The sequence below is a fragment of the Hippopotamus amphibius genome, chromosome 13, assembly GCF_030028045.1.
Source record: "Hippopotamus amphibius kiboko isolate mHipAmp2 chromosome 13, mHipAmp2.hap2, whole genome shotgun sequence".
NCBI lineage: Eukaryota > Metazoa > Chordata > Mammalia > Artiodactyla > Hippopotamidae > Hippopotamus > Hippopotamus amphibius.
Window position 1 is genome coordinate 35,960,659 of NC_080198.1, and position 263,199 is coordinate 36,223,857.

A 263,199-nucleotide genomic window follows, 5' to 3' on the forward strand; every position below is an offset into this window, starting at 1 on the left:
GCTTCTGCTGTTCCTGCCTCCCCTTGAATACTCTGCTTCACCCACTGCTCCCTTCTAATGGCTACCTCTGTCTGCTCTTTCCCTGAACTTGGCTCACATGCTCTTCCTCCAGGAAGCCTTCCAAACCTATTTCCTCAGCTGAGGTTCCGGTGCCTCCTCTGGCTCCCATGGCCCTCTGTGCGCCTCATCCCCCTGGAGGCCTTGCTGACCAGGGTGCAGGGTCCAGCCAGGCATCATCACCCCCTCTGGTCACTGTCTAGGGCACCTCTGGGAACTTGCCCAGCTCTGGATGTCAGGCCTGCGTGACCTGCACACACAGAGATGTTGCACGTGTCCCCAGAGTACATGCCTCATGGGGTGTCCTCATGTGTCCAGGTGTTGCGGATTCTGCGCCTGCCTCTGGAGATGCTGAGGAGGTGGGACCGACAGGATCTCTGGCTTCTGCGGCCCCTATTCTCCCTGCCTCTTCGCCCACCGTGGTCGCCTGCCCTCCCTTCTGGTTCCAGCCAGAGCTCCTGTTTATAAATATCTGCCACCGCGACAGCTAAGTGGAGGGGTCTGGAGGCCACGCTAATTGATTAATTAAACCCTCTCGGTTAATTAGCTCTGTCCCTCCAGGGAAAAAAGTCTAGAGCTGGAGCCAGAGCCTCCTCTGGGCTGGGGGAGGGTTTAATTAGCCTGGGTCAGGCTGAGCCTGATGCCAGCTGCTGGGGGCAGTGGAGAGCCTGGGAGGAGAGGAGTTCTGGGCACGGGAGCCAGCGGGGCCACCTGGGGTGGGGAGAAGGAGGCTCTAGCTTGGGCCTGAACCAGCCACTCCTGATCACCCTGCCCAGCCTCCTGGCTCTTCACCTGAGCCCCAGAGGCCAGGGGCAGTTGGACCTGGAGGAGGAGGGCGGAGGTGCACCGGAGGGGGCAGGACGTGTGGGAGCAAAGGTCCTGGGGAGATAAAGGGCCTTCACTTGGTTAGCATCCCCACACAGGCTGAGGGAGACTCCAGTCTCTAGAAAGGGCCTCTCACCCTTGGCTGCTATAGCACAGTGACAGCCTTGAATGCCAGCACAAGAGCTGGAACTTTCTCTGGACGTGGGAGGACATGGCAGGTTTGAAGCCGAGGAGGGACCTGATCAGGTTTGGGTGTTGGAAAGATCGGGTGGGGTGGGGGTGGGAGAGAATGGGTTGGACAAGCAGGAAAGGCGTGGGAGCTGGCAAAGAGGGGGCTTCAGGTGTCCAGAGAGAGCGGAGGACGGTCAGGTGTGGGGACTTGCGCAGAGGTAGGTCTAGCCTGGGTGTCAGTAGACCTGCTAATGCTGCGTGGCCTGAGGCCACCTAGTTCCCTTCTCTGGGCCTCTCTCTCCTGGTCTGCAAGGTTGGGGGAGGGCTTCCTTGAGGCCAAAGCCTTGGGATGTGAAGTCAGGCACGTTTCCTCACCCCAGGACAAAACACCTGCTTTACCCCTAAGCTGTCCTGGCACCTAGGCATCCTGCCCAGCAGGGTTCATATGTAAGAGCAGAGCCCAGCCCCCAACACTGTAACATCATGATTCCAGACCAGAGGAGCTCACGAGAAGGAGGGGGTACCTGTGCTCCGCTGGCCCCCAGGGAGGGAGCTGGCCGTGGGTACGAGGCCGAGAGCCTGGGACACTCCGACCGGACTGCCACAGCGGCAGGCAGGGCTGCAGCCTTGGCAGGAAGCCGACCCTGGGCTGGTCCTCCAGCTCCCTGAGTGGCTGCCCAAGTGGGAACAATGACCCTTTCACGTCACGCCGCCTCCAGTCACAGCAACTTTGGCGCCGCAGGACAAAGGGGCTGTTTCATCCTTGTTGGGCTGGATCAACAGCCCGCCTGCCTGAGCCAGCCCTGGGCAGGGAGGCTGACTGCACAGCCCAGCCAGAGCCCAGCACTTTCTCCCCATCTGGCCCAGCCACAACTGTCCGGAGACCCTCCTCGCCTTCCCTACCTTTCCCCTTTGGGCTCAGTCAGAGCTGGGCCAGAGTCACTCTCTAAGGACCTGTGAGGACACCAGGCTCTACCCCTGTCCTTCCCGTTCTGAGTCTTGGTCTCCCTGTCTATGGGAAGGGGGCTGGGTGAGATGGTCTCCCAGGCTCCATCTACTACCCTGACCCTGAGGGGCAAGACTTTCCACGTGTGCTTCTGTCCTCAGCCAGTGTTGGGCCCCAGGGAGAGTACCCACGTGGGGACGCACCCCTGGGGTGGGGCGAGCAGAGGCGGTCTCTGGTGTGCGTTCTCACCAGGCCCCTGCTGAGCCTCTCCTCCCGGGGGCCTTCTGTGTTGGGAGGCAGCCGCTCCTGCTCATCCTGCCCTCCTAGCACGAGGGCTGCCTCCCCTCCAGAAGCACTTGGCCAAGGGGCCAGGCGGGCCAGGGCTCTATGCAGGGCAGACTCTCCCTACCCACAGCCCTGGCTTCCGCCTCCTTTTGTTAGGGACTGGGGATGGTAGCCCTGAGCCCCCATGCTCCCTCCCTGCTCCACTTGACCAGGGTTTGCTGGGGCTTCCTAAGAGGGAAAGCAGTGGGGCCTTAGGGAAGAGGTCCCAGTCTGGGGATCAAGACAGAAACTGCACCTCCTACCCCCTGAGGTCAGAGCTGTGTCAGAGAGAAGCCGGAGAATCCAGACGTCAGGGGCCCCAGGCTGCCTCAGAAGCAGGGCTGTGGGACAGGGCGGTGGCCTCGTGGCGGGTGCCCACAGGCAGCCCTGGTGTTGGTAAGTCATCCCCCAGTGGAGTGCGGGGGGGCTCTGGTTGCTGGGGGGCCACCAGACGGTGGGGAGGCAGGTAGCTCAGCCGAGGCCCGGGGGGCTGGGGGGTCACGCCTGGGCACATCTACATGACATAAAGTGCTCAGGCAGCCAGTCAGGGCCAGGATCGCCCCTTCTAAGCTCAACCCAATGGGCTCTCTCCCCAGGACCCGAGAGTGGGCTGAACTGGGAGGGCGGGCTCCTGACGCTGGGGCGGGAGAAAGCCAGGGGCATGTGGGTGCCACAGGTTTCCCCACTTCACAGATGAGAACCCTGAGGCTCAGGGTGAAGCGGCCAGTGTAAGCCACACAGCAGGGGAGCGGCAGAGCAGAGCCACAGCACCTGGGGAGGGGGAGCCGGAGCCTGGGGCGGCACCACTGGGGCCTGGTCTCCGGCTGACCCTACCTGGGTGGAGGGCAGCGGGCTGGCTGTGGAGGGCGGATACGGCGGGGGACATGCAGGGCCAGGCCTGTTCCCTGGTTCCTACAGCTGCCCGTCCTCCCCACCCTGCCCCGCCAGGCCCGGAGGTACTGCACACACGCTGCCCGTTTGCCCTGCCTCACTTCCTCTGACTAAGACTAAAGAATCACCCCTTCAGGGGACTGGAGCCTGGCACCCATCAGCAGGAAATGCCTGGCCCAGCCCTCCCCAGAGCCTGCCTGCCCTGCACACCCCCCACCCCAATCTGGACTCCCAGGAACATGTACAGGTGGGGCCCCTGCCCTGGGTGCCAGGCTCAGCCTGGGAGTGGAGGTAGATGCTCTCCCACCCACACCTGGCCAAGGGTCCCTTCTGTCCCAGCTGTCCATCTTGCTGACCTCCAGCCTCAGAATCCCTGGTGCCTTAGGCTTCCCCCAGCCCACTCGAGCCCAGGACCCCGGGAGGCGGTTAAGGGCTGAGCCCCTGCTCTAACTCCAGCTGCAGAAGACCAAGACCTGGGCTCTGAGCACAGTTTCAACCACCTTTCATTCCACGGCAGCCTCTGAACTGTGTTCCTCGAGGGAATAGAGGTTGAGGCTGCCTCAAGATGCCTGAGGACAGAGGTGGGAGCCTGGCCTGATGACACTGGGGGCTTCTAGGTCCCTGAAAGATCTGCTGCAGCCACCATCAGGGTAAGGTGGGGGCCGGGGGGATGGGGCTTCAGGCAACTTCCGGCTCTAGGTGGGGTCACAGCTCCAACACAGCCCTCAGTCTCCAGGCTCTGCCCCGGGCTCGGGCCCCAGCAGTGGTCAGCACCTGCCCCAAGCAGGGCCTGTACGAAGCTTCTGAGGCCCGCGGGAGAGGCCCAGCTGTCTGAGTGTCCCTCAGCAGCGCTGGGAGGCGGAGGCTCTGGATTCTGGCTCCAGCTCTGGCCCCAAAGGGCAGTGGGCCTGCAGCTAGCTTCCCGCAGCCTCTGGACCTCAGTCTCCCCCGCTGCACACACTGGCTGGACTCACTGAGGGCTGCTCCCGACTCAGACACCCTGAGTTCATGCATAACACCTGCTAGGCCAGACATACCGTGGTCTATTAGTCAACACGCCCCCAAATAGTCACCTCATCTGACTCAAGGGTTCTGGGAGGGGACTACACTCTGTCCTCAGCCTCTGACCTCCCACGAAGGGTCACTCTGAGGAGGAGACACAATGCTCTGATGGCAGCATCCCTCAGCCCCAAGACTCCTGAGGGCCTCTGCGTAGGTGTGCATCCAGCCCACCGCCGCCTTGGGCTCAGTGCGCGGCTCCAAGCTGTATGATGCAGGGCCAGCTCTGCCCTCGCTGGGCCTCAGCTGCCACCTCTACACTGCGAGTCCGTTCCCTCCTTGGGGGCTGTGGCCAGGATCAGAGACCAGAGCTCTGGAAACAGCCGAGCGAGGGAGATATCACGTGTGGCCGTGTCCCGGGGGGGGAGTTCTAAGGCACAGCGGAGTCTGGCTTTGCAGACTGGTCTGCAGTCCCACCTTCCGAAGTGACCCTTCCCTTCTCGGAGCCTCCCTCAGTGAGGATAATAAAGATACCTGTCTCACCAGGTGTGGGAGTGACTTGTCTGAGCCATCAGGCCCCAGGGAGAATGTGAGCAGCTGTTATTGGGTGTGGCTTCTGGGGGCGGGAGCTCCCAGACATCCTCAGAGCCGTTGGCCCTGGGCTGGGAGTGGATTCCAAGAGCCTCACCCCACAGGGGGACGGCCCCTGGGACACACCTTCAGGTGCTGCCCAAGCAGCTACACTGTAGGGTGTGCCCCAGCCAGAGAAGGACCGAGGGGGTGGACGTGCTGCCTTGCAGTGGGGGACACACTCTGGTGACCCTGCAGGTGGGCGGGAGGAGCAGGGTGCTGGGCCACTCTGCCCTGGGGCCAGGTCTCAGGGGACAGAGGGCAGAGAGAGCGGAAGAAGGGGTCAAGCCCTCAGGAAGGTAGCGTCAGGCCTCTCTCCTCTGACAGCAGGACTCTGAGTGCTGCCATGCGAGCCTGAACTCTGGGTTGGAATCCGGGGGCCTCAGACAGTGGCCAGTGGGCTCAGCCACACCCTCCCTCCCAGGAGAATTCTGCCTCCTGGGTATCTGGGGCCAGCAGGGACCCCTGCTCGAAGCTGAAGATGTCACACAAGCTCTCCAAACTCCTCTACCAGGTTCCTATTCTACTGTGAGTGTGGCAACTGAGGCCCAGAGAGTTCAGTACCTTGGAGTTTAGGGGAGGGGCTGCCTACACCCAACACTTGCCTGGGAAGGAATGATGGAATTGGGGTGCTTCATTCCGGGGTCAGACTCAGCCCCAGGGAGGCTTCGGGACAAGGCTACCCCAAGGCCTGACTGCATGGACTCTCCCTTCTGTCCACAGCCAGCTGCCTCCTACCTGGCCTAGTATTGCCTCTTCCGGGAAGCCGCCCCTCCCCAGACTGACTTAAGTACCTTCGCTGTGCCCACTACCCCCTAACGCATGCTGTGAGGGCTTGTCTACCTGTGAGGCCCCCATGAGGCTACAGGAGGGCACGGCTGGCTTGCCTATCCCTGAGTCCTCGCAGAGGGAAGGGTGAGGCTTGATGTCTGTACAGGTGAGTCCTTTATCTCAGGGGGATCCCAGGGGGCTTTGTTCCAGGCCACAAGTATAACAGCTTCCAGAGTAGGGCTGGGTCACAGGTATAACTGCTTCACAACCCACCAAGGACGTGGACCTGTAGGTGCTTTCTGAAGGGCTTTCACCTGCTTGTGTTAAAAGGCCTAAAAATATGCATTACCCAGCTGTCCTGCTCCTGGGAATCTGCACTAAGGGAATCACCACTTGAAGGAAAGGTGAAGCAGTTAGCCTCTAATTTGCTCTGTGGTCTTCGGAGAGTTGATTTCTGAACCTCAGTTTCCCCAAATGTACAACGAAGGGCTGCAAACACATGGCTATTACACCTCATTTGTCCCATGTTCCACCCATGGCAGACATGGTCAGCTGATCACAGAATTCTTCAGTGGTCTAAATCTGTGTCTTCTAACATGCTCCAGATGACCCCTACCAATGGAGCAGAATCTCCCTCTTATTTACAGGATAGTCCCTCCAGTGCCCTGTAGCTGGGGTGCGCTGCAAGTTCTAGAAGCCTTTGGGGGACTCAGTAGACCAGGCCATCTCTGAGGCTAGCTCTGCAAGCTATGGGAAGAAAACTGTCCTTCCAGAAGCTGCCTCTCTCATGCTTGTCAGGGCCACCATGTCTAGAAGTAGGACCTTGTTCTGTGACCTTAAAGCCATCCACCCCTAGCTCACATCAGTCCCAGAAGCTGGTGTCCAGCCTCCCCCAGTGAGACTGTTCCCTCCTACAGGAAGCAGTGCTCTGGTCATGCCCACCATCCTCCCACAAAGGATGCTTCCCACTGTGCCTGGGTCACTGCTTGGGCCTCTGTCTCCCAACCATGGTCCTTCCCTGTCCTCCCTCTCTTCTCTCTGGGACTCAGGCCTTCTCTCTTCCTGACCATGGGGCTCTCAGAGCCCCCCTCCTCCAGGGAGTTGGCTCAGATTTCATCCTGGGAGTCCTACACCCTGTTACTCTTCCAAGTGGTGGTCATTATGAAACAGGAGGGAAAGGGGCAGGACACAAATGCTAGATAAATAAAGAAGGGACACAGCTGTTGGGATGCAATAAAGACCAAATGGAAGCAGCTGAAACCAAGGTGGCTTTGAGAATAGTCTGGTCATTGACTCAAAATCACTCCCCCTTACGCCATAATAGTTCCAAGATGGACCATAAAAGGCCAAAAAGTGGGCAGTGGCCCAATTCCTGGAAAATTTTCACTCTTCACTGAAATAGCAGGAATATTCCTACTATTTATTAGCATATGAAATTACTTAGCCCATAAAAACCTATGACCCCTTGCCCCAGAGCCGTTCTCACTTTCTGAGCCGGTTCACATTCTGCCTATGGAGTGTATATCCCTTTAAATAACCTCACTTCCGCTTTTCTCTGGCTCGCTCTTGAATTCTTTCTTGCATGAAGCTGGGGACCCTCATTTGGCAGTGGTCTGTCCTAAGGACTCCTGCAGGTCTCAGGATGTGATATTTCCTCCTCCTGCAACATCTTTTGTGGTGACCATGAAGGGACCTCAAAAGGCATAATCTTGATCCACTTACTGGCTTACAGCTCCCCTCCTCCACCAGTGGCTGGGACTAAGGCTCCTGAGCTGTGAAGACCAAGTAGCCCCTTAGGTAACAGTTGATGCTGTCCAGGGAATCTGGCAGCGCCCAGATCTCTGGCCATGAAGGAGCTCACTGAGCCTGAGGCATTTCTCTGCTGGCTCTCTCTCCTTTTCCTTTCCCACCTTCTGGTTATATTACTCTCTCTCTTTGGACTTGAGAAGATCCACGAGACAACAACATTGACTTCCAAATTAAGACTGCAGCAAATAATCGGTGACTTGATGGGGTTAGTTTCCCCTCAAGGGAGCCCAATTCCTCCTCCTTATTTTCTTTTGCAATACTGCTTGGCCCCAGTACAAACTAGGGGACCAAGAGATCCGGCCAGAAAATGGGTCATTGAATTACAATACCACCTTGCAGCTGGACCTATTTTATAAAAGGAATGGTAAACGGGAGAGAAGCTTCATATGTCGAAATTGTCATGACCCTATTCCAAGATCCAGATCAAAAAAACTCCTGCCACGTGTGCCTGGCTCACACCCCTTCAAAGTGACTTCCCCCCAACAGGAATTTGATGTTTTAAACAACCCCCTCATCAGTCCACCTCCTTGAGGTCCACAACAGGGAACTCCTACCACCTACCTCTCCAGTTCTGAGAGGGGACATTTTCCAGGCTATCTACCCTAATCACCTCTCCTGGGCTGCTGGAAATCCCACCACCTTACCCCTCTAGCTTGGTCCTGTGTCCTCCATTACTGGAGGTGAGTCCTGCCAGTACTACACGAAGCAGGGCTACCTACCAGCCTCCCAATACCAAACTCTGTCCCTTAAGGAAGTGCCAGCTGGTAATGGAGAAACAATCAGAATCCACATCCCTTTTCCTATGGCTGACTTAGCTACTTGCAAAGAGAAAGTTGGATGTTTTTCCAAGGACCCCAGTCAGTTTGTAGAGGAAATCACCAAGCTGATAACATTCTTTGAACTTGCTTGGGGGGTGGGGTGGGGGATCTACAGGTCCTCCTTTCTACTTGCTGCAATTTTGAAAAGCCAGATCCCTGGTGCAGCCTGGGCACATGCCAACAAACTGGCAGCCCGAAATCAAGGACACATAATCTAACTTACAGGAAGGGATGCAATCCCTGACCAAGATCCCCACTGGAACTACCAACAGAGAGGTAGAGGGCTTGAACACGGGAACCACATGATAACTTGCCTCACAGAAGGGATGAAAAGGTGTGCTGTTAAGCCTGTGAATTGTGACAAAGAACAACACCGGAAGTAACACAGGGAAAAGACAAGAGCCTGGCCCTCTTCCAGGGCTGTTCAGTGGAGGCCTTTAGAAAGTATACCTATATTAATCCCAACACCCCCAAAGGGCAAGTCCTAGTAAATACCCATTTTATCACTCAATCTGCCCCACACATTAGGAGAAAATTACAGAAGGCAGCTATGGGACCCCAAAAATTCTCAACAAAATATTAGCAAACCCTAAATCCAACAACACATAAAAAAGATCATATACCACAACCAAGTGGGATTCATCCAAAGTTCACAAGGATGGTTCAACATACGCAAATCAATCAATGTAACACACCACATAACAAGAAAAAGACAAAAAAAACACAATCATCTCAATAGATGCAGAAAGAGCATTTGACAAAATTCAACACCCGTTCATAATAAACTCTTACCAAAGTGGGTATAAAGGGAACATATCTCAATATAATAAAAGCTATTTATGACAAATGCACAGCCAATATAATACTAAATGGTGCAAAGCTGATAGTTTTCCCGCTAAAATCTGGAACAAGATAAAGATGCTCACTTCTATATGACATGGTATTGGAAGTCTGAGCCACGGCAATCAGGCAAGAAAAAGAAATAAAAGTGTCCAAATTGGAAAGGAAGAGATAAAACTGTCATTATATGCAGATGATATGATACTACATATAGAAAACTCTAGACTCCACAAAAAAACTACCAGAACATATAAATGAATTCAGCAAGGTAGCAGGATACAAGATTAACATTCAAAAATCAACTGCATTTCTTTATACCTACAATAAAATACTAGAAAGTGAATGTAAAAAAAAAAATAGCTTTTAAAATCGCACCCCCAAAATTAAAATACTTATGAATCAAGCTGACCAAGGAGGTGAAAGACTTATACACTGAGAACTATAAAACATTAATAAAGGAAACTGAAGATGACTCAAAGAAATGGAAAGATATCCTGTGCTCTTAGATTGGAAGATTTAATAGTGTTAAAATGGCCATACTACCCAAAGCATTCTACAGATTGAACGCAATCCCTATCAAATTACCCACAGCATTTTTCACAGAACCAGAACCAATAATCCAAAAATTTATATGGAACCATAAAAGACCCAGAATTGCCAAAGCAACCCTGAGGAAAAAATACAAAGCAGGAGACATAACTCTCCCAGACTTCAGACAATACTAAAAAGCTACAGTGAGTAAAACAGTGTGGTACTGGTACAAAAATAGACATACGGATCAATGGAACAGAATAGAGAACCCAGAAAAAAAACCCATACACCCACAGTCAATTAATCTTTCACAAAGGAGGAAAGAATATACAAAGGGAAAGAGATAGTCTCTTTAGCAAGTGGTGCTGGGAAAGTTGGACAGCCACATGCAAATCAATTAAGTTAGAATACACTCTCACACCATGCACAAAAATAAACTCAAAATGACTTAAAGACTTAGACATAAGGCATGACACCATACAACTCCTAGGAGACAGCATAGGCAAAACATTCTCTGACATAAATCGTACTAATGTTCTCTTAGGTCAGTCTCCCAAGGCAATAGAAATAAAATAAAAAATAAACAAATGGGACCTAATCAAACTTACAAGTTTTTGCACAGCAAAGGAAGCCATAAATAAAACAAAAAGACAATCTACAGAATGTGAAAAAATCTTTGCTAATGAAGTGACTGGCAAGGGCTTAATTTCCAAAATGTATAAGCAGCTCATACAACTCAACAACAACAACAAAAAACAACCCAATCAAAAAATGGGGCGAATACCTAAATAGACATTTCTCCAAAGACAAAATACAGGTGGCCAAGAGGCAGATGAAAAGATGCTCAACATCACTAATTATTAGAGAAATGCAAATCAAATCTACAATGAGATACCACTTTACACCGATTGGAATGGCCATCACTAAACAGTCTACAAATAACAAATGCTGGAGAGGGTATGGAGAAAAAGGCACCCTCCTATACTGTTGGTGGGAATGTAAGTTGGTGTAGCTCCTATGGAAAACAGTATGGAGGTTCCTCAGAAAACTAAAAATAGAATTACCATATGATCCAGCAATTCCACTCCTGGGTATATATCCAGATAAAACTAGAATTCAAAAGGATACATGCACCCCTATATTCACAGCAGCACTATTCACAATAGCCAAGACATGGAAACAATCTAAATGTCCATCAACAGATGAATGGATATGTTGGGAATGTAAACTAATACAGCCATTATGGAGAACAGTATGGAGGTGCCTTAAAAAACTAAAAATGGAATTACCATACAACCCAGCAATCCCACTACTGGTCATATACCCAGAGAAAACTATAATTCAAAAAGACACATGCACCCCAATGTTCACTGCAGCACTATTTACAATAGCCAGGACATGGAAGCAACCTAAATGTTCATCAACAGACGAATGGATAAAGAAGATGTGCTACATATATACAATGGAATATTACTCAGCCATAAAAAGAAATGAAATTGTCTCATTTGTAGAGACATGGATGGACCTAGAGACTGTCACACAGACTGACATGAGTCAGAAAGAAAAACAAATATCGTATATTAACATATATATGCAGAATATAGAAAAATGATACAAATCAACCAGTTTGCAAGGCAGAAATAGAGACACAGATGTGGAGAACAAACGTATGGACACCAAGTGGGGAAAGGGGAGCGGGGCAGGGATTGGGGTGGGATGAATTGGGATTGCCATACATACATTACTAATTAGAAAAAAAATATCAAATTGTACACTTTGGATATATGTAGTTTATTGTATGTCAATTGTATCTCAATAAAAGTTCTTAAAGGAAAAAAATAAAAAATAAAAAAATAAAGTTCTCTCCACCAGCAAAATAAAGTTCTAAAACAGAAAAAGAAAAAGAAAAAGAATATCAAATTTTACAGTGTAAATATATGCAGTTTATTGTATATCAATTATATCTCAATAAAATTCTTTAAAAAAAGAAAAAAGAAAAAACAGATGAATGGATAAAAAATGTGGTACTTATATACAATGGACTACTACTCAGCCATAAAAAAGAATGAAATAATGCCATTTGCAGCAACATGGATGCAGCTAGATATTATCATACTAAGTGAAGTAATCCAGAAAGAGAAAGACAAATACCATATGATGTCACTTATATGTGGAACCTAAAATATGACACAGAGATTGGATCAAGACGGCAGAGGAGTGGGATGTAGAGCTCAACTTCTCCCACAAATACATCAAAAATACACGTGGAACAACTCTCACAGAACATCTACTGAACACTGGCAGAAGATCTAAGACTTCCAGAAGGGCAAGAAAATCTCCACGTAACTGGGTAGGGCATAAAAGAAAAAAAGAGAGAAATTGGGACAGGTCCTGCACCCCAGGAGGGAGCTGTGAAAGAGAACACGTTTCCGTACACTGGGAAGTCCACTCCCTATCCTGAGATGCTTGCACTGGGGCAGTCAGGGGCTGTGTGTTGTGGCTCGGGCTTCGGAAGTCAGACCCTGGGGACAGGACTGGGGTTGGCTACGTGGAGACAGCCTGAGGGGCCTATGATGTGGTCATCGCAACGAGGGACTATGGGAAGAAGCCTGGGCCCTCCAGAGAGGGAAGGTGCTATTGTTGGGGGGCACATGAGAAGAGGGGTGGGACTGCCATAGGACCTTCTTTCTCTGTGCATGCTCTCAGGCAGCAGGGCACCACCTATACACTCTGGGGGTGGGTGTGAGCCTCCACTGCCATCTCAGACTCCAGAGGCAGGTACAGACCACTGCTGCTGCTGAGAGTCCCAGGGTCTGGCACCAACTACTGCCCCTGCCTTCCTGGAGCATGTGCAGGCCATGCAACTGCACACCCTCTGTCAAGGGGATAATGGCCAGCACATGCTGAGGAAACAGACGGCAAGCATCCAAACCAAAAACAGCCCTCATGCCAAAAAAACATTAAACCCACACAAGATACTCAGGGATGCTCCTGCACATAAACAGCCCTCCAAGACTACAGTAGATAATTGTTTCTCCTAAACTCACAGAGTAAGAGAAATATAAGCAAAATGAAGAAGCAAAGGAATCACCCCCAGTTAAAAGATCAAGAGAATTCCCCTGAAGGAACAAACAATGAAACAGACCTCTTCAGTCTAATAGACACTAAGTTCAAAAAGGAGGTAATGAAAATACTGTAGGAATTAAGAAAGGCTATTGACAGAAATGGAGATTACTGTAAAAAAGGAACTAGAAACTATAAGGAGGACCCAGGAAAAATTTAAAAATTCATTTGCTGAGGATAAAGCTGAGTTAAAGGCAATGAATAGCAGAATGAATAATGCAGAAGAAAGAATAAGTGACCTGGAAGATAGAATAATGGAAATTACCTAATCAAAACAGCAGACAGAAAGCCAAATGAAAAAAAGTGAAAGCAGGGGACTTCCCTGGTGGTCCAGTGGTTAAGAATCCACTTTCCAATGCAGGGGACACGGATTCGATCTCTGGTCAGTGAACTAAGATTCCACATGCCATGAGGCAACTAAGGCCATGTACTGCAACTACTGAGCACATGAGCCACAACTAGAGAGCCCACGTGCTGAAACTACAGAGCCCATGAGCTCCGGAGTCTGTGTGCCACAGCTAGAGCGCCCACACACCACAACTAGAGAGAAAAGAGTGCACGCCACAACAAAGAGCCCTTGTGCCACAAGGAAGATCCCATGTGTCAGCAAAGGAAACCATAAACAAGACAAAAAGACAGCCCTCAGAATGGGTGAAAATATTTGCAAACAATGAAACTGAAAAAGGGTTAATCTCCAAAGTATACAAACAGATCATGCAGCTCAATGTCAAAAAAAAAAAAACAATCAACCCAATCCAAAAATGGTCAGAAGGCCTAAATAGACATTTCTCCAAACAAGACATACAGATGCCCAACAAACACATAAAAAGATGCTCAACATCACTAATCATTAGAGAAATGCAACTCAAAACTACAATGTGGTATCACCTCACACCGGTCAGAATGGCCATCATCAAAAAAATCTAGAAACAATAAATGCTAGAGAGGGTGTGGAGAAAAGGGAACCCTCCTGCACTGTTGGTGGGAATGTAAATTGATACAGCCACTATGGAGAACAGTATGGAGATTCCTTAAAAAACTAAAAATAGAACTACCATATGACCCAGGAATCCCACTCCTGGGCATATACCCAGAGAACACCATCATTCAAAAAGTTACATGTACCACAATGTTCACTGCAGCACTGTTTACAACAGCCAGGGCATGGAAGCAACCTAAATGTCCATCGACAGATGAATGGATAAAGAAGATGTGGCACATATATACAATGGACTATTACTCAGCCATAAAAAGGAACGAAATTGAGTTATTTGTAGTGAGGTGGATGGACCTAGAGTCTGTCATACAGAGTGAAGTAAGTCAGAAAGAGAAAGACAAATACCGTGTGCTAATGCATATATATGGAATCTAGAAAAATGGTACTGATGAACCTAGTGGGAGGGCAGGAATAAAGATGCAGATGTAGAAAACGGACTTAAGGACATGGGGGAAGGAGAGGCTGGGATGTAGTGAGAGAGCAGCTTTGACATATATACACTACCACATGTTAAAATAGATAGCTAGTGGGAAGCTGCTGCATAGCACAGGGAGATCAGCTCAGTGCCTTGTGACAACCTGGAGGGGTAGGATAGGGATGGTGGGAGGGAGGCTCAAGAGGAGGGGATATGGGGATATATGTATACATATAGCTGATTCACTTTCTTATACAGCAGAAACTAACACAACATTGTAAAGCAATTATACCCCAATAAAGATGTACAAAAAAAAAAGATCCCACATGCCGCAACTAAGACCCGACACAGCCAAAAATAAAATAAAATATTTTTTAAAAAAGAAAAACATTAAAAATGTGAAAGCAATATAAGAGACTTACAAGATAATATAAATTGCGCTAATCTATGCATAATAGGGATTTCAAAAGGAGAAGAAAGAGAAAGGGGGTATTTTAAGAAATTATGGCTGAAAACTTCCCAAACCTAAAGAAGTATACAGATATCCAGATACAGGAAGCACAGAGGGTCCCAAACGGGATGAACCTAAACAGACCAATACCAAGATATATGATAATAAAAATGGCAAAAGTTAAAGATAAAGAGAGGATTCTAAAGGTAGCAAGAGAAAAACAGAGTTAATTACAAGGGACTCCCCCATAAAACCAACAGCTGATTTCTCTACAGAAACACTGCAGGCCAGAAGAGGGTGGCAAAATATATTCAAAGTCTTGAAAGGGAAAAATCTGCACCCTAGGATACTCTACCCAACAAGATTATCATTTAGAATAAGAGGAGAAATAAAGAATTTCTCAGAAAAGCAAAAAGTAAAAGAATACAGCAATACTAAACCTATTCTAAAAGAAATATTGAAAGGTCTTCTCTAAGTAGAAAAGGAGCAAGAAGATATAGGAAGAAGGAAATCACAATTGGAAAGTAAATCATTTAAATTAGCCAGTATACAGATCAAAAACAAACAAACAAAACACACCTATCTGTGAAAACTATGATAAACACAAGGAACAGCAAAAGGATGAAGATGAAGATGTAAAAAAGGACATCAAAAATCATAAAATGTGGGGAAGCAGAGTAAGAAAATGCAGATTCTTTTTTTTTTTTAATTTTTAAATTTTTTTTTTAGAATGTGTTTGAACCTATATGACTATCAGTCTAAAGCAAGCAGATATAGGAAGGGGTTAACATACTTGAAAAACAGGGCAACCACGAATCAAAAACATACAACAGATTCACAAAAACCTAAAAGAGGAGAACACAAGCATAAAATAAAAGGAAATCATCAAACCGCAAAAAGAAAAAAAAAAAAGGAACAACCGAGAAACAAAGAATCAACTGGAAAACAATGTTTAAAATGGCAATAAATACATGTGTATCAATAATTATCTTAAGGACTTCCCTGGTGGTGCAGTGATTAAGAATCCGCCTGCCAATGCAGGGGACACAGGTTTCATCCCTGGTCCAGGAAGATGCCACAAGCTGCAAAGCAACTAAGCCAATGTGCCACAACTATTGAGCTTGTGCTCTAGAGTCCACAAGCCACAACAACTGAAGCCCGCTCACCCAGAGCCCATGCATCACAACTACTGAGCCCACATGCTGCAATTACTGAAGTCCATGTGCTTTAGGGCCCGTGTTCTGCAACAAGAGAAGCCACCACAATGAGAAGCCTATGCACCACAACGAAGAGTAGCCCCTGCTCACTGCAACTAAAGAAAGTCTACACACAGCAACAAAGACCCGACACACCCTAAACAAACAAATAAATAAACAAATACCTTAAATGTCAATGGACTGAATGCTCTAATCAAAATACATAGAGTGGCAGACTGGATAAAAAAAAATAAGAGCCTAAGTACACTGCCTAGAAGAGACCCACCTTAGGGCAAAGGACACACACAAACTGAAAGTAGGGGGATGGAAAATGATATTTCATGCAAACGGAAATGACAAGAAAGCAGGAGCTGCAATACCCATATCAGACAAAATAGACTTTAAAGCAAAGGCTATAGAGAAAGATAAAGAAGGATACTATATAATGATAAAAGGATCAATACAAGAAGATGATTTTACACTTGTCAACATATATGCACCTAATATAGGAGTACCCAAATACATAAAACAAATACTAACAGACATAAAGGGAGAAATTGATGGGAATACCATAATAGTAGGAGACTTTAACACCCCACACACATCAATGGACAGACCTTCTAGACAGAAAATCAATAAGTCAACAGAGATCCTAAATGATGTAATAGAACAGTTAGACTTAATTTATATTTCAGGACATTACATCCAAAAGAACAGAATACACATTCTTTCCAAGTGCACATGGAACCTTCTCTAGGATTGACCACATACTAGGGCATAAAACTAACCTCAATAAATTTAAAAGTATAGAAATTATTTCAAGCATCATCTTTGACCACAAAGGCATGAAACTAGAAATCAACCACAGGAAAAGAAATGAGAAAAAAAAAATGATTACATGCAGACTAAACAACATGCTACTAAAAAACCAATGGGTCAAAGAGGAAATCAAAAAGCAAATTGAAAAATACCTTGAGACAGACAACAATGAAAACACAACCATACAGGGACTTTCCTGGTGGTCCAGTGGGTAAGACTTTGCCTTCCAATGCAAGGGGTGTGGGTTCGATCCCTGGTGGAGGAGCTAAGATCCCACATGCCTCATGGCAAAAACAAAACAAAACAAAACAAAAAAACAAACAAACCCAAAAGCAATATTGTAACAAATATAATAAAGAGTTTAAAAATGGTTCATATCAAAGAACAAAAACAAAAACACACAAAAAACCCACAACTATACAAAATCTATGGGATGCAGCAAAAGCAGTTATTAGAGGGAAGTTCATAGTGATACAGGCCTTTCTCAAAAACCCAAAAAACAAGAAAAATCTCAAATAAACAACCTAACCCACCACCTAAAAGAATAAGAAAAAGAAGAACAAACAAAACCTAAAGTCAGCAGAAGGAAGGAAATAATAAAGATCAGGGAGGAAATAGAGATTAAAAAACAATAGGAAAAAAAATCAATAAAACCAAGAGCTGGTTCTTTGAAAGGGTAAACAAAATTGACAAACTTCTGGCCAGGCTCACAAATAAGAAAAGAGAGAGAACGAAAATAAACAAAGTAAGAAATAAAAAAGGAGAAATCTCAACTGATACCACGGAAATATAAAAAAAGCATAAGAGAATACTATGAACAATTATATGCCAACAAATTTGACAACCTAGAAGAAATGAATAACTTTCTAGAAACATACAGCCCACCAAAAGTGAATCAAGAATAGGTAATTTGAGGGAGGGTGGGGGGGACTCGAGGGGGGGGCGTCAAGGAAGGGAGGGAATATGGGGATATGTGTATAAAAACAGTTGATTGAACCTGGTGTACCCCCAAAAAAAATAAAATATAATAATAAAAAAAAAAAAAGAATAGGTAATTTGAACAGACCAATGACTAGAAATGAAATAGAATCTGTAATTAAAAAAAAAACAACTCCCCCCTCCCCCCCAAAAAAACACCTTACAAACAAAAGTCCAGGACTTCACAGGTGAATTCTACCAAACATACAAAGAACTTATACTGATACTTCTCAAACTCTTCCAAAACATTGAAGGGGAAGAAACACTCCCAAAGACATTCTATAAGGCCACCATCACCCTGATACAAAAACCAGACAAAGATACCACAAAAAAGAAAATTACAGGCCAATATCTCTGATGACTATAGACGCAAAAGTTCTCAAAATATTAGCATACTAAATCCAACAACACATAAAAAAGATCATACACCACAACCAAGTGGGATTCATCTTAGGTTCACAAGGGTAGTCCAACATACACAAACCAATCAATGTAACACACCACATTAACAACAGAAAAGTCAAAAACCACATGATCATCTCAATAGATGCAGAAAAAGCATTTGACAAAATTCAACATCCATTCATGATAAAAACTCTTACCAGGGATTTCCCTGGTTGCGCAATGTTTAAGAATCTGCCTGCCATTGCAGGGGACATGGGTTTGATCCCTGGTCCAGGAAGATCCCACATTCTGCACAGCAACTAAGCCCGTGCACCACAACTACTGAGTCTGCTCACCACAACTACTGAAGCCCGTGTGCCAAGAGCTCATACTCCACAAGAGAAGACACTGCAGTGAGAAGACCACGCACCACAATGAAGAGTAGCCCCCGTTCGCCACAACTAGAGAGAGCCTGAGTACAGCAATGTTCACGCTGTGAATACGGCCAAAATAAATACATAAATAAATAAAAAAATAAAAATTAAAAACTAAAAAAAAAAAAAAAAACAACCCAAAAAACAAAATCTCTCACCAAAGTGGGAATAGAGAGAATACATCTCAACTTAATGAAAGCCATTTCTGACAAACACACAGCCAGAATACTAGTCATTGGTGAAAGCCTTCCCACTAAAATCTGGAACAAGACAAGGATGTCCAGGGACTTCCCTGGTGGCACAGTATTAAGACTCTGCACTCCCAATGCAGAGGGCCCAGTTTTGATCCCTGGTCAGGGAACTGATCCCACATGCATGTCACACTAAGGAGCCTGTGCGCTGCAATTAAGAAGCTGAGGAGCTGCAACTAAGACCCAATACAGCCATATATATATATATGAAGACAAGGATGTCCTCTCTCACCGCTTCTATTCCACATAGTATTGGATGTCCTAGCCACAGCCATCAGACAAGAAAAAGAGATGAAAGGTATCCAAATTGGAAAGGAAGATGTAAAATTGTCACTAGATGCAGATAACATGATACTACATAGAGAAAACCCTAAGGACTCCACTCTAAAACTACTAGATCTAATAAATGAATTCAGCAAAGTAGCAGGATACAAGATTAACATTCAAAAATTGGTTGCACTTCTTTACATTAACAATGAAATATCAAACAGGGAATGTAAACAAACAATATCTTATAAAATTGCACCATGGACAGCTACATGTAAAAGAATGAAATTAGAACACCCCCTAACACCATACACAAAAATAAACTCAAAATGGATTAGGGACTTCCCTGGTGGTGCAGTGGTTAAGAATCTGCATGCCAATGCAGGGGACATGGGTTTGATTCCTGCTCCAGGAAGATCCCACATGCCGCGAAGCAACTAAGCCCATGAGCCGCAACTATTGAGCTTGTGTGCCTCAACTATTTAAGCCCGTGTGCCTAGAGCCCATGCTCCACAACAAGAGAAGCCACTGCAATAAGAAGCCCATGCACCACAATGAAGAGTGGCCCCCACTTGCCACAACTACAGAAAGCCCGTGTGTAGCAATGAAGACCTAACACAGCCAATAAATAAATAAATAAATATATTTTTTCTTTAAGAACTTTTATTGACAATTGACATACAATAAATTGCATATATCCAACGTGTACACTTTGATACTTTTTTTCTTATTATTAATGTATATACGGCAATCCCAATCTCCCAATTCATCCCACCCCACCCCCCTGCCCTCCCTGCCCCACGTTCCCCACTTGGTGTCCATATGTTTGTTCTCCACATCTGTGTCTCTGTTTCTGCCTTGCAAACTGGTTGATTTGTATCATTTTTCTATATTCCGCATATATATGTTAATATATGATATTTGGTTTTTTTTCTTTTTTCTTTTTTACAATAAACTGCATATATTTAGAGTGTACAGTTTGGTATCCCAAACTCCCAATTCATTCCCCACCAACCCTCCCCGCTTTCCCCACTTGGTGTCCATATGTTTGTTCTCTACATCTGTGTCTCTACTTCTGCCTTGCAAACCGGTTGATCTGTACTATTTTTCTATAGTCCACATATATGTGTTAATATACAATATTTGTTTTTCTCTTTCTGACTCACTTCACTCTGTATGACAGTCTCTAGGTCCATCCATGTCTCTACAAATGTCCCAGTTTCATTGCTTTTTACAGCTGAGCAATATTCCATTGTATATATGTAGCACATCTTCTTTATCCATTCGTCTGTTGATGGACATTTAGGTTGTTTCCATGTCCTGGCTATTGTAAATAGTGCTGCAATGAACATTGGGGTGCATGTGTCTTTTTGAATGATGGTGTTCTCTGGGTATATGCCCAGGAGTGAGATTGCTGGGTCATATGGTAACTCTAGTTTTAGTTTTGCAAGGAACCTCCATACTGTCCTCCATAGTGGCTGTATCAATTTACATTCCCACCAGCAGTGCAAGGGCATTCCCTTTTCACCACGTCCTCTCCAGCATTTACTGTTTGTCGATTTTCTGATGATGCCCATTCTAACCGGTGTGAGGTGATACCTCATTGTAGTTTTGATTTGCATTTCTCTAATAATGAGTGATGTTGAGCAGCTTTTCATGTGCCTCTTGGCCATGCGTATGTCTTCTTTGGAGAAATGCCTGTTTAGGTCTTCTGCCCATTTTTTGATTGGGTTGTTTGGTTTTTGGGGGGGTATTGAGCTGGATGAACTGTTTATACATTTTGGAGATTAATCCTTTGTCGATTCATTTGCAAGTATTTTCTCCCATTCTGAGGGTGGTCTTTTCATCTTGCTTATAGTTTCCTTTGCTGTGCAGAAGCTTTGAAGTTTCATTAGGTCCCACTTGTTTATTTTTGTTTTTATTTCCATTACTCCAGGAGGTGGGTCAAAAAACATTTTGCTCTGATTTATGTCAAAGAGTGTTCTTCCCATGTTTTCCTCTAGGAGTTTTATGGTGCCTGGCCTTACATTTAGGTCTTTAATCCATTTTGAGTTTATTTTTCTGTATGGTGTTAGGGGGTGTTCTAATTTCAACTACAGAAAGCCCATGTGCAGCAATGAAGACCCAATGCAGCCAATGAATGAATGAATGAATGAATAAATAAATAAATTTTTTTTGATATCTATTTCTTCTTTATTTATTTTTTTATTTTTTTAAATTATTTTTTTGGGGGTACACCAGGTTCAATCATCTGTTTTTATACACATATCCCCATATTCCCTCCCTTCCTTGACTCCCCCTCCCTCGAGTCCCCCCCACCCTCCCCGCCCCAGTCCTCTAAGGCATCTTCCATCCTCGAGTTGGACTCCCTTTGTTATACAACAACTTCCCACTGACTATTTTACAGTTGGTAGTATATATATGTCTGTGCTACTCTCTTGCTTCGTCTCAGTTTCCCCTTCACCCCCCGCCCCCTCCCATACCTCAAGTTCTCCAGTCCATTCTCTAAATTTATTATTAAAAAAAAAAAGAATCTGCCTGCCAACGCAGGGGACGTGGGCTCAATCCCTGGTCTGGGAAGATCCCACATGCCACAGAGCAACTAAGCCCCTGCACCACAACTACTGAGGCTGCACTCTAGAGCCCATGTGCCACAACTACTAAGCCTGTGTGCTGCAACTACTGAAGCTCACGCGCCACAAGAGAAGCCACCACACTGAGAAGCCCATGCACTGCAATAAAGAGTAGCCCTGCTGGCCACAACTAGAGAAAAGCCCACATGCAACAAGGACCCAAACACAGCCAAAAATAAATAATCTTAAAATTTAAAAAAAATGGATTAAAGACCTAAATGTAAGGCCAGGCACTATAAAACTCTTAGAGGAAAACATAGGCAAAACACTCTTGACCGTAAATCACAGCAAGCTCTTTTTTGACCCACCTCCTAGAGTAATGAAAATAAAAACAAAACTAAACAAATGTGACCTAATGAAACTTAAAAGCTTTTGCACAGCAAAGGAAACCATAAATAAGACGAAAAGACAACCCTCAGAATGGGTGAAAATATTTGCAAACGAAGCAACTGACAAAGGATTAATCTCCAAAATATACAAATATCTCATGCAGCTCAATATCAAACAACCCAATAAAAAAATGGATGGAATACCTAAATAGACATTTCTCCAAACAAGACATACAGATAGCCAAAAAACACATGAAAAGATGCTCAACATCACTAATCATTAGAGAAATGCAAATCAGAACTACAATGAGGTATCACCTTACACCAGTCAGAATGGCCATCATCAAAAAATCTAGAAACAATAAATGTTAGAGAGGGTGTGAAGAAAAGGGTACCCTCCTGCACTGTTGGTGGGACTGTAAATTGATACAGCCACTATGGAGAACAGAATGGAGATTCCTTAAAAAACTAAAAATAGAACTACCATGTGACCCAGCAATCCCACTCCTGGGCATATACCCAGAGAAAACCATAATTCAAAAAGACAGGGACTTCCCTGGTGGCGCAGTGGTTAAGAGTTCACCTGCCAATGCAGGGGACATGGGTTCGATACCTGGGCCGGGAAGACCCCACATGCTGTGGAGCAACTAAGCCCCTGCACTACAACTTCTGAGCCTGTACTCTAGAGCCTGTGAACCACAACTAATGAGCCCACGCACCACAGCTACTGAAGCCCACATGCTTAGAGCCCTTGCTCTGCAAGAAGAGAAGCCACCACAATGAGAAGCCTGTGCACTGCAACAAAGAGTAGCTCCTGCTCGCCAAAACTAGAGAAAGCCTGTGCACAGCAACAAAGACCCTACACAGCCAAAAATTAATTAATTAATTAATAGTAAAATAAATCTTAAAAAAAAAAAAGACGTGCACCCCAATGTTCATTGCAGCATTATTTACAATAGCCATGACATGGAAACAACTTAAATGTCCCTCAGTGGAGGAATGGAAAAAGAAGATGTTGTACATATATATACAATGGAATATTATTCAGCCATAAAAACAAATGAAATTGGGTCATTTGTAGAGACATGGATGGACCTAGAGACTGTTATACAGAATGAAGTCAGAAAGAGAAAAACAAATATCATATATTAACTCATGTAGCTGGAATCTGAAAAAATTGGTATAGATATTATTTACAAAGCAGAAATAGAGACACAGACATAAAGAACAAACGTATGGATACCAAGGAGGGAAGAGAGGGGTGGGATGAATTGGGAGATTGGGATTGACATATATACACTACTATGTATAAAGTAGATAACCAATGAGAACCTACTGTATAGCACAGGGAACTCTACTTGGTGCTCTGTGGTGACCTAAATGCGAAGGAAATCCAAAAAAGAGAGGATATGTGTATGAGTATGGCTGATTTGTTTTGCTGTACAGCAGAAACTGACACAGCAGTGTAAAGCAATTATACTCCAATAAGAAAATAAATTTTAAAAATAAAAATAAAATTGCACCCCAAAAAACCTAGGAATAAATCTGACCAAGGAGGTGAAAGACTTATACACTGAGAACTATGAAACATTAATAAAGGAAATTAAAGAGGATTCAAAAAAATGGAAAGATATCCCATGCTCTTGAATTGGAAGAATTAATATTGTTAAATTCCAATACTACCCAAAGCATTCTACAGATTAAATGTGATCCCTATCAAATTACCCATGACATTTTTCACAGAATCAGAACAAATAATCTAAAAATTTACACGGAACAATAAAAGACACAGAATTGCCAAAGCAACCCTGAGGAAAAAAAAAAAAGCAGGAGGCATAATTCTCCCAGACTTCAGACAACACTACAAAGCTATAGCAATCAAAACAGTGTGGTACTGGTACAAAAATAGACATATCTATCAATGGAACAGAATAGCCCAGAAATAAACCCACATACCCATGGTCAATTAATCTTTGACAAAGGAGGCAAGAATATACAAAGGGAAAGAGACAGTCTCTTTAGCAAGTGGTGCTGGGAAAGTTGGACAGCCGCATGCATATCAATGAAGTTAGAATACACTCTCATATCATGCACAAAAATAAACTCAAAATGACTTAAAGACTTAGACATAAGACATGACACCATACAACTCCTAGGAGACAGCATAGGCAAAATATTCTCTGAAATAAATCGTACTAATGTTCTCTTAGGTCAGTCTCCCAAGGCAATAGAAATACAATAAAAAATAAACAAATGGGACCTAATCAAACCTACTAGCTTTTGCACAGCAAAGGAAGCCATAAATAAAATGAAAAGACAACGTATGGAATGGCAGAAAATATTTGCAAATGATATAACTGACAAGGACTTAATTTCCACAATATATAAGCAGCTCATACAACTCAACAAAACAAAACAAAAAAAGAATCAAAAAATGGGGAGAATACCTCAATAGACATTTCTCCAAAGACAAAACACAGGTAGCCAATAGGCACATGAGAAGATGCTCAACTTCGCTAATTATTAGAGAAATGCAAATTAAAATTACAATGAGGTACCACCTTATACTGGTCAGAATGGCCATCATTAAAAAGCCTACAAATAACAAATGCTGGAGAGGATGTGGAGAAAAGGGCACCCTCCTACACTGCTTGGGGGGAATGTAAGTTGGTGCAGCTCCTATGGAAAACAGTACGGAGGTTCCTCAGAAAACTAAAATAGAATTACCATATGATCCAGCAATTCCACTCCTGGGTGTATATCAGACAAAACTAGAATTCAAAAAGATACATGCACCCCTATGTTTATAGTAGCACTATTCACAATAGCCAAGACATGGAAACAACCTAAATGTCCAACAACAGATGAATGGATAAAGAAGATGTGATACGTAGACACAATGGACTACTACTCAGCCATAAAAAAGAATGAAATAATGCCATTTGCAGCAACATGGATGCAACTAGAGATTATCATACTAATTCAGTCAGAAAGAGAAAGACAAATATCGTATGATATTACTCATAGGGTCAAATCTAAAATATGGCACAAATGAACCTATCTATAAAAGAGAAACAACTCACAGACATAGAGATCAGCGTTGTGGTTGCCAAGGGGGAATGGATGGAAAGGGATGGACTGGGAGTTTGGGGTTAGTAGATGCAAACTATTACATTTATAATGGATAAACAACAAGGTCCTACTGTATAGCACAGGGAACTATATCAAATCTCCTGGGATAAACCATACTGGAAAAGAATATTAAAAAAGAATGTATATATATATATATATGTATAACAATCACTTTGCTGTACAGCAGAAATTAACACAACATTGTAAATCAACTATATGTCAATTAAAGCATAAATAAAAATAAAAATTAATTTACAAATTGATTTTCACAAGGCAACATTTAATTATGAAATAAAATAAACTTTATTAAAATATTAAAAATAAATAAAATATGACACACATGAATCTATCTATGAAACAGAAACAGAATCACGGACATAGAGAACAGACTGGTGGTTGCCAAGGGGGCGGGAGTTGGAGGAGGGATGGAGTGGGAGGTTGAGGTTAGCAGATGTAAGCTTTTATATATAGAATGGATAAACAGCAAGGTCCTACTGTACAGCACATAGAACGATATTCAATATCCTATGATAAACTATAATGGAAAAGAATGTATGTATAACTGAATCACTTTGCTGTGCAGCAGAAATTAACACAGTGTTGTAAATCAACTATAGTTCAATAAAATGATATTGAGAAAAAAATGAAAGTATACCAATAGTAATCCCGACACCCCTGAAGGGCCAGTCCTAGTAAATACCCATTTTATCACTCAGTCTGTCCCAGACATTAGGAGACAATTACAGAAGGCAGCCATGGAACCCCAAACCCCCACGAATCAGCTCATAGACTCGGCCTTTGGAGTATTTAACAACAGAGATAGGGTTGAGGAGGCCAAGAGGATTCAGGGACAATAACGAAAGGCACAGCTCTTGGCAGCAGCCCTAGCCCCCCATCATCTCATGGTTATCCTGCTCCCTACCCTGCAAAAGCCCACGGCAAGAGCAGCATTTAGAAAATCTGAATCAGAGCCACTGCCCCGCTGGGAATGGACCTGCTTTAAATGCAGCCAGGAGGGCCACTGGAAGGACAAACACTCCCTGTTTGGGAAAAATCCACAAGGACCCTGCCTGACATGCAAACCAGAGGGCCACTGGAAGCAGGGGGCCTCAGTCCCGAAGGGGACTCAGGGCTCCCAAACTGATGCTGGCCGAGAGGATGGAAGACTGACGAGGCCCAGGACCCTCTCTGGCTCCCAAAGGTCACCTGGTCATTACCCCGGAGGAGCCTCGGGAAATCCTTGACATGGCAGGTGGGAAAGTTATTTTTTTTATTAGATCCACCTACTCTGTGATGAGTGATTTCCCTGGACCAGTGTCTTCCCAATCCTGTATAGTAATGGGGGATCAATGGATGGCCCAAAGCCAAGTGCTTCACACTGCCCCCCCTCAGCTGCTTACTAGGAAGTTTTACCTTTGCACACCAGTTCCTGCTCATGCCCCGTCCCCTTTTTGGGAAGGGAGTTGCTTGCTAAATTCCAGACAATAGTTCAATTTGGAGACCCCCTCAGAGAAGGTACCCACCAAGAGAAATGACTGCTCTTCGCCAGGGAAGCCTGCCTCAGTCACCATCAGAGGAGGTCTCCCCTCCACCCCATGTTGTTTCTCAAGTAAACCCCTTTGTCTGGGACACTGAAGTTCCTGACAGAGCTAGTAATGTGCCCCCAGTTCAGGTTTCATTGAAACCCAATGCTGATGAGCTGTGGAAAAAACAGTATCCCTTGAGGCCTGAAGCCCAATGAGGTATCCAGCCTTTAATGACCAAGTTCTTAAAATACGAGCCCATCTCTGTGTAATCCTGCCCATCTCTGTGTAATCCTCCCATTCTGCCCATAAAACAGCAAAGTGGAGAATACAGGGCTTGTTCAAGACCTGAGGGCAGTTAATGAGGCAGTGGTCCCAGTTCACCCAATGGTCCCAGTTCACCCAATAGTCCCTAATCCATACAACTGTACTGCCCCAAGTTCCAGAAAATGCAAACTGGTTTTCAGTGCTAGATCTGAAGGATGCCTTCTTTTGCATTCCCCTGCACCCAAGCTCCTAATATTTCTTTGTTGTTGAGTGGCCAGATCCAGACACTCATAACACTTCCCAGCTAACTTGGACTGTGCTGCCGCAAGGCTCCAGGGATAGCCTCCACCTGTTCAGAAATGCATTAGCAAAGGAATTAAGAGAATTACAGTTGGTTAATGGGTCTCTCTTACAGTATGTGGACTACCTCCTAATTACCAGTCCCACTAGGGAAGATTCAGATAAAGACACCACTCAGGTCCTCAATTTCCTAGGGGAACAAGGATGTTGAGTCTCTCCTCACAAGGCCCAGATTTCCACCCAGCAGGTTAAGTACCTGGGAAATGTGCTTATCCATGAGACGAGGGCCTTTTACCAGGACAAAACAGAAGCCGCTGTAACCCTCCAATGCACCCCCGTTCCGACTAAAAGGCAACTGAGGGCCTTTCTGGGGACAGCAGGATTTTGCAGGATCTAGAGACCTAGATTCAGGCTCATAGCAAAGCCTCTTTGTGAGGCCCTAAAAGGAGGTGACCACAACCCCTCACCTGGGATGAAAATTGCCAACAGGCGTTCCTAGCTCTAAAACAAAAATTAGGGAGCACCACTGTGTGAGGTCTCCTGAACTTAGAAAAACCCTTTCTCCTCTAAATAACTGAGAAACAAATACCAAAGCAATCTTGCGAAAGAAACACAGAGATGGAGGAATCAGGCTCCCTGACTTCAGACTATACTACAAAGCTACAGTCACAGATGGAGAAATAAACCATGTTCTTGGATTGGAAGAATCAATACTGTGAAAATGATTATACTACCCAAAGCAATCTACAGATTCAATACAATCCCTATCAAATTACCAATGGCATTCTTCACAGGATTAGAACAAAAAATCTTACAATTTGTATGGAAACACAAAAGATCCCTAACAGTCAAAGCAATCTTAAGAAAAATGGAGCTCCCCGTTTTTCAATCTTGAGAAAGAAAAATGGACCTGATTGGAGGAATCAGGCTCCCCAACCTCAAACTATACTACAAAGCTACAGTAATCAAGAGAGTATGGTACTGGCACAAAAACAGAAATATAGATCAATGGAACAGGATAGAAAGCCCGGAGATAAACCCTCACACAAATGGTCACCTAATTTATGACAAAGGAGGCAAGAACATACAATGGAGAAAAGACAGCCTCTTCAATAAGTGGTGCTGGGAAAACTGGACAGCTACATGTAAAAGAATGAAATTAGAAAAAAAAAAGAATGAAATTAGAATACACCCTAACACTATACAGAAAAACAAACTCAAAATGGATTAAAGACCTAAATGTAAGGCCAGGCACCATAAAACTCCTAGAGGAAAACATGGGAAGAACACTCTTTGACATAAATCAGAGCAAAATGTTTTTTGACCCACCTCCTAGAGTAATGGAAATAAAAACAAAAATAAACAAGTGGGACCTAAAGAAACTTCAAAGCTTCTGCACAGCAAAGGAAACTATAAGCAAGATGAAAAGACCACCCTCAGAATGGGAGAAAATACTTGCAAATGAATCGACAAAGGATTAATCTCCAAAATGTATAAACAGTTCATCCAGCTCAATACCCCCCCAAAAACCAAACAACCCAATCAAAAAATGGGCAGAAGACCTAAACAGGCATTTCTCCAAAGAAGACATACGCATGGCCAAGAGGCACATGAAAAGCTGCTCAACATCACTCATTATTAGAGAAATGCAAATCAAAACTACAATGAGGTATCACCTCACACCGGTTAGAATGGGCATCATCAGAAAATCGACAAACAGTAAATGCTGGAGAGGACGTGGAGAAAAGGGAATGCCCTTGCACTGCTGGTGGGAATGTAAATTGATACAGCCACTATGGAGGACAGTATGGAGGATCCTTGCAAAACTAAAACTAGAGTTACCATATGACCCAGCAATCCCACTCCTGGGCATATACCCAGAGAACACCATCATTCAAAAAGACACATGCACCCCAATGTTCATTGCAGCACTATTTACAATAGCCAGGACATGGAAACAACCTAAATGTCCATCAACAGACGAATGGATAAAGAAGATGTGCTACATACATACAATGGAATATTGCTCAGCTGTAAAAAGCAATGAAACTGGGACATTTGTAGAGACATGGATGGACCTAGAGACTGTCATACATAGTGAAGTGAGTCAGAAAGAGAAAAACAAATATTGTATATTAACACATATATGTGGACTATAGAAAAATAGTACAGATCAACCGGTTTGCAAGGCAGAAGTAGAGACACAGATGTAGAGAGCAAACATATGGACACCAAGTGGGGAAAGCGGGGAGGGTTGGTGGGGAATGAATTGGGAGTTTGGGATACCAAACTGTACACTCTAAATATATGCAGTTTATTGTAAAAAAGAAAAAAGAAAAAATTTTAAAAATAAAAAAAGAGGGAGGGGTTATGGGGATACATGTATAAATACAACTGATTCACTTTGTTGTACAGCAGAAACTGGCACAACAGTGTAAAGCGGTTATACTCCAATAAAGATCTGAGAAACAAAAGTGTAAAAAAAAAAAAGAAAGAAAAATGGTACAGATCAACCAGTTTGCAAGGCAGAAATAGAGACACAGATGTAGAGAACAAACATATGGACACCAAGTGGGGAAAGCGGGGAGGGTTGGTGGGGAATGAATTGGGAGATTGGGATACCAAATTGTACACTCTAAATATATGCAGTTATGTTAACTGTATCTCAATAAAAGTTCTTAAATAAATAAATAAATAAATAAATATATGGGCATTGATTTATTTTTTACCATCTTGTAACCCTAGGCCCTACTAGAACACCCGAGACATTAATAATAAATGCTGACAAAATTTTTTCCAAACAAAAAACAAAACACAAACAAAAAAAAGACAGTATGGTACTGGCACAAAAACAGAAATATAGATCATGGCACAGGATAGAAAGCCTGGAGTTAAACCCTCACACAAATTGTCACCTAATTTATGACAAAGGAGGCAAGAACATACAATGGAGAAAAGACAGCCTCTTCAATAAGTGGTGCTGGAACTTGGTGTACCCCCCCCCCAAAAATAATAAATAAATGAAATTAATAAAAAAAAAAGTGGTGCTGGGAAAACTGGACAGCTACATGTAAAAGAATGAAATTAGAACACTCCCTAACATCATACACAAAAATAAACTCAAAATGGCTTACAGACCTAAATGTAAGACCAAACACTATAAAACAGAGGAAAGCATAGGCAGAAAACTCTATGACACAAACCATAGCAAGATCCTTTTTGGCCCTCCTCTCAGAGTAATGGAAATAAAAACAAAAATAAACAAATGGGATCTAATGAAACTTAAAAGCTTTTGCACAGCAAAGGAAATCATAAACATGACAAAAAGACAACCCTCAGAATGGGAGAAAATATTTGTAAAAGAAGCAACTGACAAAGGATTAATCTCCAAAATATACAAACAGCTCATGCAGCTCAATTCAAAAAAAAAACAAACAACCTAATTCAAAAATGGGTGGAAGACCTAAATATACATTTTTCCAAGAAAGACATACAGATTGCCAACAAACACATGAAAAGATGCTCAACATCACTAATCATTAGAGAAATGCAACTCCAAACCACAATGAGGTATCATCTCTCACCGGTCAGAATGGCCATCATCAAAAAATCTACAAAAAGTAAATGCTGGAGACGGTGTGGAGAAAAGGGAACCCTCCTGCACTGTTGCTGGGAATGTAAATTGATACAGCCACTATGAAGAACAGTATGGAGATTCCTTAAAAAACTAAAAATAGAACTACCATATGACCCAGGAATCCCACTCCTGGGCATATACCCTGAGAAAATCATAATCCGGAAAGATACATGTACCACAATGTTCACTGCAGCACTGTTTACAATAAATAGTCAGGACATGGAAGCAACCTAAATGTCCATGGACAGATGAATGGATAAAGAAGATGTGTCACATACATACAATGGACTATTACTCAGCCATAAAAAGGAACGAAATTGAGTTATTTGTAGAGGTGGATGGACCTAGAGTCTGTCATACAGAGTGAAGTAAGTCAGAAAGAGAAAGACAAATACTGTATACTAACGCATATATATGGAATCTAGACAAACGGTATTGATGAACATAATGGCAGGGCAGGAATAGAGATGCAGACATAGAGAACAGACTTGAGGACATGGTGGGGGAGGGGAAGCTGGGATATAGTGAGAGAGTAGCATTGACATATATACACAACCAAATGTAAAATAGATAGCTAGTGGGAAGCTGCTGCAGAGCACAGGGAGATAAGCTCAGTGTTTTGTGATGACCTAGAGGGGTGGGATAGGGGTGGTAGGAGGGAGGCTCAAGAGGGAGGGGATATGGGGATATATGTATACACATAGCTGATTCACTTTGTTGTACAACAGAAACTAACATAACATTACAAAGCAATCATACTCCAATAAAGATGAGGAAAAAAAAACAGTATGGTACAGGCACAAAAACAGAAATACAGATCAATGGAACAGGATAGAAATCCCAGAAATAAACCCATGCACCTATGGTCAATTAATCTATGACAAAGGAGGCAGGACTATACAATGGAGAAAAGACAGTCTCTCCAATAAATGGTGCTGGGAAAACTGGACAGCGACATGTAAAAGAATGAAATGAGAACATTCTTTAACACCATACACAAAAATAAACCTTCAATCCGTCTCCTATAGTAATGGAAATAAAAACAAAAATAAACAAATGGGACCCAATTAAACTCAAAAGCTTTTACACAGCAAAGGAAACCAGAAACAAAACAAAAAGACAACCCACAAAGGGGACTTCTCTGGTAGTCTAGTGGTGAAGAATCTGCCTTCCAATGAAGGGGACACAGGGTCGATCCCTGGTCAGGCAACTAAGATCCCACATGCCGAGGGGCAACTAAGCCTGCGAGTCTCAACTAGAGAGCCCACATGCCACGAAATACAGAGCCCATGCTCTCTGGAGCCCATGCATCACAACTAGCGAGAGAAAAATCTGCATGCCACAACTAGAGAGAAGCCCGCACACTGCAACAAAAGATCCTGCATGCCACAATTAAGACCCGATGCAGCCAAAATAAATAAGGGGGGTGGGGGTGGAGACAACCCACAGAATGGGAGAAAATATTTGCAAATGATACAACCCGTAAGAGATTAACCTCCAAAATGTACAAATAGCTCATATAACTCAATATCAAAAAACCAAATGGGCTTCCCTGGTGGACCAGTAGTTAAGACTCTCTGCTTCTACCGCAGAGTGCACGGGTTCAATCCTTGGTCCGGGAAGTTCTGCGTGCTGCAAGGTACGGCCAAAAACAAAAATAAACAACCCAATCAAAAAATGGGCAGAAGATCTATATAGACATTCCTCCAAAGAAGACATACAGATAGCTAAGAGACACATGAAAATATGCTCAACATCACTACTTATTAGAGAAATGCAAAACTACAATGAGATATCACCTCACACCAGTCAGGATGGCCATCATCAAAAAGTCTACAAACAATAAATGCTGGAGAGGGTATGGAGAAAGGCGAACCCTCCTACACTGCTGGTGGGAATGTAAATTGGTACAGCCACTACAAAGAACAGTATGGAGGCTCCTTAAAAAACTAAAAATAGAGCTACCATACGAGGGTGAATCAAAAGTTATCCGCACTCTGGATATATTAAAACGTCTGTAAGTTCTACAGCCAGAGTGTGGATAATTTTTGACTCACCCTTGTATGATCTGGCAATCCTGCTCCTGGGCATATACCCAGAGAAAACCAAGGTCTGAAAGGAAACGTGCATTCCAATGTTCATTGCAGCACTGTTTACAATAGCCAGGACATGGAAACTACTGAAATATCCATCAACAGATGAAAGGATAAAGGAGATGTGATACATATATACAATGCAATATTACTCAGCCATTAAAAAGAATTAAATCATGCCATTTGCAGCAACATGGATGGACCTGGAGATTATCATACTAAGTAAAGTAAGTCAGAGACAGGCAAATATCCTATAATATCGCTTATATGTAGATTCTTTAAAAAAAAAAAAAAAGATACTAATGAACTTATTTACAAAACAGAAACAGACTTACGATTACCAAAGGGAAAAGGGAAGGGTGGAGGGATAAACTGGGAATTTAGGATTGACATATACACACTACTATATTTAAAATTAAAAAAAAAAGATAACCAACAAGGATGCACTGTATAGCACTGAAAACTCTACTCAGTATTCTGTAATAACATAAGTGGGAAAAGAATTTGAAAAAGAATAGATATATGTATAACTGAATCACTATGCTGTATACCTGAAATTAACACAACATTGTAAATCAACTATATTCCAGTAAAATAAAAATTAAATAATTAAATAATAATCACTTTATGAATCAGTTAATTAAAAAATACAATGATTTACCAATGGAAGCAGCTTTATACATGAAAGGGTAAGGCCGGCCAGCTACACCACAGCCAGCCTGCAGACAAGTGCTGAGTCTGGAGCTCTACCCTCTCACACTTCCACCTGAAAGACTGAGTTAGTCACCTTGACCAGAGCACTCCAGCTAGGAAAGGGATTAAGAATCAATATATTGGGCCTTCCCTAGTGGTGTAGTGGTTAAGAATCTGTCTGCCAATGCAGGGGACACAGGTTCCAGCCCTGGTCTGGGAAGATTTCACATGCCGAGGAGCAACTAAGCCCATGTGCCACAACTCCTGAGCCCACATGCCGCAACTACTGAAGCCAGCATGCCTAGAGCCCGTGCTCTGAAACAAGAGAAGCCACTGCAATGAGAAGCCCAGACACCACAACAAAGAATAGCCCCTGCTCGCCACAACTAGAGAAAGCCCATGTGCAGCAATGAAGACCCAATGAAGCCAAAAATAAATAAATAAATCTTAAAAACAAAACAAACAAAGAAAAAAAGAATATATATACTGATTCCAAGTCTGGATTGTAGTGCTACTTGCCCATGCTGCCATATGGAAAGAAAGGGGATTACTAACAGTCAAAGGATCCCATATAAAACAACAGGCAGAAATTCTAGAACTCCTAGAAGCATTCCAGCTTCCACAGGGAGGTTGCAGGGGTCACTAAAGGGACAACACCTCCTTTACAAGGGGCAACACCCTGGCCAACAGGGCTGCTAAGACTGCAGCCCAAGAACAGCTGGTCCCACAAGCTGCAGCTCTCAGGCCTGACAGCCCCCCTTCCCAACAGCGCCATCGTATACACCTGAAGAACTTGCGTGGGCTACACAGAGGGGACTGGAAAGAGACCTCTCAGGGTGGCTGACAAAAGATAACAAGCTTCTCATTCCCAGGGCTGAGCAATGGAAAATAACGAAGCACATCCACAAGTCTTCCTGCTTAGGGCGGACTCCCTACCCAAACTGGTTACTCAGGTGTTCCTGGGCAAGGGACTGTCCTAAACTGATACCTGTCACCAGGGCTTGCGAGCTTTGTGCCCGCCATGCCCCAGGAAGCCACCCCATACCGCCACCCCTAACTTGGCCCATACAACATGGAGGGGCCTATCCAGGGGAGGATTGGCAAATGGACGTGACTCCAAATGCTCCCCTGTAGGGGATGGAAACACCTATTGGCATTCATAGACACCTTTACAGGGTGGATAGAAGCTTTCCCTACTAGGACGGAAAAGGCAATGGAAGTATCCAAATTTCTGCTTAAAGAGAGAATTCTGAGATTTGGGTTACCTCAAAGCTTACAGAGTGAAAACAGACCTTCTTTCACTGCCAAGGTGACCCAACAAGGCTTCCTTGGCTCTAGGTATTCACTACCACTTCCACTCTTCCTGGAGGCCCCAATCCTTAGGCAAAGCAGAGAAAGCAAATCATGTTCTAAAAAGGACACTTGCAAAACAAAACCAAAAACCCAACACTTGCTGAGCTATGTCAAGGGACTTCAGAAACCTGGATCTCTGTCCTGTAGCCCTTCTAATGGACCAGGATGACTCCAAAGGGAATTTTAAAACTTAGCCCAGGGGCTTCCCTGGTGGTGCAGTGGTTAAGAATCTTCCTGCCAATGCAGGGGACATGGGTTTGAGCCCTAGTCTGGGAAAATCCCACATGCAGTGGAGCAACTAAGCCCATGTGCCACAACTACTGAAGCCTGTGTGCCTAGAGCCCATGCTCTGCAACAGGAGAAGCCACCACAATGAGAAGCCCACCTACCTCAATGAAGAGTAGCCCCGCCGGCCACAACTAGAGAAAGCCCGAGCACAGCAATGAAGACTCAACACAGCCATAAATAAATAAATTTATTTAAAAACCCCACAAAACAGCCCATTTGAAATGACCTACGGGATGCCCCTCCCTTTTTTCGGTCATGTCGCGCTACTTGCGGGATCTTAGTTCCCCAACCAGGGATTGAACCTAGGCCCTCAGCAGTGACAACCCAGTCCTAACCACTGGACCACCAGGGAATCCCCTGGGGGGCTCTTTTTGACTTCAGATCTCTTATTTGATGAGAAACCCGCAAATTGGTCTCCCACATAGTTAGCTTGAGCCAAGTTCAAAGGGCCCTCCAAGTATACAGAAACAAAGTGCTGCCCACCCTCACAAAGGAAAGGTGGTGGTCTCCATCCAGTCAGGGCACTGTCTCCTACTAAAAACTTAGAAGGAAGGGTCCCCTGAGGACCAAATACAACCAAAATGGAAGGGACCCTATCAGGCGTTACTAAGTACCACAACTGCTGTCAAGCTACGGGGAGTTACTAAGTGGGTTCATCTGTCTAGAACAAAATCTATATCTTGTAAGTCCCAACAGGAACCAGAAGAGACCTACTCCTGTGAGCCTGTGATACCTGTTCAAGAACAGATAAGTGACTTCACATGGCTGAGGTGAGTTGGCCTGGTCATCCTTGTGTTTCTGATTATCATGCTCTTATTCTGATGCTTTTTAGAATCCTCTCCCCCTGGTAAACATCTTCTTTGCCCCTGCTAGGTCTGAAAGGAAAAAATACGGTAATATGATGTCAAAAGCCATAATACTCCTAGCAGGCCTTCTGACGAAGGTCATGGCTCAGGGGGAATGGGAAAATCATGCTTTAGTAAACATATCTAAAATAGTCATCCCAAGAGAAAAACTGACTAATTGTTGGGCCTACCATAAACACCCTGGCTTACAATTGTTACAGGTACATATAGGTACATACAACAAGAGCTTTACCAATTTAAACACATGGAAAGCACCCCCCACCCCAAAAGATACAAGCACGATGGGCGATACCCCTGTCAGGCCTGATACCTTCCCTACATTTAACTCTTTTTAAAAAGGTGACTTTTACAACGTTTCTGTTAATCATGGCTACTTTTGTTATCCAGAAAACCAGTCATGCTTCCAATGCCATTACATCTCTAGTGGCTCTCTTGGCTATGGTGAGCCTCTTTGGAACAATCCCTGGGCACCGGATGGTAACATCACCACAGTGTTTTGGAACCCAGATGCAAACTACATTCCCACGAATGCCTTAGAATGAAGCCCAGACCCCAGGTGCCTATGGGATAGGGATGGAATGGACTAAACACTGGGCTAGAAGTTGTCAGGCTCTATGGAAGCCATGGGCTGAAACCGTCTTACTACACCATTTTCTCTAAGCTGAGGGCATGGAATACTCCTGGATTTAAAAATTTTGAATATACTAATGGGCCCTTGTCCCCGCACCATGTTCATTAACTTGTCCCTTCCCCAGATGTGGATGACTGCTTCCTTGCTAAATTCTTCTGTTCCCAGATCTCTTATCGTACCTTCAAGATACATCTGGGTACATGGCTCTCCCCAGAATGAGGGCCCAAAGACAAGGGCACCACAGGGTAACTCCACCCCATGTAAATACTTATCCTTACATAACGTGTGGCATGAGAGCCTGTACATTAGGACATTTGGCCCCATTCACGTCACAATACATGAAAATACTCAAAATCGTCCCAGGAGGGCCATTGGATTAATATTGGCAGGAACAGGATTGGCAGGGGGATTGGCAGCTCTATGGGAGGCTTTGCCTACCATGAGGTAACCCAAGAAAACCTAACCACACTTTAGAGAGCCAGCACTGACCACTGGAAATGCCCTAAGTAGACTTTCAACTTTAAACGAACCGACCAATGTGGTTTTGGACAACAGATTGGCCCTGGATTACTTGCTGGCCAAGCAGGGTGGCATTTGTGCGATCACAAACAAAACCTGCTGCACCTATGTCAATAATTCAGGCCAGATTGAGATGGACATCAAAAAGATTTACGAACAAGCAATATGGTTACACCGCTACACCAGGGGTCAGACCCTAACGCCATCTGGTCCATCATTAAGAGCACCCTCCTGGGGCTTCCCCTGGTGGCGCAGTGGTTAAGAATCCACCTGCCAATGCAGGGGACATGGGTTCGAGCCCTGTTCTGGGAAGATCACACATGCTTCGGAGCAACTAAACCCGTGTGCCCCAACTACTGAGCATGTGCTCTAGGGCCCATGAGCCACAACTACTAAGCCCATGTGCCTCAACTACTGAAGCCCTCGCACCTAAAGCCTGTGCTCAGTAACAAGAGAAGCCACCTCAATAAGAAGGCTGCAAACTGGCATGAAGAGTAGCCCCTGCTGTCTGCAACTACAGAAAGCTGGCACACAGCAATGAAGACCCAACACAGCCAATAAATAAAATTAAAAATTAAAAAAAAAAAAGCACCCTCCCTAACCTTATTTGGTTCCTCACTTGGACCTTAAGTAATGGTCATACTCCTACTCCTCTTTGGACCCTGCCTCTTTAATCTCTTGGTAAACTTCATGTTTTCCAGGTTATAACAGTTCCACATCAAAATGATGGTTAGGGGAATTCCCTGGAGGTCCAGTGGTTAGAACTCTGTGCTCTCACTGCTGAGGGCCTGGGTTCAATCTCTGGTCAGGTAAATAAAATCCCACAAGCTGTGCATGGTGCAGCCAAAAAAAAAAAAAAAAAAAAAATTATGGTTAAGGGAGGATTCCAGCCCATACTGCTCTATGACTTAAAATAAGAAGCTGTCAAAAAAAAAAAAAAAAAAAAGAAGCTGTCCAGCCCCTGGGACTCCTACACTAGGCTTCCAGGAATTTCTACTCCCTGACAGGCAGGGTCAATGCCTACACTGTCCTGAAGCAGCTACAGAAGACAGACCATCGCCCTTCTGCTTCCCATAAGATTATGGCAGTAGGGGACTGCCCTGGTGGCCCAGTGGCTAAGACTCTGCACTCCCAATGGAGGGGACCCAGGTTCGATCCCTGGCCAGGGAACTAGATCCCACATGCTGCAACTAAGAGTTTGCATGCTGCAACGAAGATCCCGTGTGCTGCAGCTAAGACCCGGCACAGCCAAATAAATAAATAAACATTAAAAAAAAAAAAGAATATGGGACTAAAATCTCCAATGGGGGAATAAGACAGGAGGGGAAGGGGCAGGACACAAACGCTAGATAAATGAAGAGGGGGCACAGCTGTTGGATGCAATTAAGACTGAATGGAACCAGCTGAAACCAAGGTGGCTTTGAGAATAGTTTGGTCTTTGACCTTTAGCTCATTATACCATTACAGTGATACTCAAAATCACTCCCCCTGGAGCCGCGATAGTTCTGAGATGACTATAAAAGGTCAAAAAGTGAACAGTGACCCAATTCCTGGAAAATTTCCCTCTTCTCCAAAATAGCAAGGATATTCCTCCCCACTCATTAGCGTTTGAAATTACTAGCCCATAAAAACCCACCACCCCACGCCCCGGGGCTGCTCTCACTTTCCGAGAGGGTCTGTGTTCTGCCTATGGAGTGTGTATCCCTCTAAATAAACTCGCCTTCGCTTTTCTCTGGCTCACTCTTGAATTCTTTCCTGAGAGAAGCCAAGGACCCTCACTTGCCGGTGGTCTGTCCTAAGGACTCCTGTGGGACCCAAGACATGACATTTCCCTCTCCTGCAGCAATTAGAGGCCTCTACCCTCCCCGTGGATCTTGATTAGGGCTGAGGTAGGGATGGGCTCTCTCCACAGCATTGGTTTACCACTCCCCGCTAAATTCCAAGAGTCTCTGGGAAGGCACGAGGCTGAGGTCCTTCTCCAGGGCAGGCTAGCAGGCACCATGACAGCACAGCCCACAGGGACCCATTTAATGGAGTCCCCTCATATTTCCCAGCTTCAACACCGCATTAGCCTGGGATACGTGGACACACCTGTCTAGGCCCTGGGACGGTCAGGGCTGCACAGGCTCTCAGGGGGCCATCTGTCCCTCCACCGCCTCCGGGCCCCACTGCCTGCAAACCTTTGTTTTTCCAACAGGAGGCAAGTGGAACTTCTGGCCTGTGTGTTCTGTGTGAATCCAAGAGACAGAAACACAAGCTGCTGGGCAATGAGAATGACGCAGTGATTCGGGAATTAATCCACGGGCACGTCGGGGTGTTTACCCACCTCCCAGGAGCTCACAGGCCAACTGAGTGAGGGAAGAGGAAACTACAGAGATGTCCCTCCTGCGTGCAGGCTCTGTTCTAGGCACACGTCACCTTATTTCCGCCTCATGGGAAGGGATTTTTCTCCCCATCATTTGGGACATGAAACAGAGACTTACCAGGAGGATAAGGCGCTGAGCCAGGAAGCTGGGCTGTGATCCTGCAGGAGGTGGGGGGGGAGCCCTCGGAGGCCCAGGAGCAGCTGGGGGTCCCTGAGGCACTCACAGCACCAGCCCTCCTGTTGCTGCTGTAACCGGTGCTGGGGGTGGGGGGTGGGGGGGACGGTATCTGCTCTGGCCTCTCCCTGCCATGCAGCCTTGGCACTGGCTTTGCCCCCGCAGCCTCTGCTGCAGCCTCTGCTGAAGCCTCTGGATATACCCGGAACTCCAAAGCGGAGCAGCAGAATCCACTTACCCAGCACCTACCCCGCTCCACACCAGGCTGGGCACGCCCCTCGGAGCATCATGTGCCGCTGAGGCGTCTCCTCCACCTCAGAGACCACCTCCTCCGCCTGCCCAGAGAGAAGGGGAGTGAATTCAGCTGTGGCCACCTACTCTTGTTGCACTTGGGAGAGTGGTGCTGGGGGCAGGGGGCCTCCTACAGAGCCCAGCTCACCCAGCTGGGCTCAGAGCCCACTCTAGAGGGCTACACAGATCCGTGCAAATGTGCTTGGTGCCCCGTGGGCTTAGACATCCTGAGATGCAGCACAGATAAGCCCGTGCAATATACACAATGGAATACTACTCAGCCATAAAAAAAAGAATGAAATCATGCTATTTGCAGCAACATGGATGGACCTAGAGAGGATCGTACTAAGTGAACAAATCAGAGAAAGACAACATATGATATCACTTATATGTGGAATCTAAAATATGGCACAAATGAACTTCTTTACAGAACAGAAACAGACTCACAGACAAAGAAAACAAATTTATGGTTACCTAAAGGGAAAGGGGGTGGGAGAAAGATAAATTAGGAGTTCAGGATTAGCAGATACAAACTACTATATATAAAATAAACAACAGGGTCTTACTGTATTAGCACAGGGAACTATATTCAATATCCTATAATAAACCATAATGGAAAAGAATACGAAAAAGAATATATGGCTGAATCACTTTGCTGTACACCTGAAACACAACATTGTAATCAACTATACTTCAATAAAAAAAATTTTTTTAATAAAAAGATTTAAGAAGAAAACCCTGCTTAAAACAGGCTGCCTTTGGCTGAGGGCCACAGATGTCCTCCGTGTGTGGGCTGAGCAGGTCATCAGAGTAGAGTTATGCCTGCAGGTGCAGGACAGCCTGGGGTTGAGCCCCAGCTCTGCCACCTACAGCTGTGTGACCGTGGACACATTGCTAACCCTGCAAAGCCCCAGATTCCTCATTGGGAAAATGGGGAATGTCAGACCAGTACCTCAGAGGTTTAGATGGGCAGTTCAGGGCAAAGAGAAGGTGAGGCTAGCCCTTGGCTTGGGGTCTCCAGGCTGGAGTTGATGCTTGTTCTGTAGGTGGAAGCTGCTGGGTTAAGCATGGAGGCCGCCTAGGAGGAGGTCCCCGGTGTGGGCTGTTTCTCTGCTTGTTAGGGGTGGGGCAAGGAGTCCATTCATGCTCCCTGGGAGCCTGGCCAGCCCTGATGTGCAGGCTGGAGAGAAGTTGTTTGTCCTCCTAGGCGTTCTCTTCCCCAAACCCTGCCAGGCAAGTGTCCTGCATTAAGACTCAGAGAAGGCCCACAGTGGTCTCCTGCCTCCAGCCCTTCTGCTCCTCTCACTGAGGGGTGTCCTCTTTGGTCCCTTGGCTGGTCACCATCTGGAGCCCCATCAGGCCTGGCACCAGGCACCTGAGAGGCCCCTGTATGACTGGAGGTGGAATTCTGGGCATGGGAACGGAGTCTAGACATGCTGAAGGATGGGGAGTCAGGGAGAGCTTCTAGGAGGAGGGCCTGGAGTGAGGTGACCAGCATCAATTAGAGAAGAGGGGCAGAGGGCAACACAGCCTGGGAAAAATGAGGGGTGGGACATGCCTGGGGGGTTACTGCTGGGACAGGGAGGTGGCTGGACTCATAGCCAGTTCTCAGAGGGCTCCTTGCAAGGTTGATGAGTTCCCTGCACCTTATCAAGCTAAGATGCACAGAACAGCTCTGAGCAGGGTGGGCTGGGTGGACGTGCAGGTGGGATTTGTGGTGCTTCCTCTGGCCAGTGCAGGGATCAGGCAGCCCCGATCCTGGGCCAGTGTCTGGCAGCCTCTTGCTCCATTCAGACAGGAGGTTGCCTAAGAGAGGCAACCAGCTCACATCCTGACACCAGCATTCTCCATCTGTGTGGCCTCGGGCGGGTGTCCACACGGAAGCTGGGGAGAACAACAGTACTTAAGCGAAAGGGTGACTATGTGTGCTGGAGACACAGACAAGAAGGGCCTGTGTGGATACCCTACAGTCATTGGTTGTTGTCTTCCTGGTACCTGGTGGGCATGCCCAGGCCTGCACATTCCCCTCACCTTGCCATCACCTTGCCCCATATAACAGATGAGGAAACTGAGCCTGGCTTTGTACCCTGACTGGCCCAAGACCATGGAATGTCTGCACGAGAAGCTGCCTAGCTTCTTGCCCCTCAGGGTCCTAGGGCCACAGGGAACAGCCAGGCAGGCAATGGGCTAGGGCCAGAGATGAGGAAGAACAGACCTGCCCCAGGGAGGCCAGCCTATAAGGGTGCAACCCTGCCCCTGCTTCATCCCATCCTCCATTTTGGCCCTCCATCCTCACACCCTCTCTGTCCTCTGGCACCACACCCACCCTGGGCACTGCCACTGTCCCAGAAGCCTACATCTTCCCACGAGTCTACTGGGCCCAGGGCTGCTGCAGGGGAGGGGTGGGCTGGGACATCGTGGGCAGCAGCTTCTTTATTCTGTCCAGTTCAAGTGCAGCCCAAGCCAGGCTGGGAGCACAGCTCAAGTGAGGCTGTAGCCGCCACAGGTCAGCCCAACCCCAGACCAGTGCCCAGAGGCAGTGTGAGTCTCTGGGGTAGGAGGAAGGGCACTGTGTGTGACTGAAGCAGCAGGATGTGTCACCCGTATATCTGCTGCCACTGAGGAGGACTCTTCAGAACCACAAAGAGGTGAGAGGGAGGTAGGAGCAAGTAAGAAAGAAACAGAGAGGAAGAGAGGGAGGAGTAGGGATGCTGAGGACGGGCAAGGCCAAGACTCTCAGCCTCCACTGTCTGGACCAGGCCTGAAGCCCCAGCCAGGACTCTGTGCCCAGGGCCCAGGCCCAGCCCACCTTCAGTCCTTTATCCCCAGCCAGGTGGGCAGAGAGGACCAGGTGGAAAGAGAAAGGAGAACGAGAACGCCCTGGCAGGTCCCCCGTGATCAGGTCTGTGCGGGTGCTGGATGCTAAGGTAGGGGAGGTACGGTCCTTGCGCTCTGTGTGGGTGCCCTCAGGTGTGTACTAGGGTGCCTCATCTGCCCCAGTGCCACCCCAGGTTCTACACCCCAGGTTTTAACATGTGTGTTACACAAATGGGATCAATCTGTACCAGTAGCAGTGACCTTCCTCCAACCATAGGCTTGGTCCACCTTTCGCACCAGCTTCCACGTCCACCTTGCTGGGGTCCTGTGCGTGGACTTGATTGGTGGGCATTTCAGGTCACCCAGTGACACCCCCCCCCCCCCACTAAGGATTCTGCTGTCACAAATGCTCTCGCTAGGAGGATGCTCGCGAGCGGCAGGACATACCCTGGGAGTGTGTTGAGGCCCCTCTGTGAGCGCTGTGCGCGTGTGTCATCAGGATTATGGATGCTCTGTGACTCTGGGCCTTGGCTCCTCACCTGTAAAACAGGGAATAACACTTGTGCACACCTCATAGGGTTATTAGAATTAAATGCAATGAGAGAGTGGCCAGGAAGCCAAGCTCAGCCTTGTCTGGGGCACAGCAAGAGCTGTGCTCCATGGGTTTCTTTTATGCTTGCTATCATTGTCATGTGCCTGTTCTGTCCCCTGAGGGGCTGGACCAGCTCAGTGTGGGGTCCTGCTGCTGGAAATGCTCCCCCACAACCACCAGAGTGGGGACTTTCTAGGGTGGGGACTTTTCTGGGGGAGGCTGCCTAGGGCTGGTCTGCGCTGGTTCCGAGGCAGCCGGGTGCTTACCTCCTGAGGACTGGAGATCTGTCTATATCTTCCCCTGGGTTGACATGAGGATTAAAAACCCAGCGTCCGAGGGTTAAAAACCCTTCCGCACCTGAGGCTCCAAAGCCCCCAACCAAATCCAAGGAAGGGCCCCTCCCAGGGGGCTGCGGTAGTGGGGCTGACATGGCTGTGCCCGTCTGTCCTCCTGCCCCCCAATCTCCAACACAGCCCCTGGGGGCTCCTTTCTGCACAACTGTTCATGCTCACTGGCTCCTCCCCCAGGCCCGCCCTTCCCTGCACAATCCAGATCCCTCTCCCTGCCCAGCATGTCTCAGGCTAAAGAGTACCCAGAAACCCTCGAAGCTGCTCACGGGCAGAAAGGATCTCAAAAGCCACCCAGGCCTCCAGGATTGCCAGATGAATTCCAAGACTCCCAGGCTGCCCCCTACTACCCTTCATGTAGCAAATACTTTCCAGAAAAGCCTCTGGCTGGTTCTGCGTCAAATCTACTGCCCTGGACATTGGGGCAGTGAGAGGAAATCCAGGGTTCATGCCCCAGACCAGCCCTGGTCCCCACAACACCCTGAACACACTAACCCTTAGTGACCCGATGCTGAGGGCCGCAGGGCTGAAAAATGCCCACCATGGGGCAATAAGTCCGGTTCGCAGCCCAGGAGAGGGGTCTCCTTGCTCCTTCCTCGCTTTCCCTTCCTTTACAGGCCAAGGCCTGGGTTCTTCTCTCCACTCCCAAAGGTGGCACCGTCTTTCCTGATGGAACCACCGTGAGGAGCCAGTAGGTGGTGGGCAGATGTTTCCCTGGCGGGGAGATACCGAGACGAGTGTGCACAGCCCCAAGAGAGGGCCTGGCCAGCTCCAGGGACTCCTGGAGAGGAAATGCCATTATTTATGCCCATGTGTTTGCTCATTTTTGACTCTTAATTAGTTCAGAAGTATTTATTGAGCCCCACTGAGTGCCCAGGTAAGGAGGTGGGGAGAACAGGTAGCAGAGCAGCCTGGAGGTTTCTGACAGTGTGGGGTTACCAGCTTTTAGCTGGGCAGGGGGATTCCAGAGCTGTCCTCCATCCAGTCAGGCACCCAAAGCCCCTCTGGGCAGATAGCGCTCTGGATGAAGCTCTGACAACCCTGCATTCAAACCCTACTTGGGCCACTTCCCAGCGGTTCGGCCTTGGGCTGGTACCCTCCTCTCTCCGGGCATTGCCTCCCTCTGGAAGAGGAGGACAAGGCAATGCCTGGTCCCCAGGGTAGAGGATACAGGACAGAGGCCATGCAGGTAGCACCTGGGACATAGCAAGTGCTATGGTGATACAGCACCATGTGGCTTTCCCCTCCTACCCTGTGCAGGAGGCCGAGGGCAAGGTCAGGACCCTGTGTCTGCTCCCTCTGACAAGAGCAGCCCAAAGCCCACTCCCCCAGGCCTCAGTTTCCCCATCTGTGAAGAGGTGAGGCAGAATCACAGGGGCCCTGCCATGGCACAGAATACGAAGAGGAAATGCACTTCATGCCCTACTGAAGCCTAGTTCCTTGTCCCCAGAGGGCATCAGGTTTTTCCATGAGGTAAGACAGCCACATGTCCTGGCCAGCAGGCATAGGGGTGGGGTCTGGGTGGCAGGGGGTGGGGTGGGGACATGGTCCTTCTGTGCCCTCCGAGTGACCCTAGATTATCTCCTGCAGACAGCTCCTCTGGCTACTGCTTATCTCCCTGATAAATGGCCCCACTGTCCCAACAGAGGAAGAGCTGTCTGTGTCTTTCAGAGCCCTCCCTGCTCGTCAGGGCACAGCCGGGTGAGGACTTGGGCCTCGGCACGTCGGCCCAGTGGCCGAAGATCCCAGGCCGCTGACCCAAGAGTCTTGCCAGCTGGAATGGGGGCTCCGGCCCAAGGGAGGCCGGCTGTCTCCCTGCCGGTTGTCTGTCTGGATAAGGCCCTTGGGGACTCTGGTCTGAAGTGCGAGAAAGGCCAGGTCTTAGGGAGTTTGAGGGGAAGTCAAGGCCTTGTTCTCACAAGGCATTCACTGTTTTCTCCCAGAGCCCCCCAGCTCCTGCATACCCCCCTACCTGACACAAACACACACAGCGGGACACCCCAACCATGACCTGGCAGCAGAGAGGGGCTGCTTTGAGCTATGACCTGTACGTGACCCTAACGTGACCGCTGGCAGATGCTGGCTGGGGGCTCGATCCCACGTACAGGCCATGGAGGGGGTAGATATGAGCAGGGTAGTGGCGAGCCTGTCTCTGCAGGGTCCTTTGGCACATCCCAGCTCTAACAGCTGCTTGAACACTGGTCCCAGGGAGCGGAGGTGACTGGCCCAGGCCCACAGCAGAATGACTGGAGTCTCCAGGGTCCCGCAGGACAGGGTCAGGCTGTGCCTCTTTGCTGCAGAGATGGGCTCAGAGATCGCACATCCCACAGGAGGAAATGTCTTCCCTTCCCTTTGGTCCAGGGCCGAAGGTCGGGTCCACTGATCCCGCTTTTCCTCCTGGCTTCAGCCTGATGCCGATACAGGCAAAGGCAGGCCGTCTGTCCACAGCCAGATCCTCCGTGCTCAGCCAACCCTTGGCACGTAGTTGGCTCTGAAGAAATGTCTGTTGATGAATGAATCTTGGCTCCACATGAATCTCTGATACTCTCGGTTCTTGCATCCAAATATAATGTTTCATTGAAAAAAAATTCTGCACTTATTTGGTGCTGAGGTGACTCCCAACACACGGCCAGTGTCACTGCTGTTGCTGTCAACTTCAGGGCTGCCCTGAACCAGCTGTTGCCAATGACTCTGGGGGCAGGCTCAGGGGTGACTACATTTTAGGGGCCAGTGTAACCACCTTTGCAACATCCTCAGCACGTGGGTATGAGCATGCATTTAAATCTCACTAGACGTTTGTGATGTCTGTGCCTGAACTTAAATGTCTATTAATAGAAGCACTGTGGTTTTTACATTCACTCATCATTCAATACGTACCCACTAAGCATGTATTCCGGGCTCCTCTAGGGTGAGACGATGGGCTCCAGCCGTGGCCAAGAGAAACCCAGCCTGCTCTGAGTCCTGGGGGCAAATGTCAGAGGAATAAGCACACAGTTAAAGACCTGCATACAGGTTCCATGAGTGCTCTGAGGAGCAGTGTGGGGCTACAGGGACAGGTACCAGCGGGCTGTCATGATCTAGAGGCTGGGAAAGCGGCCCAGGGAGAGGGCCGGGAGCTGACTCTGAGGAGTGAGTAGGCGTTAGCGAGTGAAAAGGAAGGGGACATTTTCCAGACAGAGAGGGCAACCTGGGCAAAGGCCAGATGGCCAGAGAGACCATTAAGCCCCGAGTGCTCACTGCGGCTGAGTGGAGAAGGGAGTTCAGTTCCAAGGAGAGGCTGGACCAGAGTACACAGGCCCTCTGAGGAGAGCCAAGGGGAGCCACGGCAGCTCAAGCAGAAGGAGCAGCAGGCCAGAGGTGACTTCAAGAGGTCCCTTTCTAGCTGCTGGATGGAACTGGGTTATGTAGGATTTCACTCCCCAAAGCCTGGAGCTGGTCTTGCTGGTGTGGCCGGGGACGCAGCTTTTTGACCGTGGGCTCTCGGGGGCAGGGGTGGGTCTGTGTCTATTCATTTCTGAGGGCCCAGCGGCCATCACAGGGCCAGACATACAGCAGGGGCTAAACAGAAGCCTGCTGAGTGAGGACGTGCACTGACCTGGTGCCCCACCCGTCTGCCCCGCACTGCCATGGAACTGTCCGTCAGGCCCTGACTCTACCCACTGGCTCGTGTCCTCAGTTGAACAGGGCCAGGCCCTGCAGGACGTGCTGGACAACAGGCCGCGCATCCAGGAAGCAGGCTCCGTGCCTTTCCTCACGCTCCCACGCTGGCTGCCAGCCGGGGAAGCTCCGGCCCGGAAGCCCTCCCAGGCATCAGGCTCAGAATTGCAGGCACCGTCAACCGGGGCCAGATCAGATCCAGTGCCATGCAGGCTGCAGAAGCCCAGGGTCCCACCCGTGGAGACCACCCTGGCCCCAGCCTCACCTCAGGCAGCCGAGGCGAAGACAAGAGGCCCTGGATGCGGTAGAAAGCAGGACGCAGAGAACCCTCGGTGGGACTGGAGGGGAGCAGCACCGCCTACTGAGAGAGAACTGCCCACCAGCTACCGCTGGGCCAGTTCACCACAGGCAGATGGGAAGCAGTGAGCTCTCTGTCCCAGGAGGTGTGCAGGCAAGACCAGCAGCTGGAGGAACTCCCAGGTCCTCTCTCCACCTTCTGTAAGAACCCCCCCACCAAGCATCCTCTCTCCACCGAGCCCCCAAAGCCACCCTCTCCTGCTCCTGGGGGGCTATCACTGCGGCTGTGTGGCCTCGTCGTCCCTCCCCCCCCACCTCACTTGCCTCTTCTGTGACACAAGAGTGGGCGCGCTCAGGAGGTGTTTTCCTTTCTCTGCTCGCAGCGCCACACAATGATTGCATTTATTCTCAACATCCATAATAATTTTCTTCTAAAACAAAAACATGAAACGTTCCCAACCAATTAGCAAAAACACAGGAAGGCACCTTAATTTCAGGACACAAAGAAATACCATCATGCTCCCGTGTTTTCCTGTGGTAAAATGGATTGTTTCTTCAAAGCCCTGGGGCTGTCTGGAAGAGGCTGAGGGGCAGGCCGATGCGGGAGGTCCCAGGACCCCCTCCTCTGCCCCTGCATCCTCATACCTACCAGGAGCCCTCGGGGTGGGCCATGGGTCCAGCTCTGCTTCTGTGCACACACGAACACACACACACACACCCATCCTCCTCCACTCCAGGGATCACAGGCCTCCTTCTCCCTTGTACTTAAGAAGTCCAACCCCTCGGCATGGCTGACAAGGCCCCTGGGTCTGAACAAACCAGTGCCTCTGCCCACTTCCTGGTGCCCCTCCCTCACTCTCTGATCCTGGCCTTTGCACTTGATGTTCTCTCCTCCCTGAATCTCTACCCCGACTAAGGACACATGCATCCTTTGGGACTCAGCTTACATACCCCTTCCTCCAGGAAGCTCTCCCTCACCTCATCAAGGGTTCCCAGGGCCACCTGTACACCCCACAGCCTGGCTCATTCTGACATGTACCTTCCTGGTCACATGTCTGTCACCTTCATTGCCACTTAGTGTCTCCAGGCCCAGCCCAATGCCTGGCACAGAGAATGTGCCCAGAAAGTGTTTGATGAATGAATAAGTAATCCCCAAAATACCCTCAGAACCCTAACCTGGCCTTGACTAGATGCTCTGCTTCCAAGCTCACTATGAAACCCCTGGAGGGCGCAGCCTGGATGTAGGTCTGGGACCTGGGGATCCCTGCATCCTGGGGTGGGAGGGTGTGTGTGTGCCCAGAATTCCCTCCTAGCATGGTCCCATTATTTAGGGATGGACCAAGAGCCCTCCGTGAGCCAGAAGCAGGAAGGAGAGCTAGGCCTCTGTTCTCCCACCCAATCCCCAATTTGGAGGACATGCAGCCTGTAATTTGGAAGGCTAACTTGGTCTGGGGTTAGGAGGGAGCACTCTGTGTGCTGAATGATGCCATGCTCTCCCAGGGGAGGAAGTGTCCTCTCCTCTGCTCTCAGGCATAGGAGACACTGCTGCAGCATACCTCACTGAGGCCCGGGCAGAGACCCCTAGGGCATTGGGTAGCCAGCCCTCAGCCAGAGGAGAGGGAGAGAGGAAGAAACCTGGGGTCCGGTCCCCTTGGACACTGACTGCCCAGACAGGGGTTACCTTGGGTCAGTGGGCCCCAGATGTGAAAAAGAACCAGCAGAGGGTCCCCAAGGACCAGGGCCCCAGAGTGCCCCAGACAACTGCTCAGGAGAAACACAGGGGAAATGGGCACTGTGGTGACCTGGCCCAGAAGCCACACTGCCCTGCAACCCCCGACTCCTGCTGATGCCTAAGCCCTGCCACAGAGTCACTTACCGTCCCTCCAGCATGTGGGGCCATCATGCCTCTTCCAGCCTCTGAACACCATGCACCTCCTCCCCTGTGAAGCCCTCTCTGACCACCAGCCTGGATCAAGACCTACTTCTGGGCTCCCACAGCGCCGTGCCTCCCACTTCATGGCACTGGGTGCTCTGCCCTATAGGTGCCTGGTTGCCTCCCCCATCAGAACATGGGCTCAGTTAGAGTGGGGCCTGGTCGTGGTCACCTTGGTGGCCTAGAGCCCTGCCCAGGGTCTGGCTCGGCAGAGTTGGTACGACAGGACAGGCAGAGAGGCTGCTCCATTTACAGCTGTGTGGCCTTGGGCCTGGAGTCGCACTTCTCTGGGCCTCAGTTTGCCTATCTGCGGACCAGGCACACAGCAGCATCTCAGTATTCAATGAACATGTGAGTGAATGACTGAGAAGCTAGTCTAGATGGTCTGCAACCCCTGCGACTCGAATCCTCTACGGTTTCTTTCCTCATTCAAGCTGCAAGGCTCTCTGCCCAGGTACATGCCATCAGGGACTGGCATTGACCTTGGAATAAGGCGGACAGAAGCCCCAGGGACGGTCAGGGCAGGCAGGACCTGCAGGGGAGCTGAGAAGCTGGGACCTTGATAGGGTAATGGGTGACAGAGCCTTGGGGTGAAGGCTTCAGGGTGACAGGTAAAGTCCCCGTCCCTGAACATGCCTGGCGTTTGAGGACCCCAGCCTGCCTGGGGGCAGCACCCCATCCGCAACTCACCCACACCCCAGCAACTTCTCCCGAAACTTCTGCTCGGCTCTAACCGTCTGTCACTGGGGCTGATGATTCACACGCTCGGCTCCTCTTTCCTCTTCCCGACTAATTATAGCTCCTGCGTGTTTTTCCCCCGGAAAAATGTCTTCTTAAAAAAAATACATCCCCAAGCCAGCAGTAATTAATTTGGTGAGCACCAGTGTGCAATTCAGATTCTGAGGACAGGAAGGTCCCAGGAGCGGGGAGAGGTCTTCCGTCCAACAGAGGAAGGGACGGGCATGGGACGCAAGTGCACATGGGACACTTCGAGCAGCGAAAGCTTAGCCCATCCCCCATTCCACCTATCATGACTCTGGGGACCCTGGGGAATTACAGTCACAGTAACAGTCACGGGGACTCTCTGGAGCACTACTACATGCTGGGCACAGTGCCAGGTGCCCGCCAAGTGCACTGACATTCCATCCTCTGACCCCTGCTGAGGTCGGCCCTATTGGCCCCACTCTGGAGGAGAGGACGTGAGCTCAGAACCTGCCTGGAGTCCCAGAGCCATCAGTGGTGCAGTGAAATGTGAAGCCTGTGGTGCTGGTCGTTGTGGCCTGGTAGGGACCAAGCCCAGCGCCATTAGTCCCTCAAGGGACAGGCAAGCACATGGCCCTCTGGCCTGTCTCTCCCTCACCCACCTTCTGGGAATCACAGCAGTTCCCCTGGAACTGGGCCAGAGTTGAGACCACAAGTGTTGTCTGAGCTCTGCATGAGGCCCAGCGAGCAGACAGCAGAGCAGATGTCTGAGCAGGCACCCCGGCCAGGTGGGGAGAGGAGACATTGCCAGGACCGGGTCCTAGAGCAACAGTGACAGAAAGGCTGAGACATCTGAGACTGGGTCAGGGAGCCAGACAGAGATAAAGAGGGGGCCGAGATGGAGATTAAAACAGAGAGACAGTCAGGTCTGAGTCAGAGCCCAGAGAACAAAGATAAACCCAGAGAGAAAAGACAGAGACACAGGACAGGGGACGGAGCCCCGGACTGAGCAGCAGGGACGGCTGAGATGGGAGAGGATCCTAGACCGGGGGTGGCCAAGGTGCTGGCTCAGCCAGAGGCCCACGGGTCTAGGAGAGAGCCAGGAGGGAGGGAGCGTTGAAAGGATAGTGAGAGAAAAGAGATGGAGGCCCAGAGCCTCGTGAGGTCCAGCTCTGCTGGTGGGGGCCCCAAGGAGATGGGGTGTGGCCATGGCCACTGCAGGCCTGGCATGGGAGCGGGGAGCGTGGTGCCTCCTCATCTCGATCAACCCAGGAAGACCGCCTGAGGAGGGGGCTCCAGAGGGGCTGAGCACGTGAGCATCAGGAGAGCTGAGGCACATGCATCAAATGAACAGGGGGGCCCACCCTGGGAGGGGTCCCCGGAACGGGCTCTCTGAGGCCAGCCTGTGCCCCCGTCCCCACCAGCGCAGAGGCAAAGACCCACGCCGGGGGCTGAGGAAAATCCAGGCAAGGCGAGGCCTCTCCTTTTCTCCCAGGGAAGCGAAATCCTGGGGCTGTCTGTGTGGTCAGACGGAGGCCAGAGGCCTCCTGCCTTGCCCTGAAGAGCCATGTGCCTCCCAGCCGGCATGGGAGGCAGGCAGATTCAGAGCTTCCCCCTGAGCCCAGGATATGGGCAGCCTTCCCCGGTGTCATGCTGGGACAACGCCCCACAACTTATTCCCCACCGGCCATTTGGAAATACACCCCCTCTACCAGCCCCCACGTCGAGGGGTCTGTCTCCGTCCTTAGATTTCTCAGGCAGGGCCAGGTCTCTCTCAGCTTAGGGCAGGACTGTGCGTCCTTCCCCAGGCCCTCAAGACAGAGCCTGTCCTCCCCTCAGACCCTCCAGGCTAACGGAGGACCCCTCCCCCAGCCCCCTGGCCTCGCTCTGCCTTGGCAGCCCAGGAGGTGTAGACAGCCTCGCTAACCACAGGCAGACTGCCCTGGCTCCAGCCACCACCTCCCCCAACTCCTCAGGACACCTGACACGGCCGCTGCCTGCCCTGGGTCAGGGCCCAGTGCCCAGGACCCGTGAGCCAGGCAGCTGTCGGGATTTCCGGCTCAGGGGGCCTCCGGGGCTGACACCTCTCAGCCACTTTCTTGTCTGGACTCTCCCGGCCAAGTCTGTGCTCTTCTGGGGTCGGTGTCTGGATCCTGGAGCATCTGTCGTGAGAAGGGAGGGGGACACAGCAGGAAGCAGGTGGCCTTGGATGGCTCGAGCCCAGAATACTAGCACAGGCTCCCGGGATGTATCCTTGAGTCCCAGGAATGAGGGAAGAAGTCGGTGACAATCCCTGGGAGGGGGTGCACCAGTGCAGGAGAAAGGTGCCTGAGCAGGCCCCTCATTCTCAGTTTGGCCCCCTTGGTGGGGCTGGGACATGACGGTGATCAGGGCAATTTGATGGAAATACCTGTTTCACGGATCCCCAGGACAAACCAAGAAATCTCCTTTCTCAATGACATAACAGGAGGCAACACAAGGTAGGGTTTGGAGTCTGACAAACCGAGTCTACCTGGCTCAGGCTCTGAGATGACCGAGCCTCAGTTTCTTCATCTATATAATGGTGCCGCCAGTGACTCCCTCCTGAGAGCATGCTGTAAATAATCAAGATTTCACACATAAAGCTGAAACACGAATGGCTCTGCTTTAGGCGGCCCAGATCTCACTAGAGGCTTCAAACCTGCCCCCTTCCTGGAGCCCCCTTTCCCTTCTAGGCCCCTCTAGGCAGGAGGAGACAGGCAGCCAGCCCTCAGCCTCCAGCCCCACTGCAGCCTGGGGCAGACCAAGCTGAGGTCTGGGGGGGAAGAGAAGGCCTAGGTGGGGGCAAGGAACCTGGAGAGCCAGGTGGTGGTCCCCTCCTGGGTGAGACCACTGGCAAGCCCCCCGCCCCCACCCTCGGGGCTCTGAGCAACAGGGACTGGACTGACTGAGTGCCTTCCTGCTCCCTCCTGGAATCCTCAGGCCACCCCAGGGCTCAATCACCCTCCGCACCCCCACCCTGGCTCCAGCTTCCTTCCAGGCCAGCCTGGCCTTTGGCCCCAGCTCCTCTGACAAGCTGAGAGGGAGGACACCAGGCCCACCCCCATTGCAAACCGTTTTTAGCCCCCAAGGAACTCGGCGTCCTCCCAGCAAGGGTGCGTGGGTCGTAGCTGGGTATTAATAGCTCAGCTGGAGGAGGTGACCGGGACTTTCACAGCCAAACCCTGGAGGCCTCGCATCCTGGGCGGGCAGGGCAGCCCTCTTGTTGTCCACGTGTCCTCCACTGGCTCTCCACCATTCCTGTCCCCCACGGGTTCTCTCACCTCCCTCCAGCCCCACTCCCTCACACATGCCTGGTTCCCCCCTTGTTGAATCTCCCTGTGCTCCTCTGTGGGGAGGGGGAGACCTCTGGGGTCAGGACCCCAGTGGTGGGTGAACAGCCGAGGCTGGTTCGTGACCGGGCCTCGTGGGAGATGAGAACAGAGAGGCCTGTGATAAGGCTTCCTCCTTGGCACCCTTCTCCTCTGCCCGCTGGCCTCTTGTTCCTGCTCACCTCCTCCACCCCAGCTCCCCCACTGGCTGCTGTGTGGGCTTGTCCCCAAATCTCTGGCCATGCTGGGCCCAGAACTGACAAGAGGCAGGAAAACCCAGCTGGCAGAACGGAGGCCTGGAAAAAACGCCCAGGACGGTGCTGCCTGCACACAGCTCAGGTGGGGCAGCTGAGGCCTGAAATGGCTGCAAGGCCACCTCTTAGGGGCAGCCTGGGAGTGACAGGGCCCTGGGTGGTGAGTGGCAACCTAGGGTCTTGGCACAGCTCCTCCCGAGACGCCCTCCCCTCCCTGCATGCCATGGAAGCATCTCACGTACCTGCCTCAACCACTCACCCTCACTGTTAACTCATCTACCCCACTCCAGGGCCCACAGTCTCGAGGGTAGAAATCAGCAACACCGGTGGAGCATGACCAACACGGGGGCGGGTGCCCGTGATCCTCCACCTTCCAGCAATAAGCAAACACCGCTCCCTCCTGAGGGCAGGAGCTGGGAACCGAGGCCAGGCCCCCAGACTTGCCTTAGTGCCTTTGGACATAAGATCTGTGCCCAGTCCTTTTCATAGTCATGGTCAATCCCCGGAAGCCCTGTCTTATTTATCACAGGCATCCCTCTGTCACTGGTCCTGCCATAGGTCATTTCCAGAATAGAGTAGGAAGGCTTCTGAGTCTTTGCGGACCTCCTTCTCAGTGAGCTGTGGCCTTCAGCCCTGGACTGATTCTGACCTCTAACCTCTGACCCTACCTCAGCCTGAGGCCTGACCTTGACCCCAAACTGAGTTTAGCTCTCCATCCTCATCAAGTTCTAAGCAATAGCCTTTGCCCTCTGACCCTGGACTCCAAGTCAAGTCTGGACCTCTGACCATTGGACAAGACTGAAGCCTAACCCTTTGATCTCTGACCTCAGCTCCCATTTAAATCTCAGCTCTTAGGCTCAGGTTGAATCCTGGCCACCACCCGCTGGTTCCCACCCCAGGCTGAGCCCCCAAGCCAGCCCCATGCCTACCGAGGAGTGGTCCCTGTTTCCCTTCCTGAGCCTCAGTCCTGGACTCACCCCGGCTCCCAGCTTGCAGCTTCTCAGCCTGGAGGAGGCCCTGCACGCTCCTCACACTCATTCAGCCGCCCCCACCCTGAGTTTTGAAGCAAGCTGACACAAGGAGCACATCGCACCAGGCGATTTATGACTTGGACTAGCAGAGGCTGGAAACATATGCTATTTCTGGGCTGGATATTGTTGTTTGGACCACGGGGAAGCAGAGCCCACAGCAGAGGGAAAGGAAACACAGACAGGCAGACAGGCCCTCGTGCACACAGACACCATGTGGTGGGGTGCAGAGGCCCTGGGTGACCTGGGGCTGGGGCAGAGAGGCAGGTGCGTCCACACACTCCGCTCAGGAGGAAACAAATTATAATACATGGGACACTCCCCTCAACTCCTGCACCTAGTTTTCTCTCTAGCTGCAGAATCCATATTCCCCGCAGCTGAGAGTGGAAACTGGGTCCAAGTCCCAGGTCTCCTTCCACAGGCTGTGAGCCCTAGGGCACGCCACGCAGCCTCAGCCTCCAACAGTGTCTGCAGCCTGATCCGTAAAATGGGGACGTGATGCTACCTTCCTCGTGGGGTTTGATGAGGACAAATGCAATTGTGGAGGCAGAGGCCTGGTGCATGCCTGGCATACGGCAAAAGCTCACGAGGGAGCAGCTACTAACATTTTATCAAAGGTCAAAGTCCAGCTGTTCCAGTTGGAGGGTCAGTAGCCTCCCCCTTCCGCTCCCACCCGAGGGCTCCTGGGGGACACAGTTTGGAAACCCTTGACCTAGTTTCTGGGCTGGCAGTAGGACCAAAAGTAGCATTAGCTGACGATTACAGGAGCCAGAACAGCATGGAATTTGTCAGCATGGAATTAGGTCACAGAATTCTTAAAACAGAGGAGCCACAGAAGCCAAAAACACTCAACATCGGAAGGCAAAGCGATCTCCTGGGCCAAGACTGGTGTGGACCAACCAGGAAAGAATGGATCCCCGCCTTGGACGGCAGGCTATGGCACCGTCACGTGCCTGTGGGCTTTTCCTGCGTGTCCTGGAGCGTCCAGCCAGTGGAGGGCCTCCAGCTCCATCGTGATCTCCAAAGCCCCGCTGGAGATTTCCTGCTTCCCCATCGCGACTCTGCTCAGGTATCTGGAAAGTCCAGCTACTCCTGGGCCCCCCTCTCCTCAGCCAGATCGCCTCTATGATTCCTCCCCGGACTCCCTGCCCAGCTGCTGAGGTCCCTGGGGTGAATCCCAGAGGGCCATCCCTGCTGCCCTCAGCCACCAGAGGTCCTGCAGAGTGGGCTTCGGACACCCCAGTGACCTCAGGCCCTACCCACTCTAGGCCGACATTTCCTCAAGAGTGAAGGAAAGGAGTTGGCCCCCGTGGGAAGAAGGTGAGCACCTGTGTACTGGGAATCCGCTGTGCCCCAGGCGTTTTGCATCCATCATCTCTGATTCAGGAAACAGAGGGTCGGATGGGGGAAGTGACACGCCCAAGGCACACAGCTGGGAAGTGGCAGGGGGAGGATCTGACCGAAAGCTGCGGTCCTGAGAGCAGAGGCAAGGAGTGGGGTCCCAAGTGTGGGCAGGCTAACCCTCAGTGCACAGCGGCGGAGACCTACAGCTAGCACATCCTGCACCCGGATCTCTGGGGGCTCCCAGTCTCCACCATGGCTGGCTGCGCCCTGCCCCTGGTGCCACTCCCACATGACCTTTCCAGGTGGCTAATGAGGGACCGGCACCACTCGATAATTGGCCTCATTAGGTGGCTGGGGCTGCCCAGGGGATGGGGTGGCGGATGCTGGGCCCTGCGGGGACAGGCCAGACAGCCTCCTGTTAATTACCTGAAAAATCAGACAATTAGGCCTCCTGCCACCCGCCTGCCCACGTCCTGCTGGCCCCTAATTACCGACGGCTGTTGAGCAGGCCGGGAGTGACCTGGATTTGGACTGAGGACCAGCCACTGCCATCTCTCCCATCCCCCACCCTGCATCCATCACAGGCTGTGGACATAGAGAGCTGGCGGGGAGGGTTCTCTCAGGGATCTTCCTGTAGCCCCATTTCCCCAGCTCTGGACACTTCCCACCCACTATATCTCCTGCCGAGGGCGGCTCTGGAGGGGAAGAGACGGATGTGTGGAGCCCCGGTAGCCCCCAGGGAAGATGGATGGACTGCTGGGGGAGCAGCAACGACCCAGAAAATGGAGTCCAAGAGGTGTGGGGGCTGATGAAGTGGCTGACCTCCCCCTTGGGCCTGGCTCCTCCAGGGAAAAAATGCCAGACTGTATTAAGGAGTAGGAACGGCAGAGAAGATGAAGCTGAGAGCCCTCCTGTGGGCCCTGGCCTAGCCTGAGGGATGCTGAGGGACTTGGGCCTGACCTTGGGGAGTCCCGACTCAGAAGGAGAGATGGACCTAGACAAAGCATGACCAGGGTACAGCTTGTGGTGTTGGGGGAGGTATGAAGAAAAGGGCTTTAGCCTGGCTGGGGTGGTCCTGGAAGGCCTCCCAGAGGCGATGACCTTTAGGCTGAGCTGGGTAGGGAGGTGCACTGTTCCAGGTAGAGCGAAAAGCACACGGGAGGGCTTGGAAGTGTATCCTTTTCTGCTGAAAGCAGTGACAGAGAGGAAGGGTAGCCCCAGCAAGTATCTACCATACCAGGCCATCGGATGAGGACAGCTAGACCGGCCCTGGCCCAGGAGGGCTGTGCAGAAGAGCTGGGATGGGGGGCAGGGATGCAGGCACAAGTCAGACAGACGTGAACCCCAGGCCTCATGCAGCTTACAGTCTCGCAAGGCACATTTCATTCCTATTCTTGTGTCGTGTGGTAGGTCACCAATGTCCATTACACGGTATATGGTTGGATGGATGGACAGACGGATAGCAGACTGAGCCCCACAAGTGAAGACGAAGAGCCTGAGACAGAGCAGACCTGTTACTTCCTACCTTCTGCACCCTCTACCTCTGTTAATGTTGTGCAAGGGCCCTGGGCCAGAAAGAGGGGCGATCTTTCCCAGGGTCTGCACCTCTCTCCATTGCATTTTATCTCCCCAACTGGCTCTGGCTCCCCCTGCCCCATCTACCAACCTTGCACTCCAAGCCAATTTGACCTTTGCCCGCTGCTGAGTGAGGGAATCACTTTGTGGGACATTCAGCTGGGACTGGAGATTGGAGCGGGGATGGGGCCCAGGAGCTGGGACTCCTGGATGGATGTGATGGAGCATCAGCGAGAGGAGGCAGGGAGAGCAGCTCAGCCTTCAGGGCTCCCTGCCACTGAGCCTCTCGCGTTCCTTCTCGCGCTCTGTCTCGGCCCCCGGGTGTGAAGCTGGGGATGGCAGAGAGGGCAGCACCAGGAGGCCACCAGGGCCAGCAACCCACTGTGCAGCCTGTCCCCAGCCTCCTGCCTGGGCCCCACGGTTACCTCCCCCGTCCCATGGGCACCTGGAGCCCCCACCCTCCTTGACCAGACCCCCTCGTGCGGAGGACCCCAGATCCTGCCTGTCTTAGGGCCTCCTAGACCCTGACACAGCACCCACCCTGCTCTGAGGGGTGGTCACATGATGGGCTCTCTCAGCCCTGCACCGAGGGGGGAGACAGGGAGCCGGATGCTGCCCCTCCAGACAGATGGAGCAATGGGGCTGCGAGAGGAGGCCTGAGAGTGCCCAGGAGTCAAGTGCTTAACTTCGCCATTGCACCCAGTTTTCGGAGGAGGATTTGGGGCTGTCAGGCCACAGGGAAGGAGAGTTGGGGACCAGGAGCCCAGATCTGCGCCCCCTGCTGCCACTGCTGGCATTCAACAGGGCTGAGCTGAAGTGGAGGCAGGGGTCTCCTTCAAACACAGACTTCCTGCGGGAAGGAGCCCACTGCTACCACCCAGCCAGGCTGGCCCCCTTCACAGTGCGGGTCCGGGATCAGGGCCAGCCTTCACCCCCAGCTCTGCTCCACAAGCACTGGCCTCCGGGAGCATGCCTGGAAAGAAGCTGGTGAGAAAAAGCCATTCCCTTCAACGTCCTGCACCCCTTCCCACCTGACAGCACCCGCTGTCCCCCATCTCCTCTCAGGGAACCCCCTCCCGGCTGCTGCAGCAACATTCCCTCCAGGCTCCCGCCCCCGCAGCCCCCAGGCCCCTCCTCCGCGCCGGGGCGGCAGCACAGTAATTCGGGTTATTTTTAGCCAAGCCGCATCCTCCTAGAGACTCAAGTCAAGGGGAAGCCGCCCCCGCGCCTCCAGAAGCTGCTTGCAGAAAAAAAATCGATTAAAACCAGCGTTTGGAGGGCTCGTGCCAGGCAGGCGGGCCAGCGCTGAGAGAGGCGAGCCAGGACCCTGGGCCTCTCACCCGCGGGCTCCCTGTGCTGGGGCCCGATTGTTAGGGGTGGCTGGGGTCCCCCGTGTACCCCCCACTGTCACCACTCAGCAGCTGTCCTCAGCCTGCCCTCTCCTGGCCCCCTCCCTGTCATCCCTGCTGGGGGCCTCTGGGGAGCCATCCCCACTCTCCCATCCCCCTCTAGGCAGGGTGCCTCGGGGGTGGGCAACCTGTGTGTTTCCAGGGGAGATCTGGGGGTCAGGGAGGGACCCCTATATCACCTGCCTGGCCTTCTGCCTGATTCAGGCCTTGTCCCAGAGGGGCTATCAAATGGGACAGAGAGGGACTTCCGTGGTAGTCCAGTGGTTAAGGGTTAAGACTCCATGCTCCCACTGCAGGGGGTGTGCGTTCAAACCCTGGTCAGGGAGCTAAGATTCCACATGCCACACCGTATGGCCAAAAAAAAAAAAAAAAAAGGAACCAGAGACCGTGGGACAGGCCCCCTAAGCACTTGGCATGGAAAGGTCCCTGGAGCCTCACCACAACCCATAGTGTAGTAGGTGGTGCCCTCATCCCCATCGCACAAGGGAGGTCACGAAGCCACAGGAAGACGGAGTGTTCGCTCAAGGTCACCCAGCTGCTGCGTGTCAAGGCAGCATCTGGGTCATGCCCTCCAACCTTCACCAGTGGACAGACCGTGAGTGCCTGAGAATGTGACGACCAACTACTGAACAGGTGTGGGGGACACAGAAAGGAAGGGCTGACGATACTTTATGAGGGGATGCTGTATTGGGACCCACCTGCTGTGGATGCCACAGCACACTCTCCCAGAGGCTTGCTTTTCCCAAGCTGTCATCGATGTGAGTCTCAGGCAGCATCCAAGCCCAGAAGAGCTTCCAGGAGTGGTCCTGACAGAGAAGGAGCTGGGTGACCCTTGGCAAGTCACTTTATCTCTCTGGGCCTCTGTTTTCCGCTCTGCAACATAGGATTAACAAGAGAAGCCACTCTGTGGTTGTGGCGAGGACCAGTGACAGCTGATGCACAGCTGCTGTTCCTGGCCCTAGCAGGATGCTCCTTTCCTGCCCAGGTCCTGGATTTAGGACACCCACTATGAGCCAGGCCTCTGGGGCTTTGGGGGTGCAGTGACAGCTCAGGGAGGCCCTGATCAGCTGGGGTCCGGTGCCAGAGAGTCATATGGAGCAAATGCCAGCTTGTGCCAGCTCAGCCCACGGCACCCTCCCTGCCCCCCCCCCACCTCTCCCTGACCTTACACAGCCCGCCTTCGAGCCCCAGCAGCATCCCTCCTCTCCCAGGAAGGCTTCAGGGTCCCTCTTCCAAACCCTGGCAGCTCCTGCCTCGATGGACTCCCTCTCTGTCCTGCATCTTGGGGTGCTGCGCCCACAGCTGCCTCCTGTCCCAGCCCCTCAGGCTCTGCACAAAATAGATGCTCCAGGTGATCACGGCAGTAGCCTGGCCCAGCAGACAAAAGGGTTTCAAGCTCGGGGCCTCACAGGGCACATCCACTGATCTCCCAAGTGGAGCCAGGGGTCACCCTTCCTGTTTGCTCCATAACGGAGACGCTCCCTCCAGACTGTGTGGCGGACCCGTGTTACATGGGGTGGAGGTGGCAGGAGTGTTAGGGGCAGACCCCGCGAATTTGGGGGATTTGTCCAGGCACCCACCGCTTGGAAAGGGCAGCACTTGGGTCAAAGCCTGCTGTCTAGGGCCACAAGCCCTTCTTACTCAGGAGCACTCAGTGGGACCTTTGGGGTCCTAGCTCTCTTGACTGTGCCCCTCTTCAGATCCTCAGCTCCTTCCTGCTCTTTCTGGTGTCCCTTGTTCCTTCCTAAACAGGACCAGGCCTTCTCCCTCGCTCAGTCCATCGTGCGCTGAGTCTGGGGAGGGATTTACTGAAGCACTAAATGGGGAGCAGGCAAGGCAGGCCCAGAACTTTCCCCAGAGTCGCCCCCCCACCCCAGCTGTAGTGCACAGCCCTCCTGGCCCTCACTGCCTGTCCTTCAGGCCAACGTTAAGGATGCTCCCAACCCCCTGCTCTGACCACCCTGGTTCCCTGCCTGACTTTGCCACATACTCTCTGTGTGCCCTGGGCAAGTTCCTGCTCCTCCCCAGACCTCAGCTTCCCCACCTAAAGTCTTGGAGAGGGGAACCAGGTGATCTTCAAGGCTCCTGTCCCAGTGCTGGTTTTCTCAACTCTGCAAGGGGCTCCTGGGTCACAGCCTCTGTGTCCTGGGAGAGAGTAGGGACTTTGAGAGTTGGGGGTTTAAAATCCTAGGGAGGGGGACTTCCTAGGTGGCACAGTGGTAAAGAATCCGCCTGCCAATGCAGGGGACACGGGTTCGAGCCCTGCCCTGGGAAGATTCCACATGCCGCGGAGCAACTAAGCCTGTGCGCCACAACTATTGAGCCCATGTGCCACAACTATTGAAGCCCACGCAACTAGGGCCTGTGCTCCACAACAAGAGAAGCCACTACAATGAGGAGCCTATGCACCACAATGAAGAGTAGCCCCCGCTCACAGCAACTAGAGAAAGCCCATGTGCAGCAACGAAGACCCAACGCAGCCAATAAATAAATTAAATAAATAATTTTTTTAAAAAAGTCTCTTGTTTAAAATAAATAAATAAATAAAATCCTACGGAGGTGATAGCCGCCTTGTTCATTCAGAAGAATTCTTGCAAAGGCTACTTCACCCTTTCTTCTCCCCCCTTAAAGAATCTTCTGTCTGATCCTGAGGCAGGGGTGATCCTGGGATCCAGCTGCTGGGCCACAATGGGGGCTGAGAAAGGAGCCCTCCCCTCCCCCCAGTCTCTCCAGCCTGGGCTAGGATGGCATGTGCAGGCCAGAGGGGCATCCAGGCAGGATGGGGCTAAAGGAGACAGGGGAGGTGGAGGGGCTGTGGTTGCCATGGCAGTAACATTGCTGGCTCCACTGGAGGCTGCTGGGGGGCGGCGGGGAGGAAAGGAGTCCCTTCCAAGCCTTAGCTTCATTCTTCCTTTTCACATGCTCTTTTTTCACCTCAGAGGCAGAGAGCTGCGGGAGCCCCTTAAGGGTGCAGTCCTGGCCTGTCCAGCCCCCTCTTGTACCCACCTACTTCATCCCTCCCTTCCGGGCAGTTCAGTCCTCTGTGCTGCTGAGTGTCTCCTCCTTCAAGCCTGGCCAGCCCCTGCCTGCCTGAGACCCACAGACCCCAACCCTGTCCCAAGCTGGCAGGAGCTTGCCCTCCTCCCAGGGACACTGCCACCACCACCAACACCCCCTCCTTTCTAGGCCTGTTCTGGGAGAGGCCAGTGAGTCTAAGTGGAGGCAGGGCCAGCAGAGTGGACACCCCCACTCCGGGCCTCTGTTGGGCACATAGGCCAGGGCTTCTCCCAGGTCACCTGTCAGTGTCACCGGGCTTCCTCTATAACCTTACTGGGCACACACCATCCCATGCTCCTCTGGTCCTAAGGGGCATCTGGACCACGGTAGCTCTCCATTTGGCTGTGGGACCTCCAGCAAGTCATGCCCAAGGACTCCATCTCCCCATCTGTGAAACAGGGTGATGAGAGGTCTGCCACCTCCCAAGGCTGCTGTGAGGTCTCGAGAATGCTCAGGAATGCTTAGCACCCTTCCACTGTCTCTCCCTCCACTGTCACAACTGAAGAGACTGAGGCTCAGAGAGGTGAAGTCACTCCACTGGTGCGCAACGGCCAGAATTTGAACCCAAGTCAGTCTGAGGTCAAAACCCGTTCCTTTAACCCTCCAACAGACATAGCCTCCAGTAACTCTGACGTGGACCAGCAGGGGCTGTGCCCAGGGATATCCACAGGCTCCACTTTCTTTGCCCTGATCCCTCTCTGGGGGAAGACACCCTACACCACCACTCCAGGAGCCTGCAGCCAGGGGAGACTCAACCTACCCAGAGAACCTGCTGAGAATGGGCAGACGGGCTTGTGGGGGTGGGGCAGGACGGCTGTCAGAAGCTGGGGTGTGAGAGGTCCCAGAGGCTCAAAGGGCTTCTTCCCGAAGGAGGGGCACTCCAGGCAGCGTGCAGTGGCCCCACTCCATCTGCGGTCCTGTGCTGCCCCCATGTGGATGACAGGCTCACATTCCTGGTTGGAGATGTTGCATCACTTCTGGGCTAGGAGCCCCCCAGAGGGAAGATCACTGGCCAGGGGCTGTGAAGGTGTCCCCAATGACTGGAGGAATGCACTGCACCCCCAAGCCTCTGCAGGACCTGTTTTCTCTCTTCCAGAGAAATCCTGGGCCCCAGCCTGGCATTACAAGCTGCCCACCACCTTTCCTTCTCCCAGAGCTTCGAATCCCAGACTTTTGGAGGAAAATGAACCTGAGAGTTGTATTTTCCAACCCTCCATCCCATATTTCAACCTCCATCCCCAGGAATTCCTCGTATCTGAGAGCTCATTACTCCTGGGAACAGCCCATGGTCTCGAAGAAATTCTGATTGCAAAAATGACCCTCATCTGTGGCAGCTGGTATCTGGCTTCCTCAGTCATAGCTCTGCCCTCTGGGGCCACAAGAACCAGACAGCCTCTCACAGGAATTTCTAAGCAGATCCAAAACTTAATCCAGTGCTTAGAGGCCTCCTCTATGACCCCCCAATCTTCTCTCCTACAGGTAAAACATCCTGGTTCTGATAAGCCACTCTGGTCCCTCTTATCTGGGCACACTGGTAGTCCCTATCCTGGAACTTCAGGACCAAGAGGACCCAGCACCCCTGAGGTCATGTCCCTCTATCCTGGTCCTTCCTTGGATCCTGTATTTATTTTTAGCACTCACTTAACACTGACATTTTCCTCTAAGCCATGTCTGCCTCCCCAGAGGCCTTGTGGGGAACAGAGTGGCTGGGACAAACAATGATTGAACACGCAGCACAGTGTTCAGTGCTTTACTCAAATTATCTGGTTAAACTGATAAAGGAAATTGAAGATGATTCAAAGAATTGGAAAGACATCCCATGCTCTTGGACTGGAAGAATTAATATTATTAAAGCGGCCATACTACCCAAAGCAATCTACAGATTTAATACGATCCCATATTACATATGACATTTTCCACATGAAAAGAACAAATAATCCTAAAATGTACATGGAACCATAAAAGACCCAGAATTGCCAAAGCAATCCTAAGGAAAAAGAACAAAGCTGGAGGTATAACCCTTCCAGACTTCAGACAATATTACAAAGCTACAGTAATCAAAACAGCATGGTATTGGCACAAAAACAGATATATGGATCAATGGAACAGAACAGAGAGCCCAGAAATCAACCCATACAGCTATGGTCAATTTATCTTCAACAAAGGAGGCAAGAATATGCAGTGGAGAAAAGACAGTCTCTTCAGCAAATGATGGTGGGAAAACTGGACAGCCCCATGTAAATCAGTGAAGTTAGAACACACCCTTATGCTATACACAAAAATAAACTCCAAATGGCTTACAGGCAAATATAAGACATGACACCATAGAACTTCTAGAAGGAAACATAGGCAAAACATTCTCTTACATAAACCGTAGCAATATTTTATTAGGTCAGTCTCCCAAGGTAATAGAAATGAAAGCAAAAATAAACAAATGGGACCTAATCAAACTTACAAGCTTTTGCACAGCAAAGGAAACCACAAACAAAATATAAAGACAACCTACAGACTGGGAGAAAATATTTGCAAACAATGTAACTGACAAGGGATTGATTTCCAAAATACACACACAGTTCATATAAGTCAATATCAAAAAAAAAAAAAAATCAAACAACCCAATCAAAAAATGGGCAGAAGACCTAAACAGACATTTCTCCAAAGAAGACATACAGATGGCCAACAGGCACATGAAAAGATGCTCAACATCACTCATTATTAGAGAAATGCAAATCAAAACTACAACGAGGTACCACCTCACACCGGTCAGAATGGCCATCATCAAAAAGTCTACAGATGTGCTCGCTTCGGCAGCACATATACTAAAATTGGAACGATACAGAGAAGATTAGCATGGACCCTGCGCAAGGATGACACGCAAATTCGTGAAGCGTTCCATATTTTTTAAAAAGGGATGAGATAGGGCTTCCTAGGTGGCACAGTGGTTGAGAATCTGCCTGCCAATGCAGAGGACACAGGTTCAATCCCTGCTCCAGGAAGATCCCACATGCCACGGAGAGGCTAAGCCCGTGCGCCAAAAAATAAAAAAAAAATAAAAAGAATTATCTAAAAAAAAAAAAAAAAAAAAAGGGATGAGATGGAGCTATGTGTAATGAGGTGGATAGACCTAGAGTCTGTCATACAGAGTGAAGAAAGTCAGAAAGAGAAAGACAAATATTGTATGCTAACTCACATATACGGAATCTAAAAATGGTACTGACAAACTCAGTGACAAGACAAGAACAAGGACGCAGATGCAGAGAATGGACTGGAGAACTCGAGGTTTGGGGGGGCAGGGGGTGAAGGGGAAGCTGAGACGAAGCGAGAGAGTAGCACAGTCATATATATAGTACCAACTGTTAAATAGATAGCCAGTGGGAAGTTGTTGTATAACAAAGGGAGTCCAACTCGAGGATGGAAGATGCCTTAGAGGACTGGGACGGGGAGGGTGGGGGGGACTCGGGGGGGGGGAGTTGAGGGAGGGAGGGAATATGGGGATATGTGTGTAGGAACAGATGATTGAACTTGGTGTACCCCCCAAAAAATAATAAATAAATTAAAAAAAAAAGTCTACAGATAATAAATGTGGGAAAGGATGTGGAGGAAAAGGAACCCTTCTACACTGTTGGTGGGAATGAAAATTGGTGTAGCCACTATGGAGAACAGTATGGAGGTTCCTTAAAACACCAAAAATGGAACTACCATGTGACCCAGCAATCCCACTTCTTGGCATATATCCAGAGAAAACTCTAATTCAAAAAGATACATGCACCCCAATGTTCACAGCAGCACTACTTACAATAGCCAGGGCATGGAAGCCACCTAAATGTCCATCGACAGACGAATGAATAAAGATGTGGGGGGGGTGGTGTGTGTGGATACACACAATGGAATACTACTCAGCCATGAAAAGAATGAAATAATGCAACTTGCAGCAACATAGATGGACCTAGAGATAATGATCCTAAGTGCATAAGCCATAAAGAGAAAGACAACACCCTATGGTATCACTTATATGGGAAATCTAAAATATGACAAATGAGCTTATTTATGAAACAGAAACAGACTCACAGACAGAGAAGACAAACTTACGGTTACCTAAGGGGAAAGGGTTGGGGAGGGATAAACTTTAGGAGTTTGGGATTAGCAGATACAAACTACTATATATAAAATAGATAAACAACAAGGTTCTACTATATAGCACAGGGAACTATATTCAATTTCCTATAACTAGCCATAATGAAGAATATGAAAAAGAATATATATATATGAATCACTTTGCTGTACATGAGAAATTAACACAACATTGTAAATCAATTATACTTTAATAAAAAAAAATTATCCAGCTTAACCCCGCGAGACAATTACTATTTTTATCTTCAGGTTACACTCAGAGTTGGGGCTTAGAGAGCAGAGATCTGGACCAAGCTGAAAAACTGACTTTTGTCTCTGTGAAATCCCTCCAGGCCGACTGACCTCTTGCCTCCTGATTCTACCATCTGCCTGAATTTGTGAAGTATATACATTTAATTCCTCAGACATTTGTCAGGTCCCCATACGTACCTGGCACTATGCCAGGCAGAGCAAAAATCACCCCAGTTGTCTCTGACCCTATAATTTCAATGAGTAGGCCCCAGTGGATCCCACTCGGGCTGTGGGTTGGGCTGTAGATCTGGACAACGCCTGGACAAGACAACGCCACTGCAAGCCACATGGCTCAGGTGGATCACATCGAGTCCCACCCAGTCCAAGGTCTGTCTGATCACCGAGGTCTCACAGCTCTCTCTGTTTTGTGCCCAAGGCATTTACGAGGGGCCTGATTGACAGATGTTCTGCTGAGTCCAGCTAGTAGCTCTGTCCAAGGCTACACCACAGAGGTCCGCAAGTGGTCCCAGGCCTCTGCACAGACAGAGATGGGGCAAGAGCTGCTCACACACAGAGCGTGAGGATGTGTCCCTGGAGGAAGGGCTAAGTTCTTCACCTTTTTTGTGTTAGAAACTCCTTTGACATCTAGTGATGTTTACTGACCTCTTCTTAGAGTGAGATTTTTAAATGTGTAAAATAAAATAGGATTACAAAGGATTTTCATGAGAAGGGAAAGATGTCCATGCATTACTACTGAATGAATAAAATCAGGTTACAGAAGAGCTTACAGAAGCTCTTAATACATTTATGAAGAAAAAGAGAGAGGGATTGGGAGGTAAGACAGAGAGGAAAGGAGGAGCAGGGGGAAGAAGAGGCAAGAGAAGGGGGAGGGAGGGAGGGAGGGAGAGAGGAAAGGAAGGAAAGATAAAAAGAAAGGAAGGTAGGAAAACTATCTCTTTATACATACGGCTGGCCCTACCATCTTTCCCACTTTGAAGAGCATGGCAGGCCAATGGCTCCAGATCACGGTCCCCTCAGATCACAGCCAAAGCTCCTCATTCTTGTAACTGCCTCTTCCCTGCCTGATAGCTGGGATTTCACCCTGGGCCCATCCCTATAGCAGCGCCAATGGTACTGCATGGCCATCATCCATCTCTGATCTCTTTACTGGAATATAATTGCTTTACACTGTTGTGCCAGTTTTTGCTATACACCAAAGTGAATCAGATGTATTTATACATATATCCCCACAACCCCTCCCTCCCGAGACTCCCTCCCACCCTCCCTATCCCAGCCCTCTAAGTCATCACCCATCTCCCTATGTTATGCAGCAACTTCCCACTAGCTATCTATTTTACATTTGGTAGTGTATATATGTCAATGCTACTCTCTCACTTCGTTCCAGCCATCTCTGAATCTGCTTCCCTCAGACTATGGCTCTCTCATTGTTTACCCTGCCACTGTCAAAACAGCCTGGCAACGCCAAGTCCTCAGCACACATCACTGCTCACTTTTTAGGAGCTGTGAGAGCTACTACCTAGTTGGAAGGCCATACGATGGGGCAGCCTGGTTCCTTTAAAGCTGTGACAGCCTTTTTTGCTGACCCCTACCCTATTCGCTTTCCTCTCTCAAGGTGCGGCAGTCAAACGTTCTCCTCTGGGAGTTCCCTGGTGGTCCAGTGGTTAGGACCCTGCAATTTCACTGCCGAGGGCGTGGGTTCAATCCCTAGTCAGGGAACTAAGATCTCACAAGTCATGCAGCACGGCCAAAAAAACCCAAAAAACAAAAAACCTTCTCCTCTCCCAACTTCCAGCCCCACCTCTCCCACCGGGGCCTTGTGCCACCCCCCCACCTCCTGTAGGCCCCATCTCTGCCTACCAGCTTCTCCACCTGTTCTCAGCACCCTTCAAGGATGCTGCAGCACACCTCCTGCAGCGATACCTTTCTTTCTGGCCTCAATTGTTTATTTGCTGGCACTAGGTCACCCCTTGAGCATCTGAGCCTGCTCGTCATTCTCCTAACTCACACCTGCCAGATTGCTCTCCCTATTCTCAGTAATGCTTCAGTAAGGAGTCACCTGTGTGTCCCGCCTCCACATCCTCCTTTCCCTTTCACTCCCCAACTCGCTGCAAAATGCTTCTGTCAGTCCATGAATCTGCCTGCCAAGGAATGTCCATTCAGTAGGTGTTTCTTAAGCTCCTGTGCAACATCAAGTGCTGTGTCAGGCAATGGGAAAAGGAAGGTGACCGAACCAGTCATGAACTCATGGTGCTTGGGCCAATGAACACATACACAAGTAAATAAAAAACGTAATTAGGGTCTGGGAAAGTTCTATGAAGGAAGCAAACAGAATGAGAGGACACAGAGTAACTGGGGAGATGGGGCAGAGGGTCTCTGTTTTAGATAAGGCAGTCTAGGGAGCCTCTCCAAGCAAGCACACCATCCAAAAAGCAGGGAGAAGGTGGTCCAGGTGGAGGGGATAGCCAAGTGCAAAGGCCCTGTAGCAGGAACAAGTATTTGTGCTTGGCAGGAGAGAAAGAAGCCCATGAATGTGGAGAAAAGTGAACGATAAGGAGAGTGTTGCCAGGACTAGGGGAGGAAGAGAATTTATCTCTAATGCAAAGGGAAGTCCTTGCAGACTGTAAATGACAAGATCTGATTTGCATCTTAAAAAGTGCCCTCAGGCCCCACTGCTGTGTGGAAAGTGAACTGCAGAGGTAAGAGGTGGAGAGGGCAATAGAGTTAATAGGAGGCAACGTTTACCCATTTTGGATGGCAACAGGCATATCATATACAATGCATCTAAAAAGAAACATCTGGATCATTGGCCCCCTCAGAATAAAACAGCAAGACCCCTGTCCCTCCCCCAATCTTCCCCATTTCCGTAAACAGCACCACCTTCACCAACTTGTTCAAACCCAAAACTTAGGTGCTGCACTGGCCTTCTTTCTCTCCCAAATCTTTGCATCCCAAGCCCAGTCTACTCTCTTTCCTATCCACTGCTATCCAGCCCCGTGCCCCCTCTCAGCTCCAGGCACCATCTTGACCCATTATGTACCGCACCAGACTCCTCACGGCTCTCCCTCCTCTCCTCTGCCCCCTACAGTCCATTCTCCACGCAGTAGCCAGGGGTACTTTTTTAGGAACACAAATCTCCTGTCACTCCCTGCCTAACATGTATTCCTCAAGGACTCCCTTCGCCTTCAAGACCTTTAATGAGACCTGGGAACCAAGTCCAGGAAGAATATAAGGAAAAGGGAGAAGGGTCGGTAAAACCTGAAGGAGCGCGGAGAGGCTCGAAGCATCGCCTTTCCGTCTTGTGTCCTCCAGGCTTAGGAACCTTTTTTCACGGCGCTGGGGGAAGCTTTTCCAGTAGTACCTTCCTGCCGCGACGAGCCTATTTCCCGTACTGCACCACGGCCTTCCTTTTTCTTTTCCGGTCCCAGGCGCTTCGGGTTCTGTAGGCCCAGGTGAGTGCTAGCCGTGCGGTATCCGGAGCCATCTGGGACTCCCGAACAGCGGCGGGGCGCGAGGCTTGGGGAGACCGGCTGCCTGGCTGTGGGTAGCGGAGGCCGCGAGGCGGGGGCCGGTGCTCGTGGGTTATCAAGGGGTGGATGGGAAAGAGAGAATTCAGATTTGGGGGGAGAGCGCAACCTTAGGGCTGGGGGGTTGGTTTCCAGGCACCCTTACCTAAGTTTGGGAGGGAGAGACTGGCGTAGGGTCGTGCCGAGTGAATCGAGGCGGGTGGAGGCCGCAGATGCAAGGCATCTGTGCTGCAGCTTCATTCTGGCTTCTGGCCGCACGTCCCTCTACATCGGGGCGAAAAGGTAGGCCCAGCCCGGGGAGCCCCCAGCTTTGATCTCCACTCTCGTCCTCCAGGTGCAGACATGGCCAAGTCCAAGAACCACACCACGCACAACCAGTGTAAGTTCCCCTGGCCCAGCGTTCATCTAGTGTCCCGGACCCTGGAACCCTAACCCTGGCAAGGATTAGGGATACTGGGCAGGGAAAGGAGGCACATTTCTACCGTGGGCCTGGGGCTGATTTTACTTTCAGCCAGTATCACCTTTGGGGGGTTGTAGACTTAGAAGCCAAGGATCTGTTTGAGATACCCACAGTGCTTTGCATTAAGTGATAAGGGGTTTCTTAAACGGATCCCAAGTTATGGTTCTCGCCCGCTTGCCAACTGTATTGGTGGTCTTATTAGAGGAAGTCTTTCTTGATCTAATTCCTTTTTTTCCCTACAGCCCGAAAATGGCACAGAAACGGCATCAAGAAACCCCGATCACAACGATATGAATCTCTTAAGGGGGTGAGTGTGTGCGCCGAATCATATAGAAGTGTGTCTGTTTGGCTCCAGTTGCATGGTCTGGGTCTTTCATGTAGCTTAATTGTCCTTTGTTTTGCCTGGACTTCAAGCTCTGCCAGGCCCATAATAAAGCTTTACTTGGCCTTTACTGGCCCAGGGTATAACCCCCTGGTCAGGTGTAACCTGTCTCCTGAGGGCAGTTTGATCATCTCCCTTGCTTACCCAGAGCTTTTCAGGGAAAGTGGTGGCCTTACCCGGTACCTTGTGAGCCTTCCATTCCACTTTGACCACCCATATGACCTTGATCTGACCCAGTGCTAGGCATGGGCTGGGGGGCCGCTTCCCTTCCTGTGCTAGGGAGTTCTAAGGATTAGCCGAGAAGGCTGAGGCTGTAGGGTCTAAACAGGAGAACTGAGCCCTGTCTCCACTTTGCTACTCCCCTGTACTATTGGTCTCTCCCCACCCCCTCCTTTCCTCCGTTGGTCTGTTATTCTACATTGTTTGCTATGAATCTGTTGTACCAACCTTGGTATTTGATGCCTTTTGAGGGGGTGGGGTGTCCCTGAGGAGGTTTCAGAAAAAACTCAACCAAAATCCTGCTGTGGGAATTTGGTCTTTATTTTTGCACTTGCATTTGAGCTCTGTTGGGTTCTAAGGTCAGATATTGCTGCATTTAAGGTTGACTTCATGCTGTCTCAGCTCCCAGTAGGCCTCAGCTGGAAACTGATAGTCTCCTGGGTGCTGCTATGGAGAGGGGGGCACCGGGGTGACTTGGGAGCCTTTACATGCTGTACTTACATCCACCTGTACATTTCTTGTCTTCCAGGTAGACCCCAAGTTCCTGAGGAACATGCGCTTTGCCAAGAAGCACAACAAGAAGGGCCTGAAGAAGATGCAGGCCAACAATGCAAAGGCCATAAGTGCACGTGCTGAGGCTGTCAAGGCACTCGTAAAGCCCAAGGAGGTCAAGCCCAAGATCCCAGCGAAAGGCAGCCACAAGCTCAGTCGACTGGCCTACATTGCTCACCCCAAGCTCGGGAAACGTGCTCGTGCCCGCATTGCCAAGGGTCTCAGGCTCTGCCGGCCAAAGTCCCAGGCCAAGGCTCAAACCAAGGCCAAGGCTGCAGGTGCCGCTGCAGCTCCAGCTGCAGCTCAGGCTCCCAAGGGTGCCCAGGCCCCCACAAAGGCTCCGGAGTAGAGACCTTTATCTGCCAATGTGAGGACGGAAGGACTGGTGTAACCCCTGGGCTGCTGTCTACATGGGGCTGGTGTCCTCCTGTGCTATTTGTACAAATAAACCTGACGCAGGATCTGTCAGTCAGTCTGTGTCTGTGATACCAGGGCTGGAACTAGGGTTCAGGTGGGGTCAGTTACCTGCATTTTGTGTGGAAGTAGAGTTTAGCCTTCCCTGGATGATAGGGTGTGTGTGGGAGTCAGGGGAAATAGGACCTTAAAATGCAAGAAGGGAAGCTAAATGAGGAGTGGTTGGGTGCCTTAGGGACACGGGGGCACACAGCTTGCTGGACTGGGCAGACTGGTGAGGACCTTATCAGGTCCTAAAGCTTACCGAAAAGAAAGGGGAGGACCCAGAAGAACTCTGAACTCTGGGCTGAGGAGTTCCTAGATAGGTTCCTAGCGTGCCTGGCCAGTGTTCACTGCCCTGAGTTGTATGGTCCCCCAATTCTAGTGCCCCTGGGAGGCCAAGCAGTGGTGGCACTGCTTTACTTGTGTGACTGTGCTGTATTCTTCTCTGCCCCCTGGATTAGCTGCTTCACCTGCAGAGTCTTAGCCCTCAGAGCAGCCAGTGCAGCACTGTTCCTGGTCACACTAGGTCCTCAAAACCGGCCTTTGAGTATGGTGGTCATTTGTAGTCCAACTTTGGGCTCGAAAAGAGTTGCTATTATCCTGGGGAACAGGTGCAACCTATCGTGTATTGTCCCTCACCTCTGAAATAGGTGTTATATTATCTTTGAAACCCTGCTCCAAGAACATCGTACTTGGCTATTAGGACTTCAGAAGTGACCCCTGTCCACACAGACTTTATTGTTGGGCAGGAGGGAAGAGGGGTCCTTGGCACTGGTCAGGGGTGGAGGTTGGAGAGCGTGGGGCTCAACTTTCGCTGGGCAGGGCAGGCACACTGGCCAGGGCAGGCAGCAGCCGAGTGTATATGTCGACCCCTTGGAGGAACGTGGCCTCATGCAGCCGTTCATCATGGTCGTGGAGCAGCACGGGTGTGCGGTTCATGGGTGAGAAGCCCAGAGCCGGGACCCCCGCCTACAGGGGGCGAGGGGAGCCGTTAGGGGGAAGGCCAGCGCCCAGGACCACTCCACTGCCCACCCTACTGCAAGCGGCTCACCGCACGAAGATAGCGGCTGTCCGTGGCAGCGGGGAAGATCTCTGGCTCTAGAGTGACGTTCCTGCAGGGGGAAGACCCTGGTGAATGTGGAGGCAGAGAACGGAGAGGGCAAGGGAAGGGCTGAAGAAGCAAAGGAAGGTGGGAGGGAGGGAAGGGGAGAGGAGGGCTGGCGAGTGTGCTCACATGTCCTTGCAGACCCCGCTAAATGCTGCCCACCAGGGATTTGAGTCATCAGTAGATGTCATTTGGGACTCTGTCCACTTCTGTGGGAAGAAGGATGGCAGGATCAGGACAGGGCCTACTCATCTTGCCCTTTCTTCACAGGGTAGGCTGTGCCTGGCACGGGGCACACACCCACCCACCTACCCAGACATCAAGCTGGCCAGTCCAGCAACAGGCCCTCTTTCAGACCCTCAAAGTCCACAGGCCTGGAGCCTTCCTCTGCCCTCCATTTTCCATCCATCCTCTGATCCTAGCCCAAGTGCCCCTTAAGACGTGCTCCCAGACCTCTCAGACTGGTCAAATACTCCAGTTACAGGTTCACACTGTATGAGGTCCCACCCACTCCTGGATCACATGTGTTCATACTTATGTAAAAGTAATATATAATTTTTGATTCATGTCTATTCCTCCCTTCATGCTGTAAGGACTATGAGGGCAAAAACTCTTGTCTAATTTCACTCTAGTATTCCGCAGCATCAAACAGTGGCCTCCAGAACTAATGCTTGCTGGTGAATAAAACATCTCTCACAGCTAAAGAAATGGCAGCATGTATGCAGGCACACTAAGTGTACACTCCTACAGTGACACACGCAGCAAGCCCAGTCTCCCCAGCTCCTGCAACTCCCGTCATAGGTTCCCCAGTCCGTACCTGAGCAAACTCGAAGGTGACCCCCTCGCCAGCTGCCTGGCACCAGCCCTGCAGCTGCTCCTCGAAAGCCTATGAGAAGGGAGATAAGCTGACCCCTCAAGCTCTCCCTGAGCCTCTAAGACAGGGCTGAGGACCCAGGCTCCCTCCTCCAAACCCAGGTGGAGGTGGCACCTTCAGGTCCACATCTGGTGCCACACGGAAGTCAAAGCTGGCACTCATAGTAGCAGGTACGACATTATAGGCCACGCCGCCCTCTAGCATAGTCAGGTTCACGGAGGTCACGGCCCCCTGCTTCAGTTGAGGGTCTGACTGCAGCCTGTGGTGGGAGGCAGGTGCAGCAGCAGCACGGTGGAAGAACAGATAAAAACGCTCAGCCCCACTCCTCTCTCACAGTTTCCCAGAGCCCGGTGCCCCTTCCCAGGCTGCCTCACCTCTGCTTCTCCTTCTCCCGAAAAGCCAGGATGGAGCTCACAACCTTGTGCTAGGAGAGTGTGAAGTTAGATGTGGGAGTGGCCCCAGGACAGAGCCTCGGGAACTCCCAAACTCCCTCCCTGTGTGCCACACACCAGCTTCTCTGCTGCTGTGTCCTCGATGAATTGCGAGCCGTGGCCTGGCTTCCCGGTGCTCGTGACGCGTACCCCTGGGAGATGCAGGGGGAAGGGGGTGTCTTCAGTGTGGCAGAGGCTGGAAAAGCAACCAGCCCTGGGATGGACCTGAGGTCTTCCCCTCATTCCAAGCCCCTCTGGTGGGGCTCTGTCCCCCTCAGAATGCAGAGTGTAGAGCTGGTTTCTGTCCACGGTTAGGGCCTCCCCTCAGAAGCTCAGGAAAGAGATGCCCAGGTAGGAAGGGGCTGGGAGGCAGAGGCCCTGGGTTCAAGGCCTACTCAGGCGCCAACTTGCTGTGGAACCCTCGGTGGACCCCTGCCCTTTCTGGCCCAGTCTCCCATCTGCACAGTGACCTTCACCCTCCAAGTGCATACTCACACCAGGGGTTCCGCTCACTGTAAAAGACAGTGAAGGCGTCAGTGGGATTGGCCAGGCCTGAGGACGGAAAGGGGGTTCAGAGAGTGGAGGGGCCCCACCCCCACTAGCAGCCTCCCTATCTCCTGCTGGCTGCTCAGTGGCCTGCCACCCTGCTCACCCTCATCAAGGGCGAAGCCAGCCCTCAGGGCCTGGAACTCAGGCCGCTTCACAAATAGCTCCATGCCTTGGTGACCCCCAATCTCCTCATCTGTAAAAACAGCAGCAATGTGAGATGAGGAAAGGGGCGCCCCCAACACACTCTCCTCGCCCCTGAAGATACCCCTCCCTGAGCCACTCCTACCTGGCACAAAGGTCATGTGGATGGTTCTGGGGAAATGGTGGCCCTCAGCCTTCAGCCTCCTCACAGCCTCCAGATACCTGAGGGGCAGTGAGAGGGTGTAAACCAGGTGCTGGGGGGGAGCCATCAGATGCTTGAGCAGGCAGGCTGGAGCCTTGGGCCCTGCTCTGCCACAGCCTAGCAGGTGACTCCAGAAAGTCTCTGTCCCTGTCTCCCTACCCATGCAACGGTCATAGCATGAATTTCCGCCTAAGGTAAGGGGTCAAGATGTTCCTTGGACTTGAGGTTCTCCAATCACACCTGGGTCCTGGGTCAATCCAATGGGCAAGTAGGGAAACCGGGAATGAAAGACACTCACTGGATGCTGACACACTTCATGTCCTGGGCACCCCTGCCATAGATGTAGCCGTCAGCATCCTTGAAGGCCTCAAAGGGGTCATGACTCCAATATTCCTGGGGGCAGGGGCACGAAGAAGAACCCAAGCCCCAAATGTAGTCATTAATCCACTCTGCTCAACTGTGGCCCTGCCCAGGGAGCAGGTGCCCTAGGAGCCCACCGTAGGGCTGAAGAGGGCAGCTGACAGCCATCCCTCATCTCTGCCTCCCACCTCCAACACCCCCTCTCCCCCACCCCTCCCCTGGCATGGAATGGCTACTTGGCAGAGGTTGCTTGAGGGGAGTAATGCTCTATGAGGTTGAGTCAGTGCCAGGACCAGTGTCGTGGGCTCCCTGCAGTTGAATGGGAGGGTCTGCACCATCTTTGTCCCCAGGGGCTGTTCCACTCCCCACACCCCCACACCTTGAAGACCGGCACCACATCTGTGTGGGAGTTGAGCAAGAGGGAGGAGAGTCTGGGGTTGGTGCCCGGCCAGGTCAGCACAGTCACCACACGGCCAGGTGCCACCTGGAGAGGGCCGGGAGGAGGGGTAGTCAGTGCAGGGTGAAAAGCTGCCCCGGGCCCACCTCCCCTCCCCATGCAGGGCCGCAGGCTCACCTCCACTTTCTGACAGCCGAGGCCCAGCTGGCGGGCTCTCTCCTCAAGGAAGGCCACGGCAGCCCCTGGGGACACAGAGAGGCTTGCTGCTGCTTCTGCCTCCCCACAGGCCCAGGCAGAGCTGGGGGCACATCCAGAGAGGGGAGCAGTCCCCTGCCTCAACACAATTCCACATCCGTCAGAGACATCTGCATCTCTGTCCCCAAAGAAGAAAACATTTTTGGCCAGTGACCCTTTGTAGAAGGCCAGGTGGGAAGTCCACGGTGAGAAGCAGGTGTCGTTGTTACCTTCCTTAAAGATGGGGAAACTGGCACAGAGACATGAGGCTCACCCACCATCTCCCGGCTGGTAAATCAGGGTAGGGATCTGGATTGGACCCAGGTACACAGTTCCCAGCCACCAAGCTCAATTCCCCTAAGGGCTGTGCCCTTTATTCAGCCCCAGGAGGCTTCCGGGGCGGCTGCTTCCCCTCTGCAACCCCAGGTCCTGGAGAGTGAGGTGAAGTCGTTCCTTATTTAACCGCCAGTGGTAACTTTTGGAACAGCACAGCCTGGAGGCGCTGCAGAGCAGTCTGCTGACCTAACGAATAGCTTAGAGGAGCGGAGGCGCCGTTTGAGGCGGCAGATTGGGTTCAGCTGGGTGACGGGTTGGCCTCTGGCTTAGAGCACAGTCCCCGCCCCTGAGGCCCCACCACAGGGCCTGGAACCGCCGCGTTCTCACCATAGTCGGGCTCGGGCTGGACGGTGCGGATGCGCAGGTACTGACGGAAGAGCGTCACGGATGGGTGCTCGCCCTCACGACCCTTGCTTGCCATGGCGCTGCCCTGCCGCGGTGAGCTGGGGGCAAAGCGAGTGGCTACCTATCCTTCCCCGCCGCTGGGGCCGGTGGATTCCATCTACACGCAGTCCCTCCCCAGGGCGGTTCCCCCGACGTCCCGCAGGGAAAGGACACACTGTTTCGGAGTCCCCCGTTACAGAGCCCCCATTCTGTTTCAGGCGCTGTGCTGGCCACTTTCAACACATTTCCTTATTTAATCCCCCAAGGAGCCCCATGAAGTTCGTGCCTCTGAATGCCCACATTACAGAAGAAGAAGCTAAGAGAGGTCCAGAGACACCTAGCAAGTAGCTGAGCCACGTTTGAACCCGGACAGTGACTCCCCCCGCCCTCCTGAAAAAAATTCTCCCAATTGCCCGGATTTCATGTCAGGGAGCTCCAGATCCCTCTACCCTTCTCCAGGGTCCCCCCCCAGCCACCTCGCTCTCTGCTGGTCTTGAACCCGTTCTCGCCTCTCGGCGTCCGCCCTGGAGTCTGGGCTGGACTCCGAGTCCTGTGAGGTCTCAGCCTCAGAACTGCCCCGGTCCGCCCACCACGTGGCCGGACCTCGCAGGGCGGGACCGAAGACTGCGAATCAGGCCGGTCGCAATCTCTACGGCCCAGCTGGCGCGGGAGTCTCCGCCCGCCGGTGGTTCCAGCCTCCGCCAAGTTACCCGAGGCTGGCATTCAGCAGCCCGCCCGGAGACAGCTTCCTGCGCCGCCGGCTCCGCCCCGCGGCAGACTGCGAGCTCCACGCTGGCCCCGCCCCCGCAGGCACCGTTCCGCGCAACGGGACACGCCCCCTCCGGGCCCCGCCCTCGGTCCTGGGCAGCTGGCCCCACCTCCTGCAACCTCCCGATTGGGCCAGAAGGGAGGATTGGGCGGGCACTGACCGGAAACGTCGCAGCTGCCCCCTTGGTCGCCCATTCGCTCTCTGGGTACAGTCCTGAAAAGTCCTCCTGGAGCCGGTTCCGGCCTCCTTCACAACCCCTTCCCGCGATTCTCGACTTCTCCCCTCTTCACGCCTCAGCTCCTCACGGGCGGCCTCCCTGACTGCCTGAACGCTCCCTGTGTGGGGAGGTTATTGGTTAATATCTATGAGCTCCAGGAGGCTGGTCCATGTACCCGCAGGATTCTGTCCGTGGCAGGGCACATTGCAGACAGCGTGCCAGGAATGAAGGATAAATGAACGGATGGGCGCATGTGTGATCGCACCGCTGTGTGGGCAAATCTGTGTATCAGTGGGTGACTGTGTGTATGACAATGTGAGTGTGAGATGGTGGCTGGGTGTGACAGAGGATGGCACGGTGAGAGGATGTAATCGTGACGCTGTATGACTGAATGAGAGGTGGGGAGCTGCACAGAAGTATACGTGTGGCACATTCTTGGCTGACCCTGTGCCAGGCTCCCTGGCTCTTCTACAGACACCGGAGAGGGAAGATGAAGAGGCACAGGTGCCCCACTGGCCGCCCACAGTGGTAGCTGCCCATTTGTGTGTCCGGCTGTCCTTTGTACTCTCAGCCAGTTCTGCCCTCTGCTCCAGGTGCTGAATCAGCGTGGGGAGGGGCAGGGTTGAAGGCTTCAACCTCTGGGCACAGAGGAGGCAGTCTGGGAGGTAGGGTAGGGCCCACCCAGCCTTCCTGAGGTTTGAGTTGGGCTGCTGACCCACCCATTCCCAGGGGCAAGCAGCCTTGGTTCACCAACAAAGCGATTACTGGGGCCCAGGGCAGGCCATCCCAAAATATGCCTCAGTGGCATGTTGATTATTTTGAATTAAAGTCACTTAAGAAATGTCCAATTCAAGAGGGATATTCTGGCCCTCCCTTCTGTCTCCCTGAAAACAGGAAATAAATCTCTCATGTGACAGGTCCACTCCCTGCATCTGGAGGTAGGACACCCTTATTTTCAGAGATAGGGAATTCAGGCTGAGAAGCCTGTATAAACAAAGCTTGTTACTTCTTTAATTTACTATCTCCAGGCCCAAACTCTGTTTAGATTCTTTACTAATTGAGCACCCAAAATAGGTTTCTTTGTCAAGTCCTCATAAATGTATTCTTTCTTTGTCTAAAAAGTATAAAAGCTGCCTACTCTGGCCACTTCTTAGGTCCCATTTCTATGAGACCTCCTTGCCCACGATTAAAATTTGTTTCTTTTTCTCCTATTAATCTGTTTTGTGTCAATCTTATTGTTAAGTCCAGCCAAGAATTCAAGAAGGGTAGAAGGGGAAATTTCCCCCTCCCCAATACTATGTTACTTGTTAAACCACATTCCTCACCTCTACACATCCTGCTCCCTTTGGCCATAGGTCCTGCATTCTTGGCTCACTCAGCTCAGCCCCAGACCTTGGATTTCCCACCAATCCCAGGGGTCATTTAGCAGTACTAATACCCTCTCTCCATGACACTCCCACCCCGCCAGCCCTGTGTGGAAGTGCTCTGCTTACCCAAACTCATTCAATCCTAAAACTTCCTGCGCTAGGTGTTACCATCATACCCATTTTACAGATGAGGAAATTGAGTCACAGAGTAGCCACTCAGCAGCCATCTAGTAAGTAGCCAGTGTCATTAACCTTCCCAGGCTGCTGGAGCACTCCCTCCAGCTGAGTCCTGAAGCAGTCCCAGATTTGCCTCCAATTCTCACCCCACCTGCAGCAACGCCAGGAAACAGGACCTGTCACTCCCCAGGCATGACAAAAATGCTTTTTTTTATTGTACCTCTGAGATGAAATGAGAGGTCCTGACTAGGCCTGGTCCTCTGGCCTCTGCCCTCCAATCCCAGGGCTGCTTCCCTGTGGGGACTAGTCCAGATCCTCCAAGCTCAGGCCAGGCTTGGGGCCTGAACACTAGGTGTGCTTAACGCAGACGGTCAAGGAAGGCAAGGAGGACAAGGTGGAAGTCTTGTGGTTTGTGGAGGTAGCAGGCGTGGCCTGCGTCACGCAGTTTCACCACGGAGTGGTTAGGTAGGTGGCGGAGCTGCCGCAGTGACTCCCGAGCCAGGATGCGGTCCAGCTCCCCATACAGGATGAGAGTCGGGGTCTGCAGGGCAAGGCAAGGGGCTGTGATCCTGGAGCCTGATGGGGCCTGACCCTCAAATCACCTCCCTAGAAAATCTTCCCTGTACACCCCATCTCTTCCATCCAGATCAAAGATGGGGCCATGTGTCCTCCAAATAAGACCTGAGTCCTCTCCCCCCATGACTCGAGTCAGGGACAGGAAGCCAGGACTTTTGGAAACCCTCCTCCCAGTACCTTCACGGCCTGGAATTGTTCCTGGGTGTAGTTCTGTGTGGAGGCAGGTGCAATGGGCACAAATCCATGCAGCTGGCGGTGGCCTCGCATCAGGAAGGGCAGGGCATAGCGGCCACTCAGTGAAGGGCTCACCAACACGGCATTCTGCACCTCTAGGTCCTGCAGCACTTGCTCCAACAGCTCTGCCCGCCCTGCCTCTGTGCTTGCCTCCTTCGAAGGTGCCGAGTTCCCAAAACCTGGGAACAGTAGAAGGCACCAGTTGAGGGAGGCTGGGAAGGAGGTCAGCACTTCCTGCCCACCACAGTGGGAGAAAGAGATGGGGAGCAGTGGCACATAGCATCTGCTACCCCAAACTTCCCAGAAGTTATTTTTTTGTACTGTGATAGGGCTGCTAGAAAACTATCTTTTCATTCATCATGTTGGCAAAACTAAAAAGACTGATGATACACAGTGTTAGGGAAGATATGGGAAAATGGACACTTTCACACATGACTGATTGGAGGGTAAATCCTTACAGCATTTTCAGAGGGTAAGATAATATTTGTTTAAAAATTTTAAATGTGTGTCCTTTGATCCATCAAATTGTCCTTGACGGCTGCCCTGCAGAAATTTTTGCCCACATGCTCAAAGAAGCATGTCCAGGGACTTCCTTTGCGGTCCAGTGGTTAAGACTCCATGCTTCCAATGCAGGGGGCATGGGTTCAATCCCTGGTTGGGGAACTAAGATCCCACATGCCGTGCAGCATGGCCAAAATAAAAATAAAATAAAATAAGCAATGGGGAAAAAAAAAAGCATGTCCAAAGATACTTCAGCTTCCTTACTTGAGCATTTCAACCGACACCGAAAACTCTAAATCATTCTACACAGCCACCAGTCGAGAAGTGGCCAGAGAAAACCTGTTCCTCCCTCCGATGGCACACACTACAGCGAGGGAGGGTCATAGTGCCTGGCGTGACCCATGAGACATGGGGAAGAAGAAAATCAGGTTGCAGATAGATTCGCTAAGCAGGCAGGACACCAGTCAAGTTTACCACCCCCACCGCACAACTCTATCTCTAGTTATGGAAATGCCCAAAGTGGGCCTGGCACCCTGAAACTGCTTAGGGAAGTGAGAGGGGGAGAAACGTGGCATGGGTCTCTGGAGGTATATCACTCTTGGTTGATTTTTAAATGACAGTAGGCAAAAACTGTTTGTGCACCTGAAAAAGCAAAAAGCTACCTAGTTTGTCATAAAACGTACTGTGCGATGTCCCTATGCAATTGCTTGTGAGGCAGGTCTCGTTTCTAACTGCTCTGTGACATGCAACAATCCACACGGTAGAAAATAAAAACACAGAGCTTTTTGTGTTGCCACTTTGTGTTGCGATTTGCCACCACTTGTCCAGACACTGGGGTCTAGATGCTCCCCAGCCACACCGTAGGGCTTTCCTACCCCTCCAGTTCTCCCCTCTGGCATGCTGTCCCCTTGTCCCTGCTTCATGTTACCTCCCTAGACCCAGGGGTGGGGGCTCTCACCTGGGAGGTCAAGGGCCACGGCCCGGTAGCCCCTCTGCGCCAGCAGCTGCAGTGTGCCCAGCTGCTCCCACGTCCAGGAGTTAAAGGCCTTTCCATGGAGCAGCACCACATCCACCCTATGGGCACACAGGGGAGTGTGTGTTCTGGGGGTTATTTCTCCCTAGGCTTCTCCCACTCCCCTCCCAGGCCCTGAACACTTTGAGTGAGCTGGGGATCCCACATAGAGACTCCCCTTGGGCCTAGTCCTTCCACTACACCCTGAGGTCAGCACCCACCTGCGGGCCCGGTGGAGTGGGAGCACCTCGCGGTAAAAAACGGGGGAGCTGCCAGGGGTGAGACCAGCCAGGATCGTGACATTGGGGTCTCCCCACAGCCAGGAGGTCTGCTCAGGGGGTCCTGGCAGCCCCACGTACAGTAGCAGCATGAACAGCAGGCCCAGGCCCAGCAGGGCTACCTGGGACCGGCTCATGGAGGTCTGTACCACAGTCTGGAGGAGGAGAAGAGAGGGAGAAAGAGGGTAGGGCTGAGCCCCCACAAGGCCCCTTGGACCACATCCTCAAATCCCACCCAGGAGCTCTCAGCAGAGGAAAAGTTCAGTCCTTGCCCTTTCCTCTGCTCTGGGCAAGGGTCTGAGGGTTCACACCCAACTACTCCACATGCCAGGGCAAGGGCTCAGATACCTCATAGCATGAGGAGCATCTGAGATGTCCCCCTGGCATCAGTGGCCACATCACCCTTGTGCCAGCTAAAACCACTTCCATTCATCAAGTGCTTATGACAGCCAGGCCCTCTGCTTGGCCCTTCACATGTAATGACTCATGAATCCACACAAGAACACTAGGAAGCTGATATGATTATAGGTCTCTTGTAAATGAGGAAACTGAAGCTCAGAGAGGTAAATTCTCTTGCCCAAAGTGCAGAGTAGCAAGTAGGGGAGCCGGCACTTGAGCCCAGGGCTGGGGTCCTAATTACCAGGCCATACTCACTTTACCAAGAAGGAAACTGGGGCTGGGAGGTGACAGATGAACTGGTGGATGGAATGGTGAGGGTCAGCAAAGGTGAAAGACCTTAAAGAGTAAAGTGACGTCCCACTGACGGCATGTTTAGAAATGGTTCTTTTTTTATCACACTGCATATAATAATGCTAAAATCAGAATGTGTTTTATCACTGATGGGAATATTTAATGCTCTATCCCAGCTGATATTAAGTGGGAAGAGAGCTCATGGAGAATATCCTTGATGGAGGAAATGCCTAGGCATGAGGGGGTATGGGGCTAGAGAGGAGCATGGCACACCTAACAACGAAAGGGCGGCATGGAGGCTGTAGAGACAAATGCCTTCCACCCCCTAGCTGCACGCCAAGTGACCTGCTTCATGGACTCCTCCAGCCAGCCCAGAAGCCAGACCTTGGGACCCAGGACCCAGACAGAGCAGTTAGCCCTGCCTTTGCGACTTTGTTCCACCAATTCCTGGCTGTGTGCCTTGTTTGTCAGTAAAATAGGAAGGATAACCTCATGGCTGCCCTTCCAAGCCTCCTGTGAGATTTCAATAATACAGTGGACCTGACGCTGTCTTATCATTTCTTGGATCTAGGGTGAGTAGGCCTGCCTCGTTCCCAGATTCCAGTAATCACGTCTTCTTTATTGAGTGCCAGCTGGCCGCTGGCCCGAGCTCTGAGCTGGGGAATCGCCTTGGACGCCACCTACCACTCCCAGAAGCTTTGGGGATATTTCCCAAGCCCCCACCCCCAGGCTCCAGGGTCACATGGTGACTGAGCAGTGGGAGCCCCTCTGGGCCTAATGGAGCAGCAGGAGCTGAATGGAGGAAGAGCAGGCTCCTCTCTTCTTTCTGACCACGACCAGCCTCGGACGCAAGCCTCCAACACGGCAGCCTAGGCCCCCACTAGGCAGAGCATCCACGTTGAACCTTTCCTGTGGTGGGCCTTGGGTGCCCGGGCACCTCTCCGGGTAGGGATGTAAGGGACTTCAGCCGTTGCTATGACAACCCAGGCAGCTGGAGCTCTAAACAACAGCACTCTATAGACATGGGGGGAGGGGAGGGAGGCGCTGTACTCCCATTAGGTCCTTGGCATACGTGTCAACAATGACACACAAGTGTACACATGTGCACACAAACTCTTGTCTCCAAACGCTTTTCCTTTGTACAAGCTATTCCCTGCACTTACAAGCAGCCTCCCTGCACAACTGATACCTTGAAATACACACCTTCAAAATCATGCACACAGTCAGCTATCAGGAATGCAGATGGACAGGTAGACACATGCACACTTTCAAAACCATATGCAGATCCTCATATTTCAAGCACACAGTCATATACACAACCCTAAAACTACATACTCACACAAGAAACACACAGGCACAAGCAGACAGACGGACACCCAAACACAGACCCTCAGAAATACACCCTTAAAATCACATGCACACAGAAATTCACAGTAGACATACACAGACAAGCAGGCAGACAGACCGAAATACTCCCCAACACAGGCACACAGAAAGACTGACACACACCACACACACACACACACACACGTACACCCAGACCCCCAAGAACACACACCAGACAATCGCGCGGGCGCGCACACGTGACACACGACCACACACTCTTTGACCCAGCGCGGGCCCCTCCTGCAGGACTCTGCCCCAGGGCTCCGGGGGCAAGGGGCGGGCTGCCCCGCCCTCGGGGCACCCTGCTGGCCTCACTCCCCTAGGACACTCACCAGGCCGACCGGGATGACCGGGCCGGCCACCGCGGGCCCAGCTCCGCTCAGGTACAACCAGCAGGCAACCAGCGCCGCGACGTCGGCGCTGCCTCCAGCGCTCTGCGGGCGCCTGCGGGCCCTAGGCGGCGGCGAGCCTCCGCGCGCTTGCGCAGTCCGCAGTCTCCGTCCCGCGCCTAGCAGCACAGTTGGATGGGGCACTGGGGGAAGTGCCCCGAAGCACGGAGGCCCGCCCCCTTCCCTCTGTCCAGATTTTCCGGATTGTTTTCGGCCTGAGAGCCGGGGGAGAGCCACCTGACTTCTTCCCAGCACGTCTCCACCCTTGTTCAGTCTCCAGTCTGTACAGCAGGGTTAAGGATACGGGTTGTTTTAAGGACCACATAGGGTTGTCACCACCTCAGAGGGCTGTCTTAAGGATTGAAGGATCGGCCAAGCCTTAGACAGTGTCTGGCGCGGAAGCCTCGCTGTGTAACTGCCAGGTATTAGTACTGTTATGCAGCAGACCCAGGTCTGGCCAACAACTTCCCAGACCCTTACAAATATACACGCGGGCGCGCACTCGGTCAGAGCCCCGGGTGGCCTCTAGGCTCCTTTACATCTTTATATGTCACCTATCCTGGTTGGTGACGTGTGACCAACATCTGATCTGTCCCTAGTCTGTGCGGCCAGGCCTGGAACAGGGAGTCTGCACGGAACACGCAGCACTCACTCCTTATTAGCGCTCTGTGAGCTAGGCAACATCACACCCATTCTACAGGCAAGGAAACAGGCTCGGAGACGTTGGGAAAACGATCAAGGCTGGACACTGGCAAAGCTTCTCATTCAAACCTGTCCGGCCTCAACTGCGTGCCAGACTGACAACTCTGGGTTTGGGCAGCCCAGGCTGGGAATGAGGGGGTAGGGAGGAAGGGGGAGGGAACAGGAAGGATGAGACCCCAAGGGAACCCTCCTTCTCAAGCCACACCACCTGCATGTGGGGCAGGTCGCTGAGGGTCTCGGGGCCGGACCCAGTCCGGTGCCTGGGGCACGTGGGGCTGAGAAGCCTGGGAAAACAGACCGCTAAGAGAAGAAAGATGGGTCTAGCAGCACCCACGGGCCCTGGGACGGCTTGTGGCCACAAGCGGGCGCCCCGGAGCACGGCCCGGCCCTCCGCCCTCTGGCGGGCCACATCCCTCCTTCCCGGCCCCAGCCCTTCCCAGCTTCCCCGCCCCGGGCCCCAGTCGCCGCCTGCACTCGCCTGCCTCATATCTGCGCGAGCCCACGCAGCTCCCCAGGTACCTGTCCTGCGGCCCCCGACCCTCTCTTCCTCTCTCCAGTTAGAACCCACCCCCACCTACCGCAAGTTGCTCCCCTTCCCATCCCTGTTCCCCAGGCTCCCTTCTTCGGGTCTGTCCCCACCCCTTCTGCATGCACCCTACCAGACCCTGCGATCTATAACGGATGTCCTCAGAGGGGACAGAGCGAGCGGTGGCGGCGCCGGTGACCGCGCCACTGGCAGCGGCGTCAGTGCGTTGGGCCCCAGCGGGCAGCGTCCCTCGCGGGCCGGAACTCTAAAGCCTTTCCCAGTTCAGCGCTCCGGTTTCCGGCTCCGGAAAAATAGATTTTTTTACTCTAACCCGACCCCCTTCGGCCTGCGGTGCCAACGCACAACCTATAACAGTGCCAGGAAAAGGAAAAGGTTGATAAGCAAAATAGCCAGCTACTTACTGTTGATTGCTGTTGATACACTTACTTATGCTTACTCTGTGCTAGGCCCTGGCTAGTGTTTTACATGCCTGGCCTTTAATCCTATCAATCACCTAGGACTAGTACTATTGTATTACCCCGTTGGTAGAAAAGGATAATAACAATGGAAACAATAATTGTCATGGGAACCTCATGTATTGAGTTCTTTCCAAAGGCAGCAGGCACCCTCAATTATCGATTCTTTTTTTCTTTTTTTTAACTCATAATTCTTGTGGTAGGCTTTAATGTCCCATATTTCAGATGTGGAAACCAAGGCAATGAGGTAGTGACAGGCAGAAATAACACCCATGTCTTCCTCACCCCAAAGTATGTTCCTAGAGTTCTGGGAGACCGCTAGAGGCCTCCTTGCTGCTCCAGGAGGGACCCCTGCCCTCTCTGTGGCAGCCACCCTGCTCCACCTGGGCAGGGTGCTCTGTGCCTTCTCATCAGCCTGGCCTTGAAACACAGGTGCTTCACCAGCACAGCAGCAGGTATGGCGGGCGTGGAGCAGCATGAGGGCACCATCCAGGTGCAGGGCCAGAGCCTCTTCTTCCGAGAGGCTCGGCCGGGCAGTGGACAGGCCGCCCGCTTCTCTGTGCTGTTGTTGCATGGCATACGCTTCTCCTCCGAGACCTGGCAGAACCTGGGCACACTGCACAGGCTGGCCCAGGCTGGCTACCGAGCTGTGGCGGTGGACCTGCCAGGTAACTCCGCATCAGGCTTCTGGACAGGGGTTGTGGGGGGCCTCGCTGGGGACCCAGGGCTGGGGGCTGGGGGACTGGGAGGACCTAGCCTGGCTGACCCCTGAGCTAGACAGGCCGCACTGCAAACTACAAGGGACTTCGAGCTTCTGTAGTCCATCCGGATGTGGTCTGGACACTGCCCGGCTGCTTCTAACTGTGTTGCCTGGGGCAGTGTCTCAGTGTCTCTGAGCCTCTGTTTCCTCTGTAATGGGAGATAACCACACTCATTCTGGGGGTTGGCTCTAATGAGAATGGAATGAGATTATCCATGTTGAGTATGTGGCCGGTACCTAACACATAATCGGTGCTCAGCTGACTGGAAGTAAAATATTTTGAAAGAGCGGTAACCACAGGCTCTGTTGGAAGCCCTGAGGAGTGACACTGAGTCCCCTGGCACCTTGGGGGTGGCTAAGCACCCAGTCATGATCCCATTTACAAAGCCCTAAGTTAGGTCCTGAGGGAGGGAGGGGCAGGCCCAGACTGCTAGTCATGACCTCGACTGGCAGGCCCCAGCCCATGGTGCCAAGTGTGAAAGGGGAAGCATGGCCGACCTGCTCCCCTCAAGGCCATGGCTGATACGGCTCCAGTGCCCAAGGGCAGGCCTCCATGCCGCGACAGGGTTGGTTCTGACAGTGGGTTGGGCTGGGCTTCAAGGCCAAGGCCTTGAACGAATCCTTCTGCAGAAGGTAGGGACTGACTAATCAGAGGGGAGGTATGTGTGCAGAGCCAGCCCCGCATCCCCTGTCCTGGAGGCATCTACCCTGCCGCCCTGGGATAGGTGCCTCTGAAGCACTTAACTCAATTTTCACAACAATCTCAAATGGCAGATACTTTTGTTATCTCTTTTTAACAGATGAGGAAATTTAACAGCGGAGACAGGGCTGAGGGGACCTTCCCAAGGTCACATAGCTAGTAAGTGGATGATTGGGACTTGGATCAGGCCAAGTTGGGCTTCAGAGCCTGATTCTTTGAGGACACTGTACTGGGGGAGATGGGCACAAACATGGAGGGAAATGCCACAGATATGACAGACCTAGGCTGCTGTAGGAATAGCTACAGCTTGCAACACTGCCTGCTGCAGGAACATGACACAGAGATTGACCTAGGAGGGCTTCCTGGAGGAAGGGACACTCTCTCCCCTGTTTTCCTACTCACCACCTTTGTCTCTCCCCACCTGAATCCCTGCAGGTCTGGGGTGCTCCAAGGAAGCAACAGCCCCTGCCCCTATTGGGGAGCTGGTCCCCAGCAGCTTCCTGGCAGCTGTGGTGGATGCCCTGGATCTAGGCTCCCCAGTCGTGATCAGCCCGTCGCTGAGTGGCATGTACTCCCTGCCCTTCCTCACGGCCCCAGGCACCCAGCTCCGGGGCTATGTGCCAGTGGCCCCCATCTGCACTGACAAAATCAATGCTGCCGACTATGCCAGAGTGAAGGTACCCCTGTGTGGGAGGCTGAGATGCTTCTGCCAGGATCCCGGGGCCCTGGAACCGGGTAACCAAAACTCCGCCCTTTTGGTGTACTTGGCAGAAGACTACTGTGTCAAGCCCTGTGCTAAACTGTGTGCTGGGGCAGACACAAATTCATGCCTCTCCAAACCACCCCCCCCCCCCCACTGGGCCAACCTGTCTTTCCCATGTCATTTGTGGTGACCCCAGGAAGAGACCAAAGTGATGGGGAGGGCTGGAGCTGATTTCTAGGAGGCAGGTCCCTGTTGACTCTGCCTCCTTTTCCTTTTTCTAGACCTCGGTTCTTATCGTATATGGAGACCAGGACCCCATGGGTCAGACCAGCTTTGAGCACCTGAAGCAGCTGCCCAACCACCGGGTGTTGGTCATGGAGGGGGCAGGACACCCCTGTTACCTTGACAAACCAGAGGAGTGGCATACAGGGCTGCTGGGTTTCCTGCAGGGGCTGGCATGAGGTGCAGCCCTGCTGATGGGGGTGGGCCACTTGCCTGCCTTGGGCTCCTTCGCTCATTCTCTTTCCTTCCCTCCGTGGGCTCCTGCTCATCCTGCACATGCAACAGGTGTGTCTGCCTGTCTGTCTGGGTTCTTTTCTTTAAGGGTCTGTCTTTTCCTCTTCTTTCTCTTGCAGTGACAGACTGAAGAGGTGAAATCAAGAGACAACAATTCAGGAATCAAGGGACATAATCTGGTGGAGAGTTATCCATTAGATGAGCATCTCCTATAGGCTTTCCTGCTCAGGTTGCATTCCTTCCTCTGCTCTGCCCAGCCTCCCCCGACCTCCCACATCCTCCTTTGGCTGCCCTGCTGGGCACACACCTCCCCTATCTCTGCCTCTTAGGACACAAATACATACATGCTCTCATGGGTGCTTACACATTAGATCATCTCTGTTCCCAAATATGACCTTTCACTTGGGGGCAACCACACAGGTGCACACAACTCTGGGCTGACCCGCACACTCATAGCAGCTTTGCATTGCATGCACAGACACACAAGCGTGCTGTGCCCCCATGCAAGCACTTGCACAGGCACATGCTGCCCTCCCTAACTACACAGCACCCCATGTCTGGGAAGGTGGGGACCCCATGAGGCCAGCCCTTGCAGGAGACCCTCTCCCAGGCTTAGGGTGTGGCCAGCTCAGAACTTCCCTCACCCACAGGTTGCAGCTGGCCCCAGATAAGAAATACCCCCAAAAGGGAAATGCCACCACTTTGACTCTCAGATCTCCCAGCTTTTCCACTTTCTTCTGGGTGCTCCACAGCTCCCCAGGTTATTAGGCCTGGGTCTTCTCAGCCAAGCTAGTTTCCTGCTCTGAGCTTTGCGGGGGGGCGGCGGGGGGCGGTGTGAGACAGAGAGTGGAGGTCTGTGAAATAAAGTGATGCAATTAGACCCCGCAGGCTCTTGCTGTCTCCAGAGCGCCGCCCCTCCCCCGCCCCTTGGGCCCGCCACGGCGGGCCCCTCCCCCACCCTGGCGGGACCAGATGGTCCCCCTGCCCTTTGTCCACCGGGCCAGATGGAGGGGAAGGGAGATTGGATTCCCCTCCCCACCCCCACACACCCAGGTGCCAAGAGACTCAGCTGTAGGGGGAGGTGGAGGTCAGTGGGACCAGGCTGAGCCGATTACGGAGGAGAGGGGGAGGTAGATTTGCGCCCCAGGGGGCGCGGCGGCCCGGGGTGCGGTGCGGGAAAGCTAAGAGTTTGGGAATTGCCCAGCTCCTCCCGCTACTCTCTACCCCTTCCCTAGTCGAGCACTCAACTGCGCCGCGTCCCTCGCGACCCTAGCCCAAAAAGGAGTTCTGGGGGTAGCTTTAGGGGAATCACGGGGCGGGTGCACAGGGTCACACAGCTCTCAGGCCCCTCCTCCAGCTGGTCCGGTAACCTGTCCTGGACAGATGAGGGCCGGGCCTCGCGGAAGCTGGGGGTGGCTGAGGGGTGCGGGCCTTGGTGGGCGAGAGAGCCCGGCGCGGGGATGGATGGCGCAGAAGCGAGGAGCGCCGGGAACCCGGCCCGGCGGAGGGTGGAAACCTGAGCTCCGAGGGACCCGAGCCGGAGCGGGGCCGCGCGGGGGCTGGCGGCGGGGCCGAGGCCGAGATGGGGGTGCAGGGGGCTCGGCAGAGGCGCCGGGCGGGCGGCCCAGAACGGAAGGGCCGGCTGGCCGAGAGCAAAGGGACTGGGAGCGGGGCGCAGCGCGGGCGGCGCGGGCAGGACCGTGGCTGGAACCGCGCTTCAGGCCGGATCTCCCCCCTGCCCCCCACTCCCGGAGGCTGGAGGAGGCGCCGGGGGAGGGTCGCCCCAGCCCTCCCGGAAGCGGCCGCCGCTCGGGGCGCACCGCGGCGCGCGGGGCGGGGCGGGGCGGGCGGCTGCGGCACTGGGGCCGCTGGGGCGGGCCCGCCGCGCTGTAATCGGATCCGGGGAGGGGGCGGGGAGGGGCCGGGCCGGGCGGGCCGGGGGTGGGGGGGGGCGCGGAGCCGGGCTCCGGGCCGGCCGGGCTCCGCGCCTGTCAAACCCCTCATTGTTCGCAGCTGATGTCACTCGCAGTTGTGAGCGGCCGCCTCTCCCGGGGACAATGTGGGACTGAGCGGCCCAGCCGCCGCGCCGCCGCCGCCGCAGGACAGCCCCAGCGAGGTAGGGCGCGGGCCGGGCGGGGCACCGCGGGCCGCGAAGTTTGGGGGGTTCGGCCGGGGGCGGGGAGCCCGCGCCCGAGTCCACAGGCCGGGGTCCCCGGTTTGGGAGACTGGGAGACTGCGAGGAACACGTTCCCAGTCCCACACGGGCCCAGGCCTGCACAGGTGGGGGGCGCTGGTTTGCCAGAGGAGCCCCCAGTACCAGGGAGGGGCTTCCTGGACCTGAGACCCCAGGTTTGAGGCCCTCATCCCACCTGCTGTTTCTGTCCTTTGGACCTGCTCTTCTCTCGACCTCCTGCCCTGGGTTCTGGTTTTGCTCCATCTCTGTCCCCATCTGCCATTCCCCTGCAGTTCCTGGCTCAGCACACACCCCTTCCCATTCTCTGCAGTCCTTGGGGGCGCCAGACACAGACTTCCAGGCCAGGGGTGTGTGGAAATGACAGCGGGGGGCTCAGAGTGGTCCCTCATGCCCTGTGGCTCTTTAGCCCCTCAGCTCTGACCTAGCTTCTTCGCTGGAGTCGTGGGAGGTGAGGGGGCTCTGGCTACTCACTTCAGCCTGGCCCTGGAGCCTGCTTGGCCAGGAGAGGGAGGTGCCCGCCTCCTCAGTCCCCTATCCCAGGCCCGCCATCTTGGGACCTGTGGCACCCAGTGCCCCGCCCGGCTCTGGCACCCTGGGGAGTGGTCTTCAAGGGGGTGCACCCAGGGCCAGGTGTATTCCCTCCTCCCAGAAGGAGGGCTCTTAGTCCCCACCAAGCCCAGGACTATCACCTTCATGCTGGACCAATAGAGCATGTGTCCCTAGAGGCTCCTCTTCTCCCACAAAGAGTTTTTAGACCCTAGGGACTCCTCAGGACCTTAAATCTCAACTCCGGCCTTCACTCCTTCCTGGGGTTACCCTCACTGCTTCAGAGCCAGCACTTGGGACCCTATCCTTTTCCCATCTGAAGGTCCCCTAGCCCCTCCAGGCCCTGGAGCCCCCTCAACCTCCAAGGCGCCCCCATCCCTGCCCCCACCCCCCAGGCTTCATCAGCATGCAGGCTCAGGCTGCCCAAACACAAGGGGATTGTTCTTCTTGCATGCTCAGGGTGGGGGGCTGGGAGCAGGCGGCCCACACACCCTGGCAGGCCCAGGCCACAGGGAGGCTGGCTTTGCCCCGCCCTGTGTCCCCAGACAGGCTCTGTCCACCCTCCCTACTCCCATCACTGCTCCCCTCCAGCCTCCATCACCATTGCCTAGTGGCGCTGACCTCTTGAGGAAAGAGCTCTGAGCTGCACAGGTGGACCCCGGGGTTCTGCCAGCTCTGCCAGTTGCCTCTCATTCTCATGTACCCTTACAAACAAGCCCCTTCCTCTCAGGGCCTCGGGTTCCTCTCTGATGAGCCCGTTCCAGCTATGACAGGCTGAGCCGACTTTGTGAAACCTGTGCTGCACCACAGCTCTTCCTTCTCCATGGGGAAACCCACTCAGGGCCCCCAGAAGTCTCAAAGCAAAGTGCAAATCCCCCACCCCAGTGATGTGACCGGGGAGCCCCTAGACACAGAAACACAGCAGGAGCAGCAGCTGGGGGTGCTGAGGAATGGGAACTGGGAATCCTATCCAGGAGGATCCTGACTCTCCCATGTGGCTGGTCCCCCATGCCCTGGGTCTTCTCACCACACCCTCATTGCTTCTCTGGAATCCTTAGCCCCATCGCTGGTCTCTAGTGCCTCTGGGCCCTGTGAGCCCTTTCTTCTCCCTGCACACTGAGCCTGGTCCTGGCTCCTGCCCTCCTGGAACTCTGTGTAGTGGAAAGGCAGGCTCAGAAATGCCCAAGTGGGGCTTCTTTGAGTTGCAGGCATCTTTGAGGGGCAGAGGGGCCTGAGTGATGACATCTCACTTGGAAGGTTGGGGAAGGCTTCACAGAGGAGGTGGCATTTGAGAAGGATTTGGACAGAGTGGGGAGGATGGGCATTTCAAGCTAGGATCAGCCTGGGCAAAGGCCCAGAGGCCTGGAGGTGCTAGGCGTGTTTTGCAGTCTGGTGTGTTGGGGGATGGGGTGGAGATGAGACAAGAGAAGTGGGCAGAGACCAGGTCGTGAAGGGCCTTGAGTGCCTGTCTTGGCACTGGGGCGCCAAGGATGGCTGTTGAGCAGCAGAGTGACCCAATCTCCAGCATGGAGAATGGAAGCTACAGACCTTTTTCAATTTGGGTGAGACAGTGAGGGGATGGGTACCAGTGGATGAGGCTGTGCTATAAAGTTGTACCCGTTCTCCTAGAGTCCTGTCTGGGCCTTGGCCTGCCTTGGTTTCCCTCGGATGTGAGGACTCTTGGGGGGTTGCCTAATGATGCTCTAAGGAGGCTGTAGCATTTCTGGCACCAGCCAGCTTGTCAGGGCTTCCCTTCTCTACCTGGTACTGAGTCTACAGGACAGTTCCAGGTCAAGAAACCAGAGGGTGGAGCTCACAGACCTCAGGCTGCTCCCCTGCAGGCCCCTCCTCCCCTCACTCTCCCATAAAGTAGGTATAAATGGCCTTCCTGGGAGGCTGTAAGGCTGAGAGGCTGGGTGTATAGATCGAGGATGCTGGGCCAGTTCTTATGGAGGCCTAGCTAATCAGAAAGGGTGAACATGCCCAGAGAAAAGGATGGACAGGGCAATCAGGATCCCTCAGTGCTGATCCCCTCCAGGCCCAGTGTCTAGCCCTCACCCCCACTGCGCCCTGGTTCTCCTGATGCTCTGAGCCATTCCCCAGCATCACTGGGTGTGGCTAGCATGGCTGCTTTTGGAGTAGGAATAGAAGGAGGCTGTTAGGTTGGGGACAGGAGGGGGATGTTGGGGGATGTGAGGTGGGGGATGAACTTGCAGACTGGACCAAAGGGTCCAGTCGCTCTCTTCTCAGCTCAGGTGGGTCTACAAACCCTAGTTGGTCCAGACACCCTGGCTAGCACAGCCAAGGGAATCCCCCACGGGGCGGGACAGTCCACTTGAGTTGCTTGGCCCCAGGAGCCTTCCCCTCCCCCGGATTGTTCCTACTCCAGAACAAAGCCAGGGTGGACACTTGATCCCTGCATGTGGGGGGAGCTGGCTAAGCCCCCGGCCCTTTGATTGGGCAGCTGTCATGAGAGAGAGACAGCTGGGGGGGAGGGGCAGGAAGGGGCAGCCGCCATCGCTTACACAGCTGTCACCCCCCCCCCGCCCCCTCCAGCCTGAGTGGCAGGAAGCCAGGGACAGAAGGAGTGGGCACTGGATCTGGGGAAGGGGTCTGGAGAGCAGGAGGGAATGCCCGAGGTCAGAGGCCTGGTCTGAGCTTGGTGTCTTCTGCCAGGGAGCCCTGCTGACCAGAGGGGGCTGGGAACCCCCAGAGGTGAGCTGGAGGTCAGTGTGGCATGACACATGGCTGCCATGTGGGTGGCCTAGCAGGGACCTAGGGCCCACCAGGCTGGAGCAGCAAACAACTCTCTAGAGCCCCTGTGAGGGTACAAGGGAAGCCAATATGCCTAGTAGGACTGCTTGTTCTTAGGGCTCCTAGGAGAATAATTAGAGAGACCTGTATCAAGACCCCTTGTTCTCCTCTAAAGACAGGAAAGATCTTGAGTCTCAGAACAAGAGGGACACAGAGAGACCAGCCACTCCCCTCCTCCACCCCCTTCCAGCAAACACACACACATAGCACAGGTAGGTAAACTGAGATCTAGGTCAGGTGCAGGCCTGGCCAAGGTCACCCATTGAATTTGGGGCAGTGGGGCTCTGCTGTAGACCCAGGCATCTTTTTCAGGGCAGCAGCCCTAGTTCTGGCCACCTCCCAACCCTTCTGCCCTGTTTTCCCAGGACCTTTGCCCACAGAGTTGATGTGCAAGTGGTATGGGGACAATGTCAGGTCTTCCACTGGTTACCATCCCAAAGGGGTCCCTGAGCCCCAGAAAGTTCTGGAGCCTAAGATGTGACTCTGGATAAGTACAGTCCTTTCCAAACACAACCCATGTCTACTAACCAGGCAGGGGTCTCAGGGACTACTAAAGCCTACTCCCCACCTTTGAAGAGCCGCCCCCACTCCCCACCCCTGGAAGAGGACAGACAGACCCAGATAGGACAGCCAGACAGGGGAAGCAGACAGGCCCTCACATGAGCAGGCAGGGCCCTGCTAGTCCCACCAGGCCCCCCCTCTCTGTGACCTTGGGCAGGTTACAGACCCTCTCTAGGCACCAGGCTCCCCTTCTGTTTGGTGAATGCATCTGTGCAGATAACCAGTGTGTTCGGAGTAACTTCTCTGGTCTGGCTCTGGCCTGAGCTCTGTGAATACAAGGAGAAGGTAGCAACCTTGGCTCCTGCTCTAAGGGGCTCCCAGGCTGGCCAAGGCAACAGAAACTAAGCACGTCATCACGAGTGCTTTGCTGGGGGAAGTGCTGGCAGCTGGGGAAATGTTAGCAAGGGCAGCCAGCATGAGGCTGGCCAGGATGCTCACAGAGTACCGGCCCAGCATCTACCGTTGACCTCTGACCTCTGGAGAGCCTATGTACAGAACTGAAGCAGGGGGAGGAGCAGGTGCTGGGGAGGCGACAGTTACTGGATGTTTGGGGAGTCAGGGTTGTCATCCCCAGGGTACAGATGAAGAAATAGAGGTCTCAGGCCACACGGTGGCTTCCTGAGACAGCTAGGTTGGGAGCCCCACTCCTCTTCCATGCCCAAGCTCAGGCTGGCAAGGGGGGTTCTGAAGAGGGCATTGGACAGAGCTCCATATCCTTGACCCTCGAGTCAGGATAGGGCAGGGGGCTGAGGAGGAAGGTGCCTGGGGTGCTTGAGCCCAGCACACTCATCCCCCTGCCCCTCCCAGGCGGTAGGAATTTGCAGGGTTAGGGCTTGCTCTTGGCTCAGACTTGGCACCAGTTGGTCTCCTCCCTGTTTTCCTGCTCGGGTTCTGGTCCCCCAGTGAGGTCCCCATCAAGGCTGAGCCTTGGCGGGCGGGCAGGAGACAGCCGTTGTAGGAGAGGGATTTCCAAGCAGGATTAAGGTTCCGGATTAAGTCGGGCATGAAAAGGGGTCGGGTGGGGAGGGCTGGCGGCTGGGCTAATCCCAGCAGCTAATCTCCAGCTCCTCCTTCCTCCATCAGTTAACGGCCTTGACATTCCCCAGCCCCCCAATCCCTTTATTACCCATCACCCAGTCCCAAGTGGGAAGCTATCCCTCCATTTTACGGGTGAGAACATTGAGTCTAAGTGATTTGTTTCCGGTACAGTAGAAGGTGCTCCAGGCTGGGAACATGGCCAGCCTGGACACTTCTAACCTCCTCAGCATATAGGAGAGGGCTCAGAAAACCACCATGCACACGGCTGGTCCCCAGACACCACCCCCACCTCCAATGCTGAATGAACCCCACTCGCAGCTGTCCGCAGGAGCCCCTGCTTTAGTGACCTCTCGTGGACAGGCGCAGCCCACCCTCCTGGATCCTTACTACCTTCACTTCTACCCACCTTTCAAGACCTCCCGTGACTGCTCCGGCTCCCTCTCCAGCTGCTCCTCCAGGCTCTAGCCAGCAGGGCTCTGCTCCCTGGACGCAATGCCTCTTGTTTGAAGTAACCTTTCAACTTTAACCCAATCTTCAAGGCCAAATCCACAGGGGTCCCCTCTTCCAAGAGGTCAAGGAGGAGGCTCCCTCTCTGGACTCCCATAGGCCTCCTAGTTGTCTTTCTTCTAATCTGCGAGGGGAAGGGAAGGATACTTGTGGAGAATGGGTGCCTATCACATGTGCACCTATCTCACTGTAATGCTCGTAACTCTGGGGACTGGACTTGGTGCCCCCTCCTTACCGATGGGGGAGCTGAGGCTCAGAAGGGTTAAATGTACTGGCCAGGCTTACACGGCTAGTGAGTTGCCTACAGCAAACTGGGCAGTGTGACACTTGAAACTTCCTGTCTCCTTGCTCTGCAAGTTTGTCTAGCTTGGCTCTGGGGTTCCCATGTAAGGGCAGGGGACCTGAAAGACAGTTGAGCTCTTCTCTAACCCCTCTCCCCACTGCCCCCGCAGAGCCGGCCGGGCCCCAGCGTGGACGCATTCCCAGGCGGCCTCGGCCCCAGCCCCGCCTGACAGGATGAGCGGCTCAGATGCGGGGCTGGAGGAGGAGCCAGAGCTCAGCATCACCCTCACGCTGCGGATGCTGATGCATGGGAAGGTGAGGGGGGAGCGCCTCGCTGTGGCTCCGGAGGGGGCAAAGGGCACGGCAAGACCTGGTGGGCTGGGAGGGAGTTTGATCTTCGGTATCCTGTCTCCTGCGGAGCCCCTGCCCTGACTGGTGGAAAGGGCAGGGCCTGGGGTATGGGTACCCTGTTGACTCCACTCTTGTCTTGTTCGCAGGAGGTGGGCAGCATAATTGGGAAGGTAGGTGCCTTGTTCTGTTCTGTGTGTCCCTTTCAACCTGAGACCTGAGTCCAGGAAAAGAAGCAACGACTGCTTGGCTTAAGATCCATTCTCTGTTTCGTGTCCCGCAGAAAGGAGAGACAGTGAAGCGAATCCGGGAACAGGTGAGGATGGAGTGTGGGACAGGAGCCCAGGGCACCTGGTTGGGAGGGGAGGGGAGGGGAGATGCCTGTCTGACCTCGTCCCTGAATCCACCATCCTGGATGACCCGTGAGTGCCCCTAGAAGGTGGCCATTTCCAGCCTTGGCTGGGGCCTGGTGAGTGGGGGGGCGGGCAGGTTCCTGGCCAGGAAGCAGAGGAGCCCCGCTGCCCGGCGCTTGTCCTGTACACACAGAGCAGTGCCCGGATCACCATCTCTGAGGGCTCCTGCCCTGAGCGCATCACCACCATCACTGGGTCTACAGCAGCTGTCTTCCATGCAGTCTCCATGATTGCCTTCAAGCTGGATGAGGTCTGTGGCGGGCGGGCTTCCCTCCTTCATCCCCCCAGCAGGAAGGTGCTCCAGGGGTAAAGGAGCAGCAGGGGCCTGCATGGCCAACCCAGTCTTCCTGCCCAGGACCTCTGTGCTGCTCCTGCAAACGGGGGGAGTGTCTCCAGGCCTCCAGTGACCCTGCGCCTTGTCATTCCTGCAAGCCAGTGTGGCTCGCTGATTGGGAAGGCTGGCACCAAGATTAAGGAGATCCGAGAGGTGAGGGGAAGTGGATACCACCCTGAGGGAGTCTTACCCTTCAGTTTCGAGGGGACACCTGAGCTTACGGCTTCCTACGCCCTGGGGAGCTCCGAGCCTGGGCACTCTGCTTTGGGTTATGGGAGTAGCCAGAAGTGGCTCCCCCATTCTCTGCTTGCAGACTACAGGTGCCCAGGTGCAAGTGGCAGGGGACCTGCTCCCCAACTCCACAGAGCGTGCTGTCACTGTGTCTGGGGTGCCTGATGCCATCATCCTGTGTGTGCGCCAGATCTGTGCTGTCATCCTGGAGGTGCTGCCCTGGGGCAGGGAGAGAGGGCAGGGGATGGGCCCTGGGCCTGCCTTGTCAGGCCCTCAAATCCTACGCATGTGACACCAGGTGGGGGTAGGGCGGGGCTGCAGGGACCGATGTGAGATGTTCCAGGACATCGGGCTGCGTTTACCTGGGGGTTATGGGGAGGGCCTTGAGAACACAGGGCCTTTGGGGAGGTCAGGGGGGCCTGAGAAGGTCCTGATAGAGCCTCCCCATTTGTGCCTTCCAGTCCCCACCCAAAGGAGCCACTATCCCATATCATCCAAGCCTCTCCTTAGGTACTGTCCTTCTCTCCACCAACCAGGTGAGAGGGAACAGCAGGAGGGGTGGGATATGTTATTGGAGAAGGGGGAGGGGATGGAAGAAGGCATGGAGAGTCCGGGGAGAGGTGGGGAGGGGTGACTCTGGCCAAACGGCCCTGCTTTATCACAGCAACTCCCTTTTACTCACTTTGTCCTCACAGGGCTTCTCCGTCCAGGGCCAGTATGGGGCTGTGACCCCAGCTGAGGTGAGTGACCACAGCCCATGCATCCCTTCCCAAACTGAGCTGCCTCTGACTCCTGACCCCTCTTCTTGGCACAGGTCACCAAGCTCCAGCAGCTCTCGGGCCACGCAGTCCCCTTCGCCTCACCCAGCATGGTGCCAGGTGAGCAGTCCCTGCAGAAGGAAGCAGGCGCAGATCCCAGGGGGCCAGACAGCCCCTCTGGAAAGGACATGGGGAGGCAGGAAAGGCCCAGACTCACACCCAATCCCTCTTCTTCCCCCAGCAGGACTGGATCCTGGCTCACAGACCAGCTCGCAGGAGTTCTTGGTTCCCAATGACGTGAGCACAGGATGGGGTGGTTTGAGGGTGGGTAGAGGGGCCCAGAAGGTTTGGGCCTCATCTAGGGTTGAAATCTACCCTCTCCCCAGCTGATTGGCTGCGTGATCGGGCGCCAGGGCAGCAAGATCAGTGAGATCCGGCAGATGTCAGGGGCACATATCAAGATTGGGAATCAAGCAGAGGGTGCTGGTGAGCGGCACGTGACCATCACTGGTTCCCCGGTCTCCATCGCCCTGGCCCAGTACCTCATCACTGCCTGGTGAGTGTGTGGTGGAGTATCACAGGTCATGGGGCTTATGTGCCTGAGAAAGGCACAGGTCGGGTGGGGAGAGCTGACCCCCCTTCTCCTGGGCCTGTCCTCTGCCTCCCCTAACCCTGCCACACTCGTTCCACATTGCCCCATCTTCCCCCTACATCTGTCCCTCACGTCCTCCTCCTCCATCCCTGTCTCTTTTCCTTGGGTCTTCGGCCTCCCTGTTTCTCCCCTACCCGATACTATATCTGCTTGTCCTGTCTTCCTGCCTCTATCCTTCCAGCCTCTCCCATCTTCTCCTCAAACACATGCATCCCAGGTCATTGTTCTCAATTCCTCTCTTATTTTCCATCTAATCTCACCGCTTATATTTGCCCTCATTGCCCCCTTTCTCACCCCCACCTTCCCCTTCACTTCCCCCTCTATCCCTCTTTCCAGTCTAGAAACGGCCAAGTCTACCTCTGGGGGGACACCCGGCTCAGCCCCCACAGACCTGCCTGCCCCCTTCTCGCCACCCCTGACGGCCCTGCCCACCGCTCCCCCAGGCCTGCTGGGCACGCCCTACGCCATCTCCCTCTCCAACTTCATCGGCCTCAAGCCTGTACCCTTCTTGGCTCTACCACCTGCCTCCCCAGGGCCGCCGCCGGGCTTGGCGGCCTACACTGCCAAGATGGCAGCGGCCAATGGGAGCAAGAAAGCTGAGCGGCAGAAATTCTCCCCCTACTGAGGCCGGCTGAGGCAAAGGCACGGGGGCGGGCCGGACCGCCGGCAGGGGGCTGCCTCTGCTACCTGCCCAAGGAGACTCCACTCCGGGGGGGTCCCAAAAGCCGCTAATGCCCAGTCGCATGGATGCACCCCCCCGCCCTGCCCCGGTCTGTGGGAGTTCCTGCTCTCGGAGTGGGGGCGGTTTCTGGCCCAGGGTTCTGGGAGCTGCGGCAGCCCCAGGGTAGGGGGCTTGACCCCCTCTAGCTCTGTGCTTGGATGCAGGGAGCATCCTAAGTGTCCCCACTTTGGGGGGGGGGTCACTCATGCACTCCCCATCCCTCAGGGCTTCCCTGCCTACTGTCCCCCTGTGGGGATCAGGGAGGAGGCCTAGGGGTGGCTGGGGGCCATGCTTCTCTCCCCACCTCCCTGCAGATTCCTGCTGCTTCCACTGATACCCTTTTGACTGGAATGGACTAGCTGGGCTTGGCAGAGGGCAACCCGAAGAGGGGGCACTGCCGGGCAGCTGGGGGAGTGGCATGGGGGCAGGGGCCGAGTTCTCAGCAGCAGACACTCTGTACAGTTTTTTCAATTCCTGTTTTTGAATAAATATTCTCAGAGACCAGGAAGCTGTGAAACACTGTGGATGTTGGCAAAACCTCCAGAAAATAGGTGTAGCCGAGGCCCCAGAGGACCCCCCGTTTGTGACTCCATCAGCCCCAGCTAGGCCTCGGCTCCTTCCACATGCCAGTTCTGGGGTTTTCGGGCCCTTCGGGGGTCATGCTGTCCAGCCTCCTGCCTCTGGCACCAAAGTGATCCAGTTGTTTTCTGGGCATTTTTAGAAGCTGATGGAGGAGTTCCAATAGTTTTGTCCAGCCTCTCCTTGGTGCAGATGTCAGGGAGGACTTTCTGAACGTCTCTCTGAACGTCTCTCCACTGGTTCTTCCTGCTGTGGCTGCAACCCAGGCCCTGCCCTGCTTGGCCCATTCCCTTTGGCTGTGAGCCCTCAGGGGCTCTTCTCTGTGACCCTGCCCACCTCTGCTGCTTCCTTGGCCTGGGGACCATCCATGAGTGTCCAGATCACCCAAGCTGGAGGAGCCCTTGTAGATGGTCCACGGTACAGATGGGAGAACTGAGGCCTAGGGAAGTGTAGGTCTGCGTACAAGGCCATGCAGAGTTGGGCCCAGAATTCAGGATTCCTAGCTCCCAGAAACCTCTGGGCCTCACTAGGCTGCAAGACCCCTTTCTCCTATTCCAGAGCCAGAAGTGCAGGCAGGGAAGCTGCCACAAGCTGTGCTGGAGACTGGATGGGCCCTTCCGATACCACCCTGCTTTCTCCAGTCCCCGCTCAGCTTGGGAGACATCTCTCACGTGGCCTCTGGCGTGCTCAGGCTCTCCCTTCCTGCCAAATCCCGGGCTTGTTCTGGCGCCTCAGAAGGGCCTAGGGCAGGGCCCTCCGGAGGCCTCCGGAGGTGCTGCAGGAGGGCCCGCGGGTGCCAGGTCCGCGAAGTGCAGGCCCGCGGGGGCCGGAGCAGCGCTCGGCGGGCGAGGCGGCCCAGCGTCCGGCGCACAGGGCGCTGCAGCAGGCCGTACAGGAAGGGGTGAGCCGCGAAGGCCGAGTATGCTACCCAGGTGACGGCCGCCTCCGCCGCTGCGGCCTGGGAAGCGGGCGCCAGGCACGCACAGCCGTAAGGCAGCCAGCAGGCTGCGAACTGGCCCACTGCCAGAGCCGGGGCCAGGGCTGCTTTGCCCCAGGGCGGGCGAGGCCGGAGGGGCGGCAAGATGGAGAGGCGGCTGTCCAGAGAGTCGGAGCGCGGCCGGGACCCGCGCGCGGGCCGCGGGGGCCGCAGGGGCCGCAGGGCAGCGCGGCGCGCCACGAGGAAGATGCCGCCATAGGCGCCGAGCAGCAGCAGCGCGGGCAGCGCGAAGGCCAGCAGCGCCCAGAGCGGTCGGAAGGGCTCGAGGCCCCCGGCCAGGACCGAGCAGCGAGCCGGGGCAGGGGGCGGTGCAGGCGGCGGCCCGAGCAAGGAGAGCGCGCCCAGCAGCCCCGCCGCCGCCCACACGGCGGTGAGCACGAGGGTGGGCGGAGGCCGCGCGCCGGGCCGCAGCGGGTGCGCGATGAGGCGGTAGCGCGCCAGGCCGAGCGCCGCCACGCCGAGCGTGCAGGCGGGCAGCAGCGCCGCCGAGAGGAAGCGCGCCGCGCGGCAGGTGGCGGGGCCCAGGCGCACGCGGCCCAGCCCTGGCGGCGGAGCGGCCAGCAGGCCCAGCGGCATGATGGAGGCGGCCGCCAGCAGGTCCACGACGCACAGGTGCACGAGGTAGAGCGCGTCGCGCAGTCCCGGCGTGCGCAGCACCACCACCAGCAGCGCGCCGTTGCCCAGCAGTGCTGCCGCCTCCACGACAGCCGCCAGGATCAACCCCATCGAGGCTGTGACTTCTGGGGCGTTCAGCCCTGTGGCGTTGGCCATTCGAGCGCTCAGGCTTCACCCTGTGCTGGGATGCAAAGAGCAAAATGGAGCTTTTCCACCCCACCCCACCCTGCCCCACTCCCCCATTCCCATCACCCATCCCTTGCTCCTCTGGCCTCTCACCTCACAGGCTGCCCAGGCGCTGGCTCAGACGCCCAGGCTGCCATCCTCTTGAGGGCTTGGTCAGCCCCATGGAAGGGTGCAAGGCTGGGACTGTGGCTCTCTCCTCCACCCCAGCAACTCAGCCCCTGCTGGAGATGGTACTGGCTGTCACTCTGATGCTGCCCTTTGGAGACACACAGAGCTGGCAAGGGAGGGGCAGGGCCTGGCACCGGCCCCCTGGGTCCTAGCAGCTGCCAGCTGGAGGCTGGAGGCTGTGATGTGGAAGTGCTGGGGGTGTCTTGGGAGGGGGGCCCAGAGCAGGCACAGGCTGGAGTGTAGACTCAGGACGTTAGAGTGTGGGCTTTGGAGTCAGCCAGATCCTATTCTGCCTTTACCAGGGGTGGGAAGTGGCACCCCTCATCTGCTCTCTTCTGCGATCCCCACCAGTGAGGGGGTAATCAGATCATTCAGCTTTTGTACTGAGGGGAAACTAAAGTATCAGTGAGACAAGAGCTGGAGCAGGGAGACCCCTAGGTACCCTCTGGTCCTAAGGAGGGCTAGTTCTCTAGGTAAAGTGAGGGGAAAAATACAGGACTTGGCGCATAGTAGGTTGCTCAACTGGTATTAGCTTGGCACAGAATAGGTGCTTTAAGACACCGTGAAACTAATGAGAGGAAGCCTTAGGGGGCAACTGCTGTTTGTTTTGTTTTGTTTTTGCTGTTAGCAAACAAGTCCCCTTCTGCTAAGAACACCCAGAGTTTTCTTCAGGAAGCCACTCCTCCCCAACTCTCAGGACATGTGGTTTGGGTGAGCGAGATCCTCACCTTTCATATCATATTCCTGACTAGGCACAAAACCCAGTCCTGGCCAGTCAGTGTATGGCCCCCCCCCACCCCAGGCATTGGCTCACGGAAAGCCATGTGACTCCAGTGGGGCGTATGTCCCCCAGGTGATGTTGCCTGATCCCATGGCAAAACCCCATTTATACCCTGATGGCTTGCATTTGTGTCTGAAGCTCCTTCCTCTCCCCTGAACTGGGTTTCCAGCTGCCTCCTCAACATTGCTCCCAGTACGGGGACTACTGGGCTACTCAAAAGTCCTGTGCCCCAAAACAGGACCTGACTCATGGCCCTGTGCCCCAACCGGCTCCACAGAGTCTTCCGCCTCTTAGTAAATGCCATCTCAGAAGTTTCCATCGACACCTCCCTTTCCCTTACACCCCACATCTAATCCATCAGCGTGTCTGAATCTGGACATTTCTAACCACCACTACCATGCTCCAGCCACTACCGCCCCTCACCTAGAGCATTTCGGCGTCCTCCTAATCCATCGCCTGGCCTCCGCTCCTGCACCTCGCTCTGGTCATTTTACCCTTAGACTGTGTCTCTTTGCCCTTAGATCCATTCCACTCTTCCCCAGCACTGCTCTGCCTTCCAAGAAACTGATTTTCCAGGTTCCTTTGTCAGTTGGTTTTTGGGTACATTCAGCCAATGGAAGTTATAGCAGAAGGCTGGAGGGTGGCATGAGGGAAGAAGCCAGCATATTTTCCCTCTCTGGATCTACCTCTGGATCTGCCGCTGTGGAAGACATCCTCTCTCTCCATAGCCCTAGCTCCCTTCAGGCAGTCCTCTCTGGGGTTCTGGTGCCTGCTGGGTGACCCCTGCCTCTGGGCATTGGGATACCATTATCCTTCCAGCCTAAGAGTGGTAGCAACTTCCTGCTGTTGCTAATCCTGGGATTGACTCACCAGTCCTTTTGGGCTTCCCTGTATCAAATTTTTCTTGTCTGGAATACATAGAGTGATTTCTGTTTTGTTGGCTGGATCTTGATTGACACTATAGATCCACTCTCTACTGAAGTGGATCCCTCTAAAGACAAATCAGATCAGGTCATGGTCCTGCACGCATCCCTCCAAGAGTTTCCCATCTTCAGAATAGAATCTCACGTCCTGTGCTGAGGTGGCCTTCTCCCCACCTCTCTGACCTCACCCGCCTCCTCCTCCTCGCCTCCCATGCTTCCAGCCATACAGTCTTCATGCTGGTCTTCCCACACGTCAAACTGGTTTCCACCTCAGGATATTTGCATGTACTGTTTCCTCTATCAGAACACCCTTCCTCCAGATCTCTCCATGGCTTGCTCCCTCACCTAATTCAGGTCTCCACCTTCAGTGACCATCTTTTCTAAAACTGTTTCACTCTCCCATCACAACTCCTTTAACCCTGCTTTATTTTTCTTCCTGGCACTTTTCCTACCTGATATTGTACTTCATATCTACGCACATACTTATTTAGAGCCTGTTTTACTTGAGTGCAGTCCCCTTGAGAGCAGGGACCTTGTCTGTGTCTTGCTTGTGCCTGTGCCCCTAGAACCCCTCACAGCCACACAGTCCACATCAGCACAGATCTGGGTGGTAGATAATAGGACATGGGCCTCTGGGTTTGACTCACCTGCTGCTGGAATTCGAAGGGCCCTGGTCCAATTCTCTATTATTCAGATGAGAAAACTGGTGCTCAGAGAGGGAAGGAATGTGTTCTAGATTACACAGCTGAGTTGTACCTGGAACCCCGGGTCACCTGCTTCCTAAGCTCTGTCCACACAGGCACCACTTCCTGTACTTGACCACAACTTGAAAGTGGGCATGTGCCTCCCGGAGGTGAAGCTGGATTCTTGAGGTCTTTGTTCAGAGGAAGGAGAGAGCATTGGCTTTCTCACTGCCCAGTTAGGCCTGCAAGCCTGGGGCAGCCCCCAAGCCACCAGGGTCTGGGGAAGGCTCAGCAGGGCCCGACGGGAAAGCAAATGAGAACAGAGGACTGGGGAAGGCAGTAGAGAGGGAGGGGGACTATGGTGGGTTGGAGAGTGCACTCTCCCTCCAAAATCATTCAACTAAATTAGCAGTTAAAACACTTTGGGACTTCCCTTGCTGTCCAGTGGTTACGACTCTGTGCTTCCCCTGCAGGGGATGCAGGTTCAGTCCCTGGCTGGGGAAGCTCCCTCATGCCTTGCGCATATTACAGCCAAAAAACTAAAACAAAAATACTTTGTGGTTTATCTGTTTTTGTTTTCAAAAAGAAATCCAGGAAGGATAAACCAGAAACTACAGCAGGTGGGTGGGCATGGAGTGAGAGGGCTAGGAGGACACTCTTCTAAGCATAGATTTGGATAGATTGGACTTTTGGGAACCATATTAATGTTCTATGTGTTGAAAAAAATAAATCGACAAAGATGAGAAAACCCCCTAGAAGTGACTATAAATAGAAACAAATGAACCTACCTGCGTTTCAAATGAATAACAACTACACTGAAGGGAAATAATTAATCCAAGTAACATTTGAACCTGTGTTCAAATTGTTTCTTTGACCATTGATCCACAGTCTAAAGACAAAAAGATAATCTTGAATAAGATTCCGTAAATCTTGGGCTCTACTTAGAAAGTTTGTTTTTCACAATAGTATGGGTGTAGCAATTCTGAAACTGCTTTCTGTGTGAGACTGAGCAAATAAGTAAATATATTGATATTGATGAGAACCAAGGTTCTGACTGTTGGTGAAGGGAGTATAGTTATGGATTTGAGGAAGAATGGAAGGACCCTGTGGTGTTGGATTGGAATTGGAGAAGCAGACACAGATAGATGTATTTATTTACATATACATATTTCCTAGTCCTCTTTGCTACTGAGACTTAAAAGCAATGACACCCAGTACCAAAGAGCATACCTACTGCCCAGATCTTGGGTTCTAAATACCATTCCCTGCTCTAGGGAACCAGGGCTCCTTGGAGAAATGGCTGATTCTAGGTTTGTGCAAGATGAGCCTGGAACATTGTGTGATACCAGAACATAAGGAAGTACTCATAAAATGATGTAGACACAGGCATCAGCTTGAAGGACCTTCTGCTGGCCAAAGCTGAGACAATCTGAGGATCGAAATAATAACAGTAATGGATTATAACCCACTGCATAAAATAGGAACCCACAAATCCATACTGATAATAAAGAAAGGGGACTATGAGTAATAAATATAGAAGAAATGATGGAATTAGATAACTATCATTTGCAACTATCTTAGCAAAAGTTGATTCAAGTCATCAATTTCAGGTAAAAATCATCATTGGATGTTAAAGCTGGTAGATGAAAGTTGATGAGGTATGGGACATTTATACCTCAAAATATTTCCCCATAGATTACTGATTAATAACAAATGGGGGAAACATTAACTTCCCAGTGGAGAAACCCGGTGGACACGACCTTGAGCAACCAAAGTTACATCACCAAGAATGGGACATGTCCCTCCTGACCTAGTGCACTGAGGACACAGCATTCACGTAAAGTTCCTGCCCAGATTGCAGTGTCTGAATCTAGTCACTGCAAAACATCAGACAAATCTGAACTGAGAGATAGTCCATAAAACAACTGGCCTGTACTCTTCAGGAATGTCGAGAGTGTCAAAGTTATAAAGGAAAAAACAACAGGCTGAAGCATGGTTTCAGATGAAAGGAGACCAGAGAGACATGACAATTAAACGCAGTGTGTAACACTGCACTGGGCCTGCTCCTGTCTCTCATTTGTGGACAGGGTAACCTGGGGTGATAACTAGCATCCCTTTCGTTCATCAGGGCTGTACCCCTCACAGATATCCTCAACTCACTTATAATACTCAGAGGGCAGACACACATGTGTGTTTGATGCCAAGACATGAGGAGCGCTTGATTCGCCTGGCCATGTCTGGGCTGAAGGACAGAATCACCAGGTGCGTCCCCACATGACAGTTCTGAGTTGAGGAGGAGGGTCCCTTTGGAGGCTCAATGATCAGAGGAGGCCAGTTGTTGCCGTGACCAACACAGACTGACCAGGGTGACTGAGAGGGTGTGTGTGACCCACGTCCAGGCGTGTGAGTGGTCGCTCCCTGGCGTGGAGCTGGAGCTGCTGTATGGTGTGGAGGGCCACCGTGGAGAACAAGAAGGCCCAGGCCTGGTGCAGCTGTGGCACAGACAAGCAGAGGCCAGGAGGTGAGCCAATACAGTGTTTAATGCACTTGCCGGTGCAGGCCTGAAGTTCCGCCCACCTCGGTGCTCACGCCTCTCTCGGATGGACAGTCTGGGCCAGGGTGGGCAGCCCAGCTAGACGTGGGGCCTACTCACTCTCAGCCTGTGCCCTCTAACGACACAGCCTTAAGTAGGGTGTTGTGTCCGTGTCCCAGTAATAATGCCAGTCCATTACGCCCATCACCTTAAGAGGCGAGACTGAGGCCACAGCCATGCCAGGACCAACAAGGATTAGAGGGAGGGGGATCTGAGAGTGAGGAGGGGTGATATCGGGGCACCAGGGAGGGAGGAAGATTGAGGATGGCGGTCTAGCTCCTGGCGGTGGATGGCGGGGGCAGAGCAGGCGGACAGCTCAGAGGCGAACCTCCAGCAGGTAGCGTAGGCGGCACTGGCTCTCCTGGTAGATGAGATACTCGCTCTGGAAGAAGCTGGAGCTGCTGAACTCTGGGCAGGGCATGGGCCGGCCCTGGGGCACCACCACACGCTGGCCATCCAGCTCCAGCTCGGTGTTATGGGCTGGATCTGCAGGGCACAGCAAGGGCCACTGGTGACCGAAGGGTCACTGGTCCTTGGCTTTACCAGCAAGTCCTACCCGCTACGCTCTCCACTTCTGCCACAGGGAGTGCCCACTTATCCCCCACCTTGCCAACCTCCAAACCGATGCATAGTCTGGGCCTTCTGCCTGGAATGCCCTCTCCCATTTCTCTGCCTGGGAAATGCCTGCTCATCTTTCAATGCTCAGTCAACGACACCTCTTCTTTGAAGCCCTCCTGGATGCCCAGGAATGATTTGTTGAATCAGTGAATGTTTATTGAATGACAAAATGAATGACTGCAGTGAGGAAGCCAGCTTCTTTTTGTTCTTCTTCACAGCCCCTTCCCTGCTTACCTCCTCCCTGAAAGCGTCCTGCTCCATCTCAGCCTCACCTCTATCCTTAGGCCTGTCCAGCATCGTGGGACTCACCAGGCTCTGTGTGACCGCGGGCAATGACACTGTCGAAGCCAGTTGGTGGTTGTTTCAAGCTGGGCTCATCAACGGTGATGTGGTACTCTCTGCCCAATGCCACCTCACCCAGGAACATGTAGCCAATGTCATAGGGCCCACAGGACATTCCAGTAACTGGGGGACACAGGGAGGCTCAGGGTAAGGCTCAGGGTAGGCAGACCAGCCCTCTGCCTGACTCCTTGGACCCCTCTCTGCTGCACTGTGATCTACTCTGGCTTTGCTGTCCTGGCCCAGAAGAGTGCCCATCCTTCTTCCATCCTTCCTCCACCTGTTTCTCCAGGCCCCCTGTCCTGGCCGTACTCCCTCCCCCCTCTTTGCTCCACCCCTCAGCTCCCTGAGGCCCGGCCTCTGCCACCCTCACCAAGGTCAGTAATGGCTTTCCAGTGACCATATCTGGGGCGGGGGCTTTTCTGGCCTGCTCTGCTGATTTTGCCACTGGCCTCCTTCACCCTGTACCCTGGGACCCCCTCACAATGCTCTCCTAAGGCCACCCTCTGCTCCTTCTTAGGCTCCGCTGCCCTCCTTGGTCTTGAGCAACCTTCAGCTCCATCTGCTCTTGGATGACTCCTCCGACCTTGCTCTCTTGAGCGGGGGCAGGTAGTGGTCTCCAATAATGGGGTCAACCTGGGCTGAGGAGCCAGTGGGGGGGTTACCTCAGTGAGGACACCTCTGGACAGAAACTTGGGGGTCATTAGAAACACCCTCAACCCTTTCTCACAATGCTGCCCATCCCACCTCCCACATATCCTCTCATGGATTCTCTCCTCCCCAACCTCCACTGCCTTGGGCTGGGCGCCCATATTTGGCCTGGATGGGAACACAGCCTCCCTGCAGCCTCTGGCCTTTGCCACCCTCCCCACAGCTGCAGCTACATTCAACTGTACTCCCCATTGCTCTCTGAATGAGGCTCCCTTGATCCTCCTGGGCCCCCAGGCCCTCCACCCACACCAGGCATTTGCCCTAAGTTTTGTTATCAGGTCGTGCTCGGAGGTGCTGACATGCCGCAGTGTCCCAGGCTTCGTGCCACCCCTTGGCTGCTTGACCTCGAGGGCTCCTCTTTCACCCCCTCCCAGGTCAGGCTGGCACATCATCCTATCTGCACTGCCTTCTCCAGGAAGCTGTCGCTGACCACTGGCTGCCTCCTCTGAGTCCCCCAATCCCCAGGATGCCCCACTGAGGTCTCTAGTCAGTAACCATCCAGGAGATCCTCTCCTGGATTCACTGAAAGTTGGACAAGCACTGGGTCCCATGCTCCTTAGTGTCCCCATACCCGCTCAGGGCTTGGCCCCGAGGGACACCTCACCGTAGCCAGCTGACTTGCTGTTTTCTGAGGCGAAGTAGATGCCCTTGCCAACTCGGCCACCAGAATGTGGCATGATGCGGAGCCCACTGGTGAGGATGGCGGCCACCACAGCCACATTGGTGCCATGCCACAGTAGCTTCCGATTACCCAGCTTGGCGTGGGCCTGGAACCGATCTCCCTGGGTTGGGGAGGAAGTGGGAACTGGGACAGTCATGTCATCCAAGCTCTGGTGTTTCTGTCTGCCATCAGAGGGCATGACCAAGGCCAAGGGGCCCATGACCACTCACACACTCATGCACACATGCACAAGACCTAGGCCTGCTGGAAACTGGTCAGAGTTGTTCAGCCAACTTGCTAAGGGGTAGATAAGCTGAGGTCAACTATGTAATGAAGAAGGTAGTGATGGGGGAGAGGGGATGCTCCCTCACCTCCCCTTCTCGATTCACTTTCCAAATATGTTGAAGAGCAGGGCATCTGTAGTTCCTGCCAGTCTGTTGCAAGTAGGAATGTATCACCTGCAGGGAGAGCAGAAGCTGGATGCCAAGAGCAAAGATGTATGGATGACCCTCCACTCATCTCCCCAGTCCCAGGGCTCTCCTCAGGCCCTGGAGACACAGCAAGAGAAGGCCCGGGGCAAGGGACTCCTCTGGGCACCTGGAGGGCAGACAGGCAGAGGGACAGTGCTCCAGTCCTAACTCGGCTCCTCTGTGGGGCCCAGCCCACCTTGTACTCAGGTGCCTCTGGGTCCAGCAGCTGGAGTTGGCACTTGAGGAGCTGGTAATCTCGGTCCAGTGGGTGTGGCACCTCCTCCACTTTCTTCATCTCCTCGGGGGCTGCCTGCAGGGTCTGGGCCAGCTCGATGTCCGCCAGCACCTAAGGTGATGGGCACTGGCAGCTTGTCTGTCCCCTTGTCCCCGGGACTCCCCTACCTCCCCCATGACTAGGACCATGTCCACCCCATCTTATTCAGCCCACCGCCCACATCTAACTATCTGACCTTCCCCTCCCTTATCCTTCAGCCTGCCCATCACAGTCCATCTATCTGTCCCCCATCTCCCTTGCCCTGTCTGTCTGTTTGGTAACCCCACTGCCTGTGACCTGCCAACCCTCACCAGCAGCATGTCCTTCTTGGCCTGCAGAAGCTCGGGGGAGTTGATGGGCGGGGGCCGGCTGCGGCCAAAGTTGTGGGGAATGACGGTGTAGAAGTGGGAGGACAGCTCCTCCAGGCTGAGGCCACCATCTGCAGGAGCTTTCAGAGCCTCCTCCACTGCCTCCAAGGCCTCGAAACCCCGGGCAATCTGCTGCTTGCTCAACTTCCCCAGTGGCATCTTCTTCACATCTTGGGGCATGCGGAGAGTGGGGCATCAGCCCCACAACCTTGCCACCCCCAGGCCCCTGCTACCTTGCCCAGCTCCTAACCCCTCACCCAGGTTCATGAGGGCCATGGCATTCTTGAACATGTCCTTGCTGAAGATGTTGGTGATGAGCTGCTGTGTGGCTGCATCCAGGGAGCAGGGCTGCACCTGCTGAACCACGGTCCTCACTGGGCCTCCATCTACCTAGGGGTAGAGGGCACACATGGGCAGGAGCACCTGGGCAGGACACCTGCACCTGGAACAGGGCCTGGCCAGACTGAGGCCAGAGAGGGAGGCCTGTGCCTGAGGGTGCACACAATGGGTAGTGGCAGTCCCTTCCCTCGGCCCATGCCCACTCTCCCTCCCTGGCCACTTCACCTTCACCACGGCTTCCTTGGCCTCGTCCTCTCTCTGTACTTCGATAAGTGTATACTTGCCGGGGTGGGCCACAAAGTGGTCCCGCTCTGCCCAGCTGTTCTTGGTCTTGTCCCGAAATTTCTTCTCAAAGTCCTTCTTTGCATCCTCCAGTGACACGAAGCGGCTGAGCTTTGACTGGCCCACCTCTCCCTGCAAGCAAGAGCTTTCAGGGGTGTGCCTACCACAGTGCGCGCCATAAACGTTTGCTGGTCTCTGTTGTGCAGGCCCTGTGCCAAGCACCCCTGGACGTCAGAGGTGGGGCAGGGCACCGTCAGCATCTGTGGCCTTTTGGCCTGAGTAAGCTGTGAGGACCCTGGGAAGCAGGGGCCATGCACTGCACAGGGAGAGGTGGGGAGGAGGCGGGCACAGGGTGGGTGCGTAGCACTCACCACGCGTCCCCAGCGGTTCCAGCAGATGAAGCAGTCACCTTCTTCCAGCAGCTGGATGATGTAGAACTTGTTGTTGTTGCTCCCAATGTTGGTCTGGTTCAGGGTACAGTCATAGTCTTCATGCACCTGTGGCCAGAGGGGGCACGGGGAGGGGAGGTTGGCTCAGGCCACCCCTGGGTGGGATGGGGTACCTGGCTGCATGCTGACAGGAATCAGACTGCACTGGGGCATCAGAGGAGGCCCTGTCTGGGAACTCTGCCTTAAGTGGGGTAGGGGGAAGACTGAGATGCTCAGGGGCCTGTCCTGGGGTCTGAGGAGCAGACATGATGTGCCTGGATCTGATGGGATATAGCCCTGCCTGACCTCTGGGGTCTTGGGAGAACTCTGTTCACTTGGGAGCCTTGAGCTACTTGGCCAGAGCCAAGCGGGAGGGAAGCAGTTCTGAGTGTATTTGTACCTAGGAAGGAGCGGGTGCCGAGAGTGGCTGGGGACTACAGCTTACCTGGGTCCCAGGGTTGCAGCTGAGGGGGTACAGGGGGTCCACTCGGGCTATATGCTTCTCTGTGGGTGCGGCCCTGAGGGCCTCAGCAGTGGAATGGAAACTGTCCTCCTCTTCTGCCCCCTGCCGCCCCTTCTTCTTCTCAGGACCCTCAAGCTGCACCTGGGGCTTGCGCTTTGGAGCCATGGCTGTTCTGGGGCACAGAGGGGGCCCTCAGGCATCCATGGCCTTTGCACCCCACCTGGTTGGCACAGCACCAACTTGCCCCACCCTGAGTTTGCCCTTTGGTGACCTCCCTCTCCCTCCATTTCCCCACTCCCAGTCTCTGATCAAAACCAGCTCTCTGCACCCCAGATACACACCTTTCTCTAATCACTGGGGCCAGGCTAGGCCCCTGTCCAGTGTGCCCAGTCTCGTCAAGGAAGAAGGGCTCTCCACCCTCTATAGCTCTCTTTTGTGTTCTGAGGTTGAAGGGAAAGTGAAAGGAGAATCTCCCCCCTCCCACTTCTGGGCTCCTCCCCACAGAGCACTCTCTGTTCCTACTCCCTCTCTGCTAACTTGGCCTTGGCATGGTTGCTGGGCTGAGTCACCCTAGCTATGGTGGAGAGTGGGCAGTGTCTCCCCGGGGCAGCACTCCTAAGGCCAGATCTGTCCCTCCAGAGCTTGGGACCCAATAGCGCAGAAACCCTTCCCATCAGGCTCAAGAGTTCTGGGGTGCCAGCCCGGGTCCCAGACCAGTGGCACTGAACTGCCAGAGAACAAGGGCCAATCACACCCGCCCTGCCCTGCCCTGCCCTGCCCTGCCCTGTGGAGGGCTGTGGGCAGGGCCATAGGGCACTCACCTAAGAGAAGCTGGGACCTGGGAGAGGTCGTGGCCACCAGGTCAGTACCTCCCAGGCAGTCCTAGTTCTAACAACCTTCTGTAAGCCTTAGGGGAGCAGGAAAGAAGTGGGTGTGGGTAGGATTCCAGCTATTTGGCCACCAGTCTGGTGAGTCAGAGGCTGGGCAGGAAGAGGCGGGCAGGCAGTCTGTCCCATGGATGGGTGGACACTTGATCCGGACACAGCCAAGGCCCAGGGGACTGACGCGCCCTTAGCGCTGCTCATCTGGCCTGAGGCATGCAATACGTGTCCACTGGTTGTCCAGTGACCTTGGCCCCAGGTGAGGGCATTGCCTGCCTCTCCCGGGGGCTGCCTGGATCCCTCTCCACCAGTTATTTAGAGTCAGACTCTTTCACCCTGGCCCCCGCCCCTGACGGGGAGGAGTCACGTTCCAGGAAAAGGAATCCCGCATCTCTGGCGCCCCCGAGCGTCCAATGAGCGTAAACGCAGAGAAGGCGTCCAGCTCCGACCTCTCTTCAGACTTTAGTCAGCTGCAGGAGCACGCGCCACAGCCGTGGGCCGGAAGCGCCAGGGAGAGGCTTGCTTCCTCCCGGAGCCTGGCGCGGCAGCCTATAGGAGCTCTAGGAGGCGTGGTCACAGGCATTTATCCTATGGACGTTTGGGGGCGTGACAGGACCTATCCAAGGACCCAATGGAGCTGTGGGAGGCGGGGCCCACCGGGCGGTGGGAGCCTATCCGAGCTTGGTGTCTTGTGGGACCGCCCGGGTTTAGCCGCCGCATGAGTTCTCCAGGGGCCGCTGCAACACACACGGTGGGCAGCATGTCGGCGACAGGGGCGGCTCGAAAGAGGGGAAAGCCAGCTTCGGGGGCCGGCGCTGGTGCGGGGGCCGGCAAGCGGCGGCGAAAGGTGAGCATGGCGCTTTGGCGGGCGGGGTCCATCCCACAACGCTACTGAGACCACCATCATCCCCATCTGTGGGCCCCGGCACCGGTCCCCTCGCCCCCGGGACCCCAGCTGGAGTCAGCTTCGTTCCTTTCTACGCGCAACAAATACTGAAAAGGCTTTCACTTGAGCCGGGGACCACCGCCTTTCCCAGTGGCTCTCGAGGGACCCTAAGGGGCCCTTGGTCCGGACCCCTGACCAAAAAAAGTATTGTATAATTCCTAGGGCGACCCTTCTGGGGACAAGGGCAAGTCCAAGGGTGGCGGCAAGATGAATGAGGAGATCTCCAGTGACTCGGAGAGTGAGAGGTGAGCTTTTTTCCCACCTAGTAGAAAGGAACACTGGGGCCTATGATGTATGGAAGGAGTACTCAGTGAGGGGGGTGGCTAGAGCTGGGCCTAGAACCCAGGACTCTGGCCCTTGATTCTCAAATCCTGATTCTTTCTTCCACTTTCTGACCCTGAGAACAGTCATTTCCTTTCCTGAAGGGTCTCCGTGTGGGGAGGACCCCCAGTCCCAATGGGAGACCAGTGAGACCTTCCTGGCTTAGAACAGGGAGCTGAACTCCAGGCAAAGGGAGAGGGATGCAAGAAATGCTTGCTAGTTCTTCATTCTGTTCTCCCACAGTTTCACAGTTACTGAGAGTGCCAGGCACTAGTTTCACTATTGAGAGAACAGAGATGAGCAGGCAGGTGAAGACAGAATGTGTTGTGATGGGATGTGTGTCTTAGAGCTGTGTGTTGTTGGAACAGAGAAGGGGAGTTTAAATAGGGCCTGGAGAGGTGAGGAGGGGTCCCTCATGGAGAGGAAGGGAAGGCATTCAAGGATCAGAGAGAAGCCTGGGGGTTAAGTCGGCTAGATGGGAGATGGAGAGGATGGGAGGGTAGGCTGTGGGTGCATCCGGACTGTGGAGGGCTTTGCTTACCTCCTTCATTCTGCAGGTGATGGGGATGGAGCATGTTGCAGAGTTCAAAACGGGCTAGCAAGGTGTCAGGCCTGACCCTGTGGCATGTAAAGTATCATACCAGGGAATCCTGGTGCCTTCCTTAAGAGTCGGCTTTAGAAATTCTGCCTGTAAAAACTGAGTACATGTTGGCCTTAACCTGCTCACAGGAGGACTTGTTGTATACTTTTGGTGATCTTAAGGTTACTGTGGGTGAGTGTGTGCCAGGCCCTGTGCTAAGCACTTTTAAATATTTTTAAAATGTGTTCTGAAATGTATTAGCTATAGAAGAATTAATGAAATGTAATTTACCATAGAGAGTAATGATGAAATGATGAACCTCTGTGCACCCACCAGAACTAGATCATTTGTAGAAACTTAGGAGCCCCAACTGCCATTCCTGACTTGAGTTAATCGCTTCTTTGGTTTCCTTCCTTCCTTTTTCTTCTTCTTCTTTTTTTTTTTTTTTCCTTTTCTGATTTAGGTATAATTTACATACAGTAATATTCACCTTTCTTAGTGTACTGTTCTGTGAGTCATGACAGACGCATAGTCGTGTAACTACCACCACTGTAAAGGTATAGAAGGGTTTTACCTCCCACCAAAATAGCCACTGGCTCCTCTGTAGTCAGTACCCCCCTCCCCCACAACTGCTATCCCTAGAATTTTGCCTTTTCCAGAATGTTATATGAGTGGAATTATAATGGTGTATACGTCCCTTGATTTTCTTTAGAGTTCTGTTTCCTGTGTGTGAACCCTAAACAAAGATTGATTCCTTTGGGTAAACTGAGTAGAAGTTAAGACCTTGGTTGTATGAAGGAAGGGCAGCACCAGCCCTGTTGGCTGATGACTTGCTGGGCCCTGGGTACTGACTGGTCTCAGGAGCATGGTCAGGCCTTGGCTTCCTTGAGAGTTTCCAAGGTCCCTTCTGGAGCAGTTGTGGGCAAGGTCATGGATGAGTCTGGGAAACAGTTGGGGTACCTGATAGGGACTAGATATCTGCAGGTACGTGATCAGAGGGAACGGGCTGCCCTGGGCTTTCTGCTTCTGAGTTCCCGTGACCTACCTCCAGCTTCCAGGAGCAAGTCAAAGTAGGCTCATCTTGAGTGAGGGGTGTGGAAAGGAAGGCAAGGACTTCACTAGCACAAGGTCAAGCCAGGCCCAGTTAAGCTTCACCTGGAACCCCATCCTCAGAGTAGAAGATGGTGCCATGGCAGTGCGGATGGGGGTTGATAGTCCCAACACGTCTGCCTCTTGGTTCCTTGCATTGAATCTGGGCTGGCTGCTCCCCCGTGTCTGGGGGTGGTTGTTATTCTGAGATCTACCTTTTCTGCTTTTCCTGTCTCCCGTGCCTTCCCCATTCTTAGCTCACTCTCTTGTTCGGTAAACACATCATCCTTAAAAGGAGAAAGGACCAATTCTGTGGCACCTTGTACATCTGACAATATCTTCATTCAGCATTGCTGGTTAACTGGCACACCATTCCAGGGGTTAGCATTTTATTCCGAATTTTGTGCGTGCGGCTCCTTTGTTTCCTGCTCTCAGTGTTGCTGTTGAGACGTTTGGAGTCATTTTGATTCCTGACCCTTTGTGTACGATTTGATTTTTCTTGGAAACCTGTAGAACCTTCTCTTTGCCTCCAGAGTTGAGAGATTTCACACTGATCTCTTTGGGTTTGGGGTCTGTTTTCACCCTTATGTTGGGCCCTGGGTGGGCCCTTTCAGTTTGGTAAGTCACACCTTTCAGTTTCCTGTGTGTGAGGTCATTGGCCATGAGGGCTGGCAGGGATGGGGGCAGTCAAGTGGCAGGGGAAGCAGTGAGGGGCACAGTCCTAGTGGCCAGAGGAGCAGGCTGAGCCCTCTCAAACCCAGCCCCACTCCTGCTCACAGCCTAGCTCCCAGGAGGACTGAGGAGGAAGAGGAGGAGGAGCTGGAGGAGACCGCACAGGAGAAGAAGCTGCGCTTGGCCAAGCTCTACCTTGACCAACTCAGGCAGCAAGGTGAGCCTGTGGGCTGGGCAGGTGAGGGCTTGGGCCTGTGCCTGAGTCTGCCTGCTGTGGCCCCAGCCACCTGGTGGGTGGACTAATGCAAGTAGCTGGTGGGCTGCCGGGGCTGCAGGTGCTGACTGCCCTGTGGGAGGGTGGCCAGGATCTCTAACGGATCTCCTGGGGAGGGCCAGGCCTTTAGGGGGTTTTAGACTGATCTGTAAGTAAAGGCAGGGGGTGGGCAGGAGGAGGCCATCCAGCCCTCCCTCCCCTTTGCCTGAGGTGGCCTGAACTTCCATGGGACACAGTCCAAGTGTTCAGGGCCCAGGACTGAAGTGGTGGTTGGGGATGGGAAGGGAAATGTGGGGTCTTGGCCTGGGTTTACTTGGCTTGGTTTGTCCTACACAGAGGAGGAGAAGGCTGAGGCCCGCGAATTTGAGGAGGACCAGGTGGCGGGGAGGCTGAAGGAGGACGTGGTGAGTGTGGAGGGAGGGTGGTGGGAGGGAAGGGATGGGGCTGGTCCTGCTCCTGGGATCTCACCCCTCTCCTCTCCATGCAGCTCGAGCAGAGGGGCAGGCTGCAGAAGTCGGTGGCAAAGGAGGTGAGCAGGCAGGGCACTTTGGTGTCAGATTGGAGGGAATCACCTGGGTTGGTGGGCAGATGGCTCAACTGGGGACTCGGGCTGTGGGGTCTTTGCTCTGGAACATAGTGGGCTCTTGGGCAGACAGGGTCTGGTAATGGTCTGGTGTTTGCAGCCCTGGGTCCAGTTTTCCTTCTGGGCAGTGTGGTGGGAAAGGATGGCATGTGTGTGTGTGTGCGTGTGTGGAGGGGGGCCTTCCTGCCCCCAGTCGCAGTGACCCAGCCCCTGTCTGCCTAGATCCAGGCCCCAGACCCTGCTGACATTCGAATCTTACGGGGCCACCAGCTGTCCATCACGTGTTTGGTTATCACCCCCGACGACCTGGCTATCTTTTCTGCCGCCAAAGACTGCACCATTATTAAGTGTGAGTGAGTGCCTGGGTGGGGGTGTAGCCCCAAGGGATCATCTGGGAGGGCTGGTCTGGAGAGGAGGGAGTAATCAGGGAAAACTGAGGCCTGATGGGGGAAGCTTCTAGGGGCAGGTTTGCTCCCTAAGAGGTGTTTTCTGGGTGACAGTGGAAGCTTCTGCCCAGGAGTGGGGCTTGTGAGCTCCCTGTCACTGTCATTGGAAATGATGGGGTGGAGGCAGGATGATGATTTAATGGGGATTGATGCTGCAGGTGGGCAGTTGGACTACAGGACACGTGAGTCTCTGCACAGTCCTGGGATTGAGTTCCTGGTCCTCCTGGGTGCCTGGCCTTTGACCGCTAAGGGCTGGCCTCATCCACCCACAGTAGTAACAAGAAGAGCGCGTACCATCAGTCCCAAGCACTCTCCTGTCCCTTCTCTTCCGGGCTTCATGGCTGCCCTTTGGGGCTGTTGTCACCACTTAACAGATGAGGATACTGAGGTGACTTGTCCAGGGGCTCACAGTGGCTGAGCCAGATCTTCTGACCTGACGCCAGGACTTTTTCCATGGTCCCATGCTGCCCTTGAGGGGGGTTGCCAGACAGTCCCACCCCATGTCCCTCTTTGTGTCAGGGAGCATGGAAAGTGGACGGAAGCTTCATGTAATCCCACGAGCCAAGAAGGGTGCCGAGGGGCAGCCCTCCGGCCACAGCAGCCATATCCTCTGCATGGCCATCTCCTCTGACGGCAAGTACCTGGTAAGGCAGGGTTGGCCCTGGGGGTGGGTGAGGGGTGTGGGCACACAGTGGGTGCCCGTGGCCATTGTCCTTGTCCCCACAGGCCTCGGGCGACCGCAGCAAGCTCATTTTCATTTGGGAGGCCCAGAGCTGCCAACGCCTGTATACCTTCACGGGACACCGGGACGCTGTGTCGGTGAGGAGCTGGGCCTCCTTTAGTGGCTGTTTCTCGAGCACCCCAGTGGGCCAGGCTTGGTGCTGGGCTCTGGGGGATGGCGTGAATGAGGCAGAGGGTCCCCATCCTCAGGGAACCTGCACTTTGGTGTACAGGAGAGAAACAGGGTGAAGCAATAGGGAAGAACTGGGGGAGACCGAGTTGAGCTTGCCTAGGGAGAGAGAGGCCTCTGAGAAGCCTGTACTTGTTTGAGGGCAGGCGAGTGTGCCCCTGGCTCCACGTAGAGCCCCATAGAGTGCTCTCGAGGGGGGCTGGGTCCCTGTGCCACGTGACTTGCTTTTCAGGACGTCCTCCCTAGGTCTGACCTCCTTCTCGCCTGCTGTAGTCCAGATCCCCTTTTGTCCTCTTTCCATGCACCCTTAGGGGCTGGCGTTCCGCAGAGGCACCCACCAGCTCTACAGCACGTCCCACGACCGCTCTGTGAAGGTGTGGAATGTGGCAGAGAACTCCTACGTGGAGACGCTGTGAGTATGCTTGGGGCAAGGGAACGTGGATATGCACGTGCAGCTTCACGGTGACCCCGTCCTTCCTCTGTCCTCTGCTCCAGCTTCGGGCACCAGGACGCCGTGGCGGCACTGGATGCTCTGAGCAGGGAGTGCTGTGTGACCGCTGGGGGCCGGGATGGGACCGTGCGTGTGTGGAAGATCCCCGAGGAGTCCCAGCTTGTCTTCTACGGCCACCAGTAAGGCGGCCTGCTGTGCCAGGCATGGGGCAGGGCGGGGGGGGGGGGGGGGTCCTGCGTGGGCTGGGGGTGAGGTTGGGCCATGCCTCTCACAGTTCCTTTCCCCAGGGGCTCCATCGACAGCATCCAGCTCATCAATGAGGAGCACATGGTGTCAGGCGCAGATGATGGGTAAGAGCTGCCTGCCACCACTGCCACTGCCCCTGGACTTGCCACGTAGAACCTTCCTGCGTAGGGGCTGTAGTAACCCCTTTCCATAGATGAAGACATTGAGGCAGAGGGTGCAGGTGACCTTGTCTGCTTCCCGTGGGTGGTGTGCACTTGGTCCCTTCTTGCCATGTGGCCTCTGCCCTGCCCCAGCCCCCTCACTGACCCTGCTCCCTGTCCACAGTTCTGTGGCCTTGTGGGGCCTGTCCAAGAAGCGGCCACTTGCCCTGCAGCGTGAGGCCCACGGGCTGCAGGGGGAGCCAGGCTTGGAGCAGCCCTTCTGGGTGTCGTCGGTGGCAGCCCTGCTCAACACAGACCTCATAGCCACAGGTGGGAGCCCTGTGTGGCAGAGAGGAAGGGGTCACAGGGTGGGCTGGTGAGGGGAGCTCACTGTCTCCCCATCCCCTAGGTTCCCACAGCCACTTTGTGCGGCTCTGGCAATGTGCGGAGGGCTTCCGGCAGCTTGACCTTCTCTGCGACATCCCCCTGGTGAGTGGGGCTTGAATGCCCAGCCTGTCTTTTCCACACTCCCAAGGCTCCTTACCGTCTTTTCCTGCCAGAAGGGTGGTTCCTCAGAGCAGGGCCAGCTATGACTTGTCTTTCTAGTCCCCGCTTCTAACACAGGGCCTGCAGGAACCCTCCCTTCTTCCCCTCCCTTCCCCACCTCCACTCCCCTCCCTGTCCTAGGTACTGGAAGTGTGGGCAAAGGCATGGAGGGCCTGGCCCTGTGATGGGTTCTGCATGACTGGTGCCAGACCGAATGCCAAGCTAAGGAGTGTGGACTTGGGGCAACCTAGGGCAGCATGGCAGGATCTGTCAGTGACTTCTAGCGACAGTTCAGGGTTGGGTCCGTGGTGGTGGTCGTGGAGTCTCCACAGCCAGGAGCCAGGCCATAGTTGGCCTACACTGTCTCCTTAATCCCCACAAACTCTCTGCAAGGCCTGTACTCTACTTGCCCCATCTCACAGATGTGGAGGCTGAGGCCCTGAGGGGTAGAGGGCTGGCCCAGGTGGCAGGAGGCAGAGCAGGGATTTAACCCAGGCTGGGCCTTTGAGTGTGATGCTGGGGCTGTGGTGGGGATCTGTTCTCACACCTTACTGCCTTGTTCCTCCTCCTTCTCAGGTGGGCTTTATCAATAGCCTCAAGTTCTCCAGCACTGGGGACTTCCTGGTGGCCGGGGTAGGGCAGGAGCACAGGTATGAGGCACCCCTCGAGCGGTGAAGGTGGGGCAGGTGGCTAGGTGGCTGGCTGGGCATGGGGGTGGCCGCCGGGTGGGCTGCGCCCGGCCTCAGCTGCTCCTCCCGCCCCTGCAGGCTTGGCCGGTGGTGGCGGATCAGAGAGGCCCGGAACTCTGTCTGCATCATCCCTCTCCGCAGGGCCCCCAGGCCCCCCGCTGCTGGCTCCTGACACTCTCATCCCCTTTCTTTAAGATCTTCCCAGGCCATCCCCTGCCTTCTTTGTATTAAAAGCCTTCTCTCTGGGGCCTTGTCTCCTCTAGTTTCTCGGGTGAGGAGGGTTAGGGGATGGCAGGGATGGCTGAGTGAAAGCCTGGGGGCTTCCTCCTTTCCAGGGAATTTGGGGATGGCGCCCTCAGCTGCTTCTGGCTCCTGGCCCCTGAGTATCCTCTACGACTTCGCTAGGCCAGCTTCCCACCCAGTGCTCTGGGCTGGCTGGTGTCCGGAGCCGCTGACCCCTCAGCTAAGAAGCTGTGGCTGTCCAGTGTGTGTGAGGGCTGGCTGTGGGGTCTGAGGACGGAAAGGAAGACAGCAAGACCTACCAGTCAGGCTGACCTGCCCCATCCAGGCCAGGTCAGGAAGCTGTAGGAGCCAGACTGCCCCTGGGGTGGGGGTCAGGGTGGAGGTGGCACCCTGCATTGCTCACTGCTTGGGGACAAGGGTCAGAGTCGGGAATAGCTCTGCCCTTGGTCCAAATGACAGCCAGGCTGCACGACTCCTCACAGCAGTGACCCTGCCAGGTAAATGTGTCAAAGGAATGTTCGTTCTCCTGATTTCACCAACTGGATCATTCAGCTCCTGCCATGGGGTGAGGTAAAGAGGAGGTGAAGAGGCTGACCGGAGAGGCAGCAGTGCAGTGAAGTCTCCTTAGTGGAAAATGAGCAGGGACTGTTAAGCATTCTGCTCTGACCTTTCCTTGAATGCCTTGGGCCCAACAGCTGAGCCTGTGGTTCTCAAGTGGCAGTGTGGTCCCCTCAGGGGGAGGAAGCCACAGGGCTTCCCGCCTGTTCCCCTCCTCATGAGGCTTCCCCCTTGGACAGACATGCTCCTACCTTCATTCTCCTGGGGCCAGAAGGGTCAGGTTCAGACTGAACCCCTGAAAATCCTTGCGGAACAGAGGATGTTGCTAGAATTTACTCCTTATGTCCCGCCTTAAATTGAGCTCAACGATGGCACACACATACCTCCTGAATAACATTGCAAGTAACACAGAAATGCCCCTTAATACACGAACCCCTTTTCCATTAGTACATTCCCAGGGAGAAATGAAAGTTAGAAAATAAATGCCCTTGGAATTGAAACTGAAAATAATCCCTCCTATGGCTTCTCTTCTCAGCCTCGGTCAGCTGAGTCTTCTACCAGTGTTGGGATCTTCCTCCCTCCCTCCCTCCCTCTCTCCCCCCCTCCCTTCCAAGCAATGGGAAGCCACGAGAGGGTTGAAAGCAGACACATAAGATGATCTGGTTCACAGTAAAAAGAAAAAACTTACTGTTCTGTGGAGAATTAATTAGTAGAGGGTTGGGGGAAGAAGGGCGGCCACTTAAGAAGCTGTAGCGATAGGTAAGAGGTGATGGTGGTGGGAGAGGGCCAGCAGCAGAACTGGGGAGCAGAGCTGCGGCTGGGATGCGTTGGGAGGTGACACCAGCAGATCCTGCTGTTGGGTTGATTGTGGGATGAGGTGAAGGTGGCAACATAGTAGACAGTGGTGACCTTTACCAAGATGAGGAAGACCATGTGGGGAAAGCAGGATGAGGAGGATTAAGAGTTTAATTTGCAGTGTCTAGTAGGTGTAGGGAAGTTGAGCAGGCAATGAGCTCACTGCTGTGTGTTATATGAAGCCATATGATTCTGGGGTGCAGAATTACGCCTCCCACCTCCCACTCCAATGGGCTCAAGTGCTCTCCTGTCTTCTGCCCCTGATGGACTCAAGGCCAAATTAGACGGGTGAGGGGCAACCACTGTAGAAGCTCTTAGCTCTGTCCGGAGCTCTGAACCGTGCAAAAGACACTAGGTGGGGCCCTTCCCACCTCTGCCTGTTCCTGTCCTCTGAAGACCTTCTGGTCATCATGAGGACATGGTGCCCCCTCAGAGTCACAGCCCCGGGGTCACTGAGGTGTGCATTCCTCACTTCTTCCGAAACACTGAGATGAGTAGCATGACTGAGGGGTGGGGAGGGGCTCAGAGAACAGCGGGTGGGGTTCAAAACATATCAAAGGGATGCAGACCCTACTAACCACTTTGAGGACTCCATCAGGAAGCCCACCACAAGCCAATGAGGATGCCTCACCTCCGGATCCCCCAGGTGGCATGCAGGCACCCCCAATCTACCGAAAAACTTGGAATAAGAAAATTTAGCAAGCAGGCAAGGTACCCATGGTACCCAAGGTACCCCAGCCAAGGTACCCAAGGTATTGTGTGCCTATATCTGTGAATATACTAAAAACCATTGAATCGTGCACTTTAAGGGGGTGAATTGTATGGCATGTGAATTATATTCCAACAAAGCTGTTTATAAATAAAAGTTAAAAGCACCCTGGAAGTTGAAAGATTCAAGGGCAATATACAAAAATCAGCTGTATGAGCAGTTGGGGAATTCTTGATATAGAAGTGCAAAGTTGAAGGATTGACATTATCTGATTTCAAGACACTGTCTTGAAAAACTATAAAGTTACAGTAATCAAGACAGGTGGTGCTAGTGTAAGAAGAGACAAACAGATCAATGATACAGAACAGAGAAGCCAGAAATAGACTCACATTTACACAGTCTATTGATTTTTTTAATGTACCAAGATAATTCAATGCAGAAAGGAAATACATTTTTCAATGGAAAAAAAATCTTGACCCCTATCTAACATCATAGCCAAAAAAAAAAAAAAAAAGATGGATCACAGACCTAAACAAAAGCAAAGCTAAACCTACATAAAGCTTCTAGAAGAAAACCCATGAGAATTATTTAGCACTAAAGTATAAAATATTGATAGACTGGACTTCATCCAAATTAAAACCATCTGTTCATCAAAAGACAGCATTTTACAGATGCAGAGAATGGACTTGAGGACATGGGGTTGGGCGTGGGGGAGCGAAGGGGAAGCTGGGACGAAGTGAGAGAGTAGTATAGACATATACACACTACCAACTGTAAAATAGATAGCTAGTGGGAAGTTGCTGTATAACAAAGGGAGATCAATTCGATGATGGGTGATGCCTTAGAGGGCCAGGACGGAGGGTGGGGATATGGGGATATATGTATAAATACAGCCGATTCACTTTGGTGTACCTCAAAAACTGGTACAAGACTGTAGAGCAATTATATTCCAATAAAGAGCTTAAAAAAAAAGACAGCATTTTAAAAATCACAGGCTAGGGAAAAGAACATTTATAATATATGTATCTGACAAAGGACTCATACCCACAGCACAAGAGCTTCTACAACTCTGTAATTTAGACAAACAAACTGGGGCTTTCCTGGTGGTCCAGTGGTAAAGAATCTGCCTTCCAACGCAGGGGATGTGGGTTCGATCCCTGGTCAGGCCCCACATGCCGTGGGGCAGCTAAGCCTGCGCGCCACAACTACTGAGCTTGTACGCCTCAACTAGAGAGCCTACGTGCCACAAACTACAGAGCCTATGTACTCTGGAGCCTGCGCACCACAACTAGAGAGAAGCCTGCGTGCTGCAATGAAATATCCCACATGCCTCAAAGAAGAGCCTGCATACTGCAACTAGGACCCGATGCAGCCAAAAAGAATTAAAAACAAATAAATAATAATTAAAAAAGACAACCTAATAAAAGTGAACGGAAGGCTTAAACCAATACTTCATAAAAGAAGATATACGAATGGCCACTTAACACATGCCCCTTATAATTGGATCCATGAGGAGTGAAGGGAGAAATGAAAGTCCCTGCACTCTAAGGGCACAGGAAAGATCCCACATGTGGAGCCTGGGTAAACGAGGGGGCTGGGTCCTAGGGTGGCGGGAGACTCAAGCAGGAAAGAGGCCAGGGACTGGGGTGTTGGTAAATGTGTTAACCCTACGGACAGGGAGGGTGCTGGGGCTTCGCATGCCACCATGACCTGCTCAGACTCAATCCAGTGGGCAGGGAAGAGCTGCCCCAGGGTCTGAGGAGCAGAGAGGTGGTACTGTCCAAGTGCAGGTTTTGAGGATGTGATGGGCAAGGGGCCTGGGGTGAGCATGACAGGGGTGAGCCTCCTTCTCCAACCTCGTTCTTCTCCACCATTCTTCTCCACCTCTACCAGAGTTTCACCCCAGAGGCCCTCAGTAGACCCCTTCAGGACGTCTGAATATCCTCCCAGCCCCAGAGCCTGCAGGGGAAGGAAAGCAGGACTGCTGGTCCTGGGGGCCTCACAGAGTTCCCCGATATTGTACGAATGGGTCAGAAATTCAACTCTTCTCTCCTAAGGTAATCATTGGTAGCAGTTTGGTGTATATACCTTTCTCCCTCTTTATCTGTGTTTATAGCGTATATGTATAATTGTATATCTTAATGGTTTTTTACCATCCCATCCAATGATGGTTTTATAACCTATCCAATGGGATTGTAATGATGTTCAGCTTCTTCATTTACAAATACATCTGGGCTATCCTTTCTCATCAGTACACATAGATCAAATTCATTATTTTTAAACAGTTATGTTGTGTTCTATAGGATGAATGGACTATAAACCGTTAAACCAACGCCCAGTTTTACCAATTGGGGATATCACCAATGACTGACTATCTTTATTCACCTTATCATCAATGGGCCACTATTTCTGGTGTCTTGCTTTTGTAGCCAGGGCTTTGGCCATTTCCAGCAGAAAAGAATGGGCAGCACTTTTGTCTTTTCTTTGGAGGGGGCTTAACTATTGGGAGCCATCCTGGTGCTTGAGTCATAACTGCCCTTATGACATCATAGGTCTCCCTCCCCCACTCTTTCTCTCCACGCCATGACGAGAGGAACACAGACCTGAGGGGATCTGATCCATCTACACCCAATCCATGTGGAACCAATGGTGAGTAAGAGAGAGACCAACACACTAGGCTTTTAGGGATGTCCCCACAGACCGCTCAGGATGAGGGAATCCCCCTGACATCTGAATACTCCGGGAAGCCCTGTACCCTGGGGATGTGTGAGTTACTTAATGAAGAGGGAGGGAGAGCAGCCTCACTCTTGCCTTTCTCCTAACTGCTGATTACAGGAGAAGGACCAGCCTGAAACAATTAATGAACACACTAAAGATGAGCCTCAGCAGAATGAGGAGCTGACCTTGAAATCTTCACCGCCATCACCACCACCAACCTTAGAGAAAGCAGAGGTAGGAGGAGCCCTGACTTGGATGTCTCTGGTCTTTGTGTCCTAATGCTTGTGCCTAGTGTCTTTTGTATGTTCCAGAGGTAAGAACAGGAATAAACTCATTCTTCTCTGTCTTCTTTTCCTTTTTTTTTTTTTTTTTTAGGCTAAACAAGAGAATATAGCTGCGGCAAAGGAAGTGGATGATGCTAACAAGAGACCCAGAGCAGTATGATCCCCCCATGCAGATGACATAGGGCTGGGGGTGGGAACCTTGGAGTTGTGTTTGTGGAATGGAATGGACAACATGTGGGAAGCTGGGCTTAATCAATGGGGTGTGTGTGTGTGTGTGTTTGAGCATGTGCATGTATGTTTGCTTGCTAATTAAAACAAAGTTTGAAAGTCAAGAGAACTGAAGATGGGGAAGAGATAAGAGAGGTAGAATTTTATGGGTAGAATTTTATTTTAATACTATGATATCACAGAGGAAGAGAGCAGGTTGTGGACTGGAGCTGGAGTCAAGGATGAAAGAGCAGGATTAGCAGAGGAAGCCACTTCTCCAGTATGTGGGTGGGGTCTGAAGGGAAGGGTCATCGATCCTGGTCAGGTGGGCAGGCTCAGGTGGACTATGATAACCCTTTGATCATGGTATTCTTGCCCTAGGCTGGTCAACTCGACCCATGTAAAACTGGGTAGCCAGGACAGATATACTCCCATTTTACAGATGGGAGCTCTGAGATTCAGAGGTTAACATGGTGTATCCATGTCCATTAACCAGAGGGGGGCAGAGAAAGGACACCTACCTGGTCTTCTGGTTCCAGCCAGTGCCTTGCCCAGTGCTCCTGAGGTTCAGAAGAAGGGGTGATTGTGGATAGGGCATCAGGGTCCCTTCCTGGCACGCCCTGGGGCTGAAGTGGCTGGGGAATATCCTCTAAATATCTCCTCTTTTATTCTTTTTAGAGCCCAAGAGTCCAAAATAGGCCTCCCGTCAGTAATCCAGAGGTAGTAAAGATCCAGGCCTGGTGGCGGGGCACCCTGGTACGCAGGAAACTGCTGCACACAGCACTCAGTGTGTGGATCATTCAGGGCTGGTGGAGACATAAGCTGGTGAAGCTGCACAAGAACAGGCGGCGGACCGCTCTGGAGAACTTTACACGGAAAGAGTGGGCGGCAGTAAGGCTCCAGTCTTGGGTCCGCATGTGGCGCATCCGTCGGCGCTACTGCCGTTTGCTCAACGCTGCCCGCATCATCCAGGCCTACTGGAGGTGCCACTCCTGCGCTTCCCAGGGTTTCATCAAGGGCCACTACAGAGTCACGGCCAACCAGCTGCATCTTGAACTTGAGATCTTGCTGGGCTCAGGGCCTTGCATTGTGACGGAGTGTATTCCCCTTCCAATAAAGCAGTGAAGTGGTCTTTCCCCAGCCTCTCTCTGCTTGATAAGCTCCAGGAGGTCAGGGCCAATGACAAATAGCATCTCATATGCTAGCTCTGAGGAACTGGCAGTGGTTGTCTGAGGTGCTGAAGTTGTCTCAGAAGGAGGATTCTAAGCCCTTGTCCAGACTGAGGAGAGATCGTGATTAATTAGCAACGTCTGACATAGGAAAGTTGGGGGTACAGATCTGCCATATTGCCAACTCAGGGAGCATCACTCATGTTTGGTCCATGGAAATAGTGCCTCTCCCCAAGGCTGTGTATAATGGAAGCCTGGGGAGGGGGTAGGGTTGTTGAGCACAGCAGCACATTTGCCAGGAATTCACTCACCTGTGCCTAGTTGCTCTGGGCATGATTTCCCACCCCTGTCACTGAGAGGAGCCCACCCACCCCAAGCTCTTGATCCTGGCTCCTGTTGGTTTGTAAACTGGCCCCTGTTCATGGAGGGCAAGAAAAGAATGAAGAAAGAGGCAGACTACACCAGATTAGTAGGTGGCAGGTTTAGTAAGCGAGGGAACTTGCAAGCAAGACTTGTCTTGGGCAGCCACAGACAAGTAGATCTCCATTTATTTGCTTGCCAGAATCTTGAAAGTTTATATAGTGGCCTTAATGGGGTTAGGCCACACATACCATCCAGATGTTCTCATGAACACATTACTCTCTCAAGGCAGCATCCTTGAAAATGCCTCCCACTGTGGGAATGGCGGGCAGAAGGTACATTCCAAGGACAGGAGAGAGGGTGAGGGGCATCCAATTGCCTGGGTCTAGCTTGTGGGTCAGCTGGCGGTCACATCCTTTCAATGACCTCCTCCCACAGCTCCCTGCTGTATTTTTATACTTGACCTCCAAGTCAGAATCTGAGCCCCAAACGGAAAATGATTAGAGGGCATAGCCCCTGTCCTCACTCCTCCCTTAAACTCTGTCCCTGACTCTCTGACCCCGAATGGTGGCTAGGACTTATTCTCCTCCAGACCTGGTTGGTGTGGGAGGTTCCACAGGTGTGGGGGTGGGGAAAGAAGGCATTCCACTTCTAGCTGAATCTTCTGGTGAGTGTCAGCCCCTAAGCTATCACAGACCCAGAGCTGAGAAGGCATCAGCTATGTCTCCCTCACCCTCTCCCCAGTCTCTGCAAGAACTTGTTCAGGTAGAGCTGAGACCTCTGATAGTCCCTTCTTGTGAAAGGCTGCCTCCTGGTTTGAGATTGGGGCCTAAGTGATGATAAAGGGCCAATTAAGAGGTCAAGGTTAGGCTGTCCTTCTGCCCATCTGAGCACTGCTGTTCTGTGGTTTCCTGCAAAGAGAGAGGTCTGAGGTCTGGGGTTATTCCCCATCAAAGCTGCAAGCTCAGAAGCCCTAATTCCAGCCTGGCTCCATCTCCTCAGCCCTGGCAAGTTGGTCCCTCAGCTTGCATTGCCCAGAGGTCTCATGCTCCAACTCTCTGTCTTGCACTATGGCTTGAGCTCTGTCTTTCCTGCTTTGTCCCTCTGTGTCCCGCCCCTTGTGTCTCACTCAGATCCTAGTCTCTCACTCTTGCTCTGAAGGACTTCTGTCTCCTCTCTCCTTGCTTCCATTTCTCTTGTGTTCAGTGTCTCAGAGTAAAGAGCAAGGACTTTGGAGCCAGACCAAGCTAGGTCACAGCAACCCTAGCTTCCCCACTCATGCTGTGTGGCCACAACATGTCATTTTCCCTCTCTGGGCCCCTGTTTCCTGAGCTGTGAAGTGGGGCTAATGATCCTCATCTTTCACTGAGAATGTCAAGTAGCATAAAAATTTAGCTTCAGCAACAAAACAAGGAAAGAGGGAGTCACACCCACAAAACAAAAACTGGCAGTCAGGGTGGGAGGGGAATAATGTTTAGCCCAATTAAGAAGACTGAAAGTTAGTGTTCTCTACCATCAAAATCAACTGCAAATGTTTATCTGTTAATGCTTGTGTGTAATGAAAATTTACGTCTCTGAAAATGTCTTTTCATTGACATAGGTATGATGTAAAATATCTGGCACCGCCAAATAATATAAATTCCTGAACATGGGATTGTAATTGAGACTAGTCATCACTGGAAGATATTTGTAGACTTCTAAGATTCTTTTCTTGATATTTGCCTTTAAGCATGTCATTACATTGAAGATCAATTACTTCTAGTTGAAGTTCAGGTGGTTTCTCCTCAATTGCTTAGATCAAAAAATTTACAAATATGAAATCTCCTCTTGTACTTACATGGAAGTCTGAAAAGTGCTTGCTGCTGGAACTCTAAACTCAGAGAATATATCCACTGCAAATTTGTGAGAGAATGGTTATCTTGCTTCTTGTTTTAACTTTTGACAGCTCAGGAAGTGCATAAAGCAGCTTGACATTATTTGTGATTTAAATTACTTGTTAAAATGACTTCAATATAAGTTTCACATAAAGCGTTGCTTTGCTCATTAATTTCAGGTTAATTCATTAAAAACATGAAGACTGCAGCAAAAGCTTATTTCCAATGCCATTCATAGTTTGATAATAGTAGTTTAAGGCAGTTTTTCTCAGAAAACTTTCAATCTTGACCTTGAGCTTAAAAGTCCTCAATAACACTTTATCACTGCTAAGCTATGGAACTGCTGTGCAGTTGATAAGTCTGAATATTCAGCTTCTATTTCTGACCAAAATTCATGGAACTGATGATGGTTAAGTCAATAGTGGCAAGTGAAACTTAATCATTGACATTACTGGTTCAGTAACACCATAGATTCAAATATTTCCCACAAAGTACCTACTGATGAGTAATACCGTGAATAACCACAGGCTTTACACACTTTATATTTTCATATACTTTGTAAATTTGTTTAACTAAGCCTTTTCCCCTCCTGTTCCACACATATTTTTACCACTATCATTTTGATGACATCTTAGCAGATTCCACTTCAGGTTGAAGTGAATTAATGTTTTCTCAACTTCTTCAACAAATACTCTCAACTGTGTTTCATGTAGACTATTCATAGAACTCAATTCTTCAGTCTCTTCGAACTTGGCATTTACCCCTCAATGAATAACAGCTGAACTGTATTGGTAACATCTGTCAACTCATTAAGAGACAAGGAAATCCACTTGAAGTCATTTGCCCTGTCTTTGACTTCTGATTTTGTTCCCAATGTCTTCAACTCTTGGAGCAGCTATTCTCATCGAAAGGCTAATAGTTATATTTATTTTCTCTGGACACATTTTTTTTTCCAGCAGCTGCAATTAAACATGATTTAATTAACTCACTAGTAAACATCTTTTCTTGCTTGGCTAACAAATGAGCAAGTTGAAAACTGCTTGCAGGCTCATTTTCATTTTTTTATTTTTGTGAAGAAATTCTGCTGTGATGAGATTTTCCATTTAAAATTTTATGATAATTACTTTCTTGTGAGTTATGAATATTGTGCATTGCTTAGTCTGGTAATATAGATAGATAATATCGTATTCTTTTGGCACAGCTATATTGTCATTACATAATGAATACAATGCTTTGCCACGTTCTTAAAAGTGCGATACTTAAAGTCCACTTTTCTCCTTTTTTTCATTGTTCTGACACGATAGGTATGCACTAGTAATAAAAAAGTCACAGCGCAGCAATATGTCTGGCACCCAAAACACTGTTCAGTTATAACCGTAGCATTTTGATTTGTTGTGTGCTGAGAGCAGTGGGAAGTGGTGAGTGCCACATATAGTCTGTCACAACTACTCAAATCTGTCATTGTAGTACACATGTGGCTATAGCCAACATACCAACAAATAAACATGGCTGTGTTCCAATGAAATTTTATTTATGAACACTGAAATTTGAATTTCATATAATTTTCATGTGTCATGAAATATTATTGAGTTTTTTAAACAATAAAAAATGTAAAAACCATTCTTTGCAGGATATACAAAAACAGACAGTGGGCTGGAGTTAGCCCACAGGCTGTAGTTTGCCAACCCAAGCCCTAAATCAATGCCCATTACACGGTGCTGAATCCCCAGTAGGTAGAATGTATGTGTCTCTTAACCAATGTGTGGAAATGGTACTGCACCTGTGACCACCCCCTTTAGTTATATGCTTGGGTGTTTGTGCTTTCTGTCCCTGCACCTTCAGTCTCCATCTCACTGGAGGTTCCAGTTTCTAGAGAGGGAAGGCAGCCATCAGGGGTCACTGCAAGAGTCCTGTTAAAGCTATGGCTGTGACCTGGTCACTTCAGACTCCTTTTGACAAGAGTCAAGCAGGCGATGAAAGGGGTCACCACCCTGTCAGGGATAATTAACCCTGATATCACAAGGAGAAGGTGAGGGGAATGCTGCTACACTATGGGGGCAGGGAAGAGTATGAGTGCTGCTTGGATGACTCACTGGAAGATGTCTTGGTGCTCTGCTGCCCAGGTATAATTGTAGATGAATGCAGTCATGGCCTGAGAAGTACATGGTAACCAGAGAACCAGATCCCTCAGATGAGGGTCTGAACCACTGCTTCCCCTTTAGGCAAACTGCCTAGACCAGCAGAAATGCTAGTCAAAGGTGAGAGGAATCTAGAAAGGTGGTAGAGGAAGGGGGAGAGGAGTTTGAGTAATGGCCTCAAAATAAACTGTAGCAGTAGGGACTGAAGTTTGTTTCTCTGACCATTCTCTTTTAAGTTTTCCCAGGAGACAAGAACAACCTGAATTCTGAAGAAGCTATTTTTAAATGGTAAAAACTTGCTATGGGAAGCAAGTATATGTGAGTGACATGAAGGGGTGGGCTGTAGTGAATATGTGGATGCAGTGGATCCACTCTTCTTAGCTGATGACTCATTCCATTGGGAATACTAGCTGCTGCTGGGTCACTGCTATGTCCTGTACTAGGAATTGCCTTTGGCCATAGGGAAGGGATTTGACCGAGGCATGTCCTTCCTAAGGGGAAGCCTGTAGCTAGCGACTTAAGATTGGTGTTAACAGTTGAATTACACCAGCCATCCAGGACTATGCAGTCTTGAACTTCCCTGACCCCACAATACCCTAAACAAGCAATATGCAGACCCTACAAAACTCCCAGATCTGAGGCCCAGGGTGAAAGCAAATGTATCTCTTGGGCCAGGGCCTCTCTCTCAGTGAGATACACTTAGGAGTTCTGTTGTGGCTCCAGGTCTTAAATGCCCACAGTGAGGTCAGAGTTGGGCTGGGGACCATTAGGAAGGAGAGAAGAGTCTTTCGTGAGCAACCATCCCACCCACAGCCCTGGAGCAAGAATCCAAGCTGGGCCACTAAGGGGTCTTGGATTCATTCTCAAAGTCCACCTGTCAGGACCTCCTCACTGGGACAGTGGACATTCATGGACAGAAGAAAGCAGCAACAAGACTGCTTAGTGGGGAGAGCCTGAGGATTCAGGGTTGCCACTGGGTGTCACCTGAAAAAAGTCACATTCTGTCTCACTTTCGTCTGTCATTCTCCCTACCTTTCTCTCTCAGACTCCAAGTCCCCATGTGCCCCCTGCCCTGCCTCCAGTTTTCTCCCTTTCTCCCTTCCAGGTTTTCCCCATGTCACCCTTCTCTCCTAGCCCCAAAATGCTCTAGTCTCCTCATCTCAGACCTGGGGATTTTTCAGCCCACCCCAAGCAGAGGGAACAGGACAGTGCATGCCAGGATCTATCCCTAGTCATGGAGAGAAGCGTTGCAGGCACTGATGTCTTTGGATCTCCAGAGAAGTGGGCTAGGGGTAGAGTCCATTCATTCATCCATTCATTACTCATTCAATGAACAATTATTATTTTTAACCTACTATGTCCTGATACTGTGCAGCCTCTGGAGTCACAAATATGAAAGCGGCTCAGGCTCCATTCTCCAGGAACCAGTGAGGGAGGAAGCTGGTCAGCAAACAGGTGACTACAGTAGGATTTGATGAGGACCATAGTGGAAATCTACAAGGAGGTTTGGGATTTCTCAGGGTGCAGACCTACCAAGTCACTCTTAATTTAGGGGCTGCCAGGAAGACAGCTGCCTGGGGTCTGCATTTAAGGGTAACGGAGCTGCAGTGTGGGGGTGGAGGCAAAGGAAATGACCCAGGCAAGGGCTGAGAGGGAAGGGCTGTCTTAGCACAGGCCACTCCTAGCAGACCTGCTTTCCTTCCCCTGCAGGCTCTGAGGCTGGGGACATATTCGGAGGGCTGATCCCATTGAGACCCTCACTGACCCCTCCTTTCTTCTTTCTACCTCTCTCTGAAGGGATCTACTGAGAACCTCTAGGAGCTCTGGTAGAGGTGGCAGAGAAAGGTGAGGGTGGGTGGGAGAATGAGGAGACACCCCAGAATGCTGGTACTTCTGTGGGTCACCCAGAGTAGGCCTGAGGGGTGCCTGTATTTTGTTCCCTGTGCTGTGTCCCCTACTCCAGCTCCAGGAGATGCACCTCCATCATGCTTGCCCCAGGCCCCTTGCCCAAGCACACTCACAAACACTTCCCTTGAATGGTGTCAGCCCTTTGTTCCTTAGTCCCTGCGGAGGCTCCTTCCTGCCCACTGGCTTGAGTTCAAGCAGGTCCTGGTGGCACTCAAAGCCCCAACAACCTCCCTGCCCCTAGGGTCACCACATCCATCAACACCTGAGTCCCTGGCCTCTTTCCAAATCAGTTGTGAGACCACACTAAGCCATGTAAAGTTTCTGCACCTCAGTTTCCTCATCTGTGAAGTGGGATGAATGTCATCATTCCATGATTATTACCAGGGACAGCAGGGACAGTGGTGACTGGACAGTGGTGACTAAGGGCTAGACTCTGGAGCCAGACTAATGGGGGTAGTAAACTGATGTGGATCTCCCAGGGGCCTGGCTAATACCTTTATCTTCAAACAGATGCTTCTTGTACCTTCACTGTCCCATGCATTGTACTCTACTATTTCCCCATTCTCCAATTTACTCTTTTCCTTTTCACTCTCCCATCCCATTAACTTCACATTGACACCCCTCTCCAGCCTTAAATGGCCTCCTCCTCCTCTCTACATCTGCTCTCCCCTTAGCCCCACACTGACTTCCTCCATGTCACTGTACACATTGCAAATGCACTTCTCAGTGACCCCTGGGGCTGTGACACTGAGAGGGGACCAGGGCCTCATGACAGCCAGGTGGGTTTTCAGAGGCCAGGAGCAGACAGAGGTGGGTCCCTGCTTGTGCAGTGGCTGACCTTCACCCATCCCCTTACTGTGACCTTGAGGCCCTCAGGGGCAGAAATAGACAGGAGAGTGCTTGAGGCCACTTGAGCCTGAGATGGGGGTTCTGGGCTGGTCCTGGGGGCTTATGGGCTCTCTGGCCTGTGTGGATCTTGCTCTCCCAGGGGCCTGATAACTGGGTGACTTACAGATAGGCAAGACATAGAAGGTTTAGCCACAGCAAGGGAGTTTACTCTGTTCCCCCAACTCTGATGTCCTCATCAGAGATGATCATTGTTTATTTTTGTGGATATCTTCCTAATTTCCACCGCCTTTTAAAATAATGGCTTTATAAGACATGCTTATAAATCTATGCTTATATTTAGTTCATCTTGACTTGATGAACTTGCTAATCTTGCTAAATCTTGTACATTCTTTTATAGCAGTACATAGAGAGCACACTCATTCCTTCTAATTGTTATTTGGTGTACCATTGTTTAAATGAATTGAAATCCATTGTACTAAGTGCAGTAAGTCAGAAAGAGAAAGACAAATACCATATAACTTATATGTGGAATCTAAAATATGACACAAATCAACATATCTATGAAACAGAAACAGACTCACACAGGTAATAGACTTGTAGTTGCCAAAGGAGGGTGAGGGAGAGATGGATTGGGAGTTTGGGATTAGTAGATGCAAACTATATATGTATAGAATGGATAATCAACAAGGTTCTACAGTGTAGCACAGGGAACTACATTCAATATCCTGTGATAAACCATAATGGAAAAGAATATGAAATATATATCTATATCTATCTATCTATCTATATCTATCTATCTACCTATCTATCTATCTATCTGAATCACTTTGCTATACAGCAGAAATTAACACATTGTAAATCAATTATACTTAAATAAAATTAACTAAAAAATAAGTGAATTGAAATCCCTTTAATGAATACCAGCTAGGCTTTAATGAGTATCACTATACACCTTTGTGTCAATGGGTCAGTATTTGGGGTATTCTTCTTTGTAGCCAGAACTCTGTCCATTTAGGTAGGAAAGAAAGGACAGATCCTTTCCTTAGAAGGTGCTCAGTTATTGGAAGCCATTCTGGTGCCTGAGTCATAGGTGGTTTTATGACATCATGGCTCTCTCCCCTCCTCTTCTCTTCCTGCCTGAGCAGTGGCTGCAGGAGAACAGACCTGAGGCGATGGGAACATCTAGACCCTAACCATGGGTAATTTAGTAGAGTGCAGACCTGAGGGGATTTGACCATCCACCCCAAGCCATGCGCATTTAATGTTTTATAAGAGACAGATTTATCCAAGCTTTCTGGAGGGTAGTACATTTCCCATAGTTACCTCAGGATGGGATCCCTTCTCATGTTTGAGATCCCTTCTCATGTTTGGGATCCCTTCTCATGTTTGAGATCCCAGGAAAGTCCCGGAAGCCTAGTGTGTGGTTGACTTGGCACCTAGTGGTGGGGAGAGCACCCTTACTTTCATGTTTTTCTCTTTAAACTTTGATAAGGACAGCAAACCTTCCAAATTATAATCTAAGTTAATGATGAAGTCACATTGATAGAAGAGAGCTTGAAGGAGCAAAGAAGAGGAGAGCAAGGGACCCCCAACACCCTACTCACACCACTGCCTCTGCCCTCCTGCCCCTCCCTGGGTAGATGGATCCAGGCCATACTGTGTTGGGGAAAGCCTTGACTTGTGATATCTCTGTGGTCCAGTGGAGTGACCCAAGAGTTAGTGACCATGTAACTTATTGTCCAAAGAGAGATGCTTCAGGGAGTGAAAGGGGCACTTATCAACATTATACCAGGACAATAGGCATAAACCCAGGGTGTGCCAGGCAAACTGGGATGAATGACCACCATACACAGAGTAGGAAATGAAGAGGGATTGACCCCGCTTTGGCTGTCCTTTCCCCCTATTTCCTCCTTAGGCTGAGAGCTGTGAGTCTAGCCAAGGTGTGTGCCAAGGAGGAGTGCAAAGACCACACAGGGTTGAGAGCTCCGAGTGGGGAATGTGTTTGGGGAATGCAAAGGCCAAGGTACAGGAAGACTGGGTCATGTGTGCTTGTGTGCGTGTATCTTTGTACTGATGTATGTGTTAACTGTTGTTAAGCTCTTAAAGTGTGCGAGTTGGAGGAATCTTTTAATGTTTTGGTGAGGCAGAGGGGAGATAGCAGGCAGGTTTAACGAAGTCAGAGGGGAGAGGGCAGGGGGAGCAAAGGATGCCACTTTCCCAGCAGATGAAAGGGGTCTGAAGGGAAGAGACATGGATCTCAGGTAGGTGGTTAGGTCCAGGTGAAACGTGTATCTCTTTCACTTCTAGATCTCTAAATGGTCAACCAGGTCCAGGTAAAGCTGGGTGAGGTGTACCTCCATTTTACAGATGGAGACCCTGAGACCCAGAGAGCAAGATGATCTGTCCATACCCATTAAGCAGAGAGTGGCAGAAGCAGGACACTTACTTGATCTCCGAGGTCCAGCTGCTGCCCACAACAGCTCTCCTGATCAGAGAAAGGGACCCCTTCCTGCCATACCTTAGGGCCGAAATGTATGACTTTCTTAAGTGTCCCCTGTTTTCTCCTGCAAGGCCCCAAAGTAAGAATCATGATAAAGGAAGACCAGAAAGCGGCTGTTTTCATCCAAGCCTGGTGGCGGGGTACCCTGGTGCGTAGGACGCTGCTGCACGCGGCTCTCAGAGCGTGGATCATTCAGTACTGGTGGAAACAGAAACTGGTGAAGCTGCAGGAGAAGAGGCGGCGAACATCCCTAGAATTCTTCGCGCGGCAAGAATGGGCAGCAGTCAAGCTGCAATCCTGGTTCCGCATGTGGTGCATCCGCCTTCGTTACTGCCGTTTGCTCCACGCTGTCCGCATCATCCAGGTCTATTGGCGCTGGCATAATTGCCATACCCGTGGATTTATTCAGGGCCATTACGACCTCAAAGAAAACCAACTGAATCTTCAACTTGAAATCTCTTTGGGCTCGCAAGCTTGTAGAATACAACAGTGCATACCCCTTCCAATAAAGGAATGACCAGGTCTGCTACATTTGTGTCCTCAGCTCTGTCAGATATACTTCAAGGTCATTGAGCTAATGATGTCAAATACTTGGCATCTCATAAATCAGCTCTGAGGAAGTGGCAGGGGTTGCCTGGGGTCCAGTGTGGAGAATTCTGAGAGTCTGGTGCTGGATGAGCAGGGCCTGTGATTGATTAGCAATGTCTGTCATAGGAGAGTTGGAGTTGCAGGATTGCTAAGTCTTTCAACTCCAGGGAGACTCCTTCAAAGTGTGGTCTATGTAAATGGTGCCCCAAAGTATTTGTGCAACATGGAGGCCTGTGTCATCTTTTGCTCTTTTCCCCAAAGTCTTTAAGAAATATTATTTAAAATTTGTGGCAAATATGCATAACATAAAATTTACTATTTTAACCATTTTTGAGTAAACAGCTCAGTAATATTAAGCATATTCAAATTGTTGTGCAACTATCACCACCATCCATCTCCAGAACTTCACTTATCTTTCAGAATTTAAACTCTGTACCCACTGAACAGTAATTCTTCATTCTCCCCTTCCCCAGCCTCTGGCAACCACTATTCTATTTTCTGTCTTTATGAATTCGATTCCTTTAAATGCTTTATGAGTGGAATCATACAGTATTTGTCCTTTTGTGTCTGACATTTCACTTAGCATAAGGTCTTCAAGGTTTAGTTGTTTTAGAGTATTTTTACATTAAGTTCACCATCTTGTCTTTCTCAGGGACAGTTTCTGTTGATTTACTTTTTTCCTTTGAATGGGCCATAATTATCCTCTTTCTTTGTATGCTTTGCAATTTTTCTGTTGTTGAAGATTGGACATGTGAATCTCATAATGTAGTTATTCTAGAGGTCAAATTTTCACTCTTTCCTTGATTTTGCTGTTTTTGTTGTTGGTGGTGGTTCGTTGTAGGGTGTCTCTGTGCTGGGGATCAGTATAAGGTGTAAACTTAAGGTCTTCTCTGGTCTTTTCTGGGCCTGTACCTTTCCCAGGGCATACATCGTGAATTTTTAAATTCCCCTGTATATGTGGTTGCTTTTAAGTGTCCTAGTTCTTAGCTGTCTGGCTCCCAAAAAGGGGAAAAGAGAAAAGGGGAGGAGGAAGAAAAGGTTCCATGTCTTTAAATCCCCTGGAAGTCACTTCAGCTGGAAAGGGAGGGTGTCGCAACAATAGTGATGGGGATTGCAACAATGGCCCCTGCCTCTGTTTCTGCACCTCTGTGATTATAAGCAGCCGTAAGCAATCTGAGCACAGATCCCTAATATTTGAAGGACAGATTCTTTATTGCTCACCTTGGATTCTGCAAGCTTTGTACAAATTTCTCCAGAACTCATTCACAGCTGCCTGCCATAGTGCTGGGGATTAGGGTGTCAGGGATGGATAGCCAGTACCATGATAAGAGCTGAAATTGACCAAAATTAACCACAGTTTACTGTCCAATTTTCTGGAATTATGCCTTCAACTAAACCCTAAAAACTCTACTAATAAACTGTTTGAACTAATAAATTCAGTAAAGTTGCAGGATAGAAAATCAATGTACAAAAATCAGTGGCATCTCTATATACTAAAAATAACCTATCTGAAAAAAAATTTTTTTGAAGTCTCATTTACAACAGCATCAAAAACAATAATATACCTAGGAATAAATTTAACCAAGGAGGTGAAAGATCTATACATTGAAAACTAAAGAAATGGAAGAAGATACAAATAAATGGAATGATATTCCATTTTCAGGGTTGAGAAGAGTTAATATTTGTAAAATATCCTTACCACCCAAAGCAATCTATAGATTCAGTGCAATCCCTATCATAATTCCAATAGCATTTTTCACAGAAATAGAAAAATCAATCCTAAAATTTGTACATAACCATAAAAGACCCTGAATAGACAAAGTATTCTTGAGAAAAAAAGAACAAAGCTGGAGGCATCACACTTCCTGATTACAAATGATATTACAAAGCTATAATAATCAGAACAGTATGGTACTGACATAAAAACAGACACACAGATCAATGGGACAGAACTGAGAGCCCAGTAACAAACACATACATATATGTATGGTGAAGTAACATTTGACAAGGCAGACAAGAATATAGAGCTGGTAAAGAATGGTGGGAAAACTGTAAATCCACATGCAAAAGATTGAAATTGGATCCTTCTCTCATACTATGTGCAAAAATCAACTCAAAGTGGATCAAAGACTTAAGTGTAAGACCTAAAACCAAAAAACTCCTAGAAGAAAACAGGGGAAAAACTGTTTGACATTGGTCTTGGCAATGATTTTTTTTGGATATGACATCAAACGCATAGGCAATAAAAGCAAAAATAAACAACTGAGACTACAGCAAATTAAAAAGCTTCTGCACAGCAAAGGAAACAATCAGCAATATAAAAAAGCTCCCTATAGCACAAGAGAAAATATTTGTAAAACGTGTGTCTGATAAGGGGTTAATAGCCAAAATATACAAGGAACTCATATAACCCAATAGCAAAGAAAAACAAAAACACTAACAACAACAACAAAACCAAACCTGATTAAAAAATGGCCAGTGGCTTGAATACACATTCTTTCCATATACAAATGGCCAAGTGATAGATGAAAAAGTACTCAACACCACTAATAATGGAAATGGAAATCAAAACCACATGTGTATAACCTCGCATTTGTTAGAATGCCTATTATCAAAAAGACAAATGATAATGATCAGTTGACACCATCTTGTACCAAAATTGGAAGCTCTCACTCCTAGGTTTTTAACCAAATAAAGTTCAAAACTTAAGTTCATACACACAAAAAATCCACACAAATATACATAGCAGATTAATTAGTGACCACTGGAAACAACTACAAGATCCTTTAACCGGTAAAAATTTCTGATAACATCCATACAATGGAATACCACCCAGCAATGAAAACAAATGAGTACCCACAACACCACAAAGAAGTCTCAGACACATTATGCTAAATGAAAGAAGTCAGACTCAAAAGGCTACAAACTATTATTCCTTTTATATGATGTTCTGGAAAAGGGAAAACAATAGGTACAGAGTACAGATCAATGGTTGCTAGGCTCTGGTGGAGAGTAGTGTGTGACTATAAAGGGGAATGGGGAAAATAACCTTATGTATCTTGAAGCTCAGTTATTAGGTACATATATATTCTATGATATTAAGGAACTATTGTGACTGTTGAAAGATGATATATTGAGGTTATATTTTTACAAAGGTCCCATCTATTAAAGATATATATTAAAGTATTTATGGATTAAGTGATAGGATTTTTGTTGTTTACCTTTAAAAAATTATGTATTTTAATAAGAAGGGAGTAATTAACTTTGTAGCCTGATGTAGAGAGAAAGCATAAGAACAGAGAAATAACCATTGGATTTGGTCAGTTGGAATGTTGGTGATGTTTATGAGTGCAGTCTCAGTGAAGTGAGGGGTAGAAGCCTGACTGGAAAGGGCTGAAGAGAAAATAGTAGGAACAGAAGTGGAAACAGTGACGGCATGTTTTGCTATGAGGAGAAATGGAGAACTGGAAAAGAAATTGATTAAGATCATATTTTTTAAAGATGGAAGCGGTAGACGTTGATAATTTGGATAGTGGGGTTATGAATGCAGGATCAAACACCTTGAGATAGCAGCAGGATAATGGAGGGGTTAGCCTTTGATGGGATTAAAGACCCTTCATTTATTTCAACTGGAGGGAAGGCAGCAAGTGTGGTCCACATGGAGCTGGGATGGAGAATGAGATGGTAGGAAGATGGGGGTCCAGTCTGCTCCCATTTCTTCAGTTAAATGTGTGGTGACATATATCATCATTATGGAGTTCAAGGGGAGAAGTGGAATTGGGCATTTGGAAAGGACGTGGTATGAACTATTCAATTCAGAAAAAAAGAGATGCAAACACACCAGAGAAATTTATTGGGAAATTTGTCCAGTGGAGATTTGCAGTCATGAATATGAACTGAGATGGTTGTTTTGCTCTAGCCATGCCATTCTTCTGCAGGCACAGAGCAGGTAGATGATTAAGTACTTCCCACACATGTTTGCAGAGAGAGGACCAAGGGAAGTCAAGTTGTTCAGGGGAGAGATCACAATAATTAAGTATAGAGCCTGAACGGAATAAAGAAAGATACAAGGGTTTGTCAGGGGTGATGTCTGTAAAAAAATTGGTAGGGTCAATAGATTGGAAAACCTTAACACATCTGAAGAAACATTCTATTAGCGGTATCTGAAAGGTGAACTGGAAGGAGAGAATAAAGTAAAAGGACAATGGAACTCTAGAAAAAGCAATTTGGGCAACAGTACAATTATTGGGAATGGTAAGGTCCAGAGTCACACTATCCAATGGAATAGCCACTAGCCATATGTGGTTATTTAAACTTAAATTAATTTAAATAAAATTTAAAATTCAATTCTTTACTTGCACCAGGCACATTTCAGGTGCTCCACAGCCATGTGTGGCTGGTGGGTACCACGCTGGACAGTACTGATACAGAACGTTTCCATCATCACAGAAATTTCTATTGCGTAGCACTGCTTTAGTATGACCATGGGAGGGAGAATGGAGACAAGCGTAGGGATGGGGGTAATATCAGGGGGAGCCCTGTTTGTTGCACAGCCCTCAGAGAGAGGAGTTCTGGCAAGGGAATTGTGAAAATGGAGTTGAAGTGCCATGAACTCCTGTTTTATACCAGTCCCCAGGGTCATCATCTGCTTATCAGCATACCCAGTCACATCTATCACCAAGGCCAGCCTCTTGTCCCTCACCTGGGGCTGCACTGCACTACTCCCAGAAAAGTCAGCCACATGTTGGCTTTTTCACTAGGTGATTACCAAAGATACCTTGTCTGAGGCATCTGAGATCCCAGTCAATCCCCAACTCCGGCGGACAGAGAAGAGCCTCAGTGTCTATTCTCATGTGCAGAGGTACCCAAAGTCTTTGGGAAGATGAAGCTCACCTGTTTCTCAGATTCCCGGTGAGAAGAAAGGGATTCAGCTGGGGATGGGAACTGGGACTTCCGGCTCTGTCACGTATCAGGGTAGACTAGGACTTCAGTTTCTGTTTTGACAACTAAGTAGCATATGGAAGTCAGACAAACCCAGAACAGGGTTTGTGGGCACAAGGGGAAAACCTCACTGAAGTTCCTTCCCAGGGAGAAGAAGAGGCAGCATGGCTTAAGTCCTAAAATTTCCATTAGCTAGGGGAAGACCACGAGACATACCAGATCAGGTTAGACCTTTACTGGGGACAGGAGACACAGTGCCCCTTCTTGCCATCCCTTAGGGGTTGATGATTTCAATGTGAAACTGCAGGTGAGAGGCTGTGACTACACAGTGGCCTCGGAGGAGAGCACAGGTCTGGCAGTTGTGGCACTGCCAGTGGTACTGGATGACATAAATGGCATTGAGCACTTGGCAGTATCGCCAGTGGATGCGCCACATACGGACCAAAGACTGGAGCTTGACCACTGCCCTCTCCATGTGTGCGTAGGAAATCAGGGCTGCCCTCCGCTTCTCCTGCAGCAGCTTGTCCATTGTCAGTCTCCACCAGCTCTGAATGATCCAGGCCCTGAGGGCTGCATGCAACAATGTCCGGCGCACCAGGGTGCCACGCCACCAGGCCTGGATCTTCTTGGCTGCTTTTATTAATTCTTTTAAATTTTTCTAGGCAGAGATAAGAGAGACCACTCAGTGAACATCCTGCCACCAACTTCTAGGATATTCCTGGAAAGGGCTTGGATTCTCTTAACAGTCAGCCCTTCTTTGGGGAGTTCAGGGGAGTTAGCAGGACACTGACTAAGAGGCAGAAGTCCTGGGTGGTGAGTCCTCCTCTGCCAATATAGACACATCACTTTGTCCTCAGAGTCACAGCATCCTTCTCTTGACTACCTCACAGGTGCATAGATCGAGGGAAAACCCATTAGTAACTAGAAGGGTGCATTAGGGATGTGAGGGACTTAGTTACACTCTACCTCTTCAATGCTTATTGGGTTTGGGAGGTTTGTCCTCATAATGCTTTTGTCTGGTACTCTCTGTTAATTCTAGTCCCATTGACTGATTGCTTTCTGCCACACCAGTGTATTTCAAAATGGTAGTGCGTTTTTAACTCCCTCATTACATATTCTACTCCTAGCCTCCCCATGTTGTGAACATTCTACTTTCTAATTCAGAGTCCTTACATTCTCATCTCTCAGCTCATGCATTTCTTGATGGCTTTCCTTCTCTCCATTCACTCTTCATGTCACAGTCAAACCCGACCCAAAGAGTTCATGCTGAGAAGGGAGTGGAGGCAAATGAGCCAATATTAAGTTGACTCCTGATTATTTTAAACTCTGGATCCCTAAGAAGCACAATTCCATAACCTCATGACACCGACATAAATGTTCTAGATATCTGTTAATTATATGGAGATTTTACCTACCTCTTTTTCCTGCTTCTGCCGCTGCTTCTGCCTCTGCCTCAACCTAATTTCTTCTTCGATATCCTCAATTACAATTAAAATTAAATTGCCGTCTGTCTGTCATCAAAATTAAATGGAAAATGAATGGATGAGCTAAGACTCTGTTTCTCTCTAAGGCTCTGACAAAGATACCCACTGCCTCAGCATCCCCTTCTTTCCCAAAACCTGTAAAGTCCAGAGTGATTCCCACCCACCCTCCAGCCCGCCTAGTGGATCTGGCCATGTGTCTTACACAAAATCGAACCCCCATGGCTTGTCTCTAGATGGTTCCTTTATTTCTCTACTTCCCAAGGTCTGGCATGAGTAATATGAGGGGGAGAGCTATGAGTTAACAATTGCTTTATGACATGAGGATTAGGACATCTGCCACATAAGTTGAGTCTTCCTCAGAAACAAGCTCCATGGGAACTTGTATTACCTGTCTACTTCCCTTCTGCCAGAGACGTATCAGAGCTCAGGGCACTTGGGTGCTGTTCCTCCAGTGAGGCTCATCCACGTTCTTTCTCATTATCAGTCTCACAAGAGGACAGGAGGGACCATGGCAGGATAGCTCCATACAGTGCTCTAGTGTGTCCTCAGACTTAGCACTTCCTGTCTTCCCTGGATTCAGACTTCAGTACTTCAGTGCACCAAAGGAAACTAGAAGAGAGACTAGATGAATCTAGAAAGCAGTAAAATAAAAACAAAAACTTAAAACTAATTAAATTGAAAACAAAAATGAGTGGTGAAAGATCAATTTAAAAGGTAATATTTCTCAAATTACTTTCAAATTACTGCCTCTGTGCTGGGCCTCAAAGCATGTGAGATTTTTCATGAGCCCTTTAAGAACAGTCTCTGTTTCCTACAGCCCTCCAGCTTTCTGCTACACAAGTCCTGCTGGCCTTCAAAGTCAGAAATTCTGGGGGCTCATCATCCAGGTGCAGGATCCCTAGGCTAATGAGCCCAATGTGGGGCTCAGACCTCTCATTCTTTGGGGAGATCCTCTGCAATCATTATTAACCTTTCGCTTGTGGGTCATCACCCTGGGGTGTGGGTCTTGACTATACTGTGACTCCACTCCTTCCACTCATCTTGTTGTGGTTCCTTCTTCATATCTTTCGTTGTGGAAAGTCACTGCTGCTAGTCTTTAGGTCATTCTCATAGATAGTTGCTTTGTCAATAGTTGTAATTTTGGTATTCTTGTGGGAGGAGGTGAGCTCAGGGTCTTCCTACTTCACCATATTGGTCACACCTTCAGATTAGCATTCCTTAATGTTTCTTGCCTGAGTAGTTTATTACTATTATTGTTTCTAAGCAGTGAATTTCTTTTTCTTTAAATTTCATTGGAGTCTAGTTGATTTACAATGTTGTGTTAGTTTCAGGTGAACAGCAAAGTGAATCAGTTATACATATACATATATCCACTCTTTTTTCTTTTTAATATTCTTTTCCCATATAGGCCATTACAGAGTACTGAGTTCCCTGTGCTATACAGTAGGTCCTTATTAGTTATCTATTTTACATATAGAGAGTGAGTCAAAAGTTATCTGCACTCTGGTTATATTAAAACTTCTGTAAATTCTACAGCCAGAAAAAGAGAAAGAAAAGACCCACAAAAACAAACCCAAAACAATTAAGAAAATGGTAATAGGAACATACATGTCAATACTCACCTTAAATGTAAATGGATTAAATGCTCCAACCAAAAGACACAGACTGGCTGAATGGATACAAAAACAAGACCCTTACATATGCTGTATACAAGAAACCCACTTCAGACCAAGGGACACATGTAGACTGAAAGTAAAGGGATGGAAAAAGATATTCCATGCAAATGGAAGTCAAAAGAAAGCTGGAGTAGCAATACTCATGTCAGACAAATTAGACTTTAAAGACTATTACAAGTGACAAGGAAGGACACTACATAATGATCAAGGGATCAATCCAAGAAGAAGATATAGCAATTGTCAATATCTATGCACCCAACATAGGAGCACCTCAATACATAAGGCAAATGCTAACAGCCATAAAAGGGGAAATTGACAGTAACACAATAATAGTAGGAGACTTTAGCACCCCACTTACATCAATGGACAGATCATCCAAACAGAAAATAAATAAGGACACACAAGCTTTAAATGACACATTAGACCATCTCGATTTAATTGATATTTATAGGACATTCCATCCAAAAACTACAGAATACATTTTCTTCTTAAGTGCACACAGAACATTCTCCAGGATAGATCACATCTTGGGTCACAAATCAAGCCTCGGCAAATTCAAAAAAATTGAAATCGTATCAAGCATTTTCTCTGACCACAATGCCATGAGACTAGATATCAATTACAGGAAAAAAACTGTAAAAAATACAACCACATGGAGACTAAACAATACGCCATTAAACAACCAAGAAATCACTAAAGAAATCAAAGAGGAAATCAAACAATACCTAGAAACAAATGACAATGAAAACACAATGACCCAAAACCTATGGGAAGCAGCAAAAGCAGTTCTAAGAGGGAAGTTTATAGCAATACAGTCCTACTTCAAGAAATAAGAAAAATATCCAATAAACAACATAAACTTACACCTAAAACAATTAGAGAAAGAAGGACAAAAAAACCCCAAAGTGAGCAGAGAGAAAGAAATCATAAAGATCAGAGCAGAAATAAATGAAAAACAAAGGAAGGAAGCAATAGCAAAAATTAATAAAACTAAAAGCTGGTTCTTTGAGAAGATTAACAAAATTGATAAACCATTAGCCAGACTCATCAAGAAAAAAAGGGAGAAGATGCAAATCAATAGAATTAGAAATGAAAAAGGAGAAGTAACAATGGACACCTCAGAAATACAAAACATCATGAGAGACTACTACAAGCAACTATATGCCAATAAATTGCATAACCTGGAAGAAATGGATAAATTCTTTAAAAAGTACAATCTTCCAAGGCTGAACCAGGAAGAAATAGAAACTATGAACAGACCAATCACAAGTACGGAAATTGAGGCAGTGATTAAAAATCTCCCAACACACAAAAGCCCAGGACCAGATGGGTTCACAGGCAAATTCTATCAAACATTTAGAGAAGAGATAACACCTATCCTTCTCAAACTCTTCCAAAATATTGCAGAAGGCAGAACACTCCCAAACTCATTCTACGAGGCCACCATCACCCTGATACCAAAACCAGGCAAAGATGTCACAAAAAAAGAAAATTACAGGCCAATATCACTGATGAATATAGATGCAAAAATCGTCAACAAAATACTAGCTAACAGAATCCAACAGCACATTAAAAAAATCATACACCATGATCAAGTGGGGTTTATCCCTGGGATGCAAGGATTCTTCAATATATGCAAATCAATCAACGTGATACATCATATCAACAAATTGAAGGATAAAAACCATATGATCATCTCAATAGATGCAGAAAAAGCTTTTGACACAATTCATCCATTTATGATAGAAGCTCTCCAGAAAATGGGCATAGAAGGAAATTACCTCAAAATAATAAAAGTCATATATGAGAAACCAAAAGCCAACATCGTTCTAAATGGGGGAAAAGTGAAAGAATTCCCTCTAAGAACAGGAACAAGACAAGGGTGTCCACTCTCACCATTATTATTCAACATAGTTTTGGAAGTGTTAGCCACAGCAATCAGAGAAGAAAATGAAATAAAAGGAATCCAAATTGGAAAAGAAGAAGAAAATTGTCACTCTTTGCAGATGACATGATATTCTACATAGAAAACCCTAAAGACTCTACCAGAAAATTGCTAGCACTAATCGATGAGTTTGGTAAAGTAGCAGGATACAAAATTAACGCACAGAAATCTCTTGCATTCCTACACACTAACAATGGAAGAGCAGAAAGAGAAATTAAGGAAACTCTCCCATTCACCATTGCAACAAAAAGAAAAAAATACCTAGGAATAAACCTGCCTAAGGAGGCAAAAGACCTGTATGCAGAAAACGTCAAGACACTGATGAAAGAAATCAAAGATGATACAAACAGATGGAGGGACATACCATGTTCCTGGATTGGAAGAATCAACATAGTGAAAATGATTGTACTACCCAAAGCAATTTACAGATTCAACGCAATCCCTATCAAATTACCAATGGCATTTTTCACAGAACTAGAGCAAGAAATCTTACGATTTGTATGGAAATGGAAAAGACCCCGAATAGCCAAAGCAATCTTGAGAAGGAAAAGTGGAGTTGGTGGAATCAGGCTTCCTGACTTCAAACTATATTACAAGGCCACAGTGATCAAGACAGTATGGTACTGGCACAAAAATAGAAAGGAAGATCAATGGAACAGAATAGAGAACTCAGAAGTAAGCCCAAACACATATGGGCACCTTATCTTTGACAAAGGAGGCAAGAATATACAATGGAAAAAAGACAGCCTCTTCAATAAGCGGTGCTGGGAAAATTGGACAGCAACATGTAAAAGAATGAAATTAGAACACTTCCTAATACCATACACAAAAATAAACTCCAAATGGATCAAAGACCTAAATGTAAGGCCAGACACTATAAAACTCCTGGAGGAAAACATAGGCAGAACACTCTATGACATCCATCAAAGCAAGATCCTTTTAGACCCACCTCCTAGAATCATGGAAATAAAATCAAGAATCAACAAATGGGACCTAATGAAACTTAAAAGCTTTTGCACAGCGAAAGAAACCATAAACAAGACTAGAAGGCAACCCTCAGAATGGGAAAAAATAGTTGCCTATGAAACAACGGACAAAAGATTAATCTCCAAAATATACAAGCAGCTCATGCAGCTTCATACCAAAAAAGCAAATAACCCAATCCACAAATGGGCAGAAGACCTAAATAGACATTTCTCCAAAGAAGACATACAGAAGGCCAACAAAGACATGAAAAGATGCTCAACATCACTCATCATCAGAGAAATGCAAGTCAAAGCCACAATGAGGTATCACCTCACACCGGTCAGAATAGCCATCATCAAAGGATCTGGAGACAATGAATGTTGGAGAGGGTGTGGAGAAAAGGGAACTCTCCTGCACTGTTTGTGGGAATGTAAGTTGGTACAGCCCCTATGGAAAACAGTTTGGAGGTTCCTTACAAAACTAAAGATGGAACTACCATATGACCCGGTAATCCCACTACTGGGCATGTACCCAGAGAAAACCACAATCCAAAAAGAAACATGTACCATAATGTTCATTGCAGCACTATTTACAATAGTCAGGACATGGAAGCAACCTAAATGCCCATCAATAGATGAATGGATAAAGAAGATGTGGCACATATATGCAATGGACTATTACTCAGCCACAAAAAGGAATGAAATGGAGCTATATGTAATGAGGTGGATAGACCTAGAGTCTGTCATACAGAGTGAAGTAAGTCAGAAAGAGAAAAACAAATACCGTATGCTATGGAATCTGAAGAAATTGTACTGATGAACCCAGTGACAGGGCAAGAGTGGAGATACAGAAGTAGAGAATGGACTTGAGGACATGGGGCTGGGGTGGGGGGTGAAGGGGAAATAGGCAGTGTCCTGTTGCCTGGGAGCACTCGCAGGGATAGAAGTTCTTATGGTGGTGCCTACCCTCTCCTCGAGCACCTCCCACTAATGGTGCCTTGCCTCTCTGGTGGGTCCAGGCTTCTTCCTAGTACACCCTCAGTTGCCATGGCCCGACCTCTTCAGGCTGTTTCTGCAGCCTGATCCTCGCTCCGGGACTGAGCTTAGAAGTCTGAGCTTCAGCACCTGACCCCCAACCTCAGTGACAGAGGAGTATCTCAGGTTGGAGAGTGCAGGGTGGTGGTGCCAACCCTCTGTGTACGTTACTCTCTGTTCTGCCTTTCACAAACTGGTTGCTGCTCTCCCCTTTTAGGCTCTGAAACTCCCTCTCCAACCAGTTTAATTTCTCCGTTGGTGAGAAACCTTCTCAAGGTGCGGGAACCTTTCCTGTTTCACAGCTCACTCCCTGGGGTGCAGCCCTGTCCTGATTCCTTCTTTTTCTTTTTCCTTTTGTCCTACCCAGTTACGTGAAGATTTTCTTATCTTTTCAGACATCTGAGGTCTTCTGTCAGCATTCAGTAGCTGTTCTGTGTAGATGTATTTTCAACATTTCTGTGGAGGAATGTGAACTCTACTTCCTACTCCTTTGCCATTGTGATTGAGCAGTGAAATTTTTTTTTCTTTTTCTTTCTTTTGGCTGCGTTGGGTCTTCATTGCTGTACGCAAGTTTTCTCTAGTTGTGGCCAAGTGGGGGCCACTCTTCGTTGTGGCGTGTGGGCTTCTCAGTGCAGTGGCTTCTCTTGTTGTGGAGCATTGGGCTCTAGGCATGCGGGCTTCAATAGTTGCAGCACATAGGCTCAGTAGTTGTGGCTCACAGGCTCTAGAGCACAGGCTCAGTAGTTGTAGTACATGGGCTTTGTTGCTTCATGGCATGTGGGATCTTCCTGGCCCAGTGATTGAACCCATGTCCCCTGTGTTGGCAGGCAGATTCTTAACCACTGTGCCACCAGGGAAGTCCTGAGCAGTGAATTTCTAATACTATAACTTTTCCTACATACATTAGCTGCTTTCCATTGTAAAGAAGATATTTCTCTTCTCATCAGTTTTTCATTTATTAATTTATAGCAGTGCGAACTGATGGGTTCCTATTTAATCCAATAGGTTATAATCTGCTATCATCATAATAATTTTGGTGCTCAAATTGACCCTGATTTGGCCACTGGGAGCCATTCAGGCTGGTTTCTGCATTCTTTTGACATGTCCCTTTAACCTTTGATTATTTCTTACACCAAGATATTACAGACTTGGAGGTAATAAAAAATATATATTGGTCTTTGCTCCCAGACCCTGGCACAGAGCTGCTGAAAAACTTGTAGTTTTTAAAAAATTGTGAATAATATTTTATTTAGTCATTTTAGTTTACAAACAAACCTATGGGAATTCAAAGTTAATATCCTTACCCACGAGCTTCTTATAGACACCAGAAAATGTTTCAATTTTGTGTTATACATTGTTCTGCTGTGCTTTATCCAAATGAACCTTTATGAGCCAGCTGACATCCAGTCTCTTGCGGATTCTCTTGCCCACAATCTCACTTGGGAAAACCAAGTCCTCCAGGATCACATCATGCACGGCTGTCAGAGTGCAGCTCCTGGGATGGTTGCTTATTTTTTGTATTGCTTTTTTGAGTTGGCTTAGGCAGAATTCTCCTCTGAGTGATAAAGACAATGTGCTTCCCACTGAACTTTTCCTCCAACTCACATAATAGCTGGACCTGGAGTTTCTGGAAAGATTTCAATTGAGGAATGTGAATAATGATTATAATAGCTTTCCGACCACCCTTAACTTCAATGTCCTTGGCAGTTGTGATGTTCAGCTCCTGTAGCTGGGCCCTGAGGTCCGAGTTCATCTCCAGCTCCAGGAGGACCTGGAAGACTCCAGACTCGAACTTGTCCAGTTTCTCAGCATTGGGCTTCATGATCTTCTCACTGGAACTGAACATGGCCTTGACTTTGCCAATGCAGCTAACATTTGTCCCCATCCCCCCACCACACATACTTGGAGGCCTAGGGAGAGGCCTAGGTCTCAGGAGAGCTCGTTAAATCCCAGGGGGCAGAAAGGAAGAGGCAGGAATAACGTGAGTAGAGAAACCAGAAAAACCACACGGAAACAGTGGAAGCCTAGAGAACCCAGGAAACACTCTTGTATTTTCTTAAGTAATAAGAGCACTAGGAGCATCTTTTGCTCTAACATTGGGTCTTTGAACTGGATCGTGACACAGACCTTCTAAAATTTTTGTAATTTTGTGGGTGATCGGTGTGTTTTTAATTTTTTTAAAATTTATTTATGTATTTATTTATTTATTGGCTGTGTTGGGTCTTCGTTGCTGTGCGCGGGCTTTCTCTAGCTGCGGAGAGCAGGGGCTACTCTCTTGCTGTGGTGCGCGGGCTCCTCATTACTGTGCCTTCTCTTTCCGCGGAGCATGGGCTCTAGGCGCATGGGCTTCAGTAGTTGCGGCACATGGGCTCAATTAGTTGTGGCTCATGGGCTCTAAAGCACAGGCTCAATAGTTGTCGCACACGGGCTTAGTTGCTCCGCGGCATGTGGGATCTTCCTGGAGCAGGGATCGAACCCATGTCCCCTGCACTGGCAGGTGGATTCTTAACCACTGTGCCACCTAGGAAGCCCAATAGGTGTGTTCTTTGTTCTAATGAGGTGACTCTGCTCTTGGATGGACTAATGATGAAGGCTGGTCATCAAAAAGATCAATATATGATTAGAGCATGGTATTTGCACCTTTACACCCACTTTTTCTTGAAAAGGGAAAGGACTGAAATAGGGTTTTCCAAAAGGGCCAAAAATTAAGTGTTTTGTATGAGTAGTAAAGGAGACACACAGGAGAAAGACTCATAGGAGGCAGAAACTGACCTTTTCCCACTCAGAAGGGGAAGAATTGTAGATTTCTCTAATGCAGTCGTGTTCCATAGAAGAGCTGTCTCAATATCACCTGGAAACTTGTTAGAAATACTCATTCTTGGGAACATGATACACTGAATCAGAAATGATGGGTGGGGCCCAGCAATCTGCTTTAATGAGACCCTCCACATCATTAGGACTGTTGATAAAGTTTGAAAAACATTGCCCTGACTCTTCCCTGCTTAGGTCCAACACCCACAATAGGATCTCTTCATGGGAAGATTGACCACTTTCTTCAGGGGGCAGAGCTCAGAGGTTATCCTGGAGTGAAGGCTGCCACACATATGCTTTGCATGAGTGGAGTAGAGGGCAAGAGAAGGACCTGACCAGGTCATCCACTCCTCAACGCACTTCTTTCATGAATGGCTGATGATTGCCCATGGCTTCCTCCTGCTGACCTGCTGAACTAGGCAAATGATAAAACACCACATTTGGCTCACAGGTGACCAATCCATGATTAGATTCACCCTCAGACCATTCTAATTCTAGATGATTAGCTGATTTATTCATTACTCCACAGCGCTTCCTTTTTCACCACACTACACAGCATTACACGAATGTTCTGGTCTTCTGGGTGCATTAAGTGAGAGGTAATCCCATGTTTATTGTAAGAATTTCCTAGGCATACCTTCTGCCAAGTTTCTAACTCAAAAACCAATTTTTGAAAACCTCCTTCTGAAAACCTCTTTCTGAAAAGCAACTTACATAAAATTCAGTCTCCTTTAAGTGTTTAATAATTTGCTGAGGTCTCCTACTCTTTTGCTATCTGTCTTAGCAAGCTGACTTCAGTGAAAATGGAGGTTTATTGGCTCGTGAAAGTAAGAATTGCCACATTATAGTGGGTGGTAGCTTCAGGCACAGCTGGATCCAGAGGCCCAAGGGAATCTTTAGGACTTAGTCCCTCTCTTTCCATCTTCTGGCTCTACTTTCCTCTGTGTTGGTTCCATTCTCAGCTAGCTATTTCCAAGTGGTGTCCCCCAGCAGCTCTGGTTTCATAATTCTTATAGTCATCAACCCTAGAAGTCCCGCCACGGCACCAGAACTGAGTCTCAGTGGTCTGGCTTGCATCGTGTGCACATCTCTGACCCAATCACTATGGCCACATACATAAATTATTCCAACATTCCTCTAAGTACTTGTACATCCTAGGCTGGTGCCTCCATCGCCCGGGAGCAATCATGTGGGTGCCTTGCATGGGGATTCTCCACCCATCTTTGTGGAGTTACTAGGGATGAGGGGTAAGCAGGATTCAGAAGAGCAGACCTGTGTCTGAGGAGCAACAGGTTAAAGACAATGATCTCTGCCAGCAATTTACAGATCAGAAAATCCAGTGAGTCACAGAAACAGCTACAAGGAGACATGACATTATAAGACATGTAGCTAAAGGAAGGCAAAGACTGAGGGAGAAAGATTCTGGGGAACATAAAGAGATAATTATAGATACAGTGAAAGACAAGATTATGAAGCATAGACAGGGAGACAGAGAGACAGCGATGAAGACCAATAGAGCTAGAGAACAGTATGCCCAGATGAATGGAGACACAATAACAGCTCCTCCTTCCACTACCCAGCGCGCACATACACACGCACGCACACCAAACACACAGAAACACTGCCAGAGAGAAATAAAAATTCAAAGAGGCTGAGAAAGACATGTCTTTTGATATGTGGGATCTGGGGTGGTTGTTGACAGAACCATTCATTCAGGGATGGTGGGACAGTTGTTTCTAGGGAGAAGGGTTTGAGCCATGGTAAAGCCACAAATCCAGGGCCCAGATAGAACTGTGTATTCATTCATTACCTAAATATTTAGTAAAACAACAAAAAGACAGCCCCAACCCAATTAAAAATTTTTTTCAAAACTTGAACAGATTTTTCTCCTGAGAAGACATACAAATGACCAACAAGCACATTAAGATGGCCAACATCATTCATCATAAGAGAAATGCAAAAGAAAACACAATGAGACACCACTTCACACTCACTAGGATGGCTAGAATTTTTTAAAAGTAAAATAACAAGAGTTGGCAAGGATATAGAAATATTGGAGGGGATTTCCCTGGTGGTGCAGTGGTTAAGAATCCGTCTGCCAATGCAGGGGAGATGGGTTTGAGCCCTGGTACAGGAAGATGCCACACACCATGGAGCAACTAAGCCCGTGCGCCACAATACTGAGCCTGCACTCTAGAGCCTGAGAGCCACAACTACTGAGTCCCCATGCCACAACCACTGAAGCCCGTGCACTCAGAGCCCATGCTCCACAACAAGAGAAGCCACCACAATAAGAAGCCTGTGCACTGCAATGAAGAGTAGTCCCCACCCTCCGCAACTACAGAAAGCCAACACACAGCGATGAAGACCCAATGCAGGCAATACATAAAAATAAATAAATAAATTTTAAAAATTTAATAAAGAAAAAAAGAACTATTGACCATGTTAAAAAAAAAAAAAAGAATCCACCTGCCAATACAGGGGACGTGGTTCGATCCCTGAACCGGGAGGATCCCACATGCTGTGAAGCAACTAAGCCCTTGCACCACAATTACTGACCCTGTGCTCTAGCGCCCATGAACCAAAACTACTGAAGCCCATGCGTCTAGAGCCCATGTGCCACAACTACTGAGCCCACACACTGCAACTACTGAAGCCCAGGTTTCCGGAGCCCGTGTTCTGCAACAAGAGAAGCCACCGCTGAAAAACCCATGCACAACAAGGAAGAATAGCCCCCACTCCCCACAACTAGAGAAAGCCCGCATGTAGCCATGAGACCCAACATAGCCAAAAATTTTTAAAAAATAAAAAAAGAAAGAAAAAATATTGGAGTACTTGTATATCACTGAAGGGATGTAAAGTAGGGTAGCTACTAAGTATTTATAGTGGCATTATTCACAATAGGCAAAAGCTGCAGATAGTCCAAATATCTTCCAAAAGTGGGTAAACAAAAGGTGGCATATCCATACAATGGATATATACTCTACTATGAAAAGTAATGAAGTACTGAGGCATGCTACAATGTGGATAAACCGTGAAAACATCATGTTAAGTGAAAGAAACCAGACACAAAATATTTCACAATTCCACACTAGGTAAATCTGTGGAGAAAGAATGCAGATTGGGGGCTGCCAGTGGCTGGAGGAGCAGGAACTGGGGAGTGATTGCTTTGTGCATATGTGGTTTTCTTTTAGGACAATAAAAACATTTTAGAAACTGATATACATAATAGTGGTTGCTTAACACTGTGAATGTACTAAATGCCACTGAATATCACGTGGTTAATATAAAAATGGTTATGTGAATTTCACTTATTTGTGCGATGTGATGGTCAGTCAGGTGAGGCCACATGAGAATAGGAGAGGCGCAGGAAACAAGGTTTACTGTACTTATAGAACCTAGAGAAGAGGTCACCTCATGTCACACAGGGTCACAGGACAAGCAGCAGGTATTGGGCAAGTGGCAGAAGACAGGGTGAGGAAAGAACTTTTGCCATGGTCTTTCTTGACGTGGGAAAGGCAAAGTCAGGCAGGGTAAACAGTTCAGGATTGGCTAGTTTGAGTAATTCCAGTGGGCTCTACATTATAGGGGTGGTCCCCAGATGCCTGGTACCTGGACCTTGCATCTGGGATCTGGACTGGGGATGATTAAGGCACAGAAATACTGTCCTCTAGGGTGTACGGGCCTGAGAGAGGAGGTAAGGCTCTGGATTGGTTAGTTTGCAAATCAAAGGCATGCTCAGGCTGAGTTCTTTGCCATCTCAAAGAAGTGGCCAGCCCTGGGAGGGGTAGTCTACCCAAGCCAGAAAGGGATTTTTAAAAATGATGTCAGGGACTTCCCTCATGGCATAGTGGTTAAGAATCCGCCTGCCAATGTAAGTGACACAGATTCAATCCCTGGTCTGGGAAGATCCCACATGCTACAGAGCAATGAAGGCCATGCGCCACAACTACTGAGCCTGAGTTCTAGAGCCCAAAAGCCACAACTACTGAGCCCACATGCCATAACTACTGAAGCATGGAGCCTGTGCTCCACCACCACAGTGAGAAGTCTGCACACCGCAACAAAGAGTAGCCCCCACAACTAGGGAAAGCACGCACACAGCAACGAAGACCTAATGCAGCCAATAAATAAGTTAATTAATTAATTAAAATAATAAAATAAAAATGATGCGAAAATGTCATAATATACAAAAGTTAAAATATATAGACAATAACATATTAAAAGAGAGAGAGGGAGAGAGAACCCAGTGTTCTAGATCCTGGCAACACAGCACTGAAACCAGAGTCCCTGCTCTTTTGGAGCTCACCTCTCATGGGGGGGAGCAGAAAACAGAGAAGTAAGATAACCTTGGTAGGGATGAGGACTGAAACAGGAAAAGCAGAGTCAGCAGCTAGAGCATGCCGTAGTGGGTGGGAAAGCGGTTTCAATAAGGTGGGCATATCAAAGAAGGCCTCCCTGGAAGGAACATGGAGCAGAGACAAACCTGAATGGAGTGAGAGCTCCACCTGCAAGAAGACAATCCAAGGAGAGGAGGCAGCAGGAGCAAAGTGCTGAGATGGGAGGATGCCGGGTTTATATGATAATAGCAGAGCCGCCAGGGAAGGCACTGAGAGAGTGAGATGGCCAAGGTCAGACTGTGTGGGCTTATGTAGTCCCCAGGCAAGGTGGCGGGGGAGGCTTTTGGAATTGGTCTAAATTAAATAGGAATGCTCTTGGATTGGAAGAATTAACATTGTTAAAATGGCCATGCTATACAAAGCAATCTACAGATTTAACACAATCCCTATTAAATTACCCATGACATTTTTCACAGAACTAGAGCAAATAATCCTAAAATTTATATGGAACCATAAAAGAGCCAGAATTGCCAAAGCAATCCTGAGGAAAAAGAACAAAGCAGGAGGCATAACCCTGCCAGACTTCTGACGATACTATAAAGCTACAGTAATCAAAACAACATGGTATTGGCACAAAAACAGACCTATGGACCAAGCAAACAGAATAGAGAGCCCAGAAATAAACCCATACACCTATGGACAATTAATCTTTGACAGAGTAGGCAAGAATATATAATGGGGAAAAGACAAGTCTCTTCAGCAAGTGGTGTTGGCAAAGTTGGGGAGCCCCATGTAAATCAATGAAGTAGAACACACCCTCACACCATAAACAAAAATAAACTGCAAATTGCTTAAAGACTTAAATATAAGACATGACACCATAAAACTCTTAGATTGGAACATAGGTAAGACATTCTCTGACATAAACTGTACCAATGTTTTCTTAGGTCAATCTCCTAAGGCAACAGAAATCTATAGCAAAAATAAACAAATGGGACCTAATCAAACTTACAGGCTTTTGCACAACAAAGGAAACCATAAATAGAATGAATACACAACCATAAACCACACTATGAAGGAGTTTCCCTGGAGCTGGCTGACTTGGCAGCTCTGCAACCCCAGGTCTCTTACCCATGGCAGACATTACTAATCAACCCCAGACTCCACTCATCCAGCACCTGGCTCCTAGAATCCTCCTTTATATGCAACCCCAGACAACCCCTGCTGCTTCCTCAGACCTGACCTGTGAGATGCCCAATATCTGCAGTCATTTACCTGGACCCTTCATTGAGACAAGGACCTCCTGAAACTCGTCTGACAGAGATCTTGTGACACAGTGTTGGAGCCGACCTGATCAATTCTTTATTGGGAAGGGGATGCAGTCTGTAATCCGACAGACCTGTGACCCCAGAAATATTTCAAGCTCAAGTCCTAGCTAGCTTGCTGTGAGGTCATAGCTGCCCCTGAAAAAGCCATGGTTTTGACATGTATGCCAGCGTCAGTAGACCTGGATGATGCAGGCAGCATGGAGTAAATGGCAGTAACAAAGGCGGATGTGCCACATGCGGACCCAGGACTGTAGCTTGACCACTGCCCATTTTTGCTGAACATAATACTCCAGCACAGCCCGCCACTTCTTCTCCAGCAGCTCTGCCAGCTTCTGTTTCCACCAGTACTGAATGATACATGCTCTGAGTGCTGCATGCAGCAGCGCCTGGTGCACCAGGGTGCCCCGCCACCAGGCCTGGATCTTTATGGTTTTCTGCTCTTTCCCTCCTTTTTGAGGGAGGGCCTGCAAGGAAAAACAAGGGACACTCAAGGAATGTTCTGACCCACCTCAGCCCGGGTGTGAGCCAGAAAGGGGTCCTGATCCTTTACCAACGATGGCACCTTCCTCAGAAGTTCGTGAGCACTGGACAGGCCACTGGCTAGAGCCAGAAGACCAGATAGGTATCCTGTCTTTGCCACTCTTGGTTAACAGACACATCATAGTTGAACCCTGAGTCTCAGGGTCCTCAACAGTAACATGGGGCACACCTGCCCTAGCTGTCACCTGGTTACTTGGGCCTGGTTGGCCAGTCCAGAACAAAAACACCATGATCTATGGGCCAAAGCGTTATTCTGTTGCACCTGGGCCTGACCACCTAGCTGAGAAGCAGATCACTTCCCTTCAGATCTCACCCACAGGCTGAAGGGGCACCCTCTGCTCTCCTTTCATGCCTGACTCCAGCTCCAATGCACAACCCGCTGTCTCCCTCTGTCGAGTCTTAGGATTAGAAGTTTGTCTGCCTCACACACTTTGGAGCCTTTCTCATTTATTCCCCGCTTTCACTTCTTTTGGTTCTCATGTCTCGAACTTCAGTTAACACATATACATGCACTCATGTGAACACACACACCCTCCCACACAATTCTAGACTTGGGGTTCCCTGTAGCTGACTATGCAGCCCCCAAACACAGCCCTCCCAGCCCGCTCCCCAACTTGGCGTATTCTGGTTCCCACTTGTCAGGGTTTCTTCTCCCTCCAACCAAGTCTCCATGTTTCAGTCACATCTACCTTTCTCAGACTGAGAAGGAGCTAGGACAAAAGGACAATCGAGGATGAGTCAATTCCCATTCATTCCAGCTCTGGATAGGACAACCCCTCATCCTGGTTGGCCTGGGATATTCAGTTTATGATTGTTACTCCTGAGTAATAATTCATAGCACTATCTTTCACTCACAAATGTATTTTGCTTTGGATGACAAATTCCCTGATCATCCCATGCTATGGATCATAGAGAAGACAACCGTCACTCCTGGGTGACTTTGTCTAGACGCAGGTTGGGGTCCCCCTCTACTTTGAGGACCTCTATTGGCCTACCTTTGATGGAGGGGATGGAAGGGGTGAAAGTGGAGGCTCCTCTCTCTTTGTGTTTTTTTCTTTTTTGTTCATCAGTGGGGTTTCATCAACATTCTTCTGTAATCAGAGTTTAGAGAGGAAAGATTTGGGTAGGTTGTTCTCTGTAAATTCTGTGCCGAGTCCACCAAATGCTTAACCTCCTGCCTTGCCCAGAGATCTTAGTTGTAGGACTTGTATCCTTAATCAACTATGGACCAAATTCCCCTTCCTGCAACTTTGGGTAGACTGATTCTCTCTTACACAGTACCAAATGCCCATGACTTGGAAATAGATGGTTCAAATCCCTCAGGTCTGTGATCCCCTAAATTTCCTATAGTTAGGAGGTAGATGGTTCTATCGCTCTGAGGTCTGTACTCCCCCTGACATCCATACATGCTGTGGTATGTATCAGTAGTTCTTTTTTTTTTTTTTATTGCTGAGCAGTATACCATGGCATGAATGTACAATTTATTTACCCATTCACCCATTTGGCTTGTTTCCATGTTTTTGGCTATTATCCAACTTTGAAATTTTGTACAAGTTTTTGTTTGAACATATGTTTTCAATTCTCTTGGGTATATATCTAGGTGTAGAAGTGCTGGGTTATTGGTTAATTCTATAATTAACTTTTTGAGAGACCACAAATTGTTTTCCACAGTAGTTACCCCATTTTACATTCCCATGAACAATATGTGAGAGATCTAGTTTTTCCAATCTTCACCATCTTCTGTATTGTAGATATTGCTGTATTGCAGAGATGGAGCCAACAGCATTTCATGATGGATTGATGTGGGAGGGAAATGAGGGAATTTGAATCAAACTGATTGGGTGAACAGTCAAGGGAAGTAATTTTGGTCTTTTTCTTTTTCTTTTTTTTGCCACATCACGCAGCATGCAGACTCTTAATTCCCTGTCCAGGGATCGAACCTGTGCCCCCTTCAGTGGAAGCGCAGGTTCTTAGCCACTGGATCACCAGGGAAGTCCCTAATTTTGGTCATTTTTGCCAACAGTCTCTCTCATTAAGTACCCTTGAAGAGTATCGTTTCTGTGGAGTTTGGGTAAGGGAAGTCCCGTTGGAGTGAGTTTAGGAAATCATGGGAGGAGTGGAAGGGAAGACAGTGACAGCATATTTTGCTATGAGGAGATGTAAAAACTGAAATAGCAGATAGTCAAGGATGGACTTTTTAATTATGGGGGACAGTTTGTATGCTGATGGGAATCATCTGGTGAAAAGGTACAAACTGATGTAGAGAAAGAAATGAAATTACAGGATGACATTATTGCAAAGGGAAGAGGTGAAAGTAAGCAAAAGAAAAAGAAGATGCAAGAAGAGCAAAGTGGAGGAGGTGGCCTTAGATGCAGCAAAAACAATTCATTTCAACTCAAGGAAGGCAAAAACTGTGGTGCAAATGATGCTGAAGTGGAGGATGAGAAGATGGGAAGATAGGGTTCCAGTCTGCTGCCATTTCCTTGGTTAAGTGTGCGGTAATATCATCATTTGAGGTCAAGAGGAAAAAGAGGGAGAATTGACCATATGAAGAGATTTGTATATAAGAATGTAAAATCTTCAGGTCAAGAAGCAAGCTTATAACCTATTTACAAAACAGAAACAGAGTCACAGATATAGAAAACAAACATGGTTACCAAGGGGTAAGGGGAGGAAGGGATAAATTGGGAGATTGGGATTGACATATATACACTACTATATACAAAATGGAAAACTAATAAGAACCTACTGTATAGCACAGAGAACTCTGCTCAATACTCTGTCATGACCTATATGGGAATAGAATCTAAAAAAGAGTGGATATATGTATACATATGGCTGATTCACTTTGCTGTACAGCAGAAACTAACACACCATTGTAAATCAATTATACTCCAATAAAAATTAATTTTTAAAAAAGAAGCAAGCTTATAGAGAAGTATCTTGAGAAGCTTGTCCATCTGTTGTCTAGAATATAAACCCAAACCATGCAATATGGTGATTTGCTTTTCTTCAGGGAAGTTCAGCTCTTCTGGTGCAAGATGAAGTAGGTGAAGGGCTGCATTCATCCAAAGGTAGAAAGAGGGCAAATGGCGGTAAAATTGTAAAATTATGTTTAACAGACAATGAATCTAAGCTGGGAACAAGGGGTGAGAGTGAGCATGATGGGCAGTAAAATATTGGTAAGGTCAATCTCTGGGAAGTTCTTAGGACTGAAGAAACATTTAGATCGATGCATAAGAATCAATGGCTCTAACATAGGGGTTGACTTATTCTGTAAGGGGCCAAATAGTATCTTAGGCTTGTTGTCTGCACAGTCTCTGTCAAAACCACTCAACTTCAGGTCATAGTTTTCTGACTTCTCCTCTAAAGGATAGAAGGCAAAACTCAAGAGTCCAGGGTGACTGAAACTATTATTATTGCTGTGATCAGTTTTGAGCGATGACAAGTGTCACCGAACAGGACCCTATGGGGCCTTCCTGGGACAGACCCCCTGCATCCTCTGCCTGCCTCTTGTCCATAAAAAAAACTTTAGCCAACAAATAAATATAATCAGAAAATAGAAAAAAAAATGCAAAAACAAAGGCAAGCAGTCAAACAAGACAAAATAATAGTCTAGCCATTAAACAAAGTCAAGGACTTTTAGTTCCTCCTCAAAGGCTATAAATAACATTCTCAGCCATATCCTCTGATCTGTTTTACAGATACTGAAACTCCCACCAGGTGGAAGAAGTTAACTGTATGCTGCCCATAAGCATGTAGACCCCAGATCGGTTGAAAGCAAAAGGTTCATGATGTTGACTCCCGGTTTCTCACCACCAAGCAGTAAATAGAATGTCCATGATTTGATCATGTACCCTGCAACCCTCTCCTCAGCATGTAGCCCCTTCCTCTTTTCCCTACATTGTCTTCGAATAAAATCTAAAGAGTGGGAAATTGGTTCTTTAGGATATGAGCCCACCTTCTCCCCAGGATTGCCAACTTCCTCAATAAAGCTATCTTCCTTTTTACCCAATACTTGTCTCTCAGTATTGGATTCTTAAACAACGAGCAGCTGAACCTAAGTTTGGTAACACAGCATTAGGGAAATGCCACCCAAGTGTGGTGAGCATTTGTTACCACTGAGATAAGTACAGAGATTGAGAGTAAGCATTTAGATACTTTTGAAGCAATTTGAAATAGTAATTTTATGTAGGTTCTAATAATTAAAAACAAGCCTTGTATTCTGTATGCTTTTTCCATTTATTTTTTATCACAATTTATTTCTTTGTTTGAATTGGCTTGTAATGGATTGGACATTAAAAAAAAAATGGTCCTTCCCCACAGACAGCTTCAGAGGCAATGATCTTTAGTGTGATCACAGGAGTGAATAGACTAAGCTAGGGTGGAAGTCAAAATCGCTGGAGGTGAGAGGCAAGGGGCTTGGGGGCACCATCCAGTCAATACTGAAGTCACTAAGAACAGTGTCATTCAAAAGGTGGAGGTGGTTGATATCAGTGAGAGCCCTATTTGTGTCCAGTACCCTGGAGAAGCTAGCACTGAGGAGGGAAGATGGAGACAGAACTGAGGTTCCTTAAGATCATGATATCTGCTATTTCCCAAAGAAAACAGCATCCAAATTAGCATGAGGCTTGCAAAACCTTGTGTCCAGTCATCCCTCAGGCCTGCCTCCTGTGCTTTCTCTGGGCTGCTCTGTTTCCAGGAGAGCCAGACAAGTGCTTGACTTCTGTCTGGGGCTTGCCAAACAGAAAGCCAATGGGTACAACCCCAGCTGGGCCCCAACAGCATGACCTCACTCTCATAAGAGGAGGTACCCAGAGTCTTCAGGGATATAAAGCCCAATGCCTCCCAACTGCAAGCTTAGGAGATAAGACTGATGCTGGGGCTGTGTAATGGGACACCTGGTTCTGCATATATAAGGTCAGACTCAGGCTGCAGTTTCTGACTAGGATAGAGTAAGTGGCATATGGTCACTGTGAGTCCAGAACAGGGGCCATAGGCACTGAGGGGTAGGGGTGGGGGTGGGAGGGAGAGATTCGTATATTGAAGTATTTCCCCAAGTAGAAGAGGAGGGGCAGGGCCTGAATCTTTGGGGTCCCCATCCTGTGGGAGTCACTGAAACACACAAAACCTGGTCAGACATTTATTGGGGTGGTGGAGCCAGTTCTCCACCCTATATACTCTTAGATGGATAGGATTTCAATATGGAACTCCGGCTGGTTGAAAGTGCCTTCATATTGTGCCTGTGAAACATCACTGGTCTGAAAGGTGAAGCAGCTCTTTGGGGCTTGGAGTATGCAAACAGCGTTGCACACTTGGCAGTAACGTTGATGGCACTGCCACATGCGAACCCAGGACTGGAGCTTGACCACCGCCTGCTCCTGGATTACATAGATCTTCAGTGAGATCTGCCGCCGCTTATACACCTGCCTCCACAGGACTGTTCTCCACCAGTCCTGAATCATCCAGGCCCTGAGGGCAGCTGCCAGCAGAGTCCTACGCACCAGGGTGCCACGCCACCAGGCCTGGATCTCCCCAGCTGCCTTCTCTCTTGCTCTCTGGCGTTGTTTTGCAAGAAGCAACTAACCAAGCAAAGCACAGGACTCCCAGTGAATTTTCACCACCAACCACAGCTCTGGTATCTGCCACAAAGGACCTCTGCTCTTCTCTCTTAACAATAAGCCTTTCTCCTGGTGCTTCGGAGGACCCAGGAGACCTGGGTGGGGTTTTGGCTCTACTTCTGTCTTGTGTGTGGCCATGAACACATCTGCCCACCCTCTGAGTCACAGTGTCTCTGTCTATCAAATGGGGATATACTTGCCCTGTGGTCTTCACAGGTTTATGGAATCAGTGGAAACACTTTCTGATCCAGGAGACCCGCCATGGATGTGAGGAACCAAAGGGTCCTTGTAAGGATGAACCTGTGCATTTGCCTCACACCATGTCACAGCCCCTTGTGATCTTCCCCCACCTCAATTCTTATGACTTACACTACTATCTCTCAGTCACTCTCATATCCTTCTAGGCTCAGGCTGCCTTTTCACCAGCTCTCCAGTTTTCACTGTGCTGTGTCCCACTTTCCAGGTGGCCTGTCAGCATCCTGATTCCTTGCTTCTCTACTGTCTCTCCTCATCCTTAACACAGCTCACCCAGAATAGGGAGGGAATTTACAAGGACAGGAGGGCAACACTGAGCTGACTCCTGTGAGACTAGAAATGGAGCCTCTACTTCCAGGGACTCTGGGGTCAGAGGGCCAATGATCTGTGGTTCTCTCATGCTCCTGGGATCCACCTACCTTTTTTTGCCTCTCTTTCTCTAAAGCGTCATTATCTGGTTCAGACTTCTGCAATCAGAATGTAGGGAGAAAGCATGAGTAAGGACTAGCCTCTGTGCAAAGCCCCCATAGCCCCAGCTCTCTGTTCTTTGCCTGGGTCCTTTCAAGTCATCTAGTGCTTCCCTCTGCCATGGGGCAACTCCCCACCCCTGGGGAAGGGAGTGTCTAAGTCTTACACAGCATTTACTGCCCATGGTTTGGGGGCAGTGGTTCAGGTGTTCACATCCCCCTCTGGTCGCTGCTCCACTGGCCCTGGTAGCAGCAGACAGGATGGTAGATGAGTGAGACAGCCATGATGTCACAAGGGCAACTATGACCCAGGGACCATGTTGCCTTCTCCAGGCTCAAACCTGTTGGATAAAGTAGAAACACCTGCCCATTTCCCTCCTGCCAGGGATGGACCAGGGTCTTTGGTAGAACCACAGCCCCCTGAGAGTCTGTCTTGTCCCAAGAATGATCTCTGGTCTGGTTCACCCACAAGATTGTCCTGTCCTCAGCCACTGAGTAGGGCAGTTCACACAGTGCAGAGGAAGGTCATGGGCTCAGGCTGCTCCCCATGCCCTCCTACTTTTTCTGCCACAGTGTCCTTCTTCAGTGGTTGAGAAAGTCCCTATTTAATGGGGAGCAGTGTGAGTATGGATGGTAAGCAGAAGGGGCCAATGAAGGTTTGAGATGGGTATACCTCAGCCAATTTCTACTCCCTCTCTCCAGCTGCTATAATCCCATCCTTCTGTAGCTGTTGGGTTGCACTTAGCAAGTCAATATATGTTCCTTATAACAAAATAAGACCTTTCATCCTGTCTGAAACAGTGGGCTGGAGGATTTCACAAGTGGTTATTACCAAGGAGACAGGTAATATCCCAGCCTCCTCTGATAGTGGCCGTGGTCATATTTTAAAGTCCATTAGGGGGACTTCCCTGGCAGTCCAGTGGTTAAGACTTCACCTTCCAAAGCAAGGGATGCTGGTTTGATCCCTGGTCAGGGAGCCAAGATCCCACATGCCTCGCAGCCAAAAAAACCAAAACATAAAACAGAAGCAATATTGTAACAAATTCAATGAAGACTTTAAAAATGGTCCACATCAAAAAAAATCTTAAAAAAAAAAGTCAATTAGGTATTCAGGCTTGCTTCAAAAGCCAGCTTTCTTCTAGCTGTCCCCACCAACATTTCCCAGCCATGTTCACATGCTCTCTCCTCCAGATCTTAGTAACATGCTGACAAAGACATGGTCTCTTCATTTTAAGGCATTATCTATCAGCTTCCCACCAAAGATGATGAGGATTTAGTTTTTCTGCCCCATGCTAAACAACCCCACTTTTTCCTCTCCTCATCTTCCCCATGAGGTTATCTACAATTTAGCTCTGATCATGATTTAGTGTTTACATTATTGTGACCACACAGGTGTTACTGACAGCCATGCCATGGAGCACACTCTGATTCCCTTCCCCTCCCTGCACAGCTTCAGAGAAGCTCTTTTTATTAGGAAAATGTTAAAAATTTATATAATTTGATAACGGTGACTCCATATGTACTCAAGACCCAGCATAACCTGTGTTTCTCCTCTGAATTAATTTCTAAGTGATCTCCAATGATTCTCTCCAGCAGACAATGCTCCAAGGAGCATCTTCCTGTCTCTGCAGCTGTAGGAGGAATTCTCCAGGGATATACAGAGGGTGGCTTGCTGAGTCATAGGACAGGTGGCTCCTCCATGCCACTAAATCCTGACAAACTGCTCTCCACAGTGGCAGCCCCAGTCTAACCTCTGTCAATCACTTACTAACTTTTTCTGAACGGAAAGATGTAAAGTGGTGTTGCCTTGCTGTTTTACTTTGCATTTCTCTGACTAGAGACTTGAGCAGACTCTTAAGGGTGAGTACCTGGGTTCCAGTCTTGACACAAACACTTTTTGGCTGTGTGAACTTGAGGCAGGAGATAGATGGGCTCCAGGCTGAGCAGCTGGAGTTTGTCCCCTGCGGTCAGATACTCCAAGATAAAGGTAATAGCAAGAGGAAGAGAGGAGCTGAGCCCTGCCCACATAAAAGATAGAGAGGCCACATATATCTCATTCTTGAGGTCAAGGAGATCTCTCTGACTACACATGTGCAGAAAGCCTCCTTGGGGGCCAAAAAGGGAGGGGGCGCCACCCTACAGCAGGTGATGTCAATTTACCCACAGGTCCCTTCGTTAGACTCCATCTTGGCTAAGAGATGCGGGCGCGCACAGGACAGGACCCTGAGTTAAACCAAATACAGACTCAGAGCCAGGCAAAGCAAGATGATTGGCTAGAGGAAACTTTGAAGAAATGCCCCACGTAAGTGATTCAAATTACCATGAGGGTGTGACTCTCTCTGAGCCCGCCCGTGTGAGTCTATTTACACTTACTCTTTTTCCTCCTAATAAACACTTTACTTGTTTCACTACTTTCTGTGGAAATTTCTTTGTGGAAATTCATTTCTATAAAGCCAATGGGCCAGGGCCTTGTCACTGGCCACTGGTCTCTGTAGTCACTCTCACTGCTGTGGCCTGACTTCAATCTCTGGCCCGGGAAACTGAAATTCTGCTTCAAGCTGCTGCAGGCTGAGGCCATTTGAGATCAAACTTGGTAAGTCTCTCAGCCTCTTTATAACTGTTTCTTCCTGGGTAAACTGGAGATAACAACATCGTTCCTCTGTCCTGGAGCCGTTGTGAGGACTCATGCAGCTGAAGTCCTTGGAATGGTGCCAGGTCCTAGTACTGCTCTGTCTTTTAGCTCTTATGATTACTGCATCTTGGTCATTTGGCATCTCTGTGTAATTACCTGATCCTGTCCCTGGCCTACTTTTCTACTGGACCCCCAGCATTCTCTTGTGTGACTTCCTTGAACAACCCTTTACTGGATAGAAATGTTGCAAATATCCTTTCTCAGACATCATCTGCCTGTTAACTTTTTCCATGCTGTCTTTCATTGCACAGATATCTTTCTGTTCATTTCCCCCTTTATAATTGTGTTTTCCCATCCAAATTCACACATTTTTTCCTATTACGAGTAGATTCTGGTTTATGTTTTACACTGAGGTCTTCACCAAGTGACAGGAACATGATTTTGCACACCGTGTCTCCCTCTTTCTAGGATTTAGTCCCTCGTTTTGATAGAGCACATCTTATCTTTCCTAAGAAAAGGTGCACAAACGTGAATTTGTAGAGAGTTGCATGTCTGAAAATGACTTTATTCTACACTCAAATCTGATTGATAGTTTTACTTAGTATAGAATTGTATATTGAAAATAATTTTTCTCAGAATTTTGAAGACTTTGTTCCACTTTCCTCTGGAAGTCTAATGCTACTCTGATTCTTTCGTCCATGAGATATAACCTAGTTTTTACTCTTCAGAAGCTTTAAGATCTTCTCTTTATCTCTGATGTTATGAGTTTATTCTTGTTTCAATAAATGCTTATGTAATTAGTACACAAGTCTATGCAGATCTTAGATGGTTCAAATCCTACTCTCTAGAAACTGTTCCATCATCCCTGATGATTTTCTCAGCTAACCATCCCAGGTCCCTCATTCCTAAGAGACATGTTGTTCTCAACCTCTCCAAGATTTTTTTTTTCTTATTCATTGTGTTGGGTGCTTAATTAGCCTTTTAGTTTAGAAAATTCATGTCATCCAACTCTGGAAAACTTTATTGTATTAGTTAGAAAAAAATAATTTCTACCCTTCAATTTCCTCTATTTAATACTTAACAAAAATCCTATTAGTCAGATCATAGCTTGATCCTTTAATTTTTCAATATTTTCTATATTACCTTCTCTTTTTTGTTCTAATTTTTTGGAAGATTTTCTCCATTTTTTTAAGAGTCTTAACTTTCAAGAGCTCTTTCCTGTCTTCTGAATATTCTTTTAATGGCACACCATTCTTGTTTTGCTGATTATCTCTTATCAGTCTAGAATGTTAGTTATAATTGTTAGTTTGGGTTTTTTTTTTTTTAACCTTTTTCTTCTGTTCCCAGTATTGCCTCTACTTCTTCTTCTTTTTTATAAGCTCTTTATTGGAATATAATTGCTTTACATTCTTGTACCAGCTTTTGAGGTACACCAAAGTGAATCAGCTGTATTTATACATAGATCCCCATATCCCCTCCCTCTCGTGACTCCCTCCTACCTTCCCTGTCCTGGCCCTCTAAGGCATCACCCATCATTGAGGTGATCTCCCTTTGTTACACAGCAACTTCCCACTAGCTATCTATTTTACAGTTGGTAGTGTATATATCTCTATGCTACTCTCTCACTTCGTCCCAGCTTCCCCTTTGCCCCCCGAAACCTCAACCCTGTGTTCTCCAGTCCATTCTCTGCATCTGCATCCTTATTCTTGTCCTGTCACTGGGTTCATCAGTACCATTTTTTTTTTTTTTTAGATTCCATATACAAGAGTTAGCATACAGTATTTGTTTTTCTCTTTCTGGCTTACTTTACGCTGTATGACAGACTCTAGGTCTATCCACCTCATTACATATAGCTCCATTTCATTCCTTTTTATGGCTGAGTAATATTCCATTGTATATATGTACCAAATCTTCTTTATCCATTCATCTGTTGCTGGGCATTTAGGTTGCTTCCATGTTCTGGCTATTGTAAATAATGCTGCAATGAACATTATGATACATGTTTCTTTTTGGATTATGGTTTTCTCTGGGTACATGCCCAGTAGTGGGATTACTGGGTCATACGGTAGTTCCATCTTTAGTTTTGTAAGGAACCTCCAAACTGTTTTCCATAGGGGCTGTACCAACTTACATTCCCAACAACAGTGCAGGAGGGTCCCCTTTTCTCCACACCATCTCCAACATGCATTGTCTCCAGATCCTTTGATGATGGCTATTCTGACCGGTGTGAGGTGATACCTCATTGTGGCTTTGACTTGCATTTCTCTGATGATGAGTGATGTTGAGCATCTTTTCATGTCTTTGTTGGCCTTCTGTATGTCTTCTTTGGAGAAATGTCTATATAGGTCTTCCGCCCATTTGTGGATTGGGTTATTTGCTTTTTGGGTATTAAGCTGCATGAGCTGCTTGTATATTTTGGAGATTAATCTTTTGTCCATTGCTTCATTGGCAAGTATTTTCTCCCATTCTGAGGGTTGTCTTCTTGTCTTGTTTATGGTTTCTTTCGCTGTGCAAAAGCTTTTAAGTTTCATTAGGTCCCATTTGTTGATTCTTGATTTTATTTCCATGATTCTAGGAGGTGGGTCCAAAAGGATCTTGCTTTGATGGATGTCATAGAGTGTTCTGCCTATGTTTTCCTCTAGGAGTTTTATAGTGTCTGGCCTTACATTTAGGTCTTTGATCCATTTGGAGTTTATTTTTGTGTATGGTGTTAGGAAGTGTTCTAATTTCATTCTTTTACATGTTGCTGTCCAATTTTCCCAGCACCGCTTATTGAAGAGGCTGTCTTTTTTCCATTGTATATTCTTGCCTCCTTTGTCAAAGATAAGGTGCCCATATGTGCTTGGGTTTACCTCTGGGTTCTCTATTCTGTTCCATTGATCTATCTTTCTTTTTTTGTGCCAGTACCATACTGTCTTGATCACTGTGGCCTTGTAGTATAGCCTGAAGTCAGGAAGCCTAATTCCACCAACTCCATCTTTCCTTCTCAAGATTGCTTTGGCTATTTGGGGACTTTTGCATTTCCATACAAATCATAAGATTTCTTGTTCTAGTCCTGTGAAAAATGCCCTTGGTAATTTGATAGGGATTGCGTTGAATCTGTAAATTGCTTTGGGTAGGACAGTCATTTTCACAATGTTGATTCTTCCAATCCAGGAACATCATACGTCTCTCCAACTGTTTGTGTCGTCTTTGATTTCTGTCATCAGTGTCTTGACGTTTTCTGCATACAGGTCTTTTGCCTCCTTAGGCAGGTTTATTCCTAGGTATTTTTTTCTTTTTGTTGCAAAGGTAAATGGAAGAGTTTCCTTAATTTCTCTTTCTGCTTTTTTGTTTTTAGTGTGTAGGGATGCAAGAGATTTCTGCACATTAATTTTGTATCCTGCTGCTTTACCAAATTCATCGATTAGTGCTAGCAATTTTCTGGTAGAGTCTTTAGGGTTTTCTATGTAGAATATCATGTCTTCTGCAAAGAGTGACAATTTTCTTCTTCTTTTCCAATTTGGATTCCTTTTATTTCATTTTCTTCTCTGATTGCTGTGGCTAACACTTCCAAAACTATGTTGAATAATAATGGTGAGAGTGGACACCCTTGTCTTGTTCCTGTTCTTAGAGGGAATGCTTTCAGTTTTTCACCATTTAGAACAATGCTGGCTTTTGGTTTGTCATATATGGCTTTTATTATGTTGAAGTAATTTCCTTCTATGCCCATTTTCTGGAGAGTTTTTAATCATAAATGGATGTTGAATTTTGTCAAGAGCTTTTTCTGCATCTATTGAGATGATCGTATGGTTTTTATCCTTTATTGTTGATATGATGTATCACATTTATTGATTTGCATATATTGAAGAATCCTTGCATCCCAGGGACAAACCCCACTTGATCATGGTGTATGATCTTTTTAATGTGCTGTTGGATTCTGTGAGCTAGTATTTTGTTGAGGATTTTTGCATCTATGTTCATCAGTGATATTGGTCTGTAATTTTCTTTTTTTGTGGCAGCTTTGCCTGGTTTTGGGATCAGGGTGATGGTGGCCTCTTAGAATGAGTTTGGGAGTGTTCCTCCTTCTGCTACATTTTGGAAGAGTTTGAGAAGGATAGGTGTTAACTATTCTCCAAATGTTTGATAGAATTCACCTGTGAAGCCATCTGGCCCTGGGCTTTTGTGTGTTGGGAGATTTTTAATCACAGTCTCAATTTCCGTACTTGTGATTGGTCTGTTCATATGTTCTATTTCTTCCTGGTTCAGTCTTGGAAGATTGTACTTTTCTAAGAATTTATCCATTTCTTCCAGGTTATCCAATTTATTGGCATATAGTTGCTTGTAGTAGTCTCTCATGATCTTTTGTATTTCTGCGGTGTCAGTTGTTACTTCTCCTTTTTCATTTCTAATTCTGTTGATTTGCATCTTCTCCCCTTTTTTCCTGATAAGTTTGGCTAAAGGTTTATCAATTTTGTTTATCTTCTCAAAGAACCAGCTTTTAGTTTCACTGATCTTTGCTATTGTTTCCTTCTTTTCTTTTTCATTTATTTCTGATCTGATCTTTATGATTTCTTTCCTTCTGCTCACTTTGGGGATTTTTTGTCCTTCTTTCGCTAATTGTTTTAGGTGTAAGTTTACATTGTTTATTGGATATTTTTCTTATTTCTTGAAGTAGGACTGTATTGCTATAAACTTCCCTCTTAGAACTGCTTTTGCTGCTTCCCATAGGTTTTTGGGTGTTGTGTTTTCACTGTCATTTGTTTCTAGATATTTTTTTGATTTCCTCTTTGATTTCTTTAGTGATTTCTTGGTTGTTTAATAGCCTATTGTTTAGCCTCCATGTGTTTGCATTTTTTACAGTTTTTTTCCTGTAATTGATATCTAGTCTCATGGCATTGTGGTCAGAGCAGATGCTTGATATTATTTCAATTTTCCTGAATTTACCAAGGCTTGATTTGTGACCCAAGATGTGATCTATCCTGGAAAATGTTCTGTGTGCACTTGAGAAGAAAGTGTATTCTGTAGTTTTTGGATGTAATGTCCTATATATGTCAATTAAGTCGAGATGGTCTAATGTGTCATTTAAAGCTTATGTGTCCTTATTTATTTTCTGTTTGGATGATCTATCCATTGATGTAAGTGGGGTGCTAAAGTCTCATACTATTATTGTGTTACTGTCGATTTCCCCTTTTATGGCTGTTAGCATTTGCCTTATGTATTGAGGTGCTCCTATGTTGGGTGCATGGATATCAACAGTTGCTATATCTTTTTCTTGGATTGATCCCTTGATCATTATGTAGTGTCCTTCCTTGTTGCTTGCAATAGTCTTTACTTTAAAGTCTAATTTCTGATATGAATATTGCTACTCCAGCTTTCTTTTGACTTCCATTTGCATGGAATATCTTTTTCCATCCCTTTACTTTCAGTCTATATGTGTTCCTTAGTCTAAAGTGGGTTTCTTGTAGGCAGCATATGTAAGGGTCTTGTTTTTGTATCCATTCAGCCAGTCTGTGTCTTTTGGTTAGAGCATTTAATCCATTTACATTTAAGTTGATTATTAACAGGTGTGTTCCTATTACCATTTTCTTGTTTTGGGTTTGTTTTTGTAGGTCTTTTCCTTCTCTTGTGTTTCCTGCTTAGAAAAGTTCCTTTAGCACTTGTTGTAAGGCTGGTTTGGTGGTGCTGAATTCTTTTAACTTTTGTTTGTCTGTAAAGCTTTTGATTTCTCCATTGAATCTGAATGAGATTCTTGCTGGGTAGAGTATTCTTGGCTGTATTCTTGGCTTTCTCTCTTTCAGGACTTTCAGTATATCCTGCCACTCTCTTCTGGCCTGCAGAGTTTCTGCAGAAAGATCAGCTGTTATCCTTATGGGTTTTCCCTTACTATATGTTATTTGTTGCTTTTCTCTTGCTGCTTTTAATGTTTTTTCTTTGTGTTTAATTTTCGTTAGTTTGATTAATGTGTGCTTCAGTATATTTCTCCTTGGGTTTATTCTGTATGGGACTCTCTGCGCTTCTTGGACTTAAGTATATCCTTTCCCATGTTGGGGAAGTATTCCACTATAATCTCTTCAAATATTTTCTCAGACCCTTTCTTTTTTTCTTCTTTCTCTGGGATGCCTATGATTCGAATGCTGGTGTGCTTAATGTTGTCACCAAGGTCTCTGAGACTGTCTTCCATTCTTTTTATTCTTTTTTCTCTTTCCTGCTCTGTGGCAGTTATTTCCTCCATTCTATCTTCCAACTCACTTACTTGTTCTTCTGCCTCAGTTATCCTGCTGTTTATTCCATCTAGAGTATTTTTAATTTCAGTTATTTTGTTGTTCATTTCTGTTTGTTTACTCTTTAGTTCTTCTGAGTCCTTATTAACTGTTTCTTGTATTTTCTGTATTTTGTTATCGAGATTTTTGATCATCTTTACTATCATTACTCTGAATTCCTTTTCAGGCAACTTTGCTATTTCCTCTTCATTTATTTGGTCTTGTGGTTTTTTTCCTGATTCTTTGCCTGCATGGTGTTTCTTTGTTTTCTCATTTTGTCTAATTTATAGGATTTGCTGTCTCCTTTCCCTATGCTGCCTAGTAGTAATTCCTCTTGTTTCTGCCTCGGGCCCCTGTGGTGGGGTTTGTCCAGTGTCTTGAGTTCACTTCCTGGTGGGGGGGGTCTGGTGTCTGCTTTTCGGTGTGTGGCTCTGTGTCTTTTCTCTCTGATGAGCAGGGCCATGTCAGGTGGTGTGTTTTAGTGTAGCTGTGAGGTTAATATGGCTTTAGGTAGTCTGTGTGCTGATGGGTGGGTTTTTGTTCCTGTCTTGTTTGTAGCTTGGTGTGAGGTGTCCAGCACTGGCAGTTGCAGACAGTCTGATGAAGCAGGGTCTTGGACTCTGATACAGGGCTCCATGAGAGTTCTCTGCAGTTAATCTTCCTTGTGTCTGAGGACTCCCTAGTAGTCTAGCATCCTGGATTCAGTGCTCCCTCCCCAGAACCTCCTACCTGACTTCTGATGGAGTAGTCCATACTTCAGAGGTTGCTTGTCCCGACAATAAAGGGGTTTAAAGAAGCCCCAGACTAATGGCAGAGTGTTGAGTCAAACAAATACTAAGTCAAGGAAACACATACATGTATAAGACACACAAATACTGAATCCAATAAAACATAAGGCAGTAGAAAGACCTGACAGAAGAACCCCAGTATGCCATCAGACAATCAAAGAGAAAACCAAAAGAAATTCAAAACCAAAAAAGACCCCCCAAAACACCCCTCCCCCCAAACACAAATCCAGGGAGATTTTGAAAGCCAGGATCAAATATAATAAAGAGCGAGAGTACCACCAGACAGACTGAAGATTCTAAGAATGAAATCAGAAAATTATACTTAGAACTAAGATAAAGACAAAACCTAATAATAAAAACCAAAGCAGTGTGTCATCTGGAGAATAAAGCAAAGGAACAGAGCTGACTGATAATATTGATTATAAGTATATTAAGATAAAATAAACTAAAAAAGGATAGAAGACAGGGCAACAGAAGAGCGTAGTGTGACTGGAAATAAGAAAAGAAAAAGAAAAAAGAGAAAAAAATAGAAATGTATAAAAGATTGAGAAGAAAAGAGGGTAGAAGAAATAAGGTTAGCATTACAAAAATCTTAGAAATAGAAATATGTAAAAAGTCTAAAATTAAAAATAGAAGAAAAAATAGAATAAAAGAATAAAAAAATATGTTATAATACGTGTAGATCCCTTAGGACTACGATCATAATTAATAATAATAAAAAAAACCACACACACACACAAACACATATCCAGGGGAATTTTGAAAGCTAGGATCAAATAGAGAGCAAGAGTACAATCAGACAGACTGAAGATTCCTAAAACAAAACAAGACAATTATAATCAGAACTAAGATAAAGACCAAACCTAATAATAAAAACCAAAGCAGTGTGTCATCTGGAGAATAAAGCAAGGAAACAGAGCAGATTGATAATATTGGTTACAAGTATATTAAGATAAAAGAAACTAAAAAAGGATAGAAGACAGGGCAACAGAAGAGTGTAGTGTGACTGGAAATATGAAAAGAAAAAGAAAGAAATGAAAATGTATAAAAGATAGAGATGAAAATAAGGTAGGTGAGATACAGTCAGCACTACAAAAAACTTAGCTAGAATTAGAAATATATAAAAAGGCTAAAAATAAAAATAGAATAAAAAATAGAATAAAAAATATTATAAAACATGTAGATCCCTTAGGACTAAGATCATAATTAATAAAAGTAAAAAAAAAAACAAAAATAAAAACTAGAACTGACCCCAGAATGGACAAGATCAATAGAATTAATAATAATATTTCTGTTTCCTTGGGGTCTCAGCTGTAAGTGTCCTTCTACCCACCTTGGGTTTTTTGTATTACTCTGTGACCAGCAGAGCTTCCTTTATTGTTCATCTGTAAGCGCTGGTGTGTGGGGGAATAGAGGGTACAATAGTGGCTCCTTCCCCTGGGAGTGAGTGAGCAGTGGCGCCCTGCCTGGGTCACAGCGGCTTGGGCTGCTCGGGCTGAGAGAGCAACTCCAACTGCGGCTCCTCCCCCCTGCTATGACTCCACCAGGGTGCCCTGCCTGGGTCATGGCAGCTCAGTCAGCCGTGGCAGTGCCTGTTGCAGAGGGACGCTGGTGACTCAGGTATAAACAGAATGTCTCCAGAGCTGGGCCACTCTGTGGACTTTTGGCTCTCAGCTGCAGGCACTCTAGGCCAGTCCCCCTCGGGGACCTTTGTTATCCCTGAGTGCTTTAGCCAGGCCCACAGGGGTCCTTCCTTTGTCCATCACAGGCGCCAAGAGAAGCTACACTCACGGCTCCTCCCCCCTGCTTGTGAGTCAGCAGTATTGAGCCACTGCCATGGCCTCTCAGCTTTCTGCGGTAGGCACCCTCCACTGTGGATTTCTTCCCTCCTGTCCTCTCAGTCCGTCTCCCCACTGCCAACGTTTCTCACCCTGAACCAGTTCTCTGGTTCCTACGTTCCAGCTCCCAGACCCCCGTTCAGCTGTGAACTGATGTCTCAGTCTGGACACACTGAGCTGTGGTGCAGACCCTCCGTGTGTTTCTCACTCTTTCCCATCTGCCACAGCTCAGCCGCTTCACCCTCTTTGAACAGTCCCAAATGCCTCCCTTCTGACCCAGGGAAATTCCCCGTTGGAGAAGGGGTTTCCCCATCAGATAAGGGACATTTCCCCAAATTCGGCAATCTCCCCTCTGTTTCAGATCCCCCCGCCCCAGGGTGTGGGACCTGTCCCTTTCCTTTCTTCTCCTCTTTCTCCTTTTTTTTCCCCCTCTGTCCTACCCAGTTATGTCGGGATCTTTGCAGTCCTTTCTGGTGTCTGAGGCCGTCTGCTGGTGTTCAGCTGGTTCTCTGTGGGAATTACTGTGTCTTTTGGTGTATTTCTGATGCATCTGTGGAGAGGGATGCATTCCACGTCCTTCTACTTCGCCACCACCTTTCTTCTTAAAAGCCGAATCTTCAGAGGAAGAGCCAAGACGGTGCCTGCTCTCTGGGATGCCGTGGGCTGGAATCTGCCTCTACTTCTTTTAAGCCTTTTTTTCCCCCATTTTTTTGTCTCTTTCATGTTAGAAGCTTTATGCAAATATCAATGATTTACATTAAATGTTGCCATTTAAGTGTAAGAGGAGAATGCTAAAAAGTCAAAAGGAAGCTCAGGGTCCATGGGTGGGGCTTATGACACCATTCAGCAAGGGCTAATAAGGCAGAGTTGGGTTTTGTTTCAAACATCAGTATTCATTTGTTTTATTCTTTGGAGCCTGTGGTAGATTGCACTAGTGGCCTTATATTCACACCTTTTGCTATGGGACTTTGAAGTTTCTTCCTATAAGGGAATGGAATCAATCCTCTTGTACCTTGCGTTTAGCCATGTGACTTGCTTTGGCCAGTAGAATAAGGTGGAATGATGACATGCAAGTTTCACCTTGGCTTTGAAAGGCCATTGCCAAGACAAGAAAGACAAGAAAATGTCCAGGTAGCCTGCTGGTATGAGGAGGAGGAGGAGAAATGTGGAGCAGAGCTTCCCTAGCCAAGCCACTCCAGTTGAATGCAGCCTAGGTCAACATGCTTACTGTTGCATGCCACTGAGGCTTGTGGCAGTTTGTTATGCAGCATCTGTGTAGCAATAATGGACTGATTCCCCAGGGAAGAATCCCAGAACCTGAGTCAGAGAGTAGGAAAATGAAACTTGACTGCAGGCTTTCAGGAAGCCAAATTGGCACTGAGGGCTGGAGGTCTCACTGTTCGGCCTACACACTTCCAATCCATCCCTCCATTTTAGTATGGTACTTCACCTCTGCCTTCAGCATGCCTGAAATCCCTGAGTCCAGATGTTCTTTGCTTTAACTTATCCAGAAAATAAACCTCTCTCTTGCCAGGGTGCAGGAGGGGCTATTGCCCAGTGGTGGGTGAAGAGGGAATTCCAATAAATCCTTAAATAATGCATTTTAATGTGACTGTCTCTTTTTTCTGTCACTTTTTTCAAAATGTCTGAATTGTGGCTATTTATTTATTCTTCAATATGATTCTTATGCCTCGGTTGGCTAATTTCCCAAAAACTCCTAATAAGATTTTTATTGGAATTGAGTTCAATTTTACAGATTAACTTAGGAATAACTGACAACTTTACAATGTTAAGTCATTTTATGAATGACTCTTTACTATTTTTCCTATTTATTTAGATCTTCTTTTATGTCCTTTTGAGCTGTGGATATGCCCTTAAAAGAGAAGTAGCATGCCTTTCTCCTTCTCTTTCATCCTTACTGGCTAGATTAGGGATGTAACTATTGATCTTAAAGCTGCAATTTTGGATCATAAAGTGACCTAGGGACTAGTTGCCATATATATAGCAAAGTAAAAAGTTGCAAAGGGAAAGGATTGCTTATCCTGTGGGTACTGTACCAGGCCCGGAACATCTGTTTCTGAACTTAAACCTGGATATGCTTAAACCACTGTTATTTTGGTTCTGCTTTCATTTACAGCCAGCATATAGTTAAACTCTACCCCTGTGATATGCATAGTCGAGTTCCCTAAAACAGTAGTCACAGAACCACCTGGAAACTTGTTAGAAATACTCATTCTTGGGAACATGATACACTGAATCAGAAATGATGGGTGGGGCCCAGCAATCTGCTTTAATGAGACCCTCCACATCATTAGGACTGTTGATAAAGTTTGAAAAACATTGCCCTGACTCTTCCCTGCTTAGGTCCAACACCCACAATAGGATCTCTTCATGGGAAGATTGACCACTTTCTTCAGGGGGCAGAGCTCAGAGGTTATCCTGGAGTGAAGGCTGCCACACATATGCTTTGCATAAGTGGAGTAGAGGGCAAGAGAAGGACCTGACCAGGTCATCCACTCCTCAACGCACTTCTTTCATGAATGGCTGATGATTGCCCATGGCTTCCTCCTGCTGACTTGCTGAACTAGGCAAATGATAAAACACCACATTTGGCTCACAGGTGACCAATCTATGATTAGATTCACCCTCAGACCATTCTAATTCTAGATGATTAGCTGATTTATTCATTACTCCACAGCCCTTTCCTTTTTCACCACACTACACAGCATTACACGAATGTTCTGGTCTTCTGGGTGCATTAAGTGAGAGGTAATCCCATGTTTATTGTAAGAATTTCCTAGGCATACCTTCTGCCAAGTTTCTAACTCAAAAACCAATTTTTGAAAACCTCCTTCTGAAAACCTCTTTCTGAAAAGCAACTTACATAAAATTCAGTCTCCTTTAAGTGTTTAATAATTTGCTGAGGTCTCCTACTCTTTTGCTATCTGTCTTAGCAAGCCGACTTCAGTGAAAATGGAGGTTTATTGGCTCGTGAAAGTAAGAATTGCCACATTATAGTGGGTGGTAGCTTCAGGCACAGCTGGATCCAGAGGCCCAAGAGAATCTTTAGGACTTAGTCCCTCTCTTTCCATCTTCTGGCTCTACTTTCCTCTGTGTTGGTTCCATTCTCAGCTAGCTATTTCCAAGTGGTGTCCCCCAGCAGCTCTGGTTTCATAATTCTTACAGCCATCAACCCTAGAAGTCCCGCCACGGCACCAGAACTGAGTCTCAGTGGTCTGGCTTGCATCGTGTGCACATCTCTGACCCAATCACTGTGGCCACATACATAAATTATTCCAACATTCCTCTAAGTACTTGTACATCCTAGGCTAGTGCCTCCATCGCCCGGGAGCAATCATGTGGGTGCCTTGCATGGGGATTCTCCACCCATCTTTGTGGAGCTACTAGGGATGAGGGGTAAGCAGGATTCAGAAGAGCAGACCTGTGTCTGAGGAGCAACAGGTTAAAGACAATGATCTCTGCCAGCAATTTACAGATCAGAAAATCCAGTGAGTCACAGAAACAGCTACAAGGAGACATGACATTATAAGACATGTAGCTAAAGGAAGGCAAAGACTGAAGGAGAAAGATACTGGGGAACATAAAGAGATAATTATAGATACAGTGAAAGACAAGATTATGAAGCATAGACAGGGAGACAGAGAGACAGCGATGAAGACCAATAGAGCTAGAGAACAGTATGCCCAGATGAATGGAGACACAATAACAGCTCCTCCTTCCACTACCCAGAGCACGCACACACACACACACACACACATGCACGCACAAACACACAGAAACACTGCCAGAGAGAAATAAAAATTCAAAGAGGCTGAGAAAGACATGTCTTTTGATATGTGGGATCTGGGGTGGTTGTTGACAGAACCATTCATTCAGGGATGGTGGGACAGTTATTTTTAGGGAGAAGGGTTTGAGCCATGAGCCATGGTAAAGCCACAAATCCAGGGCCTGGATAGAACTGTGTATTCATTCATTACCTAAATATTTAGTGAAACAACAAAAAGACAACCACAACCCAATTAAAAGTTTTTTCAAAACTTGAACAGATTTTTCTCCTGAGAAGACATACAAATGACCAACAAGCACATTAAGATGCCCAACATCATTCATCATAAGAGAAATGCAAAAGAAAATACAATGAGACACCACTTCACACTCACTAGGATGGGTAGAAGTTTTTAAAATAAATAAGAGTTGGCAAGGATATAGAAATATTGGAGGGGATTTCCCTGGTGGTGCAGTGGTTAAGAATCCATCTGCCAATGCAGGGGACACAGGTTTGATACTTGGTCTGGAGGGATCCTACATGTCGTGGAACAACTAAGCCCCCATGCCACAACTGAGCCACTCGCCACAACTACTGAAGCTCATGCACTACAACTATCGAAGCCCACACACCTAGAGTCTGTGCTCCTCAACAAGAGAAGCCACTGCAATGAGAAGCCTGCATACCGCAACGAAGATCCAATGCAGACAAAAAACAAAGCAAAACAAAACCCACAATGAGACACAACCTCACACTCAACTAGGATGGCTAGAATTTTTTTAAAAAGGAAAATAACAAGAGAGGGCTAGGCTATAGAAATATTGTAACTTTTGTATATTGCTGATGGGATATAAAATGGGGTAGTTATTAAATATTTATAGTGGCATTATTCACAATAGGCAAAAGCTGCAGATAGTCCAAATATCTTCCAAAAGTGGGTAAACAAAAGGTGGCATATCCATACAATGGATATATACTCTACTATGAAAAGTAATGAAGTACTGAGGCATGCTACAATGTGGATAAACCGTGAAAACATCATGTTAAGTGAAAGAAACCAGACACAAAATATTTCACAATTCCACACTAGGTAAATCTGTGGAGAAAGAATGCAGATTGGGGGCTGCCAGTGGCTGGAGGAGCAGGAACTGGGGAGTGATTGCTTTGTGCATATGTGGTTTTCTTTTAGGACAATAAAAACATTTTAGAAACTGATATACATAATAGTGGTTGCTTAACACTGTGAATGTACTAAATGCCACTGAATATCACGTGGTTAATATAAAAATGGTTATGTGAATTTCACTTATTTGTGCGATGTGATGGTCAGTCAGGTGAGGCCACATGAGAATAGGAGAGGCGCAGGAAACAAGGTTTACTGTACTTATAGAACCTAGAGAAGAGGTCACCTCATGTCACACAGGGTCACAGGACAAGCAGCAGGTATTGGGCAAGTGGCAGAAGACAGGGTGAGGAAAGAACTTTTGCCATGGTCTTTCTTGAAGTGGGAAAGGCAAAGTCAGGCAGGGTAAACAGTTCAGGATTGGCTAGTTTGAGTAATTCCAGTGGGCTCTACGTTATAGGGGTGGTCCCCAGATGCCTGGGTACCTGGACCTTGCATCTGGGATCTGGACTGGGGATGATTAAGGCACAGGAATACTGTCCTCTAGGGTGTACGGGCCTGAGAGAGGAGGTAAGGCTCTGGATTGGTTAGTTTGCAAATCAAAGGCATGCTCAGGCTGAGTTCTTTGCCATCTCAAAGAAGTGGCCAGCCCTGGGAGGGGTAGTCTACCCAAGCCAGGGAGGGATTTTTTAAAACGATGTCAAAATGTCATAATATACAGAAAGTTAAAATATATAGACAATAACATATTGAGAGAGAGAGAGAGGGAGAGAGAACCCAGTGTTCTAGATCCTGGCAACACAGCACTGAAACCAGAGTCCCTGCTCTTTTGGAGCTCACGTCTCATGGGGGGAACAGAAAACAGAGAGGTAAGATAACCTTGGTAGGGATGAGGACTGAAACAGGAAAAGCAGAGTCAGGAGCTGGAGCATACAGTAGCAGGTAGGAAAGCAATTTCAATAAGGTGGGCATATCAAAGAAGGCCTCCCTGGAAGGAACATGGAGCAGAGACAAACCTGAATGGAGTGAGAGCTCCACCTGCAAGAAGACAATCCAAGGAGAGGAGGCAGCAGGAGCAAAGTGCTGAGATGGGAGGATGCCAGGTTTATCTGATAGTAGCAGAGCTGCCAGGGAAGGCACTGAGAGAGTAAGATGGCCAAGGCCAGACTCTGTGGGCTTATGTAGTCCCCAGGTGGGTGGGGGGCTTTTGGAATTGGTCTAAATTAAATAGGAATGCTCTTGGATTGGAAGAATTAACATTGTTAAAATGGCCATGCTACCCAAAGCAATCTACAGATTTAACACAATCCCTATCAAATTACCCATGACATTTTTCATAGAAGTAGAGCAAATAATCCTAAAATTTATATGGAACCATAAAAGCGCCAGAATTGCCAAAGCAATCCTGAGAAAAAACAAGAAAGCAGGAGGCATAACCCTGCCAGACTTCAGACAATACTATAAAGCTACAGTAATCAAAACAACATGAGGACTTCCCTGGTGGTCCAGTGGTTAAGACTTTGCCTTCCAATGCAGAGGATACAGGTTTGATTGCTGATCAGGGAGTTAAGATCCCACATGCCTCACAGTCAAAAAACCAAAACATAAAACAAAAGCAATATTGTAACAAACTTCATAAAGAGTTTAAAAATGGTTCACATAAAAAAAAATCTAGAAACAAACAAACAAAAAAAGCCATGGTATAGACACAGAAACAGACATATGGATCAAAGGAACAGAATAGAGAGCCCTGACATAAATCTATACACCTACAGTCAATTGAACTTTGACAAAGGAGGTAGGAACATATAAAAGGGAAAAGACAGTCTCTTCAGCAAGTGGTGTTGGCAAAGTTGGGCAGCCCCATGTAAATCAATGAAGTAGAACACACCCTCACACCATATACAAAAATAAACTACATATTGCTTAAAGACTTAAATATAAGACATGACACCATAAAACTCCTAGAATGGAACATAGGTAAAACATTCTCTGACATAAACTGTACCAATGTTTTCTTAGGTCAGTCTCCTAAGGCAATAGAAATAGAAATAAAAGCAAAAATAAACAAATGGGACCTAATTAAACTCACAAGCTTTTGCACAACAAAGGAAACCATGAACAAAATGAAAACACAACCACAGACAACACTATGAAGGAGTTTCCCTGGAATTGGCAGACTTGGCAGCTCTGCAACCCCAGGTCTCCTATCCCTGGCAGACATTGCTAATCAACCACAGAGCCCGTTGACTCAGCACCTGGCTCTTAGAATCCTCCTTCATGTTGGACCCCAGACAACCTCAGAGCAGACCTGTGCGATGCCCAATATCTGCCATCGTTTACCTGGACCCTTCACTGAGACAAAGATCTCCTGAAGCTTGTCTGAGATCCTGCGACATAGTGTTGGAGCAGACCTGATCAATTCTTTATTGGGAAGGGGATGCAGTCTGTAATCCGACAGACCTGTGACCCCAGAAATATTTCAAGCTCAAGTCCTAGCTGGCTTGCTGTGAGTTCATAGCTACCCCTGAAAAAGCCACGGGTATGGCAATTATGCCAGCGCCAGTAGACCTGGATGATGCGGGCAGCATGGAGTAAGCGGCAGTAACGAAGGCGGATGCGCCACATGCGGACCCAGGACTGTAGCCTGACCACTGCCCATTTTTGCTGAACATAATACTCCAGCACAGCCCGCCGCTTCTTCTCCAGCAGCTCTGCCAGCTTTTGTTTCCACCAGTACTGAATGATACATGCTCTGAGCGCCGCATGCAGCAGCGTCCGGCGCACCAGGGTGCCCCGCCACCAGGCCTGGATCTTTATTGCTTGCAGCTCCTTGTCAGGGGGTGGCGCTTTCACTGGGGGTTGGGGCTGCAAGAAAAACAAGGGACACTCAAGGAATGTTCTGACCCACCTCAGCCCGGGTGTGAGCCAGAAAGGGGTCCTGATCCTTTACCAACGATGGCACCTTCCTCAGAAGTTCGTGAGCACTGGACAGGCCACTGGCTAGAGCCAGAAGACCAGATAGGTATCCTGTCTTTGCCACTCTTGGTTAACAGACACATCACAGCTGAACCCTGAGTCTCAGGGTCCTCAACAGTAACATGGGGCACACCTGCCCTAGCTGTCACCTGGTTACTTGGGCCTGGTTGGCCAGTCCAGAACAAGAACACCATGATCTATGGGCCAAAGGATTATTCTGTTGCACCTGGGCCTGACCACCTAGCTGAGAAGCAGATCACTTCCCTTCAGATCTCACCCACAGGCTGAAGGGACAGGCTCTGCTCTCCTTTCATGCCTGACTCCAGCTCCAATGCACAACCCGCTGTCTCCCTCTGTCGAGTCTTAGGATTAGAAGTTTGTCTGCCTCACACACTTTGGAGCCTTTCTCATTTATTCCCCGCTTTCACTTCTTTTGGTTCTCATGTCTTGAACTTCAGTTAACACACATACATGCACTCATGTGAACACACACACCCTCCCACACAATTCTAGACTTGGGGTTCCCTGTAGCTGACTATGCAGCCCCCAAACACAGCCCTCCCAGCCCGCTCCCCAACTTGGCATATTCTGGCTCCCACTTGTCAGGGTTTCTTCTCCCTCCAACCAAGTCTCCATGTTTTAGTCACATCTACCTTTCTCACACCTATCTTTCTTGTCCTGAGGAACTAGGACAAAAGGACAATCGAGGATGAGTCAATTCCCATTCATTCCAGCTCTGGATAGGACAACCCCTCATCCTGGTTGGCCTGGGATATTCAGTTTATAATTGTTGCTCCTGAGTAATAATTAATAGCACTATCTTTCACTCACAAATGTATTTTGCTTTGGATGACAAATTCCCTGACCATCCCATGCTATGGACCATAGAGAAGACAACCGGCACTCCGGGGTGACTTTGTTTAGACATGCTGCAGGTTGGGATCCTCCTCAACTTTGAGGTCCTCTATTGGCCTACCTTTGGTGGAGGGGGAGAAGCTGGAGGCTGTGGCTGTTTCTTCTTCTTCTTCTCTTTCTCTTTCTCTCTTATTAGTGTGGTTTCATCAACGTCTTCTATTATGATTTGACAAACGTGGCCATCCTTCTGTAATCAGAGTTTAGACGGGAAAGATATGAGTGGGTTGTTCTCTGTAAATTCTGTGCTGTGTCCATGACATGCTCAACCTCCTGTCTTGCCCAGAGACCCTAGATATAGGACTTATATCCTTAACAACTGTGGAAATCCACCTTCCCCTTCATGCAACTTTGGGTAGACTGGCCATCTCTTACACAACATCGAATGCCCATGACTTCGAAATAGATAGTTCAAATCCCACAGGTCTGCGATTCCCCTAAATTTCCCATAGTTAGGAGGTAGATGGTTCCATTGCTCTCAGGTCTGTACTCTTCCAGCCACAGCTCTGGCAGGAAGAGGGGAGGGAAGACAGAAATGATGTCATAAGGGCACCTATGACTCAGGCATCAGAATGGTTCCCAACCATTCAGCCCTTTTTGTGCAGATGTGGAAGTCCTGTCCATTCTTCCTGCCATAAAGGACCAAAATTTGGCTACAATGGCAGGACACTGAAAATACTGGGCCATTGTCACAAAATTATATAAAGTTTGTCATTTCAGTCTGGTTGATAAAAACATAAATTTGAGACAATTTATATATTCATCAATAGGGAATTCAATTTATGGATTTTAGTTCAATCAAACAATGGAACCAAATAACATATAGAAAGAATAAGTTTGAAGCAAAATCTTTAACAGGTGCTTTACAAAAGGCTTATGATGGCTAAGAAGCACATGAAATGATGCCCCAAATCATTATTCATGATGGAAATAAAATCAGAACCAAGATAAGATATTTTCTAGACACCCTAGAGAATGCCTAAAATGAAAAATACTGACATTAAACATTGACAAGGATGTACAACAGCTGACTCCCTTATACACTGCTGATGGTGTAGAAATACTGAAACAGAAATACTCTGGAAAATGGTTTGTCAGTTTCTAATAAAGTTAAGCAGAGCTCCACCCTGTAACTCAGCAATTCTACTCCTAGGTATTTACGCAGTAAAAATGAAAACACGTATCTACAAAAGATTTGTGCAAAAATGCTCATAGCAAATTTATTCAAATATGTCAAAATTGGAAACAACTGAAATGTTCACCAAATGTGACTAGAGAAAGCAACTGTATTATATTCATATAATGAAATAATACACAGTAGTAAAAATTTACAGGATGATCCACTTATACAAAATTTTAAAACAAGCAAAATTAAAATATAGGTGAAATGATTCAGAATAGAGATTACACCTAGAGTAGGGGTATAACATGTATTCCTTGCAAACAACACAAAGAAACAAAGAGAACTGTGCTGTATCTTGTTTTGGGGAATATAGAATTGTGAAAACTCACCTAAATCATCTATTAAGACACACTTAAAGGGGAAGGATCAAGATGGCAGAGGAGTAGGACGTGGAGCTCACCTTCTCCCCACAGGTATATCAAAAATACATCTACAAGTGGAATGACTCTCACAGAACATCTACTGCACACTGGCAGAAGACCTCAGGCCTCCAGAAGGGCAAGAAAATCTCCACATAACTGGGAAGGACAAAAGAAAAAAGAAAGAGAGAGAAAGGAATTGGGATGGGACCTGTACCTCTGGGAGGGAGCTGTGAAAGAGGAAAGGTTTCTACATACTAGGAAGTCCCCTCATTGGAGGGGAGATCAGCCAGGACAGAGGGGGAGTTTCAGAGCCTTGGAGGAGAGCATGGCAACAGGTTTGTGGAGGGTGAAGTAGAAAGAGAGCTGCACAGACATTTGGTGCTGACCAGTACTCCCCAGCCTGAGGGGACTAGGGTGTGGTGCGCTACAATGGGGGGACCTGGGAAGAAGCCTGGGCCCACTAGCGAGGCAAGGTGCCACTGCTGGGGGGGTGAGCAAGGAGAGGGGTGGGCACACCATAGAAGCTTCTTTCTCCACAAGCTCTCAGGCAGCTGCCCTCACCTTCCTGGAAGCGTGCACAGGGGCTGTACAGCTGCACACCCCCATCAAGGGGCTAACAGCCAGCACATGCAGAGGAAAGAGACAGCAAGCATCTAAAACAAAAAGAGCCCTCATACCAAAAAAATATTAAACCCACACAAACTATGCAGGGATGCTCCCACATATAAATAGCCACCCAAGACTACAGTAGATATTTGTTTCTCCTGAACTCACAGAGTAAGAGAAATACAAGCAAAATGAAGAAAAAGAGGAACCACCCTCAGTTAAAAGACCAACAGAGTTCCCCTGAAAAAACAAACAATGAAACAGACCTCTTTAGTCTAATAGACATCAAGTTCAAAAAGAAGGTAATGAGGTACTTCCCTGGTGGTCCAGTGGTTAAGAATCAGTCTTCCAATGCAGGGGATGTGGGTTTGATCCCTGGTCAGGGAACTAAGATCCCACATGCCATGGGGCAACTAAGCCCGTACACAGCAACTACTGAGGCCACGTGCTCTGGAGCCCATGTGCCACAACTAGAGAGCCCAAGCACTACAACTAGAAAGAAACCTGTATGCTGTAACAAGAGAAGCCTGCACACTGCAACAAAGAGCCTGTGCACCACAACGAAAGATCCCACATGCCACAATGAAGAGCCCACGTGCCACCACTAAGACCCAATGCACCCAAATAAAAAAACAAATAAATATTAAAGAAAAAAAAAAGGAGGTAATGAATGGGACTTCTCTGGTGGTCCAGTGGCTAAGACTCTGCGCTTCCGATGCAGGGGGCCTGGGTTCGATCCTTGTTCAGGAAACTAGATCCCACATGCTGCAACTAAGAGTTCACCTGCTGCAACTAAAGATCCCACATACCACAACAAAGATCCTTCATGTGGCAACAAAGATCCCATGTGTAGCAACTAACACCCAGTGCAGCCAAATAAATAAATATTTTTTAAAAAGGAGGTAATGAAAATACTGAAAAAATTAAGAAAGGCTATGAACAGAAATGCAGATAATGGTAAAATGGAACTACAAACTGTAAGGAGGAGCCAAGAAAAATTAGAAAATTCATTTGCTGAGATGAAAGCTGAGCTCAAGGCAATGAATAGCAGAATGAATAATACAGAAGAAAGAAGAAGTGGACTGGAAACTAGAATAATTGAAATTACCCTATCAAAAGACCACACAGGGGGACTTTCCTGGTGGCACAGTGGTTAAGAATCCATCTGTCAATGCAGGGGACACAGGTTTGAGCCCTGATCTGGGAAGATCCCACATGTTGCAGAGCAACTTAGCCCATGTGCCACAACTACTGAAGCCCAGGTGCCTAGAGCCTGTGCTCTGCAATTAGAGAAGCCACCACAATGAGAAGCCCCTGAACCACAATGAAGAGTAGCCCCCACTCACCACAACTAGAGAAAGCCCATGTGCAGCAACAAAGACCCAATACAGCCAATAAATAAATAGGTAAATAAATAAATTTAAAAAAAGAAAGAAAGAAAATGTATTTGAAGAAATTATGGCTGAAAACCTCCCAAACCTAAAGAAGGAAAGAGATATCAAGATACAGGAAGCACAGAGTGTCCCAAACAAGATGAACCCAAACAGACCTACACCAAGACATATCATAATAGAAATGGCAAAGATGGTTAAAGAGAGGAGTCTAAAGGCAGCAAGAGAAAAACAAAGAATTCATTACAAGGAAACTGCCATAAGGCTATCAGCTAATTTCTCTACAGAAACACTGCAGGCCAGAAGGGAGTGGCAAGATATATTCAAAGTCTTGAAAGAGAAAAATCTGCAACGTAGAATGCTCTACCCAGCAAAATTATAATTTAGAATAGGAGAGGACTGGTTCAAGATGGCAGAGTAGAAGGATGTGCACTGACCCCTTCTTGTGAGAGGACCGGAATCACAACTAACTAATGAACGATCATTGACAAGAAGACACTGGAACTCACCAAAAAAGATATCCCACATCCAAAGACAAAGGAGAAGCTGCAATGAGACAGAAGGAGGGGTGCAATTGTGATAAAATCAAATCCCATAACCACTAGGTGGGCAACTCACAAACTGGAGGACAATTATACCACAGAAGTCCACCCACTGGAGTGAAGGTTCTGAGCCCCATATCATGCTTCACAACTTGGGGGTCTGGCAACAGAAGGAGGACCCCCAGAGAATCAGACTTTGAAGACCAGCACGATTTGACTGCAGGACTTCCACAGGACTAGGGGAAACAGAGATTCCACTCTTGGAGGGCACACACAAAGTAGTGTGTACACCAGGACTCAGGCAGAAGCAGCAGTGACTCCATAGGAGACTGAACCAGACCTACCTACTAGTGTTGGAGGGTCTCCTGCAGATGCAGGGGGCGGCTGTGGCTCACTATGGGGACAAGGGCACTGGCAGAAGAAGTTCTGTGAAGTACTCATTAGTGTGAGCCCTCCTGGAGTCGCCATTAGCTCCACCAAAGAGACTGTAGGCTCTAGTGCTAAGTCGCCTCAGGCCAAACAACCAACAGGGAGGGAACTCAGCCCCACCCATCAGTAGACAAGCAGATTAAAGTTTTACTGAGCTCTGCCCACCAGAGCAACACCCAGCTCTACCCACCACCAGTCCCTCCCATCAGGAAGTGTGCACAAGGCTCTTAGATAGCCTTATCCATCAGAGGGCAGACAGTAGTAGCAAGAACTATAATCCTGAAGCCTGCAGAAGGAAACCCACAATCACAGATAGATAAAATGAAAAGGCAGAGGATTGTGTACCAAATGAAGGAACAAGATAAAACTCCAGAAAAACAACTAAATGAAGTGGAGAAAGGAAATCTTCCAGGAAAAGAATTCAGAATAATGATAGTGAAGACAATCCAGGAACTCGGGAAAAGAATGGATGGAAAGATCAAAAAGATGCAAGAAATGTTTAACAAAGACCTTCTAGGTCTTCTGGAATTAAAGAACAAACAAACAGAGATAAGCAATACAATAAATGAAATGAAAAATACACTCTAAGGAATTAATAGCAGAATAACTGAGGCAGAAGAATGGATAAGTGACCTGGAAGACAGAATGGTAGAAATCACTGCCATGGAACAGAATAAAGAAAAAAGAATGGTGCCTTCCCTGGTGGTGCAGTGGTTAAGAATCTGCCTGCCAATGCAGGGGACATGGGTTCGATCCCTAGGCCAGGAAGATCCCACATGCCTTTGAAAAACTAAGTCCATGCACTACAACTACTGAGCCTACACTCTAGTGCCCTCAAGCCACAACTACTGAGCCTGTGTGCCACAACTACTGAAGCCTGAGCACCTAGAGCCACTGCTCCGCAATGAGAAGCCACTGCACTGCAACAGAGAGTAGCCCCCACTCTCTGCAACTACAGAAAGCCAGTGGACAGCAACAAAGACCCAAAGCAGCCAAATAGATATATTAATTAATTAATTGATAAAAAGAAAGAAAAAAGAATGAAAAGAAATGAAGACAGCCTGAGACCTCTGGGACAACATTAACTGCACCAACATTCACATTATAGGGGTCCCAGAAGGAGAAGAGAGAGAGAAGGGACCCGAGAAAATATGTGAAGAGATTATAGTTGAAAACTTCCCTAATGTGGGAAAGGAAATAGCCACCCAAGTCCAGGAAGTACAGGGAGTCCCAGGCAGAATAAACCCAAGGATAAACACGCCAAGACACATAGTAATCAAATTGACAAAAATTAAAGACAAAGAAAAATTATTAAAAGCAACAAGAGAAAAATGACAACATACAAGGGAACTCCCATAAGGTTAACAGCTGATTTCTCAGCAGAAAATCTGCAAGCCAGAGGGAGTACACGATGTATTTAAAGTGATGAAAGGGAAGAACCTACAACCAAGAATACTCTACCCAGTAAGGATCACATTCAGATTCAACTGAGAAATCAAAAGCTTTACAGATAAGCGAAAGCTAAGAGAATTCAGCACCACCAAACCAGCCCTACAACAAATGCTAAAGGAACTTCTCCAAGTGGGAAACACAAGGGAAGAAAAGGACCTACAAAAACAAACCCAAAACAATTAAGACAAGGGTAACAGGAATGTACATATTGATAATTACCTTAAATGTGACTGGATTAAATGCTTCAACCAAAAGCCACAGACTGACTGAATGGATACAAAAACAAGACCTGCAAATATGTTGTCTACAAGAGACCCATATCAGACCTAGGGATACATACAGACTGAAAGTGAGGGGATGGAAAAATATATTCTATGCAAATGGAAATCAAAAGAAAGCTGGGGTAGCAATACTCATATCAGATAAAATAGACTTTAAAATAAAGAATGTTGCAAGAGACAAGGAAGGACACTACATAATGATCAAGGGATTAATCCAAGAAAAAGACATAACAATTATATGTGCACCCAATATAAGAGCACCTCAATACAAAAGGCAAATGCTAACAACTATAAAAGAGGAAACTGACAATAACACAATAATAGTGGGGGACTTTTACACCTCACTTACACCAATGGACAGATCATCCAGATAGAAAATTCATAAGGGAAAATAAGCTTTAATTGACACAATAGACCAGAGAGATTTAATTGATATTTATAGGACATTCCATCTGAAAACAGCAGATTACACTTTCTTCTTAAGTGCACAGGGAACATTCTCCAGGATAGGTCACATCTTGGGTCACAAATCAAGTCTCGGTAAATTTAAGAAAATTGAAATTGTATCAAGCATCTTTTCCAACAACACTATGAAATTAGAAATAAATTACAGGAAAAAAACTGTAAAAAACACAAACACAGGGAAGCTAAACAATACGGTACTAAATAACCAAGAGATCACTGAAGAAATCAAAGAGGGAATCAAAAATACCTAGAGTCAAATGACAACAGCAAGACAATGATTCAAAACCTATGGGACGCAGCAAAAGCAGTTCTAAGAGGGAATATTATAGCAATATAATCTTACCTCAAGAAACAAGGAAAATCCCAAATAAACAACCTAAACTTACACCTAAAGCAACTAGACAAAGAAGAACAAACAAAAAACCAAAGTTAGTAGAAGGAAAGAAATCATAAATAGATTTCTTTTTATGAAGTTAAATTAATTAGTTAATTAAAAAATAGAAACAGAGAAAACAATAGCAAAGACCAATAAAACTAAAGCCTGGTTCTTTGAGAAGATTAACAAAGTAGATAAACCTTTAGCCAGACTCATCAAGAAAAAGAGGGAGAGGACTCAAATCAATAAAATTAGAAATGAAACAGAAGTTACAACAGACACTGCAGAAATACAAAGCATCATAAGAGACTATTACAAGCAACTACATGCCAATAAAGTGGACAATCTGGAAGAAATGGACAAATTCTTAAAGGTACAATCTCCCAAGACTGAACCAGGAAGAAATAGAAAATATGAACAGACCAATCACAAGTAATGAAATTGAAACTGTGATTAAAAATATTCCAACAAACAAAAGTCTAGGACCAGATGGCTTCACAGGTGAATTCTATCAAACATTTAGAGAAGAGCTAACACCCATCCTTCTCAAACTCTTCCAAAAAATTGAAGAGGAACTCATTCTATGAGGTCACCATCACCCTGATACCAAAACCAGACAAAAATACTACAAAAAAAAAAAAAAAAAGAAAGAAAATTACAGACCAATATCACTGATGAATATAGATGCAAAAATTCTCAACAAAATACTGGCAAACAGAATCCAACAATACATTAAAAGGATCATGTACCATGATCGAGTGGGATTTATCCCAGGAACGCAAGGATTCTTCAACATACATAAATCAATCAATGTGATACACCATGTTAACATATTGAAGAGTAAAAACCATATGATCATCTCAATAGATGCAGAAAAAACTTTTGACAAAATTCAACATCCATTTATGATAAAAACTCTCCAGTAAGTGGGCATAGAGGGAACATACCTCAACATAATAAAGGCCATATACAACAAACCCACAGTAACATCATTCTCAACGGTGAAAAACTGAAAGCATTCCCTCTGAGATCAGGAACAAGACCAGGATGTCCACTCTTGCCACTACTATTCAACATAGTTTTGGAAGTCCTTGCCACAGCAATCAGAGAAGAACAAGAAATAAAAGGAATCCAAATTGGAAAAGAAAAAGTAAAATTGTCACTGTTTGCAGATGATATACTATACATAGAAAATCCTAAAGATGCCACCAGAAAACTACTAGAGCTAAATATATAGGTATCAATAATTACCATAAATGTCAATGGACTGGACCTCCCTGGTGGTGCAGTGGTTAAGAATCTGCCTGGCAACGCAGGGGACATGGGTTTGATCCCTGGGCCGGGAAGATTCCACATGCCATGGAGCAACTAAACCTATGCACCACAAGTACTGAGCCTGTGCTCTAGAGCCCGTGAGCCACAACTATTGAGCCCATGTGCCACAACTACTGAAGCCCACATGCCTAGAGCCCATGCGCTGCAACAAGATAAGCCACCACAATGAGAAGCCCATGCACTGCAATGAAGAGTAGCCCCCACTCCCTGCAACTGGAGAAAGCCCACACACAGCAATGAAGACCCAATGCAGCCAATGAATAAATAAATAAATAAATAAATAAATAAGTTAATTAATTAATTAATTTTTAAAAATGTCAATGGACTGATGCTCCAATCAAAAGACATAGCATGGCAGACTGGATTAAAAAAAACAAAAGCCTACAATATGCTGCCTACAACAGACCCACCTTAGGGCAAACACATAGATTAAAAGTGAGGGGATGGAAAAAGATATTTCAGGCAAATAGAAATGACAAGAAAGCAGGAGTTGCAACACTCATATCAGACAAAAGAGATTTTAAAGTAAAGACTATAAAGAAAGATGGAGAAGGACATTATATAATGATAAAAGGATCAATACAAGAAGAGGATATTATACTCATCAAGTTATATGCACCTAATATAGGAGCACCCAAATACATAAAACAAATACTAACAGATATAAAGGGAGAAATCAATGGGAATAGAATAAGAGTAGGAAACTTTAACATGCCACCCACATTAATGAACAGATTTTTCCAGAGAATCAATAAGGCAACAGAGACCCGAAATGATATAATAGAACAAAAAATTAGATTTAATTGATATTTTCAGGACATTACATCCAAAAAAACAAACAAAAGAAGAATACACATTATTTTCAAGCACACACAGAACATTCTCTAGCATTGACCACATACGGGGGCACAAAACTGACCTCAACAAATTTAACAGTACAGAAATTATTTCGAGCATCTTCTATGATGACAATAGCATGAAACTAGCAATCAACCACAGGAAAAGAAATGAGAAAAAAAAATGACCATATGAAGACTAAACAACATGCTACTACAAAACCAATAGGTCAATGAGAAAATTTTAAAAAAATAATTTTAAAATACCTTGAGACAAACAGCAATGAAAACAAAAACACACAAAAAACCCACAAATATACAAAATCTATGGGATGCAGCAAAAGCAGTTCTTAGAGGGAAGTTTGTAGTGATACACCCCTTCATGAAAAATTGCAAGTCAACAATCTAACCTATCACCTAAAAGAGTTAGAAAAAGAACAAACAAAACCTAAAGTCAGCAGAAGAATGGAAATAATAAAGATCAGGAAGGATATAAATAAAATAAAGATTTAAAAAATAGAGAAAATCAATAAAACCAAGAGCTATTTCTTTGAAGGGGTAAATAAAATTGACAAACCTCTGGCCAGGCTCACCAAGAAGAAAAGAGAGAACTCAAAATAAATGAAACAGGAACTGAAAAAGGAGAAATCTCAATTGATACCACAGAAATACAAAAAACCATAAGAGAATACTATGAACAATTATATGCCAACAAATTTGACAACCTAGAACAGACAACTTTCTGGAAACATACAGCCCACCAAAACTGAATCAAGAAGAAACAGATGAGTTGAACAGACTGATCACTAGAAATGAAGTAGAATCTGTAATTTAAAAAACTCCCTACAAACAGAAGTCCAGGACCAGATAACTTCACAGGCAAATTCTACCAATTACAAAGAATTTACACCAATTCTCCTCAAACTCTTCCAAAATGCTGAAGAGGAGGAAACACTCCCAAAGGCATTCTATGAAGCCAACATCACCTTGATACCAAAACCAGACAAAGGCACCATGAAAAAAGACAATTATAGGCCAGTATCTTTGATGAATATAAATGCAAAAATTCTCAACAAAATATTAGCAAACTGAATCCAACAACACATAAAAAAGATCATATACCACGATCAAGTGGGATTCACCTGAAGTTCACAAGGATGGTTCAACACCTGCAAATCAATCAGTGTAATACACCACATTAACCAAAAAAAAGGTCAAAAAACCACATGATCATCTCAATACATGCAGAAAAAGCATTTGACAAAGTTCAATATCCACTCATGATAAAAACTCTTACCAAAGCGGGAATAGAGGGAACACATCTCAGCATAATAAAGGCCATTTCTGACAAACCCACAGCCAAAATAATAGTCAACGGTGAAAAGCTAAAAGCCTTCCCACTAAAATCTGGAACAAGACAAGGATGCCCACTCTCACCACTTCTATTCGACACAGTATTGGAAGTCCTAGCCACAGCAATCAGACAAGAAAAAGAAATAAAAGTTATCCAAATTGGAAAAGAAAAGGTAAAATTGTCACTATATGATGGATGACATGATACTCTATATAGAAAATCTTAAGGACTCAACACAAAAACTACTAGATCTGATAAATGAATTCAGCAAACTAGTAGGATACAAGATTAACATTCAAAAATCTGTTGCAGGGACTTCCCTCATGGCACAGTCGTTACAAATCCACCTGCCAATGCAGGGGATACAAATTTGAGCCCTGGTCCAGGAGGATCCCACATGCCACAGAGCAAATAAGCCCATGTGCCACAACTATTGAACCTGTGCTCTACAGCCCGTGAGCCACAACTACTGAGCCTGAGTTCCACAACTACTGAAGCCTGCACACCTAGAGCCTGTGCTCTGCAACAGGGGAGGCCACTGAAATGAGAAGCCCATGCACCGCCATGAAGAGCAGCGCCCACTTGCCACAACTAGAGAAAGCCTGCGTGCAGCACTGAAGACCCAATGCAGCCAAAAATAAATAAATAAATAAATAAATAAATAAATAAATAAATAATCTGTTGCATTTCTTTACATTAACAATGAAACATCAGAAAGGGAATGTAAACAACCAACTCATTTTATTTCTTAAAAAATTTTATTTTATATTGGAGTATAGTTAACAATGTGATAGTTTCAGGTATAGAGCAAAGTGATTCAGTTATACATTTTCCCATTTAGATTGTTACATAATATTGAGCAGAGTTCCCTGCGCTATACAGTAGCTCCTCATTGGTTATCCATTTCAAATCTAGCAGTATGTACATGTCAATCCCAAACTCCCTAACTATTCCTTCCCCCTACCCTTCCCCCCGGTAACCATAAGTTCATTCTCTAAGTCTGTGAGTTTGTTTCTGTTTTGTAAATAAGTTCACTTGTATCATTTCTTTTTAGATTCCACATATAAGTAATATCATATGATATTTCTCTTTCTCTCTCTGACTTACTTCACTCTGTATGACTATCTCTAGATCAGAGGTCCCCAACCCCCGGGCCATGAAGCAGTACCAGTACGTGGCATGTTAGGAACCAGGTCGCACAGCAGGAGGTGAGTGGTGGGCAACTGAGTGAAGCTTCATCTGTGTTTACATCTGCTCCCCATTGCTTGCATTACTGTCTGAGCTCCTCCTCCTGTCAGATCAGCGGTGGCATTAGATTCTCATAGGAGCATGAACCCTACTGTGAACTGTGCATGCAAGGGATCTAGGTTGCACACTCCTTATGAGAATCTAATGCCTGATGATCTGAGGTGGAGCTGTGGCAGTGACGCTAGTGCTGGAGAGCAGCTGCAAATACAGATTATCATTAGCAGAGAGGTCTGACTGCACAGAGGCCATAATAAATTGATTGCTTGCAGACATATGAAAACCCTATCAGTGGGCTTCCCTGATGGCACAGTGGTTAAGAATTCACCTGTCAATGCAGCAGACATGGGTTCGATCCCTGGTCCGGGAAGATCCCACATGCCATGGAGCAACTAAGCCTGTGCACCACAACTACTGAGCCTGCACTCTAGAGCCCATGGGCCACAACTATTGAGCCCATGTGCCAAAACTACTGAAGCCCACATGCCTAGAGCCCATGCTCCACAACAAGAGAAGCCACTGCAATGAGAAGGTTGTGCATCGCAATGAAGAAAAGCCCCCACTCACCACAACTAGAGAAAGCCCTCGCATAGCAATGAAGACCCAATGCAGCAAATAAATAAAAATAAATAAATAAATAAATAAATAAATTTATATTAAAAAAACCCTATCAGTGAGTGGCAAGTGAAAAAAAGTTCAGGGCTCCCACTGATTCTGCATTATGGTGAGTTGTATAATTATTCATTATATATTACAATTCAGTAACAATAGAAATAAAGTACACAATAAATGCAATGTGCTTGAATCATTCTGAAACCATTCCCTGCCACCCCACCCCACCCCCAGTCCATGGAAAAATTGACTTCCATGAAATCAGTTCCTGGTGCCAAAAAGGTTGGGGAACTGCTGCTCTAGACCCATCCATGTTGCTGCAAATGGCATTATTTCATTCTTTTTAATGGCTAATATTCCACTATATATATGTACCACATCTTCTTTATCCATTCCTCTGTCAATGGACATTTAGGTTGCTTCCATGTCTTGGTTATTGTAAACACCGCTGCAATGAACACTGGGGTGCATGTATCCTCTGGGACCATATTTTTCTTCAGAAATATGCCCAGAAGTGAGATTGCAGGATCATATGGTAGCTCTATTTCAAGCTTTTTAAGGAACCTCCATACTGTTCTCCACAATGGCTGTACCAATTTATATTCCCACCAACAGTGTAGGAGGGTCCCCTTCTCTCCACACTCTCTCCAGCATTTATTGTAAGTGGATTTTTTGATGCTAGCCATTCTGACTGGTGTGAGGTGATATCTCGTAGTTTTGATTTGCATTTCTCTAATAATTAGTGATGTTGAACATCTCTTCATGTGCCTCTTGGCCATCTGTATGTCTTCTTTGGGGAAATCTCTAAGTCTTCTGCCCATTTTTTTTTATTAGGTTTTTTGTTTTGATGATATTAAGCCGCATGAGCTGTTCACAAATTTTGGAGACTGATTCCTTGTTGGGCACATCATTTGCAAATATTTTCTCCCAATCTGTGGGTTGTCTTTTCGTTTTGTTTATGGTTTCCTTTGCTGTGCAAAAGCTTTTGAGTTTAATTAGGTCCCATTTGTTTATTTTTGTTTTTATTTCCATTATTCTAGGAGATGGATAAAAAAAGATATTCCTGCAATTTATGTCAGAGCGTCTTCTGCCTATGTTTTACTCTAAGAATTTTGTAGTGTCTGGTCTCACATTTAGGTCTTTAATCCATTTTGAGCTTATTTTTGTGTACAGTATTAAAGAATGATCTAATTCCATTTTTTTAAACATGTGGCTGTCCAGTTTTCCCAGGACCATTAATTGAAGAGACTATCTTTCCACCACGTATAGTGTTGCCTCCTTTGTCATAGTTTAATTGATCATAGTTGTGTGGGTTTATTTCTGGGCTTTCTATCCTGTTCCATTGATCTATCTATATTTCTATTTTTGTGCCAGTATCATACTGTTTTGATGACTATAGCTTTGTAATATAGTCTGAAGCCAGGGAGCCTGATTCCTCTAGCTCCGTTTTTCTTTCTCAAGATTGCTTTGGCTATTCAGGGTCTTTTGTGACTTCATACAAATTTGAAGATTTTTTTTGGTTCTAGTTCTGTGAAAAACACCATTGGTAATTTGATAGGCATTACATTGACTCTGTAGATTGTCTTGAGTAGTATAATCATTTTGACAATATTGATTCTTCCAATTCAAGAACATGGTATATCTTTCCATCTGTTTGTGTTGTCTTCAATTTCTTTCATCAGCATCTTATAGTTTTTGGAGTACAGGTCCTTTGTCTCCTTAGGTAGGTTTATTACTAGGTATTTTATTCTTTTTGATGTGATGGTAAATGGGATTGTTTCTTGAATTTCTCTTTCTGATCTTTTGTTGTTAGTGTAGAGAAATGCAACAGACTTCTGTGAATTAATTTTGTACCTGCAACTTTACCAAATTCATTGATGAGTTCTAGTAGTTTTCCAGTAGCATCTTTAGGATTTTCTATGTATAGTATCATGTCATCTGCAAACAGTGACAGTTTAAACTCTTCTTTTCCAATTTGGATTCTTTTTATTTCTTTTGCTCTGATTGCTGTAGCTAGGACTTCCAAAACTATGTTGAATAAAGGTGGCAAGTGTGGACATCCTTGTCTTGTTCCTGATCTCAGAGGAAACACTTTCAGCATTTCACCATTGAGTATGATGTTAGCTATAGGTTTGTTGTATATGACCTTTATTACATTGAGCTATGTTCTCCCTATGCCCAATTTCTGGAGAGTTTTTACCATAAATGGGTGCTGAATTTTGTCAAAAGCTTTTTCTGTGTCTATTGAGATGATCATATGCTTTTCATTCTTCAATTTGTTGCTGTGGTGTATCACACTGATTTACCTATGTATGTTAAAGAATACTTGCAAGCCTGGGATAAATCCAATTTGATCATGGTGTATGATATTTTTAATGTATTGTTGGATTTGGATTGCTAGTATTTTGTTGAGGATTTTTGCGTCTATGTTCATCAGTGATATTGGCCTGTAATTTTCTTTTTTTGTGGTATCTTTGGTTTTGGAATCATGGTGATAGTGACCTCATAGAATGAGTTTGGGAGATTTCCTTTGTCTATAATTTTTGGGAACAGTTTGAGAGAAAGATAGGTATTAGCTCTTCTCTAAATATTTGATAGAATTTGCCTGTGAAGGCATCAGGTCCTGGACTTGTGTTTGTTGGGAGTTTTTAAATCACAATTTCAATTTCAGTGCTTGTGATTGTGATTTTCTATTTCTTCCTTGTTCAGTCTTGGGAGATTGTACATTTCTAAGAATTTGTGCATTTCTTCCAGGTTGTCCATTTTATTGGCATACATTTGTTTGTAACAGTCTCTTATGATCATTTGTATTTCTGTCGTGTCAGTTGTAACTTCTCCTTTTTCATGTCTAATTTTTTTTTTTTTGTGGCGCACGGGCTTAGTTGCTCCATGGCATGTGGAATCTTCTCAGGGCAGGGCTCGAACCCATGTCCCCTGCATTGGCAGGAGGATTCTTTACCACTGCGCCACCTAGGAAGTCCTTTCATGTCTAATTTTATTGACTTGAGTCCTCTCCCTTTTTTTCTTGATGAGTCTGGCCATAGGCTTATCAATTTTGCTTATCTTTTCAAAGAACTAGCTTTTAATTTCATTGATCTTTGCTATTATTTTCTTTGTCTCTATTTCATTTATTTCTGCTCTGATCTTTATGATTTCTTTCCTTCTACTAATTTTAGGTTTTGTTTGTTCTTCTTTCTCTGGTAGCATTAGGTGTAAGGTTAAGTTGTTTATTTGAGATTTTTCTTGTTTCCTGAGGTAAGATTGTATTGCTATAAACTTCCCTGTTATAATTGCTTTCTGCTGCATCCCATAGGTTTTGGATAGTTGTGCTTTCACTTTCATTTGTCTCTATGTATTTTGTTATTGCCTCTTTGATTTCTTCAGCAATCCATTGGTTGTTCAGTAGCATATTGTTTAGCCTCCACGTGTGTGTTTTTTAGTTTGTTTTTTTTTTCTTGTAGTTGATTTCTTCTCCTTCTCCCACTCCTCCCCACTCCCATTCCCAGTCCCCCTCCTTCTTTTTTTGCCATACCATGAGACATGTGGGATCTTAGTTCCCTGACCAGGGATTGAACCCAGGCCCCCTGCAATGAAAGCATGGAGTCTTAACCACTGGACTGCCAGGGAAGTCCCTGCAGGTGATTTCTAGTCTCATGGCACTGTGGTCAGAAAAGATGCTTGATATGATTTCAATTTCCTTAAATTTACCAAGGCTTGCTTTGTGGCCTAGCATGTGGTCAATCCTGGAGCATGTTCCATATGCACTTGAGAAGAATGTGCATTCTGCTGCTTTTGGATGGAATGCTCTATAAATATCAATTAAGTCCATCCGGTTAAATGTGTCATTTAAGGTTTATGTTTCCTTATTGTTTTTATGTCTGGATGATCTGTCCATTGATGAAAGTGGGATGTTAAAATCCCCTACTATTACTGTATTACTGTTGATTTCTCTCTTTATGGCTGTTAATATTTGCCTTATATATTGAGGCACTTCTATGCTGGGTGCATATATATTTACAATTATTATATCTTCTTCTTGGATTGATCCCTTGTCTCATAACAGTCTTTATTTTAAAGTCTGTTTTGTTTTATATGAGTATTGCTACTCCCTCTTTGTTTTGCTTTCCATTTGCATGGAATACCTTCTTCCATCCCCTCACTTTCTGTCTGTATGTGTCCCTAAGTCTGAAGTGGGTCTCTTGTAGACAGCATACATATGGATTTTATTTTTGCACCCATTCAGCCAGTCTATGTCTTTTGGTTGGAACATTTAATCCATTTACATTTAAGGTAATTGTCAGTAAGTGTGTTGCTACTGCAATTTTCTTAATTGTTTTGGATTTCTTTTTTTCTTTCATTCCTCTTTTGTTCTCTTGTGGTTTTTTTTTAAATCAATGGTTTGCTTATGTATTTATTCATTTATTCATTCATTCATTCATTTGGCTGCTTGGGTCTTAGTTGCAGCACACAGGATCTTCGTCACCACATGTGGGATCTTCGTTGTAGCATGTGGGATCTTCATTGTGGCATGCGGGATCTTTTTAGTTGCACCATGTGGAATCTTTAGTTGTAGCATGTGGGAATAGTTAGTCGCAGCATGCAGGATATTTTAGTTGCAGCATGCAGGATCGTTTAGTTGCAGCATGCAGGATCTTTTAGTTGTCACATGTGGAATCTTTTAGCTGCAGCATGTGTGATCTAGTTCCCTGACCAGAGATTGAACCTGGGCCCCCTTTATTGGGAGCACAGAGTCTTAGCTACTGGAACACCAGGGAAGCCCGATTTTTTTTGTTGTTGTTTTTCTACTTTTTTTTTTTATTGTGGTAAAAGTCACATAATATAAAACATACTATTTTAGGGCTTCCCTTGTGGTGCAGTGGTTAAGAATCCACCCACCAGTGCAGGGGACACAGGTTGAAGCCCCAGTCCAGGAAGATCCCACCATGCCTCGTAGCAACTAAGTCCATGCACCACAACTACTGAGCCTGTGCTCTAGAGCCCGCATACCACAACTACTGAAGCCTGTGTGCCCTAGAGCCTGTGCTCCTCAACAAGAGAAGCCATCACAATAAGAAGCCCGCACACCAAAACGAAGAGTAGCCCCAATCTGCCACAACTAGAGAAAGCTGGTGCACAGCAATGAAGACTCAACACATTCAAAAATAAATAAAATAAATAAAAAATAAATAAATTAAAAAAAAAGAAGTCTGAATACCAGCCGGGGACTTCCCACATCTAGGCTTTTTCTGTGTGAGACAAAAAGAATTCTCTAATTTGTCTGAGTGACAATTGTCTAGGTTTCTTTCCAATTTGGATTCCTTTTATTTTCCTTATCTGATTGCCATGGCTAGGACTTCCAATACTTTACTGAATAAAAGTGGCGAGAGTGGGCACCGTTCTCTTGTTCCTGGTCTCAGAGGACATGTTTTGTGTATCCCTTAACCACTTATTGTGGATATAGATGGTTTTACTGCTTTTATCTTTTAACCTCCCTACTAACTCTATAAGTGGTTGATCTACTACTTTTACTATAGGTTTTACCTTTACCAATGAGATTTTTCTTTCATAATTTTCATATTTCTAGTTGTGGCCTTTTCTTTTCCACTCAGAGAAGTCCCTTTTACATTTCTTATAAAGCTGGTTTAGTGGTGCTGAATTCTTTTAGCTTTTGCTTGTCTGTAGAACTCTTTATTTCTCCTTCAAATCTGAAGGATAGTCTTGCTAGGTCAGTATTCTTGGTAATAGATTTTGGGTTTTTTTCTTTCTTTCATCACATTGAATATATTGTTGCTACTCCCTTCTGTCCTGCAGAGTTTCTGCTGAAAAGTCAGCTGAGAGTCTTATGGGAGGTCCCTTGTATGTAGCTAGTACTTTCTCTTGCTGCTTTTGAGATTCTCCCCTTATATTTAAATTTTGCCATTTTAATTATAATGTGTCTTGTTGTGAACATTTTAGGGTTCATCTTGTTTGGGACACTCTGTACTTCTTTGACCTGGCTGTTTCCTTTCACAAGATAGGGGAGTTTTCAGCTAGTATTTCTTCAAATAAGTTCTCTGCCCTTTTCTCTTTCTTCTCCTTCCCCGATCCCTATAACGTGAATATTAGTGTGCTTGATGTTGTCCCAGAGGTCTCTTAAAGTATCCTCATTTAAAAAAAATTCTTCCTTCTTTTTTATGTTTCACCAGGGTTATTTTCACTTATCTGTTTCCAGTTTTCTGATCCATTCCTCTGTATCATTAATCTACTCTTGATACCTCAAGTGTATTTTTCATTTCAGTTACTGTATTCTTCAGTTCTGTTTGGTTTTTCTTCATATTTTCTAACTCTTTGTTGAAATTCTAACTGTGGCTATCTACATGGTCCAAGGGGGCTGGGTCCCTGGTGCTAATAGGCTAGAGAAAGGATTCCAAAATTGCACTTACCAGTACACATATTATTGTGGTAGAATGAGCTCCCCAAAATGGCTGCTGCCAGCATCTCCATCCACAAGAAGATCCCCAGTTGCATCCTGCTTCTCCAGGAGGCTCTCCAAAATCAGCAAGTGGGTCTGACCCAGGCTCTTTCCAAACTACTGTTTCTGTACCTGGACTTGGAATGTTTGAGATTTTGCATTCACCCTTTTAAGAGTGAAGTTTCTGTTTCCTATAGAACTCTGGCTCTCCCCAAAGTAAGCCCCACTGGTTTTCAAAGCTCATCTTCCCTGTGCAGGATCCCTGGGCTGCAGAGCCTGATGTGGGGCTCAGACCCCTCCACCCTTGGGAAGGACTTCTACAGTTGTGATATTCCTTCCCTTTGTGGGTCATCTTCCCAGGGGTTTGGGTTCTGACTATACTGCATTTCTGGCTCCCTGCCCATTTTGTTGTGGTTTCCCTTTTATGACTTTAGTTATAGAAAATATTTTCTGCTAGTCTTCAGGTCATGCTTACAGACAGTTTCTCTGTAAGCAGTTGTAATTTTGGTGGGCCTGTGGTAGGAGGTGAGTTCAGGGTCTTCCTATTCTGCTATCTTGGCCTCCACCCACCCCTCAGGTTTTAATTTTGATAACTATGTTGTTCCTCTCTAAGATCCATAAGTGGCTCTCTCAAATAATGTGTTCTTTTTTTAAGGCTACATGGTCTTCTCCTGTCAAAAATATTAACTTTATTTCTTTAATTGTCTTCTTAAGAAATCTTCCCTTTAGCTATTGTGTTTCTGTATGTTGGGTTTAGGGAGGCTTTTTCATGCTACTGGTTTCCCCTAAAGCTTGATGACTCCTGGTTGGGTGCTCATCTTTGTGTTGAGATTCCCTTTAGCCTGTTGATGAATGCTTAGTCCCTGACTCCATAGATTACATGGGCAGTGTGGGATAAACTGTTGGGGTGAGATGTTAGAGGGTGGTCACCTGGGCAGGAGTCTTCCTGTACAAGAATGTCACATGGTACCAGGCCCTGCCTCTCCTTTCCAAATCAGTCACAGTTCTTCCCTGAAGACAAGCCCTCTCTTGCCAACTGCATGACTCAACTGGAAAGTTGGCTCCTCCTCCTACAGATATATTCCAATTAGTCCCTGTGGTAGCCCACAGCCTCTGCTGCCCCCTGCACCAGCTGCCTTCTAGCTTGGAGGGACTGCATGGCCACTCTGAACTTTTGTATGAGGCCTTTTTTAGAGCTTTCATTCACTTTCTTTCAGTCTTTTCATATCTGCCTCTGTCCTTTAAAGCAGCAGTCCCCAACCTTTTTGGCACTAGGGACAGGTTTCATGGAAGACAATTTTTCCACAGGCTGTGGAGCTGGGGGGATGGTTCAGGTGGTAATGTGAGGGATGGTTCAAGCAGTATTGTGAGTGATGGGGAGTGATGAGGAGCAACAGATGAAGCTTCGCTCGCTTGCCCACCACTGTGTAGCCCTGTTCCTAACAGGACACGGACTAGTACCGGTCCACAGCCTGGGGTTTGGGAACCCCTGCTTTAACGAGTCCATATAATTTCTGTCCACTGAAGATCTCTTCCTATTTTTTTAAGGTACTATTAGAGATTTTTTTAAAATGTATTCCTTTTCTGTTATTCCCAGGAATTTGCAGAGGGAGAGGAAGATCTGAACCTGTGCTCATATATTTTAATCCATTTTCTTATGGACATTTTCTGAGTTTTCTTTGTGATCATGTTTCCTTGAGGTTTGGGGTAAAAATATTGAAGCAGATTTTAGCCAGTGACTAAGAATTTCCTGCAGATGGTATGTCTCTATTTTTTTAATTAAAAATGTAAACTTAGTTTCTTCTTGTTCTTCCTTTCTATTTCCTCACTCTCCTGAACATTTCAGTCTGAAAGTCACTAGGCTGGGCAGTGTGACATATGTATACTGGGGGGAGTGGGGAAGAGAATCCCTGTGGCACAGAGCAGGACATGGATCCCAAGAGGATGAAGAAGGTGTTGGCATGAAAGGTCTACCCAGCATGAAACCCAGGAAGGGATAGGAAGAGTCCACATATGGATCCAAAGTGATGCCAGTAATGTGCATCATAACTAATGGGATTAGGAGGGCATCCTTAGTGGTATATTCAAGTCTGAATTTGAATACAATGAAGACAATATCCACACAAGGTGGCCTGATATTTTGTGCATTTATTAATGGTATTATTTCCTCTCTCTCCCTCTTTTTTTTTTTTTTTGCACTGAGGCTTTGAAATTTGATGTAAATTTTACATTTATAGCATTTCTCAATTAGGACTAGTCACATTTCTAAGCGTCAATGTAAAATGTGGTCACTGGCTACCACATTAAACAGAGCAATCTTAGAGAATACAATATGTATCCTTTATTTATCAAAATATAATATAAATTTAGTACTTTTACCTCTTCTAAGAGAATTCAAGGATTTTAGAACATTTTAACTTTGGTTAACTCCTTTTGCAAGTTAAATAATTACTGTTTTGTACAGTCCACAGTCATTTAGATTTCCCCAATATTTTCTATTTTCATTTATTTCGCATCTTTGCCTGCCATCTAGGCTCATTTTCCTTCTGCCTAAAGAATACCCTTTAGGGGAACGCCCTGGTGGTCCAGTGGTCAAGAATCTGCCTACCAATACAGAGGATGCGGGTTCAATCCCTGGTCGAGGAACTAAAATCCCACATGCTGTGGCGCAACTAAGCCCTCGTGCCACAACTACTGAGCCCATGCACCTCAACTAGAGAGCCCACATGCCACAAACTACAGCGCCTACACACTCTGGAGCCCGCATGCCACAACTAGAGAGAAAACCCACACGCCACAATTAGAAAGAAGCCTGTGCACTGCAACAAAAAGCCCACCTGCACACCACAACAAAAGATACCGCATACCACAACGAAGATACCGTGTGCTGCAACTAAGCCCTGTCACAGCCAAAAAGTAAATTAAATAAATACATAAAGGAATAGCCCTTAAAAAAAAAAAAGAATACCCTTTAGTATTTATTTTAGTGCTGGTCTGCTGGTGATCGATTTTCTGTTTTTGTCTAAAAAGTTCTGTATTTCCCTCACTATTGAAGGATGGTTTTAACAGGTAGGTCAGTAGTTATTATTTATTTCCTTTCAATACTTTAATAATATAATTTTACTGTCTTCCATTCCTTCTGCTAAGGAGCCAGCTGTTAGTTTAACTGTTGCTCTTCTAAAGTAATCTTGTTCTCTATCTTTTTGAGAGTTTTCTCTGTCTTTGATTTTCACCAGTTTTCCAATTATGTGCCTATGTGTGGTTTTCTTTTTAATTTTTCCTACTTGGGCTTCTTGAATCTGTGGTTTTCTACCTTTCCTCAGTTTTGGAAAGTTTCAGCTTTTCTCTTTGTATGTGGCTTTTGCCTCATCCTCTATCCTCTTCTACTGGGATTAAGAATCTAATTATAGATCTGACTTTTCACTGTATCCCCCGTGTCTTCAATCCTCTCTTTTGTGTTTCCATCTTTAGGTACCTCTGTGCTTCATTATATACATTTTCTCTTGATTTATTTATTAATTTTTAAAATAAATTTATTTATTTATTTTATTGGCTGTGTTGGGTCTTTTTTGCTGTGCACGGGCTCTTTTTAGTTGCAGTGGGTAGGGGCTACTCTTCGCTGTGGTATGCAGGCTCTTCATTGCCGTGGCTTCTCTTGTTGCGGAGTACGGGCTCTAGGCGCGTGGGCTTCAGTAGTTGCAGCACTTGGGCTCAATAGTTGTGGCTCACGGGCTCTAAAGCACAGGCTCAATAGTTGTGGAGCACAGGCTTAGCTGCTCCATGGTATGTGGGATCTTCCTGGAGCAGGGATCGAACCTGTGTCCCCTGCATTGGCAGGCGGATTCTCAACCACTGCACCACCTAGGAAGCCCTCTTGATTTATTTTTCAGTTCATTAATTCCCCCTTCATCCCTGTATAATTTTCTATTAAACTCATCCAATGAATTTCTAATTGGTTGTTGTGTTTTTCTGTTCTAAAATTCTCCATTTGATAGTTTTAAAATAAGTTTCAGTTTTCTGCTGAATTCTCATTTTGTCTTCTATTTTCATTAACACGTTAAAGAAAAAAAGAAAACAGTGCTTCAGTTTGAAATTCATTTCACTGATTCATTTTATATAAGGAAATCATAATCTAATAAATGAGAAGTAAAAGATCAATCTGACATGTTTTCCTTGATACTAAACATGTGGTTTTAAAGTTGATCATCAAAATCATTAACTGCTATTTACTACAACTATTCCTATATTCAGAACAGTCACTGAGCTATGCAGACAATTTTTTAAGTGTTAAAAATGTATTTTAACTTGAAAAAAACCCACAAAAGACAAACAAAAAAACACATTAAGAATATTTATTATGGGACTCCCCTGGTGGCGCAGTGGTTAAGAATCCGCCTGCTAATGCAGGGGACACGAGTTCGATCCCTGGAAGATCCCACATGGAGCAACTAAGCCTGTGTGCCACAACTACTGAGCCCACACACCACAACTACTGAAGCCCGTGTGCCACAACTAGAGAAAGCAGCCAAAAAATAAATATATAAATAAATTTTAAAAAAAGATTTATTTACTTATTTTTTATTTTTGGCTGTGTTGGGTCTTCATTGCTCTGTGCCGGCTTTCTCTAGTTGTGGCGAGCAGGGGTTACTCTTTGTTGCAGTACATGGGCTTCTCATTGTGGTGGCTTCTCTTGTTGTGGAGCACAGGCTCTAGGGCCCACAGGTGTCAGTGGTCGTGACACATGGGCTCAGTAGTTGTGGCTCGCAGGCTTTAGAGCACAGGCTCAGCAGTTGTGGCACATGATCTTAGTTGCTCCGCAGCATGTGGGATCTTCCTGGACCAGGCTCAAACCCGTGTCCCCTGCATTGGCAGGCGGATTCTTAACCACTGAGCCACCAGGGAAGTCCCTGTTCATGTTTTCTTTAATTATTTTCAGCAATGTTTTGTAGTTTTCATTGTAGAAGTCTTTCCTTTTCTTTGTTAAGTTTGTTCCTAAGTATTGTATTCTTTTTGATGCTATGGCAAATAGATTTGGGGGGGATACTTTTCTTTTCTGATGGTGTTCATTTTTAGCAGCTAATTTTTGTCTTCAATTTTGTATCCTGCTACCTTGCTGAATTCATTTATTACTTATAACTATTTTGGTGGAACCAAAACAAACTCTGGTGCTGATATTTTTCCTACCTCTAGAGGGAGCTCCTCATCAGCCAAAGTACAATGCCAAGGAAAATGCTTTTAGAGTACTTGTTTTTGAAACGTTTTCTTCTTCATGTGATTTGGTTGTGAAAAGCAAAGTGGTTCACTCACAAAAATTCTTATAGCTTAACACTTAAAACTTTGTAAATGTAATTTCCTCACCTACTTATCACTTACTTATCCTCCCCTCCCCCCACCAAACTGTACTGGTTTGGGATCTATTTGTTAAAAATATTAAAATGCAACACCTTCTGATTTGTTTGTAGAATAACTGATTGTCATTAGGAAATATAAACTTTTTAAAGCCAATAAAACCTTTGCATAATTGGTGGATACAACTGGAAAGTGTATTGAATTAGGAGACAGAAAGAACAATGCCATCTTCTCTCCAAGTCGCAGGGTATTGTGAGGGTCTTTTCCAGTTTTAGCAGCCTTTAAAATCAACATTAGATGGAACTAAGCTTAAATTCCAGACCAGCAGATCACTGAAGGACAAACGGTTAAACCAGGACTTTGCCCCAAAAACAAGAAAAACCAATCACCCAGGCAAAGGATGTGAACAGACAGTTCATAGAAAAAGAAACAGGGGCGGGGGTTGGGGTGGGCAGGAAGGATTCTGAACATATGCAAAGATGCTCAACTCACACACACAAAAATAAATGGTTGATTTGGTGGTGACCTCCAGGTTGGTGAGGGTGAAAGGAAACTATTATATGTTGTTGGTTAGAATGTAAATTGGCAAAACCTCTTTGAGTAACAATTTAACAAAACCCATCAAAACAGGGACTTTCCTGGTAACACAGCAGTTGGGAGTCCCCCTTCCAATGCAGGGAACATGGTTTCCATCCCTTGCCAGGGAAGATCCCACATGCTGTGGAGCAACTAAGCCGGTAAGCCACAACTACTGACCCTGCACTCTAGAGCCTGCGAGCTACAACTACTAAAGCCTACGCACCTAGAGCCCATGCTCTGCAACAAGAGAAACCCATTAAAAAAAAAAAAAAAAGAGAGAAACCCATACTCCACAACAAAGAGTAGCTCCGCTTGCCACAACTAGAGAAAGCCTGTGGGCAGCAACGAAGACCCAACACAGCCAAAAATAAATAAATTAATTAATTAAAAAAAAATTAGAGACTTCCCTGGTGGTCCAGTAAGACTCCATGCTCCCAATGCAGGGCGCTGGGTTCAGTCCCTAGTCAGGGAACTAGATCCCACATCCCGCAACTAAAAAAGATCCTGTGTGCTACACCTAAGACCCACAGCAGTCAAATAAATAAATAAAATATTTTTAAAAAAATTAGCAAACAACCTAGCTAAAAAATGGGCCACACATCTTACCATACACTCACCAAAGAAGATATACAGATGGCAAATAAGCATATGAGAAGATGCTCCACATCATATAGCATGCAAATTAAAAATGCAAATGAAAATGCAAATTAAAAAACAATGAGGGACTTCCTGGTGGCCCAGTGGTTAAGAATCCGCCTGTTAATGCAGGGGACATGGGTTCGATCCCTGGTCCGGGAAGATCCCGCATGCTGTGGAGCAACTAAGCCCATGTACCACAACTACTGAGCCTGCGTGCCACAACTACTGAAGCCTGCATGCCTAGAGCCTGTGCTCTACAACAAGAGAAGCCACCGCAATGAGAAGCCCATACACCACTCCGCAACAAAGAGTAGCCCCTGCTCACAAATAGAGAAAGCCCATGCAGAGCAACAAAGACCCAACGCAGCCAAAAATAAATAACTCTTTAAAAACAAACAAACAAACAAACAAAAACAATGAGATACCATTGCACACATATTAGAATGGCCAAAATCTAGAACATTGGCAACACCAAATGCTAGTGAGGATGTGGGGCAACAGGAATTCATTGCTAGTGAATGGGAATGCAAAATGGTACAGCCACCTTGGAAGACAGTTTGGTAGTCTCTTACAAAAGTAAGCATACTCTTACCATATGATGCAGCAATCTTGCTCCTTGGTATTTATCCAAAGAGGTTGGAAATTTATGTCCACACAAAAATCTGCACACAGATAATTATAGCAGCTTTATTCATAATTGCCAAAACTTGAAAGCAACCAAGATATCTTTCAGTAGGTGAATGGATAAATAAACTGTGGCATATCTAGCTAATGGAATATTTTTTTTCAATTTTTTATTTTTAATATTTTACAATAAACTGCATATATTTAGAGTGTACAATTTGGTATCCCAATCTCCCAATTCATTCCTCTCCCAATCCTCCCCGCTTTCCCCACTTGGTGTCCATATGTTTGTTCTCTACATCTGTCTCTATTTCTGCTTTGCAAACCGGTTGATCTGTACCATTTTTCTATAGTCCACATATATGTGTTAATATACGATATTTGTTTTTCTCTTTCTGACTCACTTCACTCTGTATGACAGTCTCTAGGTTCATCCATGTCTCTAAAAATGTCCCAGTTTCATTGCTTTTTACAGCTGAGTAATATTCCATTGTATATATGTACCACATCTTCTTTATCCATTCATCTGTTGATGGACATTTAGGTTGCTTCCATGTCCTGGCTATTGTAAATAGTGCTGCAATGAACACTGGAGTGCATGTGTCTTTTTGAATTATGGTGTTCTCTGGGTATATGCCCAGCAGTGGGATTGCTAGGTCATATGGTAGTTCTATTTTTACTTTTGCAAGGAACCTCCATACTGTTCTCCATAGTGGCTGTATCAATTTACATTCCCACCAACAGTGCAAGAACGTTCCCTTTTCTCCACACCCTCTCCAGCATTTACTGTTTGTTGATTTTCTGATGATGCCCATTCTAACCGGTGTGAGGTGATACCTCATTGTAGTTTTGATTTGCATTTCTCTAATAATTAGTGATGTTGAGCAGCTTTTCATGTGCCTCTTGGCCATCCGTATGTCTTCTTTGGAAAAATGCCTATTTAAGTCTTCTGCCCATTTTTTGATTGGGTTGTTTTGATACTGAGCTGGATAAACTATTTATATATTTTGGAGATTAATCCTTTGTCTGTTGATTGGTTTGCAAATATTTTCTCCCATTCTGAGGGTTGTCTTTTCGTCTTGCTTATCGTTTCCTTTGCTGTGCAGAAGCTTTGAAGTTTCATTAGGTCCCACTTATTTATTTTTGTTTTTATTTCCATTATTCTAGGGGGTACATCAAAAAAGATCTTGCTGTTATTTACATCGAAGAGTGTTCTTTCTATGTTTTCCTCTAGGAGTTTGATAGTGTCTGGCCTTACATTTAGGTCTTGGATCCATTTTGAGTTTATTTTTGCGTATGGTGTTAGGAAGTGTTCTAATTTCATTCTTTTACATGTAGCTGTCCAGTTTTCCCAGCACCACTTATTGAAGAGGCTGCCTTTTCTCCATTGTATATCCCTGCCTCCTTTGACTGTAGTTTATCTCTGGGCTGTCTATTCTGTTCCATTTGATCTATATTTCTGTTTTTGTGCCAGTACCATACTGTCTTGATCACTGTGGCCTTATAGTATAGCCTGAAGTCAGGAAGCCTGATTCCACCAACTCTGTCTTTCTTTCTCAAGATTGCTCTGGCTATTTGGGGTCTTTTGCGTTTCCATACAAATCATAAAATTTCTTGTTCTAGTTCTGTGAAAAATGCCATTCATAATTTGATCGGGATTGCATTGAATCTGTAATTTGCTTTGGGTAGGATAGTCATTTTCACAATGTTGATTCTTCCAATTCAAGAACATGGTATGTCCCTCCATCTGTTTGTGTCGTCTTTGATTTCTTTCATGAGTGTCTTATAGTTTTCTGAGTACAGGTCTTTTACCTCCTTGGTTAGGTTTATTCCTAGGTATTTTATTCTTTTTGTTGCAATGGTGAATGGGATTGTTTCCTTAATTTCTCTTTCTGATCTTTCATTGTTAGTGTATAGAAATGCAAGTGATTTCTGTGTGCTAATTTTGTATCCTGCAACTTTACCAAATTCATTTATTTAGCTAATGGAATATTAACCAATGCTTAAAAAAAAAAGAGCTATCAAGCCATGAAAAGACATAGAAGCTCAATAAATGCATATAACCAAGTGAAAGAAGCCGATCTATAAAGGCTACATACTGTACAATTCCAACTATGTGACATTCTAGAAAAGGCAAAACTATCAGACAGTAAAAAGATCAATCGTTGCCAGGGATTGGGGGAGGAAGGGATGAATATGCAGAGCACAGAGGAATTTTAGGGCAGTAAAAATACACTGTATGATAGTATAATGGTGGACACATGTCATTCATTATACATTTACCTATATCCATCAAATGTACAACACGCAGAGTGAACTCTAATGTAAAGTATAAATTTTGGGTGTCAATGTAAGTCCATCAATTGTAACAAACGTACCACTTTGGTGAGGGATGTGGATAATGGAGGAGGTTATGCATGTGTAGGGGCAGGAAGTAACGGGAATTCCCTACACCTTCTGCTCAATTTTGCTTTGAACCTAAAAATACTCTAGAAAATAAAATATTTTCAGAGAAAGACAAATAACATATGATCTCACTTATATGTGGAATCTTTACCAAAAAACTCATAGAAAAAGAGATCAGGGACTTCCTGGTGGCGTGGTGGTTAAGAATCTGCCTGTCAATGCAGGTGACATGGGTTCAAGCCCTGGTCTGGGAAGATCCCACATGCCACGGAGCAACTAAGCCCATGTGCCACAACTACTGAGCCTGTGCTCTAGAGCCCACGAGCCACAACTACTGAGCCCGCATGCCACAACTGCTGAAGCCTGCACACCTAGAGCCCATGCTCTGCAACAAGAGAAGCCACCACAATGAGAAGCCTGCACACCGCAAGGAAGAGTAGCCCCTGCTCGCCACAACATGCAGCAATGAAGACCCAACACAGCTAATAAATAAATTAATTAATTTTAAAAAAAGATCAGACTTGTGGTCACCAGAGGCAGGGATGAGGGGGAGGAGGAATTGGAGGAAGGTGATCAAAGGGTACAAACCTCACTTATAAGATAAATAAGTACCACGAATGTGGTGTACAACATGATGAATATAGCTATCATTGTATAATATGTAAGAAAGTTGTTGAGAGTAAGTCCTAAGAGTTTTCATCATGAGGAGAAAATTCTTTTTTCTTTTCTTTTTCTTGTTTCTATGTGAGGAGATGGATGTTAGCAGAACCTATTGCAGTAATCATTTTACAATATATGTAAATCAAACCATCATGCAGTATACCTTAAACTTTTACAGTGATGTATGTCAATTATCTCTCAATAAAACTGGAAAAAATAAAACACAATCCTAAAAAATAAAGCCTAAAAAACCATTAGCATATCAGAATAGGAAGAAACATAATTAATTTGAAAAGTTTAGCTAAGATAAACCTCCTACTCTTACTGGTAATAAAGCATAAAAAGTGTTAAAGTCAAAGGGAAAAGTAGTGTCACTCCCCCCAAATCCTTTTCAACATTGTACTGGAGTCCTTGTGTAACAACAATGATAAACTCAAGTTACTAAAACCAGGAATAAAAGAAGGGACCTTACAAAATAAAAAGGATATAGAGAATACTATGAATAATTGTATGCCAACAAATTAGAAAATCTAGATGAAATGGACACATTCCTAGAATCACAAACCACCAAAACTTTTTTTTTTTTTTTTTTGTCTGCACCTCTTGGCTGGTGGGATTTTAGTTCCGTGACCAGGGATTGAACTTGGGCCCCTGGCAGTGACAGCAAGGAGTCCTAACCACTGGACCACCAGGGAATTCCCACAAATTACCAAAATTAACTGAAGAAGTAACAGAAGGTCTGAACAGACCTATAACAAGTAAAGAGATGAATAAGTAATCCAAAACTTCCAATAAAGAAAGCCCAGGACTGGTTGGCTTCATTAGTGAATTCTATAAAACATGAAAGAACTGACATCAATTCTTCTAACATTCTTCCCAAAAACAGAAGAAAAGGAAATGCTTCCTAACTCATTTTTTGAGGTCAATGTTACCATGATACCAAAGCCAGACAAAGACACTAAGAAAACTAAAGACCTATACCAATTATGAGTACCGATGTCAAAATCTTCAGCAAAATACTAGGAAATCATATCCAAAAGCATTTTGAAAGTTATACATCATGACCTAACAGAATTTACCCCAGGAATGCAAGGCAGGTTCAATACACCAAGATCAATATAATACACCACATTAATAGAATAAAGGGGGAAAAGTCACATGTTTATCTCAATAGATACAGAAAAATAATTTTACAAAATCTAACACCCTTTCATGATAAAAAAAAAATTCAATAAACTGGGAATAGAAGGGTACTTTTCAAAATAATAAAGGGCAGTTATGAAAAAAGCCACAGCTAACATTATCACACTTACTGGTGAATGTCTGAAAGTTTTTTCCTCTAAGATGAGGGATAAAACAAAGGTACCTTCTTTTATCTCTGCTACTCAACACTGTACTGCAAGTTTTAGCCAGGGCAATTCATTAAGAAAGAGAATTAAAATGTATCCAAATTGGAAAGGAAGAAGTAAAACTATCTCTGTTTGCATGATCTTACAAACAGAAAATCCTAAAGAATTCACCTAAAAAGTGTTAGCTAATAAACTAATTCAGCAATGTTGCAACATAAAAGATAAACAACCTTATTTCTATACAAAATCATTTGGGGGCTTCCCTGGTGGTCCAGTGGGTAAGATTCCGTGCTCCCAACGCAGGGGCCCCAGGTTCAATCTCTGGTCAGGGAACTAGATCCCACATGCATGCCAAAACTAAGAGTCCACATGCCACAACTAAAAGATCCTGCAAGCCACAACAAAGATCCCATGTGCTGCAACTAAGACCCAGTGCAGCCAAAATAAATACATAAATATTTTTAAAAAATCATTTGTATTTCTATACAATAGCAATGGAGATTTCAAAAATGAAATTAAGAAAACAATTCTATTTATAATAGCATAAAAAAGAATTACTTAGGGGACATCCCGGGTGGCACAATGGTTAAGAATCTGCTTGCCAATGGAGGGGACATGGGTTCAATCCCTGGTCCAGGGAGATCCCAGATGCTGCAGAGCAACTAAGCCCGCGAGTCACAACTACTGAGCCTGTGCAACACAATTACTGAAGCCCGAGGCCCATCTGCCACAACTACTGAGCCTACCTGCTACAACTACTGAAGCCTGAGTGCCAAGAGCCCATGCTCTGCAACAAGAGAAGCCACCCTACTGAGAAGCCAGCACACCACACCACACCAAAGATGTGGCCCCTGCCTGCCACAACTAGAGAAAGCCCACACAGAACAACAAAGACCCAATGCAGTCCCCCCCAACCCTCAAAAAAATTACTTAGGAAAAAAATTAACCAAGCCGATGCAAGACTTAGACACTTAAAACTAAAAAGCATTGTTGAAATAAATTAAAGGAGACCTAAATATATGGAAAGATATTTTGTGTTCATGGGTCAGAAGACTTAATACTCCCCCAATTAACCTACAGATTCAATGCAATCTTATTGAAATTCCCACTGTCCCCCCCCCTTTTTTTCAGAAACGGACAAGCTAATCTTGATGTTCATTCATATTGCAAGCGTCCCAGAATAAAAGAATCTTGAAAAAGATAAAGCTGGAGAAAAGATACATAAGGATAGATATATAAATCAATGGATTAGAATTGAGTGACCAGAAATAAACCTATAGATCTATGTTCAATTGACTTCAACAAGGGTACCAAGATGAGGAAAAGAATATCTCTTCAACAAATGGTGCTGGGACAACTGGAAAAGCCCATGCAAAAGAATGAAGGTGAACTCCTACCTTACAACATATGCAAATATTAATGCATAATCGACTGAAGTCCTAAATGTAGGGATAAAACTAAAAAACTCTTAGAATGAAAAACACAGGGGTAGGGACTTCCTTGCTGGTGCAGTGGTTAAGAATTTGCCTGCCAATGGAAGTGACATGGGTTTGAGCCCTGGTCCAGGAAGACCCCACATGCCGTGGAGGAACTAAGCCCGTGTGGCACAACTACTGAGCCCACGTGCTGCAACTACTGAAGCCCATGCGCCTAGAGCCAGAGTTCCGCAAGAAGAGAAGCCACTGCACCACAATGAAGAGTAGCCCCCCGTGTCCACAACTAGAGAAAACCCTTGTACAGCAACGAAGACCCAGCACAGCCAAAAATAATAAATAAATAAATAAATAAATAAATAAATAAATATTTAAAACAACAACAAAAACACAGGGGTAAATCTTTATGACCTTGGATTTGACAATGGATTCTTAGCTATGACACCGAGGCACAAGGAACAAAAGAAAAATAGATAAACTGGATTTCATCAAAATTTAAAACTTTTGTGCATCAAAGAACATTACAAAGAAAGTGGAAAGACAACAAAGAGAATGGGAGAAAATATTTTCAAATCATATATCTGGCAAGGATATAGTCTCCAGAATATGTGAAAGACTCACAGTTCAACAACAAAAAAGACAAATAAGACAATTAAAAAGTGAAAAATGGTTTGAATACACATTTCCCCAAAGAAAGATATATAAATGCCCAATAAGCACATGAAAAGATGCTCAACATCACTAGTCTTAGAGAAATGCAAATCATAACCACAATGAAACACCACTTCACACTAGCATGGCTATAATAAAAAATAAATGGAAAATAACAAGTGGAGATGTGGAGATTGGTAGCAATGTAAAATGGTATACCTGCCGTGGAAAACAGTTTGGTGGTTCCCCAAAAGTTAAACAGAGAATTACCAGATGACCTAGCAATTCCACTCCTAGGTATGTACCTAAAAAGAATTGAAAACAGGTGTTCAAACAAATACCTGTACAAAAATGCTCATAACAGTACTATTCACAATTACCAAAGAGTGAAAACAATTCAAATATCTGTCAACTTACGAACATATAAACAAAATGTATCTATACAAGGGAATATTATTAGGCCATAAAAAGAAATGGAGCACTGCTACATTTTACAACACGCATGAACCTTGAAAACATGCTAGTGAAAGAAGCCACACATAAAAGGCCACGTAGTATATGATTATATTTATATGAAATGTCCAGGGTAGGCAAATCCACAGAGACTAAAAATAGACTAGTGGCTCCCAGGCTGTGGGGCAAGGGAAAGATAATGGGAAGTGACTACTTAATGGGTACAGGGTTTCTTTCAGGGATGATGAAATTAAAATTAGATGAAATTAGGGACTTCCTAGGTGGCACAGAAGTTAAGAATCTGCCTGCCAATGCAGGGGACACAGGTTCGATCCCTGCTCCAGGAAGATCCCACGTGACAAGGAGCAATTAAGCCCACATGCCACAACTATTGAGCCTGTGCTCTAGAGCCCATGAGCGACAACTATTGAGCCCATGTGCTGCAACTACTGAAGCCCACGCGCCTAGAGCCTGTGCTCCACAATAAGAAAAGCCACTGCAATGAGGAGCCTGGGCACTGCAATGAAGAGTAGCCCTCACTCTCCTGCATGCAGCAACGAAGACCCAATGCAGCCAACAAATAAATAAATAAATAATTTATTTCAAAAAAATTAGATGAAATTAGAAACTGGACTTAGATTGTAGAGATGGTTGTACAACATTGTGAATGCATGAAAAGCAACTGAACTGCACACTTTAGAATGGTTAAAATGGTTAATTTTATGTTATATGATTTTTACCTCAATTAATTTAAAAGATACACAGAAACACACAAAATAGTTTTCTACGTCTTTAGGTACATGGATGTTCTGTGTTCATAAATGCATAGCTAATTGTCCAGGATACCCTCCTGCACAAAGCTGGGAGCAGTAATAATGTAAGGTAGAAACCACTGATTGCCAAGCAAAATTTATTTTGAAATGTATGAATTAAAATTATTTAAAATATAATGGAAAAGAATCTGAGAAAGAGTATATATATGGATAAACTGAATCGATTTGTTGTACACCAGAAACACAATATTGTAAATAAACTATACTTCAATAAAAAAATAAATTATTTTTAATAAAAAATTTAAGTGGCATGGCATGAGGTCTGAAAGAATAGCTCTAGGGGTAAATTTCAAGGGAAATTCACTTTCCACCTTATACGTCTCTGCATTTTCTGAAATTTTAGAAACAGACATTTATAATTGGGGGGGAAATTAAGCAAGAAGAATAGCAGCAGAAACTGGAGAGGGGAGCAATGAGGAAACAGAGACCAAGGAGTGCGGTCTGTGAATGCTTGGTAGGATTCAGGGAGTGCACCTTCCCCTTCGGCCCATATGCTGCCACTTTGTGAATAACTACAAAAGCGTGAACATAAAAGGGGCCGGCAGGTTTTTCCAGGGACTTTTAAGAAGGAGACGAAGCCAGGATATTCTGGCAACAAACAGCCAGGCCAGAGTAGGGTAGGGGACAGATCCACAAGGAACAGTGGGATCTAGTGTTCTGACCATGGCAACCCAGCCTGGGTGGACTGAGCCCTCAGGGTGCTGGCCACAACCACAGCCCCCTTCTAAGTGATCCCTTCTTGGGAATCCAGTAGACTGAGTTGGAAGTTGATGCCTGACACCAGAACCAATGGTTCAAAGGCTCAGAGGCCTTTGAGACGGCTGACACCAGCGCTCCGCTCACCCAGACTGACAGACATTAAAGGAAGCAACGGGGTCCACTCTTGAGGACTTTTAATGTGATGTAAAGAGGCTGCTTGCTTGACAATAGGGCCAGAACCTGTAAGACACGCTGATGCACAATGCCAAGGCAATCAGTACTAGTGATGGTACAAAGCCTCAAATATACATAAACAGGAGCCACAGTGTGTGGCCCCACAAGCAGTGGGCACCCAGCAAATCCTCATGCAGAAAAATGAGCAATACCATGCATGCTAAAGCCACAGCCAGAATGGCCTCTCAGATCCCAAAGGACTCACAGCACCTCTGGGTCACCTGCGTCTGCAGTTCCAGTCCTAACTCTGAATCCTAGAAACATAGCTCTCTGTGAGCTCCCATGAGCCCTGGCCGCACAGTTGCATTCTTACAGCACAGCAGGGCAGACCCAGGCTTTGTGGGAACTGAAGCTTATATAATTTGGAAGGCCTACTTTAAGAAAAAGAATACAAAATTAGAGACTTAAAATTAGGCAAGTGAATATTCAGGACTAGTAAAGAAATCACAACAAATTACACATTTTAAAAAGTTGGCAAATATCACAAACATAACAATGTATATATTAGTTAAGTGTCTTACCTCTATATTTTTCCTACATTTTTTGCAGCATAACCTTTGATTACTTCTTCACATGATGATTTTGCAATATGATTTTCCCTGTAATCACTGGAATTCTGATAAACTCTATTTCACAAAATTTATACCAAAAAAAAGAAAGAAAAGCTTGGAATGTTTATAACTGTCTCACTGTGTTATCAAATATATTCCTGACAAGACAGAACTTTAATTTTAATCAGGCATCAATGAGAACAGAATCTACCACTCACAGTTTTACATGTCTGATAAAAGGAAGAATTTTCTACAGACCAGTTTTTGTCTCCATACCATTCAAACCCTGCTCTTCCTTCCCTGTTCATATACTTCCGCTGTCAGGCACTGTAGGGAGTATCCTTATCACCACAGCAGCACTTCTGACACAGTATCTTCATACCATGACACAGGTGAATGATGCCGTAACTGGTAGGAGAACTGGAAACCACTGCTAGCAGAATGGCTAGCAGGAATTCACCTACTCCCAGGAGCGACTGTGAACCACATAAATCTATCACATTAACCCAGGCTAAGTCTGTCCCAACTCAGCTTCCCCTTAGTCACGTTCCAAAAGAAATTGCTGCCATTCCATGGCACCTGACAAGAAAAGAGTGACAGAGGGGGTCAGAGAGGGGGAGCCAGAGGCCCTCTCCAACTGCAGCTAAAATATCTTGCTTTCATAAATTTAACAAAAAACATACTAGCCCATGAACACATTGCTCGGATCCCTCCCAAAGGCTCTGACACTTAAGCTTCCAGAAATCCACACTGGTGATGAGTAGTCCTAAGTAAAATCCCTTACATGAAGGAAAGTTGCATGAATCTCTCTCTTCACTGCCACCAGCAGGAACAGACATGAGTGAGAGCAAGGTGTAGAAAGAGCAAGACTTAGGACACCAGTTAAGTCTGAGAAATAAACTGAAACCAAGAGAGGATGGCAGGGCCCCCAAAATGATAGGAATCAATAAATGGTCAATCCATAAGGAGATACAAACAAAAGAAGAGGAGAGAGAGATGTGGCCAAAATGTGGACAGACAGGACCTGATGAGGGGAGCCTTGTGCGCAGGTGGGCGGAGTCTAGTGATGGGGGTGCCTAACAGTTGAGGGCGGGGCTAAAAACTAGGGTGGCCTAACTGATAGATGAGTGGACTCTAAAGACCAGGGCCATGGACACACAAAATGTGAGTGAGGCCCATTTAGGAGGGATCTGCCCAGTGGATAATGAGCAGTGTCTAAAGGTGAGTAGGGGTTTGGAAATAAGATGGATGGGGCCCAGAAATGAGAGGCCAGGGCTACCTGGGCCAGGCCCCCTTTCCTCCCAGCACCAGAGGTGGGGCTAGGAATGGGAGGGTACCCCACTGAGCATCTCCATGTTCTTCCTTCCCCCGATCAGTTAGAGAAGGCAGCCATAAAGATTCAGTCATGGTGGCGTGGCAACATGGTACGCCGGACGTTACTGCATGAAGCACTCAGGGCCTGGGTCATCCAGTGCTGGTGGAGGTCGATGCAGGCCAAGATGCTGGAGCAAAGGCGGCGCCTGGCACTAAGACTCTACACCTGCCAGGAGTGGGCAGTGGTGAAGGTACAGGCACAGGTTCGAATGTGGCAGGCCCGGAGACAGTTTCTCCAGGCACGCCAAGCGGCCTGCATCATCCAGTCTCACTGGCGCTGGCATGCCAGCCAAACCCAAGGCCTGATCCGGGGCCGCTATGAGGTCAGAGCCAGCCGGCTGGAGCTTGACATCGAAATCCTCGTGACCTAGGGTGCTGGCAGAGCCAAGGAGACTGGATCTCGCTTCCAATAAAGACATTTACTGACTATGGTCTTGCCCTTCGGAAATCAGACCCATAGAATCAGCTCCTTATCTTCCTACCTTCCACCCCAAAAAAAAAAGATTTCCTGGCATGGTCTAAAGCCCATTCAAGGGCAACTCACATAGGCCCTTGCTCCTAATGTAAACCTGACCAATCCTGCACCCAAAAGAAACCTCAGGGCCCAGGTCAGGCTCTGATACCTCAGCCAGCCTGATCCTAGCTCCCTCCACAAGTAGGGGTAGGCATTGGGCTTCATTTTTCTGCAGCCCCTGCCCAGCCATCTCCATTCACGGTAGGACTGGCTGCAGTCAGAGCCAGGTGGGAAGGCCAGGATTCCACAGGTCTATGATTGGCAGGGCCCTCAGGGCCAGCACAGAGCTTGGCGGGGAGCCAGAAGGACAGGGTACCCCAGCTGAGCAACAGCAGGACAGGCATTGTGCCTCAATGGGGGACAGCCAGCCAAAGCCAGCCCCTGGGGAAGGCCAGGGCAGGAGCTGAGATGCTGCAGCTGTGCCTGCTGCCTCCCTTCCCAGGGGCTGAGAGACAAGGCTTCCCTCCCCTGTGCAGGCCACTTCCTGGGAGAACCAGGCATGGGGCTGGGGAGGGGAGAGAGAGCCTGGGGATTGGAGTGGGTAAACAAGCAGAGAAGGATCAGGGATGGGCAGGGGGAAGGGCTGTCCCTCTGCTACTGAAGGTCATTAGCTTGGGGATGCAGCCTCTAAATCCTACCAGATCCTCAGAAGCAGCTGTGCCGACCTCCCCTCAAGATTCCCTCTCTTCCCCAACCCTCCCACAAACTACCACACCCTCTTGCTGGGTCTCCTCGAGTGGGTGCTGATGGGTCTGGGCTCTGCTGAATCTCTTGTTATCTCTTGGCATTTATGTCTCAACCACCTTTGAACATGATCTCTCAGTCTCTGCTTTGTCATCTGTACCCAAGATCCCTCACTCTCACCCTGTGTCAGATGTGATGTTTGTCTGAACCTGCATCCCAGAAGTCTGAGGTCCACGACCCTCCCCAGGATTTTGCGATGGGTGGCCTTGCACAAGGGATGGGAGGACCAGTTGGGGAGGTGTACAGAAGTCTTAGATCTTCATGGGCCTCACAGTTGGGTAAGGTTTTCCCTCACCCCAGGGCCCACTGTGTGTGCGTGCGTGTGTGTGTGTGTGTGTGTGTGTGTGTTTGGGATTCGGAGCAGGGTGTCCCAAGAACAGCTGTGACAGATGTGAGGATTCAGGGTTCAGTTCAACATCCATCACCTCCAGGAGCTGCAGGTGGCATGATGTAGCTAGGTTCCTCACTCTTCCAAGGGACCCCTTTTAGGAGCTTCAGACACAGCTCTCTCCTCCCCTACTGGCAGCAGTGAATGGTAGGAAACTGGTTAGGTCTGCAAACTGAACATGACAATAATTCTGTGTGACCAGCCTATTAGGCGCCCACCTCTGCAGTGAGAGGTGTTTAAAACCTGTGCTGGCAAGAGTTTAACTCTCTGATTCACAGCCTACATTGGGCAATGGAATCCCCTAAACCACACAAAAAAATACCGATGCCTGGGCCCACCCAGAGATTCTGCTTTAATTGGGCTAGGGAGTGGCCTGGGCACTGAAATTCAATGTGCAGCCACAATTTGAAAACCGCTGAATTAGGTTCTTCCCAGTCCACGTTATATGCTCCCCACTCAGCCTGTGTGGTCCCTTCTGGGGATGGTCATGCATAATTCCAAGCCGAACACTCAGTGGGCTCAAGGTAATCAAGGCTTTCTGCTCTCTGATGATCTAAGAATGCAAAGTAAAACAGGAATCTAGAGGCAGAGCTACTTTGGGTCAAAAACCTTTGGAAGCAGGAGGACACAGCCCCTCCTGAGAGCTGGGGCTTGAGTTGGGGAGAGGCTGTTGGAGGGAAAGCAGGCCGGGCCTCTTGTCCCAGGTAGAAGGGATCCCAGGAAGATGGCACCACAAAAGTGTGAACAATGGAAACTCTGGGACAGCCCAAGAAGGGCAAGTTTTATCCAAAGTCTTCAGCACCACCTGCAAGAGTCCCTTCAAAGATCAGGGGCCTTGAGAAGCCAGGGATGGTCTAACTCTGTGGGTGTTGGGCATCAGAGAGCCCCAAGCAGAGGAATGAAGCATAGAACAGGAGTCAGGAGAGAGGCTCTTTTAGCAGCAAGGTCTGTAGCTAGTTGCCTTGATTGGTGGAGCCATCCTTCCCTCCTTAGCAGGGCTGAGGCCACAGGTGTGACTTCTTAGATGTGGACCTCTCAGAACCTCACAGACCCTCTCTTCTCTTCCCCATTATCACTGAGACCTGAGCTGCATAAGGAATTCTTCCTGAGAATACACTGAAACACTAGAAGTGGGGATGGGAGGAGCATGCTTGCAAGCTTTGGGGCAGTAATGGGCCTAAGAACACTCTGGGGAACTTGGTATCCCCATTCATGCTCCTCCCCCAGGTGACATGGTAGCTCCAAGAGATATGTGACCAAGGCCTGATCAACAAAGAAATATACTGACCCTCAGACAGGCCCAGCCTCCTGGGCCCCTAAGAAGGTAGTTCAGTAAGTGAAGGACCATCCCCTACAGGTGCCCTCCAGCCCTGGAAAAGGATCCCCAGGTTACATCTAGTCTCCTTGTCCTACGATGCCCACCCCATGCTCTCTAGCCCCTCACTTCATGCATCACCATCCTTAGCTCTGATCCCACTGCTCCAGGGTCTCCATTCTGCCTTGTCCTCTTTCTCTTTCCCACATGCCAAAACCAAAATGAGATGCCCACAGCCACTGCCATGCATGCCTGACAGCTAGGGTGGGCTGACCAACATCCCACTGATCACGCACACACATTCACACACATTACTGAAGGACACTGATGATGACCACTACTCCACCCACTCCCATTTTGCCAGATGGATGTTGCTTGGTATAAAGAAGTCTTTGTTCAGCTTTGTTTCTAAAAATCAAGTTTGTTCAGGTCCATCACAAGTTAGTAGTCTAGGGCTTCCCTGGGGGCGCAGTGGTTAAGAATCCACCTGCCAATGTAGGGGACACGGCTTCAAGCCCTGGTCCGGGAAGATCCCACATGGTGCGGAGCAACTAAGCTCGTGCACCACAACTACTGAGCCTGTGCTTTAGAGCCCGTGAGCCACAAATACTGAGCCCATACACCGCAACTACTGAAGACACTGCAATAAGAAACCTAAGCACTGAAATGAAGAGTAGCCCCCACTCTCCGCAACCACAGAAAGCCTGTATGCAGCAACGAAGACCCAATGCAGCCAATTAAAAAAAAAAAGTTAGTAGTCTAGAAATAAGCACTTATTATGTAAAAGGGCTGGACTGAGTTAAGAAAATTTGTTTTCTGGGCATTCCCAAACTGGACTTTCATATCTTCAGAACAAAGAACTTAGGATAGAGTGTAACCCTAAAGAGGGTGACCACAGATTCTGACAGTAAAAGGGGGTGGGGCATAGGGCAGGCAGAGAAAATTCCAGCCACACAGGAAGAGACAAAAGCCCACTCATGGCCCTAAGACAGAGGAGTGTGAGGGGGCTTAGGTACTGCTGCAGCCTGCTGCCAGATCCTACCCTCAGCCCCTCCACTCAGGTTACCCTAGTAGGCATAGGGGAATCTGGGGACGGCCACATGGTTCGGAGGCAAAAAGTAGTAAAAGCCAAGGAAAGGAGAATTCCCTGGGGGCCTAGTGGTTAGGATTCTGGGCTTTCGCTGCTGTGGCCCAGTTTCAGTCCCTGATCAGGGAACTGAGATCCTGCAAGCCATGTGGCACAGCCCAAAAACAAAACAAACAAACAAAAAAGCCCAGGAAGGTACCAAAGTAGTGGGTCTGAGGGCTGCCCTCATTGAGCCCTGTATACTCCATATGGGGCTGGGAAGTATCCAAGAGCCCCTGGACCCCCAAGATGGGGGAGGTAAGATGTGCCAAAAGGACTGGTGGTCCCAAAGGGGCCTAGGACAGAGACAAGAAGCCACAGACTGTGGGAACCTTAACACCCAAGGCAGGCAGGGACCAGGGGAATCATAGAAGGTGGATTTAGGTTTTGTGGGTGGGGAACACAGTAGTATTCTCTATTGGGGGTGGGCTAAAGACAAAACGGTTTCCACGAGAGCAGGCAGGACCACCCGTAAGACCCAACCCAGGAGGGGAAAGTGGGAGATATCAATGAAAGATGTTTGGCTATGAGCTGATAATTGCTGAAGCTGGAATAATGACTACTCTGTCTCATTTTGGATATGTTTGAACATTTCCACAATAAAAACATAAATAACTTTAGTATAAGTAATAGAAGAATGAAACTTACTTAAATAACTTCCATAACAGTTAGGAATTGTATTGGGCTCTTAGAAACAGAAACCTGAAAACCAGGAAACCAGTGGCTTAAACAAAATAAAAGTTTGTTTTCTTCTCCCATAAATAAAGCCCAGTAATGGGAAGGCCAAGGTATAGCAGCTGCATAATATCAAGAGGTCCCATCTTCTCTGTTTCCACACTGCACTCCAAGGATGGGACTAGTCCTCTTACTCCAGCATGACTTCCTAGAGTTCCAACCATCATGCCTGCATTTCAGGAGAGTAGATGAAGAGCAAAAAGACAAACATGCCAGCTGACTTCATTTCTTTTAAAGGTCTTTCCCAGAAGGCTCACTCATCCAGCCCCCTCTACTTATATTTCATTGGCTAGAACTGTTACCGGACCTTCCCTGCTACAAGGACACTCACTGCTGCCAGGTGTATCCAAAGAGGCGAGATTCTGCTGGGATGCAAACTTCCAAATCTCAATGGCTTAACTGAAATGTATTTCTCACTTACACAAATCTGTGGGGCTCCAGGCAATTCTCCATATGGTGTCCCTCCGTGTGCTTGCTCAGCCTTCCAGGCTGCTCCACGCTTACACCACCTGCATGTGGATATGAGCTCCTGTGATTGCACTGGTGGAAGCAGGGGAAGGGAGGGCTGGAGAGAAGAGCACCAGTGTTGCAGTCTTCCACTTGGAAGTGTCTTATTTCACTTCTGCTCCCTTTTTATTGGCTCAGTAGCCATGAAGCTGTGTCTAACTTCAAGGAGAAGGAAAATACAATCTTTCAACATGCCGGAAAGGAGAGGGAAGAATGCTGGTGAACAAATCAATGTGGCCCACATCAGGGTGCCCTTTACAAGGTAGAGGAAAGAGTGGGTATGGGCGGGGGGGGGGGGGGGGGGGGCGGCAATCAGCAGCCTCAGTCAGGACTCCTAAAACATTAGAGAAAAAATATAAAGAAATCTCAGTCAATTCAACGGAAGTATGAAACAGAAAAAAATTAGTAAGAAAGCAGGATAGAAAATCAAAGGATGGGAATAAGTCTGTATTAAATGGAAATGGGCACAATTCATCTATTAACATAATCTCAGGTTTTTAAAAATAACCATATGTTGTTTTATAATGGACACATCTAAAATAAAAGAAAGCTGAGAAACTAAAACAACAGAAAAAGATACAGCAGAAGAGAACATTTAGCTGTTTAAAAACACATTTACTCTCTTCCCTCCTAAGATCTAAGGAAAATGAAAAGAAAGCAATTAACTTCACCAAAGCTCACAAGTGTGAACAGAGTGAAACAAGGGCCATCAGAGGATACAGAGGATCACAGTTCTGGAAAAGGGAAAGTAAGAGGAGAGGGGAACCAGATGAAGCAGGAAGGAGGAAGCTGAAGAACAAATGCTCAGAGGGGCAAAAGAATGAGGAACCAGGACTCAGACACAGGCATCTGACTCCAGGACCCAGGCTCTTAACTATTCTCCCATCTGTTTCCTCCAGGAGACTTGTGGCTCTGGCTGTAAGAAAGTCCTGATACGGAATTCCCTGGCGGTCCAGTGGTTAGGACTTTGTGCTTCCACTGCAGGGGGCACAGGTTCGGATAGGAGAACTAAGATCCTGAAAGCTGTGCAGTGAGGCCAAAAAAAAAAAAAAAAAAAAAAGACCCAATGGAATGAAACAATATGGAGCTAAAACGCCTACATTTAAAGGATAAAATGAGTATTGAGGGCAATGGGCAGTCTTGCCACCACGAAGTTCTGCAAATATAAAACAGCAGATCATTCCAAGTAATATAATCTATTCCAAAGTACAGAAAGAGCAGAAAGTTACCCAACTATCTTTATGATGCTGGCATAGCACTGTTATCAAAACCAGACAAGAATTCTGAGGATCTAATGTATAACACGGTGACTACAGTTAACATTGTACTGTGTAACTGAAATTTGCTGAGAGAGTAGAACCTAAATGTTCTCACCACATATATAGATGTTAATTAACTAGATGGGAAGAATCCTTTCATAATGTATGTATGTGTCAAATTATTAAAATATATAATTTTATTTGTCAATTACATTTTAATAAATTTGAAAAAACTCCTTAAAACCCAGGCAGGTATAAGAGAGGTAAATTAAGACCACTGTCCATAATAAATATAACTGTTAAAAACCCTAAATAGAATATTAGCCAATTACAAACATCAATTTTTGTTTGTTTGTCTGTGTTTGTGGTTGTGTTTTTTTGCCACACGGCTTGAGGGATTCTTAGTTCTCCGACCAGGGATTGAACCCTCAGCGGTGAAAGCAGAGTCCTAACCAGAGGACCACCAGGGAATTCTCCAAACATCAATATTTAAATGTATAGCCATAATGACAAAATAGGGGTTTCCACAGGAAACCAGTGATGATTCAACACTGAAAAACGCATCATGGTAACTGATTAATTCAAAGAAGAAAAAAAATCATATGATTAAAATTAAGCACTCATTCTCATTTTTAAAAAAATTACTAGTAAATGTAAAGAAAAGAAACTATACTAAGGATCCAAAGAATAAAAAATATATAAGGATCTCACACAACTCAATAGCATAAAAACCAAACAACCTGACTTAAAAGTGGACAAAGGACTTGACAGACATTTTTTTCAAAGGAAACATACAAATGGCCAACAGGTACATGAAAAGGTGCTCAACATCACTAGTCATCAGGGAAATGCAAATCAAAACCATAGTGGGATACCACCTCAAACCTATTAGAATGCCTATTATCAAAAAGACAAGAAATAACAAGCATTGGTGAGGATGCAGAAAAAGGGAATCCTTGTGCACTGTTAGTGGGAACGTAAATTGGTACAGCCACAATGGAAAACACTGTGGAGCTTCCTCAAAAAATTAAAAAAAGAACTACCATATGATCCAGCAATCCCACTTCTGGATACATTTGGGAAGGAAATAAAATCACCATCTCAAAGAGATATCTGCACCCCCATATTCACTGCAGCACTATTCACAATAGCCAAGACATGGAAACAACTGAAAGGACCATTGACAGATGAATGAATAAAAACAATATTGTTTTGGCTATTTTGGGTCTTTTGCCTCTCCATACAAACTTAAAATCAATTTGTGAATATCCACAAAACAACTTTCTGGAATTCTGTTTGGAATTGTGTTGAATCTGTAGGTCAAATTAGGAAGAGCTAACATCTTGATAATATTGTGTCTCTCTATTCATACACAAGGAATATCTCTCCATTTATTTAGTTATTATATTTTATATCTTCATCAGGGTTTTATAGTTTTCCTCATATAGATCTTATACATATTTGGTGAGATTTATATCAAGTATTTCACTTTGGGGGATGCTATGTAAATGGTAATGTTCTTTTAATGTCAGATCCCCCCCTTTTAATTTTTTTTATTTTTTAATTTATTTTTGGCTGCGTTGGGTCTTCATTGATGTGCATGCGCTTTCTCTAGTTGTGGCGAGCACGGGCTACTCTTCATTGCGGTGTGCAACAACTGTGCCAAGAGGGAAGTCCCCAAATCTCCCCCATTTTATTGCTTTTATGTAGGAATGCAATTGACTTTTGTATATTAACTCTGTATTCGTCAACCTTCCTATAATCACTTAGTTCCAGGAGCTTTTGTATTCATTCTTTCAGATTTTCTACATAGATGATCATGTCATCTGAGGGGAAAAAAAATGGTTTTATTCCTTCCCAGTTTGTATACTTTTTCTTTCCTTTTCTTATCTTATTGCATTAACTAATAATGTTGAAAAGCAGTGATCTTGGTCCTGATCTTAGCAGTAAAGCTTTGAGTTTAAGTATGATGTTAGCTGTGGGTTTTCTGTAGATGTTCTTTATCTAGTTGAAGAAGTTCCCTTCCATTTCTATTTTGCTGAGAATTTTCCATCATAGATGTTGGGTTTTGTCAAACTATTTTTCTACATCTTGATATGATCATGTGATTTTTTTCTTAGCCTCTTGAAGTTATGAATTACATTAACTGATTTTAAAATTTGAACCAGCCTTACATAGCTGAAATACATTCCACTTAATTGTGGTACAACTCTTTTTATACACTGTGAGATTTGATTTGCTAATATTTCATTGAGGATTTTTATATCTGTGTTCAGGAGAAATGCTGGTCTATAGTTTTCATTTCTTGTAATGTCTTTGGCTTTGGTATTAGGGTAATGCTGTTCTCAGAATGAATTAGGAAGTATTCTATCTGTTTCTATCTGAAAAAATTGTAGTGTATTGATATAATTTCTTTTTTAAATGTCTGGTAGAATTCGCCAGTGAACCCATTTGAGCCTAGTACTTTATATTTTAGAAAGTTATTAATTGTTGACTCAAATTTAAATAATAAATATGGACCTACCAGATTATCTATTTCTTCCTCTGTGTGCTTTGGCAGATTGTGTCTTTTAATGAATTGGTTTGTTTCATCTAGGTTCAAATCTGAGAGCATAGAGCTGTTCAAAGTATTCCTTTATTGTGTTTTGAATGACCATAGAATCTGTGATGATGACATTAATGTGGTATGGGATATTAGTTTGGGGCAATTATCAGCTATTATTGCTTCAAATATGGCTCCTGTTCCTTCTCCTTCCGGCATTCCCATTATGTGTATCTTACACCTTTTGTAGTTGTCCCACCATTCTTGGATTTTCTGGGGTTTTTGTTTTGTTTTTTTTCCAGACCTTTTCTCTTTGCTTTTTTTTTTTTTGGGGGGGGGGGGGGTACACCAGATTCAATCATCTGTTTTTATACACATATCCCCATATTTCTCTTTGCTTTTTAGTTTGGAAAGTCTATTGTCATATCCTAAGCTCAGAGACTCTTTCCTCAGCATTGTCTACTCTACTAATGAATCCATCAAAGGCATTCATTTCTGTTACAATACTTTTTATCTGTAAAATTTCTTTCTTAAAATTTTCCTTCTTAGAATTTCCATCTCTCTATTTAAATTATCCATCTGTTCTTGGATGTTCTCTACTTTTCCATTAAAGCCAAAAGCATATTTTTTAAGCTCTTTATTGGAATATAATTGCTTTACACTCTTGTACCAGCTTATGAGGTACACCAAAGTGAATCAGCTGTTATTTATACACATATCCCCATATCCCCTCCCTCCTGTGACTCCCCCCACCCTCCCCGTTCTGGCCCTCTAAGCCAACAATATATTGATAATATTTTTTTTTTTAAATTCTTGGTCCAATAATTCCAACATTCCTGCCATATCTAACTCTGGTTCTAATGTTTGTTTAGTCTCTTCAAACTGTTTTGTTGTTTTTGTTGTTTGTTTTTATTTTTGCCTTTTAGTATGCCTTATAATTTTCTTTTGTTGTTGAAAGATAGACGTGATATACTAGGTAAAAGGAGTTGTTGTAAATAGGCCTTTAGTAACGTAGTGCTAAGGTGTGGAGGAAGGTGAAGCATTCTATAGTTCTGTGATTATGGCCCAGTCTTTTGGCGATGCTGTGTCCCTGGAGTGTAAAGTTCACTAGTGCTCCTGTTTTCTTTCCTTCTTGCATGGAACAGATTGGCTGGAGGGACTGGAGTTGTGCATTTCTCTTCCCACATGTGTTAGGCAGAGCCAACTAGAGTTGAATGTTTCTCCTCTCCCTTGTAGGTTAGACTGTGATGTGATGCCAGCAGATTAGGCTCTGGTAAAAATAGTTTCTCCCAAGGGCAGGCCTTGTTAAGGAAACAAAATGCTCTTGCATACTTCAAAATGATTTCCCCTCCCTCTATCAGAAGCACAAGGGTATATTTCTCTGATATTCACTGTGAGGACCTGGTAGAGCTTCTGGAGATTAAACTCACAAAAATGTGAGGGCCCCACTGTGGCTAGGCCCCCCTGGTGTTTTTATCTCTCATGCTTATCCATACTGAACCTCCAGCAATTCCTCAATTATAGTTCAGGTTTTCCTGCACTCACACTGGTTCCCATGGAGGTTTCTGCTCTGATATGTTATGATTCTCTGTATCTACCTATCTGTATCTCCAATTTGCGGGGAAGTGGTTTGCCCTGACTTTACTTCTCTGACAGAATAAGAAGAGTGTTTGATTTTTTTAGTTTGTTCAGTTTTTTATTTGTTGTTAGGATGCAGTGAAGACTTTCTAAACTCCTCACATGATGGATTGGAAACCATAAATCCTATCATTAATTTTTTTATTCTTGTTATATTTTTCATTTCTATAAGTTTTATTTGGCTTGTTTCTAAATTTGCTTATTATGTATAACTTCTTGTTTCCTGATGAATTTTTTATATTTGCCTTTCACTTATTTCAAAATATTGCAATAGTTACTTTATTTCTGGGTTTGACCATATCAATATCTTAAGTCTTTGCAGATCCATTCCTGCTATTTCTCACTTTTATGGTGCCTTCTTTCCTTGTGTGTTTGGTACGGTTTTTAAAATGTGATCTGCTCATTTTACCTGTGAGAATTACTTGGTTCCTGGGATGAATATAGTTCCTACAGAGAGGATTTTGTTGTCCTCTCAGATGCTTGGGCAGACAATTAGTCCAGAAGGACTGCATGTTTTTGGATAATCTATATAGTGTGAATTTTGGCTGAAAACCTGCAAGAGGGATGTCTTTGGTTATAAATCCTCAGGAGCTATTTTGCTTCCTCTATACAGTCCCAAAAATCTATTCAAGAAATGTTCTCTACCATGTTCAAGAGTTGGGGAGGATAGTGTTTGGGGGTCCCAGATATATGGGAGAGGATCTCCAATTTGACTTCTCACCTTGGGCATGTCTTCTTGTCCCCTGATCCCTATAATGCTGTGACAACCAGAACTCAAATTCACATACTTTACCAAATCCCCTCAAGACAAAAAGGCAACTTTACAACTCTAGTTACCTCTCTGAGTTTCCATCTTGATTTGGTTTTGAGTTTCAGTATTTTTTTCCATCTTCCCATACTATCAATGCTTTTAAAATATAGTTTTTAAATTTTATTCAACATTTTAAATTGTTTTCAGCATGGAGATTGATCAGGATTCCTAGGCCACTGGATTGCTGGAAATCTAATAGCCTAATGGACATCATTTTCAAATCCAATTTGGCCTGATCCACAACTGTTTTTAATAGATATATCTTGGTCAATAGACCCTGCAGGTAGAAATATCCCACAGCATCTATATTCTGTGCTGTATATTTCTCATGTCAATCAGAGCCCATAAAACCTAACCCATTACGAGATGGCATGGATGAAAAACCTCTGCCTAACAAGGAAGATCTGAATCAGTCAGAGTCTCATGAGCTAGAATTTGACAGTAAATATGGAGCGAATTATTGAACATGTGCTGAGGCTTCACATGTCTTAGATTCCATCAGATAGAGAGCAGAATATGAACATTCTGAGAAAACCAAAGCTATGAAATAGAGAAGGCCCACAGAGAGAAGATGAGGACACTAGTTAGTTGATAGGAAGAGAAGATAACAGAAGCAGAGAAACCCACAGGACCCCAAGAGATCAGGTCCACAAAGTCCTAAGTTCTGGAGGAGCATCCCATCCAGTTCAGGTTTCTGGGATGCTGGTCTTTCAACAATTCCATTACTTTGATCCCCAGGACTTATCTACCCTCTCCTTGATACCTGCAATGGTCTCTTATGATGCATGCTAGCTTTTGTGACACTCCTTGATACTGCTGGAAACAGTAAAAACCTTCTATGACTATTTCATCACAGCCATGATGTAACACTACTTTTCTGTTGAGCACACAAAAGTTCAGGAGAACATGGTCAGCAGGGAAGTCCTTGCAGGACTTATCCCTCCACCTGAACTAGCTGAGTTACATATGATCTTGGTATGGTTTCACTTCCCCTGGAAGGCAGTGGAAACATCATCCATAAGGTGATTAAACAAGCAAGTAGAAGTCTTAGGTCCTGCTACCATATCAAGAGAACTAATAACCCAAAGCCTTGGAATACAGGCTATATGAACACTGTAAGTTTGACATATCCCCTATGTTGCTATCTTTTTATTCCCAGTTGTGCAGAAGAGAGCTAACATAGCAGGCCTGAGAATGCTATCCTTAGGAAGGCATGCTTGAAAAGTCAACCATTCACTGGAGTCATGGAATTCGCATTTTGAGAGTATTCCCACAATTCCCTAACTAATAGGTCATTTACTGCATCTAAACTGTTTGTACAAGCAATGTAGTTTATGCTGAATACCTGCTCTTCTTATGGGACTTTGGAATTTTGGTATATGCTATCCAGAGGGTGCCTATGTGACTGAACCCTAATAAAAACCCTAGGCTCCTAGATTCGAGTTATCCTCTCTGGCATATGTGTTGTCATAAGTCATTGTTGGAGGAGTTAAGCACTTCTTGTGTTGACTTTAATAGGAGAGCACTCTTAGAAGCTTACATCTGGTTTCCTCTAGACTTCATCTACTTTGTCTTTTTCCTTTGCTGACTTTCCCTATATCATTTTACTGGAATAAATCTTCGCCACAGCTACATCTATATGTGGAATCCTATGAATCCTAGGGAATCATTAAACCTGGGGATCCCCCTGGCAACCCACAACATAGCATTGTACAAAACCCAGAAAACAAAAAGTCATTAATTTATTGTACAAATACAAGGACACAGACCTAGAGGGTGCTTGTAGCCATAGAAGGAGGAAGGAATGGATATAAGTTGTGAAACCCTGAGCAAGAGGAGATAGAAAAGGCCTGAGCCCAATAAGGCCGAGAGAGGATATGTGGCACCAATATCCCTGCTCTTCTAAGTAGCTGGTAACAGGGAAGAACTATAGATGGGCTACAAAAGAAGAGGACCCTGGTGTGGATGGGACTCAGAGACCCTTATATTTCCATCCTGGGCTCTACTCTGTCTCTGATGGACGTGGAGTGGATAGATGTCACAACCTGCTCCATGGCACTTGTTATAGAAGACACAGCTGTGTGGTAGGTATAAAACCCCCTATGTCACAGTTATGATTATGACCTTGTAACTCACCTCTCCCTCCCTTCCTACCAGTGCCAGGACTCTCAGCAACCACAAGAGTGTTGGCTGTCATCCAGAGCCATGCCAGATCCACTCTGGTGGTTTCCACAAGACTTGGGGTATCTTGTGCCTTCTTAAGTCCTGAGATAGGATAGGAAGCAACAAGGAATAAAAAAACACCATATCTTCTACTCATCCATGTAATATTAACAGAAAAGTGGCCAATGCATTAGAATTGAAGACATCGAAGACACAACCCTATGGCAGCAGGAGTAGGTAAGTGTATTAAAACAGAAGCAAATGATATATGGGAGCTCCACAGGAATAAATAAAACCTTAACTATTTAAATATGAACGTTTGGTACCTCAGGGCAGAGAATCTGGTCTTTTTGTTGGATCCAGAGTCTTCCATATCCAGAGCTCAACACTGTTCTCTCTCACCCTCCCCTTTCCAGACTAGGGGGAGGGTTGTTTCTAGATGAGAGATGGAGAATGAATGGTGGAAAGAAGAATCAGTAAAGTGTGAACAAGGAGTGGGAGAGGAGGACAAAACTAGCGATTAGAAGGAGCTGTATATGGAAGACCTGGACTAGAAATATGTGGTAAGGGAATAAGAGTAAAGGGGTGAGGATCAAGTAAAGAGAAGTTGGGGAAAAGATAAGAAAGGCCCAGGTCTTCTGGGTGAAGAGGTGGCAACATACAGGAAGCAACAAGCCTTGGGTTGGGACTGGCAGGGTTAGCTATAAAAGAGCAGGAGGGTCACTACATGGGTGGAGTCTAGAGGGAAGGGATGTGACCTAAAGTTATGTAGGCTGCCACAAGGAAATTCCTGAAACTCATAGGGCATCCTCCAGGTCTATCATGCAAAAAGTAGAAAGAACAGGAAGCCAAAACTCAAAGAACAAGGTGATATGCCCTCAGGGGAAAAGGGGTTACCACTCAGGTGTCCTGGATCCAAGTCAGTGTTCTGCTAAGTCTCCTGAACTCTGAGCAAGGGCTGATTGTTAAAAAGAAGAATCCAGGCTGTTCCAGAGAGAGACACTGGGGCTGAGAAGGGCGACATGAAATTCTATCTCTGCCTAGAAAAGAACACAAAAAGAGCAAGAGCATCCATGAAGGTAACAGGCCCAGTGATGAAGTATCCCGATGTACTGGACACTGCTGCATATGGCCCTCAGGGAAATTCAAATCAAAACCATGTTGAGATAGCACCTCACAGCTGTTAGAATGGCTATTATCAAAAACACAAGATAATAAATTCTGACAAAGATGTAAAGAAAAGGGAAGCCTTGTGCACTGCTGGTCGTAATGTAAATTGGTGCGGCCACTACGGAAAATACTATGACGTTTCCTCAAAGAATTAAAAATAGAATTACCACTTGATCCAGAAATCCCACTTCTAGGTATATAATCTAAAGGAATTGAAGCCAGGATCTCAAAAAGACTTCTGCACTCCCATGTTCATTGCAGCATAACTCATAATCACCAAGATATAGACACAACCTAAATATCCATCAACAGATGAATGGATAACGAAAATGATATAAAGAAAATGTGCATGCTCACACACACACACACACACACACACACACACACACACACACACAGGAATATTATTCAGTCATGAAAAAGAGTGAAACCCTGCCACTGGCAACAACAAGAATGGACCTGGAGGACATTATGCCACATGAAATAAGCAAGACATAGAAAGACAAATACTGCATGATCTCACCCTTAAGCAGAATGTAAAATAGTCAAATTTGCAGAGAATAGAATAATGATTACCAGGTCTGGGAGGAGAGGGAAATGGAGAAGTGTCCGAGTAAATTTTAGAGGTCTACTGTACAACGTAGAGCCTATACTGTATGGTATACTTAAAATTTCCTAAGAAGGTAGATCTTATGTTAAGGGCCTTTACCACAAAAGAAAAAATTATTTAACTTAACAAAGGGATGGAAGGAATCTAATGGATCTGATGAATATGTTTATGGCCTTGATTTTGGTGATCTTAAGGGAGTATAGTTATCTCCAAACTCATCAAGTTGCATATATTAAATATGTACAGCTTTCTGTATGTTATTCACGCCTCAATATAGTGGTTTTTAAAAGAATTATAATAGAATACTAGGAACAACTGTACCCTAATGAAATGGATAACATAGATAAAATGGACAAATTCCTAGAAACACACAAATTATGAAAACTGACCCAAGAAAAAACAGAAAATCTGAATAGATGTATAACAAAGAGATTGAATCACTAATCGAAAACTTCCTAACAAGAAAAGTTTAGGATCAGGTGGCTTGCTGTTGAATTCTAAACAAATATTTGAAGAAGAATTAATATCAGTCCTTTTCAAACTCTTCCAGAAAATAGAAGAGGAGCAAACACTTCTTTAATCATCCTATGAGGCCAGTATCACCCTCAAATCAAAGCCAGAGGGACACTGCAAGAAAAGTAAACTGCATATCAATATCCTTTATGAGTACAGATGCAAAAATCCTCAACAAAATGTTAATGAAGCAGATCCTACAATATGTTAAAAGGTTTGCCCACCATGATCAAGTGGGTTTTTTCTCCCCATGATTTAAGGTTCAACATACGAAACCATCCAAAGATTTACAACACATTAATAGAACAAAGGGAGGAAATTCACATGATCCTCTCAACTGATGCAGTGAAAGCTTTTGACAAAATCCAACATCCTTTCAGGATAAAAACACTCAGAAACAAAAAAATGCAAGATCCTCAACATCATAAAGACCACTTATGAAAAAACCTCAGCTAACATACTCAAAGGTAAAAGATTGAGTGTTTCCCCACCCCCCTCCAAGATTAGGAACAAGACAAGAATGCCCACTTCACTGCTTTTCAACACTGTACCAAAATTCTAACCAGCAATTGGGGAAGAAAAAAGAAATTGAAAACATCCAAATTGGAAAGGAAATAGTAAAGTCATCTCTGTTCGCAGATGACATGATCCTACATGTAGAACATCCCAAATAGGGAATTCCCTGGCAGTCCAGTGGTTAGGACTCCGCACTTCCACTGCAGGGGGGCACAGGTTCAACCCCTGGTTGGGGAACTAAGATCTGACATGCAGTGTAGTGTGCCCCCCCAACAAAAGAGCATCCCAAACAATTTTTTAACGATTAGAGCTAATAAATGAATTGAGCAAAGTTGCAGATACAAGATCAACACACAAAAACCAGCTGTGTTATTACACATCAAAAATGAACAATCTGGAAAGGAAATTAAGAAAACAATTCCACAATATCAAAAAGAATAATACATCTAGGAATAAATTTACTGAAGGTGAAAGATTTGTACATGGAAACTACAAAACACTGCTCAAAGAAATTACAGAAGACCCAAGCAAAGGGGAAAACATCTTGTGTTCATAGATTTGAGGACTTAATCATTTTTGTTAAGATGGCAATATAGTTCACCCTCCCTACCCACAGATTCCACATTCATGGATACGAAGGATGTATCCATGGATACACTATATATCCACTATACTTTGCCATTTTCTATAAGGGACTTGAGCATCTGTGGATTTTCGTATACAAGGGAGGTCCTGGAACCAATCCCCCACAGATACTAAGGGACAACTGTACTGAACAGAGTAGTCTACAAATCCAATGCAATTCCTATCAAAATTCCAATGATCTTATTTACAGAAATGAAAAAGCAGATCTTCAAATTATTATAGAATTGCAGTGAATCTACAATAGCCAAAACAATCTTTAAAAAAATAAGAACAAATTTGGAGGGCTCACATTCTCTGATTTCAAAATTTACTACAAAACTACAGTAATAAAAACAGCGTGGTACTACCATGCACAAAAAGAAACTCCAAATGGCTTAAAGACTTATACATAAGACATGACACCATAAAACTCCTAGAAGAGAGCACAGGCTAAACATTCTTTGACATAAATAGTACCAATGTTTTCTTAGGTCAGTTTCCCAAGGTAATAGAAATAAAAACAAAAATAAACAAATGGGACCTAATCAAACTTACAAGCTTTTGCACAGCAAAGGAAACCGTAAAAAAAAAAAAAAAAACAAAAAAACGAAAAGACAATCTATGGAATGGGAGAAAATTCTTGCAAATGATGCAACTGACAAGGGCTTAACCTCCAAAATATACAAACAGCTCATACAACTCAACAACAGAAAAACAAACAACCCAATTGAAAAATGGGCAGAGGACCTTAATAGACATTTCCCCAAAAAAGACATTCAGATGGCCAGTAGGCACATGAAAAGATGCTCAATATCACTAATTATTAGAGAAATGAAAATCAAAACTACAATGAGGTACCACTGCACACGGGTCAGAATGGCCATCGTTAAAAAGGATACACAATAAATAAATAAATAAAATAATAAATAAATCTCAAAAAAAAAAAAAAAGGACTTCCCTGGTGCAGTGGTTAAGAATCCTCCTGCCAATGCAAGGGATGCAGGTTCGATCTCTGGTCCGGGAAGATCCCACATGCCGCGGAGCAACTAAGCCCATGTGCCACAACTGTTGAGCCTGCACTCTAGAGCCTGAGAGCCACAACTACTGAGCTCACATGCCACAACTACTGAAGCCCATGTGCCTAGAGCTCATGCTCCGCAACAAGAGAAGCCACAGAAATGAGAAGCTCACGCACAGCAACAAAGAGTAGCCCCTGCTTGCCACAACTAAAGAAAGCCTGCACTCAGACTTTCTAGGTGGTGCAGTGGGTAAGAATCGCCTGCCAATGCAGGGGACACAGGTTCGAGCCCTGCCCCAGGAAGGTACCACATGCCATGGAGCAACTAAGCCCGTGTGCCACAACTATTGAGCCTGCGCTCTAGAGCACATGAACCACAACTATTGAGCCCATGTGCCACAACTACTGAAGCCCATGCATCTAGAGCCTGTGCTCTGCAACAAGAAAGTCCACCGCAATGAGAAGCCCACACACCACAATGAAGAGTAGCCCCCACTCGCTGCAATTAGAGAAAGCCCGTGTGCAGTAACAAAGACCCAACACAGCCAATAAAATAAATAAATAAATAAATTTATAAAAAAGAAATGAATAAAAAAAAAAGCCTGCACGCAACAACAAAGACCCCACACAGCCAATAAAAATAAATAAATTTATTTTAAAAAATTAAAAGGGATCAATGACCTAAATATAAAAGCTAAAATCATAAAATTCTTATAAGAAGACAAAGGGATAAATCTTTATGACCTTGGATTTGGCAAAATGCATTCTTATATATATGGCACCAAAAGCATGAGCAACAAAAGAAAAAAATAGATAAATCACTTCATTAAAATTAAAAACTTCCATGCATCAGAGGACATTGCCAAGAAAACAAAAAGACTGGGACTTCCCTGGCAGTCCAGTGGTTAAGACTCTGTGCTTCCGCTGCAGGGGGCGTGGGTTCAATCCCTGATCAGGAAACTAAGATACTGCATGCAGCACAGTGTGGCCAAAAAAAAAGAAAGAAATCAAAAAGACAACCTACAAAATAGAAGAAAATACTTGCAAATCATATATCTGTTAAGGGTCTAGTATCCAAAATATATAAAGGACTCATAACTCAACAACAAAGATGCAAACAAGCCAATTTAAAAATGGGCAAAGGACTTGAATAGACATTTCTCCAAAGAAGTTATGTAAATGGCCAACAAACACATGAAAAGATGCTCAATACCATTAGTCATTAGAGAAATGCAAATCAAAACTACAATGAGGGACTTCCCTGGTGGTCCAGTGATTAAGACTCTGTGATTCCACTGCAGGGGGGCGTGGGTTTGAGCCCAGGTCCAGGAAATAAGATCCTGCATGCCACGTGGTGCAACCAAAAAGTTAAAAAAAAAAAAGTATTGGAGAGAATGTGAAGAAATTGGAACTCTCATATGTTGCTGGTGGGAATGTAAAAATGCTTCAGCTGTGGTTTCTCAAAATGTTAAACACAGAATTCCATATGATCCAGCATTTTCAATCCTAGTCACAAACCCCACAAGAATTGAGAACAGGTACTCAAATATTTGTACATGAGTGCTTATACCAGCACTATTTGCAATACACAAAAGGTGGAAACAATTCAAATGTTCATCAGTGGATGAATGGATAAGCAAAATGTGGTATATACATACATTCAGCCATGAAAAGGAATGAAGTACTAATAAAACACGGATGAACATAAAAAACTATGCTAAGTGAAAGAAGTCAGACACACACAGTCACATAATACACGATTCCATTTATATGCAATATCCAGGATAGGTAAATCAACAGAGATAGGAAGCAGATTGACTGATGGTTTTGCTAGGGGCTAGAGGAGGGAGGAATGGGGAGTAATTGTTTAATGGTACAGGGTTTTTTTTTGAAGGTGATGAAAATGTTCTGGAACTAGATAGCGGTGTTGGTTGTGCAACACTGTGAATTTACTAAATACCACTGAATTAACTGTTTCACTTTAAAATTAGTTTGTTATATTAATTTTACCTCATTAAAAAAAAGTACAGACAGGGGCTTCCTTGGTGGCGCAGTGGTTAAGAATCTGCCTGCCAATGCAGGGGACACGGGTTCGATCCCTGGTCCAGGAAGATCCCACATGCCATGGAGCAACTAAGCCCATGTACCACAACTATTGAGCTTGTGCTCTAGAGCCCACACGCTGCAACTACTGAAGCCTGCGTACCTAGAGCCTGTGCTCTGCAACAAGAGAAGCCACGGCAATAAGAATCCCTCGCTCTGCAATGAAGAGTAGCCCCTGAAATGAAGACCCAAAGCAGATAATAAATAAAAATTAATTAATTAATTAAATTAATTTTTTAAAAGCACAGACAAAAAAGAGGGGAAACTTTTCACAAACCTCAAGCAAGCATAAAATTTCTGGACAAGACATAAAAAGCACTAAACATTAAAAAAAAACTGATACATTTTACTTTAGTCAAATTTTTTTTTAAACATTTTATTTACTTAATTTACTTTTCTTTCCTTCTTTCTTTCTTTCTTGGCTGTGTTGGGTCTTTGTTGCTGCACACAGGCTTTCTCTAGTTGTGGCAAGCGGGGGCTACTCTTCATTGTGGTGTGCACAGGCTCCTCACTGTGGTGTCTTCTTGTGGAGCACGGGCTCTAGGCACGTGGGCTTCAGCAGTTGCAGCACATGGGCTCAACAGTTGTGGTGCACAGGCAAGTTGTTCCGTGGCATGTGGGATCTTCCTGGGGCAGGGATCAAACCCGTGTCCCCTGCATTGGCAGGCGGGTTCTTAACCACTGCACCACCTAGGAAGTCCCACTTCAGCCAAATTTAAGTCTTTGATCATTAACAGAGCAAGATAATTAAAGGCAAAGCTACAGAGTAGGAAAAAGATTCACAACACATTTATCTAATAAAGGACTCGTCCTGAATATATAAAGAACTCCTACAAATCAGTATTAGAAGATAAATAACCCAGTAAAAACGGGCAAAAGACTTGAACAAATACTTCAAAAAAGAAGATCTATGAATAGCCAAAAAGTACATGAGGAGATGTTTAATATAATTAATCACCAAAGAAATACAAATTAAAACCACGAGTGAGATACCACTATATACACACACACATGTGCACACGTGACTTAAAAGGACAGACAGGTGACAAACAGGTGGAGTATCTGTAATTCTCATACATTGCTGTAAAATGACACAATTACCTAAGAAAACCATTTGGAATTTCTAATAAAGATTTTTAAAAAACACTGACCCTATGACTCAGCCATTCCACTCTTAGGCATTTACTAGAGAGAAGTGAAAACCTATGAACACAGAAAGACTTGACCAGAAGTGTTCTTAGTGTGTGTGTGTGTGTGTGTGTGTGTGTGTGTGTATGTATATGTATACTAAGCTTTAAAAGTTGGACACAGAGTCTCAGGCCTCAGGTCTGAGGCAACCACCCCCTTCAGGTTCTCCGCTCCTTCTTGAGGACGCTCTGCAGTTCGTGAGTTCTCCAGGAACCTGAGATGCGTTGGGAATGCACCGAAGGACGCAATAATTCCCACAGAGAGGCAGCTGAGCACCAGCAGACGGCCTCGGACACTGGAGAAGACCGCAGGGAGGCCGGCATGACCGGTGGGGAGGCATCCACGGCGGCTCAGGGAGGGTGAAGCGGCGGAGCTGTGGCAGACGGAGGGAGTGAGAAACACACGGAGGGTCCGCACCGCAGCTCAGCGTTCCCGGACCGAGACGTCGATCCACAGCTGAACAGAGGGTGCAGGAGCGGGAGCGTGGGAACCGGGGAGCTGGTTCAGGGTGAGAAACATTGTTGCCAGAAAGGTGGCAGACTGAGAGGACAGGAGGGAAGAGGTAGGTGAGGAGTGCCCATCCCTGAGAGCTGCCCGGCCATGATGGCGGCTGGAGGCTGCAGGCTCACGGGCTGGGGGGGGGGGGGGGGGTGGAGGAGCCGCGCGCATAGCCTGCATAGCCTCTCCCTCTCTTTCGGAGCCTCTGCTACAGGCAGTGGAGAGACGCCCTGTGAGCCACCTAAGGCGCTCAGGGATAACAAGGACCCTCAGGCACTCGGGCGGGGCTGGATTAAAACCCCTTGGAACGCGGGCAGCAGGGAGGCTGCCGAGAAAAAACAAACAAACAAAAAAAACCCGAGAGAGGCCCAACTCTAAGACTTTCTGTTTACACCTGAGCCACCGGCATCCCGCTGCAACAGGCACCTCCAAGCTCGACTGAAACAACAGTGCGCCACTGCTCACTCACTCCCAGGGGAAGGAGCCACTATTGTACCCTCTCCCTCCCCACACACCAACGCTTACAGACGAATAATAAAGGAAGCTCTGCTGGCCACAGAATAATACAAAAAATCCCAAGGCGAGTAGAAGGACACTTACAGCTGAGACTCTAAGGAAACAAATATTAGTATCAATCCTATTGAACTGGTCCATTCTGGGATCAGGTCTGGATTTTTTTTTTCTTTTTTTTCTCTCTCTCTCTTTTTTTTTCTTTATTAATTACGATCTTAGTCCTAAGGGATCTACAAGTTTTATAACAATTTTTTAATGATATTTTTTATTCTATTTTCATTTTTTTGCCTTTTTATATACTTCTATATCTAGCTAAGTTTTTGGTAGTATGGACAATATATCTCTCATACTTTCCTTTCATCCCTATCTTTTATACATTTCTATTCCTTCCTTTTTATTTGCATATTTCCAACCACACTATGCTCTTCTGTTCCCCTTTCTTCCAGCCATTTTTAGTTTATTTTATCTTAACATACTTATAAGCAACACTATCGATCTGCTCAGACTCCTTGCTCTATTCTCCAGATGACGCACCACCCTGGTATTTAATATTAGGTTTTTGTCTTTATCTTAGTTCTTAGTACAATTGTCTAATTTCATTCTGAGAATCTCCATTCTGTCTGGTGGTACTCTAGCTCTTTTCTATATTTGATCCTACCTTACAAAATCTCCCTGGATTAGTGTTTGTATGTGTAAGGTGTTATTTGTTTGTTTGCTTTTGCTTTTGTCTCTGATTTGTTCTGTTTCAGCTGTCAATTTCTGTTGGGTTTCCCTTTGAATCTCTGATAGCACACTGGGGTTCTGTCAGGTCTTTCCAGAGCCTTATGTCCTAATGGATTCAGTAATAGTGTGTCTTATACATGTATGTGTTTCCTGGCCTTAGTATTTGTTTAATCCAATACTTGGACATTAGTCTGAGGCTTGGACAGTCCTCTATAAACACCTCTATTGCCAGAACAAGCAACCCCAAAAGTTTGGACAACCATGAGGAAACAAAGAAACACCATGCAGGCAAAGGAGCAGGAAAAAAACCCACAAGACCAAATAAATGAGGAGGAAATAGGAAAAATGCCTGAAAAAGAATTCAGAGTAATGATAGTAAAAATGATACAAAATCTCGATAACAAAATAGAGAAAGTACAAGAAACAGTTCATAAGAACTCAGAAAAACAAACAGCAATGGATAACAAAATAACTGAAATTAAAAATACTCTAGATGCTATAACCAGCAGAATGACGGAGGCAGAAGAACGAATAAGTGAGTTGGAAGATAGAATGGGGGAAATAAATGCCACAGAGAAGGAAAAAGAAAAAAGAATAAAAAGAATAGAAGATAGTCTCAGAGACCTCAGTGATAACATTAAGCGTACCAACATTCGAATTATAGGCATCCCAGAAGAAGAAGAAACAAAGAAAGGGTCTGAGAAAATATTTGAAGAGGTTCTAGTGGAAAACTTCCCCAACATGGGAAAGGAAATAATTCACCAAGTCCAAGAAGCACAGAGAGTCTCATACAGAATAAACCCAAGGAGAAATACACCAAGGCACATATTAATCAAACTAATGACAATTAAACACAAAGAAAAAATATTAAAAGCTGCAAGAGAAAAGCAACAAATAACATATAAGGGAAAACCCATAAGGATAACAGCTGATCTTTCTACAGAAACTCTGCAAGCCAGAAGGGAATGGCAGGATATCCTGAAAGTCCTGAAAGAGAGAAACCTACAGTCAAGAATACTCTACCCAGCAAGAATCTCATTCAGATTTGAGGGAGAAATCAAAAGCTTTCCAGACAAGCAAAAGTTAAGAGAATTCAGCACCACCAAACCAGCCTTACAACAAGTGCTAAAGGAATTTTTCTAAGCAGGAAACACAAGAGAAGGAAAAGACCTACAAAAACAAACCCAAAACAATTCAGAAAATGGTAATAGGAACACGCATGTTAATAATCACTTTAAATGTAAATGGATTAAATGCTCCAACCAAAAGACACAGACTGGCTGAATGGATACAAAAACAAGACCCTTCTATATGCTGCCTACAAGAAACCCACTTCAGACCAAGGGATACATATAGACTGAAAGTAAAGGGATGGAAAAAGATATTCCATGCAAATGGAAGTCAAAAGAAAGCTGGAGTAGCAATACTCATATCAGACAAATTACACTTCAAAGTAAAGACTATTACAAGAGGCAAGGAAGGACACTACATAATGATCAAGGGATGCATTCAAGAAGAACATATCATAATGGTAAATATCTATGCCCCCAACATAGGAGCACCTCAATACATAAGGCAAATGCTAACAGCTATAAAAGGGGGCATTGACAGTAACACAAGAATAGTAGGAGACTTTAACACCCCACCTACATCAATGGATAGATCATCCAAACAGAAAATAAATAAGGAAACACAATCTTTAAATGACATGTTAGACCATCTCAACTTAATTGATATTTATAGGACATTCCATCCAAAAATGACAGAATACACTTTCTTCTCAAGTGCACACAGAACATTTTCCAGGACAGATCACATCTTAGGTCACAAATCAAGCCTTGGTAAAGAAAACTGAAATCATATCAAGCATTTTCTCTGACCACAATGTCATGAGACTAGATATCAATTACAGGAAAAAAACTGTAAAAAATACAAACACATGGAGGCTAAACAATAGGCTATTAAACAGCCAAGAAATCACTGAAGAAATCAAAGAGGAAATCAAAAAATACCTAGAAACAAATGACAATGAAAACACAACCCAAAACCTATGAGACACAGCATAAGCAGTTCTAAGAGGGAAATTTATAGCAATACAGTCCTACCTCAAGAAACAAGAAAAATATCGAATAAACAACCTAACCTTACACCTAAACCAATTAGAGAAAGAAGGACAAAAAAACCCCAAAGTGAGCAGAAGGAAAGAAATCATAAAGATCAGATCAGAAATAAATGAAAAAGAAAAGAAGGAAACAATAGCAAAGATCAGTGAAACTAAAAGCTGGTTCTTTGAGAAGATAAACAAAATTGATAAACCATTAGCCAGACTCATCAGGAAAAAAGGGAGAAGACGCAAATCAACAGAATTACAAATGAAAAAGGAGAAGTAACAGCTGATACCACAGAAATACAAAAGATCATGAGAGACTACTACAAGCAACTATATGCCAATCAATTGCATAACCTGGAAGAAATGGATAAATTCTTAGAAAAGTACAATCTTCCAAGACTGAACCAAGAAGAAATAGAAAATATGAACAGACCAAACACAAGTACGGAAATTGAGACTGTGATTAAAAATCTCCCAACACACAAAAGCCCAGGGCCGGTGGCTTCACAGGAGAATACTATCAAACATTTAGAGAAGAGCTAACACCTATCCTTCTCAAACTCTTCCAAAATATAGCAGAAGGAGGAACACTCCCAAACTCATTCTACGAGGCCACCATCACCCTGATCCCAAAACCAGACAAAGATGTCACAAAAAAAGAAAATTACAGACCAATATCACTGATGAATATAGATGCAAAAATCCTCAACAAAATACTAGCTCACAGGACTTCCTAGGTGGCGCAGTGGTAAAGAATCCGCCTGCCAATGCAGGGGACACGGGTTCGAGCCCTGCCCTGGGAAGATTCCACATGCCACGGAGCAACTAAGCCCGTGCGCCTAAAAAAAAAAAAAAAAAATACTAGCTCACAGAATCCAACAGCACATTAAAAAGATCATACACCATGGAGAAGCTGGTTGCAGCCTGAGACGTCTGGTAGTTGTCAGAAAATTCTTCAATCACTATGTCAAGCGACACAGATGTTTCTCTTTCTTCATATGATGAAGATCAGGGATCTAAACTTATCCGAAAAGCTAGAGAGGCACCATTTGTCCCCATTGGAATGGCAGGTTTTGCAGCAATCGTTGCATATGGATTATATAAGTTAAAGAACAGGGGAAATACTAAAATGTCTGTTCACCTGATCCACATGCGCGTGGCAGCCCAAGGCTTTGTTGTGGGAGCAATGACTCTTGGTATGGGCTATTCCATGTATCGAGAATTCTGGGCAAAACCTAAACCTTAGAAGAGGAGATGCTGTCTTGTTCTTGTTGGTGGTGCTTGCTTTAGTTAGACATCTCACATTGAGGTTATATGTTTACGTTGAAAATAAATTGTTTGGGTCAGACAATTACATGGGAATTTGAATACTGGCTTCCTTTCTTGCAGGCTTGATTTGCCTGGTGACCAGGTTACTGGTGACCAAGTTCACTAGCTAGGTCATTCAGGGGAGTCGGATTAGTGCAAAAGAAACATGTCACTTTTAAATGCACTTGATAGTGGTACAATGTCCACCTTCTTACGAAATTAGTTCTAAATAGGACAACATGCCAATCCTGACAATGCTCCCAGTTGCTGCAGAATATCATATGCTTTCGATGTAATGTAGGAATCCTATTTACCCCAGTTAATTTAACTTTCTGACTGACTTGTGGACTGACTACTGTGTTAAGGACTGGCTGGCTCTCGAGGAACCCTTTCAGAACAGTGCATGGAATACAACAGTATAAACCTCCTGGCAATATGTGTGTGTGTTTAAACCAAACCTAAAAAGCTGGTAACAGAGCTGCTTTGAAGTAGTATTTATTTCAGAATCATAGTTGTAAACATGAGAATAACTTAATTGTAGATCCCTGTTTAGCTCTTTCGTAATTGCAGAATTATATTTTGCAGCTGTTATATTAGAGTAATTTTTAAATGTCATTTTGAAATGGAAGTTTATATTTAAGTGCTAATGGAAAGGTAAATGAAGAACACTTTTTAAATGTGTGCAGTATGTTTGTTTTCTCTATAAGAATCATAAATGTTTAAATGAGTTGCCTATAATGGAAGTGATTTACGAGCAAGCTGGTTTGGTCAGATATTATACAGACTTTGGTATACTACAGAATGCTTTGTCGTACTTGTGAAATTCTCTTGTCTAACCTGAACTTACATTCCATGGTGATAACATGGTAAATGTAGTGATATTAAAGTAAGTGAACACAAAAAAAAAAAAAAAAAAAAAAAGATCATACACCATGATCAAGTGAGGTTTATCCCTGGAATGCAAGGATTCTTCAACATAAACAAATCAATCAATGTGATACATCATACTAACAAATTGAAGGATAAAAACCATATGATAATCTCAATAGATGCAGAAAAAGCTTTTGACACAATTCAACATCCATTTATGATAAAAACTCTCCAGAAAATGGGCATAGAAGGAAATTACCTCAACGTAATAAAAGCCATATATGACAAACCAAAAGCCAACATTGTTCTAAATGGTTAAAAACTGAAAGCATTCCCTCTAAGAACAGGAACAAGACAAGGGTGTCCACTCTCACCGTTATTATTCAACATAGTTTTGGAAGTTTTAACCACAGCAATCAGAGAAGAAAAAGAAAAGGAATCCAAATTGGAAAAGAAGAAGTAAAATTGTCACTCTTTGCAGATGACATGATATTATATATAGAAAACCCTAAAGACTCTACCAGAAAACTGCTAGCACTAATCGATGAATTTTGTAAAGCAGCAGGATACAAAATTAATGCACAGAAACCTCTTGCATTCCTATACACCAAAAACAAAAAAAGCAGAAAGAGAAATTAAGGAAACTCTCCCATTCACCATTGCAACAAAAAGAAAAAAATACCTAGGAATAAACCTGCCTGAGGAGGAAAAGACCTGTGTGCAGAAAACTATAAGACACTGATGAAAGAAATCAAAGATGACACAAACAGATGGAGAGACATACAATGTTCTTGGATTGGAAGAATCAGAATTGTGAAAATGACTATCCTACCCAAAGCAATTTACAGATTCAACGCAATCCCTATCAAATTACTAACGGCATTTTTCACAGGACTAGAACAAGAAATCTTAGGATTTGTATGGAAATGCAAAAGACCTCGAATAGCCAAAGCAATCTTGAGAAGGAAAGACGGAGTTGGTGGAATTAGGCTTCCTGACTTCAGGCTATACTACAAGGCCACAGTGATCAAGACAGTATGGTACTGGCACAAAAACAGAAAGGTAGATCAATGGAACAGAGAACCCAGAGGTAAACCCAAGCATATATGGGCACCTTATCTTTGACAAAGGAGGCAAGAATATACAATGGAAAAAAGACAGCCTCTTCAATAAGCGGTGCTGGGAAAATTGGACAGCAACATGTAAAAGAATGAAATTAGAACACTTCCTAACACCATACACAAAAATAAACTCAAAATGGATTAAAGACCTAAATGTAAGGCCAGACACTATAAAACTCCTAGAGGAAAACATAGGCAGAACACTCTATGACATCCATCAAAGCAAGATCCTTTTAGACCCACCTCCTAGAATCATGGAAATAAAATCAAGAATAAACAAATGGGACCTTATGAAACTTAAAAGCTTTTGCACAGTGAAAGAAACCATAAACAAGACTAGAAGGCAACCCTCAGAATGGGAAAAAATAGTTGCCTATGAAACAACGGACAAAGGATTAACCTCCAAAATATACAAGCAGCTCATGCAGCTTAATACCCAAAAAGCAAATAACCCAATCCACAAATGGGCAGAAGACCTAAATAGACATTTCTCCAAAGAAGACATACAGATGGCCAACAAAGACATGAAAAGATGCTCAACATCACTCATCATCAGAGAAATGCAAGTCGAAGCCACAATGAGGTATCACCTCACACCGATCAGAATGGCACCATCACAAAATCTGGAAACAACAAATGTTGGAGAGGGTGTGGAGAAAAGGGAACTCTCCTGCACTGTTGGTGGGAATGTAAGTTGGTACAGCCACTATGGAAAACAATTTGGAGGTTCCTTCAAAAACTACAAATAGAACTACCATATGATCCAGTAATCCCACTACTGGGCATATACCCAAAGAAAACCATAACCCCAAAAGAAACGTGTATCATAATGTTTATTGCAGCACTGTTTACAATAGCCAGGACATGGAAGCAACCTAAATGCCCATCAACAAATGAATGGATAAAGAAGATGTGGCATATATATACAATGGAATATTACTCAGCTATAAAAAGGGATGAGATGAAGCTATATGTCATGAGGTGGATAGACCTACAGTCTGTCATACAGAGTGAAGTAAGTCAGAAAGAGAAAGACAAATATTGTATGCTAACTCACATATATGGAATCTAAAAATGGTACTGATGAACTCAGTGACAAGAACAAAAGAACAAGGACGCAGATGCGAGAACGGACTGGAGAACTCGAGGTTTGGGAGGGGGCAGGGGGTGAAGTGGAAGCTGAGATGAAGCGAGAGAGTAGCACAGACATACATATACTACCAACTGTAAAATAGATAGCCAGTGGGAAGTTGTTGTATAACAAAGGGAGTTCAACTCGAGGATGGAAGATGCCTTAGAGGACTGGGACAGGAGGGTGGGGGGGACTCGAGGGAGGGTGAGGGGGGAGTCGAGGGAGGGAGGGAATATGGGGATATGTGTATAAAAACAGATGATTGAACTTGGTGTACCCCCAAAAAATAATAAATAAATAAATAAAAATTAAAAAATAAAAATAAAAAAATGGTACTGATGAACCCAGTGACAGGGCAAGAGTGGAGATGCAGATGTAGAAAATGGACTTGAGGACACAGGGTTGGTGGCGGGCAGAGGGGGCGAAGGGGAAGCTGGGACGAAGCGAGAGAGTAGCATAGACATATATACACTACCAAATGTAAAACAGCTAGCTAGTGGGAAGTTGCTGTATAACAAAGGGAGATCACCTCAATGATGTGTGATGCCTTAGAGGGCCAGGACAGGGAGGGTGCGAGGGAGTCGCGGGAGGGAGGGGATATGGGGATATATATATATAAATACAGTTGATTCACTTTGGTGTACCTCAAAACTGGTACAAGAGTGTAAAGCAATTATATTCCAATAAAGAGCTTAAAAGAAAAGTAAATCAGATGATTGAACTTGGTGTACCCCCCAAAAATAATAAATAAATAAAATTAAAAAAAAAAGTAAATCAAAACTTTAAATTCAGGAATGAAAAAGCTGACATAAAAGGCCTGGTAGTGTTCTGTGCATACATCAAATATAGAAGGAATATTAAAAAACTAAGTAAATTACTGTTACAAAACAGAATTTAAACATGATTAAATTGATGAAATTCGACAGTATAAAATTATCAATGCTCTAATTACCATTTTAATGCAGTGTAAAAGTACTAATTAATTAATGATAAATATTATTAATTTCTCAACAAGGAATTAATCAATACGGTCTACAACGAAAATATGGTTAATGAAAAAAAAAATCATAATGCTTCAAGACCACCAGGGTGAGTTTCAGATTTTGTGAATCAAAATAAGGAGACACAAGAGGCTGTCTCAGCACCAAATTTATTTTGCTTGGAGAAAGGATCCAGAACCAGGAGTCCAGTGTCCCAAGGCCTCCGAGACCCAAACACAGTCTCTCAGGCCACCATCCATGAGGGATGGGAACGGACGTGAGTACAGATCACATCAGTACAGAGAAGCTGCAGCGCCTGGGCTTCCTCCCCTGAAATACCTCACCAGCCCCTTAGCACCTGTGGGTGTCTGCCTCACACCTATCCTTGCGTTGGCAGTGCATCAATAAGGGGTTAGACAGTCAGCAACCCCCAGACCAGGTGCAGTGTGCTTCAGGATGAGCTAGCATCAGCTCACCCTCCTCTTGTACATGTTGTAAGAAGGTTGACCATGGGTCAAACTCTCCTCTGATTCTTTGAGACTAAAGGACTGTTTACCTCTAAATGTCACTGTCTTTTTGTTAAAAGTACAGGGATCTTTCAGGGAGAAAAAATATCTTTAGTGGTGAAGCAATGTCTATGAAGTTCAAGAGTTTCTTCAGTTTCACTTCATATTCATTTTCTTCAATTAGAATCAAGTAAAATTAAATCTTAACTTAAAAAAATACATATGGCATGATGCCATTTTTATGAAAGTATTTCTATCTCCCATTCTTTCTGTAAAAATGCATAGAAATATGTCGAGGGTGCTGTACCAGAAATGTCAATGGTTATATTTGAATGATTAAACTTGAATTAATACTTTCATGTTCTTTTTGTACTTTTCTGCTTAAACTGTTTATGGGGAGCATATATTGTTTTCACAAAAAAATACAGCGATTTTTCTTCTAAACAAACCAAAAAAACCCGACATCTTGGCAAGAGTCCTCAGGTTTAAAAGTTCCTTGTTTTACATTCTTCCTCTCGCTCCTCCCCCACCCCAAGTCTCCTCTATTTCCCTCCTCCCTCCCTTTTCTCTTCCCTTTAACACCGCCGCCCCCCCCCCCCCCCCCCCCCCCGCTTCCCCCAGTTCTAGCTCCTCTTCCCCAGATTGAGAAAACCGCATCCTTGGTGCTGATGCCCCGCTGGCCCACAGGGGTGGCAATGCTAGGCTCCTTCCCTTTTTCTGCAGGAGGCTGGGGTGGGCACATTTTTTCAGACCCTCAGTGACCCCCTCCACTTCTCACGACCCCCCACACCAGGAGAGGAGGTGAGAGCAGCCACAGTGGGACAGGAGGAATGCAGAGAGCGCTCTGGCCGAATGGAGCTCTGGGGCAAGGCTCTCCCCACGACTCCGCCCTGTGCAGGAGCTTGAATCTTCTTCCCGCCTCCCTGTCATCCCCTCAGCTCCATCTTTGCCCCCAACACGTTTGCTCAACACATCCCAACTTCTTGGGCTGCGATATTCTCTCAAAGGCCTGCCTCAGCAGAGGGCTCACTGCCCCCTGCCCCGCGCCAGCAGGAGCAGTGAGCAGAGGGGCCGGGACCACCTCCACCCAAGCCGAGGCACCCCCTGTTGAGAGGGAGCGCCAGGTCCGCCCAGAGAGGCTGAGGGCTACCTGCAGTCTACAAGAAACCTCCCTCCAGAGGATGACTGGGTCGCGGACAGGACCAGACGGACAACAGGTCTGTCCACCCACCTCAAGGCAACGTCCACGCAACGTTTTAGGCACACAGTTAAGAGCATAACACCGCCCCTGCCCCCGCTCCCTTCACAGCCTGACTGGCGCGCCTCGGCCTCCCTCCCCATCCTCGTCTCCTCCCTGCGCCCCTACCTCACTCTTACTTTCGCGCCTGACTCCGCTAGAAATGGGGGGAAAGAACTCTGCCAGACATTTTCCAACCCCCGCCGCTCCGTTCTGCACGTCTCACTGTGCAGGGCACGTCAGGAAACGTTTCCGGCCCTTCTCCCAGGCAGCCACAGACCGCAACCACGGGAGCTTTGCCCTCAGGGTTTGCCTTATCCAGCATTTAATTGACCGTCGTCAGGTTCAACTGTGTGGAAATATAAAATGCAGCCTTACTTAAACATATCGTAAGAGACTTTGCGCTGTGGTCCTGCTCGGGTTCCTTCTCGAGCTCCCTCGCGCCACAAGCGGTCTGCGTGTTGGCGGGGGGGGGGGGGGGGGACCGTCGGGCACCCCGCGGTGGGGGACCCCTGTGCTGGGACCGCGCCCAGGCCGCCGTCGTGCGCGGCGCGCCTTCCTGCACCGTCGCGGGGTTCGGCCCGCCCCCTCCGCGGTCCGCCTCGTGGCCCGGGTCCGGCCCCGCCCCCACCCCGCCCAGGCCTTTTGGGCGAGGCAGCTGCGGCGGAGCTGAGTTGCCCTGCGGCCGCGCCCCGGGGATACACGCACGCGCGGTACCCTGTGTCTGCTGCAGCGCCTGCCTCTCCAGGGCTGCGGTATTGGGAGCGTCCTGGGCTCTCGGTCCGCCCAGGTGCTGACCAGGTGCCTCCGCCTCGCGCCGCCAGATCCCCTCCTTGCCCCATCCGCCGCCTCCTGGTCCGAGAGCTTGAGGTAGGGGGGAGGGCAGCCTGGAGGTGGGGGCGTCGCCCACAAAAAGGAAGGGAAAAGAGAAGCTTTTTTACAAACCACCTCCCTTAGTAGCCAATGCCTGCTTTCAGAAACTTACCACCCTGTTAGAGAAAGGATGGTTCTGAGGTAGGAGATAGATGGGTTCCAGGCTAGGTGTTTACAACTGGCCTTCGCTTTACTTTTCATGAGGCAGAGAAGATGAGCTCTAGGCCTGACATTCATTATGAGCCCCCTGTTTACATGTACTGAGGCAAGAGACAAAGGGGCTCAAGGACAACGTATTTATGACCGGACTCCTGTCTACATTTCCATAGCCACACTTCAACATAAGAAAGAGCGACAGGAATAGGGTAAATTACCGGACATTGGATACTTTTATGGCAGGGACAGAGAGGGACTAAACCCTGTTGAGAGATCAAGAGGTCATATACTCCTCATCCTTGGGGCAAGGGAGACATTACACATGCACAGTAAGGCTCCTTGGAGGTCAAAAAGGAGGGGGCACCACCCGGTAACATGTCATGCTAAGGCTTTCCCACAGGCCTCTGGGCTGAAATCCATCTTGGAAGTAAGTTGCTCATGCATAATGGGGAGCATCCTAGGACAGACCAGGTGTGGAAAAAGAAACCAGATAATTGACCAAAGGTAAAGGAAGCCCTGGAAGAACTGCCCTACATAAATGACTTAACCACCTCTTTACTGTGGTCCTCCTCATTAGGAAGGATGCCCACACCCTTTTTCTCTGGGTATGCATCTCTGCCTTGCTTCTGTCTTACCCAAACAAATTGTTTCTCTGTGTGCTCTCCCACTTGTTGTGCTATGTCTCTAATAATAAACTTTGTACCTGCTTTTACAGTTTTATCCTCCATGAGAAATGCATTTTTCACTGGGGGCAAGAGCCAGGGAAAAATAGCTTCTAGCCTCTAGAGCCCTTGCTGGTCTAGTGGCTAGGATTCCTGGTTTTCATACAGGCTACCCAGGTTCAATTCCTGGGCAGGGAATTAAGATCTCGCATCATACCACCGCTCACCACTGCCTCTTCAAGATCCGTTCCTTGACTAAATACATCCTAGATCTATGAGGATGTCCGTTCCAGGGGAACAAACCCTGCAACACGGGGATTAATCATTGGCCATAGAATCTAAAGAGAAGCCTTCAGGAAGGTTGCTCATCCTGGGTACTGTGGACGCCAGGATAGGACACGGGCCCCAGGATGCTGGGACCAGCAGGACCACCATATGGGGGAATAGGTAACCCCCATTTTGGCTAGGATGGGGGGACTAGGTGAATGGGGACCTCTGGAACCAATCCTATCCTAGGGAGCCCCCACGGGACCTCCTAATGCTAGTGCTCCTCTCTGTTAACAGGAGTACTCTCTCCCTGAAGGAACAATGGGAAACACCTCCTGCATCCCCAAGGACTCACCCCTTGTGACCATTCTGAGTCACTGGAACAAGTTTTCTCTAGATTCTTTAAAATGAAGAAAGCTCATTTTTTTTTTGTAAAACAGCCTGATGCCAATATAAACTTGAGGATAATGAGGCCTGGCCAGAGAATGGAAGCCTCAACTATAATACCATCCTACAGTTAGACACTTTTGCAGAAGGCAGGGAAGATGCACATAAGCTCCTTATGTTCAGGCTTTTATGACCCTAAGAGAGAATCTGGAGCTATGCAAGTCATATGTTAGGGAATGTTGCTGGCTGGGACCCATTCAAAGCTACACAAAAGCGCTCTCTAATGGCATCCCTGGAGGAACAGGAGCCCCCAGACAGAAGATCCAAGTCCCAACACTCTTTCATCATCTTAAGCCCCTCCCCCACCATAAAAGCCTCTTGACCCTTCTGTAACAGAGCTTCTTTGCCCCTTCAGGAAGTAGTAGGCAGGCCTCAGGGAATTACCAGAGTCCACAAGCCTTTTTCTTTGTGTGACCTCAACCAGTGCTGCACTCGCTTGGGCAGATTCTGGGAGGACCCTAGCCGGTTCACCCAAGAATTCCAGGGACTGACTCTCTCCTTTGACTTTACCTGGAAGGACCTAAATATTGTTCTTTCCCACTGCTGCATCACTGAGGAAAAGACCCATATTTGGGCACAGGCTCAAACATATGCTGATGGATTACACAGTAGGCCAAACCTCACCAATAGCCTGTGGGCATGACAGTAGTACCTCTAATGGATCTCAATTGGGACTATCAACCAGGCCAGCCTGGTATCACTAGAAAGGACCACATGACTCTTTGCCTCATTGAAGGGATGCATAATTAAACCTAAGTTTGATAAGGTTAAAGAGATCACCCAAGACCAACATGGAAATCCAGCCCTATTTCAGGCCCAACTGGCAGCTGCCCTCAGAAAGTATACAAATGTAGACCCACATCGTATTTGCAACCCACTGCATTAGCCAATCAGCCCCTGACATCAGTCGGAAGCTTCAAAAGCTTGCCATGGGGCCCCAAACCGGCTCTCAACCTTTTTGTTGATACAGGGCCTTCAGTGTCTTTAATAGAGGAAGACAGGAAGGAAGAGCATGACTTCAGAAATGGCAAGCCAGGCTTTCGGCAGTTGTCATAACAAGACCTAACCTACCTCCTGCTCACCCCAAAAGTACTCTCAGAAGATCCCTGCCAGGCAAGGGAGCCTGTTTTAGCTGGGAGCCCCAAACACTGTAGCAAGAAATGTCCAGGAAACAGGTCCCGGCCTCTACCCAAGACGCCATGCCCACTCTATAAGAAGATGGGCCACTGGAGGAGGGAATGCCCCCAGCTCTGAAGGGAGTGAGGAAATTTCCCCACGCCAGTCATGGCAGTGGTTGATTGATGGGACCCAGGACCTCCCAAGGCTTCCTAAAAGACAGTCATCACATGGGAGGAACCGCAGGTGACCACTGATGTGGCAGGTAAGCTTGTCCGGCTTCTAGTGAACATGGGAGCCACGTACTCTGTCCTTACTTCTCATGCTGGGCCTCTTGCCCTTGAAAGCTGCTCTGTTGTTGGTGTAGAAGGAAGGCCAAAGCTAAAACATTTCACCACCCCCTCTAACTTGCACCTGGGGAAAGACCCTTATAACTCACAAGTTTCTTGTCATGTCTAAATGCCCCAGTCCATTTATTGGGAAGGGATTTTCTCTCAGCCTTGGGGGCAACTCTTACTCTCCCTGAAAACCAACATCAAGGCCTGTTTTTGGCTGGATTATGCATTATGGACAGTCCAGCCCAAAATATTTCCCCCAAATTAAAAACAAATAAACAAAAAGTATAGCTCCACAGGTCTGGGATCAGGGAATCCCAGGGAAAACAAAGTTTGTCATTCCTTTAAAAATCACCTTAAAGGAAGCTAATGACTTCCCTTCCAGGCATCAATACCCTCCCTTTCCAGTAAACTCTCCTGTATCTCTGCTCTTTTGCTCCTCCTGAAGTCCTGTCTCCTTTAATCACACCCATCCTAAGGGTCCTCCTTGTTATTCACAGCTCCAGCTTACACACATCCACTATCTGACACCATGAATGCCATTGCTAAAGTTAGTGACTCTTCTGACTGTTGGATCTGCCCCCAACAGCCACACTTCCCCAGAAGACCTACATCTTTTAGGACTCCCTGCCTCCTTGAAGGACTTGGTGGGGCTAACAGCAAAATATTTTGGGTTCTCACTCACTACCCTGTGCAGTAAGGAAGGAAGGACTGGGGCAGAAACCATTTGAGGCCAAACTCTATGGAACAGACACCCCCTTCCAAATCAGGGGGAAGGCTATTTCAGCTTTTAGGCAAAGCTAGCCTCTGTTTTACTGCTATTCACACCCGGGTACAAGAATTAGGATGGCCTAATGAAACATATTACAATCACACTCTAATTTGTAGGAATCACAGCTGGGTGATAGACACCAACCATACTGCCAGTATTCAACAGGTGGGGAACATCACTGTCTGGTGGAAGAACCTAGTGACTGGAATAAATAAAACTAAAACTCACAATAAAAGCATGATAATAATTAACAACACAGAAGAGAAGGCCAGCATAGGGATTGGACAATATTCTGGACTAATATTTAATGTGATGAATAACTACATTCAGATATACTCCAATTTCTCTCTACTGGCTGCTGTATCGAAACCTGTGGTGCCAAGGGAAAAAATCCCATGGCTTCAGAAAACTCCAGCTTCAAATGATGACGTGCAAGAATTTCAAACCATCCCACTTGAATATGAGGGCTATCTACATCCACTGGATAAGCACGCTGCCTCCTTCTACTCCCCACTCTCCATCTCCACTGCTGTAAAGAACCCCGAAACCCCTACCTCTGGCAGATAGCAAGGAGATCTGGACCAACCAGTAGGGACAACACCCATGCTCAGCATGAAGCGGTTACAGAAGATGGACCATCAACCCTTAGTCCCTTAAAAGATTTTAAGGGTCCAGGCTCCTTGAAGGGGGAATGTTAGAGCAGGCAGATAGCTAGATGTGAACAGAGAAAGGGGGGAACGACACACGGGCCAAATGGCAGAAAATCATACACCTTGTAAACAATGGGGGTCCTGGGGCAAAGAAAAGCAGGAACCTCCAGACTGACAGGAAACCACACATTTTGGGGTGATAAGTGTCCTGGAGGCAGACAAAGAAAGGTGGGAGAAGGTGGGAATCTCTGGCATCTGAAGGTAACCTTTATGCTCAGGATGCTCTCATTACAATAAAATTAGCCTTGCAGATAAGAAGTTCCCCGACTAGCACCTCCGTGACACTTCTGATCAAGACCAAATAAAGACAAAAATCACTCCTCCCCTTGGGAAGGTGGAGCTGGGATGAAAATCAGGGAATCCTCCCCAGTGAACATTCCATCCAATCATTTCTATATCCCACATAACTGGCTTGCCAAAGAAATTCAGCCCAGCTACTCACTTGAGCCTGCCCACTCTCAAAGCATACTATCGCTTAAGTAAATCCTGGTTTTGCTTTCTTGACCTCCCTGTCTCGTCTCTGAATTCTTTCTGCCACGAGACAAGAACTTACCCTCCAGTAATATCCGGAAAGGGCAGGGCTCTACTTTGAGGGCTCCAGCAGGGACCCCTGAGCCCCACCCCTTTCAGGGCTTTGTGGACATGAATGTGGCATTGGAGAAGAGAGCAGGGACGTAAACTCAGAACACACAGGACAGGGAGGAGAATTGGGGGTTTGGTCTTAGTAATGTGATGAGGACTGAGAGCTGAGGAGTGAAGGCCAGGAGATTCACAACTTACAACACTGTCGGGGAGTGGGGATGGCAAGAGAGCGGGGTAGGGATGTGGTGCACAGACTTGAGGACTGACCTTTAAGAATACTTCACCCACCTCCTGTCCTCCTCCCCTACCCCCAGGCCTCTGGGCCCTCTCTTTGGATGGATGGCAGGGATAGAAGGAGATTCTTCACTGAATACCCTTTGTACCTTTTTAGCTGTGAACCATGTTAATTACTACCTTTTAAAAATTATTACTATTACCACATCTTAAGGAAAATAAACTTGAGCCATGCGAAGGAGGGTTCCTTTTCAGTTGCAAGAGGATCAGAGCCTTGTCTTGGCCTGCCCAGGGCCTGGGAGTGTGGACAAATGTTCCTTGGATCAAGTTTGGCATGAAGACCCAGAAAAGGCCACACTGGAAGTAGAGAACAGCACACAGGCCCCATGGGGCACAGCGCCCTGATGCCTGGTCACTGGGGGCTGCACCCAGGCCTGGGTCACTTCAAGGCCAGGGATCCAGACCAGAGACATCCCAGTAGAGTTGCCATAATTAGCAAATGAAGACATAGTATGCCCAGTTAAATTTAAACATCAGATAAACAATAAAAATGTTTAGGGGCTTCCTAGGTGGCGCAGTGGTTAAGAATCTGCCTGCCAATGCAGGGGACACGGGTTCGATCCCTGTTCCAGGAAGATCCCACATGCCAGAGAGCAACTAAGCCTGTGCACCACAACTATTGAGCCTGCGCTTTAGAGCCTGTGAGCCACAACTATTGAGCCCATGTACTGTAACTACTGAAGCCCACACGCCTAGAGCCCATGCTCCACAACAAGAGAAGCCTCAGCAATGAGGAGCCCACGCACCACAACAAAGAGTAGCCCCCACTCACTGCAACTAAAGAAAGCCTGAGCACAGCAAAAAAAAACCCAACACAGCCAATAAAATAAATAAATAAATAAATTTATTTTAAAAAATGTGAAGAGAGATAGACTTTCAAAAAAAGAAAAAGAAGAATCCACCTGCCAATGCAGGGGACACGGGCTGAATCCCTACTCCAGTAAGATCCCACATGCCACGGAGCAACTAAGCCTGTGTGCCACAATGTTGAGCCTGTGCTTTAAAGCCCATGAACCACAACTACTGAGCCCATGTGCCGCAACTACTGAAGCCCATGTGCCTAGAGCCTGTGCTCTG

At 47.2% G+C, this 263,199-nt stretch overlaps 16 protein-coding genes, 2 long non-coding RNA genes, 1 other non-coding gene and 1 pseudogene across 35 annotated transcripts; 10 read left to right on the plus strand and 10 right to left on the minus strand.

Moving 5' to 3' along the window:
• Window positions 1–2,313: 2,313 nt before the first annotated feature.
• On the plus strand, window positions 2,314–40,460 carry LOC130834383 (uncharacterized). The gene is made up of 4 exons (XR_009048682.1): window positions 2,314–2,719; window positions 3,732–3,864; window positions 35,863–35,945; window positions 39,389–40,460. It is a non-coding gene; the product is annotated as an uncharacterized LOC130834383 (long non-coding RNA).
• Window positions 40,461–40,682: 222 nt separating this feature from the next.
• LOC130834382 (uncharacterized) lies at window positions 40,683–70,078 on the minus strand. Its single transcript, XR_009048681.1, has 4 exons — window positions 70,023–70,078; window positions 46,656–46,739; window positions 43,287–43,378; window positions 40,683–41,906 (listed from the first exon to the last, which is right to left on the minus strand). It is a non-coding gene; the product is annotated as an uncharacterized LOC130834382 (long non-coding RNA).
• LOC130835419 (U6 spliceosomal RNA) lies at window positions 65,180–65,286 on the plus strand. Its single transcript, XR_009048903.1, has one exon. It is a non-coding gene; the product is annotated as a U6 spliceosomal RNA (small nuclear RNA).
• A 49-nt stretch (window positions 70,079–70,127) lies between the features above and the next one.
• Window positions 70,128–72,372, plus strand: RPL29 (ribosomal protein L29). The gene is made up of 4 exons (XM_057704525.1): window positions 70,128–70,216; window positions 70,626–70,670; window positions 70,994–71,058; window positions 71,882–72,372. Exons 2-4 carry the CDS (start codon window positions 70,634–70,636, stop codon window positions 72,251–72,253), a joined length of 474 nt encoding a protein of 157 aa, XP_057560508.1. The 5' UTR covers window positions 70,128–70,216; window positions 70,626–70,633; the 3' UTR covers window positions 72,254–72,372.
• A 706-nt stretch (window positions 72,373–73,078) lies between these two features.
• On the minus strand, window positions 73,079–80,797 carry ACY1 (aminoacylase 1). Of its 3 annotated transcripts, XM_057704512.1 has the most exons (16): window positions 80,657–80,790; window positions 78,303–78,477; window positions 77,317–77,432; window positions 76,597–76,661; window positions 76,402–76,506; window positions 75,961–76,055; window positions 75,606–75,682; window positions 75,423–75,512; window positions 75,266–75,322; window positions 74,849–74,922; window positions 74,714–74,763; window positions 74,454–74,598; window positions 74,283–74,351; window positions 73,595–73,674; window positions 73,412–73,472; window positions 73,079–73,329 (listed from the first exon to the last, which is right to left on the minus strand). In XM_057704512.1, the coding sequence occupies exons 3-16, from the start codon at window positions 77,408–77,410 to the stop codon at window positions 73,165–73,167; spliced, it is 1,227 nt and encodes a 408-aa protein (XP_057560495.1). In that variant the 5' UTR covers window positions 77,411–77,432; window positions 78,303–78,477; window positions 80,657–80,790; the 3' UTR covers window positions 73,079–73,164. The 3 variants fall into 3 exon arrangements, with proteins under 3 accessions (XP_057560495.1, XP_057560492.1, XP_057560494.1); XM_057704509.1 differs by lacking the exon at window positions 78,303–78,477 and having other exon boundaries at window positions 80,657–80,797; XM_057704511.1 differs by lacking the exons at window positions 78,303–78,477; window positions 80,657–80,790 and adding an exon at window positions 77,850–78,041.
• ABHD14A (abhydrolase domain containing 14A) lies at window positions 80,097–85,044 on the minus strand. Its single transcript, XM_057704522.1, has 5 exons — window positions 84,913–85,044; window positions 82,448–82,659; window positions 82,173–82,288; window positions 80,657–80,892; window positions 80,097–80,444 (listed from the first exon to the last, which is right to left on the minus strand). The coding sequence occupies exons 2-5, from the start codon at window positions 82,639–82,641 to the stop codon at window positions 80,262–80,264; spliced, it is 729 nt and encodes a 242-aa protein (XP_057560505.1). The 5' UTR covers window positions 82,642–82,659; window positions 84,913–85,044; the 3' UTR covers window positions 80,097–80,261.
• Window positions 84,926–90,256, plus strand: ABHD14B (abhydrolase domain containing 14B). Its single transcript, XM_057704589.1, is given in 7 exon segments — window positions 84,926–85,066; window positions 85,853–85,965; window positions 85,967–86,063; window positions 86,065–86,186; window positions 87,106–87,341; window positions 88,569–88,810; window positions 89,118–90,256. Coding segments are annotated over 7 exon segments (1,131 nt in total). The 3' UTR covers window positions 89,298–90,256.
• A 425-nt stretch (window positions 90,257–90,681) lies between these two features.
• LOC130834418 (atherin-like) lies at window positions 90,682–91,801 on the minus strand. The gene is made up of 2 exons (XM_057704590.1): window positions 91,376–91,801; window positions 90,682–91,239 (listed from the first exon to the last, which is right to left on the minus strand). Exons 1-2 carry the CDS (start codon window positions 91,799–91,801, stop codon window positions 90,682–90,684), a joined length of 984 nt encoding a protein of 327 aa, XP_057560573.1.
• PCBP4 (poly(rC) binding protein 4) lies at window positions 91,284–101,256 on the plus strand. Of its 6 annotated transcripts, none has more exons than XM_057704513.1 (13): window positions 91,284–91,468; window positions 97,465–97,609; window positions 97,792–97,815; window positions 97,926–97,958; window positions 98,189–98,305; window positions 98,411–98,542; window positions 98,703–98,831; window positions 99,082–99,156; window positions 99,316–99,360; window positions 99,435–99,498; window positions 99,620–99,675; window positions 99,765–99,934; window positions 100,367–101,256. In XM_057704513.1, exons 2-13 carry the CDS (start codon window positions 97,529–97,531, stop codon window positions 100,653–100,655), a joined length of 1,215 nt encoding a protein of 404 aa, XP_057560496.1. In that variant the 5' UTR covers window positions 91,284–91,468; window positions 97,465–97,528; the 3' UTR covers window positions 100,656–101,256. The 6 variants fall into 6 exon arrangements, with proteins under 6 accessions (XP_057560496.1, XP_057560499.1, XP_057560497.1 ...); XM_057704516.1 differs by having other exon boundaries at window positions 100,564–101,256; XM_057704514.1 differs by having other exon boundaries at window positions 99,623–99,675.
• On the minus strand, window positions 101,209–104,960 carry GPR62 (G protein-coupled receptor 62). Of its 2 annotated transcripts, XM_057704521.1 has the most exons (3): window positions 104,948–104,960; window positions 103,222–103,346; window positions 101,209–103,123 (listed from the first exon to the last, which is right to left on the minus strand). In XM_057704521.1, exon 3 carries the CDS (start codon window positions 103,096–103,098, stop codon window positions 101,998–102,000), a length of 1,101 nt encoding a protein of 366 aa, XP_057560504.1. In that variant the 5' UTR covers window positions 103,099–103,123; window positions 103,222–103,346; window positions 104,948–104,960; the 3' UTR covers window positions 101,209–101,997. The 2 variants fall into 2 exon arrangements, with proteins under 2 accessions (XP_057560504.1, XP_057560502.1); XM_057704519.1 differs by lacking the exon at window positions 104,948–104,960 and having other exon boundaries at window positions 103,222–103,619.
• Window positions 104,961–106,625: 1,665 nt separating this feature from the next.
• PARP3 (poly(ADP-ribose) polymerase family member 3) lies at window positions 106,626–114,179 on the minus strand. Of its 6 annotated transcripts, none has more exons than XM_057704497.1 (12): window positions 114,051–114,159; window positions 113,571–113,669; window positions 113,212–113,401; window positions 112,710–112,835; window positions 112,341–112,470; window positions 111,975–112,103; window positions 111,661–111,887; window positions 111,272–111,421; window positions 110,977–111,063; window positions 110,549–110,726; window positions 109,204–109,359; window positions 106,628–108,762 (listed from the first exon to the last, which is right to left on the minus strand). In XM_057704497.1, exons 3-12 carry the CDS (start codon window positions 113,392–113,394, stop codon window positions 108,593–108,595), a joined length of 1,536 nt encoding a protein of 511 aa, XP_057560480.1. In that variant the 5' UTR covers window positions 113,395–113,401; window positions 113,571–113,669; window positions 114,051–114,159; the 3' UTR covers window positions 106,628–108,592. The 6 variants fall into 6 exon arrangements, with proteins under 6 accessions (XP_057560481.1, XP_057560480.1, XP_057560478.1 ...); XM_057704495.1 differs by having other exon boundaries at window positions 106,630–108,762; window positions 111,975–112,107; window positions 112,282–112,470; window positions 113,212–113,396; XM_057704493.1 differs by having other exon boundaries at window positions 106,630–108,762; window positions 111,975–112,107; window positions 112,282–112,470.
• Window positions 114,073–122,251, plus strand: RRP9 (ribosomal RNA processing 9, U3 small nucleolar RNA binding protein). The gene is made up of 16 exons (XM_057704508.1): window positions 114,073–114,090; window positions 114,822–114,957; window positions 115,219–115,301; window positions 117,826–117,935; window positions 118,329–118,396; window positions 118,480–118,521; window positions 118,798–118,924; window positions 119,541–119,665; window positions 119,748–119,840; window positions 120,243–120,343; window positions 120,427–120,561; window positions 120,670–120,732; window positions 120,953–121,098; window positions 121,178–121,257; window positions 121,891–121,964; window positions 122,082–122,251. Exons 2-16 carry the CDS (start codon window positions 114,829–114,831, stop codon window positions 122,173–122,175), a joined length of 1,470 nt encoding a protein of 489 aa, XP_057560491.1. The 5' UTR covers window positions 114,073–114,090; window positions 114,822–114,828; the 3' UTR covers window positions 122,176–122,251.
• On the plus strand, window positions 122,234–128,741 carry IQCF1 (IQ motif containing F1). 2 transcript variants are annotated; one of them, XM_057704524.1, is made up of 6 exons: window positions 122,234–122,576; window positions 126,262–126,425; window positions 126,921–127,017; window positions 127,204–127,320; window positions 127,462–127,524; window positions 128,256–128,741. In XM_057704524.1, exons 3-6 carry the CDS (start codon window positions 127,015–127,017, stop codon window positions 128,700–128,702), a joined length of 630 nt encoding a protein of 209 aa, XP_057560507.1. In that variant the 5' UTR covers window positions 122,234–122,576; window positions 126,262–126,425; window positions 126,921–127,014; the 3' UTR covers window positions 128,703–128,741. The 2 variants fall into 2 exon arrangements, with proteins under 2 accessions (XP_057560507.1, XP_057560506.1); XM_057704523.1 differs by having other exon boundaries at window positions 126,262–127,017.
• An 8,272-nt stretch (window positions 128,742–137,013) lies between these two features.
• Window positions 137,014–138,904, plus strand: LOC130835188 (IQ domain-containing protein F5). The gene is made up of 2 exons (XM_057706550.1): window positions 137,014–137,074; window positions 138,447–138,904. Exons 1-2 carry the CDS (start codon window positions 137,071–137,073, stop codon window positions 138,890–138,892), a joined length of 450 nt encoding a protein of 149 aa, XP_057562533.1. The 5' UTR covers window positions 137,014–137,070; the 3' UTR covers window positions 138,893–138,904.
• Window positions 138,905–144,178: 5,274 nt separating this feature from the next.
• IQCF2 (IQ motif containing F2) lies at window positions 144,179–145,608 on the minus strand. Its single transcript, XM_057706698.1, has 3 exons — window positions 145,591–145,608; window positions 145,320–145,415; window positions 144,179–144,562 (listed from the first exon to the last, which is right to left on the minus strand). The coding sequence occupies exons 1-3, from the start codon at window positions 145,606–145,608 to the stop codon at window positions 144,179–144,181; spliced, it is 498 nt and encodes a 165-aa protein (XP_057562681.1).
• A 6,676-nt stretch (window positions 145,609–152,284) lies between these two features.
• Window positions 152,285–152,855, minus strand: LOC130835177 (40S ribosomal protein S7-like; annotated as a pseudogene).
• A 12,356-nt stretch (window positions 152,856–165,211) lies between these two features.
• On the minus strand, window positions 165,212–166,556 carry IQCF3 (IQ motif containing F3). Its single transcript, XM_057706302.1, has 3 exons — window positions 166,539–166,556; window positions 166,324–166,371; window positions 165,212–165,610 (listed from the first exon to the last, which is right to left on the minus strand). Exons 1-3 carry the CDS (start codon window positions 166,554–166,556, stop codon window positions 165,212–165,214), a joined length of 465 nt encoding a protein of 154 aa, XP_057562285.1.
• An 18,643-nt stretch (window positions 166,557–185,199) lies between these two features.
• Window positions 185,200–187,065, minus strand: LOC130834420 (IQ domain-containing protein F5-like). Its single transcript, XM_057704591.1, has 3 exons — window positions 187,048–187,065; window positions 186,737–186,862; window positions 185,200–185,649 (listed from the first exon to the last, which is right to left on the minus strand). The coding sequence occupies exons 1-3, from the start codon at window positions 187,063–187,065 to the stop codon at window positions 185,200–185,202; spliced, it is 594 nt and encodes a 197-aa protein (XP_057560574.1).
• A 36,136-nt stretch (window positions 187,066–223,201) lies between these two features.
• On the plus strand, window positions 223,202–223,797 carry IQCF6 (IQ motif containing F6). Of its 3 annotated transcripts, none has more exons than XM_057704366.1 (2): window positions 223,202–223,273; window positions 223,429–223,797. In XM_057704366.1, the coding sequence occupies exons 1-2, from the start codon at window positions 223,202–223,204 to the stop codon at window positions 223,795–223,797; spliced, it is 441 nt and encodes a 146-aa protein (XP_057560349.1). The 3 variants fall into 3 exon arrangements, with proteins under 3 accessions (XP_057560349.1, XP_057560351.1, XP_057560350.1); XM_057704368.1 differs by having other exon boundaries at window positions 223,202–223,216; XM_057704367.1 differs by lacking the exon at window positions 223,202–223,273 and adding an exon at window positions 223,301–223,319 and having other exon boundaries at window positions 223,424–223,797.
• A 25,885-nt stretch (window positions 223,798–249,682) lies between these two features.
• LOC130835088 (HIG1 domain family member 1A, mitochondrial) lies at window positions 249,683–250,132 on the plus strand. The gene has a single exon (XM_057706311.1). The coding sequence runs from the start codon at window positions 249,719–249,721 to the stop codon at window positions 249,998–250,000; it is 282 nt and encodes a 93-aa protein (XP_057562294.1). The 5' UTR covers window positions 249,683–249,718; the 3' UTR covers window positions 250,001–250,132.
• Window positions 250,133–263,199: the final 13,067 nt, after the last annotated feature.

Excerpts from the sequence above, each read along its gene's own strand:
- IQCF3 (XM_057706302.1), bottom strand. Across the intron at positions 165,611-166,323 it reads AGAAAGAGAGGCAAAAAAAG|TTGCTTCTTGCAAAACAACG; the intron begins GTAGGTGGATCC and ends TTGCTTGGTTAG.
- RRP9 (XM_057704508.1), top strand. The coding sequence starts at position 114,829 with ATGAGTTCTCCAGGGGCCGCTGCAACACACACGGTGGGCAGCATGTCG. Across the intron at positions 117,936-118,328 it reads TGACCAACTCAGGCAGCAAG|AGGAGGAGAAGGCTGAGGCC; the intron begins GTGAGCCTGTGG and ends TGTCCTACACAG. Across the intron at positions 118,522-118,797 it reads AGAAGTCGGTGGCAAAGGAG|ATCCAGGCCCCAGACCCTGC; the intron begins GTGAGCAGGCAG and ends CTGTCTGCCTAG.
- IQCF2 (XM_057706698.1), bottom strand. Across the intron at positions 144,563-145,319 it reads GGCAGAAGCAGGAAAAAGAG|AAAAATTTAAAAGAATTAAT; the intron begins GTAGGTAAAATC and ends ATCTCTGCCTAG.
- ABHD14A (XM_057704522.1), bottom strand. The coding sequence starts at position 82,641 with ATGAGCCGGTCCCAGGTAGCCCTGCTGGGCCTGGGCCTGCTGTTCATG. Across the intron at positions 82,289-82,447 it reads CCACTCCACCGGGCCCGCAG|GGTGGATGTGGTGCTGCTCC; the intron begins GTGGGTGCTGAC and ends GTGTGCCCATAG. Across the intron at positions 80,893-82,172 it reads CGTGGCCCTTGACCTCCCAG|GTTTTGGGAACTCGGCACCT; the intron begins GTGAGAGCCCCC and ends TACTGTTCCCAG.
- PCBP4 (XM_057704513.1), top strand. The coding sequence starts at position 97,529 with ATGAGCGGCTCAGATGCGGGGCTGGAGGAGGAGCCAGAGCTCAGCATC. Across the intron at positions 97,959-98,188 it reads TGAAGCGAATCCGGGAACAG|AGCAGTGCCCGGATCACCAT; the intron begins GTGAGGATGGAG and ends CTGTACACACAG. Across the intron at positions 99,499-99,619 it reads CTCACCCAGCATGGTGCCAG|CAGGACTGGATCCTGGCTCA; the intron begins GTGAGCAGTCCC and ends TTCTTCCCCCAG.
- ACY1 (XM_057704509.1), bottom strand. The coding sequence starts at position 77,410 with ATGGCAAGCAAGGGTCGTGAGGGCGAGCACCCATCCGTGACGCTCTTC. Across the intron at positions 76,056-76,401 it reads ATGTGGTGCCGGTCTTCAAG|GAATATTGGAGTCATGACCC; the intron begins GTGTGGGGGTGT and ends CCCTGCCCCCAG. Across the intron at positions 74,599-74,713 it reads CGGGAGAAGGAGAAGCAGAG|GCTGCAGTCAGACCCTCAAC; the intron begins GTGAGGCAGCCT and ends CTCCCACCACAG.
- LOC130835088 (XM_057706311.1), top strand. The coding sequence starts at position 249,719 with ATGTCAAGCGACACAGATGTTTCTCTTTCTTCATATGATGAAGATCAG.
- LOC130834418 (XM_057704590.1), bottom strand. The coding sequence starts at position 91,801 with ATGGGGACAGAGATGGAGCAAAACCAGAACCCAGGGCAGGAGGTCGAG. Across the intron at positions 91,240-91,375 it reads GCGGCCGCTCACAACTGCGA|CGCGGCGGGCCCGCCCCAGC; the intron begins GTGACATCAGCT and ends ATCCGATTACAG.
- IQCF6 (XM_057704366.1), top strand. The coding sequence starts at position 223,202 with ATGGACACACAAAATGTGAGTGAGGCCCATTTAGGAGGGATCTGCCCA. Across the intron at positions 223,274-223,428 it reads ATAATGAGCAGTGTCTAAAG|TTAGAGAAGGCAGCCATAAA; the intron begins GTGAGTAGGGGT and ends TCCCCCGATCAG.
- LOC130834420 (XM_057704591.1), bottom strand. Across the intron at positions 185,650-186,736 it reads CTTCTCCCCCTCCACCAAAG|CCCCAACCCCCAGTGAAAGC; the intron begins GTAGGCCAATAG and ends TTTTTCTTGCAG.
- PARP3 (XM_057704496.1), bottom strand. The coding sequence starts at position 113,394 with ATGGCTCCAAAGCGCAAGCCCCAGGTGCAGCTTGAGGGTCCTGAGAAG. Across the intron at positions 111,422-111,660 it reads CCAAGAAGGACATGCTGCTG|GTGCTGGCGGACATCGAGCT; the intron begins GTGAGGGTTGGC and ends CCATCACCTTAG. Across the intron at positions 110,727-110,976 it reads AAGTGAATCGAGAAGGGGAG|GGAGATCGGTTCCAGGCCCA; the intron begins GTGAGGGAGCAT and ends TCCCCAACCCAG.
- RPL29 (XM_057704525.1), top strand. The coding sequence starts at position 70,634 with ATGGCCAAGTCCAAGAACCACACCACGCACAACCAGT. Across the intron at positions 70,671-70,993 it reads CCACACCACGCACAACCAGT|CCCGAAAATGGCACAGAAAC; the intron begins GTAAGTTCCCCT and ends TTTTCCCTACAG. Across the intron at positions 71,059-71,881 it reads GATATGAATCTCTTAAGGGG|GTAGACCCCAAGTTCCTGAG; the intron begins GTGAGTGTGTGC and ends CTTGTCTTCCAG.
- GPR62 (XM_057704521.1), bottom strand. The coding sequence starts at position 103,098 with ATGGCCAACGCCACAGGGCTGAACGCCCCAGAAGTCACAGCCTCGATG.
- IQCF1 (XM_057704523.1), top strand. Across the intron at positions 127,321-127,461 it reads CAACCTTAGAGAAAGCAGAG|GCTAAACAAGAGAATATAGC; the intron begins GTAGGAGGAGCC and ends TTTTTTTTTTAG. Across the intron at positions 127,525-128,255 it reads CTAACAAGAGACCCAGAGCA|AGCCCAAGAGTCCAAAATAG; the intron begins GTATGATCCCCC and ends TATTCTTTTTAG.